Here is a 243426-nt window from a genome sequence, read left to right as displayed (position 1 = left end):
AGTCCTTTATTTGTCCTGCATGGAGAAATTGCAGGAAACAGCAGCAAAAAAAAAAAAAAAAGTAGAAATAAAAGTAAAAAAGTACAAAGTCCAACCATACATAGAAAAGTTAAATATAATTTGTATGTAAAATTAGGATAAGTATAGTCAAATAACAGACATAAACTGACCGACATAACAAAATATTAGATATGATTAAATATAATTTAAATACAAATTTAAGACAGGTATAATTAACAGATATAAACTAACAGATATAAATTAAACATCATTTACATATAGACAGATAAGACAGATATAATTAAATAAATAACAGATTAGCAGATACAAACGAGATATATACATTTAAGACAGACAGATATTTATACTATAGTAATAACAGATATAAGTTAAATAAAAACTTAAGACAGACACATATGTACAGTATAATAGATATAAGTTAGATATAGTGAGTGGGTGATGATTGCACATGGTAAAATTAAGGTGCAGATTATCCTGACATATGAGAGTGTGTGTGATGTGTGCAGGGTCAGGGTGGGGTTGAAATTCACCCCCGGACAAAGGACCTGCGGTAACGCTCCCTCTCTCGCTACCTCTCCAGGGCCCTCAGTGTGTCCTGCATGGGGTGGGAGACTCTGTCCAGTAAGGATTTCTCCCACAATCCCCATGGGTCCAGTGAACACCCCAGGACAGGGCTAGCCTTCTTGATCAGCCGATCAATCTTCCTCCTGTCAGCAGCTGAGATGCTGCTGGCCCAGCACCACTCCATAGAAAATGGCTGAGGCCACAGAGTCATAGACAGTCATCAGGAGTGGCCCCTGCACTCCAAAAGGCCTCAGTCTCCTGAGCAGATAGAGTCTGCTCTGGCCCTTCTTGTTGTTACGCCCCCCCTTTAAGATGGTACAAGTGGCTAAGCTAGGAGCGAGGGGGGCGGGGGGGAAGCAACACTTAAGCGCAGGCCTACTGGGCGGATGGAAACTAGAGTTCAGGTGGTGTGCGGCCGAAACAAGGTGCAGTACAAGCAAACTTGGGAATTCATATAACAAAGGATATAATTAAACAGAAGCAGTGTTACAAATGTAGAAGTTACAACAAAAATACCAGAAGTCTGCCAGCAGGCTTTAAACAAAAAGCTGGCAAAAAGCGAAAATGGGGAGAACTAATGGAGGGCAGGAGGACGTGGGAGAAGGGCCCTGTGGGTGGTGCCACTAACACAAAAGCCCTAAACTTCCCCTACGCCTCGACCCTGCGACCCTAACTACCTTAACCAGTGACTAGCCCTAACTAATACCCCTTTCCCACTGGCCCTAAAACCCGTTTAAACCCGCTAAGTCATGGCAGTGGGAAAAGGTTTGACCCAGGATTTCGACCCAGGTCGTTCACCCTGCAATCGACCCGGTAAATTCCCGGGTCAGCTTTCTACCGGCTTTTAGTGGGAGGGACACATCCGGGAACTTACATGATGATGTCGACTCAGTGCGGCTAAGTTAGCGCGCTAGTTGTTGTTTCTGGACACAGCGTGAGATTTCCTTCGTCAACATGACCCAGCATTGGCAAGATAGTGAGACCAGAGAGCTTCCCCTGATCCGTGGGGAAGAGGAGATTTGTCTACAGGTAACAGGGACCGTTTTCCGCTGCACTGTTTACTTTTGTTTTGCTCCGTCACGCTGATGATGTCATCAACGTGGGACACCATCAGTGCGGGAACGCAGCGATGCGGCTCGCCAGCAGGAGGTGAGACGTGGGTCTGCAGGCGGTGGGAAAGGCATCTAAAAAGGCAATAGTTAGCGGGTCGCAGACACGGGTCGACCCGCTAGTTGCAGTGGGAAAGGGGTATAACTAACTAAGCCTGAACCTTACCTGCCTGCTACAGAAGATCGTGGCAGCCGCCCACGCTTACCTAGTGTGTATAGACAGGATTTTTCCTACGTGCTGAAATGTAGACCCCGGGGTGTCTTACCTGGAGCCCTTCTCCAAGGAAGAAGACAATACAGAAAAATGGGGGAGTCTACAAAAACACACTAGGTGGGGACAGGTGGGTTTAACAAAAATAGTTCCTCAAACAGTAGTCTGGGCAGTGGAGGGCAAAAACAAGAAGTCACAAAACTTCAAAGTGTCAAAATGCTCTCCAAAAGGTCACGTGTTCTCTCCCTCTCACACAGACAGACAGACAAACACAGGAGCAAAGCAATATATTAGGGGCAGGACTGGAGGATGATTGGTTGATCGGCTGATGGGATGATTGGAGACAGGTGTCCAGGATGATTGCTGGCAGGACAGGTGAGGGTGAAGGGCTGGAGAAAGAAGGAAAAATGCCACGACTGGACACCTGAGGGAGACAAACACGAACAAACACTGACACATGAAGGCAGCAGCCGTAACATTGTAGACAGCCTTGCTGTGGTCTGACCAGTCCAGTTTATTGTTGAGGTGAACACCCAGCAATTTGTATGAGTCCACTCTCTCACTGTCCCTGCCCTGGTGTTGGGGGTTTGTAACAGCGCCTGCGGAAATCCACCACCAACTCTTTGGTCTTTCCAGAGTTGATTTGGAGGCAGTTCTGCTGACACCAGTCCACAAAGTTCTGAATCAGTCCTCTGTACTCTTGATCGTCATCATTTGAGATGAAACTAATGATCGCAAAGTCATCAGAGAACTTCTGCAGGTGACGGCTGGCCGAGTTGTACATGAAGTCTGCAGTGTACAGGGTGAACAGGAGAGGAGCCAAAACTGTTCCCTGAGGAGCTCCTGTGCTGCAGACAACCATTTCATACTCAGTCCTGTGCCCTCACAAACTGTGGTCTGTTTGTGAGGTAGTCCAGGATCCAGCCCGAGAGGTGGTGATCCACCCGTGTGACCTCCAGCTTGTCCCTCAGGAGAGCTTGCTGGATCATGTTGAAAGCGCTGGAGAAGTCAAAGAAGATGATCCTCACGGTGATTTCAGGCTGCTCCAGATGGGACAGAGCTCTGTCCGGGAGGAAGACAACAGCATCGTCCACCCCGATGCCAGGCTGGTAGGCGAACTGCAGTGGGTGCATTGATGAGCTCACTGGAGGCCGGAGATGAGCGAGGCCCAGCCTCTCCAGAGTCTTCATCAGATGGGACGGTAGTGCCACTGGGCTCTAGCTGTTGAAGTCCTTGGGGAGAGATTTCTTTGGTACAGGTACTACGCAGAATGTCTTCCACAGCCGTGGGACTCTTCCCAGCTTGAGGCTAATGTTGAAGATGAGCCTGATGATGCTCTATATTGTTTACGTCGCTGTGCTCCGTCACGCTGATGATGTCATCAATGTGGGACAACATCAGGGCGGGAAAACGCAGCCACGCAGCTCACCTGCAGGCGATTAGACCTGGGTCTGCAGGCAGTAACAAAGGAGTCAATTGACGATTGTTAGTGGATCGACCACTAGTTTCAGTGGGAAAGGGGTATATTAGAAGCATGCTACGTGAGAGTGAGTGTGCGTGCCTGCCCATGCATATAAGTGTAGGTGTGAATGTGTGTTTGGGCAGGGTGGCCTGATGAATGACTGACTTCTGGCCTGAAAAAGTCTCCCAGTCCGGCCCTGCCGACCACCAATCGGTAGTTTTAGCTGGTCGCTGTCAAAAAAAGCAAGTTTTCAGCAGCAAGCTAAAATCAAGAGGCAACACTCCGTGCTAGTAATACCTCACTAAAGTAGAAATACTTCACCAGAGCAGCAAGACTCATTCACGTTGGCTTCATCCAGCTAACACAAAGTTTGACTGGTGATAGTCTAATTGTACAACCAAGGCCAAAGGTGAAAAGAACAGAGTGTCTTGGTGTAACAAGCCTTTTCCTGTGCCAGGCAGCCCCATGTTTGACTGCGAGGGCATGGAGAGCTATGGTCTCCATAATAACGTCCCTCCGGTGGAGCCCGTGGTGGTTGCTCACCTTCACCTGAAAACATTACTGTCCTTGCAAGGGGATGCACACCGAAACAGAGTAGACTGCTTCCAGTCCAATCTGACAGAGAAGGCATGCAGTGTGGCGGCACTGACAGCTCCGGCTCTTGACACCACTTCCTTCCTGATGATGTACCAAGCCGAGTTGGGGGAGAAAATGGCCTTGTTCACCGTCCCGGCACTGTGGAAAGAGGTGTACATCCTCACTGATCAATGGGACTGATAGTTCAGCAGTAGAAGGCTCACTTTTTGAATCTCAACACACTAACAACCAGGGAGGAGGATGACCTCCTTGACAATCCTGTGACATTTTAGTGCTCCTTTTTTTATTTATCAGCATTGGATCTTCTCTATATAATCTTGCTGTGGCTTCTTTTACTCTTTCTGCTCACCTGCAACACCGGCATGGCAGCGTGTCAGGTGAGAACCGTGAGGACTCAATATACCAGGGACATGCTGCTGGAGCTAAATGTAGCCACGTTAGCCCAGCTGGCTGACCAAATGTTTAAGATACCAGAGTGTCTCCTCAGACATGTTAATGAAGGAAGTGGAACTAGAATACTCAAAAAGAGGAAGCAGGGTAAACGTGGAGTTCTGAGACAACGCCTGAGGAAACAGCGTCTCAGCCAGATTCCTCTGCCCTCTGTTATTACGGCGGAACATCCAGTCTCTGAGAGACAAAGTGGATGAACTCCAGGGAAATGTTCCTTTCCAGAAGGATTTTATGAACTGTTGCATCATGGCATTCACCGAGACCTGGCTGGCTGACAGAGACTTGGATGAGGACCTGGAGGTTGATGGTTTTGGTGCACCCATACAGCTGGACAGAGACGCCGCTGCAACAGGCAAGTCATCCGGTGGGGGCGTGTGTTTGTATATTAACCAGCGTTGGTGTAGATCTGTCACTGTCCGGGAGACACTCTGTACTGCTGACTTGGAACTGCTCTCTGTGTCATTACGCCCTCCATATCTGCCTCGGGAATTTATTCAGCAAGGGTGTCTTGATGCTACTGACTGGAATACATTCGAGTCTTCTGCCGACATAGATGAACTTACTGATGTCGTGAGCAGCTGGGCTACATACTGAGAAAATTGTGTTATTCCTGTTAAAACGGTAAAAATATATCCTAACAACAAGGTTTCCAAAACACTCAAAGATTTATTGCGCCGAAAGAAAACAGCCTTTATGGAAGGGAATAGATCATCTCTGTATAACTTGCAGAAAGAAATCAAATATGAAATCAGAGCCTGTAAAAAACGTTATAAGGAGAAAATCAAGAGTCAGTTTAAAAAAAAAAAAAAAAAATTGGGCTCTGTTTGGGACAATTTGAAAACGTTCACTGGAGTGAAAGAATGTAGCTGGAAAAACATTCAGCTCAACGGTTATAATTCAGACTTAGAACTGGCTCAGAGCCTTAATGATTTTTATGTAAGATTCGGCAATTCTGATTTCAGTAGAGAAATCAGCTCCAGGCCACTACAGCCACAGCAGCGAGAGGAGCCGGAAGCAGCTTAGCTCCAAGCCACTACCAGTGTTGCCAACTTAGCGACTTTGTCACTATATTTAGCGACTTTTCAGACCCCTCTCGCGACTTTCTTTTTAAAAAGCGACTAGCGACAAATTTAGCGACTTTATCTGGTGCTCTTGGAGACGTGACAGGACGTCTCGTTGCTGTCCTCAATGAGCAGCGGGTGCTGCGTGAGCCCCTCCCCCGTCCCAAAGCACTCACAAGCGGTCAGTCTCACGCGCTCCCTGCTGCAGTTGGAGCAGAGAGGAGACCCACACCACTCCGCCTCCCCACTTCAAATGAATTGAGCGTGCGCAAATCCGCACCGCTGCTCCCATCCTGGGTCACAGAGCAGGATGGACATGTAAATGTTTCTTCACTGTCACACTTTTATGAGTTAATTTGCAGTTCTAAACATATTTAGGCTGTTTTTAGCTCACTTTTTGCTTCTCCCACGACGTTATTCCTCTCTCCTACAGCGTCCATTACAATTACATGCAAATTGTCAAATTATGCAAATTAGGTGATGACGTCATATAGCGACTTCTAGCGACTTTTAGGCCAGCCAATAGCGAGTTTTCTCACTGGGGAGTTGGCAACACTGGCCACTAAAGTCACAGCAGCGAGAGGAGCCGGAAGCAGCTTAGCTCCAGGAGGAGCTGGAAGCAGCTTAGCTCAACCCTCCAGGCCGATGCAGCTCTTTACAACCAAGAGCAAAGTGATGCCACCAAAGAGGAGTGTTGCTTGGGAGGAAGTTGAGGATCTGAAAAAAATCCCTGGACTTTCTCTCTGCAGAAGTAACACTGGTAAGCAAACAACAGAAACAAATAATGGATCTGGTGGATGAGGTCAAAGCTCTGAGGTTGATAAGTGATGAGAAAGACAAAAAGATTGCTCAACTGGAAAACAGGGTAGCGGAGTTAGAACAATACGAGGGTGTACCCAAAAGAATCCGGAAATGGACTGTAACTTTTTGTTTCTGACATTTCTAAATAAAACATCACTGTCGCCTTCAAAATAATCTCCATCCGCATTAATGCAGCGCTCCAGCCGTGTCTCCTACTTCACGAATGCGTCGTCAGATGCGTGCGTAATTGTGCCATTTTTTGCCAGCTGCGATTTTTCTGTCACCTCCTCCACATCTGCAATCCGCTGTTCCTTCATCTCTTTCTTCAACCTGGGGAACAAGAAAAAGTCACTCGAGGCTTCATCTGGCGAATAAGGCAGATGGGAGAGGAGATTCATCTCATTCTTCGCCAGAAACTGCGTGACGCGCAGCGCCGTGTCCGCTGGCGCTCTGTGGTGGTGGATCAACCGGGCTCCACTCTGCCACTACGCGGGCCGCTGCCTCCTCACATCCTCACGGAGCCGTCTGAGGACTTCCATGTAGTAGTCCTGATTTACAGTCTGACCTGGAGGGACAAACTCGCTGTGGACGATACCCTGGACAGCGGAAAAGCAGCTCAGCATTGTTTTCACGGCTGAGCGGACCTGACACGCGGACATCTGGCCCTTTTTAAACCACCCGAACCACTCATGGACCTGATTCTTCCCCAGAGCATCATCCTTGTAGGCTTGCTGCAACAAGCTGAGTGTTTCTGCTGCTGTTTTTTCCCAGCAAAAAGGAGAATTTAATGTTTGCGCGCTGCTCTGGCTTCCCAGTCAATGTCGCCATTTTGGAAAAAATGGACCACCTCTGCACTCTGTTGCTATAAATAGCACCTGACAGGCGTCAGTGTAACTCTCGGAGCTCAGATTTCTCACAGATGTGCATGAGGCTTACCTGCAGCACATCTGACGGCCAGAAGTCGGAACTCATTATTATTATTGTTTTCTGACCAAATTCCGGTTTCTTTTGGGTACCCCCTCGTACACTCGTATGAATGACATAATTGTATCAGGACTGGAAACAAAGCCAAGGTCTTATGCCAGAGCAGTGTCAAGAATGGACGTTCCTGCACTAGATGAGAAAGATGAAGAGTCTGTGGAGGATCAGGTCACAACTTTCCTACATTCCAAGGGGCTGAGAGTGGATAAGGATAACATTGAGGCCTGTCATCCCCTCCCACGGAGAAGGAAAGAGGACAAACCAGCCATAATCATAAGATTTGTAAATAGAAAGCATAAGATGGAGTTGCTGAGACAGGGGAGGAAGCTGAAAGGAATGGATGTCTATTTAAACGAACATTTGACCAAGAAAAATGCAGACATCGCCAAAAAAGCCCGATTTTTGAGGAAGCAGAAGAAGCTCCAATCCACGTGGACATCGAATTGTAAGGTGTTCATAAAATGAAATGGTACACCCGAGGAAGCTAGAGTTCTGGTCATTAGAAGTATGGAGGAATTGGAGAAATATACACAGGACAACTATGCTAGGTAATGGCCAGACAACACAACCACTCAATGCCAATCTCAAAAGTGATTTACAACTTACTTTATGTCAGAATCAGAACAAGATATAGATCCTGATAGCAACTTTTTCAGTAGAATAAATAATAGCTGCAGTTATTACACAGTAGAACAATTTAATTCTAATTTTGATTCAAATCATTGTTTATCAATAATACATATAAACAGTAGGAGTTTGTATACTAATTTCCAGAATATTAAAGATTATCTCAGTGAATTCAATAAACCATTTAATGTGATTGCTATTTCTGATACTTGGCTTGATCCAGAGAAAGGGATGGATTTTGAGATGAACGGGTATGAAATGAACTATACTAACAGGAAAAATAAAAAAGGAGGGGGTGTTGCATTGTATATCGATAAGAACTTTAAATATAAAGTAGTTGAAAGTATGACAAAGACGGTCGATGATGTGATGGAATGCATAACATTAGAAATCTGTATGGGAAATAGAAAGAATATTCTGGTTAGTTGTGTATATAGAGCGCCAAGCTCAAGTGTTGATACTTTCAGAAGTGTCATGGAGGAAATGTTTGCAAAATCTCATCAGAAGGTTACCTTCCTCTGTGGCAACATCAATATTGACTTGTTTAACCCTAAAAAGCATGTGATGACAGATGAGTTTATTGCTTCCATGTTCAGTATGAGTCTGTACCCACTGATAACAAAGCCTAGTAGAATAACATCTCACAGTGAGGCATTAATAGATAATATATTTACTAAGAATGTGGAAGACAAATTAGTGAGTGGTTTACTTCTGAAGGACATCAGTGATCATTTACCAGTGTTCACAGTTTATGAACGTGACTGTAGACAGAAACGGGATGAAGAGGTTATAAGATTCAGGAGGGCGAGAAATGAAAAAACCTTAAATGCATTAGATGTGAAGTATTATCACAGAACTGGAAGGAAGTCTACAAATGTGAAAGTATTGATCAAGCTTATGAAAACTTCTTAAATGTATTTACAGCTCTTTATGATAAACACTGTCCTATGCAACAATACAAAACTAAATTAACCCATAAAGAGAGACCCTGGCTTACTAAGGGATTGCTAAATGCCTGCAGGAAGAAAAACAACCTATATAAGAATTTTATAAAATTGAGAACAGTTGATTCAGAAAATGCTTATAAAGCATACAAAAACAAGTTAACTAGTATCATGAGAGCATGTAAAAGAGACTATTATGACAAAATACTACAGAACAATAGAGGCAATATCAAGGAAACGTGGACAATATTAAACAGTATCACGAGAAATGGATCTGCTAACCACAGTTATCCTGACTTTTTCATTGATGAGGATAAGAAAATTGAGAATATGCAGAAGGTGGTGGATAAATTCAATGATTTTTTTTGTAAATATTGGACCAAAACTTGCAGGACAGATTGAGATACCACAGACAAGAGATGAAGGGGTGAGTCAAGTTCAGGAACACAAAACTGGGAGCTCAATGTTTTTAAGAGCTGTAGAAAGGGTAGAGATAATTGAAATCATTTCAAAATGCAAGAATAAAAATTCTAAACACTGGAATGGTATCGACATAACTCTTATGAAATATGTCATGGATGGCATCGTCGATCCCCTGACTTTTCTCTTTAATTTGTCTTTCACAACTGGCACATTTCCAAGTAACATGAAGGTTGCTAAAGTTATCCCCTTGTACAAGACAGGAGACAAGCATCAGTTTACCAATTACAGGCCAGTGTCTTTACTTTCCCAGTTTTCCAAAATTCTAGAAAAGCTTTTTGTTGCAAGGCTGGACAATTTCATTGAAAAAAATAAGTTGCTAATGGACAGTCAATATGGCTTTAGATCAAACAGATCAACAGCAATGGCATTAATGGATTTAACGGAGGAAATCGCAAGTGCAATTGACAGTAAGAAATATGCTATTGGGGTGTTCATAGACTTAAAAAAAGCATTCGACACAATAGATCAAGACATTTTGCTCAGAAAGATGGAACAATATGGTGTAAGAGGAGTTGTTTTAGACTGGTTAAGGAGTTATATCAAAAATAGACAGCAGTTTGTGCAGCTGAAAGACTTCAAATCACCTGAATTCAACATTACTTACGGAGTACCACAGGGGTCAGTATTAGGCCCAAAACTGTTCATTATGTACATAAATGACATTGGTAAAGTATCAGACATATTAAGACCTGTTGTCTTTGCAGATGACACAAATATTTTCTGTACTGGTGATGATTTGCAGCAAATGATGGATATAGTCGGTCAAGAACTCAATAAATTGAAATCATGGTTCAACAGAAACAAACTATCATTGAATTTGGAAAAAAAAAAATTATGCTATTTGGTAATCAGAAAAATAATATAAAAGTTAAAATGATGATTGATAATGTACTGGTTGAGAGGTTGTATGATAACAAATTCCTGGGTGTTATACTTGACCATAAACTTTGCTGGAAAAAAAATCACACCACATACATTAGTTCCAAACTGGCAAGAACTGTTGGAATAATGGGTCGGGTTAAGCACATGCTGAATGAGAGAGCATTACTGCTCCTGTACTGTTCACTGGTGCTACCGTACCTAATGTATTGTGTGGAGGTGTGGGGAAACACCTACAAAAGCACCCTACAGAAGATATGCACACTACAAAAAAAAGCTATAAGAATCGTGCATAAAGTGAGCTACAATGATTGATCACACCAATCAGCTTTTTTTAAAGTCAGATATGTTGAAATTTATGGATCTAGTCAAACTAAAAACCGTACAGATTGCTGATTGTTGTTGTATGTACCCTTAAATTGACTGTTTTCTTATTTTTATTTTTTAATTGTTTTCGTTGTCCAAATAAACTAAACTGAACTGAACTGAATGTAGCTGGAAAAACATTCAGCTCAACGGTTATAATTCAGACTTAGAACTGGCTCAGAGCCTTAATGATTTTTATGTAAGATTCGACGATTCTGATTTCCGTAGAGAACACACTGAGCTGAAAAACCGCCTCTCATCTGCTCCTCCTTTAAACTTCTTCTTTGATGGGGAACATGTAACTAAGTGTTTTAAAAAAACGTAATAATAAGCTAATAATCGTCACTGACAGCTCGTACTCTTGACACCACTTCCTGATGATGTACCAAGCCGAGTTGGAGGAGGAAATGACTCTTTCACCGTCCCGGCACTGTGGAAAGAGGTGTACGTCCTCACTGATGTCTGCCTCCATCTGAAGAAGGTCAGAGCAATGGGACTGATGGTTCAGCAGAAGAAGGCTCACTGGCTGAATCTCAACACCCCAACAACCAAGGAGCAGGATCACCTCCTTGACAATCCTGTGACGTTTTAGTGCATTCACAAGATTTTTAATTCTTGATTTTTCAGCCCCTACATGAGTCCATTCAGCACTTAGTTTGGTTCAGCCCCAGTGATGCTCGATTCCAGCCACTTGATCCATCATAACATCTGCCCAGCTATCCAGGAGTCAGGATTTCCTGATGCGAGTCACAAATCAGAGAGAATTTTAGGTTACTTGCATCACGCGGATCTCTGAGCAGCATGAATAAGTTTCTCACCAGACCAGAGGAGTTTTCTCTTTTCCAACGTTCAACTTACTGATGTGTACACTGAGGCTCATACTTTAAAGCAGGTTTCTCCAACTCAAATGATTGTGGTGCTATATTTTATTATTGGTGAAAATATTCAGTGTTTGAGCAGTACTAAAAAAAATACACAATTATTTATCAATTTTTTTTTTTTTTCAAATGCTGCATAAGAATACCAATCTGACAATGGTAGATGCAGAACTTGTTCTTCATTTTAAATGCCTCATTGAAACCATTCATTGAACTCAGACATGAGCAAAATCTCTTCTGGCCAGATAGTGCTTAAAAAGAAAACATATTAGCAGATTTGGCCAGCACAATATAAACACATGAAGCTATTTCACTTTATTCTGAAAAAAGTTACAATAGTATGAAAGGTATTCAAGCTGCTGGAATGTCTCCTTTCATAATTGTGAATTTGTGAAATATATTTTTATTTAAAATGTGGACTTGTTGGACAAGCGATGAAAACAGTGGTCAAGATGTTTTTTTTCCCCTCCAAACTGCCATGTTTTAGGAAGAGGTGTGGCTTGTTTGCTGAGGATCAAAGGGGTCATATGCAGACTGATCGAAGAGGTCAGAATGAACTATGTAGACAAAATAACAAAGCAGTGTGCGACTCTGTGACCTTTCAGCGCAAGAGGTCACTCACAAGACCTTCACTGTTTTCTGTAGAAGTGTGTTTTGTTTGTTGATACCATCTAAGTCCGTTTGTATTTCAGCAGCTGAATGGGGACAGTTTCAACTTTGTACATTGTAGGAGATGGACTCTTGAAGGAAAAACATCTACAGCAGATTGATGGTGACTGTAAACGACCCACTTCACACTGCTGACTGTTCAACAGTCAAGACAAAATATACAGACACACTCTCATGAACACGAGATCCTACAAAGACAGATGTTAGTTCGATGAGGACCTTGAACCATTTATTAAAGTGAATTGGGAGGAATCCTGATCAGTCAGTGATGACTTGCATCGACCAGTGAAGATGTACATTAAACATAATGATGACACATTCACTCTTAGACTGCTGTCACGTTGGAGCTACACAGACAGGAAAACATGACGGATGCAAGTATTGGATGAATTTCACTTATGGGGTAAAACAGCCAATCAGAATCCGTTCAAGAAAAGCTCAATTTTTTTTTCTGGTATTAGAAGGAAGGCACCAGCTATCTGAAAGACTTGCTCTTGTTTGATCAGCTGTCACATCCTGACTTTACAGGATATTCACTAAATATACTGTGCCTTTGTTCAATGTTACCCACACACACCTTGCCATTGTTTAATGTCACTCACACACACCTGTGAATGTTGCACAACCCACAGGTCAAATATTTGAGATGAGGAATAAGTTCATCCACTGAACCATCTTCCACATCAGCTTTACCCAATTCATGGTTGGATCTATTGAAAGGAATTTGTAGCTGTGTCTGTTACCTGGACTTTGTGCGATGTTGGCTGAGACAATCATGGCAGCTGCCTCAAAACGCGTCTGTCCACCACCGACAAGGACTTCGCAGTTCAGTGAATCGGCCATTCAAGGACAAGGTGAGATGGTTCACTTTAAGAAATGATCAATAGCCACCTTGTTAATGTTTAGACAAACTGTGGTTGACTCACTTTCCCTGTTGTTTTAAAGTATTTCCTATTTTCCTATATTATAAGAGTGAGAGGTTGGTGCCTTTCACACTCACTCTCCTCACTTCCTTGATTAAGCTGCAGACAGCCATACCCCAAACATTTCATGTCCATACTGCACAAATAATTTCCTTTATAACTAATTTTTTCCCATTTCACGCTGTTTAAATGTACACATTTTACATCACAACACTGTGTATTCTCTAGTTTTCTTTTTGAGTGACCCTGATGGGAGGTCTGACGGCCTGGCAATGGACCAGAGACTCTTTCATACCCAAGACCAGCAATCAGCTGTACCATCAGTTGCCCTGTCAGACGGGGGTTTGACTTCATTTAGTTTTCCAGTCATGTGCGAGGTTATTTGAGTTGTATTTCATGTATTTCATGAACACACAAGTGATAAAGGTGTTCTTTTGTGTGAAAACATTTTATTATATTTACAGTGTAACGCTCAGGTTATTTATTTAAGGTCAAATTAATGCAGTTCTCAAAATTTCAATGTAAAAAAAAATCATTTTGATAGATGTCTGACAGAGATCTGTGTTTAGAGTCTACTCATATATTGATAAAGTACAAAAAAACCCCTCACAAAACAAACAAGCAAAGGTAATGTTAATGTCGCTATTGTATTTAGATTAACTGCACAAGACTACATGGACTGCAACATTCTTTGAAGTGAAAGTGATGAACCATATTTCACGGAGAATGTTTGTGCAAAAGCTTGACCAAGAGTTACTTTGGCAGTTGACTGAAAAGCTGCAGACATGTTAATCTTTAATCTGTTTCTGTGCCTACAGAAAAACTTTAATCCCTGAAACCTCACTGTTTTTGCATGACTCATAATCCAAAGTGTGTGACATGCAGGTGGCGTTAAATGCTCGGCTCTCTTTGTTTTTGTTGTAGATCCCATGATAATCTGGCGCTCTAGTTGTGTGAACATGCGTGCATCATCTAACAGTTTGCATCAAATGGCTTCACATGCACACTTTGTGTAAAGTTTGATCTGGATGTGGTCAAGCCAAACGTTTTTTTCAACTATTTTCGATTTTGTCTTTTAACTTGTTACACTGTGCCATCTAGTGGGGAAAAAGAATTGGGGTGACTTTTTGCTGTATTTGGATGGGAATTATGATTATGGACATTTCTTTTTAGTTTCTGGACAAATTTAGAACCTAACATGACAGTCGTGGATGCAGAATGTTTGAACAAAAGCTCTTTCAAGGAAGGTTTCATTGTAAAGACAAACACAAAGGGTTTTTTTTTCCTTTTATAACAATGTATTATGTTTTATTCTAATTACAATAAACAGAATATATCAGTCCCTTATTTGTACAAAAATACCTGAAAAGGTTACAATTAAGATTTATAAGCCATTCAACTATTTACAGATTGAAGCAAAGCACATTATGAACACAGGAGCTCTCTCTTACAATAAGAGATAAGTTACTGTTTTCTTTTTTGCATTCCCTGAAATACACAATAGTTTATATTCTTATATATAGATAGACTTTTTTTTTCTTTACTCATTTGTACAGCCATGGTATCTTGCATTGTGACAATGTTATGGAAATGCACGAGGATCAGAGGAGAACAGATCATTTCATCTTTGCAGGATCAGGGCCGATTCACTTTGAGCTCAAGTCGTCTACTGAAACAAGACAAGCATTCATTCTCAACAGCTTTAGCCATACTCAAGGAGTGCATTTTCTCTCTCTCTCTCTCTCTCTCTCTCACAATATTGACTTAAATTCATCAAGTACTCAATAAATTGCAACAGCATAGCTTTGCCATTCGGTCCGTGTTGAGCCTGCTCTGTGCACAGGGAAAAGGGATCAACAGAGGCACCGTCTGTGGTTGCAAGTGACCTGGCTACAGAAACTGACTCTGCGCTCCACTGTCTGTCACTTTATTTACACATCTGAGAGTCTACCTGGGTTAATTAGAACACAAATAAATGAATTACAGCATATTACTGCTTGAGAAAGCATAAAGGTTGGAGCTTTGAATCAACTCAGGTAGCCAGGTGAACATTTTTTCATCATGTTTAAAAAAAACCAAAACAAATCTTAAAGAATTACATCAAAATCACTAATAAACTCGGTTTTTCTTTTAAATAGGACTTGATCAACTCAATTATTCTTTTCAAGTAATCACGACTAGCAAATGGGTGGTGCACATTTAATGGAGAAAAGTTTACAAGTCCCACCTGAATAAAACTAAAATAGTACCATCCTGTACATGGAGTCCATCATCATCATCATCATCATCGTCATCATCATCCTGTACTTGAAGTGTTTTGATGGACCAGTAGTTTTTCAATATGCTCCAAGTCCGCCCTGAGCAGCCCAGTTACATTCATGTCTATTAAGTGTAAAACATGTGGACACTTACTGAATCCTGCCTTTTGCATTTTAGAGAGTACAATTAAGCAAGTTCTTTATGCAAATACATACTTCACACTTTGCAAGGCAACCTGACTAATCCCTCACACGGAAGCGTTGGCTAACTTTTCACATGAGCCAGAGAACAGATAACGTGGGTGATGATGGCTTGTGGATGAGTGCACGGCAGACCGAATCTCAGGGGACTTTTCAAACATGTCACAGATGTTTTGCTAGCTTTATACATGATTTTCAGCATCTGTAACTTAATCTGAGTGTCAATGTTGGTGAAATAATCCTTGCGTGGTAAACTCTGCGTCCATGTTCGATTTTAAACTCATCGAGGGAGGTCATTTCTCTAACCAACCCAAAAACAACGCTCTGGTGTGGTTTGGACTAAATAAAAACGGAGATATTTGTTTCAGATTCAAGGATAAAAAATAATAATTAGGAGAATGCTTTACCAAAATTATTGTTATACATTTGAATAACTGACTAGTCTAAGCATGTAACATTTTTACTGATTAATCTCAAATGTAAGGTGCTAATCTAAATTTTTTACTATTCTTTTTCTTTTCAAGGCAAGGCAAATAAACAGTGAATCGTGGTCAAATTTCTGCTTTCTTGACAGTTTCCCAAAACACTGGCAACTTCAATAAAAGTTAACGTCTATAGTTTTGTATTTAAATTCATCAACAAATGGCAATAAAGATAATAAAGATCCAATTAGAAGCCATCTTTGAATGCAAGAGCGTCACACTGTCTTTACAGAGTTGATCAAAAAAGAAATAGGAGTTAATATTGGTTTGGGAAACTGGTATTTTCTGATTTCAATTTCACAACATTCCATTTGTCAACTACTGGAATGACAGAGTTCAAACTACCAGTGAGTTTTAAACATCACTTCATGATATATGTTGGATGATGACGAAATTATTTTGGAATAATCAAAACTATACCAAAAAGAAAAAAAAAATCAATAAAGGCTATGCCATTAGAATTATAATCATTATCACACTGGTCAATCATTTCATGGTCATGACAAAAGAAAAAAATAAACCAATACAGAACAGCGCAGGAAAAAAAGAAATCTAAAATTTTCAAGTAATCAGTCTCATCCAGATAAATAAATACATTTTGCTGCAACAATAAAAACAAACAAACAAAAAAAAAGAGTCATTGCATCTCAGATAAATAATGGTGACCACGCACAGAGTGTCAAAATAGTGCCGCTTATTCTGCATCTCGGATGTTTTGAGACAACCCCGCTGATGCACATATGCACACCAAACAAAGCTACTCCTAAGAGAAATTTCAGGTGTACATGTGGAAAAAGCACAAAAATTAAGTAAAAAAAAAAAAAATAATAAAAACAAATCTGCTGTTTGTGCTGAAGGAGGCGACCCTGAGCCTAATTCACTGTAGGTTTGTGTGAGGTGGCAAACAAGGAAAAGAAAAATCCAACCAAGCATCGACTAACATCCGTGAGTAAAACAGCGTCCCTTCTTATTCAAAGACAAATTCCAGTCCGTACAGAGATACTGCACTTAAAGCCTCCGCCTCCGTTTTCTACACGTGTGTAATAAAACTTTAGATTGATACTCAAACTGCATTGTCTAGGACAAAGGTCACATCTGTTAGCTTGCTGCCTGTTTTCATTGCTCTCACTCAAAACTGCAAATGAAGGAACAAAGGTGTGTTTGTGTTCTCAGCTGTTCCAGTTTTCTGGTGTCCCTGGTGGGTCTAAGAAGAAGGACATCAAGATTTTTCTCTGTACATGTTCTCGATACGGGAGTCGCTCACTCTTGTGTGTACGATTTCTCTTTACACACAGGTCAACTGCTACTACGGTGTTGATAAAATGTGTACAGAGAATCATCTTGACACCTTTCTTCCTTCTTAATCTCTCTTCAGGAAGGAAGGACATCAAGATTTGTCCCTGTGCAACATTTTTATCAACACTGTAGTGGCAGTTCGCTCTTGTCTCGACGCTTTCTCTTTACACACAGGTGACTGAGCTCAGTTCTTATGATTTTACTACTTCACACTTTTAACGTGAAAGGTGTATTAACGGTTTAAAAATTACAATAGCTTTTGTTTTTTATATTGTAGGTTCGAAAGCACTGGGTTGGCAATTAAAAATTTGTTTCGCGTGTGTTTCACATGTGTTGAAATAATCTGGTTTCTATTCCAGGCTCTGAATGTGAAACAGAAAATGAAAAGCAAAAAAAAAAAAGTGAGATATTTCTGGGAAGAATTAGAGAAAAATGTTTGTTCTGGAACTGATTGTTCTGGAAATATGAAACCAGCGTGACGACACTTCAGGAAAACATCGGGAAGAAACTTGCACACCTGATTAAACGGGGAGTGCATCTGAATTAGAGCTGTAACTCCTCACCTGTGCACAAAGGGAAGCTTCAGAAAACCGGTGGGGAACGCTGACGGACAGGACTGCCTTTGGAATGTAACGCACACAGTTTGCCGTTTCAGCCGGAGCACACCGGGTCATTCATCGTGTCACAAGTATATCAGACATCATATCAGCGATTTACAATAGTTCAAAGATAAGTCGAGGAACATCTGAGACAAGACCTTCGACTACTGTTTAATCTCAGGGCCACGGCGGTTTTGTACGACAGACACTAAACAGCATTGCTTCCTTTGACGACAGCTGTCCCGGCAGATAAACCTCCTGAAGGAAAAGCTAGTGGTTATCCTTCTGTGCCTCAACACGGTGACTCGGCCATGAAAACCAATATACTCAGTAGTCCCAGCCTGTATCAGCTATTCCTTTTGCTAATTTTCTACACTGGATCAACAATTTTGATCACCGAGCACATTTTACCCTGAATGGTGCACAAACTTTTGGATTCCATTCTTTCGGTTTGTTTGTTTTTGTGGCATTTGAATAAGGTTGACATTAAAAACTGCAGTGAGCGACAGAGTAACAAGTACAGAATGACCTTTTTTGTAGCTTATTTGAAGGATTAAAAATAGCAAATACTTAAAATGCACAATGTGGACAAAACAACAGAACTGCCAAACAATACATAACAGCACCCAAAGGTGCAACAAGAAAATAAATCCTGTGTGGTAGAAGATTAAAATACTCCCCAAAAAACTTAAAAAATAAAATAAATCCAGATTTGCCTTTTTGTTTTTGTCCCGAGACCTCAAAAGGATTAAAAATCCAACCTTTTCGGTGCATTTGAATCTCATCCGTGTTGTAGTCAGACATGTCCATGCACTCTTCTGACACTAGAGGGCAGTAGAGGTCTCTCACAGATACGTGGCGGAGAGGTCACTCATCAACAAAGGGCGCACCCACTCGCCTGAGCGCAACGTTTGTGAGACGAACCCCTCTCCGCCTCCGAGGATGTGTGACTGAAACATCTGACTGAGTTTGTTCACAGAAAGCAGAGCGGTCCACACACACACACACACACACACACACACACACACACACACGCTTGAATTGCACCACCGATTGTCCAGTTAAGCAGAGACCGTCTTCATTTGACCGTGTGACAGAATCCGGAGGGGCCATGCTTATCGATGACTATAGAGCGCGGGATTGTGAAAGAGTTTCCGACAGCGTTGACACAAATGGCAGTGTTCACTTCTTTTTTCTTCTCCCGGATGAGGAAACTTGTGAGCTGTTGTGCATCCGACTCCACGAACATCCATGCAAGTCCGAAGATACAAACAAGTCAGCGGTCTCCAGCAGACTCACAACAGTTAAAAAAAAAAAAAGAAAAAAAAAGTAAGAGAGAACAACAACAAAACATCAGTCAATTCACCAGCTTCTTAAAAAGACAAAAAACAAAAACAAAAAAACAACACAAAAAGAACCATCCAACGGAGAGAGATTCCTTTTGTTGGTTTTAGGCAGTCAGGTCAAGTGTTAGGGGGTCACAGGGTCACATGATCCGGAGGTGTCATAAGGCCACGACGGTGCACGGGTGTTTGAGTTTACAAGGCAGCACTCCTCGGTTTAGCTGGTAAAACTCCACCAGCTGAATCAGGTCAGTGAATTTGGTGGCGCCATCATCAAGGCTGAAGAAGATCTGTCCGTCCTCTTCACACTGCGGGCGCCGGGAGTGTCCGGGGGACAGTGGTCACACACACACACACGAGGCGAAAGAGAGAGAGAGGGGCAAAAAGGAAAAGGCAACAATAAACTTTCTCTTTCAGGACAAGAAATCTTGTTTTGCATGTCAGCAACAACACACAACATGCATGTTCCTCATTATGGGTAATCAATTTGGTGACTTACATAACATAAATGTATATAATCGTATTTAATATATATATATATATATATATATATATATATATATATATTCTTTTTTTTTCAATTACTCACCGGTAGTATCTGGAAATGTTTGATTTTCTGGTGATGGCACAACGTGAGCACAAATGCCTTGGGGTTACTCTGACTGACTCTCAGGAGGAACAAACTGGACAACATGAGAGGAGAGACGTCTGTGAGGAACTGTGGACTTTAATCCTTTAATACTTCACAGAAACAGGGAGCTGCTGTTCTGCACGTACCCATCTACTTGTCCCTGCTGCTGGATAATGCGATGGGACTCCTCTCTGGTTATCCTGCCATGGAACCACAGCTGAGTTATGTGGATGACTGAAAGAAAACAACAGCATACAATCATGAAAATACACTTCAACAATATGAGATAATCTAAACTTATCAACATCACAAACTCTCTTATTCACCTGAGTTTAGTGAGGAGTGGTGCAGCGGACTGTGGGAACCTAATATGGTCATTCGTTGACTCCTCTTCTGAGAGAGATGCCACAAAGAAACAACACAATGGGGATTAGTTCATGATTTAGTCACGTGACAGTTCAAAATTGACATTTCGAGCATCTTTATTTTTCCAGAGTGCTGAGGGTTTTATATTTTTTGACAGTGGGGAAACATTTCAAATTAAAAGAAATACTCATTTAGACCAGAGAAGTACAAAGGAAGTAGTGTGATCTGGCGGGACGCTGTGAATTGTGTTCTGAGCAGAGTTGTCGGTGACGTCGTCTCACCCGCCAGGCCAGGCCCTCCTCCATGGCAGCGCTCTGAGCTTCGACGGGGTTTTCAATCACCCTGCCTATTCTCCCTGAGAAATCCATTGCCACGAGGGAGTTCTCCGACACACTCCGCTAGGAGGAGGCGAGACACACGACAATCAAAATGCAGCCAAGAAAACACAAACTGTACAGATCACATCGATCTTCCTGCTCAATGAAGCTTTTCTTTTTTCCCCAAAAAGGTGATTCTAATTTTATTTGATACTTTAATTGCTCATGTTTTAAATGAAGAAGTGAACTCACCACAGGAGTTGAAAAGTGTGACAGTAAGGTTTTTCTTTGTTGAGGAATCTTATAATTCTGGTACAATACAATCCCATACTGTGAAGAGAAGTGGCATACAGGTCAGTCAGTGCTGTCAAACAGAGAGTGTGTGCTGGAAAAAAGGTTTCCTACGATATGCTGTGCCTCAAAACTTTTTCAGTCTTATGAGACATTTTGATCCTTTATAGTCTACATGTGGCTCTTCATACACAACATAATGTGATGCTGATCGATGCATTTATTTGCAGCTTTACCTTAAAGAGTCGGAAGGCGGTCATCCAGCAGGTCCTGCTTTGCTCGTCCTCGGCACACAGCATCCTCAACTCCTTCATCTCCCCCCGTCCTTTATTGGGCTGCCAAACGACGCACAAAGTGAATTATTAAACTGGTATTTCTTTTTCTCTGTTTCTTATTTGCATCTAATTTTGACCAAAGCTCCACTAAAACTTCAACTTTGGACTCATGCACGAGGGTCCTAAACACTCCTCTGCTGACATGGAAAACTGCACAGGATACGAATCATTACGCAGCCTATAGTACCATCATATAGTGTCATCTGAGGCTCACCTTGATACAGAATTCGTACTCGGTGGGTGCACCGTGCTGCTTTTTGCCTGTGATGACCATGAAGATGTTGCTGTCCTCGAGGTCTGCTAGTAGCTGTAGATGTCTGGGCTCCTGGAGACCCAAACAATGAACGTTTTAAATGCATCGCAGACCGAAATGGCCTGGAGGCCGACCGACACACACACAGACAAGCAGGCACATTCTTTGAAGATATCTACTTTTAAACTTCTGTATATATATATCGCCTGTAGAGCTGCGGATACCTTTGAGGTTCCTTTTGTAGAACAGTAGAGTCCCGAGCGCCGCAGGAACATGTAAACTTTTTTCCACGACTTCCTGCCCACGTCCTTCATGTACAGATGCCCCTGGATTTCCGGACAGCTGCTGGTGGCGAGGAAGTTCTGAAAGGAGATGTGGGACGTACAAACAACGCTGAATTCACTGGCGCTGTGATGTCTTCCCTCAAGGACGCTCCGTCTCAGAGGACGGCGTCGGGTGACATCTGTAGCCTGGAAGCTCTCCGTCGCCGACACAGCCAGACGCCGAGAGCTGCGACGCAGTCTGTAGAGGCCGTCGCCTTTTTGTTTTTTGTCACGGAATTGTGTCATGTGGGTATTTTGCCTCAGAGCAGGCGTGACAGGGCCAGACAGTCTACCTCTGTGTCAGAAAACATGTGAATCTGAAGACTTCATTCATGGTTCCAGCTCCGTCTGTAATTAGCTTTTATAACCATTTTTAGCAAGATCATAAAAACATCAGAACACAAAGTGTCATGTTATGTAATGTTCCTACTTCAATGAGCACACACTACATATAGAACGCATTCCGTTTCAGTTCTTTTAAAGTCTATGGCGTCGTATAGATATTTGGAATATTTATAGCTTGTGGTTTTCATGTTTTACTAAAATATCACACCGTGAAGTGGCAGGTTAAGTCATTGAAGCCTATTTGGGATCTGTGGCTTGTGGCTGAAAGAGGAACTGTTCCAGAGTACTCTGCAATATTCAAAGCACATGTTTCCCAGTGTTTTGGAAACATCTCACAATGGGCCTCATGCATGAACATTTTTCCAACATTTGCAGAGCGCGCATTCACACGCAAAGTTAATTCAAAAAGCTCTCCCTCTAAGGCGCTACACCTCGCTGCTTTGTGTTGACATACGCTTCTCGGATAATGCCTGAATATTGCTAACACCTGGATGAGCCGGCCGTGGAGAGTGCCCGGGTTTGGACAGCACTCTAATTGAGTGCAAAGAATTTGTGTTTAAAAGAAGTCAAACACTGGGAATTCCTGACACGACACCGAGCTCAGCCGATTCCCTTTCATTTATTGACTCCAGTGCGGAGCATAACTGAACATAACGTCTCCATAATCAGCAGGGGAGTTAAAAGCTTTTTGTGAGTGGAGAGGATGAGGGGATGGATTCCACTTGTGGTCCCGTCTCTGACAGCTCTATTGCAGAAGAGAACCAGACTGCATGTAAACCCTCCATCCATTAGGAACAAAAACCCTGTCAAATCCCAAGAATCTCTCTGAATGCCTCCTTCCACACTTTTTTTTCTCCCCTTTTTCCTTGTGTAGTCATCCTGAAGAAGAGCATGTGGCCCCTGGAGAAGCCTCTGAGAGACACGTGCACACATGTGACTCAACTGTGTCAATTTTTCCCGTGCAAGTTTTAAGTAAAAATGACGAACTCTATGTTCTGTTCCTGATTGCCTAATTCCAACCGTCACAAGAGCAGGGCGTGCGGCGCGGTGCGTGTGCCGAGACAGCTATGTGTCAACAGAGGATCAACAGTAGTCATTACTGCAGGCTCTGACGAGACACACTGTCTAAGGGTCAGAGGTGAGGTATGCCAGCCTGATTGTACAGTGTGCTGCAGGTGCTGACTCCAACATAAACTCAGCCGTGTGCGTGTCGAGAGCGGCGGCGGCGGCGAAAGACGGGGCGCGGCGAGCGGCGCGTGCGTGCGCCAGGCCATACCTGCAGGAGCTGAGACGGCGGGATGGTGTGATTGGCTTCCTGGCACCAAGCGACCATGTGCTCTGGGAAAAACGTCTGGCAGAGGAAGACAGAGAATGTCAGCAGCGATCACGATAATTACATGGTGGTGGTGGTGGTGGTGGTGGTGGTGGTGGTGGGGGGGGGGGGGGGGGGGGGGGGGGGGGGGGGGGGGCGGGGGGGGGGGCAGAAAGAGACGTCACGCAAATTTCATTAGCGCAGTCAGCTGTCAAAATATTTCACAAGAGTATACAATGTAAATAGACACCTTGTCAGGAGACGTGCTCGTCAAACGGCAGTCACACTATCTGGGGATTATACGGCCTCAAATACGACAAAACTTCAATTTATTCTAAAGAAACGTGATGCGACATAGCCGTCCTGTGAGCAGCAGCACAATGACAAATTACAGGAGAAAACTTGATGAAATATGTAAAAAGAAAACTCACATGCACTACTGCCCCCAGGTTTGTCTTGAACTGGCTATAATTTACTTTAAGAGGAGCGTGTCAAAAAGTCACACGGCAAGTTAAGAAATGTTGAAGAAAAACCAATTACCAGGGGGTTTCTGAAGAACTCATATTTGGCATAGTTCTTCCTGAAGAGGAATCTACTGTCGCTGTTCATGGAGGCTTGAACCTGAACCACCAGCTCGTGATCTTCTAGACAACGCTCTGAAAGGACACAGGGAAAGAGAGGGAGAGGTTTAGAAGGTGCATTCTGGATTATTTCACAACAACCAATCAAAAACATGAGTTGTATGTTGATTTTTAGAAGTAAATCTCAATAAAAAGGAACATATTTAGACAAAAAAAAGTGATATGGTGGAAGTGATGGAAGTAATTTGGAATTGAGGCACTTGTCTTTATCAATAGTATAGTTAAAAAAAAAAGAAACATTTCCATCTTACAGCTGTTGGGAGTCCAGACTTGGGGGCCATTCTCTGTAGAGTCCCCCCCTCCGCCCCCCCGCCCATGGTAATTCCGCATTTCGAACTGTGTGTATGTGTGAATGTGAGTGTGTGTCCTGGAATGGACCGGAGGTCTGTTCAGGGTGTACCCTGCTCTCGCTGATCCAGTGACCTGAACTTTGGAACACGATGAGACTCACACTCACACTTTGTCCTGGTACAGCACTTCTTCGGCCGCATAGTGCGAGCTCGACTTTCACTTTAAACATTTGTGCAACAGATTAAAAAAAAAAAAAAAAAAAAGAGAGAAGCGTAGACAAGGATCCTGGTTTACATGTGGCACAGTCCGACTGCTGGCACGACGACTACAGTTTCATCGGTCTGGCCTCAAAAAAACCAGCTGTGACTGATAATGAAACACAGACCCAGGTAAAAAAAACCAGTGCGGTCGGAGGTAGCTGTGATTTATACTTTACACTGTGAAAGTGAAACCGGACCTGAGTCAGAGCAACAGCCTAACAAGTCCTGTCACATATTTAATTAAAAGCATTCTTTATTTATTCCTTTTACTCTTTATTAAATTGTATTTTCCCCCTCTCAAAACTCACATCATTATCTCACGTCCTGTATCGACTCCTCCCTCAGTTCCCTCCATCGCCGTCTCTTCGCACTGTCACGACTCATCTTTCTCTCCCCGTTTCATCCTGTCGCCTTGCCTGATGAGTCACTCACGTCCGTGACCATGACTCACCCTGGCAGCACCACCTCACTGTCCCAGAGCTGTTAACAGTTTGGGGCTTACAAGTAGAGGTCAATGGTACTTATCTCAAAGGGCTATTTCATCCCATTCAGCGGAGCGCCGGGAGTGGGCAGGGCCCGTACAGGAATAGGCCTCTCTGTTCAAACACAGTATTGTTCTGGACTCTCTGAGACTTCTATTCTCGTCTTCCACTCAACCGCATGTGCACACGTGAAGGATTATGCGGCATGTATGTGCAGCGTCGGCATATGCACGCACGCCAGCAGTGTTAAACACGGTGTTATTAATAAATCTGACGCTCCTTTTCAAATATACATTTCAGCCACAAGTCTGGGTTTCTGTTTGATTAAACAAGGGCTATTAAAAATAAAGTCAAAAGTGGTTTAAAGACAATTGTTAGAACATTCTGTGATTGGATAGCAATTGAAATGGGAAAAAATGAAGCAATGCCAACGACAGCGCAGAAAAAGCTCAGTTAAATTACACAACTCAATGACTCCTAATCACTGTAATAAAAATATCAGATGATGTATACAGAGCATCGAGGGATAACACAATTAAATGTAAATTATTGTTTATTGCTGTGTGATTACGACCACAGTTGAGTTTTTCTACAGCAAAATGCAGCACGTGCACACATTATTACAGCACCGCTTGTGAGGCATAGTCATTAACATACTGCATTCCCTTATCTCAACCTAACCTTAAATATACAACTTAGCTGCAACCCTAAACCTGAAACCACATTTGAATATATGTAAAATGCTGTCATTTTAACTCCCAAAGTCTTAGTGTTCTCAGTTTCCAGGTTTTTAAGAAAAACAAAACAAAAAGTGTACACACTTTAACCTCAATTGGCAATTTTCTAACCATAACCCGGATTCAAGACTATGATCTTAAGATAATTTGACCAAATGAGAATTCAGAAACACGTGTACATCGTGGACTGGTCCACCATTACTGCACTTTCAAGCTCAACAGGACCCCTTGAGTGTCGTCAGCTACCAGGCTGCACCCCCACAAAGTCAGTATAAAAAGGCACACGTCCATACACACTTCACTGGAGGGTTACTTCCTGAACGCTGCTGCTTCAGGACATCTCATTTACTGAGCTCTCCAAAACATTAAATAAGTGAAAATAGCTATTCCAGACCTGAAAAGAGTCCAGTTGCTGGTCAGGTGCACCAAAATAGAAGATGGGCGATAATAGCCGTACAGCTATTCCAGGCCAAAAATGTCGTCATTCACAAAGAGAGAGAGCCTAACTGCATTTGGCAGCGTCACGCTGGCAGCAGTGAGGAGAAATGTAAGCAGATCAAGATGGATGGTGAAATATCAGATTACGGCCAGGGGACCTCTGCTTAGAATAATAAAGTATTCTCGAAAAGTTTCCTCACCTGACGACATAACAGCCGGCACAAAACAAAATTACACACACAAGTTGTCGCAGTTAAAGCAGCAGAAACTAAATGTTTTCATCTCAGCGCGCCTCTTTCGGCAGCTTGCTTCACCGCCACAGCTCTATATGGAATTACACCCACTTCTCTCCCACATCTGTTTAACTATACTGACATAAGGAGAGAGGAAAGACTCAAGTTGTCTTCCATAAGTGCTTTATAATCGCCTTTTCCTGAAGGGGAGGCTGCGTTTTTTCACCGCTCAGCTGGCCACAACTTTCCAAAGCTACCGTTACACTTCAAGTCTTAACACAAAATCACCTCAACAGAATACACTGCTCTGATGATTGAAAAAAAATCATCAGGAAAAGAACTCATTGGTTATCTTCTGGATTGCCTTTTCCAAACAGTATTTCTTTGAACCCTGACAAGACAAAAAAATGAAAAAAGTGAAAGGCAAAAGTATTACTTTACTTAAAAAAAGGTTCTGAGCAGAATTTATATTTGAAGCGAAATAGAGACGAATAAATCTTGTAAAAATAAGCTTGAGAACACAAAAGCTGCAGGCTATCATAAAGATGTGGCTGATATTCGAAATTTAAAGCCTCTTACTCTCACAAGTGTTGTGCTTCTGACTGCATGTAGATCAGATCTTTTCAGAATAATATAACTTGAAAAACATCAAGAATTCAAAATGTGGTTCTAGTTCTGAGAGGGCTCATACTCCTACACTATGCAATCCCTGAACTACTGTAGATACCAGTTTGCTCTTTTGAGTAAAGTAAATGACAGTTTCTTCTCTGTGTTAATGTTCTTCTTTGCAGGCAGTGTTTTTGATTTTGTTATAATCTCCTCTCTGCTACTGAAGCTTCTCGCAATCATCAGAATTCAATTTGAATATAAATACAAATGAAAATCTAAGTGACTTTTCCTTAAAACAGTGTCACTCTAAGTAAAATTCCAGAAACAGCAGTGGACCCTCTGGTGGCCTGGTTTTGGCTGGTGGGCCGTATGTTTCACATCCATGCTCCAATCGCCAATGATCAACCATTTGAAAGCCAACTTCATTTGAAACGATATAAAAACTGATGCTCGGCATTAAAAAGTAGCTCCACGTTTTTGTTTGCAGTCACAATTTTAACTATTTTACACAACGCTGGTTCTTGATTTTTGGTTCAGTGCGTGTTTCTATTTTCAGAGGGGCGGTGGTGCTGGTGCTGATATGGTCTCCATTACTGAACTACAGAACCTCTAACCCGAAAGAAACTCTTCATCAATCATCACAGCCTCCACTCTGACATGCCAGTCACAGCGCTGGATTCATTTGATGTTGCACCGGGCCTGATACGCTGAGACGAGAAAGTTGAAAAAAGGTTTCGTTTCTGAGTTCATAACTTACATCACTACATCTCCTAATCCATAACCGTCATTAATCACCCTCTCTTCGTTTAGCGTCTCATCCTCTCGGAGCCCCTCATGTAATTCCCTTTTCAGTAACGACTGAAGAAAATCTTCCTTAACAAGTAGCTCAGGGTATATTTTAATGAAGGGTAGAACTGTCCTGGATTCTTTGTCCATAACTATGATGAATTTTTTATTTGATTTGGAGTTATAAAACCGTCCAAAAGTAACCTTAAGTCAACCTCTCAGAGTTGAAGAACATCAAGATCCACATGTAAAAGTAAGTTAATTTTTTCAGAAATGCTTAGATGAACCCAGACACGGAGGCTTAAAATTGTAAAATACAGCAGTTTCAGTGTTCAATGTTTCATTTATAAACCAAGACAGAAGGGAGTTTCTGCACGTACGGGTCCGGGAATAGTCGAGGAGTAATGGACAGTAATAATTAGAAACCCTTAACAGCAAAAAATGAATTCAGATTTTTATCATTCCTTCATTACAGCCATGCACGAAAACTAAATCCGAACCTGCTCCACAGCAATCCAAACTAAACACGGTTAATGTTAGTAGATATTACTCCGCCTCTCCCGAGATGAAATCTTCTTTCAATTGTCTCTTCACTATTGAATCAGAAAATAATCGACCTGAAAATAACTCCGGCATCCGCTGCGGCAACCCCTCGCGCACAGCCACTGCATTGTGCTTGATTAGATCACTGGACATCATGGCTCTGTGCATGCATATGGTGTGTTGTATGGGCATGCTCTCATGCTTGAAAACACGGCTGCGTGAGAATATGTGCCTCGGATGTCTGCCCGAGTGTGTGGCCACGCATGCATGCACGCATACATGTGAATGCACCTGTGTTAAGTGAGTGAATGTGTTGCGCGTCTCAGCCCACCCAAAACGCCACTGAGAGATCCTGTGTGGGCAAAAACGAGAATATGCGCGCCTCGTGTGTGCTTGCACTGTTTCAGTGTGCAGTGTGTGTGTGTGTGTGTGTGTGTTTGTATGTGTGTGTATACTCCAGGCATGCAGAGCTTTGCCCCTTACCTAGTCCTAGCAGCGGGTGGTGTTCAACAAGTGCCCAACTGTTGTCATCCACACAATGGCTTTTATAAACCAGGAGCTGGCACAGGTCCCTGGCGGTCATGTCGGCCGGGATCTCCACAACTTTGCCCATGCCGTCTTCACTGAAAATCTTCACAATCTGTGAGAAGAAGAGACGATTCACATAAACAGAGAGCATCTCCAAATATCGACAAAAGAAGTCAGAAATAGACAAAAAAGGATGTTACTCTCGGCTTTCTCGGTGCTGAGAGGAAGACATTTGTAAAATTTTCACAGAAAATTACATGACAGATTAAAATGTGCATGCTGCTTGTGATCAAGTAATTTAACGCAAATCGTTTTACAAAACAGAGCTTAATAAGTGGGTGAAGCCAGCAATTTTCTTCAAACATTCACACGGTATTTATCATATGGCCGTCCACGCGCTGCAGCATACAGCGGCCTGTAATTATAGCACACACAATGGTAAAAGAAGAAGAGACATTCACGAGCATGTGGTAATTGTGGCGTTAAAAATCACAGACAAGCATTTCTTTAAGCAACTTGTTGGTGTGATATATAAGCAAATATTCAAGAGAGGATAACAAGACTCCACTCGTGTTTACACAAATGGGAATACAGGGTGCTATAAAGGGATGCAAGATTGGAGATTTCAACTATAAGCTTCTCAAGAAAATATCTGGAGATGTACCATAAACGCACTCTCTTTTAAAATGCCTTTGATCGGTTTGTAAATGTGCGATTTTCGAGAAGCCCAGTTTCACTTTGCTTCCACAGATAAGGCTGTCTGACAGTTACTTCATAGATAAATATGCCGTGTGGCAATAATACCCGATCAGGAACAGAACACTTTTTTCCTCTCGTCCAGGAAATGACACTGCCAGGCTGATTGTGCAAGACTGTTGTAAATTTCCTTCCACGAAATGCCCACAGGTTGATTTTGAGAAGATGTAATGCACGAGCAAAAAGCGAGGGATACATGGAAGAACACAGATAACTGGAGCAGCTTACTAAGCCTACACAAGAATCCAGCCGAGTAAGCCTTCACATGTAATGTATGCATGCTTCCCACATCATACATCACGACAAAGAAATTCTGTTCTGAAGCGAAGAAAAGACCCATCTCACAATATCACAGTCTGGACAAACCAGGCCCGAGGCTTGCCACAATTCAAAAACGTCCAAGACAAAAACGCAAGGAAACCTCAGTCATTCAAAGCTGCTGACGTATTTGACTCTTTTTTTTTTTCTTTTTTTTTTTCTCCCTCTTTGCTCTGCTGACATCTTGAAAAAGACAAATTGTCTTTGGCCTTCAAGGTATTTACACATTCCATTTCATGCCTCTGGTTAAATATGGCATAACTTCAAAGGGAAACAGTACTAAATTGTTAAAAAAAAAAAAAAAAGAGTGAAGGAGGCACAGTGAACCAGACACACACAAGGGGAGATAAGAGGCACAGAAAGAGAGCTGTCTTACCTCCACGGCCGGCAATAGGCAACAGTCCGGGGAACACGAAGGCATTTTTGGAGAGAGTCTGGTTCCCCCTAGCACTCACATATACACGCTCACTTGCACACAGTCCCCAAGACCGAAAACCTAGCTGCCCTGTCCCCCTCCAGGAAGAAAAGACACTAATTCGAATGCCAGCAGCTGACAGATGCAGTTGTTCTACCTGTCATAGACCTAATCCTTCAGTCTATCTGTAGGCCACCGGGTCTTTCCGAATAAAAAAAAAAAGGAAAGAAAACCAAAATCGAAAAAAAGGACCAGTCGAGAACTGTCTGTGTGACCTGAAGTCGATGTGTGTGGAGCACACAGGACAGAGACGGGCAGCGATCAGATGGCAGCAGGTACAGTACAGTGCTTCCAGTGCCGGCTGAGTCTGACAACTATCCTTCTCTCTCTCTCTCTCTTGCTCTCTCTCTCTCCCTCTCCCTCTCTATCTCTCTGTGTCTCTCCCTCTCTCGCTCTCTCTCTCTCTCTCTCACAAAGGGTTACAGCCTCAGCTACGGCTCCGAGGCACACTGAATCAAACCACACGCTCACCAACCAATCATAAAGCTGCAGTGGGCTGATGTAATCATTCCCACACAGACCTAAGCGCGCGCACACACACACACACAGACACACACACACTCACTGAGAGGCAAACGCACTCCAGTCGACACACAGACGCACAGTCATGCACAGACACAGCCAACTTTTTCAGACCTCTGAACGCTCTGTGCTTCAGTTTCCCTTCAGAGCTCGATGTGAGAAGCTTTAACAAGGGTGTGGGGCAAAGGGAAAGAGAGAGAGAGAGGGGGAATAAAGCAAGGAGGAAGAAAGTTTGTTCCTACTGCCTCCTAAAAGGTACGAGAGGTTCAGAAGGAAGGGTACATGGGCTGGTATGGGACTACCTCCCTCCCTCCCTGGCTCTTCCTCCCTCCATATTCCCTTCCTGTGGCTTAACTTTGAACTCCCAGTCAGATCTCTCAGCCGAATGCAGCAGGAACAAGACTCATTACAGAGCAAATGACATGAAACAAACCCGGAGCAGCTCCTGAACACTCAAACCTTCCGCCACTCTCCTGGCAGGGAGCTTTGTGCCAACATCCTTTCTCTCTCTGTCTCCAAGAAAAATTGAGATTGAGAAATTAAGAAAGAAACTGAGAGAAACATGGAGAATTTTGCCCCCCCACTCCTCCTTTTGACTGTGATATTTAATATAGCATGAGACGAACAAAAGCTTCGACACACCCTGTCTGGGAGAGACAAGAGGAGCTTTACATTGTCCTTGATGCAACGTCTTCCCTACTTTTGAGCTGACGTGTGTGTGTGTGTGTGTGTGTGTGTGTGTGTGTGTGTGTGTGTGTGTGTGTGTGTGTGTGTGTGGGTGAAGAGTAGCTCGGGAAAAGCACAGCTTCATGTAACACTGGAAGACAGCGTGGCAAAAGTGGTTACAGTAAATGAGATACAACTTAATTTACTACACCGGGAAACTTTTGAGCAAGGAGTGCGGAAGGGTGCTCAAAGCAAGTCGAGAGAGAGAGAGAGAGAGAGAGAGAGAGCGTGCGTGATTGCACATGCACTATATGTGGGTGTGTGTAGGTTTGGGAGAAACTGGAGACAGACGGATGTGAGAAACGAAGGAAAACGAGTGGGAAGCAGAAGGAAGTGAGAGAGCAAGAGCGAGAGACACTGTCTGGTGACACACTGCAGCAGAATGTGGAGTATGAATGCCTTCTACTGTTAACTACATATCTAGCCTGCACAGCTGTCTTTCCCACCCACCCGTTTGCACAGGGCAAGACACACTCCCATGTTTACGTCACGCCTTGTCAGCCAAAGGGGAAAGCCCCAAGAAGGCTTCACACATAAGTCATAGCGCAGTGGAGTTTTTTTTTTTTTTTTTTCACCATGCCAAAACTATACAACGTCACCTAGTTGGGGGGAAATAAAAGTCTAACGGCTCGGTCTCTGTCTTAGTCATTTCAGAACAATGAACCAGGAAAACATAATATACTGACCGGGTTTGGAAAGAAAAGTTCAACAGGTTTAACTTGAGTTCCTTCCAACGTTAAAACAACAAAACGATCCCAACACAGAGGTGGCATCAGGGCTTTGTTTTGCCAACACAACAACTGAAGTGTTATCCGTCAAAGACAAAAATGAAACATCATGTCTGCATTAAGGGCAACTGTATTACCAGAAACCAGTTATTTCTTACTCAAGCCAGCACAAAAATGGTGCAATAAATGCAACAGTGTTGATACAAGTACATTTTTTCAGCCAAGGCTGCACAGACTGAACAGGAGGATGGATGCGAGACTGACCGACAGTGTTTCTGTTTTAAATTAAAACTTCTTCTGTCAGATTAAATGACAACTAATGCTTCATTCACACAGTGCACAGATTCTAGAAGGGGTTTAAATGACTGTTTCTAATAGCCATTGCTCAAATACTCCCATGTCAGACGCTGACTTGCGTGTTCTTCCTCAGTGAATCATCATTTTCAGTCAATAGCTCCAGGAGGATGTGCAAGAGGTGACAAATACACAGCCCATTTAAACCCTTTCACAAGCAAGAAGGACTTAGTTCAGTTCAAAATCTAGTTCCACTGCTATGTGGGACAAATGCACCAACAACCAAAAAAAAAAAACAAAAAAAAACCAGACCCTGACAGGCAGGTTATCCAAACAAACAGTAAAAGTGATAATCAGGCTCTGTGTCAAAAACTTTTACTTTTGCTTTGCAGATTATCTGTTATCTGAACAGTCAAATGAAACCAGTCAGAGTAGAGAATGTGTGACTCCAGGCTGCATCGCCACTGAAGAAAATAATGCCACATCTTTCAGTAATTAAAAAAAAAAAAAAAAAAAAAATCAAAATGTAACAAGTAACAAGCTGTACTTCTGCTTGTTCATAAAAGGAGGACGAGATGTGTGAAGTAGGGATGGATAACGAAGCTGTGAAGCAAGAAATCACGCAAGAAGGGTAAAAGAAAGAAAAAAATAACTCTTTTTAATACTTTTACATAAGTGCTCATTTAGATGGAATCAGAGAGCAGGGCCTCCCAACCTCTGATGACTCAGCTCTGATAGCTGCCCTGTGATGTAATCCTTCAGAGAGAGACTGAAAGCTTCAGGCAACACACACACACACACACACACACACACACACACACACACACACACACACACACACACACACACACACACACACACACACACACACACACACACACACACACACACACACACACACACACACACACACACACAGATATGTGTGCCTATGTAAATGCACACATGCACACAAAGAGAAACTGAAGTGTGCACACAGACGAGTGTGTGCACGCCCAGCGGCTAATACACACATCAATCTGAGAATTGGCTCGCTGTGCTATAAATAGCTCCACTGGTATTACGTACACATTACAAGCCATTACATCAGATAGGAACTTCTAAAAGACTAATAGCTATTAGGCATATATAAGCCTGCACACACATGAGGGCAGATTACATACAGGTGGCGTTTGTGAAGCCCGTGAAGGAGGTGGGCAGCCTGCAGCACCGTGGGGCTGGGTTGGTAAAATAACAGATAGAAGTAACATGATAAAATGCAATAGAGGGTCACAAATACAGTGGCGAGGAAAAGTAAGCAAACCCCTTTGGAAATGGCTACTTTTCCACATTAATTGGCCATAAAATGTGATCTGATCCACCTCTAAGCCACAAATAGAAACACACTTGCATCATATAAGTGTGGACTGGGGAATATTTAAAATCTTTCATAGGGTGTTGTGACCACTACCAGGGTAAAGTTTCACTTTGTATTTTTCCATCAGCAGTGTGTGCGGACATGCCTCATGTATATGATGCAATATGACAGAATTATTTCTGTGTTATAAGGTGAATCACTTTGTGTGTGTGTGTGTGTGTGTGTTTGTGTGTGTATTTCAGACTCAGATGTCAATGCGATCCTATTCTGTTTCCAGTCCAACTAAAGAGATCCATGCTTTTTCTTGATACTTTCTGCTGTCATGTCACACGGCGAACCGCTAATTCAACCCAGTTGCCAATTCCCATGTCAGATCTACCCAGAGTACTGACATGAGAAGGAAAGTTAGACCATGCTCAGAAACTTTGTAACTTTAAAATAATTCTTCAGGCGAGGTACAATTACTGCTTCTCAAACTTTTCTTTTTTTTCTTTTTTTTTTTTTTTTTTTGCACAAGTGAAATCCACTGTCAGACTATCAGGGCTTTATCTGGAGTCTCTGTTTTATAAAAACCCTACAGGTCTCCAGAAAAGAACTGCAGCCATTGATAGACTGATTTGGCTCACACGACCCACCCATATTCCCACTAACAAGTGCCCTCTATAAAGGCCCTCTGACTGTAATGCGGTGCTGTGTGTGGTCCAGGCTGATTCGGGAAACTGACGTCCGTTGATGAGATGGAGACACAAAAACCTGAATGAGCCTCGGACAATTGGCTGTCCTCCGCTCAGCGCCTGTAGTCAGCAGGAGTGGGAGGCAGCAGCAGCCAAGAAAACTCTGCTGACTCATGAAGAAGGGACAGTGAACTGTCCCTTGTCATCTAATTACCGCATCAAATTAAGACCCAAGATCTGGGCTCAGCGAAGCAAAAGAAGGCAGAAAGGGATTTAGTGGGTAGGGAACTGAACGAGGGGGGGGTGGGGGGGCTGCCTGGAGGGGTGGGAAAGAGAGAAAGAGGGATGATGACATATAAAGAAAATATACGAAGAGAAATGCAGGAGGAAAAGACTCCCAGTGCACACTGACAATACAGAGTCATGTAAGGTGGCGGGCTGCCATCTCTGCCACTGTGCAGCCATGCATCTGACTCCACACTGGATGCTGGGTAGTTAGTTAGCCCACAGAGGCGGCTCTGTCTGCACATAATGAAGTCTTAACACCCACTCAGACCCACAAACTTGCAGCTGAGAGCAGGTTTTGGGAACTGCGCCCAGTCACATTTAAAAAGAAAAAAAAAAAAAAGGCGATACAGGTCACACTGCTCAAATTCAGGTCATGTTTACATTGGACAAGCCAGAGAAGCATATTATTCAGATGTATCAATCACAATGGGGAATATACTGGAAATCTCCTGGCTGATATTCCAACACTCACACTTACACAGTCAAGAACATAAAACAAAGACTTCTGGACTTCTGGGTGCTTAATTATCTGATCTCATGCATTTTGAGGAACACAGTTCTAGTTTCAGGACTAACATGTGGTTTATTAAAGCTCTGTGTTACAGCTTGGATACAAGACATTTCTTTCATCCAACAACAATGTCTCTGCATCTTTCCATCTCAGTTAGATAGGTTTTATAGTTTGGACTGTCTCAGGTCACATGGAGCATTTTCTAGTGAAGCTGCTTTAGGTTTAGACTTCTAGCAGACCATGAAAGCACTTGTGCCTTGTGATAGCTATATTGGTGCTACACAAATCTATATATCACCGTAAAATACTTTCACTCACTTATCCCGAGTGTTTAAAACTGCAGTGGGAGTTATTTAGCGTATTCGTGAATACATCTTTGTATTTTGTTGCATTTCATCTTGCGAAAGCAGTATGCGACTACCTGGTGAGAAGCGCCCCGCATGAAGCCAAATATTTTACCAACAGGAGCCACAGTGGGAGCGGATGCCTAATTGTGCACCGGGGCTGATTGCCAGTAAAACCCTGGGCAGCAAGTGTACTTTCAGACCACGGCTGATTTGGAGCCATTGTCCAATTACAGCAGGAGGGCAAAAGAGTGTGTGTGTGTGTGTGTGTGTGGGGGGGGGGGGGGGGTGACAGCAAAATTGTAATTTTGCAAACAAAGGCTGACATCACTAGCGTGATTTTAGCAGTAAAATAGAAACGGCCCATTTTTTTGTATAGTCAGTAAGCATGTTCACTGGAGGACAAGTGGAAATTTTTATCTGCCATCCAACACGACGGTATATTTTGTAATTCAAATTCATCACGTTTGACGACACAAATGGCATTTGTGGCAACTGCGCTCCTCAAAAGAAGCAGCGTGAGCGCATGAGAGGGGGATATCTGCCGGCTTCTATGTGGTGTGATTACAACAAAAGGACTAACAGCATCACAGGCGAGCACAAACAATCATTTCTCATTCAGACGAATCACAGCATGTGCTTCAGTCAGTTCTGTACAAACTGTCCTCAATAACGGGGAGTTTTCTCTGGAGACGTCAAGATCATAGTGTCTTCTGTGTGCCAGTCTCTCTTTCTCTCTCTAGCACCTCTTTCTCTTTCAATCTGCTGACACAAATCCCATTGCCAGCTCTTTTGAGTGGGGCACTTCTCTGTTTAATTCCTTTGATGGGGAATCTCTCAGAAATGAAACTCGGTCCACAAAACAAACAGTGAGATGTACGGGTCGCAGATTCTTCAACAGAAATACATTTGTTCTCCTCTCTTTCATTTTTTTTCTTTGAAAAAAGACAGAGCTTTTATATTATGACTATTCAATGAGATAAACTGGCGAGACACACAAATTACTGGCTTTCATTTCGACTCGTCTCATAGCTTTTTAGCCCAAGCTGTCTCCTTGATGTGACATCCAGTGATGTGACTATTTCTCCAGTAATCTCATTAATTTATTACAGCTTACAAAGATAATAAACGGTTTCCTGCCCTGTAAATAAATAACACTGTAACAAAATAATCTAATGAAATGCCACTGTGTGATGAACAGCTGCTTAAAAATACTTTAACAACAGCACTTAATTAAATCACCCCTGTTTTTAGCACCTTTTAATTTCGCCCCCTTCTGCTTATCCCCCATTTCTTCCCCTCCTTTTCACAGCAGCAGCTTCGGAAATCTGAGCTGTCCTACTTTCCCCAGACATAGAGAGAGAGAGAGAGAGAGAGAGAGAGAGAGAGAGAGAGAGAGAGAGAGAGAGAGAGAGAGAGGGAGGGAGGAAGGGAGGAAGGGAGGGAGGGAGGACACACGGAAGGCAAAGAGAGAGGGAAATGCAGTCTCCATGACCTACATGAGTCCAAGCAGCGCTGCTCAGGCTTCGGCCAGATGAAATGCCTGCAGGCAGCAACACATAGCTCTCTTTGTGCAACACATGGACACAAACAAACCCAGCCACATGCATACACACACCTGCATTCAAAAACTTCAGGAAAGAGGGTCCTCAGAAAGATCCCACGCTAAAAAAAAAAAAAAAAAAAAAAAAAAAAAAAGGCCGCTCGTCTTACGAAACTGCACAGAATAAGTGTCGTGAACTAAAGCTTACAAGTGTCTCATCACAGATTAATGAGTGGAGGAGGATTTGCACACACATCTGATACTGACGATGGAATACAGAGTCAGCAGCGGAGCAGAGAGCAAACACTTTCAGGGATTCCCATTAGTTGTGCAAGTAATGGGATCTTGCCCTTTTAGCTGGGAGAAATTTGTGGCTTCTAATCTTACACAGTCTGCCTTCTGGGACAAGGAGTGAAGGATGGACCATTAAAGGTGCATCATCCCCCTGCGCCTGGGTGGTCCCGTTACGCTCCCGTGGAAAGACGTTTTTTCTCTGAGCTCAATTAAATACAGTAAGAAGATATAAGATTAAAGACAGCTTTAAGTGTTCGCTATTCTTTAATCCTTAAGGCCTTTGCACCGTTCCATTAATCAACTACAAAAAATTCGGAATCTCCTCAGGAGTTCAGCGCTGCAACATAACTGTGCTAATATGGTTTAATTCTCTGATGAAAGGGATCTAAGTGAGTTTGCAGTCCGTGCATTGATTGCCTGCATGGCATTATTAGTTCTTGCTCGGGTCTCCGAGTTGCTCTTGCTTGTCTTTCTGGATTAGGTTAAAACTGCACACAGTGTGCACACAGGCAGGAGGTCAGAGCAGCTGTATTTGCTTTGTTTACAATGTTACACTGTTTTGTTGAGACGTCTACATTTGACCACTGATAAAATGGATATTTTGTCCAATCAGTGAACTGTAAGAACAATATCTACAAACTTTGTTGTTACCTATGACTGTGATCAGCAGCTAAAATCTAGTTTAGACTCTAATCAGCTACTTAGCGCATTAGCAGAGTCTATTTCAGGACTTACAGGCAGGTTTTTACTTCAATGGATGCAGCTGAACTTAAAAAAAAATCGCTTGCAAACCTCGAAACCCCACAAGCGCAGCCACCAACCACAACTGTCACAAATTTAAAGTGATGCTGCCACCATCCTTACACAATTAAAAGGAGATTACAACCCAAAGCTGAACCTATTTTGAGATAAGTGAGGAAGCTAAGGATTCCATTAAATAGTTTAATATCCACGGATGAAGCAGAGGTTGTGGAGACTATGTATTGAATGGGACACGCCCAAAGTGATAAACTACCATATGTATAGGAAACTTCTGCTTCTCTTCCCGTGTCTTCCAAATCAACGACTTCATCTTTATGAAAACCATCAATCACATGCTCAATCTCAGGCTAAACAGGATAGGTTCTTTGTTCAAATCAAATCTATGCAAACAATCCTATGCAGATGGAGGAGTTTTTAGGTAAAAGACTCTGAGCTTTGGTCAGTTTAAGGCTGTTTGGCAGAATTATTATCTATAAGTTGAATGTATGAAGGTTTATCTACACTGACTTTAAAGATTTGAAGTCTTGACACATCCTTGAATCACACCATGGGGATGACATCTACAGGGTTCATGCTGACAGTGGTGAATGCGCAGGTCAAACACTGTGTAGGATGAAGAGGCTCATCATCAAAAGCAGGATGAAGAAATAAATACAGAAACTAAACTATCGAAACATTTATTTTCACTTACTAGTATAGTTTAAGAGAGGGGTGGGCATCAGTGGCAGCTTTTACGTTCATCACTTTCAGGTGCCCCAAAACTTAACTCTCGGTACTCCAGGAGGGATTGTGATGATTGTGATGGGTTTCGCTCATGGCGTTACAGACACACATCATACATGCACCAGCTTTGAAATGTTATCACTCTGTTCTCACTTAGCTTTATCGAACACTGATTCCGTAGTCAGATTTATTCCAGCTGAACCATTACTCAGACTAATCGTCCCATTACCACAGGTCGTGAGTATCTGTGCGCCTGTTTGTGCTTGTGTGTCTCAGTGGCAGTGTGGCAGTAGCAGGACTAGCTAGCAGGTCGAGGCATGTTTCCATTTAGCAGCTTGGGATAAATATGGAGCTGACACATGAGATGTTCCAGAGTCAAACCACAACCTGCCTGGCTCTCCTCCAGGTTGCATTTGTTCAACAGCAGCCAAACAATTTGTATTTCACAGCACCAACTGCTTCAAATCCACTCAGTTACTCAATGCTTTGTGTATCCGTTGGTTCGAGTGTGTGTGTTTGTGAGTGTGTGAGAGTGTGTGTGTGTCTACTTGAGACTTGAGAGAGGGGGGGGAAGAGATTAGCGATATCTGTGCTGACAAAGGGTTACTGTACTGGCTGGATGCTCTCTTTACCTCCGCCATAAAGAGCATCAGTTCACAGACAACTGTGGTTGTGAGCAAGTGTGTGTGTGCACGTGTGTGTGTGTGCATGTACGACACGGACTCAGAGGCTTGATGTAATGTTAGGAATAATGAAGCCAACTAGAAGGCAAGCATTTATACACACATAATGCATGCATGCACAAACTTGATAAAACATCTAATTTGAATGTAAAAGATAATACAGAAGATATACAAATCACACATCAGAAATATATGATGGATTGTCCACATGTGCGTGTTCCTCGCTCCAATTTAAGATCCATTTGAAAAAAAAAAAAGAGAAAAAAAAGCAGGTCGGCTGCTGGTCGAGTGAGCCAGCAGATTTCTGGCGCTGTGTCACCTTTGATCTCTGCACAGCGCGGCTCGCAGGACACATCGGCACCAGCATGAGAAGCAGAGCAACACATGTCAAGCGTACCGCCAAACACTCCTGCAGATGCACACGTAACCTCACTCATAAAGGCAAACATACATACATCAGATGCATGCCCCACACACACAAAAAAAAAAACGGGCCCCCTCGCATGCACACACACACACACACACACACACACACACACACACACACACACACACGCTTGCTTTTAAACGCACAACAGTTCTGCACATGGCCACAGACATTCCCACATGTTGAGGCCAACAGTTTGGGCATCGGCAGCATTCCACTCCGCTTTTACAGTGGAAAAATCTGCCCTCTGACCCAGAGTATTTCCAACATTGAGGAAAGCGGCAGCCAGGGAATGCCATGTTTCACTGCTAAGAGAGTGAGACAAGAGATGGATCAATGCCCATTATTTATATATGTGGTGTTTCTAATTAAAGGCTGCTGCGCACGCTGGAGCAACCGTACAATGGATGCTGTAAGGATTCACTGTGTAAAAGCTGCTCTGCTTCATTGCCAATCCATTTGCACTTAGACAGACATTAATGGGCAATGGAGTCACTTTATAGTTTGAGAGATGTTCTGATCAATAGTTTGGATTTACTTTTATTTTATGACTGTGGAATTGTCAAAAATCTGCATGGAGTCAATACTGCTGCATATTTTTTTGAGATCTGGCAGTCCCCCACTGTGCATGTGTACAACTGTGTGACATGCTGGCAAACTTCACAAATTTTCTCTAGTGTATGCAACTTATCAAACGAGAGAGAGAGAAAGTGAAAGAAGAAAAGAAAAGATGCAAAAATAAAAAAAAAAAGTGAGAGAAAATTTAAGAAACACAAAGCAAAACAGAATGAGAAATAGAAAGAGAAAGAGCAAAGACAGAGGGGGTTGTGAAGAAGCGATCAGCGCCACGATCATTAGAGCAAATACTAATGATCCCTTCTGGTACAAAGCAACGCTGCAGCTACCAATTTGCATAAAATAAAGATGGGGAAGAAAACTGAGAAAACAGCACAACACAATTTTTAAACATACTGAATGACAAAAGCACTGAACGCAATAAATGCACCCACATAATGCAACGTTAAGTTTATAATAGTAAAGTTATCTCAGAATGACCTTGTTTAAACTAAAAAGCACGATCTGCATCCTCATTAAGCCCCTGGGCATGCTCTGTTTCAAACCATAATCCTACGAATGAGGTGGTCAAATATGATATTCGTGACACTCAAATCAAAAATACCTGAAGCCTGAACCAAAATGAATGGGTGTTCATATTGGTAATGTGTAAAAGCATTACTGAAAATGTTAAAAATATTAGAATAAACCAGCAGAATACTCAGAATGTAGTGAGATGTTTTTTCAGAAACTTGTTCAACATGACAATGATGCTGGCAAAGTGCACCAACAGCCCATTTGCTAACATTATTACTGCCAAGCCAGGCTTGTCTGGCACCATGATCTATTTTAGGTATCTTACTTCATCACATGGAAATAAGCATCCTTCTAGAAAATGAGATCGTTACAGGGACAGTACTCCTGCCCGGCTGAAAAATCAAAAGCACTGAGACCGTGGAGTAGAAGCCCGTAGCATGGAGCGATGACGGAGAAGCTGAGAAAGATAAACACTCAGCCTAAGACGCAGAGATAGTCCAGCCATTATGGAGATAATGAAACGCAGACAAGAGAGGCAGAGGCAGGGCATGTGGATTCTGCTATACCATAGCACAAAGCTGGCTACGGGACATCCAGTCCGAGTACACTAAATCCAACAAAATCTGGTAACCCAGTGATCAAATCAGAGTTCCCACAGTAGAAAGAGCGGGGCAGCTATGGGAACACAGTGTCCAAAAAGAGTAAATAATATCACTCTCTGTGGAACTGCTGAGGACAGCCTGTCGAGAATGGAGACTGTAATAAAAATGTACAGATATCGCAGATAAGTGTGTTGCACTTGAGGCTTCATATAAGCTTTTTCCATTACACAGTATAGAATAGATTATACAGGCCAAGCTCTTGGAAGGGGCAGCATGGTTGTAATACTTGCTTTATGACTGCTCGGTTGTATGTGGAAGGATGTATTGAGATCGGCATTTTATTATTAAGTGCAAATAAAAATGCACATGTTCTCACACGCATTTTCGAACTCAGTGCTTTTTGCTGCTATGGAAGTTATTGAAAAGTTACTTGTAAAATGATAAGACACTGCAGAGCGTTGTTTTCTTTCACATTTGACATAAATGTATGTATGAACAAATAATATAAAGAAGAACAATAAGAAATGCTAACATAAATCCAAGATTTCTGATACATCACAATTTCTGTGAGAGTCAAGATCCGGTTTACATAAGTTCTCGTCGTCCAGTAAACAGGAGTTTGATGGAATAGTAACAGAGCTGCATGTCATGACAGAGAAGCTCTGCTTTATGTTCAACAAAAGAATTCGTGTAACTTTTTTCATCCTACTTACGAGTGACCACTACAGTACTGTCAAAAGCAATGAACTGTTATCCACTGAACGTAAAAATTCATGAAATATTCTCAAACTATTTTGATTGCAACCCTGCAGCAAACCCTCAAAACAAGCTATTGTGTTTTTCTTTTTTAAATGTTTTGTCCATCAATTACTCAAATTACTACCGACTGGAACAATGGCTGATGAGACATATGTTAGCTAAACTAAGCTAGCTTACGTGTGCAACACTGATTGCCACTAAACACATGTTTCGCAGCATTACGGTCTGTAATAAAGAAAGAGTCCAGCCCCCACGCAATCAGACCGGGGCCTCCAGCGGCCCCAGACCGGGGGGGGACGACTGCTCCCCCCAAAGCTCTGCCCCGGCTCAAATTAACCAACTTCTTAGAGAACAAAGTCAAACCTTAAACCTTAATATCAGTACGCGAAGTTGCTGGAAACGCTCCCAGAAGTAGAGTACATCACAAATGACCTTACATGTCCAGTCATTTAAAATCACTCATGAAAGTTAGTCCATGGCTGAAAAGGCCAGCAGAAATTGGACAAATGGGGGAGAATGGCAGGGGGGGAGAGTGGAATAAAGTGAGGTAACAGGGAATCGTGTAGCCATGTCAAACAGTCTGGCCGGTGGTTCCTGACAGCTCTGCACTGCGTCCGCATGCCTCCTGCAAAGAGGCCAGGGAGTGAGGTAAAGGAGGCTGGGAGAAAAAGAAGCATGAGAGTCTGCTAGAAAGCGCCTGGAGGATGGAAAATTCAGTAAACAAAACAGAGAAACTTCTCCGCAGCAGGCTGGCTGCCTGTACGGGGTACTTGGTGGGTAGCGAGACGTTGAGATAGAGACAACACTGAAGTAGAGAACAAGTCAGTGGGAGGGGAAAAAAAAAAAAATGGCACGAAACTGAGCACATATGGTTCAAATGATTGAGGTCAGAGGTCACGGAGAGTGGGTGCAATAATTTACCTGCCTTGCATCCCACTTGTCAAACCAAGAACAAATCACCTACTCCTTTATTGATCTGAACCACTCAACCACACAATGCATGTTTGCAGGAAAAGCCGCGTTACTGTTGTTCCTTATGCCTCCGGAGCTGGACCCCAGAGGCTCATGCGAGCGATGCGATGGCTCCATGGGAGAGTTTTTCGGAGGAAATGTGCTGAATAGAATTTCCACTGAGGAGCGAGTACAATGAGACATACTTTCCACTGCCATCAACAATGCACACACACACACACACACACACACACACACACACACACACACACACACACACTGCCAATGAGGTAAATAGTTTACAGAACTCGCAAGGACAAACATGCAGACACGTGCACAAACATACGTGAATGTGAGAGAGAGAAAGACTCGTATGCACGGATGGATTCACAGCACACACACGATTACACGATACACACACACACGCACGCACGCACGCAGCAATTTCCTGTGGATTTTTCAGCATTGTGCTTCACCGAAGTTTGTTGATCTATGCATAAAAAACTTATTTCTTGGAACAATTTGTCTCGATAGGCATGTTTGAGACTATGTAGATTTTCTAATAACGCACATTTTTAAGTGTTCATGTTTTAATCAAAATCATTTGAAACTCCATTTGGAAATAATAAATATTTCCAAATGGAAAAAAAAACAAAACAAAACAAAAAAAAACCCTAAGTGCTTAAAGAAACCCTGATTTTAAGTTTATTCTGAAAACATCTCTGTGAACAATTAAATTAAATTTTCATGTCAAGCTGCAGACACTTTTTGGTGTTGCATCAAAAATTTAGTCCTAATCCCTCTCCTCGAAAGCTCTTGTCACCACTAAAAAAAATCTGAAACAAGCTTTTTGTGCTATGATGTGATGGTGGTGCCAGATCCAGGGGAGTGGCCCCAAACAGCAGTGCTGGTCAGACCTGAGTCAGTGTGCATGAATCACCACATCTCACTTTCATTTCGTTTTTACAGTAACATGAATTTTTTTTGTGGGGGAGGGCTCACAAAGACCATTTCCTGGTCTTCGGCGCAGCCTCTATAGCCCGTGTGGGAATTCTCAAAGCAGCAGCATTCCCATCCCATTCTAATGAACAGATTTCAGAAAATTCACCCGTGAATGTCTGTTTTAATTGAACAGAACTAAAAAATAGTGAACTAATGCTATATTCTTAAACTTCGACCTTTTTACCAAATGATTTACCATGAAGTCTGACTCCATGGCAGACGGGAGTAACTCAAGCCTGCATCAATTCCCACAGAGAAAGAAACACGTCTCCTTCTTGAGCTGAGTGGGAAGAAATTCAAGCTTTTAAGGCTTATCAAAACATTAACCATTTAAAGCTCTCTGTCCCAGACGGCAATCCAAAGCCAAAACTTCCAAACTTTTTCAGCATTTACTGGTTTATCGATTCATTAAGTGACTCATGAGACTTTCTGGAAGGAAAGCAGGTCACTTTAAAGTCGAACCCGTGTGTTTTGGTTAGAAACGATCTTGCACCATAGGAGCCACGACCCCAACAGACCAGGATGGTAGCCAGGGAGAGTATTTATGAGAAACAGTCCGCCCTCGCATTACTGTAAACTGGTATGTTACTGTAACCAGTATTGGCTGGTTCCACATGAAGACCATTAACAGTGATGATGGAAGGACTCTGACTTCCAGGAATCGACAGACCAGTCCCTGAATCTTTGTCAGCAAACAAATACAAAACGGGCACACAGAAAACACGGCCACGTATTCAGGTACACAAACACACACACACACACACACACGCACGCACAGCTTATCCGCTCTTCACTTTGTTTGTTTTTTTTTCCAACTCTAACAAAAAAAAAGAAAAAGAAGGCTGGAAACTCTCACACGGGCGCTGTGCAATACGCTGCTATCATATGTAAGCAATCAGCATGCCTCAGATGAGAGGAACACGGGGCAGATTTAAGGCAGGAACAAATTCCCACATGTCCAACTTGCAGCTGACTGCTAAATTCAGCTGATTTACAATACTCAACCCCTGCCTCCTTCAAAAGAAGCACCGTGAGTCACACTTCCTCCAACATGTGAAGAAATTTGAATTAGCCCGTGCTAAAGGAATCAGCGTCTGACATAATGAAGCTCAATCAACTAGTCACAGTGTGTGGGGTTATAACTCACATATTTGCCTGAAGAGGACTCTTCAGGAGGTAGAGAACCAGGACTGAGGACAGGTGAGCTGGCTGGACTGCAGAGCTCGGGAAAGGGATTGGGGATGGCCGGGAGAGACGATGTCCTCAGCTGCTGCTCCTCCTCCTGCAGCCTCCTGAACACATGGACAATAGAGAAGAAGTCACACTGGTGCTTTGAACTTACAGCTCCAACTGCAAATAACTCACTTTTAGGTTTTATTTACGTATTGTTCTTGCGAAGCTAAATCAAACACTGTGACCTGGGGAAGCCTCTTAGAAAGTGAAACGAGAGAACTTTAAATAGGAAGCTGCTGACATATGTGAAATGTGTGCAGGGGGAAGGAGATTAATAAAGCTCGGGCTCATGACTGTTTCTGTCTGATCTGCCCATAATGAAACGTCTCCGAGCAAGTGGAAATCACAGAACCCACAGCATACTGGCTAATTTTTCTGCAATATTTATCAAGCATCAATATTAAATCAAGACATTCCTTTAAAGCAATTTCTGAATGAGCCGCATGCAGCAGAAGCCTCAAATCTCGATTTGACAGCAGATCATAAACTTTTCAGGATTTTTATCATGAGAAAAAAAAAAATACGGGGGTCAGTTTGTGAAATTCTAGCTCGACGGCATCAATGTTGGAAGGTTCTTTCTCTTAGTCTCTTTTTCTCTGTCAAACTCAGCCTCTCTGTAGAACCCAGCGAGTTCAAAAGGGAGCGGGCCTTTTGAAGTCATCCCATCTGAGCTGGAGAACAGGGTTATCCAGAGGTCAGTCCTGAATAATAAGAACTTCAGGGCCCGCGTCTGTGTGAGTGTGTGTTTGAGAGGGCTCATAAGACAGAATACTCCATTACCTGCTCATCCAGCTTCTGTTTCTGTCATGCGGTGCAAAGGCAAATAATGGGAGCTGACACCAGCTCCGCTTTGAACGTGCACGCACTGCATGTGTGCAGCTCCACTGTTGCCTGAGTGTGTATTTGGGAGCAAGCACGCCCTTTTTTTTTTTTTTTTTCCCCCCAATGCAGCCCTAAGAGGATATGGTTTAGCATGCTTTAAATTGGGAGAGACGTATGCAGCAGAAAAATGAGAATTTTTTACTTTTTCCCCCTGCTGGTGCAGTCTGAAGCAAAGGAGGAGTGACAAGGAGGTGCGGGTCATTGAAGGGCTACGGGCTGGGAACAGCGAGAAAACGTTATGCCCAATTATCGAGAGGGTGTGGAGGGATGATGTGTGCAGTAAAAGGTTCCTTTTCAAATGTTCAGGGGGGAAAAAAAAAGAAACAGAGGATTGAGCTCCACACAGGGGCATGGCTATGGATGTGTGAATTCACAGAATTTTAATGAAAGAAGTGTTCAAGGTGTGGTGCCAAGCTTTTGTCACCACTGTGTGACTGCACAGGTGCAACTGGAGTACAAATCTGGCTTTTTGTACTACGTTTGTTGCTTTTTCTGTTTTATTTTTTTAACAATTCTTCATCATCAGTTTTTCCTCTGCTTTCCTTCTTAAGAATAAATTCAATTTACCTTTAAATAACTGAATTTAAATACGGACTCCTTGTATGACACTTCTTTCCATTCATGTCTTGGGTTTAATGTTTCTCTGTCCTTACTTGACTCGTCTTATCACTGTCATTTGTTGGTGGAACACTTTGAATTGAACACCTTGTCCAAAGGTGCTATATTGAATGAAGGTTGGTTTATTGGCCAGTGGATAGTGGCATTTTATTAGATAAGATTTCTAAAAGCACACATATATTTACTTTTATGAGGGTTAATCAAACAGTTGCTATCAGTACTGGTTATCTACCAAGCTACAGTTTATTGTATTGTTTGACGAAGGTGTGGGGGTAAAAAATAAAAATAAAAAAAATAAAAAAAAGCACAAGATTGCAACTTCATTATACTTTTGAACTGCAGAACAATGGAAAATCCTACCGGACAGCGAGGATGTGCATGGGCTGAGACCGCCTGAGGCTGGTTTGCGGCGAATCCGCAGACAAGGCGGAGGAGGGAGGCTCTGGAGAGACGTGGCTTAACGCGTGTGCGTGGAGACCCTGCCGTGGCTGGCTGTGCTGCGTGTGGTTGTGGTGTTGGTGGTGATGATGGAGGAGGTGGTGGTGGTGGTGGTGTGACGATGAGGTCTGTCCGTTGTGGAGGAGCGGGGTGGACTCATTCTGCTGACCGCTGCAGGACGAGTACAGGCTCTCCAGCGAGGAGTTCATGTCATTCACCAGGGCCTCTAAGTCCACGTCATCCTCTGAAACAGAGGAAGAACAAATTAAGAGAGAAACACGGTGCAAACACTTTCCTTTCAGGGATGAAACAGCAAGTTTTGAGACGCATCAAGAGAATCCCAACTGCAAAAAAAAAAAAGAAAAGAAAAAAAGAAAAACATATAGAAGAATAAAGCCATGCAAGTTATCTGATCTGGTTGGAAAAAGTTGATCCACACAAATAAAGAGGTAAAACCCCTGGTTATTCAGGGACTTTCCTGTTCTGTTTCAGTTTCTCTGTTATTTCATCCTGGCCAGGGTTTGAACTCTTTGCTGTAGTTCATGGAGAAATGCAGAAAAAAAAAAAAAAAATCAGTGACTGCACAACAGACAACGAACGCACGTATGGATTAATAACCAGTTTTACCAGAATGCTCAATCAGCATGACTATCTTGGCTACATAAGCTGAGCAACCAAGTGAGCCAAATCTTCAGGGATATCAGGTACAAGCATGAACCTGCCCGGAACACTCTTCAGCTCCCGGCTGCCTCTCTGTAAGCAGCATCTGCACCACATCCACTGCATGCTTTTTAACTTTCAGCTTTTAAATGTCTTAAAAAAAAAGCACCCATGCCTCACAGCCTTTGTGAAAACTTCTGAGCGCGTTTAAATTCATGAAGTGAGTTTTATCGACTGAGTCCAGGAGCATGTTGTATCAAAGTCTGAACTGAGCTCAACTGAGGAGAAACTCTGGTCTAATTGCTTCATGCTGTGAAAGTTTTATCATGTGGGTGGACCAGATGCCTCGCTTGGCCTTTTTAAATTATGATCTGCTGCGGAGACTCAGCTTATAGTTAATAATTCTTCCATATGAAAGAGAAATTCATTTCATGAATTCAACATCAGACTTCTGGGTTCTGAGTTCACGGCTACATTGTTGTGTGCGAGTGAGCCACCAGGGGGAGACAATCCCTAATTCTCTGAAGTTTGAAGTGCTGAAACCTCAGGCAGATCTTAAAACATCACATTACTGCTGCTGAGAAACTCAGAGGAACTTATTTATATAGTTTTATGAATAAGTGCAACTTTGAATCCCTCCCAGTTAAACAGAAGCATCTGTGGTAGAAATGTGAGAGGAATGTTGATAAGTTTATTGTAAACTGTGGTTATGATATCAGGTAGTTCATGATCAGCAGAATGGCCTTAATGATTAAATTGGGTAAAATATTCAACCTCGAGAGCTTTTTTTCATGCATATATGTGCTTTGAACAGAAATATCTGATGGAGACAAACTGTAGCAAATGCCTTTTAATGAAGTTACTTGACTATTTCTTTAAACAGACACTTCTTTAAATTATAATTGAGTAAAGTAAATTCACAGGAGTGACACAAGGACAACAGTTTTGTGCACCATTTTCACTTTTGGATATTCCTTAGATATAGATATTGAACAATGATTAACTTCATTAATTGATGATATTATAGTTTTAATACGGATTTGCTTATTTTCCCTCTTTCCTCCAATAATATGTATTTCTCCAACAGAGATCAATCTATTTCAACTAAAAAAACATCCAGAATATGATGTACATTACAGTCTCATTTATGTCATTGTTTGTATCCTATGTGATATTATTTTCAGAACTACTGAGTAGCATCACTTTCACTCAGTAATGGAATAAATACACAAAAGTTTCAATGATTTGTTTTATAAATTTTGATCATCATTGTAATAACTAAGTGTGATACGACTCTAACAGATAAACAATCACAGTCAGACATTACTTTATCGTAAAATAACTGATTCAGTCATTTATAAAGTTAAGGAGTCATATTTAATGACTGTAATATTGGCACATGTACATGCACATACAGTGCTTTGTTTTTTGAATGTTGTGCAGTTGACTGATCAATAAGGAACTGGTACGCTTTTATGTAGGCGTGCTATCAGATCTCTGTGCCACATATGCCTCCTGCAGCGTCTCCCGGAGCTCAGGCTGCAGGACAGCTGACAGCTGGATCATGTGAGGTGATGCGAGTGTCTAAAGCGGCTAAAAGTCCTGCGGCTCAGCAGAAAGCTGGCATCGGAAAACAGCGAGCTGATTGATGGGAACTTTTAAAAGAGCCGGCTTCAAAAGAGAGCCCCTCGGCTTGGAAAAGAATCGGCTTCCTGTAGAAGTTTTATGTTTCCAAGACAAAAAAAAAAAGAAAAAAGAAAAAAATGGATCTAGATTCTCGATTGAACAATGGCATTAGTCACAGCCACCACAGGTCAGCAGATTGCCACCTTTGAGAAGTGTTTCCTGAAAACGTGTCAGGTACCTGTATCACAGGTGCCTGTGAATCGTAGGTGGTTAATCTGTAGGTATTAATAGTGAGAGGTAAGCTGGAGCAGCTACTTATAGATAGCCCAGAGAGCTAAAGAGCTATATACCACAGGACACAGGGTGAAGTCCAAACACACTCTACGACAGAGGAAAACAACTGTAATGACACACACACAAAAAAAAAAAACACACCTAACCAGCAAGCAGCTACTCTGATTTAAAAAAAAGAAAGAAGATGGATAAAAGGATTCCTTTCAAAAGTGAGCAAACTTAAATATTATGTTTACCTCCAATCATCCATCATTCTCACCAGGTGAGACATGCAGCCTCGAGCTACTGAGAGAAAATAAGTTCCCGCGGAAAAGTGACCTGGTTTGGCCTGCAGACGGGGCTCGGCAGGGCCGTTAGAAACACAAAGAAACACAACAACACAAACTCACGCATACACTCGGGATTTGTGCGTCATTATCAGTCACACGGTCGCTATCGCCAATGCATGTCGCAATCGGGCAAATATAGGTTTGCGTCACGTGCCCCGGTGAAGAAAGACGGGATGATGACACAGGCGGCATGCAGGCAGGCACGCACACACAGGATTTAAAGCCACCGAGACTTGGAGCGGGGAGGAGAAGCCTGCTGCTCTTCTCTGTTTGACAGAAACAGACACCGTGCCAAGCAGTCAGGACGGGCAGACACGAGAGACGGCGTGAAGAGAAGCGTGTTTTTCCCTCTTTTTTCCAAATCTCCAAAGGAAGGGTGGCCAACTGGTGCCAGCATTCAATGGTTGATCTAAATACAGTAATCATTACAAACAAGATTCGAATCAATGAGTGTTATTGACTTCCTGCAAAACTGTATCAAGGTAATAAATTATACAAAAGGTGTAACAGGTGTAAGTTTTGAACAAAGTCTTCACTTTTATTCAAATACATCATAATATTCTTACATGTTAAGATATGTATTTCTTAACATGATCACTGCTAATAATAGCACCAGGTTCTTCACATATTCAATCATTTGTGGTCTTTAATGATCATTCATAAAGTAGGGAGTGGTCCTTTTTATTTTTTGTTACCTTTTAAGTAGTTCAGTTTCAATTTTATTTACTCTTTCAGTCCATGTTACTTTAATTCCTTTCATTCTTTGTATTACTATGATTCACGTCTAATTGCGTTTTGATTATTGTTGCTGTTGATTATTAAGCTTCAACATACGAAAATCAAAAACCAGTCAAACCCTTTAATACTCTATTCAGACTTGGTAGAAAAAGCAATCCCATTCTTCAGTTAAGCAAAAGGAAAGAAAATACTGATTCATCTTCTTTACAAAAGCAAAAGTTTAGAAAAAAGTATAGTAATATGCTGAAGGACAAAAGTATAAATGTGTTTTGAATTGATGTAAAGCACTTTTAAAGAGGTTTTTGGCGGCTGTGGTGTGAAGCCTTGCTCATCGGTGTGGATACACCAGCTCAATCATTACCAAGGCCAGACTTTAGAGTCAGAAGCTACATCACTTACTTTTTTTTCCCCATCAGAAAGAAAAAGAAGTTAAAACTAAAAATGAGTCCGTTTTAAGAATAACATCAGGATCAAGCACAGATATTTGTGATCAAGTGTAGGGAGTGAAAGTAAACAGCTGTTGGAAAAATAAATACTCCAGTCAAGGACAAATGCCTGCAAAACTGACCTGGTAAAAATAGACACTTTTAAAGAAGGAAGTCTTCATTCTGTTCATTAAAGGTCAATTACAACCAAACTGAAGAAGTCAGTCCCAGTTTTAAAACCCTGATGGGTCATTATACGGCTTTGTTCTCATTTCCTCCTTGTTTAATGCCTCCCATGAAGCATCATTCATTTGCTGCTCTTCTCCTGTGACATGTTCACCCCTTCCCTCCTCTTCCAAAAACATACAACTGGTCGATTTCGGGGTGAAAATAGAGCAAGCTGTCTTTATTGTCTGAGCCACGCTGGATACAAGTGAAGTCTGGTAAGAATCTGCATAAAAGCTGTTCTGGCTATATCTGGTCATTAGTGAGCGAGACAGGGCAAAAACAATGCTATTGTGCTTATGACAAATCCATATGGCTCCTCTTAACCCAGGAATGCAGTCTATGCATCTTTATTCATTTCTGCTAGAAAAAAACACATGGGAGGGGCTACCCTCCTATAAGGGGCACACATATACAGTACACGGACCGAACACACAAAATACACACGCAAAAGACACACAAGGGGGATAAAGTGCCTCTGAATACAGGCCCAGCAGCAGAGGGGTTTCCATTCAAAGGGATCAGGGTGAGTGTAGACAGAGCAAGTCTAAACAGTAAAGCGTGGCCCTGCACTGGGGAGTACAATACCTCTGGTGACAGCGCACACACCCACCGAGGGCCCAGCCTCCTGACGGGGAGGGACAGGGAGGGGGAGGGGGGGGGGGGGGGGGGGGGGTCAGGGGGAAATGGGAGGCGATTGGGCGGGAGACACGTAGGGAGGAAAGGAGAGAGCGAGGGAAGGGTGAATGGAAGGGAAAAGTGGGTTTAAAGGACTTAAAACGAATATTTTTCTCGTGCAGAACTTGGTCTGATGTATGACTGATGCACTGCTTCATGTCTAAATGGGACGTCTGTATTCCAGGGTAAACACGGAGAGGCAGACCATCACATTCACACCTGGGAGCCATTCAGAGTCACCAATCAGCCTCAGATGCAGGCTTCGCCTATGGAAAGAAACCTGGCTATCTAACACGGCTAAAACATGCAAAATCCCCACAGAAAGGCCTCCTGACTCCACACAGATTCTAACCAGGAACCTCACTATGAGGCCAGAATGCATTTAAACCTTCTCTCACACATCCCTCTCCACGGATTCAGTCCTAGAGGTGTTGTGCTCACTTTTTTACTACCCTCTATTTACTGTTCCCCTGAACACTGCCGTTACTGCAGCTGACGGCATTTCAGCCTTTAACCACCAATATTCAGTTCCATCAGCTTACTCGTCTCTGTGGGGCAATTTGACAGCAGCATTAAAAAAAAAAAAAAAAAAAAAAAAAAAACACCTGTTGTTGCTAAGTTGAACACCCACTGTCCTCATCCGAGCTTGAGACTCACCAGATCTGTCTCACACACACATATATATATATGCACACTAATGTAACTGACCAGTGTTGCCATTTAATATTTATGTGTGCACCTGAGCATGTGGGCCCTTGTGTTCGCCACACTCCCTGTCCAAAGGCATCACATCCAGGTTTGAGGTCAAGACTGGAAAACCCCTCCAGACTCACGCCATCAGACCACCTCACTGCATTGGTACCATTAATGAGATTTGTTGCCTAGCAGCTGCATGTTCACAACACTGCTTGTTGGAGACTGACCGTTTTTGAAGGAAGCTGGTGATTTTGCCACACTGTTTATTGACCTATAAAGCACAAACGCAGTCTGAATCTACGCTCTGTGATATCATTATTGGGTCAGGCTGTGACTTCTGATAAAGCACATGGTTGAATCCCACAATCTCAATCATGTAGTTTTATCTCACGGTCTCCAGTGGTTTGATACGCCAATGAAGTCACCACTGACATTGTACGGTGATCGAATCTCAGAGACGCCATAACTGCAAGTCCAGCGAGCCAATCAGGTGGGAGTCTTTAGCAAAGACAGAGCCAGGATATCTTATCACTGTGAAGTATGAAACTGAAGATTTCAACCAACTTCAATGACATTTGTTGTCCTTATGTCTTCTCAAAACGTGCCAGAATAAAAACAAAAGTTTATTCCCTAAGGGGGGGGGGGGGGGGGGGGAGGAACTGCCCTGGCTATGAAATAGATGTCCTGAAAATGCAGTCTGAATACTTCAGCTTTTAATATATGATGTTTGTGGACAATGTAAGTTTTATAACTCAACAGGAAATAGCTCGGATTTCAACAGAATTTACTCTTATGCATGCACATGGATGGAAGGCATATCTCATACGGACTGTGAGACTCTCTGAACTGGCCGAAGAACCGAAAGCAACATGCTGGCTGCGAAATGTCAAAAATTGTTTAACAGATTATTTAATAGCTGGAGTAAGATCAAAGTGGAGGGATTCTGGTGTGATGAAGCCAGTGATCATAACACAGTCACACAACGTGCGTCTAAAAAAAAAAAAAAAAAAAAAAAAAAAAAGATCTGTGTATCCATTTAAAATGCCATTATTCAGACAGTGTTGCTTGGTCAAAGTCATCTTAATTCATGTGGCTCTGTACTCCTCCTGATTCCCCTCCATCCCGACTGATCCTGAAAAATGACAATGTAATTTCTGCTCCATTTATTTCACATGCCAGGGCCGAGCATTTTATTCACTGGTTGAGCCCTGGCGAACTCCCCACCCTCACCTCCCATGCTGAGCCAATATTGTGCTTAAATCTCATGCTCCGATTGTCATGGATGAACCCTGTATGGCACAATTAGATAGACGGCGTGATTATAATGGCACCCTGTGTCCATGCAGATCACCCTTTGAACAGCTGAAGTGTTTACAGCGGAAGAGACCCAAATATATATCATACCCTGTAACCCACCCCTTGCTCAGTGGAGGAGAATGGAAAGCAAGCTGCCCTTTACGCTGCCTGTGAAACCAGATGCACATGCACAAATCTCCTGTGACTACATCAGATTGCATTACTTACTGTAATTAATACTGTTAATTATTTGCTTACAAATAAATGTGAAAATAAAGAAAATGCATAAAATATGTAACAGTCGCCACAACAAAAGGAAAGACATACATAATTTAGAGGTTGAACACACACACAGGCACACACACACACACACACACACAAGCACACTACATTAAGTATGTGAAGGCTGACCTTGATGGTTAGGAGAGCTCTGATTGGCTGATTGCTGGAAACTTGGCCCAATGAGGTCGGCCTGTCTGTGACTGGAGGACCGGTCTATATTGTCTTGCTGAAGAGGAGAGAAGCAAAAAGAAGGAAACCCCCCCCCGAAAAATAATCATTAGTTACACAAGACTATCAAAAACATTTTTTACTCAAGACATAAATCACAGGTTTTCACCATTTGACGAGTGAACATTACAATCAAGGTGATCATTTGAATTAAAGTCACACACAAATAATGCACAATGTATGAAACGAACCGCTAAGTTTGCTGTTTCTACAGTGCTCATATAAAAAAAGCAATGGCGCATCCCGTGAGCGGCGTGTGAACACGATCAGGTGTGTTTGAGGGGAGAGGATGAGAAGCAGCAGCAGCAGCAAGGACGGCGTTGTCCTCATTTGACCTGTCCTATGCAGTGCAGCCTCAGCACATTCCAGTCCAGGCAAAACTGCTCCAGAAGAGAGAAATCACTGCAAACAACTAAGTGTGTTTATATATGTACGAATGTATTTGACTTCAATTAGCTTTTGGCATTTCCAACTGCTTATCGTGTGTGTGTCTGTGCGTGTGTGCATGTGCGTGTGTGTGTGTGTGTGTGTGTGTGTGTGTGTGTGTGTGTGACTGGCATCCCGCGCGGGACAGCCAGAGTGGGAACAGGACGTACTCTGGCGGACCACTGTGTTCAGAACAACATCGCCACTGACTCCGTCCTTGTGTCTCACGCTGCAGACGTCCTCTGATGCTGCAATAAAAGCCGTTACTTGTTCTGCCTCGTTTAGAGCAGCGACACAAAACACTGGAAGAACTGGATTTTTTTTTTTTTCCTTTTTCTTTTTTTTTTTTTCCCCTCCTATTCAGAAGCCCTTGTGACGGCTACAACCAAATCTTTCTAATTTTCCCCTTGCGAGTTAACAAAGTATTCTGGAACAGTTTGCAATGATAGAAGCTTCAGACTTAACCCTGTAAGTAGAGAGGTTTGCTGTTTTTAATCATATTAGGTAAGAATGATAAATAGCACTGAGCGGGGAAACTCATATTGTTCTGTTCTAGAAATGCACTTTGTATTTGTACATTTGCAAAAATTGCCCAATCATTAATTTCATCACCGTTTACACAACTACAAAAAAAAATCTTCCATAAAGAGAAGAGTTTTTGCTCAAATCAGAAATATTTTTAGCTTTTTCCCAATTTTGCATTTCCTTTCCACACACTGCTAAACCATCGTCCGGAATGAGTCGCTTTCAGCACAAATCTTCAAACCTGAACCCCAAGGAGCATTTGAGACACTTTGACTCCCGAAACAATTTTTAATGAGCATTTAAACGAAAGGCGACTCACTGTGAGAATAAAGCTCGAAGTACAGTTCCACCCTGACGTCTCCATCCGATCAAATCAAGTCAACACAAAAGGTGTGGTTTCGGATCCTAAGCGGAAAAGAAGTGAAAAAGAAGTGCGTGCTCCTCACTGGTGTGCCGATAGCTATGGTCCCACTAAACTGAGTATGACTGGATGCAGTATATCGCTCCGTCCGCCGCCGCCGCCACCCTCTCACCCCTCTTCTATACCAACTAACCCAACCGCAACCAATCATTATGTTGCATTGTTCCGTCTTTGTATTGTCTTGAATTCCAGCTGTCTCTGTGAACCAATAAGGAGATTTTGTCTCTTAATGGGACTAACCTGCTCGCGAATTTAAAAAAAGAAAGAAAGAAAAAAAAAAGAAAGAAAGGAAGAAAGAAGTTAAAATGACCATCACTCCGTCTGCTCCTGTGACACAGCAAACCTTGTCATCAAACCACACCGTCTGGGGGTCCAGCTACCAGACTGTGACTGATCCCTACCCAGTCACCCAAACAGCACCGGGACACTGTTTGGTTAGTGGGATGGTACAGCAGAAACTTGGTGTGTGTGTGTGTGTGTGTGTGTGTGTGTGTGTGTGTGTGTGTGTGTGTGTGTGTGTGTGTGTGTGTGTGTGTCAGGATGGTCATGGTTGCGCTCCACTGAGCACAACCGTAAGGATTCTTTTGCACCATAGACTGGTCTTTAATGCTGCTTTGCACCACACACGCACGCACACACACACACACACACACACACACACACACACACACACACACACACACACACACGCGCCAAAGGGACACTAAAGCACACCTTGATCTCTTCCGTGGTTCTCACCAACAAAAACTCAACACCCAGACAGCCTTTGATTTCTCTGCAGGCAATTGACAGGATGTTAATTTGGGAATTTAATCCTATAGGTGTGGATCATTTAGCATAATTATCAGTCGAACCCAGCACCAGCGTCCCACTCTGCTTTTTGGTTTACCTTTATTGTCGTCTATAAGTCGAGACTGAAAAAGTACAAACGGAACGAAAGAAAAAAAAACATTCAGTTCTTTCCCCTCGCATGTTCTCGTCCCGCTCGTCGTCACGTCTCCTTTCACACTCAAGCACAAAAGCACTGCTGCCGACACACATACACACACACGTACACACACACACGTATTGCTTAGGTCCTTAAAGAGGGGTCAAAATGGGACTTCGGGCAGGCCAAGTTTTGACAAGGAGCGTATAAGAGCCTTTTCATTATGATGAAGTCTGAAGGAAGACCAAATAGGGAGTTACAGGGTTCAGGGTTCAGCCTTTTAAAAGGGGTCGGTAGAAGGCCAGACACAAGGTTAAGGCACTGAAAGCAGGACAGACACAAAGGTCTGGAGGTCGGAGCTGAAACAATAGAGGGGAAAAAAAAGCTGAGCGCTCCACCGTGAGAGGAGGTCAAGAGAAGGTCAAACGTTCTGTCCAGATATTGGATATGGATCAAAATTAGACTTGCTAAGAGGCTAAGGAACAGGTGAAATGGAAGTAGAATAATACTTAAAGCAGAGTAGAGAATCCAATGTTAGCAAACTGGTATTTCCCAGTGGTATACCGCTTCCCACCCCTCGAGAGGCTCATGCAGCGCTTCCTGACTTGTGATGCAATTCCCTGGGAGGTTGCATTAAAACTGCTGCTCACTGTAGAAACTGATTTTCATGTATTATCATGCATGTGTGCTCCTCACGCAACAACAGTACCTCAAACACTCAACTGAAACTAGGTGTGCCAGCTGGCAATTCCACTGAAAACTTTAATCTCTCTTATTGGGGTCTTATATTTATAAACCTGACTTTGGAGAAGCTGTGCATCATGTGAAGAAATTCGGCACACCTCACTGCCTTTAATAGAAATCAATCGACCTTTAAAGTGGACAAAACGTAAAATCACAGCAGCCAGTTTATAAACTGCTTTTAAACTCCAGATCAACACGTCAGTCGACTACTGTGTTTTGTAATCTGACAGAAATTACCGTTTTCAGGAAAAATACAATTAAAAGTGCCACAGGTGTACCAGGCGTACCAAAATAACGGAGTGAGGAAAGCACTCTGGCACACTGCAGGACTCACGCCAAACTTTCACTTCCTGTTACACTTTTAGCTGCGACTCAAAATTCTCAGAAAGTTTAGGGATGGAAACATCGATGGTCCAAGAATTCAGGTGTGATCATTTCTCCTGACGGCAAGAGCAGGAACTGAAATAGTCCTGTTACAACATACATGAGCGCTCAGTAGCAAGTGGAAATCCCTTCTTACATAATTAGCCAGAATGAGATCAGGAGGTCACACAATGTCTGCTCCAGTGCTTTGTTTAACTACTTGTTTATACTGGGGAAACTCTGCTGTGGTCAAAGCCAGAAAAGCCCCTGACAAGCTTAGTTCTGACATACTTGTGTCACATGAACACTCTAAACATTTTATATCTTATTGTTGTGAGCTTTTCTTGGAAATGCCTTAATGTATCCACTATCGGATAAATTTGTGATCAGACCTGATCCCTGGTTATTTATTCCTTCAGAATAACGACAAGCACATGCAACACAGAGTCGGCAGAGCGCCAATACAAAACATTCACCCATCCACCTTCAACACCGCTTAATCCCGCGCAGGGTCGCGAGGTGCCGGAGCCAATCCCGGCTTACTATGGGTGAGGGCAGGATACGCCCGGGACAGGTCGTCAGTACGCAGAGCAAACACAGAGCCACAGACGACCACACGCACTCCCACCTAACGGCAGGTTAGGGCCAACAATTAACCTCACACGCATGTTTTTCGACTGTTGGAGGAAGCTGGAGTATGCTGAGAATAACTGGGAGAGCATGCAAACTCACACCGAAAGGCCCGGCTGGTATTGGAACCCATGTATTTCCGCTATGAGGCGAGAGTGCTAACCACTACTCCACAACACAAAATATTTGCACATGAAAACTAAACGCACCCTGTAAATGCACTCAAAGTGTTAAATGGCAAATGTGAACAAAGAATTACTGCTGTCCAGCCATTCTGCTTCTACATCACTTTATCGAGCATCAGGTTCACCTCAAAGACATTATTTTGGGCTTTGATAAGTACCAGAAGAAAAACGTTCTGGGACCAGAAGAACATGCAAACTCCACATAGGAAGCCTCCACTGTGCCACCTATTTATTTATGTGTTCATCAAACAATTAGAGTTGAGAATCTTTTTTTTTCATGCGTGGAGTACAGAGCGTGCATGAGTGTATTTTGATAACAGAGAGCTTTGGTGAGGACAACGAATTTTTATACAAATCTCCAAATGCATTTGTTAATCTTTGTGTGTGCGTTTACTTCTGCATAGAGGAACATTAAATACAAATGACAGAATGTCCTGTTTTATAAGAAGTCAAAGCTCTCACAGGCTCTGTATTAACAATGTTAACTCAATAAGAATCCCAGTATCACACACACACACACACACACACACACACCACTTTGATCTCTTTTGTGGTTCTCGCCAACAAAAACACACCAGCAGTGAGAGCAACATCTCCCTCACACAAATTCTACAAACTATACATGATTGGCAAAAAAAAAAAAAAAAAAAAAAAAAAAAACACAAGTAAACTGTGATATCATTAACAACTGCCAGGTTGTGGGAAACATCTCTCTTAAATTTGTCGTCCTGCAGGAAACAACCCAGCAGCCGCTGACTCTCAGGTTTGCTTGTTGATGGACGATCCAGCGTGGATCTGCAGGAGCTGAACCGACTGGCAGAATTCTGCCAACAGAGCATTTCACTCCTTCATCTCGTGTAGTTTTGCTTGATTAGATTAACACCCAGGTTATACCGGTCACGAGAGCGTCTTGACAAAACTCGTCATGGATGCTGTAGTTTCTGGATTAATCATCCTGCCGATGGCGATTCTCTTTCTCCTTATCAGCTTTGCCTCCCAGTGTACACGCACGTCATTTATCTACCAGCCATGATTATATAGCTGAAACGAGATTAAAGCGGCGATGTAATCCCTCAAGTTTAGGATGAATGTTATCTTCAGTTGAATCTGTTTTGAATCGCAGCTCCAGCTTTATCAGGGAAAATCTTCCAGAACCCTGGAATTTCACAGTGAATGGGTTTTCTCATTCAGCAAGTCAAGGAACATCTGTTATAGTTGAATGGTTCGCAAACAGCCGGGTGAGAGTTTCTGTACATGTGTACCTTTATCTGTGTGTGTGTGTGTGTGTGTGTGTGTGTGTGTGTGTGTGCACTGACGTCTCTTTCAGTGTAAGATTTTACAGTCTCCACTGATACAGTTTGTCACATAACGAAACATGTTTTTCTTTTTTTTATTTTCACCAATCTGTTGTACACTTGCAAAAAAATAGGTTGGAATTATTATTAATTAATTAATTATTATCATTTATTTATTAATTGTAAATATATCGCTCCAAAGGACGGTTACTAATGGGCCAAGTTAAAAATGAGTGTAGGACTGAGCAGCAACTTTAACGTCATCGGTATGAACCGTGTTTTTTGGGGCCACTTGCATGTGCAGATTTTACTACGACCTCAAAATGAATTAGCGTTGGAAGTCCAGAGACCACACAGGAGGAATTTGCAGCAAAACTGTCTCCGCCCTCAAAGCCACCTGAAGCTTTGCCGGGTCAGGAGTGCTCTCCGGAGCACCGGGTTTGGAGGATTGTGACGAGTGAATTCACCCCGAAGCATCAAACTGTCAACACCAGGTTGTCCGAGGCATCTGAGGAAGATCACTCAGTGCGCAAACCTGAGCTCCGGCAAGATTACGACTGAGTGCTACTCAGAATGCTCATGTTTTTTGGTCTACTCATGATCGTGGACCCCCACAGCACTCGCTTTCTCGATTAAGTGTTGCGTTTTTGACTTTGCATGCACTGCAGATGGTGACTTCCAGGAGTATTGGGAACCAAAAAAGTTTGCACAAGTAACGATAAAATTTAAATCAGTCTTGTTATTTTATTTCTTTTTTTTCTGGGCTCAGTTCCTTAACTTTATGGTCACACTTTGTAAATTCAGCACAAAAGACTCGAGTCCACATTTTCTTAAACTCTAAGCAACCAGCACTTTGGTGTGTTTCAGCCAAATTCGGACACATTTGTTCCTATATTGGCACAACTGTGCATCCCTGTGCAGCTCTTTGTCAACTCAACCATTCACAGGCAACATTCAACAGCCAGGAGAAAGAGAGCAGAGTGTTTCTATACGCGTATCGGTCACTGCGCATTAGATCCCTTAAAAACTGATTAAACAAATGCCTGGTGGAGAGGTTGAAGAGAGTCCATGTGGACGAAGTCATATCAACGTATTCCCTAACTTCCAAGTATTTCTTGTATGACTGACCATTAGTGCCTTATTTACAGCAGTTTTTGACGGACGGTAATTAATTTACAGGAGAACACAGTTAAAATGTTGTGTCTCCAGTGTGACACAGGTTGACTAAAACCTATGAAACTCACTTCATGGCTTCACTAGGGCATAGCTGAGATAAGGAATAGCTAGTTGAGAAACAAGTATAAGTTACTTTATGTTTGAAATCTGAAATGTATATCCCGAATGTCTGACTCTTTGGTTTTGTCTTTTTTTTTTGTCAAAAATGCATTTGTTCATGTTTTTTTTTTTTAAAGCACGACAAACCCTCCACATGCTGGTAAAACTGTTACTGAAGTGCAGAAGAAAGGTTCTGAATATAAAACATAAGAAACTCTCATTTACCTGATAATTTGGATGATGCAGGAAATAATCCGGACACCCGGCCACAGCCATGGCTCGTGTTTCTCAGCTTGCTTGCAGCTCTGCTTTCAGTATGAGTCGAGGGGCTCGACCTGTCAATGAGGATCAGGAAAGAGAAAAAAGATTGGAGGTTAATAAAAAAATAAATAAATAAAAAGAAGAAGGAAATGGTGAGAAAGTTCCAGAAGGGAGGCTGGAGGAAAGGGAAGAGGATGACTGGAGTAAGATGAGAAGACAGATATACAGAGTACGTTTTAATCCACATAGATCCTCAGTAAACAACATCGCAAACTACATGGAACAAGGAACCATCGGGGTTGGTTTAAAAATCAAGAGTAAAAGTAAAACTGCATCAAACTCTACTGCAGTGCTCTGGTAGCTGCCATGGTCCCTCAGTTAGGAAGATGTCTCCTTTAGCAGGCCTTGTCATCCTGACTTTATTTTAAATGTCTTCCAGCTGCGGGTTCAAGCGCCAGCTAACGAGCTCGCCACGCTTCACACGGAGGAGTGACTGAACAATGCGGTGAGGCCGAGCGGCAATGGATGTTCTGTTTCGGCAAGCGTCCCTCACGGCCGTCCGTGGTCCAAATGACCATAACTCCAACAACGTGGACTTCAGTCTGTTTGAACTTCTTAAAGTGGGTATCCTACTAACCTCTTGGCACCGCCGCTGCTGAACAAACACCTGTAAACATCGACCCCAAAAATACCCCGCAGGCACAAATCCAGGTCCAAAGATAGCCTGCGTGGTGTATTTGGAGTCAGGCAGCTCAGGCTCACTTCTATGATGGTCTTTAATGCAGCAGTTCATGACCCCCTGGGTGTGCTTTAAAAATATGCCTTGCCATTTCATGGACGGCTAATATTATCTCATGTTTGCATTGGTGGCTGACAGACAGCTGCCCTTGTGGCCGCTCAGTGTTTACATGTGTGAGTTTCTGCTTGTACATGTGCTTTCGCTTGCATGTGTGTGCTGCATGCGGCTGTGCGTGGATGTTTACATACAGTATGCAGCACTTGTGGTTATGCGTAGGTGTGGGTTAACTGTTTTTTGTTTTTTTTAAAGAGGTTTTCAGGGTGATTTGAGAAGCTGTAGTTGTGTATTTTGCTGTCTTTAAACTATTACTACACACACGTGAGAACTCTGGGTGATAACTGACTCCACCAAAGACAAACTGTTGGCGCGAAGGGGTGCAGATGTGAGATGAATTAACTTTTCTCAGCTAACGTAATGCCGTGGACTGCCTGAGCTACGCCCAAAAATGTCAGATTCTTAGGAGATCAGGAGGTAAAAGTGTTTATAGCTGTTCCAGGATACTACACGTGTGTTCACAGCAAAAAGCCATGTGTCATAGCAAATAAAACGAGATCAAATTAAGCTTTCGGACAGTCTTTGCACTCTAGTATAGTAAAGCAGGTTGTCCTCCGGGACCTTATGTGGCTCCATGGATGTGTTAAAGGGTGTGTGGATGGGAGACTGATGCTGTAAAGCATCTTGACAACATTGAAAACATACGATATATGTAATGTTCATTCAGTTTAAGGCCGCTCTTGACTCCAGTAAGTTGGGACCCAGAGCATCAGTTGTTTTGTATTCAGCCTCTAGAAGATGCCATATTCAAATACACTGTTTCATTGATAATAGTACAAAAAAAATGGATTTTGGGAAACAGGTCTATCAGACTCACAAAACCAATATTATTTTGACATTCTCCTTCTTCACAGTGTTTTATTTTGAAGCCGTATCAGCTGAGGAGACCTAAAGCTGTCGCTCAGAGCGTCTGCCTTTCCACAACTAAAAATGAAAGGGGTTTTTCTGTCCCAACAAAATTGGGCTTGCAAATAATGACTGCACTATGAATGCACTCTAAACAAAGAGCTTGGCACCGCCATCACTCGGACCGCTGAGAGGGCTTCCTTGTAATGAGTGTGTGTGTGTGTGTGTGTGTGTGTGTGTGTGTGTGTGTGTGTGTGTGTGTGTGTGTATGTGCATGCGTTTTGTGCGTGCGTGCGTCACAGTCCTATGTGTGTGGCCCGGCCAGCTGGCATGCAAGAACAACTCGTCATTTACACATTATTTACAGATACACAGTTTACAACAAAAACAAAACAAATTAACATTGGTCTAAACCCTCCGGGCCGCTCCTCATTAAGCACCACAAACCTTCTGACTTTCTGTGGCCAAACTGTGTGATTAATATATTTCTCCGCGGGAACAGAGGTAGTGTGAGTTTCAGCTTACCTGCCTTCAACTCTAAACAAAGTGGATGTGCCCCATGGACGTTTAAACCCCAATCAAAACAAGCACTTTGATTTGGTAAGGCTTAAATATTAAACATTTAATCCTTTTTCATGAAAGCCGCACTGTGCCAAACAAAGTTGCAGGTATAACCTGTGACTTCTGTTTCAGCTGTGCGTGATAAAACACGGGAAAAAGCTCAGGCGTTCCATGTAGCATTAAAATACCTCACAACCCCGGTATCAAAGTGCTCATACGTGCCACGTCGACTCTCTGTGACTGATATATTGACCAAACATACATGCACCTAGGCTTAATTGCCCCTTGACATAATCAAAGCCATTCCAGTGCAGGGATTAGACCCTCTCAGAGCCCTTTGATTCGATTCCTTCCACTTGAACAGTGAACTAAAACCTAACCGTCCACGACCCTGATCTACGATTACCACTGCATTGGAGCGGGGGACACCGGGTGCCGTGGCCGTACCCAGCGGTGAGCTCACCACATCTGCATTCATTAGAGAGATTTTTGCTCCAACTTGAGGGAGAGTGTCAGCTGGTGGACTTTAAACGAAAGGATCGCATAATACCTATCGTGAAGCATAATCTGTCCATGGAAAGACCTGTCAGCAAAAACAACAGTGTGTGTTGCGTGTGGGTGATGTGCTGCGGTCTCTGGGAATTCTTCACTGTTACTGTGCCTTTCTAACTGTACTCAGAAGCTAGTTTTACCCATATTGTCTGTGACTGTGATTGAATAGTCAGACCATGAAAGTCCAAGGGGGATACCATGTCAATGACTGGTATATAAGGTTTTTCTGGTTTACAGTAGTTTAGACTGCAACGTTAAACATTAAGGGAACTCGATGTTGACCAAAAAAGAAAATCAAAGGCCCATGTTTCAGAATGAGAGGCCGAATAAAAAGCTTTCATTTGCATATCTGAAGGCCCCACTTACACCACAGTGAATAATTGAAAACTAAATTGGTTTTATCCTTTTATTTCAGAGAAGTTTTGTGTGTGCGTGTGTTCAGACAGCAACTTTTTTAAATGATCACTGCAAAAACGAAAGAACGACTGTAGTTTGCATGTTATACCATGAGTGGGTGCTGTGTTCCTGTAATACAACCATCCTCTTGCATGCATGCAGAGAACAGCACAAAGTAAATATTCAAGCTCTTTCAAACTGTCAGAAATGTGCCTGCACACATGAGAGTGTGGTAAATATAAAGGTTGTTGAAGAAGCGTCATTAAAAAGCACAGGGATTCATTCACTGTTGTGGTCTAGCTACTTGTGCATGTGCACAATAAATTACTATGACCGGCATGTGCATGTGTAAAAGTGTACTTTTCCATGTTTAGATTAAGAAGAACAAGCAACTAAACCGCAACAAAAAGTGTGCCATTTAAAATTGGAAACATCGTCACGTAAATGGTGGCTCGGCCTACTGTGAAGCGTTAAAAAAAATACTGCAACATCTTAGTGTATGTTTCAGATAAACAGCAGCATGTGTGTGATTTGCTCTGAATGAGGATGAACGCTTGATGTGTTCAGTGCATTCCTTCAACCCAAAAGTTGGTTTCATTTACGTGGAAAAGTGAGATGATGATTATGTTATATGAAACACCATCGTGGAAGAACATCACTAACCGGGATAAAAGTATACCGCTGTTCAATGAAAGAGTCAAAACTATCAAACGTGCCTTAAGACAGTTTGTTTTTTTTTTTTCTTTACAAACCTGCCTTCCTGCCAGTTGGTCTGGTTTGTCTGTTCTAACTGTCAAACTGTCTGTTCAGGCTGCGTTTCTGCTTTGCTGTTCTTCCTGCTTGGCTCTTTGTCAGCATCTCTGCCTACTTGCTCCATCTCCCTCGCTTGTCTGGCCAAAGCCTTCCTGCCGCCTCCTGAGCACCAGGAGCTCACTGCTGTCCTCAGAGGTGGTTCTGTTCAAGAACAGCGAGTCAGGAAACATTCGCATCAGTCTGGCAAAGCTACCGATAAAAAACTCCAATAAAGTCCTTAAATTAACTGTGAGAATGATAAGTTCAATGTTTAAGTTTTAGCTTATTTTCACTTTTGTGTTGTTTTTTTTTTATTCTAGTAACAATGCTTTTATGTATGCATAAGTATATAATAGATAGTTAGCTTGAAAGACATGAAGAAATGAGGAAGTTACCAATATGTCCACTGCATGAAATGGATCCATGGCCTGAACTCATGGACGTGTCTCTGCCGACTGTCCTGACTGAACGCCAGCGTGGGGCGGGCACAGCGAACCGTTCAGCCAATCGTGTTTACCGCTCTGAGACAAAACCTCACCGTACCTCACACTCAACAAAGCATGATGGGCTGGAAAGATGTCACATGGGAACACATGCCTTCACAGTTCACAAGAAAATGTGTAGCAGACTGTGGCAGGCTGGTAACTACACAACAATGGACAGACAAATGGACATACATTCCTGTTTGGGATTATGAATCGTTATTTGTCCAGAGGACCAAATTTTTATGATTTTTAGGACTGTTTCAGTTTCTGACAGGTTTTCCGTCAGCGTTAAATCCATTGCTGCTTTACAGTTACAGAAAGGTTCATGATTCCAACACATTTCCAGAGAAATAAAATCCTATTGTGACCAGTTTAATGTGGTTTTTACTGTACATTTTACATTCTCCCCCTTTTAAATGACTCATAAATATGACTCTGCTCCAGTGCTGCCTGTGTGTGTGAAGTTACATTTTTCTGAAATGCAAAATAATACTCTTATACTCAAGAAGAGCTTGCAGAAAAACAACTTGACTGGACGCGTCCCACCTTAACCTGGATGCTACAAGCAAGCTTCTTCAAGGAAGTGGTATACTTCTGAGTTATAAAATCTCAATATTGGAGGCAAATGAAAAGCTTTCCGGGTTTAACATTTTTAATAATTACACCTCTCCCACAAATGAACCTTGTTGAAGAGAAATATTAGCGAAAGCGTTGTTCAGTTTGAGGGTCTCTACGTTCAGCTGTGTCAACGACTCTCCCCGTGCATATAATTGCAAAATGTGTTCACCTCAGTCAGCTTGCTTTCAGCTGATTAGACTGGACACAGCTTAACAGGAGGCTGTTTAGCTGCACTCAGTCATCTTTGGAACGCAGAGAGCACATTCTTTCCATATAGACCAGTGAGTGAAAAAACACATGCAATACAGTGAACTCCGACCCCATGAAACAGCACACACTGATTTGTGGGCCAGCTAGGGATACAGCGAACGGCTACGAAAAATGTGAAGAATGAGAGAATACATACATGCAGCGCGCGCACACACACACACACACACACACACACACACACACACACACACACACACACACACACACACACACACACACACACACACACACACACACACACACACACACACACACACACACACACACACACACACACACACACACACACACACACACACACACACACACACAGTCTTGTATTTCTATCCTTGTGGGGACCTTCCATTGACTCCCATTCATGTCTAGCCCCTAACCCTGACCCTTACCCTAACCCTAACCCACACCACAACAAAGCCTAACCCTAAAGAAATGTTTTTGCACTTTTACTTTTTTCAGTAACAACAACATGGTCAAGAAAACACTGTTTCTCCTACTTAGGACCGGAAAAAGGTCCCCACAAGGCACGTCGTTCCACGTTTTGCTATCCTTGTGGGGACATTTGGCCCCAACAAGGATAGAAATACGAGAACACACACACACACACACACACACACACACACACACACACACACACACACTGTAAGCTTCCTTCTTAGGTATCATAAGGTCAAAAGGGGAGTTTTTATGCTTTCAGAGGTCGCACAGTGTCAAGAAACAAAGAGCTTTATTTTCAACACCCTGGTGCAGAGGTCTGCACAGGACTGCTTTGTCCGGCAGACGCCCAACTGTTTCTGCAGGCTTTCCAGCCATCATCTCTCTCTCTCTCGCCGTTACACCAGCTGCTGTAAAGAATCCGGTCAGTCATCAACTTGATCACCCTGCATGGCTGAAATATTATTTTGCACGGTAGGTTTGTGTTGCCCATAAGGGTAGTTGCTACTGCGGCGTGGAAAGTATGGAATGGCCCCTTAAAGGATCATAAGCTGGACGAAGTGTGCATAAAAGATGGATAAATGCATGAATTCACAGGCTGATTTTAGTGTCCTGCATATAGTTTGAATTATCATGCAGGATGAAACCGCTGTTTAAAAAAAAAACTGCTTCTCGTATTTCAGCATATGATGTGTAATCTTGTGACGATGAAGCTACACGGGAATATTCGCTGTAATGACTCACAGGCTCGGCTCTTATGCGGCGTCCCTCGTGATGTGGGGAGTCCTGCAGCAGCCCTGGGGTATCACCAGCACAGACAGCGTGGCTGGTATAAAGCCTGACATGACTTAAATCTAAATCAGCGTTAGAAGCCTGAACAGATGCGGCTTACTGCGCCCAGCACACACAGAGAAGTAGCTGGTTAAAGAACGCCTGTGGCATTAAAAAAAAAAAAAAAGAGCTCAAGAGAAATAACAAGAAGCAGCAGCTTCAAGAGACTCTAATGATGGAGTTCAACTGCAAAACTTTGCAAAAAAGAGAAGGTTGTTTTGATTTACAGGGGCCGAGGTAAATGTATCTCAATTAGGCAGATGGCTATTTGGCTGGCAGCTGGTGCTTAAGGTGCACAGCAGCTCTAACTGCAAATTAGATTATTTTTTTTAGATACATGCACGCGCGCGCACACGCGCGCGCACACACACACACACACTCTCTGTCCTTAAGGCTCAACAGACCAGTCGGGGGACAAACGAGATATAAAGTATGATTCAGGACTGTCTTGTGACAGAGCAGAGCCGTGCTTCTCAATTTACAACCCTTGTCTTGTTTCTAGTAACACAGTTGCTCTAAACCTCAGCATCGTGTCGGTCTTCGGTTGTACTGAAATTTCTGACTCCAGGGACAAGAACTACACATTATGATGCATGAAATCCAACCGATTCACATCTGCTGTTTTAATGTGGCCGCCTGATTTACACAACGAAGCTTTACTCACCTTTGACGTGTTGTAACATTTGGAGCTTTGTAAATGTGAATCAGCATTACACAGCAAAGAAACAAAAGAAAGCAACACTACATTGTAACAATCTGCTTTTGAATAAGAAATATTCTAAAAAAATTAACCCTTCGAGCAATCCGTTTTCATCCGGCTTCCTCAGCAAAAATAAATTGTCCTCGATTGATCTGAACAATCATCTAAGTACGCAGTGATTTAATAGGATCATGCAATGAAGCAACTTACTATACATCATGTTCAGCAGCTTTAGATAATTTCCCAAACATCTATTTTATAGCACACGGCTTCAGTTTTTCACTGACAACGTCACCTCTCCAGGTTTTTTTTTCCAACCACAAGTCATTGTGCAGGACACTGAATGCTTTATGTTAAACTCAGATTTCTACATGAACACTGGAGGGCAAAGAAATGTGGAAGGTCCCTGACATTCAGAAAAGAAACTGAGAAATCCTTGTCCCACCCTTTTTCACAAGTGCCACACCCACCAAACCCAGCCAAGCCTACCATTCACCTCATCCCCCTCTATCAGCCAATGCTGCGCCGTGATGCACCGGCTGCCTCCCCCTTCCTCCAAACTCCCCTCCAGCCCTCTGCCCAAATCACCCCCCCCCCCAAACCCCTCCCCTCAACCTGCTGTGCTCCAGTCCAGAACATAAACAGCGTCTTAATTCAAGAAATGGCACGGCTCCAACTCGGTGTCTGGGGACTTGTGGAGGACCCATTATGGTGAATGTACTGACCGTAACCCAACCCCTAGAGAGAGGAGGTCAATTATTCTACTGTATATGTTTAAACTAGCTAGACACCTGAAGTGCTAATATTTAGCCTGACGCTGAGAGTTATCAAAACTTCCTACAATGGAGCAACTCATAAAAATGTGCCGGGTGTCAAACAGAGAGTGATACAGGAAGGGAGCCTAGTGGTCTCTGTAATGTACTACTGCTGCAAACCAGAGAATCCTCCTCTGGATTTCACCACTCAATAACTGGTTGCTTCTCTCAAAAATCAATGGTTTAATAATAATAATAATAACAATAATAATAATAATAAAATAAATAAAAATTAAAGAGTTTGAAATTAGTTAAGAAATTAAAATCTACTGCAGGGATTAACGATCTCACATTAACAAAAGTTTTGCTTTAAATGGGGGAATTCAAATTTCAGTGATCTACTTTTAAAACCCCTCCAGTCAGGTCATCAGCACTTGGTCGTTTCTGCAGTGATCCAACTCTGAAAGATGGGAAGCTGGAGTCGAACAGAGCATCTCTGTCTTCTGTTTTAATCAGTAGATTAGATGGTAGTCACTCACTGGATGTGCTTGTTGCACATGTTGATTAGTCATTAATTGGCAGCTTTCATTATTTGTGAGCAGCAGCGTAAAGTGGGGCTATAAGAGAGGGCCTGATGTCATGCCGGGGGAGGCTGAATAGCACCAGTCCATGAGAGAAAGGCCTTTTGGAAATGTGGACAGTGCCTAATTGGATGAGGATTTCATTTGGCTGCTTGGGAGAACTGGTCTTATGCAATGGCTCAGATGAATGGTCGAGGCTTGGGAGCAGTGATGCTTGAGCACCAGTTGGCTGGTGGTCCCGCGGAGGGACGTTAGATGAGTCGGTGTCTCATGAAAGTGTTGTCTGGGAGCACATAACATCTTCTCGTGACTAATGGTGGAAAATACTCAGTAGGGCCACGTCAAAAAAACAAAACTTAAATGCTGATTGAACCATTTATCAAACCTGCGCAAATGGAAACCCAAAATAAAACTGACCTTTTAACCAAAACAAGTCAATCCCGTCAGAGTGACGCTTCAGTTCTGTCATGAACCGAGGGCGAACTACTACTACTACTTTCGCTTAGGAATGCTAACAAACATCATATTAACAGGGACTTTTTATAAATAAATACGTACACTGACATTAATCCCAAATCACTAAATGTGAGAATAATTTCAGATGACCAGAAGCAGAAAATGCTCAACAGTCATAAGCATGTGAGAGAACGACCTGATGGTCCATGAACAAAGAAAATACCTGCGCTGTTCAGACATTACATACTGGTTAAAAAAAAAAAAAAAAAATTCTATGGTACATCTAGCAAAGTCGACAAACCATGGCCTGTTTTGATTTTCACGCTGCAGATTTGATCTGGGACAGCGAGACACACCTCAGTGGAGAGAGACACTGATATAGATGGTAAAACCAGAAGACAGACGCTGTCTGTTCATCTGTCTCCCCCCCCCCCATGTCTCTTTCGTCAAAGGAACACTGCGAAACAAAGAAGGAGGGGGGGGGAAACAGAGTGTACTCCTGCGTCCGTGAGATCATTTTATCATCGCTGTGCATCCACACCTCAGTACCGATACCCACCCAATCCAACGCTCCCTCAGGTGTTCAGTTACCTTCAGAATAAAGGCGACGTCCTTGCCTCTCACGTAGACTCTCAACAACATTTGGACCAACACCAACAGCGAGAAATTCAAGCCACAAGTTTGCACAAGTCTATATTTTCAATATGGAGAAGGAGGAAGGGGGAAGATAATACCACAACTGTTTTTTTTTTTCTTTTGGCAAGAGTCTGGATTCTTAGAAAGGACTTCTCATGAAGCTCATCATGATTACTCAGCAGCTTCAACCGCGATGTAAAACACACTTCAATTGAGTTGTAATGTCAGCTGATGAGCTGCTAACCTGATAGCACAGGTTCTAGGAATTAGAATGTATTTTTTTAAAGCTCAGGTAAATGGAAACTATGCCGATTTTAACCTGAGAAAATTTCTGTCACATTTTAGTATCAAAGATTGATTGCCCTGCAGCATTTAACTACAGGGAGGTGAATTTCTTCTGCATTTAGAAGCAGGCAGAGTCGGTGGAATGACATGAACTGTGCTGTGGTCCCCCAGCAGGCATGGGTTAATGGTGTCATGACATCAGGGAGAGGGTATTAACAGTGTATAAGCCTAGACTAACCAGTGCTGAATGACTGCTGGCTGACGCAACACCCGATGGAATGCTGCCTCGAGCACGACCACAAGCTCTTATACCACCAATACCAGCTAATAGGATATCTCTACCACTTTTCCCCATGGATAGCAGCTGAAACTATACACAGACAAACAGGACAAGTGGACATACCCATATAAATATAGATAACAGCTAATACTATTGAAAGCAAGGTGCAGGTTTTGCCTGTCAAGTCAATTTTCAGAGATAAATGGTAAGCATACAATATTTGAGGGGGAAAAATGCAGCAGAGGGTGCATATTTCACATTCCCAAGTAGCACATCTGAGTCGCAGTGAGTACAGTTTATTGTCTAATTGTCAGCAATATGTGCAATCAGCACCCCTTTAGCAACCTGTAGTCTTGCCGAGCTCATGCCCCATCATGCCTGTGCTTACTTAGCACGGACTTGAAATAGCAGGACTGGAGGGGTGGGGTGGGGTGGGGGTGAAAGAAACTGCAGCTTGAGCGGTTGCCATGTGCACAGTGATGTGACCACAACATAATTAAATGAAAGAAATCGGCAGGGGCAGGGAGAGGAGAAGTCCTCTCTGGCGAGGAATGGGAGAGTCTTGACAAAAAATCATGTTGCTCAGAAAGAAACAAATACAGCCTGCTGGCGATCGTAGGTAGCTGCAGCCACGAGATCGAACTGCTTCATATTCTAGCAGACAGAGACGGCCGTGCAGATGTGCAAAGTGCTCAAAAGAAAGCTGAGCACCGGTTAGCGAGGTTGCATGAATCATGAGCTGCTGACTCTGTTTTGCTTGCCTGTATTTAAAAGCTGAAGTCACACTTAGGGCAGCCCAATAAATGTACTGATGAAATGCCTGACATAACAGAAGCGCCTGATGAGCCCGATGCAGTTAGACACAATAACTCATGCTGAGTGCAGAACAATATAATGGATCTAAGTTTTTTTTTTCTTTTTAATTGCTCACTAAAAAAAAGTTGCATTATCTGTGAAAAATCTTAATATGCACATCAATCCCTGAGGACCCCTTTTAATCTTGCCCCACATACCCAGTCAACACTGTTCTGCATTCAAAACACACAGACCGGCATCAGTAGTTTCCAGAATCATAAATTTGGGTGGTTATGCAACATTCTGCAGACTCCACATGCAGCCAATAAAGAAATTGATCTGGAAACGTGCCTAAATCACAGGGCAGATCAGACGCCCTATGAAGACTTGCTTTGTCAAGATGTTTGCACATAAATCTAGATTAGTTCATGGCCAAGCTCCTAGCTTTACTGTGAGTAAGCACATTCACAAATGACTGCACAATAAACTATTGACTTGGTGATACATGTGCTGCAATTGGCTTATAAACACCAAACTCATTAATTACTGTGAAGAAAGCATTCAGGATCATTACTTATTTTGAAGGACTCTCACATCGTGGACACATTTAAGCACACACCGCCCCCCCATGAGAAGACTGCCACAAACTGTTTCCGATCTTCCACTGATTCTGCAGAACAGTGATGAGACCCATCCTACTTTGCGATTAAAAAGCCTTCTCTCTCTTGACTGTGGAGGCTCCAAAGCTAATTCAATTCAACAGCGTACCTCGGTTTATCTGGGGCCGCCTGGAACCAATCCAACGGCCTGCTGTGGGTCCGCGGGGCCCGCTTTGGGAACCAGCTGCAGTAGAGGCTACCGGAGAATATCCCTGGGAAAAACGCTTCCCTCTCCCCTTCCCCACCCCCAAAGCAAATGCTGCCAAAAGGATAAGGCGATAAGGCGAGACTGGCGAAACTCTCCCAGAATCGAGGTGCGGGGGGGAGGAGGGGGGGTCGGGGGGAAACACGAAGAAAGTCGGTTCCGGGCCACCGTGGACTGCTGTGAAACAACTGTAAACAAAGCGGGGGATTGGGATTAAAATAGTCCCGAGAGAGGCTTGAGCCAGACTGTATGCTGAGCAGGGTGCAGAGCAGCGCACACGGGACGGAGGCAGCTTATCGGCGAGCCTCCAGACCCCGGAACGGACGGAGGGTGTCTCCGGCGGAAGCTCTCCGCCAGGAGCACCACGGTAACGCTGGCGTGCAACAAGCCCACTGCGGCGAATAAACTTATTCCCAAAGTTCAAATGACTGGACGCCGGACACTGTCAGGAATAGAGGCAGGTCCCGCTGAACAGTGCGCGCGCGCACACACACACACAGCATGTGCCATCACAGCAGCGCATTAAACTTGTACTGCCGCGCGCACTGACTTCTTTCCCCCTGAGTATCTGCTGCCCTCTCCACCTCCGCACACTTTCCCCGGGAGCACATGAGAGCGCACGCTTCATCCGGGAACACGCACTCACCTTTCAGCCACAGCAGTTCAGGCAGACCCTCTGAGAGAGGAAAAAAAAAAAAAAAAGAAGGAGAAGAAAAAGAAGAAGAAGAGCCGGAGCGTGGCAGGCTGGAGACGGAGCGGCGCTCTGCAGCGTGTGGATCAGGACGCGCTGGTCAACATTCCCGGACTGGACAGAAGCAAGATAGCGGAGGAGAAGGAGGAGGAGAGGGTGGTGGTGGTGGAGGAGGAGGAGGAGGAGGAGGAGGAGGCGAAAACAGTGGCTGCAAAGACTGCAGGCAGCTCATCTCATGCGGCTGTGGACACACGCACACATACACACACTCACACACGCGGAAGCAACTCCTCCCCTTTTAACGAGGCCACGCCCACACGAGGGCCCCGATTAATGCGCCCTTCAGGTCTTATGGGGAAAGGGCGTGTTCAGGGGATTCTGGTGTTTTCCTTTCTTTCTCCTTTATTTTTCCCCCTCTAAAGAATTTAAGTAATCTCTTTATGGGATACTCATTTAAAGACCTGTGGATGAGTGATTTTGTTTGGATCAGTTTCTATCTAAAAAATCTGAATCATCCTAGATCTCTGAATTATTCCAGAATTATAACACATCGTGGATTTTCTGAAATTCCTTAACTCTCATGTATTCTACATTTCTGACTAACTCTAAAACTCTGACACATTCTAGGACTGTCTCGCTTTCTTCAAACAGATCCTGGAATTCTCCCACATCCTTCAACTCTGATATGTTCTAGAATTCTAACACATTCTGCCGCTGTAATTTACAGCAAAACTCTCTCATTCTACAACAGTGACACATCCCACAACTCTGACACAATGCACAACATCTTGTAGAAGTCTGACACAATTACAATTCTAGAACATTCTGGATTCCTCACATTATACAAGTCTAAAGAACTCACACAAATTATTTGGCCATGTTTTCTGTGATGGTGTCTAAAGTGGTGCAAGTTTGAAAAGAAAAAGTCCAACTAAAAAAACAACAAGGAGAAATATGGGAGTTACCTAATGTCGTCACCTGCCAAGTTTCGGATTGCTGTTGCAACATTCAAGATTATCCAAAGTCAATACAGTTGGTCTTTTGTGTTGCATAATTATTCACGATTAACCACAAGTGGAAGTTGTTTGTTTTGGGAAAAAAAACTCAAAATGTTTTCAATATAGAAAGAGATAGATGCACAGAAGCAAAAGGATTTCTCTTGAAATTGTTTCATCACATCATCATAATGGTTTCCAAAGTAGTCCGACGTTCGGTCACAGCAGATGGAAATCTATGGTTTCAGGAAAAGCTTTTTCCAACGTTTATTTATAAATGTAATTTTTGATAAGGAATCATGATTAAAAAGAGTGGAAAAAAATGGAGGATAAACCCAATTTTGCAAATGTTTGAAAACCCCTGATTCTGGTCTATCCAGCCTATTGACTTTATGCTTATTTTATCTTTATTTATCAGAATCAGAAAAAAAAACTTTATTTATCCCCAGGGGACGATTGGGCAGGCAAAGGGTGCCACATTATAAAAGCTCAAGAGAAATAATTTATTTATAGCTTATTAACAACAATGTGCATGTTGACCCTTAAAATCCAACTTAAACAGGCAGACCATCTAAAGTGAGAAAATAAATTGTTTCTTCAGCTCAAAAAGGATCCTGAAGAGATGTTGCGATGCTTGAGTTCAACATTAAGCAACGTAAATCTATAAATGTACTTGAGCATGGCCTATTTCAAAAACTTTATTTGTTGTTGTTCATGTATTAAAGGTCTGTGGACATTCCTCTTATGAATTATTTCATTCCACAGTGACTATATGTCAACAAATGGAAAATACAGGTGTCATTTTAACTTTCTGAATATTCATTCTGTGCCTTGAATACGAATGTGAAGCTGTTAAAAGCAATGTGTGTCATGTTACCATAATCCACTGTTGCCTTTTCATTTAATCATTCTTTACGGACAGTTAAAAGATCAAAACAATATATATATTTTTCAGGACTTATATTCCCGGAACCTCAAGCAAAAGGACAACACCACCACCTGAATGAAAAACCCTGCTCCGACAAGCACAGTCTGAAATGAAAACACCGGGAGCTGGGAGGTATGTAAATTGCACAACTGGGGGTCAAATCTCATTGCACCAGAGTTACCTCTCCACACTGCTGTTTTTATCCCTCTGAGCCCTACTGTATTGCATAAGATCATCGGATGTTTATATGGTTGAGAGCAACGTCAGAGGTGTACATTCGCCCAGTGTGTTTGTGTAATTTAGGCCATTAGCTACTTTAAAACATATACAGGTTGATTTGGAAAGGGTGTCATGCGCCGACGGAGGCGACCTTAAGTGAACTGTGCGGTACCGTCGGATACAGAGAGACACCAGGGATAACACAGCATTCATTATATTTCTCCATCACTTTATATTTCTTTATTCCTGCCTGCAATTTTTCAGACTGAGATAAAGTGAAGTGATGGGGAAACACAACAGGAGTCTAAAGTGCAAAAGGTCGTCGGCCCTGAGTTGTGTTTATGTGCGTCTGGATCGGGACGACAGGGAGGTCGCGCTGCATAATGCTCAGACTGAAAGAGCAGACACCGTGCAGCCACCAAGACACACACACACACACACTCGCACGCACACAAACACACATCACCTCACTGTGGCTCAGGGCGCGTGCATTGTTTTCCATGACATAAACACTCTTTGTGTTGATTTCATCTCATCAGACATGCAGCATCACACAGGCGCTTTTGTTCGGATTGATTGATCAGGTACACAGCAGACCGGTCAAGATCAGAAAACAAAGTCGGCGCAGCCCCTGCTGTTTGTCGTCACTGTGTCCATCACTCATAAGTCGGTCGGTCAAGACTAACAAAGCTGAGTAATACAAGCCCGGGCGCTTGGTGAATGGCTTCCATTAAAATGTCTCACAGGACTGTTGATGAATATGCTTTTAGTAAAAGCTACCGCGGAGGGGACTCAAGCTCTTTTTTTAGCCATTCTCCATTTATTGATGTGTAAAAAGAAAAAAAAAAAAAAAAGGTTGCAAAACATAAACTTTGACATTTTTTCTCCCCACATCCACATCTAAACATCCTGCACAAAGCAGTTGATGTGATTTTAATTTTTATTAGGCACCATGGTGGCCGGTGTGGCGACTTGCTTAACAGGCTTTCCCCAACATGTGAAAAAAAAAACTGTTATGGCATCAAACACAAACCGAGCAGTGAGGTCAGCGCGAGGCGTGACCGACGCCAAACCTGAATCGGTAACCGTCTCTTATATTATGTGGTGTGACCCTTCTGGTAATTCTCAATTGGGAGGCTGTTTACGTTGGCACGGCGGTTAAAATGGTTTGGAACCGTAATGGTGCAACAAAAATATCCCGGGCTAAGTCGCTCACACCCACCCACCCATACACACACACACACACACACACACACACACACACACACACACACACACACATACATACACACACACACACACACACACACACACACACACACACACACACACACACACACACACACACACACACACACACACACACACCCTGCACATATTTGCGAGGCAGATTAAAATGACCGTAGAGTGAGCATGAATTTGAACCCACAAAAAGAGCCTGTGGTCCCTTCAGGAATTTACAGCCCTCTCCGGTCAGCGGAGCCAGATTGTTGCCGTACACTCGCTGACGTTACCCAACAATCAAATCCAAGAAGAAGAAAAAAAACAAAACAAGAACGACCCTGGAACATCTTCTCATCAATGGCGCGCTGTTTGTTGTCATTTCCTGCACTCCATTGAGCTCCTAACGTCCTGTACTGTGGATTTTGTTTTTGCAAGAGTCGTGGACGTCACGGCGTGATGTGCACAGTGGAGGAACGCGGAGTTTCACACTGATCAGTGTTTCAGGAATCGGGAACGCAGGCTCACTTCGGACTCAGTGCGAGTAACTCTGTGTGACCACATAGTGATGAGTCAAGGCCGCGAGCAGCTGCCCGGAATAGCGGCTCATCGGCGGTGTGGCAGAGGCTCCAATATATTTTATAAGGACAGCAGGATGACCGCAGCTCGGAGAGCGGCAACACGATCCAGGGCAAGGTTCACACCACCCGGCACTCTGAATCTCAACCTGAAGTGGAAAACAACTGCTTTAGTTTGTTACATCTACAGCTTCAGAGAGAGGTAGAAATGAGTTAGACTGTAGTCCAGTTTTTGCATGATTACAAAATTATTTTATTGGATCAAAAATTAGGTAAACAAAAATATTACCTTCCAATGAACAGAAAAAAAAAATTGCACTTAAAACTTAAAAAGCAGTAGCTTATAAAATGTTCACGCTACTCGATTAAATCAAATCTGTCTCGATTCCCTCAGTTTACAAAATATACAGTGCTACACTGCGCTGCAGGCTTTTGTGAGTCGATGGTCACAGAGAAGAAATCATTCCAGTTATCGCGTTGAAGAAAGAAAAGAAAAAACAGAAATGCTCTTGAAGATGTCAAATTCAAGGTAAAATACAGAACAGTAAAAATATTGTTTTAGTTGTTCAAATAAATCTCTATAAAACTTTTTCTTCTCTATTACTCAAATGTATATCACAATATACAGCAGCAAACATTTGTACCTGAATTTAAATGCTTGAAGTTTCTTGTTCCTTCCTCATTCATTTCTGTCTTACTGTTTAATGACAGCATTCCCTTTTTCCTCATTGCTACTTCAAACTATTTAAGCAATGAAGAAGCAGAACGAAAAGCTATTTTTGCTTAAATTAAGGCCATACATGCGTCTACATGACTGCTGCAAGTGCTCATAATAAAATGGAACCATTACAGTCTAGTAACGGCTTACTGATCAATAAACTAATCTCTAATGCTCTTGGTGAAATTCACCACTTGGATTTCCATAACAGTGCTTCAAAAATATTGAAATGTCAAGAAAATGAACATTTTATCTTCGTTTCTTACTATATATGCTCTCTCTCTCTCTCTCTCTCTCTCTCTCTCTTCTCTATGTACATATATATATATATATATATATATATATATATATATATATATACATATACATATATATGTATATGTTAAGGTCAACCTTTTAGCCTCTGTATGGCGAATGGAAGTTAATAACCGACACGCAGCGTGTTTCTGCAGGGCACCGACCATACATGAGTGTGTTTTGACAGCAGCACAGATAAAGGTTAGAGGGTAAAACGACAACATAACGAGCAAACATGACGACAGGCAGGAGCCGGTCATCACCATCTCAGTCCTGCTCGGAGCCAAGAACAGCATGAAGTTGGCATTATGGAGCAGATCTGGATGAAATAGCACACTGAAAGCACGGTCAAAGGATTTACCCACTGTTTACTAAAGTGAACGCGTGTTTTTAAATAGTCATATTCAGTTAAAACAAAATATTAACTTGCCCAAATCTGCAAATATAATCAAGTGGACCTTATTGCACCCCCAGTGTGGAAATTTTGTAGCAAACGTCATATACATAACACTGACTGAGCAACAGTTTAAGGCCGTCACAGCGCAATGTGGTTAAGGTAAATAAAAATGATCAAAAAAACAAAAAAAACAAAGAATGCAACTGAAATTTGCTTTCATTGGCACAATATGGGTAGAACTACTGAGTTCAAGTGCAGATGGCAACATACACGAGGGAACAACAATATCTTAAAAGCATGAACGCAAAAAGAAGCCGAAGTATCTGATTTTCTAAGTGGCATTGACTGCAAACCCTTCACTTAGGAACCCTGTATTTGACAAAAGTTCCAGGTGTTTGGCTTTTAACAGAAAAAGAAAACTTTCAAACCATTGCCATTTTCTTTTCAGCAGTAGAAACAAAAAAAAAAAAAAAAGAAGATAGTCATGGCATCCATTTGACTGCTGGCCTGTCACTAATTGCATTGAAATTAAGCTTAAGGCCTCAAATCTGTGGTGAGAAACCCCCTTTGAAGGCAGCGCAAAACCTCAGAAACAGCCAATGTGACTCCGTGCATGATCACAAACGCTCGCTGCAAAGATTCAAAACAAACTGTGCTGAATTATTCCTTTGTGCAGGGATGTGGGATTCCCCGCTTATGACTTTGGGATGGTTGAAGACGATGCCTGGATCGTTCCCAGTCTGCCGTTCACTTTGACCGTCTTCTTGGGTGCAGCCACCTTGTCAGAGAAAATAAAGCAACATCAGATCAAGACTTCTCTCCACTGGCGATGATAGCAACCGAAAATATTTTGGTCTGTGGTTATGTGAAGTCCAGCTGTAACAAAAATAGCAATGATAATAAAGATCTAATCAGTAATCTACTTTTAGATTAAATCTTGTGTGTTCTTTTTGATTTTCTCCATTTGACAAGTAAACCGGTTTACATGGTACGAATACAACCCTTCACATTGTGCGAAACTTTATTTTAAACAGCTGCTGACCTAAAACTGAACTTTATCCTGTAGAAAATATTAATGCGGTACTGCTATACGACTGCACCACATGTAAAGAATAATCTGTCAATTTCCAGTTTCCTGACTTGCTCAACCACAGGGGATCTTCGTTCAACCAACGTCTTCCAGCAAAGCAAGATGTATGAGAGTAGACCAAAGACGCAAGAAAAAAAAAGATACCGATTCTACTTTTTATGCCTTTTAGTGTTTTGCCCTAAAGTCTGATTCTTTTTATATTTGTCTTTAAAAAAATATCACACACTTTCTGTTCTTTGACAAAAGCCTTTCTGGGTAAATCATTAAAAAAAAAATAATAGGAAAAGGGAAAAAATTCAAATTTTTTCAACTTCTGCATCTGTCCAGTTTGTTTATGTTTTGCCCCTCTGATCATACGTAAAGTGATTATGTGGAAGATAGTCATGTGTCAACTGTGATTTCAAAAAGAAAGTAAGACAAAAAAAATCCAACAGTTGCATCAATGTAAAATCGGGTCCGAAAAAAGAAACAACACTGACAGTTGGAATTACAAATCCTAAAACACACATTTAACAAAACCATCAAGTCCTCATTTATAATAAATAAAAATACTACAAATATACTCAATAACATGATCATAAATGACATTAAACCAGTATCACAGAGACCTGAACAAAAGCTGCACTTTTCTGTACTGATACCTTTTTGAGCCTGTCGGCGGCCGATCCGGACCGGATGGCCTCCAGCATGGCCTCTCTGGCCAGGGCAGCGTTCATGGAGGCGTTAGTGTTTGGATTCGCTGCGGAGCTCGGCTTGGCCTGGGGCAAGCCCAGGGGAGGAGGTGGAGGTGGAGGTGAGGCCATGGGTGCTTGAGGAGGTGATGAGTTAAAGACATGAGAAGTGTAGGTCAAAACAGTCGAGGAGGAGGAGGAGGAGGAGGAGGAGGAGGAGGAAGGGCCCAGATGCCTCTCCTCTTCGGAGGCAACCTTCCTGAACTTCTCGAGCTCATAGGCGGCCACAGATTTAGTCTGCGGGACACAAAAGAGTGAGACAATGGTAACTCTAGACACAAGATCACATGTGGAGGGCCCAGCTGCTCCCACATATGTGCCCTCGCGCCTCTCTCTCTCTCTCTCACACACACACACACATACACACACGAACACACACACACATGAACAGTATTGGATGAGCAAAGAAAAGCTCTAGTCTGTGTAATACACAATCACACTGAAATAACTTCTTCATTTTTAATTTTTTTCGTACGCCTCTGGATCTATTTTAAAACTCTTTTTTTTTTTTTTTTAAAAAAAAAAAGGTTTGCACCAAAGCTCTTCATTTTAAGTCCGATTTAGTCATGCAGCATTCCTGACATTCCGGTTCCAGTGAGGAACTTCCAGAATAGAACCGCAGATGTTTCAGTTACAGCAGCACATTTTCTGCCTCTTTCATTCCACATGGCTCCTTACATGACAGCTAACCACAACTCACAGTCCACACAGAAGGATGGAAATAGACTCCCCTGCTTGCATAACTTGGTTCCTGCATTGCTGCTAATGAGCTAACGGTAGCCTCGCTTATCTATAAAACATATGCACTTCCTAAATAAAACTGCATTGAGCGTGGGGGTTTGTACAGTTTCAGCTTTGCTGAAAATGACTGTTTTACCTTCTTCAACCTGCCGGTGCTGTTCTGCGCTCTAATGGCTGCCAGAAGAGCAGATCTTTCATTCTCCTCCTCCATGTAGGGCCCTTTCTTCACGCTGCTGGAGCCAGAGGCAGATACCTAGGAGAATAGGAGGAATATCAGCACAACTTTAAAATTTAATTTAATTACATGTATGGAGGCAAACGTTGCTGCTACAATAAACATCATGACGACGTTCTTTATTTCTCTCGTCCAGCTCACCTTCTTCAGCCGGTCCCTGCCTTCACCTGTCTGGATGGCCTCCATCAGGCTGCTGTGCAAAGACGTCTCCTTCTCAACCGCTTTATGGATCACTGGCCTGAACTTCGTAATTGGCCCAAACAGTGTCACAGCTGGAGGCCCGGAGGTCGCACCGCTGTCTGACACCGTGACTGAAGCCTGCGGTTTCACATTAGCGCTCGGATGAGGTGCAGTCTTGGCTGTGCTATTCAAGCTCTATAAAAATACAGTTAAAGTTTGAATGTATATAATTGTTAGAGGACACCCTCATAAACAGATCAATACGATGCAATATTTATGATCTTGAGTGTACTTACATTTGTCGTGCCGTGGAATATGACCTTCGGGGCAACGGGTGTTTTGGTGGCTGAATGAAGAAACTGTTTTCCTGCTGGACTCGGGCTTCGAGGATGAGTGTGTTTGACATTAACTCCATTATGGTGAGTTGCTTTCATTTGGGTGGTTCCATTCAACTGAATGTGAACGTTTCTGGCTCCATCGGTCTCCATCGTTTGAGGACTTTCTTTGGTGGACTTGAGTCGACTTTTCATCTCGGCCGTGTCCCGCCTCGCTTCTCCAAAATCTCTCTGACTTTCTGACATGAACTGTGGAGAGCTCGTAGATCTCTTCGAAGCAGGAGATTGTGACTTAACAACAGAGACGTTCTCCTTTTTGTCTGAAAAAGACGACTGGGAAGACTGTTGTGGTTTGACTTGAACAGACTGGCGTGGTTTCTGGAGGCCAGACGAGTAGTCGGGGGACTTCGGGAGGCTGCTGGGCTTCCCTGAGCTTGTTGGGGCGTATTTACTAATGGCTGATGCCACGTAATGGCTTGAGGTCCGTCTGGATGGTTTGAGGAAGGACAGGTCCCTCGACGGGTCTGGAAGTAGAGGAGGAGGAACGGCAGGCCTAGTACTTGGTGGCTGGAAGCTGTTGGACATTGAAGTCTTGCTGTCCACCTCAAACTGCTCCTTCTTCGTGACTCTGACGTCTTCCACTGGCACTTGGGCGACTTCTTCTACGACCTTCTCAGACTGGACTCTCGCTGTAATTTTAGGAAGAGCACTTTGTCTTGTTTTAAGCTGCTCCGAGCCAAACGTCTTCGGACTGGTTTCCATAACTGCAGCAGGAGAAGCCTTCCTGCTGTTTGTGCTCTCCTTGGGCTTTTCGAACACATCTTTGCCGTGGACACTTTCTTGTCTTTCGCTTGAGCTCCAAAACGTTTTGGCCTGTCCAAGAAGAGCGGAATCCTTGCTCGACGTGTTCTCGGACTCTGACGAGCCGCGGCCCTTGCTCCAGGAGACCCCGGCCGTCACCATGTTTCCCTGATCGTCAATCTTAATGGCACCGGGGGTTAATCTGGCCGCTGGCTGCTCGGTGTCGGTGTGTATGACGGAGGGTTTGGGAGGAACCACGGTGAACGTCTTCATACCGAATCTCGATGTGACGTTTCGAGTGATTTTACTCTGTGCAGTGTTGGAACTGGAGGTATTTTGATACGGATGCGCGTTTTCTTCTTTCTTTGCGGTCACTGATCTCTGGATCTGCGGAGGGAGATCAGTTTTTTTCTGAGCACTGCTCTCCACGGGGTCAGGGCAGTACTTGGTGCTCTTGCTCTTTTTCGGCACGTCGACAGTAGACTTCGCTGCCGATGTTTGTTTATCTTCTTTCACTGTCTTGGCGTGAACAGCAGTGCTTTTATTAATTTTTGTCTTAATCACCTTTTCTTGTTTTTCAGCACTAACAGACTTGTTCTGCTGCTGTTTACCATACTGCTCTGACTGGGACAGCAGTTTCGTATTTACAGCGCTTTTCTTATCGCTGACTGCGGCTGTATAAGCATTGTTGTTTTTGTTCTGTGGCTCCATGTTTGATGATTGATCAGAGTCTGAACCTGTGATAAAACAGAGTTAAAGAAAGGTCAATTTCACAAAAAAATTAAAAAAAAAAACATGTTTTTTAAAATCATCATGGTAAAAATGCTGTTCTTCCTACCTTTGCTGCTCACTGACTCTGTCCGAGTGAGTGACTTCCCTTTGCGTTCAACAGAATGATACTCGTAGTCCTCAAGGACTTCATCTATGACTGTGACTGGCACTTCCATGTCTATGACAGACACTGGCACTTTATCGCTGTCCATGAAAATGGTGTGAGTCGTCTTTTTTGGTGAGACAACATCTAAATGGCCTGGAAAACAAAATAAACAAGTGGTTTAATTAATACATGTGGAATAAGTTTTAAGACTTTTTACTTTTTGTATGAGATGGACCCAAGTGTGGAGTTTCTAACGTTGCTTTAAATTAAAGGCTGGATTTACTCCACCCGCTCCAGCAGTGTTACCATATTAAATCGTATTTATGAACTATGCTAGAGTACTCCATACACAGGATGTGATTTGTGATAAAAGCAGAGGGGGGTGTTCTCGGTGGCAATGGAGATGGGACAAAAAAAAACAAAAAACAAACGCATGTTAAGTAAATGAGCAATAAATAGTGTAAAATTAATATCATCTGCAGCAGCTCACCGGCAAGGTCTGCGTCAAAATCTGCCAAAGTCTGATGGAGCTGAGTAGTGAGCTCGCGGTCGTTGTAGTTGTTCTTTAATCCAGGTGACTCCGCCTTTAGGCTGACGTTATTATGCCTGGGAACAATACATAGAAATACAGTAAAGCACAAGTCTTTGCCCAAAATGAAAAGCATGTCCATGCCCATAAGAACTGTGCAGAAAAAAAGTGTGTGCACATGCATATTTAAACATGGTTTGAACTTTTTCTGATGCTGCTGTAACACTTGAGATACTTTCCCGTTAGTAACATGCCCCGCAACTGTGGTAAATACAGATCTGAAGTACAAGAAAGAGGGGGGAAAAAAATCAGCCAGTCAAATATTTAGGGCTGTTCAAAGTTGAGTATTATTTTTATTGGAGGCTGCTGGCTTTGAAACACGCAGCTGTAAAGATATTATTACCGCAGTTCAAACTTCCTTCACACTCCTCAAGGGTTTACCGGACTATTCTCATGAGTAAGTGGCAAATTAGCCATAACAAATTGCATCAAGAGGGCCAAACTAAATAGAATTTTACTTTTAAGAGACTTGGACTGGTCCTCTCTTCCTCAGCTCTTCTGAGAAAATGGGGTTATAGTGCTTTCCTGGAATACTGAGAAGCCTGCAACACCAGGCCAGACGCCTGACTTCTGAGGACTGTTTGAAGACGTTAATCCAACATCCACAGTCGGGGCAGGTTTAACACATTTTACTGCAACATGATGTGGAGCAGAGTTTATTTTAAAATAAGGCCTGAAAAGTAGTGTACCAAGGAAAGTCCAACACAAAATACTGAAGGCAGAAAATCTGGACAAAGAAAAGTTATCTGAACTATTTCTTTTTCATGTTTTTCTTCACTGTTCCTCAAGTCACTTCCTGTTTACCTGTGTATTGATCCCCAGGTGGCGCAGCCCTCGTCGCTGTCGCTGAAGCTGTCCTGAGGAGGGCCCGGCAGTTTCCCTCCTCTGCTCGCACCTCTTCCGTCCAGAGAATAGCTGCTGTCCGGGGAGGTGGGCAGGTTGTCGGACATAGAGCTGACAACGCCCGAGTCCTCCGCCGTGCCTTCAGAAGCAGCGTAGCCGTGGTCGTGCAGACTGCTGCTGCCGGTGCTGCTGCTCAGGGAGAGAGTCTCGTCCTCGGCTGCCGGTTTCTGACCTTTGGACGCAGAGCGGTGTGCCGAGTGGAGCCAAGCTGGGGAAGGTGAGAAGGAAAATGCTGAATCAGCGCTGGGTGCAGTTACTAACGTTATAAAGTGTTAGCAACTGTTAGAGAGAAAACAAGCCCACATGCAACTCAAAGGGCTTCCAGGGATCAAAGCTGCAGTAAGCAAGCAGCTCAAGAAAAGTGACTTGTACCAGTGTGGGAATGACTACTGCGAACATTAGGCACAACAGAAACCAACAGAACTTATGCATCAATGAAGGGGAAAAAAAAACACCTTTGAGGACTCTGAGTCTTCCTGAATCTTATCAGACTGAGAAGAACAAAACAAACGTTCTGAGTGTGGGGGGATTTACGGCTCATGGCCCTCCACAGTTTAAAGTTGGTAGCGCCAACTGTAACGATTAGCTGAATGATGGTTTTCTTTATATATTTTCATGAATAACAAGTTAAATGTTACTCACTCAAGGAAAATATAAATATTTGCTGACGTGGAGTCATTAGAGGCTTCCATTTTAAAGGAGCACAGCGCAGTTTGCTCGTTTTATGCGAAACACCGACCCCTGCAGGCCTTAGGCGTAACTGTAGCTGAGTGAAAAGCTCGTGTCTGTGGCTTGTGCCCATGTACAGTACGTGCACAGAAGAGGGGAACTCCTTCCTCGCTCTTTTAGCAGCACTCGAGTAAAATGTAAGTTTCTTTTGCCTGGTGGGGTCTGTGCTGGAGTCGTGGCAGTGCTAGAAGCCGGTCTTTTCTTACTTTCTGGAAGCTCCATCCTCAGTACTGCTCAGTTGTTGCTGCTAAGCGTCTGGCGGAGTAATGGCGGACAAATCGAAACTTAAGGATTACCAGGCCAGCGGGAGCGCGCATTACGTCAGGCTCAGAGCAATTCGTACCCGAATCACTCATATTGCTGTGCCTTCAGTGCCCTGCACAGGAAAATAGGAGCGACTGCGATCTTGCAAAAATAGCTCTTGCTGCCCATCAGGCAAAGGTGAAAACGTGTGTGGGTGTGAATAATTGAAAATTTAATATTTAAAACTGCGCTGTACCCCTTTAAAATCAACTGTTTCTGCAGTATCATACACGTCTCTAATCATACAACAACACTACAGCTGTGAAGTGGGAGGAGGGTTTGGGTGAGAATGTAACTATGGAATAGTCCAAATATTAGACAGCGGACCACATACGGACTTGTAGAATAAATTACAAAGTATTTAATAATGAAGTTTGCATGAAGTAATGTGACCTAACACATAAAATCATATGATTAATTATGATTAAGTTTTAGTCATTGCCCTGCATAACAGTTTATTTCATCATTTCAATTTATCCATTAAAATGCTTTTTCTTATTAGTCCGCTCATTTATTTTTGTGATTTCTTCTGGGAAAAAATAAAAAAGCTAAGTTATGATGTTAGTGAAGGCATGCTGGGGAAAGAACTGAGCCGGAAGATACAGAAAAACTAAAAGATTTGAAAAGACTCACATCATGTAAAGTGAGCAAAAAGGATCAAGAAATGCTGGACGATGGGTAAAAGTGCAACAAGTGTTTATGTTATTTTCAACATCTGACACCAAACATGCACAGACAAACCAGCAAACACAAACCAAATATACCAAAGTCAAGCCTGGCGCACGTCCACTTGTGTGTGACATGTGGGTGGACTTACTGTAAACAAACCCTTTTAATTAGGCTTTCATAGAGCCGTTTTCGGTTCTGAGGAAAGATACTAGTGCTTCATACCCTCTCATCTTTTCAGTACACTCATGCCCTGGTCAGTCTGTGGGTTTCAGAGAACTTATTTAGTTTGTCACTGATCTCTCGAACTTCAGGCCAAGGGAATAAAAATCAACGTAGCATTTGTTAAGTTTCGAGCGGCCGAGCCAACAGCGTTGGGAATTCAACAGTAGATTCTTTAAAATGAGCTTAACAGTGAGTGACCTTGTTTGTAATACCAGGTGTTGGTGAGAGTGTGCATGCACTCAGGCATGCACTGGGCACCAATAAGTCCTCCTACGTGTGCACCATGTCAGTATGAGCACAGTGCACGCACGTGCAAGTGTGTACGTGTGTGTGAGAGTGTGTGTGTTTGAGCCCCGTCAGTTTTGGACCTGGTCCTAATAGTGTGGAGAGAACAGTCAGTTCCAGGAGCTGTGGTGATGACTCACAGGGCTGTCCTCCCAACTGCTTCCCAGCAACAGCTTAGTCATGCCAGCTACAGCCACAATCAGCACACACTCACACACACACACACACACACACACACACACACACACACACATGCAAAGTCAATTACACACCAACACAAAGTGTATCATGCTCTTATGCAGTCTATGCTTGTACAAAAGTAAACACCTACACACGGTAATGTAGTATAACATTGTTCTCTCTTCTGTTAAAGCCAGACAAACTGTGTCCATTCCAGTGTTTCTAATACTTGTTAGAATCCAATCACAACGATCCACATGCACGGCCAAATCAGACTCAAAAGGCCATTGAAAAAAACCTTAATCCTTTAACTGAATTTTCTGGATCACAAAAGAACATCTGTTATTGCACTTCCACAGGCTCAGTGACGACACATCCTCTTAGGAAAGTAAACATTAGCATCATAACTCAGTGGCTAAAGAGTTGCGCATTCTAAATAATTGCGTTCAAAATAAATGGATTCCTTGTAAAGTGAAATTTAATGAAATGTTCCTTGTACGTTGTAATCAGAGTCTAAAATTAACTGTTCTCTTTTCAGAAATGTGAAATTGTGCCTCTTTTCATTGCAATCTGGGATACAAGAGTTGCATTCATGCACAGCAGAAGCAGTCATATGATAACAACAAGGTCCTAACAGCTTAATGCAGTTATTGCACTCAAAAGATGCTTTGTATTTTCCGTTGTAAAGTATATGATGCTAAAAACTCTTAAAAAGTTGCTTTCATGTCTTCGGCAAAGCCTTGGATATTTACTTTTAAAAAAATTATCAGTTTCCACTACAATTGCTCTCGAGCCAATTTTATACTCGAACCAATCCAATGAGGCCCTGATTTATTTATAAGGCTTCAAAATAAAAACATCAGTTCAACAACAAGTCAGTTTGCAATGCCAACCTCTACTTTTTAGGGCAGAAGCTTCAAGCTTTCCTTGATAACAGATCTTGGATTACACACAGCTGTCGTTATGAAACAGACGAGCCATCACCACTTAAAGGTAACATGTCATTGATAGATCACACTTTCCACACTACTGCCTAAGTCAGCATGCACTCCGGTTTTAGGTTTCTAAAACCAAGCCACAATACCAGTCGGTCGGAGAAACATACGCTGTCCAGCGATCGATCGGCAGCTATCGCATCACCAAAATATTGGCTGATAGATATCACATGGCCTTGCCTCATAGTCTTCTGACCACTTTCTGTGTCCACTTTTAACTCAGCTCTGATCTCATGCATAATCAATGACAGCTAGTGTATTGAACTGAAATACAAAACCATGCACGGTATGTACATATAGTTATTTGTTAAAAAAAAAAAAAAAAAGGAAGACGAAACAGTATTGAGTACTACTACTTTGAGAATAAAAACTAATAGAATACATGTGAGGCTAGCTTCTTTTATGACAACTGCAAGCAACAAAAGGGTTTGAACGTGAATTAAACTGTAACAGCAAATAAAAGAGTGGAGAGGAAACAAACAAAATAGTTCGAAAAGGAATGAGAGGAGGATGTGATTATGAATAGAAAGTCCTGCAGGGGAAAAAAAAGGGACGGCAAAAAGGCAAGAGGAGCGGACGACAAAAGGACTGTCGAAGGAAGGATCAAGCCAGGGGGAGCAGCTTCAGGAGTGTTTGGCACGCAGACGCACAGGCCCACAGCAGTACACTGAGAGAGGGGGGAGGAGGTGGGAGGGGGAGCAAAGAAAAGAACACATAAGATATGAGAGGGACAGATCATGAACACGAATAAAAGTTATAGCCCTCTTTGCATTGTTCACGGAGGACAAATAAAGAAACACAGGGAGATTTATGTAGAAAACAACATCACTCCTCCAATATACTCCCATGTTCGGATACAGTGAAACATAAAAGGCACTCTGGTTGATTGGTGCTGCTCCCGGCCATGACCTTTCAGACCCAGAAGAAATAACAAGGTTTAGGGATTGACATTTATAGATATGAAACACCTTGACCCCAACGTGGACGCCGAAGAGCTCAGCTGTCCCACGTCACTGATGGAGAGATGGAAAGCATGTTCAGTCCAGCATTCACACAGACTCACATGCACGCATGTTTGGAAGCAGGGTTAGATACGAACTCTGATGAAGCAAAAGTTGGAAAACCATGTGAGGAGCTTCTAGAAGGGGAGAGAAAGACAGGAATGGAGGCTTTCCACGTGGACCTACACTGAGGAGCTGCTTCCTCCGCCTCCAGCAACTCCTGCGGGGTTTCTGTGGACTCAATAGGGGGAAAGGATGGGAGAATAGTGGACGTGGTGGGGGGTGTAACATGCCGCGGTGACTCCCGGGCTGGGAAGCGGCGAGGTTTGGGTGGCACCGGTCGATCGGTGTTTCCTGAAGGGAGAACAGCATGCAGGCAGGGCAGGCCATGTGGTTACACTCATAAAATGAGGCACGTGACACATCTTATACACTTACTTCTTGTTAAACCACAAATAGTAAAAAAAGAAAGAAAAAAAAACATTCTTTTACTTGTTGCGGTAATATACTAGCTTCTGTGTTATGTACAGAAACGTATCCTTATGACCTGAATATCTCAAACGCCCAGTGCCTTTCAGCTAGCTGTCACATTGAATCGACTTGTTTTGGCAAAACAACTCATGCACTGGATAATTTGACATGGGGAGACCCCTAAAACCTGAGCAGCCTCACAGGAGCACAGCCTCAAGCCTGTGACTTTAGTGAGGTTAGTGTGCAGATGTAGAACTGACCATAAATGCCACCATAGGGGCAGTTATGCTGATGGCGGCCTGGAGGTTAGAGAAATGGACTTGGGATCAGAAGTTCACATGTTTGAATCCCACTGTGGGTCTTCGAGCGTGACCTTTGACCCCACTGCTTCAAGTATGTTGGCGCTAACTATGAATAGTAAATGCAGACGAGAAATTCCCCCCAAGGGGATCAATAAAGTATGCTTGCTTTCTTTCTTATGGCGTGTCATAACTGTGTGGGTCTTTCAGTGGCCTTCTTCCACATATGAGGGACTACAAGACTACTTCATGGAACCAAGAGAACATTCAAGCAATTCAACACATGAAATGAAAGCAGTAATATTGCGATCAGCTCTTTTCTACAACCTCAAAATACAAAAGAAGCATTTAGTTCCAAATGCATTTAAATATCGGTTTACGGGTTTTTTATATTGGAAAGAAAGCAATGACAGACAGGTTCTTGAAGTAAGAGCACTTGCAGTCGTGTTTGATATAAGTCAGAGCAGTCTGGTTTACTTTGAGGGTAAAAGGTGTGTATGGACTCTGCACCAGCATGGTTTAAAAAAGTGTTTGCTAGTCTCACTACAAACCGAGGCTGTAACATCAGCACATGAAGCTGCTACTCTGTACACAAAAAAAAAGAAAAGAAAAGAAAGAAAAAAGGCTTTGTTGGCTTCTGGGCTACAGAATTTTTATTAACTGGAGGAGGAAATCTCTCTTCCTGTGAGTTACAATGATGCACTTTTTTTAATAGTAGAGGAATGAAGAGAATTTTCTTTAAAACAAAGGACACTCCTCGGTGTACTGGCTCAAGGGCATGAAAATATCAATCAGCTTTCAGAATGTACTGGAAGGACAAACATAAACATTATGCTTTAATAGTCTCAGTTCAAGTTTTAAGGAAAGTGAATGCAACATATCAGTAAAAAAAAAAGGTAAGTGAAAGTGAAATTAAAGAACAGTCTATTACAAATTTGTAATACAGACAGCCATAGACGCTGGGCAGGGATTTCACACAACAATGGCAGAGTGGACAGCCTGCTTTCACAACTGCTGGGGAAAAAAACATCAGCGTTTGAATTCATCTATCTAAATTTCCCTTCAAAGGCCTGGGAATCGGCAGTGTGTGTTGTCTTAGTCAGCAGGTGCTGTCAATGTGTTCCTCTGTTTCTGTTTACTCCGTAGTCGACGACTGGAATGAACTGAACCAGCACGCATGGCTGAGATGATAAACTACACCAACACAGCCTTGACGGCCACCAGCATGCACACACAAATATCCAAAAATGCAACCTAGTTCTAAACTTCACAGGATGTTCTCTTGTAATCTACAGTTGTATCTCATGAAAAAGGACATACAAACTGTGCTGTGCCGACTCATCACTGAAGGTGTAACACTCAGAAACAGTGGCATTAGATTCCTGTGTGAACACCCCACAGTGGAGCTTGTGCTAATTAAATTCAAATAAATACTGACTAACTCTGACGTACACATTATATTTGTTTGCATTTCAAGTTTTTTTTTCTTTTCTTTTTTACAAATCCGGAGCATTTCTTTTTATCCTGTTTACAGGCAGGCAGTGGCAAACATTCCACATACATTAAATAACACACTGATAATAACGTGTAGTTACATAATGAGCTTCCAGCTCTGTTGATTTAACATTATATATCTATATAGCTGCCTAATTCTAACTCATACACTCCTGGTCAAAAGCTTTACAACACCCTTGGGACGACCAGTTGAACAGGACTGTACTGCACAAAATAGTAAAAAAAAAAAAAAAAAAAAAAAGAAATTGGCAATAAAGAAAAAACCTGGAAAAACTGTGACGCTATAAAACTTTTGACCAATAGTGTATAAACTGCATCTACTTCTCACCGGCCTGTTTGTGACTAAAGCTCTCAAGATGGGCAAAATAATTCACTTTTGCTACAAGGGAAACTTTAAAATCATATAAAACAAGCAAAGATGAGTTGTTAGGAGTTTGGCTTTTGAAATACAACTACTTCAAGACATGTAACATGCACCTGAGTGATTTAAGAGCAACATGTTGTTTGAACAGGAGGAAAAAAGATTGAAAATAGGGAGTCAAAGCAGAAGAGAATCCAGATGGCGGTGCCCTGTCAGCAGAGTGTCAGCACGGAGAAGAAGAGAAGAAGCTGCGTCTATAAATGTATTAATGAACTCCATGCTGTCTGTTCTGCCCTGTCTGTTACACTAACCTCCTCATACTTCATCCTTGCTGTTGCTTTCATCTGCCTGTCCATCAGCCCTCTCTCCTTAAAGCCCTCCAGTCCCCGTGTTTCTACCTCGCTCCCCTGTCATCCCCCTGTCAAAACCTTCCCATGCTCTATTCTCTCAACTTCACTCTGGCACTCTCACCTTTCTCATCCCTTTTGAGGTCTGCTGCTCTCTCATCTGTGGCCCTGTCAGACACGACAACCCTCTGCTGCATTCGCACCGTGCTACAGAGAAAGATCTGGGCTGCACCGAGATCAATATGAGGCCATCCCAAGTTCATGTAGATCCTGTTTAAATCTGTGACGGATCTGTTCTGCCTTTGTAAGTGCCAGCTTTGAAGGTTTCTGTGTCTACATGCCCATTACAGAGAGGAAGGAGGGAATAAAGAGAGTAATAGAGAAGGAGAAGAGGAGGGAAGCTAAAAAAGGAAAAAAAAAAAGAAGTTAGACAGAAGACGTGTGAGGGATTGACAATGAGGGAGAGACAAGGACTGTATTGTCTCATGAGCTACGATGAAAACCAGCTCCACTCGTTCCTGTCATTCAACCGTAGCATATGCACGCACTCAGACGCAATCACACACCAACGAATGTTCTCTTTCAACAGGTTATGTGCATCACTACTGAAAGTACAAGTGTCAGATGTTACTGTGGCTCAGCTTTCCACGTGGAGGAAAAACTGATCTGGATCATACAGATAACGGAGGTATCATAACTGGAAAGAGTTCACAGCTGGAAAGCAAAGTTGATCCTTGTCCCTGGTGGTTCCACTGTGAAGTCCCCATATGGCCATTGGTCAAATCAAACGTCAATCTGCAGAGTAACTTGTGAAAGATGTTCAGATAAACCATCAATACATGCATAATGATGCCTGAATGTAAGAAACAGACATCAAAGCTTCACTCATGTGTTGTAGAGTCCAAACCTGCAGGATTTCAAACCTTTAGTTGTCATTTTCTGAGACGTGTTGCTTTTCTGCCGTTCAAAATTTAAAAAAAAAGTTAAAGTACTCTGACTTTGCATACTTTGCTAACTTTGCAGTTATGCCACATTTTCTTAAATCATGTGAGGGATTAAAAAAAGAAGAGGAGAAGAAAAAGAAGCTGTATCTGCTTTTTTTGCCGACAGTGTGGAGTGTTGGATGCAGGAGATATTTACCGATCGCGCTGTGTCTGCTGTTCTCCATCTCCTCCAGTTTGAGGTTGAGGGCTGACTCAGTCTCCGACTTGGAGCTGCTGTCAGACTCCTCTTCTTCGTTTGACCGAGCCGTCACACCGCTGACGGACGTCTCCGCGGCGGCGAGGACTCGCACGGACCCGCTGGCCGAGCTGCTGGTGAGGGTGCTGCAGCGGGAGCCGGTCTGGTCCAGGTCAGCGTCTGAGTCCTCCAGGCTGTGGCTGAGCTCAGAGCTTGAATCCTGCGCGGTCAGGCTGTCGGCGGTGCTGCTGCTCGGGGTCGGGGAGCTGCGGGCCGGGGCGTCGTCGTACACGTGCAGAGGTTTGACCGCTACCTTAATGGGGGCTGGTTTTGACGTTTGCGTTACCACGGTGGGAGCAGAGACGCCGGATGACTGCGCCACCCTGATGAAGAGGGCCGGGACAGGCGCCTCTGTCTCGTAGCTGTCAGGAGTGGCAGCGGTGGATGCTGAAGCATCATCGGAGCCTTGGGAGACGGAAGTCGGTGTGGGAGGAGGAGCTGGAGCCTTTCTTTTCCTCTGCTGGCTTTCTGAACCAAGGTTCATCTGAGAAGAAAAGGTGAAAAGACAGAAGGTTGATTTCCATTGGCACTTTTTGCGGATGCACACACTTATTTTATTCTTTTTAAATGATCTGAAACATGACATATCACGACACTTTGTGTGGTCTAACTTAACCTATGAGAACTGAAAAGTTTGAGCCTGAATTCTTTATATAGTCCCATGGGCTGAAAATTAGTTTATGGCTAATGTTACAAATTTAGGTAAGATTAGGGGTTTCAGAAAAGAATTATATGAGCGTGTGTGTGTGTGTGTGTGTGTGTGTGTGTGTGTGTGTGTGTGTGTGTGTGTGTGTGTGTGTGTGTGTGTGTGGTTTAACTATAAATTAGCCTGTAAATTCAGTTTGCCAAGACTGAAGTACAGTTTACTACGGAGTAATTAAATCAAGTGGAGCCCTGGCAGCCATCACAGTCTTTAAAAGCAGAAGAGTGCCAACATTCCTTTTAAATTCAAAACGGCAAGACATATAAGGTTTGGCAGCAACAGTTTCAATACGCTGTGCTACAGCACTGTGCTATGATAGTACACGAGTTCCTATATTTCACTGTGGCATTTCTCGTGCTTCTTCAGTAAGAATGTCAGCCATCATCCTAATGAAACACTGTTGCATTTACAAGTCTGTCCTGAAGTCTGAGATATCAAAGCCCACTGACAGCTTAGGTATCTGCCAAATGATGTAATTATGTTCACTGTGAGTGCAATGGACAGGGCACGTTCAGAAACTGTGTCTAAGAATGTTTGTCTCATTTCAGCTTAGTTTGTAAACAAAAATGTCCAAGAAATTGAAGAAGATTCAAAACATTCAGCTTTCATTTCATGTTTCTCCATTAACATTAACATTTAGGAGAATAATGCCATTTCATAGTTTGCATAATTACAATGATGGCAAAACAAATAAAAATAAACAATTAAGGCAATGAAAAAAAAAACTACTTAAAAAGATGTTTTTTCATTAAACAGGAACAAATAAGGAGAAAAGCCATAATCATGAATATCTCATGAACTAGATGGGAGGGAAATCTGTGGTGTTAGATGTGAGGAGCAGAGCATCCACACACTCATTTACACTTTAATCTCAATCTCTAAGAAGCTTCATTTTAAAGAATCCATTTTCACGTGCTTGCTCTAGTGGTAAAGATATCCTGATTATCAAGAAATGCCCCTTTTAATGCTTATGCTCCCAACTTTCCTTCGCTCAACAGAGAACATTTTCAGAACTGCAGGCAGTGTTGCATCATGCAAAGGGACGAGAAAAGAGAACAGGCCACCTTGCTTTTCTGCGGGGAGACTGGGTTCACACACATGAACTCAGTGAACCCGCTGCATGGCAGGCTATGGAAATCCAAATGGCCCCCCAACTGGTTGTCTTTCTCCTCCTTGGTCTCCAGCTTCTCACTCCTTGGCATTCATACATACGTACATGAATACAGACATAGCAGTGGAAGTGGGCCAAAGTTGAAGCTGCAATGGATGACTGACTTGCCTATGAAGGTGTGTGTGTGTGTGTGTGTGTGTGTGTGTGTGTGTGTGTGTGTGTGTGTGTGTGTGTGTGTGTCTTCCCTACAGAGTGAAACATAAGACCCCAACCAGTCCCTACTATGAAAAGAGCACTGGCCCCAACATACAAGCAAACGCACACACAATTTTCTGTTCAGATGTACGGGCTTGCAGACACACACAACACACGTATATGCACATCAGAGGGAACAGTATATCTCATACCCCAGGCTGAGCTGGGGTGTATAGATTAGGGTGTATTGAGGGTTGCTCTCATGAGCTTATTGGCGCCATGACGGGGGAACACAGCATGTGCTTGAGAGTCTGAAGACTCAAGAATCTACATTGCACCACATTCAAGGTCAGACTGTACATTAAGTTAAGCCAGCTATGTAATATGATTATGTTCAAACGAGGTTTATGTCTGTTGTTTACAGTTTTTCCTAGTACTAGTAGATGGAGAATTTTCGCTATTTTTAAAAGTATGTTAAACTGAAAAGATTGAGTTTCTGACTGCTATCTGAAAAAGAAAAAATCCAAAACTACTACTTCTCCAAGACTTTAGACACATGGACAAAAGTTACAAACACATAAAGTCTCATTATAATAAACTAAATCAAGTAACCCAATGGATTCTAAATCCAGTGTAGCAGCTCCATGCTGCATCAAGTCCCAAGTTTAAACAATGTGAAATGAAATCAATGCAGAACTGTTGCTGTAAGTAATAAGCATCCTATCAAAAAAACTTCTTTTACACAACTTTTTCAAATCAATGCATGAGAGGGATGGATGCTCAAGGATATTTGATTTGATTGGCGTGTGTGTTTTTTTTAACAACATCACCAATGAGGAATAAATAGCATGACTGAGCAACGAACTGGTGCATATATTAAACATATATAATCTTACAATCCTCAACTCCTTATTTACTTTAGCGTTTGATTCTCTCATGGAATACTTTTTTAAGGAACAACATGACATATGTGGACATGGGCGTATTGTACGGGGACGGTGCCTTTACACAATAGCACACAGAAGGCCATACCAGGACAGTCTGGTGTGTCCATTAAATTTTCCACTCTATGGTTTGAGAGGCAAAGGGCCCCATGTTGGAGCATGTTGATCAGATAGGGCCACCCATGGAGCCTTCAACCTGGTGGCGTGACCATTCATCAGTTGTTTTGAAGGACTCTTGATGGGTGAGGGGCTTTGTAACAGGGCAACATTACAGTGCTAATGTGGAATGTGAAATGGATTATGTGCATGTATAGGAGGGGGATAACACTGTATATGTGTGTGCATGTGCATGTCACCATGCATGAGTCCATTCACAGACGCATGTGTGTGTGTGTGTGTGTGTGTGTGTGTGTGTGTGCACAAACCTATGTGTATGCATGTGCATGTCGGGGGGGGATAATAATAGCAGCTGAACTGCCTCAACCGCGAGGGCAAAGAGGTCAAAAACATCCTAACAGTAGACTGGGAGACAGTTAGCGTGTGTTCGGGGCATTGTGCGTGCGTTTTAATGAACGTGTGTGGATGTGCACACATGAAGAAAAGAGTTTTATGTTAAAAGTCTGAACAATGTGTGTGTATGTGTGTGTGAAGGAGGGTGTGGTGGGGGGTGGGACAGGATGAGGAGACACATGGCTGACCCAATTCCATTGTCGTCCTCAATGTCCCACTAACCCACTGAAATTAAATGTTTTCTTCAGCCAGTCTCTGCTAAGTTCTTATGCACAGCTTGTTGTCGGGAACACGAATTGGGTGGAAGTCTACGCTGTCTTATCTAAAATACTACTTTTATTGTCGTTTTCTTCCTCGTTTTGAGTCTACTTTATATTTCGTTGTAAGATACTTTGCAGCTCATTTTAAATGTACAGCATAAATAATTGTGCTACTGAGTTTTTTTGTTTTTTTTACATTTACCTGGATTCAGTCTGCTTCTGATCCTGCTTTGTCTGTCAAAATGGGGTTATCACCATTTAAAATGACTATATTAATAAACTGTAATCAGCACATATTTTCGATTGATTAAAAGTGATATATTTGGACATAGTGTCAGAGTGTTTCAGTTGCGTCCTTCTGGGGTCATAACAGCGGATCATGTTTGATTAGGCACATTTTACATCAGAAACCCTTCTTCAGGCAACTTGAACTGGGGTCGCTGCCCTGGATGAGTCAAAGCAAACGCCACAGCAGTGACTCAAGCGTCTGAAGCAGTGGACGTCCTGTTAGAGGGCTTCAACCCACGTCACCGGTATTACAACAGTAAACAGCAGTGACTGGAATGGTTAGTCTACCACTTTCATGTCACAGCTTCAGTTCACTTGACACCACTTCACCCTGTTACAAAAACAGAAAAAGGTGTCAGATTTGAAGCAGGGCGTCATTTTTGGGAGTGCAAAACAGGTCACGACGTCCCTCCTCTAAGCTCCTGGTATGTTTGCAGGCTTTATCCTCACCCTGCCAGTTGACTTGACGTGTGCAGGAGGTGAGGGTGGTATAGTGTGTGGTGATGTAAAATCAGCAGTTAATCTGTTGAATAATGCCTTAGTGGTCTAAATGGTGGGATTTTTTTTTCCAGAGTTCTGAATTAATCTAGAAGTTAAATACTCAAATTTTGCCTATTGTGTCACTTTTATATCTGTGGAATCGATCGCCCGTGTGCTGAGAGCTTAGCTCATGGCTGTGCAACAACCTGGTGTTTGTTGGATAAAATGTTATCGGTTGCTCTGTTGAGCTTGATACCTCTACGGACATCTCACATACAGATACTTTGTCTCATAGAGGAGTATCAGTCTGGGGTTAACAAGTGTGCTAAAACCCAAACGCCAGGTCCATATGCCTGGAATGAATATAACTATAATCTAAATTAAATGCCCCATCTGATCAGCAGCTGTCTTTTCAAGGCACCACTCCAGCAAGTGGTTGGATGTTGCATTGTAAACTTGGGGAGTTTTTACACAGGATGTTCTCTCTGAGAAAAACCAGGATCCATGTACCAACTTTCTGATTACAATCCTAAAAAGATCAAAAAACACCTTTTTCTTTCAAAAACAGAATTATTATACTAAATTGGTCTCAGGGGAAAGTGATTTACAATCTTGAATACATGTTGGCCAGAAGTCTCCACATGTTTCAAAGAAACACACACAAAGACACGCGTGGTCTCAGACTGACATAAACATTTGTTTGTCCCATTGTGCCGCCTGGTTTCATGTCTAAGATGTTTTGACAGTCTCAAGTGTAAACGGATCCTGCCCTACATAGGCAGCATGGCAGGGAGACACATTCCCCTCACGATGGCCCCTAACTCACACTTTCACAATCTTCAAGGTCAGTGCGTAAGAACAGACACTGTACAGTGCCTTCCTGCAGTACACGGCCACGTCCACAATACCAAGTTGACATATAATAAGCAAGACATCTACAACAAAGCAGGCTTGTATGACAAAAGCCTAAAAGTAAATGAGGTGGAAAAAAATATATGTACTGCCCTGTCACCAACTGTGCATCGACGTTGCTTTCCGCTTTACGAGATTCAAGTTTACGCTCGTCCTTCATCAGAAGATTTAGTTTTAAAGGATGCGACAAATTTTTGATTGCGTGACTAATGTATCATTTGTTCTAATTACTAGTTCAGTTTTATCTCTATAGGACTGATTGCAATGTAGCCAAACAGTGGTGCTCATAGGTAATAAATGGATATTTGTAATATCGATGCTTTTGTCAGATTCACTTCAATGACAACTGAGTCTGACTTGGGGAAAAAAACAGTTGCAACACAAGAAAGTATACTTTACTTACAAAGAGATACCTCTCTGCATCTAATCCATCCTATTCATAGTTAATGTTAGGTACATATATTAGAAGCAGAGGGCTGCTCGGGGAGCGAGTGGGGGTCAGGTTTCTTGTTCAAAGACTCACACTGGTAACCGGTTAGCAAACTCCCAATCCCAAATCTGCTTCTCTTCTCTCTTGGCCACCACCAATAGCACCTGCTTTTTCCAAATAAACAAAAACAAAGACTCCAAAGAGAGAATAACCATGAGAGGCGAGAGAGTGATATTTTCCTTGAGTAAGTCTAGTCTTTTTTTTTTTTAAGTTTACTTGTCCTTTAGCTTTCTCGTTCGCTAAGCCTTACAGAGTGAGAGAACAATAGAGAGACAGAGAACTGTGAAAAACTCTATAGTACTAATACACACAAATAGAGTGACAACCTGTTTACTGTCTGATTTTTTAAACTGTAGCAGTGCATCAGAGCAACACATTTAGTCACCACTGTTGATAATTATGGGTTGATGGATGCTGTAAGCAAAACAAAAAGAATAAAAAAAAAAACCCTCTTCCTCTACTGATCATTACGGGGGATTCTTGAGGAGCTAAGTCAATCCTGAAACTGGTTGAAATGTAGCTTATTTAAAAAAAAATTCCACACATAAATAACAGTAACATATTGCAACACATCACATTACTTCACTAATGTTTATACTCCAGATTGCCACTGTGCCAGTGACACAAAACATGAAAACACGCAGCCTACTGAGGACAGTGCCCACTCTATTTTGGTCCCTCGCAGTGCTGAACAGCACAAGGGCAAAGATTCAGTCAGCAATTTTGCCCCCTGAAATTTAATCAGAATTTTTTGGTACGCCTCCAGCTCAGAGCCAGTCTGCAGATTTTAAGTTCCGCACTGGAGTTTTCTGAGCACTGAGTTTCCAGGCTTGGTTTTCACATGATCTGATAAATGCACACTATGCTGATCAGTCCAGGGCAGCCGTCCGAAGGCAGCGAGTCAGACAAGAGTGCAGAATAGACTAGATTTGTGACAGGAGTCTAAAATATTATCTAAAATTAAACACAGTAACAAAAGAGCAGTGAAATCTGTTGAGTCTATAATTAGCTATGGATAAAGTTTTTTTAAAAGCTTTTGTTCATTTTCTTTTCTGCCGACTTACGACAGCCTGCTTACTGCTGCTGATCCTATTACTCCTTCACCCTTGCTCTTTAATACTGCAAGTCCTCCGTTGAACTCTTACCCCGATGTGTCCGCCTCCTGCAAGGTGAGCGTGGCTCTAAAGGCATGCCAACATTTTTCATGCTGTATTGCACTTTTAGAAACATGACCCCAAAGCTTATACATTGTTAATGTTGCATAACCAAAATACATCCAAACTGCTTGGAAGAACTGCGATACCTCATGTTGACCTTTAAGCTCTGTGAAACTGTCACTCAGCTTTCCTCCTCTGCTCTTTATCCTCTCTGTCATCCTCCGCTTCAGACGCTTTGTCTTCATCTCTAAACTCTTTGTGCTTACACACAACAACAGACAAACTCTCGCTAAAGAAGCACCTTCTCTTACTCTGCAGTGAAGTGAACTTTACACAGGAACCACAGGGACAGATTGCCCATCGCTGATCACAGACGCGAGCCTGCGTTTCTCTGAAGTCAGTCTTCCAAAAACAAACTTTAATTAAGAGCTGCTTCAGAAAAACAAACACCCACAAATTATTGATTGTTGTGCTGAAGAAGCAACTATAAACTTCTCTAGGTCCCCGTGCTGGAGACTCTGCAGAGCGTCTGACCCTCCTGTAGCCGACGATGACTTTGCGCTCTTCCAGGAATATTATGTCATCTGTTTTTAATGAGAGCTCTTCCCACTCTTGCTGCTTTAAATAGGAGACTGTCTCCCAGACATCACAAAGGTCAGTGGTTTGATTTAATCACATTATTAAAGAAAAAAAAAGGCTCCTTAACGATACAAGAGTTTTCACTGCAAAAAAGGTGAGAGATTTCTTTTTTTCAAATTCATTAAACATTTTTTTCAAATCTTGAACCCGAACTTGTATCCATCCAATTCTTCTATCTCCAGCTACCAATAACTCACATGTCCTCAAGTAACATTTGTGATAAAGACAGAAGGTAAAACTATTTACAAACAGGCCAAAACATCGCTACTTTTTCCAGGGTCAATAAAAAGAAATGACCTCCATCATCTTGTCATTGACGTTAATCCAATTGTGTCCCAACAATGATTTAAATGTCCTCAGCGATCTCCGCCTCTCGAATGGCTATTTAAAGACACGTGGCTTCGTTATAACAATCTTATCATTCTTATAGCTTATATTGCGACGTCTGTGCCCATTACTGTGTCTTGTAAGTCATAATTAGTTGGCCATCTAAGCTTATTTGGCACAGAAGGAGGTCTATAATGAGGGCCGTCATCAAAGAGAGCTGTCCTCAGGTGACCTGCTAGCATGCACATAATCCTCCTCTCGCCTCACCTATGTAAATATTCTTATTCTGTGAATGCAAACACGGGGCTGAACTAATTCCAAAGCAAATAAACTTTGTGTTTTCCAACGGATTTGTTGAAGTGTCTGCATTTGTTTTACGTTCTGCCAAGCAAAATGGGTCACTTTCTCCACAAACGCCAGCGATGGCGTGACATTCGCTTCCATCGAAACCTGGACTCTTGAAAGACGGTGTGCCTCTTTACTGACAGTTTTGTTTTTGTTGTTTCTGTGTGTGTGTGAGAGTGTGTGTGCGTATATAGCTTATTACCGCCTCCAGCAACCGCTACGCCAAATTTCACGTTTCAAGTGCAACTCCCTCATTGTGATGTGATGTGATTTGACACTGCACAATTGTTCTACAAATTTAAGTCATGCAGGACTCTTTAATGCTCCGGGCATTCAAACACTGTCCTGATAAGACCTAGCTGCTGCTGCGGCACTCCTCGCTGTCATGTAACTAAATCCATTTTAATCACACTCACAAGCATGCTGCTAATCTTTCAACACCTTACACTTCTGTTGTGTCCTCGGGTGATGTGAGCTAATCATATATGCATTTCCTACATCAGTCAATAATTAAACCTGTCCGCACCTTTTTTCACCGGAGAGCAGCTGCATACTGACGGAACCGACATACATTCACTAATATATACATTCCACTTCATCACTGGTAAAGGAGATGTATATTTGGAAAGTCCTGCTGCTTGCTGACCTCCCGCTGAACTGTCGATAAGACAGCTGAACGCCTTCTTGATTTTGTCCTCTCAACGCGCCTGCTCCGCACTTTGACCTTGCGATGTTTGGACATGCATAAATATACATGAGGTATTGTGTTCAGAAAGGGCAACAGTGCAGAGTACGCATGAGAGTGAAGTGAAGAAATCTATTATTAGAGCGGCCATCGAGTCCTCAGATAACCTTCCCGACTCATAATCTAGCCAGGTGCCCTTGCGAGTCCCAGTGGTGCCTCGGTACTTCAGCTCTGGTGTCCGTCATGACTCCTGATCTGACAGGTAGGCAGACAAACTACCGTTTCTGTCTGCACAAATACAATTTGGAGCACTAAAAATAATCAAAGCCGCGACAAGAAGTTTCTTGTTGGAGTCGCACTGCAATCCAATAACGAAAGGACATATTAATCATTTATACTGTGTTTTGAATAGATGGAGGACGTTCGCAGTCATAGCGAGCAAAGTCCTCCAAGTACATCAGTCATCCCAAGTTGAAATCACCAGACTGAAAAAAGCAGTTCTGCAGCCTCCTCAGTATTACACACAGACAATTAATAAAGATTTACTATCATACAAACACGTGAGGAACAACTGAATCTGACCATTGATTTTTTTTTTATGTTCAACCGTCTCAGAATTCGTATTCGTACTATTTGTAGAACACAACATTTCTATGAACAGTAATGTGTTCCTTTTTTGTTTTGCTTTGTTCATCAAACTTAGGAAAGTCGCAGCCTTTTGCACCTCGTGATAAGAAAAACATTTGTGCTGAAAAACAGGCTGCTCAAAATAAACCAAACCTATGAGCAGAGGGAAGGAAAGGAGGATGCTGGTTGCTAAACAACGCTGCCCAGCATGCCGTCACAACTCTATAACGAGACTGCAGGGAGCTGTTGCTCTAATGTAGCCTAAACAGGCCACTTAGACCTTCGGGTGGAAACACCCAAACGGCAACTGTAAGGCTCAAACACCCTGGAGGAGCAGGCCCTTTTTCAAACGCATGTTGAAATCAGCAGCACGGTCTTGTAATACCCATGTGGGTAGAAATGATTTTCATTTGCGCAAACTCATTATACAGCCTTCCTACCTGAAAGCTCTCGTAGCTGGTGTCTCCCACGCCGGGCTTCAGGGCTCCCGGTGGTACAGGGGCCCTCCTCTTCTTAGCATCGCTCTTGGGAGACATCCTGGGGATGTTCATGTCTGACTGTGACTGGCTCAAGGTGCCAGTCCGGTCCTCCAGGCAGGGAATCCCAGATATTGTGGACAGAGTCTGTGGATAAAAACAGCAATAGGGCAGTGAAGTCAGACTGATAAATGTGTATGTAAATGAGAAATTTGCAGATCAGACATAGGATCGCAAATTTATAATTTAGTGGGAAAGAGGAAACGCTTGAAGGGAAGTAACTGAGAAAAAATTGGGGGAAAAAAAAATATGGGGAAGGGTTTAGAAAATGTGCAAAACGCTCCTAAACCTCATTCAACTATAGGAAGAAATCACAAAAAATCATTTGTGTCTTGATTTTTTTTTTTAAACTTCAAATACACAACAGAACATCTGTCTAAATGAAACGAAACCTCTGAGAGAACTAATCCCCCTCAGCATGGACACTGACAACCATATAGAATCTCGAACGGTGTAAACATCATGCATGCGATTGCGCCCACATTTCCGAGATTTCAGTCCATTCTTCAGTCATAACAATTATTACAACATTTATTTGATCAAGCCAAAAGTGCGGCCGCATTTTTAAAGGGTGGCTGCTCCTGACTAAAGCACTGAAACAGCAAATGGTTTTCAATATCTGATCAAAGAAAGCTTAAAGTGCTCCTGAAAATTTGAACCTTCCTGTAGCTCAGCTTGGTACAGAACCTCGGTACAACGGGGGCACCGAACCACAGCTAACACCCCCGTGATCGAAGAAAGGAAACATTTTTTTAAGAGGAGATTAATTGATGAGTTCAGACAATGCCTGGAAACAACATAAAAGCTGAACAAAAAGGAACATTTAGTTCAGGTCATTAGAATTAATTGGGCCCAAGGTTAGAACATCTCACAGTGGGGAGGGATGGGAAAATGCCTTGAAGAGAGACGCCGAGCGCAACACTTGCTATTTTCTTTTTCCACATTCTTCAATAACTTTGAACTGTTGACGTTTTGATTTTCACAGCATGCAGAGCAATGTGTTTTTTTTTTCTCTTTTTTTGGGGGGGACCTGTTACACTCCATTAATATTACAAAAAAAGGAGGTAATAAGACAGCAAGAGAGAGACATCCCAGTAAATCCTCACACCCTCAGGTGTCGAGGCTATTATATCGATTACCTCAGTGCTGTGTCATATCATGAAACAGTATATGGTCACTTTAAAAGTGTGAAGATTAGCTTTACGCAAAAACTACCGATTGTATATTATATAAAGATACAGTCTAACAGGCAACAACATGAATGTCTTGGGTTTGATACATAAAAAACAGAACGAGCACATTCAAGGAGAAGAGGTCTAAACTATATACGAGCAAATCAACAATATGAAATATTCAGCAGACTTCTTTTTATCTACATTTCTTCACTGTGCTGTGTGACAGACACATCCCTGGGTTGACAGGAGTAAGTGCGGGGCAAGATGAAGGCAGGGCAGATTGGGGCGGGCGAGACGCAAAGAACCGAAAAAAAAAATAAAAATTCTTAAAGTTTGAAAGAGATGACTGATGTGATTTCCATTTGGAGTACTCAAAAAATGGTTTTCTTCACCTCGCCGAAAACACGACGTTCAAAGCAAAAAAATTCACATGAACTCTGCCTGACTCCTGCACCTACTCACTTCTCACTTTTTCACCCCAGTAAACAATTTGAAATCTGTCATACCGGCGAAGGAGAAAAAAAAGAGCAAACTGTGCTCCAGCATTTGAAGGGGAACCCAAACTCGCAGTGCATTCATATTAACAAGCTGACGAGCAGACAGGAAGCCTATTGAACCTGGGAATGCCTCCAACCATGCTTTACACACCGTCTCTCCTGGGAATGCCTTTGAGGACTGAGGGAGTTATCCTGCTGCGGAGCAAATATGTAAATATGAAGAACAAATCAGACATTGCTGAGAATAGTTGATTGTTTATAGTCAGAGAAACATGTCTCAGTGATTTCAAGTTGACTTCAATGTGGTTTGGAAAGAGATAATTTTACTTTCGACGAAAATACACTAAATCAGAATTATTGTAATATTTTTCCATCTATTAAATGTATATAGAAGAAAAATACAGATCATTGACAAAAAGACAAGATTTATATAAGACAATAATGCCTTGGATCACTGGCAGGAGAGTGTAACACTTTTTTTAACTGTAACTAACTTATGTGATAATCCACCAATCTACTAATAATTCTTTGTAAAAGTCTCTAAGGCAGTTTTAGTCATAATATATAATGGGTTATTCATGCAGCTGGGAATCCACAGTTATCAGTCCCACATTGCAGCAGTGTCATTTTGCCTCCAGAGAAAATATAAGTTTTCAGAAGACGTTCAGGGAATTTCAGTGTTTCGGTGTAGTTAAAGAGGACGAAAACAAAACTCAAAGACACTGCCTTAAAAAATAAAAGATTTTACATCTGAATAAAATTAAAGAGACCATCATATCCTGGAGGAGATGACAGAATCTGGTTCAGTAAAAAGTACACTGGGATTAGGGTATTTTCTGGTGATATGTCAGCTGGTTTAGGCCGTGGTGACTTCTCAAGAGCTTAAATGGGATTTTTACTTTATCCCTCTTTTAGTTTGAACTTTATGGAAGTTCACTGTAGGTTTTTATACATGATCTTATTATGTCATGTTCAGTGTAACAGATGAGATCCCACATCTGAATGAATAAAAACGGACTTAGCACTTCGTCTTTATGGACTTGTGTATAACTTAAAATCAGTGTAAGACTTCGACAAAGTAAGTACCGCATTTACCCATTTTTCAGCTCAGAATAAGGGACAGTGCTCTCTGAATATATGTGTGATTTAAGACCACACACACTTACACACACACACTGTAGTTCAGCTCCTAATGAACAATTAGAGATAAGAAGCTGGGCTTTTAGTGCTAATACAGCCAAGGTAGGGTAATCTGATGCCTTCGGGTTGATAACACTGTGCATGTATGCATTAGTGTGTGTATGGCTGTGTGTTTTTCTTGTGTGCGCAAGTGCATGTGTGTGGTCTGATAACGGTTCCTGGCTGAGAGACAATCATATCAGAGGGAAAAAGCCCGGCTGCATTAACGCACAGTGGGAAGGGCGATACAACTGAGAAACAAGGATATGAGCTGTGCTCCTTCGATGCATTTCTTAGAAACATTTCAATGTTTTAATATTCTGAAAGTTCACCTTCGACAAAATGCCTTCTGCTGTGACTAGAATCACTTTAATGTTTAATTCATGCTCATCTGCCACGATATTCATCCATCCCTACTTCCTTTCAAAGTGGTAAGAAATAGCTGAATAAAAATTCTAGCTTTGATCAGATAAACACAATAAAGGACGAGGGGGGAAAAAACACAATGACAGCTTAGACCTGGCAGATAATTCTCCATAAAACACAGCGAACGATGAACAATAAAAGTAAAAGGGTGGAGTGAAATGAGAGACTGAGCTCAGAGTAACAGTGAAGCAAAGAAGGAGACAGCCAGTGTTTTTCAGGCTAATCCAATCAAAGGCCATATTGATTGAGTTATGGCCATAACAGGTAGAGCAGTGGATAATGCAGAAACCTAATGTGGGTCTGGTCCACACTGAGACTGTAGTAAGAGAGAGGGTGGTGGGCGTGATGATGGAGAAAAAAAAAACATCTGCATGACGATGTCAGACTTTGCTTCAGTAATAATAAAACACTTTGAAGTTTTAACTTTCCAATACTTTCTTCAGATTCACTTAGCCGTGGGTTCAATATCAATATTAAATCTCCGCAGATGTCATCATCCTGGGTAAAGATATCCTGTTGGATTTATATGAGGGTCATATTTACATAAGAGCAAAGTTAGTACTTGTGTGTACCGTGAGTGTGATGGCGACAACTAGAACACTAGCAATTATTATTTTGTCCCTAAGATGAGGAGGTTCATGGGGGTTAAAAAAAAAAAAACAACTAAAAAACTCTGGATCTGTAACGGCTTACTGGCTAACCTTGAGGAGATAAATACTGCCCCCTGCAGGACAACAGTACAGAAAACCCTCATTTTACATTTCTACCTGAATTAGCACGCTCCAATCAAAAACAGCATGCCCCCATTCCCCATTCCCCCCCAGCTCCCAATGACCCATGACCTTAAGTTGGATTGAACTGTAGAGAGCAGTGTTTTCCACCTGGTCTGAATTCAGAACCCTCCATCATCCCTGAATGATGAGTGCAGCTTGAACATCAGATATTAATGAAAGAATCTCACTTCAAGCCAACACACAAGAAAAAAACACCAAGGTTCATGATAAACAACAAAATAACCAGCAAACGGTGTGGAGAGTAGGGGAAGAAATAAAACCTTTATGTTCAACTTCTGTTTGTTTGTTTGATAAAATGAAAACTATATCTTATGTTCTCCATCAAGTGCAAACAGAACTGAGCTGGTCTTCTTCTACAGCATGAAATCGTGGCTGTAAACTGACCTTACAAGAACAACAAGGAATAGACAACAATACTTGGATTTTCATCCAAAGGTTTGAAATAACTGGGTACAAACCAGCAACACACTTTATACTTGTAAAAATCACTAGTGTGGTGCTGCAGAGAGAACACAGAGCAGCTGCATGTCTGTCTGGTCAGGAGGCTGCAGCACCTCTGACTGGAAGTACCACTCTTTTATTTATCTTTTCATACAGAAGTTTTTCTATGTGTATTTCTCTATTTTTGCAGATACTGTTTCTGTCAGTACTACTAAGCCAATGCGCCAAAATTTCATTTTCAAGCACATTAAAGTGTTAGTGCCACTGATGTTACTGGTTTGCAGCCGAGTATGATCGACACAGCGGAGGGAAGCTGAAATCACAAGAAACTTCCTCAGATATTTTCATCAGCGGACATTGTGAGACGTGTTAGTAATACTTACATCATGGTGCATGTCTGTATTTTGGATTATTTTACCATCATAGTCATCCATGTCCTTAGAAGTTGGATCTGTCTGCAAACGTAAGACACAGCTGACATGCAACACTCAAACATTTCAGCCATGCATTGACCTCACTTCACCTATCAGTTTAAATATAGATGCACAGGATGTGGCGCTGACGGGGAGTTTGTTAGTTATTCCACTGTCTCGGGTTTTTCATGCCATTCGACCGACTGAGTCACAGCGAAACATGTCAAATTGAGTTAAAGTTGCTTCTGGCCCAGTTATTACACTGAAATATTTGTATATTGCTCACATAAATACTAGACAGAAAACATAATGATATTCGTTAGAATGAAGGTTTAAATTGACTGTATAATAATAAACCTTTGAGCAGTCATGAGAAATCTTACCTTTGATTTCCGCCTGCTGAACTGGAAGACACCCAGCAAGCCTTTTTTCTCTGCTCTTCCCAAACTGGTTGTACTGGAGCGAGTGGATTCTTCAAAGTGATAAAGAAAGGTGGAAAAAGAAGAAATAAAGTGAGACAGGAGAACGTCGGTCCCTCAAACTACAAGTGAGGGAGTCAAGATCATCATGGGGAACTGCAGATGAATGAAATCAATTCCTTCATGCAGAGAATTACATTCACAGTCCTGTATTTATTGAGACAGTTTGCAGAGAACTGATATATTAAAAGTTATATTTATCTTTAATGGCTCTTTTAGAAAGCTCAGAATAGATCCAAATTCACTTCAACCACATTTTATTTCAAAATTTTATGAATTAAGGGTAGTGACATGAAAAAAGATTTTAGCCAGCAGAGGGCGCTGCCGCTTCATTTTTCTCAAGTACTGCCAACAGCAAATCCTGAAGCATCAAGCAGACATGACTACTGTTAGTATATATTACACAGACAAGGAAGGAAAGTTAAAAAAATTCTACAAAAAAAAAGTACTATTATTCTACTTATCCTAAGGAAATGATGATGATGGAATCTCATCAAACTGGCAAATTATTTCCCTGACAGGCAGGCAGTCTGGACGAAGAGGGGTTAGTCAGCAAGCAGCAGTGCTTTTTGTTAGACAGCTACACACATTTGACTGAATAAGCAACACTCGGACAGACAAATCTCACGACTAATACCTGAGTAGTTAAGAGCAGGGACCGAAGCCATTTTAGGCTGGAAAACTGGAAAACATGACAAAAGTTTCAAAGTGTGCAAGATCAATAATGGGTGAAGGGATACCATCTGAAAGAACTGACGATTCTTGAGTGAACTACTGAGCATTTTTAACTTTGACTGACAATAACAGTTATCAAGGTTAAATAATCTTTGCGTAACCTTGATGAACCATAAAAACATTACAATTATGCAACAGCATTTTTCCATTAAAAAAAAAATTATATAATTTTCAACATGCTGTTATTCCTGACTATAAACCACAATCTTCTGCCCTTGATAACAACACTTGCAAAACAGAAATCTAGATTTGAGTATCAGTGGGTGTGGAGTGTCAACATAGAGATGAACCACGACTTATAATAATCCAGGGTCACTGATGAGATAATCATTTATATTTAACAAATATTGTGGCCATATGAACACTTAGACTTAGAACCCAAAGGTGTTCAAAATTAAGATGGAGCAAAGACAAACTTAGGTTGAAGTTTCTCTTTCGTCAATACTGTTTTCTTTTAAACCAACACTGATCTACTTAAAACATAATGCAAACATTTATTTCTGTGTGAGTCACAGCAATACTGAACAGTCTCATGTTAGCTTTGTGGGAGGATTTTCAGGAACTCCAAGCTTTTCTTGGGCCAAGTTTCCACATAGTCTGGTTGTTACAAAAAAAACCCTGATATTTCAATCTCTAATTTTTTTTCTTCTAGTTTTTTTTTTTTTTTTTTTTAGTTTACATAAACCTGCATTGAAAACCTTGTTAAGAGCTGCTATGAGCATGCCGAGCCTGTTGGCGGCAGTGTAATGAGGCATATGAATCCATGATAGCCAATCCAGGAAACACAGTTCGATGAAGCTTCTGTCACATATTGTGAATTCAATACACTTTGACTAGACTTCTCAGAGATAATTGGTTTTGGGTGACTTGTATCTTTGATTACATGTAAACAAAAAGACTCTGTGTCTATGTGTCGATTTTTGAGCCTCCATTTTTATACTTCAAAAACTTTTAATTGCAGTTTAAACTGATAGAAGATATTTTTTTTAAATAAAACACCAAAAATAAATGAACAGCAGGTTGTGTTGGGCGGGGTTTACCTAGACTCTGATCATGTACGTAGAGCTCCTTGATCCCCAGGTCCGTCAGAGACTTGTCCAGCGGCAGCTCGTGGCGGCTGACGCCGTCCTTCATGAGCAGCACATGTGACGGCTCAAACTCGCACTTGTCACAGATGACTGGTATCAAAGCTTTGAGTGGCGCCAGCGGGTTGACCCGGACCACGGCCTTCTGGCTGCCGTGGAAGTTCACCATCAAACGCACGGTTTTCTGGGAGGTGAGAGGGCAGCGAGTGAGTTCAGGTAAAACAATGAGATCCAGGATGGAGAAGGTCACATCAGATAGAAAGAAGTTAATCAAAATACTGGTGAGAGAAATAACACTGTTGAGCTGACTTGATCAAGAACAAACATCATGACATGAGCTGAACAACTGTCTGTCACCATATTTAGTCTAAGATTCATATTCTGTATAGGTAAGCACTGTAGTTGCTCATAATAAACGCCTAACAAGTCCAATGTGCATGAGAAAACAGAACAAAACAAGAACATAGGACACAAGGCATTTCTAGAATGAGTAACTTGAGGTTAGACTTTGGTTGCTGACTCAAAAACGCGACTTTTATAGGCTCAAAATGAGGACTTGTGTCTCCCTATCTGCGGCTGAGCACGTGCGCTGGAACAGTTAAATTTCGGGTTAAATTTTAAAAAGATTTAAAACTCAACACTGACAAAATCAAAAGTCTTCCAGCTACTACAATTGGAAGGCTTTGAAATCATTGTCTTTGACATCCTTAAATGGGTAAAACAGCACTAAACCATATAACCTTTAAGAACATCAGATCGGTGATAAGAGGGACACACGAGGGAAGAAGGAGCAGAGCAGAGACTGACAGTGGTGTCTGAAACAGTGTCAGCCTCTGGCCTGAGGCCAGGTGGGGTCAAAGGCAGAGAGAGCAGCCAGTGAGCCCTGAGAAGAGCAGAGAAATAATGCATGGTAACTAAAGGTAAGGCACTCATCAAATATTCAAACTGTAGGAGGAGAGTGAAGGAGAAGCAGGGGTAAAGAATAGAGAAAGATACAGATATCATGAAGGGACAAAAGGTTTGAATAAACCCAAAGATAAGGCCGAGGCCGACCGGAGGGGATGCATCATAGAAAAGACACTCCAAACCGAAAATTAGGTTTAAGAAGCTAAAACTGGTCAGGTTATTACCAATCAACTTCCTACCTTAGCATGGGCCCTTACAGGCTTCACTGGCCTTGCTTTCTGCCAATGGCCAAGGGTAAAACGGTAGAGAGGGGAGGGACAGGCATTACATAAGACTACAGACATCTGCCCTTTGTAAAACTCAATTCTAGTAGAGAAACACTCTTCCTCTGGCATGTTGAACTGCACTAACGTACTCTGTTTCATGTGAAAAAAAAATCTTTAATTGCTTTAAAATATGAGGTGAAAACTTGTCAGAATAAAGCAGAGGAGGACGCAGCTCGTGGCCTGTAAACCAAATTTCTGTTTCAAATTCACACACAGCTCACACACCATCCAGTCCCCAATGTCAACTCACCTCGGGAACTTTGGGTGCTGGTCTGCGCGGCACTTTCTCCTCCCAGACTTTCTGCTTGATGACGATGGCGGCCACGTTGAGCGAACCGAGCAGGGCGTTGGGTTTGAACCCCAGAGAGTGGCCCTCGGGCGACAGCGGCTCCAGGGTGTGCAGCGCCGGGTTGAGGTGGTAGCGACTGCACAGCTCGACCAGCAGGTCCATCAGCGCTTTACTGGGGGGGGCGAGGGGTGAGAGGGGAAAGTGAGTGTGTGGGGGGGGGGGGGCGGCGGAGGAGGGGGGTTGTTGGAAGAAAGCACCGGCGGAGGAGGAGATGGGGAGAGAAAGAGAGGGAGGAAGGAAGGACAGAGGATAGGGTTACACAGCCTCCCAACCTTTAGTGCCAATAAAAAGAAAACGAGGCACACTCTCACCTGATCCACTATAACCCGATCGACACAGGAGATACAGATATAGAGATAGATATACAGCTAAAAGTTAAATTCGTTTATTATATATCTGGTGGCAATTGTTGAAACAAACTTTAAATTTCAAAAACAAAGACTAAAACTGATATCGGCCTTCATGAATGGTGACTGTATCATGAATTGGATGTTTCATAATGTCCCAAACAAGCGTGGAAACCCATAAAAGCTGAATGTTAAAGTTCACTGTGAATGGCATCACGGCGCCACTGCGTACTCAATTATCTCATTAAAACAATCAGAATGTTATGAAGAACATCGCGATAAACATTATTATCATCGGATTTTATTATGATTGTTCCCACGAAAGCCTCACATGGCAGCATATAAACACAGAAGCGTCTGGTCTAATCCTGTAGATTTAATCTGGGAGGTGCAGCAACACAAAATCTCTAAATTGGCAGCAACAAAAACCAGTGGATAAGAGGAATAATGCCTTTGCTATCTACTTATGTCCACTGCTTTGTGCGTCTGTTTTGGGGAGGGGGGGGGGCCGATGACGAGGTCTATAGTACTACCTGTCAATCCTCAGATAAAGAGACCAAGAGACACTCTCCAATGTTTTCTGGGAACGGCCAGATCCAATGACAGCACTGAGAGCGATACCACCACAAAGAGCACCATTGACCATCACTAACACATGAACACAGGCTGCAGCTGAAATCTGCAGGTCCTGGGCGCGTTTATTCTAAGTTCTGTGATGCGGGGGTTTTAAGATGAGCACTAAAGCATATTTCAGAATCATAATCTGTTTTCATTTTAATTAAAATAAAAAAATTGAAACAATTGTGCATTTTAATAAAGGAATGATGAGATTAAGACCATGATGATTTATTTTCCCAAGAAGGAAAAAGGAAAAAGCATCTCTCTGACTGCTTTAGGGTATTTTTTGCTGCTGCAATGCACGCAGAGCTTTTTACAATTACATAAAATGAACACATTGAAAAATATTGCAGTGTGTTGGTCAGAGGATTCTTTACACAGAGAAAGATCGCCCAGCCATGCTTTTAGCAGTTTGACCTCAGAGCAGGGATCTTAGCTACGCTCACTTTCACTGGTGGTGGCATTAGAAAGTGCCAGAGGCTGGGAGAGCAGGAAGCACAGAGGTATAAAGAACTGGAAAACCACAGACAAGTGGATCAGAGAATTCCAACACATTTATTTCACAAGTTCACAAACAAATGAATCATTTAGGACTATTAAGTACTTTTCAATAAGTCATGTGGAGCTGGTGTGTGTTTGTGGTCTGCTGATGGACTGTGCGACAGGTTTGTCAAACAAACCTTTGTAGCTGTGGCGCTTGATTAAGATTCTGACTCAACACCTCAGAGTAAAGCAAACCAACCCAATATGCCTGAATACACTGTTCTCCTGAGGTGTGTTTATATGTTCAGGGTGTTTGACGCAGGAAACCTGCATAGCTTGCTTTCATGACATTTGCTGTTTCGGTAGTTTTGGTTTGATTAATTCGGGATTTTCTGTGCTATAAAAGTTATGTTTTACAGGAATATTGATCACCCTGGGAGGATAAGTTCATGTTAACAGGTGATACAATTCAAAAGGTACAAAAACCCTGGCTAGTCTCCTGCAAGTTTCTTTTCAGAATAATGTGTGGTTTAATAAAATGAGTTTTATGCGCTACATTTTCCTTTTCAAAACAATGTCTTCCCAGATGCTAGGAGGAGAGATCACGCCGACAAAGGGTTTCCCCCTGGCTAATGGTTTCCTCTTGCTTTTAAAGAATCCTGCTCTTCAAACATTAATATTTAAGAATGTGCAGGGCAGGCACACATTTCTTTAGAAGTTTCATCAAAACATTTATGAATCAGCAGCATAAAGGGAGAGCACAGGTGAGTGAAAACATTATCCAGTTTAAGAAATGCAGGTTGTGTTGAGGTGCAGGTTAAGAGGTTAAAGGTGTCAACTGGTTTCATAATATTGAAAGATGATGTGTTACACCTTCATGCTTGCTGGAACTGCAACTCATTATAAAGTTCTGCCTGTGTAATTCACATCAGAGACTCATTAGCAGATAGTGAACATTTAGTATCAGCAGTTCATGATGCTGTGGTGCATTTATGACACTGCAGTCTGATGTGGTCAACTGGCACACATATAACCACCAGATCAATGTCTGGTGATCTTCCAAAGCAGCGACAAGATAAGTGAGTAAAAAATACTGTCACCTCAAAGAATTAGGTAAAGGTAAATTCTACCTTCTAGATTTTAAAATGTATTCTTCAGAAAACTTGAGAGAAGCATGACCGAGGCAGTGGTTCACATGAAATGTGTTCACGGTCATCTAAAGAGCGTCTTGTGTTCTGTCACTGAGCCATCCCAAGTTTTCCGAGTCAAAGGAGAGACCCTCATTAGAGACACACTGTGTGACAAAAGCTTGTGCTGAAAGTGGGACTGAGACCAAATCCACGAGGCCCCACTGGCGCAGCAACCAAAACAGAGCCAGGAGCAACAAACAGGTCTCCAAGAAAGATGCTGCTCTGCCAAGCACACACACAGCTGTATGGACGTTGCATGGCTTCATAAGCTGTAGACACACCACCGTGTTTATAAGTACATAAACAATACATGAAATACCTTACCTTCCATCCTCAATCACAGACGTCTGGTGTCCCTGTGGCAGCGTGAGCTTGAACTCCACGGTGGGCTTCAGGATGTTCTCCTTAGCGTCCATGCCCGACGTCCCTCCACTGTCGGGTGCAGGGTTTCTGAAGATCTGGCGAGGAGCGGGTTGAGGAATCCGCGGGGGAGGAGGGGCGTGCGCCTTCATTCTCCTCCTGGAAAAGAGAAACGCACACGAAAAGGATCAATATAAGAATTTTATCTGCCGCCTGTTTCCTTGATCGTACACATTCTCAGACTTGGTTTTCTATAAGAAGCGATCATGGATCGATGGCGTCTCACTGGAGTGTTGCAATAAAAATATTTTTCATCTGATGAAAGTTCTCAACTTCTTGCAAGCAAATTAAATTAGATAATTTCATTATTTAATCTGAATAATTTCTGTTTTTATTTCAAGAGTTCGGTTACACAACAGAATAATGACTTCGACCTGAGGAGCAGCCTGAACGCCAACAGCTTCTGTCTGCCTGTTTCTGCCAGTGACACATCTTGTCTCTTCATTTAGGTGACATAACATCCTAAAGATATGCTGAGATGATGAAACCCTTTATCAGATGTTTATCTGGTCTGTTGCTGAGATTCCTCTGTACCATAATTAAGTGTGTCCCAACAACGCCCTCTGAAACCACGCCTAAGCACTTCAATTCATCCCTCTATAAAAATCCAATGTCTCAACACCCATCAATGCCCACTAAAAATAAATAAATAAATAAATAAATAAATAACAGTCCAGCTTGAAGAGCAAATTCACATAAAAACATGAAAAAGTAGAGAAGTTTATTAAAGAGTGTGCTGATGCAGTAATGTTTAACATTCACAGTAACTAAATACAAATATCTTTCACAATTTTAGGAATTTTTAAGTAATTTTAAGGCACAGAGACCATTATTGTCAACAATAATTCAGTTAAATGATATTAATGTAATAATGCGAACGCACGCTTCTCCTCATGTGACTGTTGACAAGATGCCACAATGTATACGTTTGACCTCGCCTGCGCAGGAAGTGTACTCAGCCTGACAAAGCCCGCCGATTAACCAAATATCAGAAGTTTTCTTCTTCTCAACACTGATGAATATCCACTCTGTTTGACAGCACACATTTCAGCACACGCTCCCTCGGGCAAACATCAGCCTTAAGCCAACGAGAGAAAAGCATCACACTCACGTCAAAAGCAACTCCTTCCAAAAGTATTATCTGTCAGATGGTGTTTAAATCCTGTTCCAAGGATTTGCCACACTCTGAGAAAGCCTGCGCGTATAGAATAGTGCGATCCAGCAATGTGTAATCCAGTATTTCTCCAGGTGCTCCTGCTCACTGGAGAGGCAAGAAGAGCACTGTGATGACAGAAAGCGTACGAACACGGCACGGCCGGCGGACTCTAACCTGGCCGAAGTTAACCATTAACAGCTAAGCTGGATATCAGCTAACTCTCAGTCAAGGAGTCATTGACTTGTCATTGCATAACTCTCAGGGCGGCTTTCTATGGAGGCATCCTGAGAATGACAAACTTTAATCAGTGCTGATTCAGGGTCAGATCACATCATCGGCTAAAATGCATCCGTTATTCAGCTGAAAGACGTCTTGACTTTCTGTGGTAGGTCGGAGTGGTTGAAGGTTAACAGAACGGGGCTCTGTGGAGCTGTGGGAACGGGCGCCGGCCAGGATCCACACAGTCAGCCAGTATCCTCGTTTTCTCTCTCGCTCGGCGTTCGTCTCACCGTTAACATTTCACTCTCGCTCTCTTTTCTCTCTCCCTCTGACGGGCACAAAGACTCCTTTAGGACAAGCCTTGTCTCCCACAGAGTTAGAAAGAGTGTAAACAGAGAGAGAGGGAGAGAGAGTGAAGGAGAAGCAGGGAAGGAAAAGCAGGAAACCCTGCTCCGGCACAGGGGGGCGGTAAGTGCTGAGCTGTTACAGGGACTGAGTTACAAATGGGCTCTCTCTCTCCCTGACACACACACACATACACACACACACACCTTTCAGAACCACTCAGATGCTTTCACTTGACTAAATGGCATGAAGTCTTTTTTTTTTTTTAACTCTTTCTCAAATGCATTTTTATTTCAACACTTGCTATGGTGAATAAAATTCTCTTGACTATCTCAATAACTTTCCCAGATGAGCTGAGATTTCAGTTTTACTCAAAAAAAAAAAAAACGTAATCTAAAGGGATTGATCTTGTTCTGAAATCATCATCCACAAGAATACCTGAGCACAAATAAGCTACAAAACAATTAACAGGAAACTCACAGTGTATAATGAATGTAATTTGAAATCTTTACCCGAACTCCCCACGAGGAGCTCGGACAGTTTGTGTTGATCATGTCTCACGTGAAACACGAGACAAGTATCCATACGTCTGTCAACGTGTTCATAAATTCATCACACATGACTGAAATTACAGTCAATAAATCTAAAACAGGAAACAAATCAAACTTTATTTACCCACAATAACAAATGCACTGAGCGGCATAAAATAATCAACCATCTGCTTTGACTGTATAAACACACCGATATGACTGTATTTAATTTAACATTTAGAGTGGACACATTTAGATTCAGACTGAATGTTAGGGCTGCATGATATCAGGTAAACATGTGATACGTGGTGATGCTGTCAAGCAAAGATGAGATCTGAGATCAATACAAACACTTACATCAATAATGGTAATGTAGTTGTGTCTTGAGGGTTTTCTTCCTTGTGACCAGTAGGAAGTTAAATGTACAAATCTAGTGAATTCATCACAATTATTTGGAATATGCTTTCATATTTAAAACTCTGCCATTTTCAATGTGCATAGCACAGCAAAATGTATCACACCTGAGTAATTTTCGGGCGATACACATATTGTGCACGCTGTGTGCATTTTGCCATAAAGAAACTTGTGAGATATCGTGCAGACCTAATTAATATTAAACACAAGATGAAGGTCAGCCAAATGTACCATGTTATTAAATGTGTGTAATTGCTAATATTCATGTTGTTGTATAGTAACGTTTAGTGAAACTTTTTGATATTATCCAACTAATTTCTGAAGGCTTATGCCCTTTGTGCTGGGATTATTTTCCCTGGAGGGAAACTCTAGAGGTCAGATTTATGCGTCCGTACAGCATAATTTTTTTTTCCTTCTAATTTTTGAACAATCGTGATGAAAAGAAAAAAGTAGATCGGAAAACTATAAATAATTTCATTCAGCCACACGGTATTAGAACGAAATTACTGTACATGTAAAGCAACAACATCAATATTATTAAAATGATAAAATCAAGTTGAAATATTCTAGGATTATGGTTTTTCAACTAATGAACCCTCACCTACAGCATTGTATCGGAGCAGCAGCAGCACCTGCTGAGGCCAACACACAGCTCACCCCTCATTACAGTTTGCTGTCTGCGCGCTGGCCTCTTAAACAGATTAGTCTTGAGTCCCATCGTGGGACAGGCAGCCTCCTGCATGACCTAAATACAACCGAGCTCACTGCTCATCAGGAACTGCACGCTTCATTCTCCTTCATTCTCCCTCTGTACACTTGCAAAACAAATCCAAACTAAGTGGAAGACAAAATCTATTCTGCAAATTGAAAGCTGTCTCACAGAGAGGCAGCACATGCGAGGTAGTTTCAGGATGTCAGCAAAAAGCCCTTCAAATTACAGTTTGCACGCTGGTGAAGAATGTAGCTCCGTGCACGTCAGTCAGATTACCGCTGTTTGTTCAAAAGTGAGACTGTTTAATGCTGCTCAGACATACTGGAGACTACCTTCTTTCTTTTTTTTTTTTTCCTGCTCATGGAAGGAAGTAACTGTCTTAGACTGTATTTATCCCAGCCATGGAAACACAGCATAAATTGTTCCTGCTCTCTGAGGTCTTATAATAATAATGGAATATACTGGTTTATGCTTTTAATTGTGCTCTGTCAGCACCACCTCCACCAAAAAAAAAAATTTAATTCCATTCACAAACAGAAGTGCGGTCTTGTCAGCAATGTCTATTCAAGGTTCTATATCATTATACTTCAAAATTCTACATGGTTTGGTTTTTTTTCCTTCTTTGTGTGCTAGTTGAAAAAAAATAGTTAAAATACAAAGGTAGAGAAAACTGTAAAAACTTGCTAAATAACTAAAGATGCCAAAGTTAGAAATGTGCCAGCAGGACCGGTGTAAAATGAGTTGATTTGACTACTCCAAACATCAAAGTGCTGTTTAAGGGAGTTAACGCAGCTTATCAAGTCTGTAACACTCAGGGTCTGAGTAAGTCTGTTAGAAATAGTCTCAAGCGTAGACAGCCTGACAGCAGCTCTGTGGTGTACAATCGGATCACTGAAACAATGGCATGAAGACCACCAACCGGGAACGGAGCCGATTAACAGACTAAAAACACCGTCTGACCTACAGTCATTATCACACCCACTGGGTTTTCTGGGAATATAAACATCAAATAAAATGAAGTATTTACAGAACATAACCCCTCGTGACCTACTTCTCCACTCAAAGTGCACCGTGACCATTTAAAAGATTTACCATGAAATACACAAGTGAAACAACAAAGACTTCAAACAGCCATAAACACAATACAGTCGGTTTATTCCTCTCAATGGTTTCAAGGACACTTTGATCAGCAATAAAGTTCAAATATGAACAAGGTCAAAGTGTGATTTCATCCACGTTCACAGCACAACACACACTGACATGCAAGTATGAAGCCACACCTGTCAGAGCCACGCTTGAGTTTTCGCCTCCTATTGTGCGCTGGACACTGTGAATGACACCATCCCGGATGCTCACACCCCCCGTTTCACACGTTCACCATCTCACTACCTCGCCAGCATGCCCTCTGGGTGTCATGGCGTCCCCATGGCAACATAAATTTACTCCACTTGACTGCGGAAGAGAGCAGAGTCGCGGTTTAGAGGCAGCTGTGGATTTTGGAAGCGTTCGCTCAAAGGAGTGGCCCAGTGAAACGGAGATGAACGGGGACAGAAGGCAAATGAAAGAGGAAGGAGAGGCCGGACGGTTTTCTGATTTAGAAGCGTGCATTTGGAGACACATGACTCCAAGGAAAGCATTTGTTTGCTGTTGCCAGGCGCACAACCTCCTAATTCAGCATCTGCCTTGATGCTCAGATTACTAGCCATGTGCTTGAAGAGCCCCACCTCACTGTAACGCCAAGTTAACCGACCGATATCCACAGCCTGACCGCTGCCTCTGCTACCGTCCCAACGGCACAACGCGACAGAAAAACCTGTGACTTGACCACATAAAAGGAAAAATGAGACAGTAACTTATGAAAATCATGTCCTCTTCTTTCTTTTTAAACTGTTCCTTATAGGGAAATACAGGAATTTCACACCACTCACATAAAACTCACATAAAAACTGTATTTAATGTGAGCAATAATGTGTCCTAGCACAGCGAAACTCATTCAATGACTTGTCAACTTTTTTTTTTTTTTTTAAACTGCTCTCTTAAAAAAATTCATGTAGAGTTGTACGTTGTCTCAAGATGAGCCATAATAACAGAATGACCCGGGGGAGATAGATGAAAAAAAAAGGCACAAAACAAGTGCTAATTGAATTGTTACTCGTGGGGAGTAATTATGTTGCTGCACATCTTAACAGTTACTTGGAAGCTTCCCACCCAGTATGAACTGTAGTGACTTCAAGTCGGTCACTGTGTGACCAATTAAACTGACAGGACATTTCACACCTTCAGGGAGTGAAGTGTTCCGACAATAAACATCGGTCCACTCTTATCTTATCCTTCTCTTTGTTATCATGCCCTATTGAGACACATGTAATCATCTTGTGCTCTTGTGACCAGTGACACACAAAAGGTCTGCTGTAACGCTCAAAACATGCTCCAGGACAACAATAATTCTCCAAAAATAGGAGCAGGAAACAGACTGACCCCACTGTCTGCACAGATGGAAAAAACATCTCTGTCCTCCAACCAGAGACCTCATTCAGACAAATAAGAGACAAAAGTGTTTCTGTTGTTCTGGAAATACTGGAAATCAAGCAACGTTTTCATTGCTGCATTTTATTTTTTCCTCAGTGAATTTGTTTATGGCAGAAATAAGTGATGGCGTCAATCTGTTACCCATGCAATTAAAAGTTACAAAACCACTGATATCAGAGACTGAATCTAAATACTTAAAGTTGTGTACATAAATGTAATAAAATGCAGAAAGACAAGGTGGCATGCTAATGGTCTGTCAAGTCTCAGGTGGCACAAATAAATGGAGAACACGAAGAGTTGGAATAGGAAAGGGTAGATGGGTGGAGCACAACAGAGGAGAAGAAAGGAAAGAGAGATGGAATGTAGGAGCAGAACAGCAGGAAATAATAATTAGTCTGTTTTCCAGTCCCAAAGCAGCTTGTTCATTTAGATAGAGCTCCTGCCCGGGAGACTAGAAGAAAAACACCAGTATGTTTGAGATACCGGAGTAAGAATAATGTACAGCAGTCTCCAAAGGAAAACAGGATTTCTAATAACATATACTCCATTCAAATTACTCCTCTTCAAGGAACTAAAAAGGTTCCAGATTGTTGCCTGCATGTCTACCGCAGTTTAAAGTCCAAAGAGTATTACACCAATCAGAGTACAGGAGAAAAGCAATTAATATATATGCACAACACCTCAAATCCAGTCGGGGTGAAAAACATGCAGACCAAAGTCCAGCAACAGTAACACCGTATCAGCGCAGGAAAAGAAGCATCTTTGTTTCAATGGTTGTAAAAATAGAGGATTTTTAACTTGGCTGGTTTTTGATGATGCTTTATTGCTCTGTAAACTGGTTTATTGAGACTGGGGGATGAGCTTCAGTATGAGGGTGGATTTGAAATGCCGGAAATGCTTGGAAGACAAACAACTGGCACACAACTACAACTTTTTTTTCCCTTCAAAATCCCAATGGCAGGCACTCGTCCATTCATGAATGTTTTGCAGATCCAACCCCGAAGGTTTGCAAACCTTTACAAAACCACTACCGTTTAACCACGAATAAGTTTGTAGATTAACAAAAATAATATAAATTCAAAGGTAAATTCAGACCCAGTATCCATTGATGGAAATGCACAAAGTCCCTCATACTTAAATGCCCAAATTTGAACATGCAGCTATTTATTGATAGTCTTTATGTAAGGAAACATTTTTTAGAGAGGTACGATATAAAATAAGTCATGTCTCTGTTGTACACTAGGTGGCAGTGTTGAGTGACTTTAGCACCAGAATGTGCTCCGCCCAGTTCTGCTTCACTGACTTTTCCTCATGGCTGCTCATTGCAGTGGTCCAGTGGGTTCAGTGGGTAAAATTGACTACACCTGCTTTTCTCACAGCTCACATTGTGCAGTAAACAGGAGCTTAAACTGCTGTTCTGTTATTGTTTTCTCCTGCAGCTTCTTTGACAGACCTGCTGTGCAAAGTTGTATTGTCATGAGTGGCAATTTGGACAATTTGTTGACTTGGGCAGGTATGCCAGAAGTATATCACAAATGTGTCCTCACAGCTATTAATATATCTTCTTTGGATTATAACCCTAACCCTAATTTCATTCAATTAAAAATACTGTATTTTAAGTCTTTTGTTCAACCAAATGTTTCAAACTAGAGAATTTCTGCATTTGTGGACGCTCTCCATGCTCGTGGCCACAGCACCAACTTTTTAAACTCTGAATCACGAGTGTAACTCCTTGAGTACTCAAAAAGCCTTGAGTAATCATTGCAGCTCTTTAACACACAGCAGTGTTAACATGAATAGTGTGCTCCCTGCTGACACACACACACACACACACACACACACACACACACACACACACACACACACACACACACACACACACACACACACACACACACACACACACACACACACACACACACACACACCTAAGGGCAAGTTTACCCACCAATTAACCTCATAAGCTGTGTTTCTGGACTGTGGGAGAAAACTGCAGAACACGGAGAAAAGTCAAGCACACAATGGAAGCGCAGGCAAACTTCTGACAGACAGGCCTTGCTAGCTCGGACTCGTACCAGGGATTTTTTTCACTGTGACGGAAAAGAGCAAACCATCATATCATTGTACGACCCATTTCTAAGTCACAGTCCTGGTGTTAAGAAGTGGTAACTGTGTTTTTCTATCTGGATTAAAGCCAGGAACAGCAGTGAAGGGTTTGAAGTGCCGAGGGCCATCAAAAACATTTGCACTCTGGCAGCTCTGCTCTACCCAGACAATCCCACTGAAGCACTTCAGTCGAGTTGAGGAGGTAAAAAAAAAAAAAAAAAAAAAAATCCCATCTGAACTCACACACACATGCAGACCGTCTGTCTTTCTCTCTGACAAACACACATACCACAGTGACTAACATATGACAGCAGGCTTCCAGAAATAAATCGGCGCTGCTCCTGGCAGCTGCAAAACAAACAGATACGGTGTACTGTACGTCCACGACGTCGTCGAATACACCCGACTTTGTTCAAAGAGGTAAATGTGTTCAGCGGGGCAAATGGCAGACTGGATAATGCAGTGGCAACTGAAGACCACAACAGTCTATAAATAAAGCCAGACTAGATATCGTACATGTTTCTGATATTCTGTAGCATAGCTATGGAGTCAATATAATCATAACTCCCAGTTGAAATATCAACCACAGCCAACTTCACTGCAACTGTAACAATATGCGAGCTTTTATTTATGATGTTGACTACTGAACAAGAATTGCTAACATCTATGTGAGTTTGTGTTGTGTGACGACGTTGCCATAAAAAAGGTTACTGTGTGCTTTGCTGACACTGTTATAGTTACAGAACAAGCGTATTGAACCACCGCATCCACACCCTCTCTATTTAAAATAGGACAGCCTGTGAAATGAAGGGAGATATTACCAGATGCCGAACTGGACCGCGGCCAACAGCGCATAGCTTCAAACACAATCTCTCATGCCGAGCTCAGCTTTCAGAAGAGTCAAGTTTAACCTGACATAAAAATAACTTTAAATATATCTCCGAGACCAGAGCATAAACGATCCGCTTTGCCAAAACTACACAAAGTCAAGCACTGCTGTGAGGGAGGAAAAAAAAAAAAAAAAAAAAAAAGAAGAGGGAACTCCCTTAGTCAGCAGTGCTGATCTCGTGGCGGACCACATGAACCTTAAGCTTCTAAATGGAGAAGGTTTTGGAAAGGGTGTGTGGGCTGGAAAGGTCCAGTCTGCCTCCGGCACCCACCTGGGAAAACAGGCAGCAGCACGGGGTAATATTATCTCAGAGTACTTTCAAGTACTTCAATAAACTGTTCAGATGAAGAGACAATCATGGCATTTAAACACTAAATTTCAAGTCCAGTATTCACAAATTTGAATTAAAGATCACTTACACCAGAGCGAATAACAAGTTGTAATCTGTCTGTGCACACAGTGCTCATGAGCATACACACACACACACAGACACACAGAGGCAGGATGGTTTGGCAGCTTGTAATTATCTCTGGGTGTGTGTGCTGAAGTAACATGGACACAGTTTTGCGATTCCTCGCTGCAGTTATCTGCAAAGTCTTGTTTTCAAATTGAAGAGGCCACGCATGATCAGCAGGGTCAGAGAGATGGAGCATATCTCCACTGACACAATGGAAAAGTCAGAGAGCACGGACTGTGAAAGAAGTCTGGAGAAAACCCATGCTGATACAGACAAAACACGCAAACTTAAAAAAAAAAAATTAAAGGCTTTTTTTGTTTTGAGGTGACCGGACTAACCACTGCACCACCGCAAAATGTTAAACCCACCAGCAGCGACACAGACAGCGGGGCAGATCAGTGTGTTACAGGTGGTTACCCTCTGCCGTTTCTCTGTTCTTTGTACTTTATTAGACACTTTGAACCAAGCTCTGGAGATAGGAAATGCTCTGAGGAGATCTGATGATGAGTGGGAACAAATCTGAGGGTGTGGGTGGATGAACATGACTGGGGACTAAAACCATGTGGAGAAAGCAAACTCACAAGGCTCTGATGTTGTCGATTGCATCTGGATATGACAAACAGAAAAAACAGAGAAGTGTTGTGAAACCAATAACAGCACAATAAAACACTGAAGATCAGAAGAAAAAAACTCATTTAAAATATATAGTGAATTTAGGGAATTCAATTAAGTGGCTCTGCTTTAAATTCCAGGCAGTTCATTTAAATGAGTCTACAGCTTCCTTATTGCTTCTGTGGGGAGAGGATACTCAAACTGCAAAAAGCCACATTAATCACAAACCTCTAACCGCACTCACACACACACGTGTGTTGCAGGGAAAGAACTAGAACTACACTTGGCATTCTGCAAACTGAATCAGAAGTCAGGCTGCATTCTTTAAATAAAGAATAAATATTTACTTCAAAGCAGTTATCAGGTTTTAGCGTGGACTTTGGTTATGTTGTCCTTAGTGTATTGTAGCAAATTATTTGCTCTCCAGGTGGAATTGATCAGCCGGATCAAGCACTTGATGTCAACTTTAAAAAGATTTATTGAGGATACTTTATTCACCTCTCCTGGAGGACATACTCCAGCTTAGTGAGCACACACATGAACCCACTGCTCAAGTTTCAACATCCATGCAGGTAAATAAGTGCGCCACATCTCTCAAAAGGATCCTGCTGTTTTCAAGTGAGTTAATGTGGTTTTATGAGTCTGGATTCATTTAGACGCTGCTATGCAGTAAAGGAGCGGCTCCCTGTGTGATGGCAAGGGAGAGCAACCGCCACACAAAAGGAGTTGTCATGGTAATTTACATGGAGAGAAATGTCACACAGTGACCGGATAAAAAGGTGTTTTGGTTCCTGCTGCCAGCCGACTCAGTGGCCAGTCTGCTTTGTAATTTGGCCAAAGAGCCCTTGAGAGCCTGAATCACTGTAATTAAAGATATCTGGTTAAAGGGACCTTTACTTTAAAGATCAGAGGAGAAAAACATGCAACCTTTATTTGTATCAGCAGTGTTTCTAACAGCCCCTAAAGAACATTAAGGTTGAAGTGTGTATCTGCTGGTGGGTGATTACAGCACGCCCACAGCAACATTCATTCAGAAACACCTGAATGGTTTATGCATGTTACTCCAAATCTTTTTTATTGTGGACTTGAAAATATTGTGATCAACAAGTACAGGTTCTCTAGGAATCGGGTCACAATAAGCACCTTCAAAGGCAAACATGTTAATCATGAAGATATCATATACCATACTGAAGTGGAGAATATGAGCGTACTGTGCTTTTTGAAGGTTTGTTTGGCCTCTAAACGAAAAGGTTTTTGTTTTGTTTCTTATTGCTGCGTTACTGGGATTTGTTGCCCGATCTTGTCGGGCTTGTTTTTTTCCCTCCTGAAGAAAACCTGACCAGTGGAGGGTGATTGCTAACAAGTAACAAGTCCAGATGCTTCCACATGACTGTGGATTGCCATGACGAATTTAAACTTTACACCTTTCTTGTCTATTCACAAGGAATACTTTTAAAACACACGCCAACAAGTCTTAAATGTACATTTGCTGCACTTTGCATCCTTGACTTTAGGTCTTTGTATGAGAAGTCATGCAAGGCCATTTACCCGAAACAAAACCTGCACCCACATTGTTTGCACACTGCTTTTAACACCGTCATATGACGGCCTTTTGAATTTCATCCACCGATGACAGTTTGTCATTTGTTGAGGCGACCAGGTGATCGTTGCACACACGAGCCTTCTTACCATGTAATAAAGAAGTGAGATTGATGGGGCAAAGTCAAGGCTATTGCTTTGTTATGCTGTCATTTTTACAGCAGACAATAGCAGGAGGTTTATGGAATTATTAATAATCAGTTGACGGTAAATTATGCCCTGAAGCAGCATGCAACATTCATTAGGTGGATGAAACTTCAAAGATCCATCTACAGCAGTGCCACCCAATCAACAAGCTTCAGAGGACACCGTGGAAAGCAGTTCTCTTTGTTGTTTTTTCCCATCTAACAACCTGCTGCAGAACTGTTTGACTCCCTAAACCTCTAATGTTTTCCTGTGTGTGTGGTAAATGCACCACGCTGCTGGAATACTCTCTCTGTTGTCAGGATTCTCTATAGGCTGCCCATGCTTTTTTTTTTTTTTAAACTGATGCTTCACTGTTCTGAATGAGCAGGGAAAGGGCTGCAGGAGAGTAACCCAAATACAACACAAAATCATTTTCCTATTGACAATTTAAAAGAGTATTGTTACCCTATTTTGAAACATTATCATTTGGAGCCTTTTCAAAAATAAATGATCATGAAGTCTCTTTTAGTACTGCTCCTCCTTCCTGTCCATTTCGATGGCTAATGAGGGATGTTTTCTCTTATAATTCAGGAATTTTCTTGTTGATCAGTATAATTACTGCTGTGAAGAAAACGTCTAATAGCAGAGCTTCACGCCACATTTAAAAATAACATCACGTCTTTGAGAAATGCACAGAAGCAAATACAAAGTAGTGCTTTTCGGCAGTTCATGTGGGGTGATTGTCGCTATATTTTCTGAGACTCACCCTGAAGGCGGTTTTGAGGACTCGGTCATTGCAGTGATTAATATCCCAGCAGGTCAGATTAGTTGCTTTCGGTGGGGCTCCCCAAATCCGCGGCCGCTCGCTCCTAAACTCGGTGGATATCCATTATCCTGCCACCTGCGAGGGAGCACTCATAAGTCAAACTCATTCACCACAGGAGCAGTTCCTAAAATAAATAAATAAATAAATAAATAAATAAAAACGCTAATAGTTTTTTTTCCCCCTCTCTCGTTTTAATCGTTTGACTCAACAAGTGACAGTGCGCAAAGATGACCACAGTGACCCGAAACGCGACCAAGCGCAACGCGAAGCGGAATACAACTTTAAAGTAAAACTCACTTCGGCGGGAGCAGATTTAAAATGTCATTTCCAACAACTGCATTGGGCGACTTGTCAAATCCACTTGATATAATCTTCGTATATCCAGGTTGACTCTCCCTTCAACGACCGTGTAGTTCACGTTTATTATAATACAACTTCCGGGAAGCTGTTTCAAAATAAAATTTTGGTAGCGCTGCATCAAAATCAGTTCTGCTTGTTTACCATTTCATAGACGATGTTTTGGGTAGAATTGTATTTATTAACTATGTAAGAGAGTTTTATCTCATATTGCACTGTATGTTTAAGTCTTCTTTATGTAATTTCTTTAATCGCTTTTTTTCAGATTTCATTCTTGGCATTTTCCTTCATTTTATTCACCGTTAATTTGTCTGTTATCTTCCTTATAAACAAATAAACAAATAAAGCTAAATTGTCTGGCTTCAAATTACTATATAGCACTGTTTAAGGTGTTTCTTTTTTTATTCTTTTTTATTCTGTTGGTTTGTATTCTTTAAATGGAGTTTGTTTATCTCTATACACACACACACACACACACACACACACACACACACACACACACACACACACACATATATATATATATATATATATATATATATATATATATATATATATATATATTTATTATTTATTTATTTTTGCTTATTCACTTATCTATCAAATATATCCATATCCATAACCAAGTACCACAACTGAATTTTATGTTGCTTTTGTTTTTGTTTCGTGTGTGTGGATGATCGCTGTATTTCACAACTGTATTTTCTTATCACTCATACCAAACAAGAAGCCCAAAAGACTTCCTTTGACACTTTCTTTTGTTGGACCTGCAAGCATCAGTCAGATTTCTGGAACCTTGTGGACAAATCATTTAAACTGCTTTCTTCATCGTCCCTTGCCCCTTCCACAGTCAGGTTTTATCTCTTGCATCTCTGCATTATACTATATCTGCTGACGTTATGGGAGCACACAATAGACCTGAAACGCTTTTATTTTGAAGTAGATGCAGATCGTTTTGTACGTGCGCGTGTTGCACTTGACGCAGCAGCAGCCGCGCGCGGCGCGTCTTCGTCAGCAGATCTCCAGTCAATCATCCTCACCAGCTGGAGAGCGCCGGCACAACAAGTGGCCTCATAACAGACACACTCATCCACAGATGACTGCTATATTCCAGTTAAAGCAGCACGAGAAGAGGTTTTCTGAAAAATGAAATGCATATAAAATAAAGGTTTAAAATAAATGAAATTTTCCTGGTTCTTTGACAATTAACGTCTTTTCACCCCTTTTTAAATGGTTTTCATGCGTCTGTTTTACATTAATTATCCGTAAATGACGCACTTGATGACACCTGTGACTAATACTGTAAAAACGTGTTGTTCCAAATTTGTATGCTCATATTTACTCTCAGAGTAGCAATGAAAAAGACTGGATCGTGATTTGTTCAGGCTGCTTCTAATAATGCCTAATTAAAATTCTATTGTGAGAATTCAAAAGTTTACTCCCGGCATGCTTTGTGCCAAATGCACGCGCCACTTGTGGCTTTCTACCACAAGAGGGCAGTAAAAGACCACATTACTTTACAGCAGAGTTACAGTCAGGGCAGTGTTATTTATTTGAAAAAGGGCCTTTATCAAACTGAACAAATTTTTTTTTTAAAGAAAACATATTTATGATCATAATAATATTTAACATTAATAGTGTAGCTTTTTTTTTCCATTTTTACATTTGAGTGGCTAGATGGATCCTGATCCACGTGCGCGCGCGCGCACACACACACACACACACACACACACACACACACACACACACACACACACACACACACACACACACACACACAACTAGAATCTCTTTTTTTGTAAAGTAGAAGCTACAATTTTAGGTTGTCTCTGCACATGTGCTGCAAATGGTACATTTGTAAACTTTACCTGTTACATCAATATTCAACAAAAGGTGGAACCCTTATGCCCATATTCTTATTCGAATTTAAACTCCTTCAGCATAGAAAAAAAAGGAAGATGAAAATGAAGGTCATATATCATAAATAAAATAAAACAGTTAATGAACACAGTGCTGTAAAACCTAAAGAATAGTCAGTATAACAATGATAGAATGCAACATTTGTCGGCTTTAAAATGTTTATTTATATAGCACTATTCATACACAAGGAAATTCAAAGTGCTTCACGTCATAGAAATAAAGCAAAATATTAAGAAAAGTAAATGAACAATTGATAGACAAAAGGCAATTAAAAAGTGTCTCGAACATATGTTGTAATTGACACTTTATAAATAAAGTGAATTAAGTAAACAAAGTAAACCAACTGAATTGAACTGAATTGAATTGAATTAAAACAGGAGAATAAATAGAAAGGACATTTTGAATGAAGCTGATAAACATGCGTTGAGAAAAGTGTGCTTTGTACTTTTTTCCATTTTGGCATTTGGCATCCCAAATCAGTCACAAATACGACCTCCTCTTATCAGAGAACCCCACTCGCTCCATATTTCCAACATGGAAGTAATACATTTCTCCATGAGGGGACAGTTCTACAGCAGGCTAAAGTGAACTTTATCCCATTGGAGAAGAATGTTGAAGTCTGACACACAGGGCTAAAAGGTGAGAGAGTGGATTACCAGGGTTGGAATAGGGCCTGAAATTAAAACATTTTGAGACTTGCGGTTCATTGCCACTCCATCGCTTTTTCACGACCTCAGAACCAGTCTTGATGTGCAGTTTTTTTGAAGGAACCTGCATAAATGACAATGTTGTAGTGCCTGGGCTGTGCAGACAACAGGGAGTAACATCAGTGTCAGCTCCTGCAGTGCTGTGTCAGTCAATTAAGTTTTCAGTCCCATTCTGACTTGCCTGGTGATGGAGTCCCCAATCAAGAGTGTCCAGCAGTTCTTCACTTGAACTGGAACTTTTTAATTTTGGTTTGTTTGGTTTAGTTGTGATTTTGGAGGCTGTTTGAGTGAAGTTGTTCGTCTTTGTATCATGGATCTGTTGTGCAGTGAGCTCTGAGTTCTGTCCGGTCTGTGTGATCACACATTTCATTCAGAGCCAGGGGATCATATCTGTTTTGCAGAGGAATTACAGGAGTGAATGTGGGAGGCCTCTTGGTTGCTTTCTTACTGGATTTGCTCGTGTAAACACAACATCAGACCAGATCCGGCTGGAGTCGGTGCCTTAGGTCATCCTCTGATGCTGTTCCAGTAAGAAACATTGTTGACACGTCCACGGAGGGTTGTTCAGCATCAGATGTATTCCCAATGCAATACAACCTATATCTGCTCATTCACATTCGCTCCATGCACAGCAGCTAAAGAGTCGATAAAGTCCTCACATTTCACACAGCGATTCAATCTTATGTTCCTCAATCTTCACACACTCTTTGCTGCCGGATGACATTCTTTCGCCAGTCTGTTTATTGAAATCCTGAGGAGAAATAGCACATCTTGAAGTCAAGTTTTGTTCCTTTTATCAGTTTCATGAGGGATGTTTCTGTCAGCAAAAATTGAAAAAAAAAAAAAAAACTCTCTTGTAGACAGAAAGAAAGGAAAACAAAACAAAACAAAAAGTCTGAAAAGAAGAGCAAAAGCAAAGTGCAAAGAGAGCAAAGAAGACACATCTGCACAGTTTCTAAGCCAGAAGAGCATGCTAGCTGTAAGTTGGCACTTTTTGCTGTAAAACCTGTAATTTACACTAACTAAACAACAAACTTTGAACCAATTTTAAAGAAGCAAGAGCGTACCACACCTTTTGATTACACAACTGAATAATTTCTCAGTTCAGTAATGGCTGGTTATAAAAGGAAGCCAGTGTTTTTAGAAAGTTAAAATGATTCTGCACAAAATTTTATGACTGAAGTCCTTCACTTGAAATGATTCAGGTTAAAATATGTAAGTGAAGCTAAAGAATCAACTTTGAACATCTAACATGGCTTTGTTTGTCTAGAAGTCAGTTTCAAGTGTGAACTGATAAAGATCTTTACCAGGAAATGAGCACTTCTGGTTTTTTTTTTTTCTGTCCTTTATTATTAGGGGGCTGCAGACTTTAGTCATTCATTTCATCTCGTACCTTTGTGGATTTAATCATTTGTGAACATTTGAAAACCAAGCTTCACAAGCAATATTGCTTTTATGTGAGTGGAGAAAAATCATCTCTGAGAATCATGACAGGTGTGTATATTTCAGCTATAACTTACATTCCGGAATATTTGTTGGATCATTTTTGGACTTAGATTTGTGTCATGTAGAATTATGTTTCAAGCTTACCACACAGTTGTTAGGATTAAAATACAAAATAATGCAAATGAACTGTAATTTCGAATTTCACTTTGGATTTATAATGTTTCCAAATATGAAAACATTTGGTGAATGGTATTCAAACATGGTCTTTCAGAGAGAGAGAGAAACAAATGTAAAATCACAATGTTTTTAAAACTGTGATGACTTCACATTACAGTTTAAGTGTGTATGACTTCAACAGTGAAAATTTGATAAGACATCTGGTTGTTTTGACAAGAGAAAATATTGTAACTTAAGCCAATACTGAACAAGTTGTTTACAGCTTGTAAAGTGAAGTAGAAGTAGAACTTGAACAAGTAACGTGACACGGAGTGTAATGGCAGTGTAAGTTAGAATTTATTTTCTCAAAGAAGTTTGATGTGAAGGACTGGTTTCCAAGCAGAGAATCAAATTGCCAGTGACAAGCAGAAGGAGGCGCAATTATCTAAATTTTAATTCTGAGAGTCTTGAATCAAATCATACACTGACACGGGAGAGCTGCACCCTTAAAAAGGAAAATATATTGCAGTGTGTTGCAAAATACAGTTAAATATATTGTGAAATTTATGCAATATATTGCAAAATATATAAATAATTGTCACTTTCGATATACAGCAATACATTGGAAAATATAACTATTAAATCTCACATATGGGAATACATTTCCTAGTATATTGCATTATATTTTCCAATATATTTAGGGGTAAGACACCTTCAATGTGTTGGTCAGAGTGCAGAAAACACAACGAAGCTTTGTTTTAACAATGTTACAAAGTGTTTAACATATTTTTTTGTTTTGCACTTTTTTAAATGATGCATTGGATAATAGGTAGCATGAAATAACAGAATAAAAATGTTTAGAATTTAGGGTTGCTCACATGTGGACAGCATAAGTGATGGTAACTTGGGGCTGCACACTGGTGTAGTAGTTTACACTCCTGGGTTTGATTCTGGGCTCAAGCACCCCTAAAGAGGTTATCATCTTCGAGGAAACCAATAGCTCATTTTTTATCTTGATTTTGTTTTATATTGGAGCAAATTATAAAACCAACATTTAACATCTTCGACACAGCCTTAAACCACATCCGCCCTTTTCAGGTCAGTAACACTTATGAATGAATGAAAAGTAACGCCCTGACAGAGTCCAGTGTGATGCTCTGAAGATGTACAATCACATTTCATTCACAGGTTAATGCGACTTTTCATACAATGAGGCAGTGCTTTGGGAATATGGGGATTGTCCTTCGTTTCATGTGCTCTGTTGTAAAATTAAATTAAATTTCACTGTCTACAGATGAGGTTAGCACCACCAACACCACCATGTATGACTACTCAGCCTACTTCGACGGGGTTGATTTCTTCTCCCCATGCAGCAACACCACTATGAAGGAATTCAGCAAGGTGTTCCTGGCCACACTCTACAGTGTGGTTTTCATCCTGGGTTTCATTGGTAGGTGTGTGTTTACTGTATATAAGAAAGTAATTCAGATGCACCTCAGGCGCCTGCATCCATCCATCCATCCAACTGTCCCTAATTTGGCCATGATAGGATGTGAAAAAATAGAAGTTTGTGGAGATCGGGGTTGAACAAAGTAGAGATACTTGGGCCAACAGCTCCAGAAAGCCCTAAGTATTGCAAAATAAGTTGGTTGTCAGAACCTAAACTAATTTGTTTGAGGACCTTTTTGACGTGACATTTCAAGCAACACTGGTAAAGTTTCAAAGTCACGGAACTGACACTCACACTTGTGGGATGTGCATCATTCAATGCATTGACTATCAAAATGACTGAATTTACGCAGATGTACAGGAAATGAGCGGTGCAGTAACCACAAAACATGTTTTACAACATCCTATTCAAGGAAATATCGGTTGAAGATAGGTTGATACAGTCTGAAAAAAGAGTGGGATTAAAAGAAACAGTATTAAAAGTATTTAGTCTTAAAAAAGTATTTAGTATTCAGTATTAAAGTATTTGACTTCTGATTTTTCTCTTTTTTTATCAAGGTAACGGGCTTGTGGTATGTGTCTCAGTGAAGTACCGCAAACAGACAAGCCTGACGGACATCTGCCTCTGCAATCTGGCCCTGTCTGACCTTGTCTTCGTGCTCACTCTGCCTTTCTACGCTCGTTTCGTTGTGAAGCAGCAGTGGACCTTTGGGAACTTCATGTGCCACTTCATCTCTGGCTTCTACCAAGTCGGCTTCTTCAGCAGCATCTTCTTCATGGTCGTTATGACTCTGGACCGCTACATGCTCATCGTGCATGCTCACAGAGCGGCGCGCCACCACACAGTGAAGGCCGGCATCATGGTGGTGGCGTTGGTTTGGGTGCTGAGCCTGTGCATCTCTCTGCCATCCTGGATCTTCACAAAAGTGTCGACAAACAAGTCAGGCGACGCCTGGTGCGGCGACACAATTGACGACAAGGTCTGGAAACACTTTAACCTGGTGACAACAAACGTGTTAGGCCTCATCCTTCCCCTGTTGGTGATGATTGTCTGCTACTCGAGGATCATCCTCAGACTGATGAGCCTGAGGAACTTAAAGAGGCACCGCACTGTGAAGCTGATCATCTTCATCATGGTCATCTTCGTCGTGTTCTGGGCTCCATATAACATTTCGCGTTTCTTGAAGTTCCTGGACCTGTCAGACGACTGCACCTGGAGAGAGAACGTACAGCTGTCGATAACAATAACCGAAGCCATCGCTTTTACCCACTGCTGCCTGAACCCCATCATCTATGCCTTCGTGGGACAGAAGTTCATGAGTCGAGCCCTGAAGATGTTGATGAGCTGGATCCCGTTCTCCAGCAGGACATCGCTGGACAGCTCGTCCAGGAAAAGCTCTGTTTCCAGATCTTCTGACGTCACCTCCACTTTCGTCATGTAGACTGTAGGCGAGATGCGTTTTATGAACATCACTGGAAAAGTCTCTTTCCATCTGCTGAGATATCAAAGCAGTTCCTACCTTGACGATGTTCATATTTCCATTTTGAGGGGTCCAGATCGGACTGTGTCAGTTGTGACTGTATAATCTTGAAAAAGTTAGAGTTTTTTTTTTTTTTTCAAGAGTTAAACTACATGCACACATGCCAATTTGATCTCAAGGAAGTGGATCAATAAAAGTTTTCCTCTTTGGACTGAAGCCTGTCTCTTCTCAAAATGCATGATTTCTGCAGCCTTCTGCAGCCTTCACAATGCATGATCTCACCAATGCATGCTCGCAGTACATGGCTTTCATGGCATTGCTTTTTGCTAGTCAGAATGAAACTTGCATTTAGTGGTGAATCATACGGCGACTTGTTGATCATTCAGGACAAGGAATGAATGTTCAAATAGCCGCTGTTCAGTTCTGTGTCTCAGTGTTGTTTTTTTCTATACATAATAAAACTGGATGAAAAAAAAACGGCAGCTACTGCTGCTGTAATCTTCCTTGTTATTTTTTTTCTTTACAGAATCTGTTTGTTGCTGCTACAAACCACAAACTTTCACCAGCTTTGAAACTTCCTGACGCGTCCTTGATGAGCCTGCTAGCTGTAACAAATGCAAAGAATTTGTGAAAGCTAAAAAAACAAACAAAAATCCTAGCATGTAAACATGTCACCATTGTATATCCATCACATTTAAACAAATGTACTGTACTACTGCTTGCGTGTTTTTATTCTGTATTCTTCAATAAATATGAACGAGATTTGAAATCCTTTGATGTGCACATCGCTTTACATTTATGTGTATTTCCTTCCACCCAATGCTTGAGGATTATTATTGTTGTAGTTGATGACATTTGATGACGTTGAGCCGTATTTAACAGATTTTTCCAAGTTCACAAAAGATGGTGTGAAGATGAGATCAAAGAAGAGCAAAAGTCCTCATTTGAATGTCTTTTCTCCTATAGCCTTTTCTTGCCTTACGTCAGTGCATTCAGGGACATTTCTGAGAAAACCACATTGACACCTCTGTGCAGGTTTTAACCGAAGACAGAGGAAACAACCCAACACGGAGTTCACCCTTACCAGAAATGTGCTCTGCTGCACGATTTGACACAATTAGTGAGCAATGTAAGCTGACAGGATGAGACCGACGCCTGAGTTGAACACAAGAGCACACCAAGTTCAGGAGAGCAAGGGATCTGGTAAGCATGGCCACATTTTTGGCTTTTTAAACATTTAACTGCCATTTCCTAGACGTCTTTTACCTCCCACACCAGTGGAGTCTTGATGGTTGCGATAGCAGATGCATAAACGATGTCAGCCACAGGAAGCGAGGGTCGGCATGGGTGTCAAAGCAGGTGGTTCTGGGTGTTTTGGTGGTGGTGGGGTGAGAGTGGGGGGAGGGTAAATGAGCTAGATGTGGTTTTAAGACAACATAAATTGGTCCTGCTTAGAAAATGATCACAAGTTTGATATGAATGAGAAGCAACACTGAGATGTTACATCGGAGTAAAGACAGTCATGAAATGTTGTTTCACGTGTTGGTGTTTCCTTCACAGCAGCAACAATTACTGAATTTTCTTCCTGTTTTAGAAAAAGTATTTAGGTTTAAAAAAAAAAAAAAAAAAAAAAAAATATATATATATATATATATATATATATATATATATATATATATATACATATATATATATATATATATACATATATATATACATATATATATAATTTTTTTCAATCATTCAATACTGTTGTGTATGATATCTTTTTTTCTTTCTCACACAGCAAGATGAACGCATCAGAAAATGTATCCATGTATGCAGATGATTATGATTTCTGCAATTTGGATCCAGAGTTCCCTGATGGATCGGTTATCCTGGTTCTTCACTACGTGCTGTTTTGTTTCGGTCTATTGGGTAAGTGAAAAAAAAAAAGCGCCCACATTTCTAGTAATGCACCAATTCAAAAATGAAATCTTAATGGTACCTTAAGTTTAAAACATACTGTATTTATTGAGTGGGTCTTGGAATTTTACTGTATTTGGCTCTAATCTGTTTTTTCCTCCAGGCAACAGCATGGTTTTATGGGTTCTGCTGCAGCACATCAAGGTGAAAAGCATGACCGATGTGTGTCTTCTCAACCTGGCACTGTCTGATCTCTTACTGGCTGTTTCCCTGCCCTTCTGGGCCTACGGCTCCAAGAACCTTCCATCATGCAAACTGATAACAGGAATCTATCAGGTGAGACTTTTTATAGAACTAGTTTGTCTCGTCTTGTTGTTGGAGAGATGAATTAAAGCACATCTGCATCTGGTATCAGCTGTGCTGAATTTAATGTTACAACACAACCTGAGCTATGATCTTGTTTTTTGCAGAAATACCAGATTTTGGTTGGAATTACTTAATATTGACATGATGATTCATACTTTTGGTCAATTGTTTTGTCTCCACAACCACAGATAGAGCCGCCTGTAAACCACAGTGTGATTGTCGCTAAGCAAAACAATAAGCCATTGCATCATGGACATGTTTTAGTACTTTTTTATGCTGTTAGGCAAGGATGAAGAATTATCGGTGTCACTGACAGCATTCAAAACAGCTGCGAAGCGTCCTAGTGCAAAGAGTGTCCTGTCCAGTCAGTTTGCTCTGTCGGAACTAACAAAGACAAACAAAGGCGATGAAGAGTTTAGGTTTGAGCAATTCAAGCAATTCAACTCAGGAAGTAGATATACCACAAGGCCAGGTGTGTTTTCTGTGGTAACAGCTGCTTCGTAGCTAATATCAGCTGAGTTGAAATAAATAAATAAATAAAATAAACCAACGAGTTCAGCTTGTTTCATCTCACGCTGCTGCTCCCTCTGCTCCTCTGAACAGTTGGGTTTCTACAGTGGGACGCTGTTCGTGACCCTGATGAGTCTGGACCGCTACCTGGCCATCGTCCACGCCGTGACGGCCATGCGAACCCGGACACTTCGCTATGGAATCACGGCGAGCGTCATTATCTGGGGTGTTTCTGTCGTCATGGCGACTCCTCCTGTGATATTTGCCTCCCTGGAGGGAGATGAGGAGGACAGCGGGCTTCAGTGCCAGCCCAAGTACCCACCAGGGAGCGAGGAGGTTTGGAAGATGCAGAAAAACTTCAGTGAGAACACAACTGGACTTTTTCTGTGCCTCCCAGTCATGATATTCTGCTATATGAAGATCCTCGTGGTGCTGTCCAGGGCCAGGAACTCGAAAAAGAACAAAGCCATGAAACTGATATTCGCCATTGTGTGTGTATTCGTGGTGTGCTGGGTCCCCTACAACGTCCTTGTGCTCATCCAAACTTTGCAGCTGTTTGATATCATGAACACTTGTACGGCTTCAGCACCCATCAACACTGCCATGAGCTTCGCTGAAATCATTGCATTGTCTCACTGCTGCATTAATCCAGTGATCTACGCATTTGTGGGGGAGAAGTTCAGGAAGTCGTTGAGTGGTGTGATGGGGAGATACTTGTGCTTCAGATATCAAAGCACCAGCACTGTGAGAGAAACCACAGAGGGAGAGACCTCCAACACACCAGTGCGATCAGACTATTAAAAACATGTCACTATGTACTCCCGTTTGCAAAGATGTGTATGTATTATTAATGTACAGACTATAAGGATGAAGGACTTTGTGTGTGTGTGTGTGTGTGTGTGTGTGTGTGCGTGTGTGTGGTTCATACTTCCGCAAGCAAAAAAAAAAAAAAAGGTACTGACACAATTTGCAGAAATGAGAGAAAGTGGTTATGGCAAATTCTGAAAGTACATAAAGAAAAAAGCTTTTTGGAGTAATGTAAATACTGCTGTATTGATGATATGTGCATCTATAGTTTAAGGTTTTTGAATACAATTCAATAACTTGCTTCTTTTTAATCTGAATGACAAGAAAAGCTTTCGGTGTTTTGAAATTCCAGTTCCGATTACTGTGATGACATCAAAATAAATGTAACTTTATGTGAATATAATTTTTTATTATGTAATATAGCATTTTTGTCATTTTAGATCCTTCAACATGAAGCGTTACATCTGAAGGTGCAGCACGGAGGAGGAAGACACAAATAAAGATATTCATAAAATTAATAAATGGTGTGAAAAAATGAAGACTTGCAATCACAAGCAATAAATTACTGGATGTGATATTTTCCATTTGAAGGCTAATTGGACTTATTGTAGTTATGCTCTGTGATCCCTGGTTCATTCGGAGTCCTTACAGGCCACAGAAAGGCCTCTTGTGAGAGTCAGCAAAATGTTACAAATTGATGAATGTTCAAATAAAAGTCAGTTGGCCAGGTAATACTTATGGTTGAAATTAATGTGAATGTGTGTTATGAGGCAGCCGAGGCTCAGCTGACTGAATGAGACTTTTGGTATCATTCCTTCATGCAGCCACGCAGCGATTCGAAGACATTTCATGTGCAGAACTCTGCAAGCTTCCAGCTGTGTCTGCAGCTCGGTTCCATGTCGCTGTATGTGGCTCTGTCTTCGGAAGTGTGCTCTTCCACTTGAAATTCAGAAAGCACTGACAACAATTTTATAAACCACATGTGTCTTTTGACACAGACCACAAGCCCACCCTACACATGGGTTTGAGGTTGGGGTGCATTTCTGTGCAGCAGAACTTCTCGGTCCTGCAGTGCAAACCATTTCTCAGTTCTCGATTATTGCGTGTTGTCTCGCCTTCATGTGAATTTCGCTTTTGTCTTCACTGTGCGGCAATGAATGACTTTACTGGCAGCGCGGACAGGTAAAAGTTTATTTTTAAATTTTTCAATCAAATAGCATGTGAAGTTTTGCAAGCTTGATGAAGATCTTGAAAGGTTTGTCATTAATTTTGCTGCAGTGAAAAAGGTCAGAATCAAAATGTCAAGTAGGTCAGAGGACAATCAGTGGATCAGGATTGAGACAACCTTGAACTTATGGCAAATTATTTTATATTATTGCAATTTCAGATATGCTCCCCACAGTGGCTCCCACCTGGAACACTGACTGGAAATGTACTGTGGTATCCAGTTTCTTTAACTCTCAGAGTCATTCGCCAACATTATCCATGTCTTTCCATGGTTTTACACAAAGTTTCTGTAGATTCTTCTTAAAATTGAATCATTCTAAAACTATATCCAGGTACATTTTTCTCAGTTATGCAGTTAATTTTTGCATAATTCACAGTGGAACAGCATTTCTGCAAATGTCAAAACCATACAAGTTGACTTCAGTATTGCCAGTTCATATTGATGATTCCCTTCAGCAGCAGATGTTGTTTTTGGAAAAGAGATTGCTGGGGTTGGGTGTAATGTGACCGGTCTGCAGGGTTTACATAAAATAAATGTCAAATGAAGTGGATGAGGAGTGTGTTCAAGAATGTACTGGGTTTAGTGAAGAATTCTTTTCCTTCTCCTCCTCCCCTCAGTGTAGTTTTGTCCTGTTGTATTTGACCATGACAACACTCACTCCAACTGCCTCTACTTTTGGAGTAGGAGACGCTCAGAGGTAAGACTGCATGCGCAGCTCGCAAAATTTAGCTTCATTGGGACAGTTTCCTACATTTAAGTTCAGGGAATTGTTTAATTTGAGAGTTTTTTGGCCAAACCTTGTGTCGTGTCTTCACTCTCAGATAAGAATAAGCAGCTGGATGAATGTTTAAAGTGGGGATTCCAGTGTATTTTTCCCAGAAGGTTGAGTTATTTGTGATCTGGAAGCTTTGTTTCTAGTCGCAAAGAAACAAAAGGTCATTTGTTTGAGGATTTGTGTTGTATGGACTGGATGTGAAATATAAAGTATGCTCTGGGGAACAAATCTGACTAAAAATGATCCCATTTTGTCCCAAAAAAAACTCTCACTGGAATTTTTCCTACTGTTTTTGACTTTTCAACATGATATATAACGATAAGCAACTGTATGGGATAATGAAAAACCTACAAATAATGCAACTAATATGTGAGTTTTCCTTAAATGTGTTTGTAATATTTATTATGCTACATATTTAACAGAGATCAAAACTGAAATGAGTTTCATGCACAAAGAGGGGAAATAAGACAGAATAAGGCAGGATTTGCATTCCTGTTGCAAGTGTTGCCGTCATATTTTTGAATTGAATTGAACTGAACTGAATTGAATTGAATGTTTGGTAACACTTTACGTACATTCATAAAGCATTATAATGCCATTATAACATGTGTAGCTATAGTTATAAACATTCATAGATGATCACAATGCCAGGACCAAACCCTAACCCTAACCCTAACCCTAACCCTAACCTTAATCCTATGCTGTATACTGCTGTATAGTGAGTTATAAAGCATTGTGATCATGTATTAGTGTTTATAACTACTTATAATGTGTTATAAAGAGGGGCTTCAAGTAAAGTGTTACCGAATGTTTTATTGTCATCATACTGAGAATGACGAAATTAAGAGCAACTACCATGTCAATGTGCGTACAAGGCATTGATAAATAGTGAGTGCGATTTAAAAATAAACAGTAACACAATAACACAACACACAGTGAATAAAAACAATATTTCAGTTTAATAAAGGTAATACAACACTGTTTTTTAGCCTGTTCGTCCTGCTCATATGGGACCTGAATCTCTTCCCTGATGGTAGCAGGTTGAAGAGGTGCTGAGCAGGGTGGGATCTGTCAGCTCTCACTTTTTTACTTTTTTGCTCTGCTGAGGCAGCGTGAGCTGGCAACGTTTTCAACAGGGGGCAGAGGGCTTCCTATGATTTATATATCCATCCATCCATTTTCTACCGCTTATCAAGGACCGGGTCGCAGGGGTAGCAGTCTCAGCAGGGATGCCCAGACTTCCCTGTCCCCAGACACTTCCTCTAGCTCTTCTGGGAGGATCCCAAGGCGTTCCCGGGCCAGCTGCGAGACATAGTCTTTCCAGCGTGTCCTGGATCTTCCCTGGGGTCTCCTCCTGGTGGGACATGCCCGTAACACCTCCCCAGGGAGGCGTCGAGGAGGCATCCTAAAGAGGTGCCCGAGCCACCTCAGCTGGCTCCTCTCGATGTGGAGGAGTAGCGGCTCTACTCCGAGCTCCTCCCTGGTGACTGAGCTCCTCACCCTATCTCTAAGGGAGCGCCCAGCCACCCTACGGAGGAAGCTCATTTCAGCCGCTTGTATCCGGGATCTTGTCCTTTCGGTCATGACCCAAAGTTCATGACCATAGGTGAGGGTGGGAACGTAGATTGACCGGTGAATCGAGAGCTTTGCCTTTTGCCTCAGCTCCTTCTTCACCACAACGGACCGATACAACGACCGCATCACTGCAGTCGCTGCACCGATCCGCCTGTCAATCTCACGCTCCATCCGTCCCCCACTCGTGAACAAGACCCCAAGATACTTTAACTCCTCCGCTTGGGCCAGCGGAGAGGGCAAGCCACCTTGTTCCGGTTGAGGACCATGGCCTTGGATTTGGAGGTGCTGATCCTCATCCCTGACGCTTCACAGTCGGCTGCGAACCGCCCCAGTACATGCTGTAGGTCCGGGTTCGACGGAGCCAACAGGACAACATCATCTGCAAAAAGCAGAGATGAAATCCTGTGGTCCCCGAACCAGACCCCTCCGGCCCCTGGCTGCACCTAGAAATTCTGTCCATAAAGTTTATGAACAGAATCGGTGAAAGAGGGCAGCCCTGACGGAGTCCAACATGCACCGGGAACAGGTCCGACTTACTGCCGGCAATGCAGACCAGAGTCCTACTCCAGTCATACAAAGACCGGACGGCCCTTAACAAGGGGCCCCGGACGCCGTATTCCCGGAGCACCCCCCACAAGACACCATGAGGGACGCGGTCGAACGCCTTCTCCAAATCCACAAAGCACATGTGGACTGATTGGGCAAACTCCCACGAACCCTCGAGCACCCTATGGAGGGTATAGAGCTGGTCCACTGTTCCACGACCGGGACGAAAACCGCATTGTTCCCCCTGAATCTGAGGTTCGCCGGTCGGATCCTCCTTTCCAGTACCCTGGCATAGACTTTCCTGGGGAGGCTCAGGAGTGTGATCCTCCTATAGTTGGAGCACACCCTCCGGTTTAAAAACCACCGGTTTAAAAACCACCACCCCGGTCTGCTAATTCAGAGGCACTGTCCCCGACCGCCACGAGGTGTTGCAGAGACGTGTCAACCAAGACAGTCCCTGCACATCCAGAGACTTAACTCTGATTTATATATATTGTGATCTATATGTATTATAATATATATATCCTTATCATTATAATAATAATAATTAGTGTGTTCTCTATGGATTTTTCACCATTTTTTTGGTATTTTAATTGAGCTATTGTTTTTCCCTTGCCCTTAATGTAATTCATGTCTTGTTTTTAATCGCTTACTGTCTACTGATGACTTGCCCGTGTTTCTTCCTAGCTTTGTGCCGCTGCTCTCCTTCAGCACCACTCCTGATTACGGCTACGACGATGATGAACTTGATGCCTATGGGAGTTGTCAATATGAGCGACACGGGGCTACTTTTCTTCCCGTCCTCTATGCCATTTTCTTCGTCTTTGGACTCGTGGGTAACTCAGTGGCCATCTGGATCTTAACGTGCGGGGTACGACTCCGCAGCATGACTGACGTGTGCCTCCTGAACTTGGCCCTCGCCGACCTGCTGCTGGTCTGCACCTTTCCCTTCCTCGCTCACCAAGCCCGGGACCAGTGGGTCTTTGGGGACGGGATGTGTAAGGTGGTCCTGGGGGTTTATTACATTGTCTTTTACTGTGGAATCTTCTTCATTTGCCTCATGAGTCTTGACCGTTATTTGGCCATCGTGCATGCTGTCTATGCGATGAGAGCACGGACGCGAATCTTTGGACTGATTGCAGCTGTGGTCATATGGGTGGCTGGTTTTATCGTCTCAGTCTCTGAATTGATCTTTCTCAAACAGCAGTCTGTTACGAATTCAGATGGTAATTTGTCTACGTTCTGCTTCCCTGATTATCCCAAACCCACATATGATTCTTCCAACACCCATTTCTGGAAAATCTTCAACCTTTTAAAAATGAATGTTTTGGGTCTGTTAATTCCAATTTTCATTCTGTGTTTCTGCTATTCCCAGATTATCTTTAAACTTCTGTCCATTAGATCCACCAAAAAACAGGCCATCCGCCTCATTCTGTTCGTGGTAGCCGCTTTCTTTTACTGCTGGGTCCCCTACAACATCGCTTCCTTCGTCAAAGCGATGGAGCTCCTGTACAACAACACAAACTGCGAGAGCAGCAAGAGACTCACGCTGGCCCTGCAAGTCACCGAGGCCAATTCCTACTTCCACAGCTGCCTGAACCCTTTCCTGTACGTGTTTGTCGGGGAGAAATTCAGAATGCACCTTCTGAGACTGATCAACAGGGCTCCGTGCAGACTGTGCCAGGTGATCAAGGTCTTCCTACCGCAGGACAGAGTCTCTGGATCGGTCTACTCCCAAACCACCAGCCTGGACGAGAGGAGGACAGCTGTGTAGACCGGGGTCATGGATATGGTTCTGCTTATGTGTTCTTCCCTCGTATCTCTGCCGTCAACTCCAAAATGAGCACCTGAAAATGGACGGATTATCACTTTTTATTAAAATGTGAACTGTTTAAGACATTGGAATTTAAATAGATAAGCGAAAGTAGTTTAATAGCCACATTTGCTTTGCTAGGTAAAATTTACCCTTTTGGCTTGGTTCTATTGACTACATAAGAAAGTATAACAGGGAAGGAAAACAGATGGTTGTTGTAGCTGTGGTGATGAGGCAGAAATTATTTTAATCTAAAAGTGAACCATGAACATCTGACCAAAGGTTAGTGTGCATCTTCTGTGTCAACCGCAGCAGCTGTCAGCAGCCTTATTGGACCATCAGCTGTAGTAAAGAGCAGCACCAGCGTGAAGGAGTGAATCAAACATCCATGTTTTAAAGTTCAAGTGAAAGAGTCTTTATGGTGCACTGATCCAAATCCGAACTGTGGCTCACCTTTTGTGTCTCTTTTCGGCACAGGCCTTCTACCTGCTCGCTCTGTGTGACTTGACTTGGCTTGAGAGACTAAAGGTAGATTCGTTTTTTGTTAAAGTGAAAAGTTGAGTTGAGTTTTTTCTGTTTTGTTTTTCTGCAGGATGTCTTGTTGCAATGAGAGAAAAAAAAAATCTATTTGTACTTGAAAAGGCAGCAGTGTCCCTTTTTCCACTCGTGTGTTTATATGTTACAGAGCAATAGCGCCTTATGTTTGTAACACCATCCTGCGTTAGTTTTGTGGGTTTCAGTGCACGTTATGCTGAAGAGTTTCACGCGAGCTCAACAAAGAGACGTAAACCACATTCTCTAAGAGGAAGTCTGTAAACCAAGCTGCCGTGTTCTTGACAGCGTCTGTGCACATAAGAGCATGTAAAGTCACCCGCTTCAGTTCTTACTCTGTACAGAGGCAACAGTATGTAGAAAAAAAAAACAAGGTGCAAGTTTGATCAATGGTTATGGTTTATATAAGAAATGCTTGCATACAGTATATTTACAATCTGATGGCATTTTTTTTATTATCTATACATTTATGAACCTTAAGAGACATTTACTCGTCCACCCAACCACTGAACTCAGTTCCTCTGTTGTTGTGAAGAGTTATCCTCATGGTTTCTTCATTAACTGCACAAAGTTTGTTTTTCTTATAATGAAAATATTTCCCCTGACTTCAGCTATTTTATTTTTGGTGTCCAGGGAGTTTTGTCCCTTTATAAAGACTCTCAGTGAAATTTTAACTTTGCAGAAGTGACATAAAACTGAGCAAAATTGCACACATTTTAAAATTTATGGCAATAGCATTATCCAAAAGGACTCAGTTCCCTTTTACAGATTGCCTATGGACTATTGAGTACCACTGTCCTACAATACAATAATAAAGCTCAGCATTAGACATGTGCACTAATTGGGAATAAAAGATACTTCTTCACTTTGTTTATTCTATTGCAACATGTACTTGGAAATAACTTGATAAATAACTGTCTTAGAAATTAGTGCAACTGCCATTTTTCTCTATTTGAAAATATCCAGCAGTGTATCATGGATAGTTTTCTGTTGTTGTTCTGAAGATGACTCATGCTGCAGTAATTTTCCGGGCCAGAGAGTAGTTCCTTCTCTTTCCGTGCTGTGCTTACGGTGCAACACTTCAGATCAACGTCTTACCCTTCTTTTCCTGTTTGTCACACCCAGCTGAAGGCACAGAGTTGTCAAGATATTGACGTATGGCATCACTTGAAAAAGTTTTAGCTGTGCAAGCAATTTTTGAACCACTTAGCTTTCCAACAATATGGAGAATTATTACCAAGAAGTGGTTGTTCTGTAATGATTTTATGACTGTACATAGTTCCAAGACATAACTTTTCAATAAGGGCTGCACTTTCTGATGAAAACAATGCTATTCATATGTTTTATCACCTTTCTTAATAAAATGATTTAATAAATATCTTGTATTTTCCTCACCAGTACTTTTGTATTATTCACCTTTCCCTTGGAGCCTCATTTTGCCTCTAAAAAAATAAATAAATAAGAGACGGATCCCCCTCTGAAGGGGAATTATGATAACATTTCAGTGACTCCAAGCTTGTAACCACTCCCACCTGTGAAACTGCCACCAGAGAGTTCAGACTGCAGTAAACACAACTAAAGCCCTCAACTGGCAGGATGCCTGTTATTGCCTAATGGATGCATTAACATCAATATCATCTTATCAGAAAATCTATATGAGGTCATTCAACCAAAAATTGGTAACTAGTTATTGGTAAACAGGAAATTCATTTAAAACTGTTAACTTAGATCCCTTTTTTCAGCTTGTGCCAGATTTTGTACAACAATCATTTAAATAACTATCAGGATTCAATATACTGGAGAGAGCAGCTGTTGAGATGATCACTCTTCTTATTAATCAAAAGGTAAATGAAATTGAAATTCACTTATGTGGTGCTTTTCAATCACTTCAGCAGTTCCCAAAATATTTACAGTATTGATCATATTCACACATCAGTGGAGGCGGCTGCCATGCTAGTCACTCTATCCATCCACTGGGAGCAGATCAGGGTTCAGTGTCTTGCTCAAGGACACTTTGGTTTGTTGACAGGGGAGATGGGACATTAAACCTGCAACATTCAACCAGTGTACCAACCAAACAACCTCAGGGAAACACAGAGAAGCAACTGAATCCCGGAGAAAGCACAGAATTACCAAGAACAAGGATGAAACATCCCAGACGGCCAGGCAACAAGACACACAACTAAATCCCAACCGGTGCAGCCACCAGGTGCAGATGATCACACACTTGCACACACACAGGTGAAAAACATTAGGTAAGGGCAGCAATCAGACACCAGACGAAGTGAAGGAGCCTGAAACAAGACTTCAAACTAAAACAGGAAACAGACATGAGACAAAATGTGCACTGTGACAATGATAAACAGCTGGCTGTTGTGTTTTTACATGAGGAAGCATAACAGTCAAAAATAAAAATACAACTCTTCAGTGTCATCTAGTGGTGTAGTACAGTCCGCTTTGTTTCTTTCACCAACTCTGATGGGTAATGCATGGTAATGTTGGTGTATGGCAGACAGCTGTTTTCTCAAAGCATTAGGGTTCTCATGTTTTTTTTCTTTTAATACCACTAAAATACCACTATATGGCTGTTGAGATCCACAGGCAATCAAAGGCTTCTGGTACTTGGCTTTTGTTTAAAATCTGGAAAGTAACTTAACGAAATAGAAACATATGATCCATATAAGATGGCATTGTTTCATCCTCCACCGATTTCTTTTCATTTCTTAAGAATTAAAAGGGAATATTACACTTAACAATATTACATGACTCCTAGATTATTCCTCCCCTGAAGCTCTCTAGTACCACGATATGAGAAACAGGTGTTAGAAACCACTCATCTCTGTGAACTTCAGATCCTCGTCATTTTCTCTGCAGTAAGGGTGACCTTCTAGGTATCCTTCAAGGAAAATCCCTTTCTGTTAGACCTTTAAATCATTTATACTGCACACTCAGACAGAAATCTCTTATGACTGAAGATGTGGGTGGAAGATGCCCAGAAGCTACAGTCAGCAACATGATACAGAAAAAACAACGAAACAGAGTTGGGAAACTACCAAATTAAATCTGGAGGCAGGTATCAGGTTCATCAAGTGACAGCTTCATTATTTAATCCATTTCTTGGTTATATACTGCGCATAAAGATGAAGGAAGTAAACTCAAGGTTGCCACACAGACAGCTCTCAGTGTTTGTGGTTCAGCTCAATGTCTTTTGTAAACATCCAAAAAAAGACAAACTCTAACTCCGCTGGGCAACACCTTCACACTTCACTGCTCTTGCATGAGATTCTGGTCCTGCGAAGATTTGCAAACACAGTAGAGATTTGTCTGCAACAGCTCTATGTTAAATCTCCCCACAACTGCCTATACATGGAAAAACGTGAGGGATTTCACACCTGGTGAGAAGACTGTGAAGATACTGAGCTGTTTCACACAGGAAGGGCTCGTGCACACATAAAGTGTTTTACACATACTGTGTCTGTTTAGATGAAGATGAAAACTGTTAATTTGTTTAATTACTAAACCATTAGGTGGCTGTTGCAAAACAACACAAAATTCTGATTCTCCAGCGGAAGGAAAACGTACAGTAATCATGGAAGCCCCTCTGTTGCTTAAAACGTGTGACTATTATTGAAAAAGTCTTCAGTGGGTGGGGGACGTCACATGCAGCATCTGCAGGAGACGCTGATAAGATCAGTAACACCTTCTCTGCTGCTTAGATATTTATCACATGCCGATGTTATTCACATCAAGTCAGTGTCTACACGTGTTTTTCTTTTTTTTACTCATTTGGTCTGTATTGTTAAATAGGATTTTTTGTACTTCATTTCAGTTTTCAGAATTATTTTATTCACCTTCATGTTCAGATTTAAATCGCTCGCGTGAAGCTCTTCTGACTCTTGATGAGTTTCAGTTTGAATTAGTAAAGTTACCTTCTGTAAAAATTTTATGTGATTTAATCTTTTTCATTTTGATCGAGGGTTTTTCCCTCATGTCTTGCACCTTCTTGCCTTTTTCGTATCTTTTATGGGAAATAATCAGAATTTCAAGACAATCTGCGCTGACATATGTGGGTGTGTGTGGCGCTACTGAATTTACACACAAAGCTTCAACAACCCCGGCTGTTCCTTGTACGTTTAATGGCAAAATAACAGAGGACAAAATTAATTATTTACAACACATAGTTAACATGTAAACACAATCTTCTGTACAAAGAAATATACATGCAAAAATAAAAATAAGTCATAATAAGACATTCAAGATGACATTGCTGCAGTCTCATCCTGGGTGTATTTAAAATATGCGAGCGATGAGGTTTACATCCCGGGTGTGGGCGCAGCGCCCCACCCTCTCTGTACATCTTTACATCAGGAGAAAGCTGGATTTCCCAAAAGGCATTTCTTCACTTCCATCATGTGAGCGGGCTGTAAGGGAATCTGATGAGGAGATTGAACAGCACGGTTTTTTGGGAAACCCACATCAACACTAATAAATAAAATGTGACACGAAATGAGACGTACACACACGCACGCAAACGCACACACACACACACACCCACACACACACACACACATACAGTACAGACAAGTCATCGACAGCTTCTTTGACAGTAAATCAGATCATCTGACGGAAACAAGAACATCCTTCGAATGAAATTGGAAACAATGCACGGCTTTAGCTTCACCCACCCGGCGAGGTCGACTCCCTTAACTGGCACTTTAAAGAAAAGCTTTCAACAAACGTCTTCACCTAAAAGACTCACGGAAACGAAAACAGGCAGGGAGCTCTTCCACAGCTCTTAATGCTGATGTGTGTGTGTGTTCATCGAGGAGATGTGTCTGAAAACCTCTCCGGAAAGGTGCAACGCGTTCTCAAAGAGCAGTTTCTTCCAGAGCTATTGCTTGTTGAAGATGCCAACCAATTCTGTGTTTACCATGTCAAAACTAAAAAAGTAATAAAAATCAAGCGACGTACGTCAGTATCTACCTACAAAAAGCCAAACAAACACACAGCAAAAACCACTTTGTGCACAGCTTGACAAAAAACAACAAGAAAAAAAAAAGACAAGTGAAATATCTTTTTTTTTTTGAGCAATAAATCACCAAACAGTTTTTCATTACAAGAATAAATAAAGCCACACTGGATCTTTGTAAACACTTCCTATGTCTGGGATCAGTGTAGCGTGTTATAACTTAACATGACAAATCATTTTAAAAAAAAATAAAAAAAAATACACACATAGCAGGAAAAGAAAGCAGAGCCAACTTTGGTATTGTTACAAGAAAAAAAAAAATATGACAAGGACAAAATGAAAACATAAGTGCCTATACTTTATAGATACACACTTTTATACATTATTTCGGAAAAACCCTCGTCTGTCTCGGGGTTTTAACGCGGATATTAATACTGAACTTAATACATAAGATTTAACACAATACGGACATCTATTGCAGTACCAGGTACGTACATGCCTTTTTAAGAATACGGCTACAACACAAGTTCATAAATAGTTGCATAAATGTTAAAGCTGCAACATTGCACATGAGAACTGATGCAAATTACAAGTGCATTTCTAGTAGCGGTTTGTTCATAGTGAAGCCCCTCGGGGCCTGCAGGGGTGGAAGTGGGGCGGGGGGCGGGGGGCGTTAGGGTTGGCTCACTTTGACCGCGTGGACTCACTAATATTCAGCAAAAATGAAACAGCTTTAGTTCGTTTGAGATAAAGTCTTTAAAAAGGAGAATGAAAAGCAGGAGAAAAAAAAAAATATTTACAAATAAGGCGGATGCAGGTAGAGATCTGAGAAGTTCTGCCGAATATGCTTTCTGCCCGAAGGCTTGTTCAAGTTTGTTTGGACTCAAACTGAAACGATGTGACCTTTCCAAAAATGAAGTGGGTGAATAAAAATACACAAACTATTGCACTGAGTGTCGCTTTGATGTACTGTATGTGCAGAAAACATGGTTTTGGAGGTTTTCGTCCCACAGAAAGAGCACCCTGCTGATGGGCGCCGCTTTCCCCGACACATCTCGTCTCTCTGTGAAGCCGTTCTACTTCTACTAGCTACCCTTTGTTCCCCAAAAGGTTTGAATAAAGACAATTCTCTGTTTCCTCACTGTACATGGTTTCATTTACAAAAAGTAATCTCTTGTTACAAAAAAAAAAGACAAAAATCATTTTCTTGTGTTCAACCGAAAGCAGCCCGAAATATTCCTATTTTACAGTTTTTTTTTTTCTTCTTTTTCTAATTTCTTTGTTTAACACTGTCCGAAACGCAAGACTTGCTCACGCTGGCTCGTTGAGAAAGCTTGGTTTTCTCCCTGCTGAGTCAAGGTTTGGAATCTGAAACAGATTCCTGCTGTTCATTTGTTGTGCAGGCATAATGGTAATATGCCGGGGTTGGGGGGGGGTAGGGGGGGGTGGGGTGGGGGGGTGTCTCAAAAGGTCTGTCAGCAGCAGCAGCAGGACTTCTGTGGCTTTAGTGAAGGAGGAGGGGATCATAGCGGGCACGAGGCTGGTGACGGAGGACCTCAGATGTGGTTGTAGAGGCGGCTGTGGAGGAAGGCCTTCACGGTGCCCACCGGCCGGACGTCGTTCTGGTGCTTGCGTCTCTCTATGAAGGAGATGAGCCTGGACGTGTCCAGGTGAGTGCTGCAGGGACTCTGCGGCTGCGCGCGATTCACGGCGCCGTGCTGCTCCTCGAAAGCCCTCCTGGGCTGGAGCCAGGCCTCCTGCAGGCAGGACTCCGCGGGGGGGCGCTGCTCCGGATCGCCCTGCAGCAGCAGGCGGACGAAGTCCCTGGCGGCCGAGCTCACGCCCTGGAAGTAGTCGTCCGGGAAGCTGAAGTCCAGGCGGCAAATGTTCAGACACGTCTCCTCCAGACTCTCGTCCAGGAAGGGAGAGGCTCCACTCAGGACGACGTAGGTCACCACTCCTGTCAATCATCAGGAGCAGGAACAGGACAGTCAGTCGGTTAGGTTTTGGCGATAGATGGGGCACAGATGGTCGTTTTATGATCTATACTCAGCCTCTCAGTGAAGACAAATGTCAAACACTGCAGCTTTAATGTTCTGTAAAGTATGAATACCAAATACACATAAGGGATGTACAACAATAAACACTTCTCTCACACACCTAGGCTCCAGAGGTCAGACATGACTGAAGCAGGATGACCCAGAACGAGCTCAGGAGCGGAGAACTCTGGACTCCCCACGAGAGGATGGACGTACGAGGAGGGAGGATTCAGCTGGACAGCGTCGCCAAAATCCGTCAGCTTGATTACCGGCTGTGAAGATGCATGTTCCACCACGATGTTCTCAGGCTGGAAAAGACAAGGACAATGCAAAACTGACGACTAATTCAAATATCAAGACTGTAGGGTGAAAGAACATGAGGGATGCCCGCTTACTTTGATATCCAGGTGTGCTATCCTCCAGCTGTGCAGGTAATGGAGAGCTTCAAGGATATCTCTGAGGTATAAAGCCACCTTCTCCTCCGTTAGGTTGCCCCAGCTCACTATATAATCCAGGAAGCGTCCCTGGTCGGCCCTGATAACACAAACACCAAGGATCAGCAGGACGTAGGCGACTTGAAAACTGAGGAACTCCATGACAGCCAGTGTCTACGTACATCTCCAGGACGAGGACGTAGCTGTTGGCCGTCTCATACGTGTCCAGCAGCTTGACCAGGTTGTAGTGCTCCACTATCTGGAGGATTCTGATCTCCTGAAGCACCTGTTCCCGACGCAGCAGCTTCTTGTTGACGTGTTTTGCGGCGACCGTGCGTTTACTTCCTCTCTGGTCACAGCGCTTCGTCACTGAGAACCGGCCTCTGGGGAGCAGAAACAAGGCAAAACACAGCACCTTCAGGGTCTGGCCATTATGTAGATTCTTAGTTCAGATTCACCTGACAAAATTACCAACTGCATTTTTAAACCAACTTTATCTCTTTTCACTTCACTGGAAAATATTTACCTTCCTAGTTCAGTGATCTCTGTGTAGTGGGACTCAAAGTTGTGTTTCCAGAGGAACTCACTGCCATCATCAGGGGGTCCTGAGAATACACAAGGTTTCACCTTCTGTCAAAGACTCTAACCATAATATCATACACAAAGAAATGACAGAAACGGGTTAAAAGTTATTGAGTGAAATGAATGTGTTAGACCGCTGCAGTAAGGGATGGAGGTGTGTAGATTCATATTCACTCTCTGTGGAATAACTTTGGAGTAAATGTGGATATTTGTCAGTGAATCAGAGTTATTTTGTCATGGAATTGTCGCAGCAACTACAGCTGTATTTTTGCACCACATGGGTGTCATAAGATCACGAAGTCACATGCTAAGATGCAAATTTGCTAGTGTTTTTTTTTTTGAAGTTCTAAAAACAGAAACCATGTGTGACATTTAGCACTTCGAGTTGTTATGGAACGTAAAACAGAAACATCGCGTGATGTGACTACTTACCAAACACCTGCCATCTAATATGACAACAGTCTTGTCATGTGCAGAACCTCGTATCTTTAATGTGATGCACTAAAGTTTAAGCTTAGATCATTCAAAGTTTTTAGTATCTTTTACTTCTCTAGTGCTTTATGATTTTATAAATACTAGTGCTATTACCATCATACTCTCACCTGACACTCTGAGGCTCGCAGAGGAAGTGACTGTGCCCGCTATATTTGTGGCAACGCAGGTGTACAGGCCGCCGTCGTCTACAGACACTCCAGAGATACGCAGAGAAGCTTCCCCGGTCTCACTGAAGAAACAGCAAACACAGACAACTGAATCTTAAAATTTCAGCTCCTGGCACAAAATTCTCGATGAACAAACAGGCCTTATGGATTTGTACCTGTAAGTCATGCTGTAACAGCCGCTGTTGCTCAGAGTGATGTTGTCCGGTCCTCGCCAAGTGACGGTGGCCCGAGGTCGGCCACACACTTTACACCTCAGGCTGACGCTGTCGCCGCTCTCACACGATGCATCGCCGAGAGGAACCAGAAACTCCGGAGGAGCTGGAGGAGAAGAGCAGAGAAAGACAACTCCTTCACTGAAATCTCAAATTATTATATTCACACACTTGATCCCGTCTTGATTGAAAGCATAAACACTTACCATCGTAGATGAAGTTGGGATTCAGAAGCTGAAAAAAAAGGAGGGGCATAGTATCAGCATAAAACTGTCGTTAGGTATATAAAAACAGGAAATTATTGCTGAGTGACATTTCATTCTATCAACCATTTCATAACCTGCCTACTCAAGGATGTCATTTACATTTGTAGAGCACATATTTAATCTATGTTAAGCATAATCTTTATTCTCTCTACCTTGACTGAGACTTTGTTGGCCAGGCTGTCCTGAGATTTGCGGTAGCCGTTCTCTAATTTCCTGCCCTCTTTGTCTCTTTTCTCAGACTTTCGTCGGATTCGAAGCGCCGTGTGCCATGATAATGATTTTCTAGGGAAAAAAAAAAGCAAAGTTAAATTTGAGTTTTGTATAAATATAACAACATGCCATGTACTGGTGACAAATTCAGCTATTTGCAAGTGATTATGTGATTCGTACTTGATGGTGCCTTCGGGGAGCTCTGGTGTGACGGAGGATGAGGTGTGTCCCAATACGTAGCCGGGGATCCAGCCTTCGGCGGCGGGGGAATGCTCGTTGGCTGCTCGGTACACCAGGAACATGTTCTGCTGGTTGCTGGCTAGCATCTGGACCACCTCACCCTGCGCCACACTGATCTCATCCTCCTTCACTGCCACATAGTCCTGGGTCACCAGCATGGTGGACACGCTGCTGCTGCTACTGCTTTCACTCTGCCGGAGGGGAAAAAAGATGGAGGAACTCTTTATTTAAAAAGCACTGCAACATGTGCAAGGCGGCACAAACAAACACAGCAGCTGCAAGTAAACAACATGAGTGTGTGTTTCTGGAGGTACAGAAGTGTCACTTCACACCAATCAAACATGAGATCTGATTGTCAGGAACACACACAGATGAAATTTTGATTATTCATCATGCATGTGGTATTTGACACATTGGTGAGAGTGTTTTTTTTTTTTTTGTTTGTCTTGCAGAAATGAAAAGAGGATGTGTCAATAGTGTGATAAGTCCAGAGAAGTTATACAGCTACAAAACGTGATGCGTCCACAGAATGAAGCTGAATACGAAGAAACTTTCATGAACGGAAAGTAACATTAAACAACTCCAAACTTTAGACAAAGCAATCTACAAGGAAAATGTGAAAAGTTGAATAGAAGTTAGAGTCACAGTAAGTTCTGAACATGGATCAGAGATCATTACCAAGAAAAATGTCCTGAAGAAGAAAATGTATTTTTAAAAAAAAAAAAAAACACCATCTGTTAGAGTTTAAGAGCTACAGTTGAAAAGCAAACACAGTGAAGTTCAGAGACACAGAGAAAGAGCCTTTGAAGAAGCAGGAACAATGGCTGCTCTATCAGTCAAAGCCGCGGTGTTAGTACACTCTGGGAGTGCCAGGAAGGTCTCCCTCTCACACACACTTTGGGTGAAGTTAGTGCACTCAGATGGCCGTTAATCTCCGGTCAGTTTCAGCAGTGGTAGTAGTCGTTGCATGTTCAAGCCATTCTTTCAGCCAGCGGCAGGGTGACTGACGGACAGCCGGTCAGGGAGGGCGGGGTTAGTGACTAGCGAGAAGATCCTCACTGAAGCCCGAGGCCCCGACTTGACATCTTACCCCGTTGCTCTGGGTGGAGTGTATGGACTGCTCGCTGGCGGAGGAGCAGGTGCTCATGCGGTCAATGTCCTTACTGTGGCTGGAGTGGCGATGGTGCGAGGACGCTCCGTGGCCCCCTCTGCCCAGGGAGTCGCCCCCGCCGCCATTGTCGCTGGGGTAGGAGAAAGAGCCAGGCCTGCTGGCGGGAGAGGGGGGCAGAGGGGGGACCACGGCCCAGAAGGGGTTGCCTTTGGGGGCCGGGCTGGGGGGAGCGAACACTTCCTTTCCTCCGGGGGACTGAGGCGAAATCAGGGGAGCGACCGTCCCAACTCGAGAGCTCTTGAAGGAAAAATTCAGAGGAGCCACGGGCATCTGGGGTATCTGAGGCTTGGCCGTCTCTTCGGTCGCCTGCCTGCTGCCGTCCACACAGCCGGAGGGCCGGTTACTGTTATTACTGTTACTCCCGTGAGGACTGTCCAGCATCCTCATCTTCGGGATCTCCGAGGCCGACAGGTCTCCGTTGGCTGTGCTGCAAGGGAAGGGCTGGGGGGGCTGGGGGTGGCAGGGCGACCACATACCTGCGGATCTGTCGGGCCCCTCGGGGCCCGGGGGGTGGTGGTGGTGGACAGGCTGGGGGAGGCGCGAGGATGGCTGAGGGATTCGGGAAGGCCGGGAGCGAGGGCCGCACAGGGAGGAGGAGCTTCCCCCCGATCCTCCGGAGCCGCCGCCGCCGCCGCCGCCTCCTCCCATGTTGGAGGTACTGTTGGAGCTGCTGCCTCCCGGGAGGCCCGCAGTACTACCACTGCTACTGTTGGGTGGGCCGCTCGGTCCGCCGCCGCCCACGTGGTTCCTCTGGTACTCGATGGGCGAGGTCAAAGCTGTGAGAGAAGACATTTAAAAAAAAAAAAAAAAAAAAAAGAAAGAAAAAAAAAGGTCTCATGTCAAAAAAACAAATGCAGCTGCGCTCCGTCTCGACTGCACCAATCACCAGCCGGCGCCGGTCGACAGCTTGAACTTGAAATACGTCCGCAGTGATGGACTTCAAAATACTGTCAATCAAATCTCCAGCAGATCTCCTCTACTTTGAAATGTTTCTGTCTGAAATATGTAAATGAATGTAAATCAAACAGCTCTCTGACTATTTTCACAGATTCTCTAAGAAAAATAAAGGTTACAGGTGCATCTCTAAATGTTAGAATACAGTAGCGACTTTATCAACTCAAAGAGCAAAAACTGCATATATTTGACACTTCTTACACATAAACCTATTGATTCACGCATTAGTGGCAGTATAGCATCTTCTATGAAAAATGCATGAACAGATCACAAAACATACAAATCCTTCTGAGAGTGTATTAGTGATGTGTGCAGCACGGTCGCTCTTGTTTCTCACCATTGAGGAAATTGCGCTGGTTCTCCAGGATCTGGCTGACCTGGTGGACCCACACCTGGCTGACTCCGGGGCTGGTGGAGTGGAGTGTGTATCGCTCCAGGTTTCCACTGGAGGATCTGGAGGTCAGTGTGAACTTGCAGGGATCGTCTGCATTTTCTTCGAGACCCAACCAGCTCACCTGGAGTGAAATTGAAAGAAATCAAAATAATATGAAAAATTTAAGGACTGCATTGTGAAGTAACTAAATATGAATTCTCTCTCTTAGGCGTGTTTGTATTTTATCTCATCAGAAGTAGTTTTAACTGAATTTCCCTCACTTTGATGCTGTTTTTAAAGAGGTAGCCAGGAGTAGAGAAGCCCTTCTTCTTGTCCAGGGGCTCACTGAAGATCACGATCTGCTCGAACAGAAAGACTCTCCTCTCTTTCATCCTGGACAGGAGTCCTCCATCCTGGTCCGAAACCATGAAGGTGTCTTGGAGGAGTAATCTGCCCTGAGCCACAATTTTACCCTGCAGCAGCGAAGGAGGATGAATACAGAGGAGTTAAGTTTTGAGAAACTATCTTCATGATAAAGCAACAGAGCAGACAAGATGAAGGCAGAATACTAACTCCCGGCTCAACTGAAAGAAAAATAAAACCTAAGTGGATACTGACACCTACTGGCAGAAACTAGAAATTGCTTAGACGAATATAAAAGAACGCCGAGTCATTCAGAATATGTGAAGAGCTCACTTACTTCGAAGCCTTGAAGGCGACCAACATTCATCATGTCGTTGCAGCGCTTGGGGACCACACACATCACTTCTACAGCTTTCTACAGAAAAACATGAGAATACAACACTGCTGTCAGGAGCGGCAAGAAAACAAAACACGCCCAAGAATTTCAAATGAACTCTTTTCATTTTGTGTTCCTCTACCTCAAGCTCCGTCGTGTCGACTCCAGCCTTCTTAGAAACCTTGAGAAGATCCTGTGAAGCAGTTTAAAATATGCAGATTGCTTCAAACTTTGTCAACACTGAATATTCAATACGAAGAGCACTTTTAGGTTTTCCTAAATGGAGTCCAGTATTAAAGCAATGAAGGATGGATTTGTACCTTCAGTAGTAGCTGGTACTTCATTATGCGCTGGACAGGTTTGATCAGCAGGTCGGTGATTTGCAGTCTGTGTCCCAATCGCTGCTTAAGGTCCTGATGGGAGATAAAGCCGATGTTTTCGATCGGGAAAATCAACAACATGAAGTATAAAGAGAAAGCTTTGGGTGGAAAGAGTGGAATGATTCCAGATCTTACTTCAAAGTAAGTGTCGATATACTCTGACACAATGTGCTCAGATTTAGGCTTATTCTGGCAATACACAATATACATGTGCAGCCGCCGCTCCTAGAATTAGAAAAAAAAAACAAAAAACAAAAATAGCTGATCAGTTAGAACACAGTTCTTAAAAAAAAAAAAAGATTTCAAAAATGTAATGGGAACACTCTGAAAAACATTAAGTACATTTCACAACAAACATTTCCATCAATAATCCAGACAGCTAAGTGTGTGTTTATACTTCTGGATGTCCTGATTATAATGCAGGACATGAAGTGTCCTCTATTCTGTATAAATAAGTTAGTTTGATATAAACAGTTTGGATCAGTAAAATGAAAGTAAAAAGCATCTCCAAATCCCTAACCACAATTTCAGTGCAAAGCAAGACTAAATTCCGGAAACATTCTTATAAATCAAACTTTTTTGGGGAATTAAAACCACTTATAAGAAAAAAAAAAAATCTGTTTTTTTTTTTCTCCAAAAATGCCATCTGAAATCTGTTCTCCCAGTGTTTCTCTCCAGACTGTAATGTTGGCAAAAGCCTTTCACTAATTTGGCCGCCTGATTCCTGCAGCTTTTTGCTTGTTTAGCTCATTCTGCAGCCTGTTTTCACAAACTCTCTCTCAGGATGATTTTCATGTTAATGTTATTTTTTTAATTTTTTTTTTTTTATGGAGTATTATTTCACCAGCAATAAGACAGTTTTCCAGTTGCATTAATACCATTTACCTTTCAGTTCTGGGCCTCTAACAGCTACCTTCTGACTGTCTGAAGCAAGAAATGGCAGCCATATGTTATAACTGAATTTTACACAAGGCTACTCAATGGTAACTCAATGAAAACTGAATGACAGGCCAGTTTTGGTCTTAATCATCTACCTATTGGTTATAATATATGCTTTTCTTATCTTTTGTGAAATTAAACATGTAGTTGACAGTCTCCACCACAATGCCACAGAAATGTTCACCTGTTTGACAAATAAAGGAGCCAGTCTGTCAGGATCCTCCAAACACCGTTCAAGTTCTCCCAGGAAGAAACTGTGGACAAATAAAGGCAGAAAAAAAATATGATTTATGCAGCATATCGGGGCTGTTTTTGTTGCTGTGTAGGTTTGACACATCATTAACTATTAGCTGCTGGATTAATTTGGTATTTTTTACTGAAGTTGAACATTGGCTTACTCTTTGTGCCAGTCGTAGATCTGATGGATGTTTCCAAAGACAATCTTGTCTTTTCCCCTCATGTCATCTGGAACTCCTTCCTCTTTCATTCTGCTCATGTAGCCCTAAGAGATCGAAGATAAAAAAATTAAAAACAAAGTTCGGACTGTTGGAATAAAACATATCTGGAAAAAGTGGTTTGATATCTTTAATTTGTTTTTACCTCAACCACTGATCCCAAGTCTCTGACGTAGTCTCTCTCCGTCTCCACCAGCTCCAGAAGCACATAGCTGACAGACAGAAAACAGAAACTGTCACTGTCTGATGCTGTGGGACATGAAGCGTTCCTTATATACACAAATGAACACGATGGAGGTCAAGCAGTATTTCTTTGTCAAAGCATTTAACAAGCAAGAGACTTATAACTCACTGCCTCCTCTTGAGGAAGCCAGATTTGCGTTCATCCACCTCGTCGATGGGTGAGGAGGAGGAAAGGAGCGAGTTATCGGAGGGGTTGAAGGAGGGAGAGCTGCTGTCGCCTTGCTCCACCGACAGAGAGCTTGGACGGTCCTCCAGTGACTAAACAGAAAAAAGGAGGAGTGAAGGAGGAGGCGAGGAGGCGAGGATCAAGAGTGAAGCAGGAAAGGTGAGGAGAGGAAAATGAGGTGGGAGGAAGAAGCAGCTGCCATATGTTTCATTTGTTCATTGAAATAATGTGAGCGGGTCGCTGAGGCTCAACACGCTGCAGGTTTTTGTGACGCCCATTTGTTGGAACAGAGGACAGCTGGCATCGTCAGTCACGGCGCTGACAGATGACTAGTAGGCCATGATGCCTTTCTCTGTCACCAACGCTGGAGCAAAAATGTGTGTGTGTACATCTATCGAGTGTGTGTACAAGAGTGCCGCGTCACATTCGCAAGTACTTGTCGGGGTTGTGTTGTTGATGCTTTCCCAGCTCACCATCTTGCTCTTCACCAGCTCTTCAATGGCGCTGACCAGTTCGGCAGCGCTGGGCGTCTCCGAGCTACTGGGACGGGCGGACAGGCGAGACGCAGACTGGAAAAGACACAGGACACGCAAGAGACGGACGATAAGAATGGTCGACGTAGAAAACGCGACGGATGTCAAACTTGGCGTGCTGCATGCAATTGAGGAGTCACACATTCTCAGTGATCGCTGCTGTAAATGCAATCGGGCTCACCATTGCAGTGTTTGGACCTCGATATTCCACATGTCTCAAAAAGGACTTGGTGGTCTCCCTGATAAAGGGGTTAATTGGGGGTCAAGTTTGGAGCCAATCACGGGCTGGTGTCGGGGAGACGGGGGTGGGTTATGAGGTAGGTTCAGATCAGGAAAAAAATATTCCTTTGGATTGCAGTGCTCCTCAGGCACGTGCATCCCGATTGGTCAAACCACTTACATGTAGCACACAGTGTTGCTTTAGACTCCACAGGACAGAAATTTGGTTTCTGCAACACGGCCGAGTCAAAGGGAAGAGGGTAAAGATTCAAAAGGATCGTCTGTAACAAACCACGCAGACCTCGGAGCTGCAGACACGTGAATGGAGTATTCACTTTGAGCAAAGGTAAAATAATACCATTCCAAAGGAATGACGATGTTTGGTTAGTGAAGACAACATAAAAAAGTCCAAAAAAAAAAAGAGGGATCCAGATGTGAGATGAAGTGGTTTTACATGGAAAGATAGGGAAACTGGGAAAAAAGAGATGCAGAACAGAAATCAACGTAATGCTGAAGGAAAGAACATGCAACCATTTAGTATTACGAGAATAAAGAGAAAAAAAAAAGAAAAAAAATGTTAGTACAAAATAGATTTTCTCAATTTCTTGTAAGCTTTGAGTGGATGAAAATAATCATACAAATCTCCATGGAAAAAAAATAGTGTTGCTTAAACTATTGATATGAAAAATGCTGAAGTATATTGTCATTATTTTGAGATATACTGATTTAATAGTAGTATATATCCATCCATCTGCAATGCCCACTTTATCTTGATATGGTCAAGTGATATTCCAGCCAACTCTAAGCTGAAAGGCAGCTTGGGAAAGTTTCCAATCCAGTGCAGAGTAACTGTGTCTCAAATAACACACATAATGTCTGTCCTTGTGCAGCAATCTTTGGCCAATCAAGCAAAACAATGTGTATCTTTTTTAAACTAAGGTACAAAAACAGAATAAATCTATTCCTGTTATTGTCTTAAGGCTTAAAATTCACAAAGCTTTTTTTATCTGTGGTCTTGCATTGTGCATATTTGCACATTTTTGCACATTGTCGTCTTTGACCGTGTGTAATTACGCGCTATATTTGTCTGCATATCTGCGGATCGCCATGTAACCCACCTTGTCGTCTTGCGAGTCGGGCTGCAGCAGGCTGTGCTGCTGGATGGCCATAGGGGGAGGCAGAGGGACGGCGTCCGCCCCTTCCTCGCCTTCCTCTTCGCCGCAGCTCTGCATGCCTGAGGAGGACGACTTGGACAGGGTGCCGCTGCTCAGTCCCTCGTTACGCATGCGCTGGAGAGAAAGACGAAACAGGGCCTTAAAAACGACAACAAAATACAATTTCACAGGGTCAAGGTGAGCCACAGAGACTCGTACCTCCTCCAGCGTCTCATCCTGCGGCGTGGCGGCGCTGTCGTCAGAGTCCTTCTGCGAGCCAGGGATGGAGTCCATGTTCTTCCTCGTGCCGTCGCGGTTCTTCTTGTGCTTGTTGGCGAGCTTCTTGACGTGGCCGTCGGCCTTGCCGGAGCTGAGTCGCCGCACGGGGCTCGTCAGCCACTTCCTCAGAGTGTTCCCGGGACGTTTGGGACCCGGTGAGCTGTGAGGGCCCAGCGTCTGACTGGAGCCCGGCTGCAGGGCGTCATTACTGGACACGGACAACGTATCTGAATGTCGGGACAAGAGGAAAGAGGAACAAGACGTCAATTTAAAAAATCCCAAAATAGATGTTTCTGTTGTCTTTGCAAAAAACCAAAACAATGTTTGAACTCTTCAAATACCGAAAGGTCATTAATGCTCCAAAATATAAGGAATAAAGTGTTGGGAGTCATTTGTCATTTAAGTCAAAAAGTCGTTAAAAAATATCACAGATTCATCATAAATGAAAAAAATATGCCTTCCTGCATTAAATGACATCGGCAACTGTCAAATATAACATATTCAGTGTCTTTGCAGAAGCAACAACACAAACATGCAGAGGAAAATGAAAAAGGAGTCATTATAAGATGAGGATTAGTGTTTGTTTGTGTGTTTGTTCAGGCTCTCTGTGTGTTGTATGCAGTAGGCAGGCCGGCCTCCTCCTCACAGTGATGAAGGCTCCTCGGGGACTCTGTAGGTGGAAAGCTTTTTCTTCGATCAGAAATAAAGTGGCAGGAAAATAAAGAAGGATGCTCGAGGCGCCGTGCGAATACTTCAACCAGGCATTCACCCGTCTGTCTCACCTGTCTGCTCAGTCACTCCTTCACTTCCATTTTTTATCAACACCTCTTCATTCATACCGTCAGTGTTCACAGAAGATGCTGCTGCAGAGGAAACAAAGCCCGTGTGGCTCAGCAAGCTATCTGGCTGGGTGGTCTCTGCGAGGAGGCTGGAGTCTGTGCTGAGCTTTCACACTCGTACAAAACATGTCGTCTCTTGGGCAAAACCTTTCACCTCTGACAAAGGGTTCCTACAGATGGGTTTAGAATTCTCATAAGTTTATAACCTTTTCGGCCAGGATAAAAGATAACGGTCACAGGCCGACATCTTTCAAAATCCACAAAATCGCACATCGTGGAGTCACATCAGGAGCGCATAGTTTAACAAACTGCAGCAACCTCATTCTAAAGAATCATTCATCCTTGTGACAATGTGAGAGCAAGTAAACCACGACTGAAAGATACGACAGAGCTTCGCACACAATAGAGGAGAATATTGCTTACCTTCAAATAATGCAAACACAAAATACACTTTCAGCTGAGAGAGTTATCACTGAGGACAAGCAACTCACATAATGGAAATGCATCTTTTCAGTAATCTCTTCCATCACCACTCTGCTTTGAGCTATTTCCACAAAGGCGTGTTTAAATTGGCAGCAAAATGTACAAGAAATCAATAAGAATTCTTTGATTTACATTAGTTACTGTGGTTAGACGCTGCTGCTCATGATTAAATCGCATAACTTCAATGAATGGTTCTTATGGATTGCGGGTTTGAGATATCTATAAGGGATAAAAACAACATAAGCTGCTCTAATATTAAGGATCTCTCACATCTAGAACTACAATGACAGTAAAAGCTGCATTGCCTCAGACTCCCAAAAAAACTCAAACTGAGTAAAGCTTCAGAGGGGAAAGTCCAAACATTTTCTGTGATCCTGTAACAATAACACGAACATGTGCTTTACTTACACTTTTCTTTTAAAATTATTATTTAGATGGGAAAAGTTTCTTCTTCTGCACAATAAAAGCTCTGTCTGCACCCAAAGAACACATTTAATAACGGCAGTTGCAAAAGGTTTGCTGGGGGGCAACTTAATGGGGGGAAAATCCGATTTGTTGGTCCAGATGTTACATTTAACTGCACTCCGAGAACGGATAGCATGTAAGCTGTGTGCTATCCCCACTCCCAACATCTCCCCTGCAGAACTAAATGAAAACCAGAGTCACAACTGTTGGTTACGCTTCTGCTCAGGAATGTTTCAGTCTTACTGCATTCAGGGATCCTATTTGAGGCCCTAATTCTAATGACTGAGAGAACTTTACATTTGTTGGTCTCTGAAGACCAACAAATCTCTTGTTTGTGTGTTTTATGAGTTCTACATGTTTCCGTGAACATTTACATTTTATCCATAATGCTTAACGAAGGCCAAGGATTTAGATAAATGCTGACCTGTAATGTAATCCTTTGTGTGTGTGTCTGTGTGTTGAAAATAGGAAAAAATAAAAATCAGGATATGTGTACCACATGTCTACTTCATCCATCCATCCATCCATCCATGAGACAAAGTCATGCTACACCCTGAACAGGTCTCCGGTACGTCACAGGGCATACATCAACCCCATTAGTAAATTAATCTGGAGAGCATTGACCTCTGCTTGTGGTTTACCGTTATCAACCCATTTAAACAAGCAGCAGCAAACATGTCTGTCCGGAGCTGCTAATTTGTGAGAAAAGATGAAATCATGTAGAGCATCATGTTATCTCAGGTCTCAAATGGTTGGATAAATAAATAAATAACTCATCAGCAAACATGTAAAAGAGTTTTTTCTCTCTCTCTCTTATATTTTGATTTTGAGTGTTCGCACTTCGGTGTCAAGCCCCTTCAGAGGCATCTACATGTCCTGATTAGATTGAGGGGGTCGTGTTAACAAGGGCGTGAATGGATGAAACATGGGGTCAGCAGCCTTGACACATTCCTCTTCAGAGGAAAATAACTTTAGAGACACACACACACACAGGAGGTCACGATCTTTGTCCTTTCTGCCTACAGGGAGCCTCTCATTGTGGAAACACCTCGACAGCAGCTGGTCAGGGCTTGTTACTCATGGGAATCACATGAAGGACACCAAAAAGTCACGCAAGGGAAGAATCTTTATTGTCAGAAGTTTTTTCTATGTTGCTAGTCTGACATTTGCATTGGTTCTCCATTCAAAACGATGTGTGTGTGTGTGTGTGCTGTTGAATGTGGCTGGCCGTGGCCTGCCATGGAACTGGAGACTGAGCTTTGGCTCGAATGTCACATGATCATGATTTCAGTCATCTGCACTGTTTTTTGATAAATAAATATTGTCTCAAGGTCCTACGTTGACTAATAATGCCACTATTCTCTGACATGCGTCACACTTTCCTGCTGTCCCCCTTCATCCATCCATCCATCTCTGTCCTCCAATCAACCAATAGGCAGATCAGAGAATGCTCTGATCTGCTTTTCAAAGAATTATTGCCCTAATTCGATTAGCAATGTGACATCTCGAGAAGGGATTATGCAACAAAAGTGTGATTTTGGTTTAATCATCAGCGGGATGATTAAAACATAATTCTGTTGATGATCATGAGTTCAATTTCTTGCAGTGTTGCTGTTGTGTAGCTTCTCTCTTGCACACAAGAAGGTGCAGACATTTAAAAGCCTCTCCTCAAACATACACAAACAGTCGGAATAATATGCACACCAAACATTTATGAGACCACCAAATAAAACCCTGGTATCAGTTTGACTGTATGGGCTCAGACCCTGTGAAGACAAAACAACCCAAAACCCGACAGATGTTCTCTTCAGACGTCTGTTGATTCATCTCCAAGCTTCCGACGCCGCGTCATAATTCAGTCGCTGCCTGTTCGCTCCGCCGTGAACAACACTGCTAGATTTACAACTTAGTGAGTCTCGGAATAGGAGGCAGCGGCGGCTGTGTTCTGGGGAGGGGCTTCCTTCGTACGACTGCAGTGGTCCTGGAAGTCTGTGCAGCTCCACCGGAGCATGCCTGGGATTCCAGAGGTGTCACCAGGGGAGAATCTCTCATGTGGTCTAATCTGAGCTCACGAGCACACAGACAAACCCGCAAGTCTGACTTTAGAGGTGCAAACGCAACAAGTGGGAAAAGCTGAGGGTGGTTTTTTGGGCCAAGGGGCTTGTCACCAGTGACCACTGATAGGTGGGGCGTGGACATGTGATAGGAGTTAGACAATTTAAAGATTTAGACTCAGTACGTCTAACTCTTTGATTATTCTCGAGGTTTAATCATACTTCAAAGAGAAAAGAAGAGTCAAACACAAAACTGAAAAGAATTTACAACCTTAACCCTAAAGCACAGCCCTATTCAGACCCCTATTCTACTCAATCTGACCTTAATAATCTCTTCTCACCCCGGGGTCTACAATAACCCCCCCCCCCACCGGCACATCTGCGTACCTCCCGCCTGACCCGGCACAGGGATAAGCACAAAGACATAATCTTGTCAATGTGATTTCAGTAGATTTAATATCTCATCACATAACGGTGCAATCACTAAATGACTTTCGATGTCGTGATGCTCCCACATAAACTGCAGTTAACAAATTAAACCAGTGCATAAAACAATTACAGATGGAAGAGACGCAGACTGTAATTGCAAAAACGAAGCGTAGTTCAACAAAAACCTGTGTCACGAATTATTTACATCTTGAACGGGATCATTACACTGCGATTTCAACAAGGCCTACGTACAGTGTCGCTGCTCAGGTGAGCACCTACCCAGATCCAGCAGCCAGAACTTGCAGTTGTCAGAGTGTTCCCCCTGAGCCGAGTCCATGGAGCAAAAAGGGTTTAAAGACACTAAGGATTCAATTCCACGAGCCATGCTGGTAAAAAAAACAAACACCCAAACAATCTTCTGATTCCTGGAACTTAAAATAAACCCTCAGAGCATCTTCGCAGAAATGACATCAGTCCTTCAGATCGTCAGTAGAACGTCGGATTGCTTGCAAAACGACTTGTAGTATAAAAAGAGGAACAAACAGAAACAGCACTGCAGTCACTGCGTCGCTGAAATTCCATGGAGGGCATGTGTGAGAAGCAGAAAGAAAAACTCAAATGCAGCATTAGAGAGTAGGATGTTTTCTCTCTCTTTCCTTTGTATCTCCTCTCCTCCCTCCCTCCCTCCCTCCCTCCCTCGTGAGTGGGCTGCTGTGAGGATATTGGGCAAACCTCCACAGTGCTTCTCCTCTTCCAAGGGGACGTCTAGAAACATGCAGCACATCTACCGTATTGCTCTTTGTAGAGGCGCCCGCTCGGCTCACGTAGGCGGGCGGAGGGCGCATATCTTACAGGCATTCGGCTGCGTGCACGCCGCGCGGTGTGCTTACAAATATAGACGTGGTTATGAAATTCAACAGGAGTGAAGAGCAAAACGCTAAGTGGGAAGAAATCTGTTTCATATTAGGTTTTTGGCCGTGGATGTAATCACACACACACACACATACACACACGCATTTCACATGCCTCGTCGAACCCCCTCGATGGAGATGTTTTGTGAATGCTGCACCTAGCTCATCTTCATTAGACAATGTCCTTATGTGCACTGAGCAGCCAAAAGCAACTTTGCCGGCTGAGTGCACAAAGCTTTCTCTGTATGAGCGGCAGTGTGTGTTTGGCTTGTGCGTGTGCGTGTGTGTGTGTCTTCCTGAGCTCTAAACACTCTTCTTCCTGTCAGGGAAGGCTCACAGATGCACATAAATTGGCCCTCACTTACTCTCTGCTCCTCACAGAGTCCTTTTTATCAATTACACTGTCATTAAGGCAGCGCTTTTGTATTTTGTATAATTCCGAGAGCCACTGAGAGCCGAGCTGCATGTTTAGTAAACAGCTAAATTCCAGTAATTCAGCCGAAAGTGCGATTAGTATGAAGATCAAGGCGCTCTCCGCCTGATTTAACAGGAATGTGTAGGTTTGTCCAGCAGTAGGACTGGAATCAGAAAACACATACCGTCGATAAAAATGGCTGTTATTTCACACCAATACATCCTATAATCAGAGCAGGAAACAGCTGCCAAGCACAGGGACTCTAGGAGGGTTATCCTTCAGTATGCGAACATTTCCACTCGATTCCAGACACAGACGTTAACCCTTAGCAGTCAATTATTTCTGGCAGTCTAACACAGTTGGGGGGGGGGATAAATGGAGATTTTCTGGACAAGGCCTTAATCCCCTCCACTGTCACCCTTCTACAAATTCAGACAAAGTAGCCTCCACGGTCGGTCAAAATAGAAAAGACATTGTTGGCCATCCTTGTCCTCCACCTCCTCAGCATCACCCTTTTTTTTTTCTTCCCCTCTGACTAGAGCAACCCCTGCAGTGAAAGGCTTCTTTTCATCACTCTGGCCACACAAACCCACAGACACAGGCTGGCTAGTCAGGTGCAGCAATGAAGAAAAAAAAAAAAAACATGCACACACAGGAACAGAAGCATTTGTGAGGAACAGAGAGACGAGAAATGTCAAAAAAGTGGAGACAAACGTGTAAAACAGCACAGCCGGGGGAAAGCGCACTGTTTGTGCTTCCCTAGTAAATCATTCAGTTACTGTCGGAAAGGGTAGTTCTTGTGTGGCACTCGGCGCATCCTGTAATTTTAAACACAAACGCAGACCTTTCTCAAACTGAGCACAAAGAGGCTGCCAAGCAAAAAATATTTGTATGCTATATCACCATAGAAACAGGCAGGAGAACTCTCACCCACTCTTCCAGATTTAAAAGAGGAAAGCAAAAAAAAAAACTTCTGTCAAGGCATGACAGCGGCTCACAACTCGAACCAACTACATGTCACAGAAAGTCTTCTCCTTTAATGCAAATCTCTTAGTGGTTTTCACTCTTTGCTTACGGCTGAATTCTCAAACCCTGATTCCATATCATTCTCAAGGAAAACAGTCACAATATCCATCTAGGATTAAGGAAGAAACCTGAAACAACACGGTGTGTGGGATCACCGTGAAAACAACATTATCCCAGGCTTTCTTTGTTGTGTATCAAGCCACACAGAGAGATAGCAGATATAAATAAATGATATCATCAAGTGATCCATCAAATTTCTGAAAAAGAATAGTCCAGAAAGAGTTTATTAAACTTTCTACTTATTGTCAGTGATGGTCTGAGCAACAAACTAACAGTTCAACCAAAGAGGGAGGTTCATTTCAAAAAGAATCACACAGCGTCACTACATACCTCGAAAACACTGAGCCATGTTTTGTGTGATATCTGGTGCTGAATACAGCCTCATGGGCTTTAATATGTGGGACAGTCACACACTCAGTGCTGTCTTGTGAGGTTAACAGTCTCTCCGAGGCGACAAAAATCTTCAGGCTTAATTAAATCTAAACTGTGACTCTGGACGGTGGAGAATAAAAAAGCAACTAAGGAGAGTACATGAAAACATCATAAAGCAAGTTAACAGCGCCAGAGGAAAACCAAATCTTATTGTTGTGAGTCTAACCGCCGTGCTGCCCCCAACATTTTCGGGTCTTTTTATTTCACTTGGGGGAATTCCACTGTAATTGGTCGACTCTGCGGCAGGACATGATTCAGCAATATTTCACTGTCTGCAGCCGGAGCTGGCGCGGCGTTAAAAAGCACACAAACCTCGGGAGCCGTACTGTTTACTCCACATAATAAGATCCTTTGGGTGTAGCAACAGAAGCACATTCTGATACCATATCCTCCAGCGGCACACCTTTACAAAACCCCCGTAACAGTCCATGAGGGTTACAGTGGAAGCGCTCGCCGTTGAGGGTTCGCAAGGAAATCGCGGCTTCAACTGTGAGCAAGTCGTCTGTTCTTACCTTTGTGATTGAAGAGTCCCTCCATCTCCATGGAGGACCTGGAATGGGCGATGCAGAGCATGGAGCAGGGCACGATGCCCTCCTGGGCCGGCGAGCGGTCCGTCGTGCGGACCAGGCACCAGTCCGGCTTGTCGTGGAGTCGCTCCAGGACCTCCACGGTCTGGCCCCGGCGGACCGTCAGCTCGCCGTTACTGCCGCCGTTGCTGGCCACGAAGTCGTGGATCACCACCGTCAGTTCACAGCCGCCGGAGAGCTGGAACACAAACATGACAGGTGTTACAGGAAGGTTCTCTTTTTCCCAGCGGGCTGAGCTCCAGTCATTAGTAGGTGTTGAGCGGCAGTCAGCAGTGACAGCCAGGCACAGATCACACTGTAGATACTGTTACTGGAAATTGATAGTTAGACCTCTTTTTTATTTATTATTATTCTAGGAAACCGTTTGTTTGCCCATCTCTTGTTAACTGTCAGTGTGTGCCGTCGTTTCTTAAACCGTATTCACCCAGCAACGGTTCGAACTTCAGGAGCATGAAGTTAAATTCCTGAGGTGGACTGAGAAACGGCGGTGGTGGTTAGTACTTTCGCTTTACAGTAAAAAAAAATGAATTCCTGACTTTTTCCTCGTGTCACCCTCTACCCAAACCAGGGTTTATGTCATTCCCCACAATCCACTTCCCCTGGCGGCACAACCCACTTTGTTATGACGATCTGTCATGTTTTGTTGTCTCTCTGTTCTATTGTTTTCTCTCTTTCTCCATCCCAACCGGAGCAGCAGAAAGCCACCACCTCTGAGCCTGCTTCTGAAAAAGTTTCTTATTGTTAAAAGGGAGTTTTTATTTTCCACCATGGAAAAATGCTCACTCATATGGAATTCTTCTTCTTTTTTTTCCCTCTGTAAAATGCCTTGAGATGACTGTGCTGTATTTGGCACTATATAAAGAAAATTGAATTGAATTGAAGTGTGAGCTTGGGGCCTTTATGCACATGTGTGAATTTTTGCTGGGTCTTCTGGTTTCTTGCCACAGTCTAAAAACATCTGTTTGGAGTTTCCTGGTGGCTCTGCCTGTAGATGTGGGTGTGATGGTGGATGACTGTCCGTCTGTGTGTTTGCCCTATCCAGGATGTACCCTGTGCCTTTACCCATAATAACCTGGGTGCAGCTCTGGCTCCCTGCATGCAGAGGTTGAATAAAGCAGTATATAAGACAGATGGATGGAATATTTCATTATTTTCTAACTATTTTTGAATAATATTCCTTGTGATGATGTAATTGATTTCAAACAATTGGGATATTTATTTCTCTCAATGTCTGGTCAGGATGGAAGATAAACTTTAAAGGCACTTAAGATAAAAAAGAAAAATACTGGGGAAGACATACTGCTAAAAGGTTATTTTCATTCAACTTGGATCACATAGTCTTGATCTGATGAACCTGGCACTAACACACTGCTAACATCAAGCATGATGCGGCTGTCAGCATTTTCTTTAGCATGACTAACTGACTGTAACAAAGAACAAACGGCAGATATTCCCACACAGCCTCCTCTGACGACACTATGGGCACTATAAAGCAGACGTGTACATTCACCGGTGACTGGTGACTCATTCCAGCACATCTGAATAGAACGCCATTCTCACAACGCCGCTCTGATCCAACGTTTGTGTTTTTGAAAAGAAATGCAATACTGACCAGAGATGAAACGACATGGAATTACTCTTTTTTGTTATGTTTTGCACAGCCTTTTCCAAAAGGTTGATTTTCAATCTAACATGGGACTAAAGGTGTCACTGTGCACTCATTCCTGTTCTGCTACAAACACAGGAGCCTGCACAGCATTAGTTTTACCTGATTTGCTTCAAGTTAATAGACATTATTGATCATATTAAAAGCAACTTAATGCTGCAATTGTCCACTCATATGCAGCTTCTTTTCTCTCTGCACAAATTTAGACATCATTCTTGCATTCAAAGTCATTAGGAGCTACAAACTTGCCAGGCTGTGTTAATAAGTATTAATTTACTGAAATAATGTGGTGATTATTTATCATAAATATATTAATTTACCAGCAATCCAAGGTGTAAAAACCATGAAAACATTAGTCATACAATTAAAAACAGTGACATATTTTGAAGCAATAAAACATTCACACATTCCTTGCTTTCCAATGTTTGCAGCTGCTGTGATGGCTCATCCGCTCCCTGGTTATACAACACAGGAAAGCGTCTCAAATTGCGTGTTCTTTTCTCCATGTCAGACAATACAATTCATTAATCATCGAGGCAAGGCGAAGCCTGTTCTCTGCAAACATACCCTTTGATAGTGAGGCAAAGCCAAAGAGCTGAGAAGCTGAGAGACGGGACGGGAGCTCCTCTCCTCCAGCCTCTCCATCGCCTTCCACTCCCTCATTGCGACAAAGTTCAAACAGCGAGAAAACTACAAAGATCTGTCTAATTTCTTCTGTAGTGGCCTTAAATCACAACTGCAGATGCTCAATATGCAAGCGTAACTTGTTGAAAAAAGAGCAAAAATTGTTCATATCTTTAAATGGTGTTTGTTTTGGAAAAGTGATTAAAAGCCTCCATCCATAAAAGTCCTTCAGAGCCCGGAGAAAAGCAGCTGCTTGTCCACCGTTTCAGCCAACAGCCCTCATCTGCAGGTCCTCACAATCAGACTACCGAAGCTGAAATGATTCCCTCTTTCACGTCTCTTCCCTGGAGCGGAGTAAATTAATCCATCTCTCCTCTTTATGTCCCACAAAATGTTTCCACTGTTTGTCAGTGACTTTCACGTGATCGTGCAGGTAACACAACAAGAGCGGGAAAAAACAAACAAACAAACAAAAAAAAAAAAACGAATAGAGTTGCTTGAATTTTGAGGCAAAGTGTAAGATCGATTGCCGTGAGGACCTAAAACTGTGCGCTCCTGTCTGGCATACAGACGAGCATCCTCTGTGAGGAGAGCGTGGGAGGCTGAAGCCGCTGACACACAAGTCAGTCACTAAAGCAGGGACGCACGCAGGACCCCGAACACACGTACACACGCGCAGCGACACAAACACGCCACTGTCACTGCCCCTTGAATGAAATGTCTCATAGAGTCCTCCCAAAGAGAGCGGGACAGAGGGACGCTTTCAAAAAAGTGAGAATGAGATGCTAATTTGTATTTGATGTGTTGCAGTGTGTTTAGAATGTTTATGCGTGTGGGTCGATCCCCAAACTGAATTAACAATGTCTTAATTAATGCTCTAATGAATTCATTCACTTCTGAATGCGATGGCTTTCAGAGCACAGATGCTCTCAATCTCCTCGCCGTTAAAAGTAAAATTCTGCTTCGCCTAAAATAAATAGCAACAGTCAGCATGCAAGTTCTTAATTTTCTGTTAATAGCACACGAGGCTGAGCTGGGTAAAGTCCAATCCAAGTGTGAAAGTAATGACCTCATGTAAGAGTCTCCTGCTCCAGTTTATTATTAGTGTGACATAAAAGCTCCAAAGGATTTTTTTTTTTTTTTTTTTAAATCCGCATGTGTGTGCGTTAGCTATGAGGCTGATCATACTGAGCGTAGGAGGACTAGCCTTCTGTGGTGCTATAACCAGATATAACCATAACTGATTGCCCATCCCTCACTCGTGAGCCGAGATTCTCTCTGCTATCACACTCATACACACATACACACACTCCTACAGCACTACTTGTAGGATCAAATGCATTTCTAACCCTATATATGACCCATCTCCACACCTTATCTTATCTTGAATCACATCTTAACTTTGGAATACATGTCAAATAGGGCAGGCTCGGATTCAGTGTAGTGTTAGTTTTTGGGATACACACAGTGTTGAATCCAGGATCGCACATGAAGCATGCACATTAACACTGTCCGACGGCCTGCTTCCAAACAGCTGCAGGTGATCATGTGACTGTGTGATAGGATCATGGCACTGCTTAATAAGCGGAAGTTTGAAATCAAATAAAAGTGAAAGAGAATAGAGAATTCCTGGACACTATGTGCCTACCTTATCACTGTCCAGTGTGTTCTGGGATGTGCGAGAGGCGATGGAGATGGTATCCGGCTGGCTGCTGGCGTCTCCCTGGCTGTCCAGCTCCTCTCCATCCCTACAGCCAGAAACAAATAATCACAGCTATTCCATTAATACCAAACAAACAAACATTGCATTGCCTCTCCAAATTCACCTTTGTTTTTTGTTTTTTTTTTCCCTTTTCGCTTTAATGCCAAAGTGTTGCGCTGTATTTACAACAATGTTAAATTTCCAGTTAAAAGCCTCTTTTAGTTACCGTCTGCCTTTGTGTTTGGTGGTGGTTGCTTTCGGGATGTGGATGGGCTCCTTCAGAGCTCCTCGCAGGTGGACCGTTCGCTCCTGGATCACCTCCCGAATGTGTTTGATCCAGTCCTGCTTGTTCTCAAGGCTTGACGCCTGAAACAAAGCAGATCGCAATGTTTAGGTAAATGAGTATCGACCGGCTTTAATTAGCAAACTGTGCATTTAGGTAATTACAGAAGGATCAACGGGATCAGTAACTTGATCCATCTGATCCCTGCAGGACTGCTTTCCACCCACACGCCTGAAAATCCATTAAACATTAAATGATGACAGTGTTGTGTCCTAAACTTCACTCTGCGCCGGATATTTACTGTGCTTTCTTATTTTTGCGTCACCGAGCAAATGTGTGGACAATCTGTTCAGCTCATAACTATCCCTCCCTGAGACTTGGTTTCCTCTTTCACTTAGCAACCAGCTCTGAGGCTGCAGAGGAGCGGCGTTATATAAGAAACTGTTTATTATAATCACAAGAAATTATGTAATAAGACCGATAGCTGTAAAGCACACATGCCCATATCGTAACACATGGACTCTTCCTCTCCGTCAGCCTCAAAAACAAACACACACTCAAACTCACACTCGGACTCACACCGGCAGGCATGCGCGCGCGCACACACACACACAATGCATAAGACATTGCTTCTGACTCACTGTGTGAGAACTACCAAGTTGCCTGTGAGTTTGGATTATGACCCATCAACTGCTGTGCTAATGTTTCTGTGTGATGCATGAATAAGTAGCAGAAATCAACACTCCGCTCCCCTACAGGGACTGAACTTTTCTTGGCTGAACAAAGGGAACTGTGTAGGATTTGGTGGGGGCGGACACATGGAGTGACTCTTCTCGACGTGCGAACACCTTGACCTCTGCTGCAAGAGAGGAATCATATGGGATCTGTTTGACGCGGCGCCAGAAGGACAGCGAAAGCTTCTCATGAAGCACGTAAATGCTCCACGTGATAGAAATGATTGAATCGAGCTATATACGCACTGAATATAGGTTTCGAATGAACCGTTAAGACCTACGTACCTTCAGGACAATCTTGTTGTCTGAGGTTGGGGTCCTGCCAACCCAGAGGGCAAACTTACAAGGATCTCCCTCCACGTGCTCGGTCACGCCAAGCTCGGATGTCTAATGGCAAAAACAACAGCATTTCAGCAAATGTTAACGATACACACGAGATGTCAAGAAATATAGCAGATTCCTTACAAACAGCTTGCTCTTGTAGAGGTATTTGCTCCGTCCGTTGGAGTCTTTCACTTCTTTGCTGAAGACGAGGGACATCTCGAAGAGGAAGAGGTGTCGGTCGCGGCCTTTTCGAATCAGAGTCTTTGGATCCCACACCTGGAAGGAATCCTGAAGGATCAACTCTCCCTGGGAGTCGATGTTCCCATCAAACCCTGAGGGGGGTGACGGGGGGGGGGAGAAGAGGATTGTTTGCACATTAGTACGGAGTATACACATATGTTGGTGGGAGGCAAGTTGATTCAAGTCCTCTGTGACTCACGGCTGAGTAATTTGTGCTGCGAGGCTTTTAAAAAGTGAGCGACATAAATTCATTCAAAAACAGCTAAGTGGAATTTTAACACTGGCGACCTCAGACAAAGAGCATGTGCGGTGTGTGTGTGTGTGTGTGTGTATGCATGTGTGTTTACACCCACCTTCCAGCATAGAGAGATGCATGGCATCGTTGGCCTTCTTGGGGACGCTGAGCATCACTTCAAGACCATCCTTGATCTCTCCTTTGCCCTCCTCGCAACATGTCAACAACTCCTGCAATGGAAACACACACAAAAACACAAACACTGTAACACTTCAGCACATGTGATCGGAACATTATATGAGCAACTAACCACAAAGTCTGTGCTCATAGCTGTTCTTGTTGCACCACATATTTATAGCTCAGTAGGTGAAATGCATGCTGGACCTTGAGAAGCAGCTGGTATTTTGTGATTCTCTGAACTGGTTTGATCAGGTAAGAGGAGATGGAGTTGGCAAGACGATGCCTTTGCTGGATTTCCTGTACATCAAAACAAAGAGAAGACACAGATTTTGAAATATGGATTCACACTGGGGGGATGTAAAAAAAAACAAAAAAAAAAAACAACAAAAAACTCCTACATAACGCACGACTTACATCAAAGTAGGGGCCCGCATGTTCCAGGATGAGCTGGGTTGAGTCAGGCTTGTTCTTACAGTAGTTCACATACATCTGGAACTTGTCAGCCTTGGAGGGTTAAATAATAACAGTATATCATAACAAGACATGAAGAGGCTTTGATGCTCCAAGATAACGTTACAAAAAATGCGTAACATCACACAGGCCGCTCACACTGTGGAATACAATCTAGATCACATCTTACAAGCGAAATATTGAAGACAACAAAACAACTGGGAATCATACGTAAACAATGTGAAATATGAAGTGAAATGTCCTACCCAGGTTACAAAACAATGGCCAACATCCTCTGGAAGCTGCTCATATTTCTCCAACTCCTTCAGGAAGATACTGCGCAGAGATAGAAAGATCGACAGGGCGACAGTTAAGGAAGCCTCTTCACTCCTTAATTTGACACTGAAATCTTCTAAGCTGATGGTTCTGGGTGCAGAACATCACTCGTCTCTGCAGCACTGACTTGTGGTGGAACTCGTAGAGGTCCTGCATGTTCCCAAAGATGATGTGCTCTTTGTTGACGATGCCAGGAGGAATCTCCTCCACGCCGCTGGTCATTTCCCACAGGTAGGTCTGCACAAACGCCAGAGGACGACGGATTCAAACTCTCCAAGCATCCAAACATATCAACAGCCACGTAGTTTGGATTTAGATGGAGACATTTTTAAGGTTTATGAATTACTGTACGTGAGTGTTCTACAATACTTACATCCATACACTCCCGCAGGTCTCTGACGTAGGCTTTTTCTGTTTGGATCAGCTCAGCCATAATAAACCTGAAGTGACGGATACATAGAGGTGTGAGAGAAAGATTAACCGAGGCCTAACTGGGCATTACTGCTGGAAAAATTCAACAAAAAAGCATGAGAAAAGAAGACTTTTAGAAATCAAATGTTTTTTTTTTGTGTGTCTAATTTAATGTAGACTACAATCTACAAATAATTGACATATTTTGACAATTGATATAAACTGTACGTATAACAAACCAGTTATTTTGATGAAATACCATCATATTAGTTCATGACAGAAAAAGGGTCTTCATTTCTATTAAAAACACAATTTTAATAAGACATCTAAACAAAATATGTGTAAATCATAATTTAACATAAAATCACATTCTGCAGCAACTCGATTATAATTAACAAACACAGCTGCCTTCGTGTGGGTGGATTCACTGATGAGTTTTGAACATATGTGCTGTGAACCAAGTTCTTACTGCAGATATTCTACACAGTGTCAGGATTCGTCCAAACTTTGTGTTAAGTGCTCAGAAGACGAACCGATCCTCTGTGTCGTCACGCCACATGAGCCTCATCACCATTTATTTACACACCTCATTGGATTTGAAGATTATGTTGCTCAATTTGATGCCCTCATGTTTTCTGGGTAATTGAAGTCGACGTCAACGCTAACCCCAGTAATGGTTAGCGTTAACAGTATGAAGCTGGCTGCAGCCATATACATACATTTTAAATGGATTGAAAAGTAGTTTTTTGAAAAGTAGTATTTTGTTAAAATACACTAAAAGTCAAAGTAATGAGGAGATCGGGCATCGGGTGCTTGCTCTTCTTACTCTTTCCGTCGTGCCGATTTCCTTTTCTCCTCATTGAGTTCGTGTGCGGCATCCCTTAGCTTGACCTCTGACCCTGGAGCACTGGCTGGGATGATATCCAGTTGTAGCTCTTTACTCTGAAAAAAAAACAGGAGACGGAGGCTGTTATGCAGCATGAAACGGGCACAGTGGCCATTCAGCAGTCAACGCAGTGTTCTGTGACGCATTTGTTTGCGCGCAGCGGCAGGAGACACGCAGTTTAAACAGAACAAAAGGTGAGATTTGACTCCTGCATCTATTCAGCCACCTGGTACAAACAACTGAAACCATCCAGGGGAAGCCTGCGTCTGACTACAGAATAAATAAAGCCTTTGCTGAGTTTCGAAAAGCTGGAAATCATAGTATGTATTTATATAATAGACAACAATATACCTCTTTTTCTAACCTTAATGGAATGTGTGTATATTTGCATATTGTTTTGATAGCCTAATAACAAAGCATTAACTTCAGAGATTTACATATAAATACAGCTTGACAGGTAAAGTCTGTGTGTAAAAAAACATCATCAGCGATCACTCACAGCCTTGTTCGAGTCAGAAGAAATGCCGAGCGCTGTTTCCAGGCAGGTTCGGTATTTGTCCATGCGGAGAGAGAAGTCCCTGTAGCGCTTGTCCACCGAGGACACCCATTTCTTTATCTCCAGGGCATGGGCGTGGCCCTTGTCACAAAACCCATCCGCCAGCTGGATCAACAGCTTTACCCGCTCTTTGGTTTGCTGTGAATAGAGACATTTAGAGAGGAGGGCAGAGAGAGGACAGAGGTGGCCGCGGGGAGGCAGCGCCGGCGGAGGTGAGGCAGGTGAGAGAGAACGAGAGCGTCAGGAATCAGTGCTGCTCCGCCGACACAATGGCTCGTTCTCTAACACAATAACAGTGACACAGCAAAGAGGAGCCGGGACAATACGCCGCCCTGAGAACGGGCCTCACGGCGCAGGACAGAACAAACATAACCTCCACACATCAAGCACGGCACGCATGAACACACGCACACACAAACACACTCTTTTCCCCGTAACCTTATACTCTCACTTTACACACACAAAAAAAAAACACACATAAACACCTTTGCTGTGATCTGAAAGTCTTCGTGCTCTTTCAGTAGCTCCTGCGTGTGGTGAATGCTGGATCCAGTGGACGTGTGCGTGGATAGGTAAAACTCCCCAGTGTCGTGGATCCACTCCAGGGCCTGGAGAAGCACAGAAACAACCAATCAGAAATGACTAAACACACACTGCAGGGAGTTTAGACATAATACTGGACACAGCCTCTATTAACTAACCAAACATCGAGAGATACAATTAAACAAAAGTTAAATGGTTCCCAATACTCATACTGAGAAACTTTAAGAAATTTAGGTTGAGGAAAATTAAATCAACTTAACTGATGAGAAAATACTACTACATCTCATTACGTTGATCTTCTGTTTGCCATGCAGAAATGATGGATTAACACTTTACTTTTTTTAAATCTTTCTTGGTTTGTGTTGTTTTTCCTGTCTGTTTACTTCATATGTGGACCTGCAGGTGAGACCAGGCAGGCCGACAGTGGCAGAACCAGCACAGCCAAACTCTGAGGCCAAAAAGCATTTTACTGTGGAAATATAATCTGAATTTCCCTGAAATGTCCTATAAACATGCATGACATCACCGGATTTTACTGGCTCAGTGATGACCCTGAGTGGACTCAAGGCGCACCACAAGATGGAGCCAAACACCCATTTTCAAACTGATTAAAGCACCGAAGATGCAAATTGACTGCCACAGATTCTAGATCAGTTTAGGCTTTTTTGGTAAGAAAAAAAAGGAGGTGTTTGGTGGGGGGGGGGTTGCAAGCCAGATTTTAATAAAACATTCCAGATGTTAGCTCAGTGTGTGGAGCTTTAGGAGTTCTGGGCAAACTAACCAAACTCTTCCCAAAAGATTCCCGGATCTCGACATAAAAATGTGTCTGACGAATGTCTGTCAGAAAACTGTTCAGTTCCTCATGACTTGACCGATAGTCTGAGCTCAGGGCTCTTGTTCTTTGAAAAACACAGAAGAGCTTTCCAAACAAAACCCCAGAGGCTGACATGTTCTGTGCTGCCTGCAGGAATAAAATGAGTGGTTGAAGACATATTTTTGGAAATGCTTTGTAGTAAATGCAGTCTTTAAATTTACTAGGCCACATAATGATAGCCATCCTGAAGACTGTTTTTTTTTTCTCTCTTTTTGTTGCAAATGCCATTTGGCTGTAACACTTCCAGTATATTTGAAATCTATCATTATGGACAGACTCTGTCTGTGTTTTATTCAGACTTAAGGTGGAAGCTACAGCTGTGTGCAAAGGAGGAAAAATCCACATGCAAGAGCACTTCCACAGCAAATGAAAGATCCTCTATCACTGATCACAATAAGACAGACAGACACACATACACACACACACACACACACACACACACACACACACACACACACACACACACACACACACACACACACACACACACACACACACCTGTTTGGCACTGCGTTCAAACACTACATATTGCTGGCACTGGTCCAGCCTTCGTTTCCTCATAGTCCAGAAGTGGAGAACTCTGTTCTCTCTCTGCAGCAGCTCATTCAAAATATCTAGTAAGAAAAAAAAAAAGAAAAGAAGAAGAAGAAATTCAATTGCAGTACATTGGCCTTTTATTAATATTTAGCTGACAACCAAATATTTAAGATAATTTTGGATTAAACATGTAATTTTACATCTACAGTAAGAAACTGAGTATAATCCAAGCAGTAGTGCATTATTGAGTTGTTTACTTACTTTTAACCTGAGTCTCAGGAGCCTTGATGTGGGACAGCATGCCCGGCATGTTGACACTGTTTCTGTGCAGGTACTTGAGGAAAACATCAGCATTACGCCTGGCTAGTGTACAGGCCTGTAAGTGTGCAGAGAAAAGACCAACATTACAAAAAGAGCCAACAGGGATCCAAATAAGGATTACAAGTTTGAGCAGAACCTCCTGAATATTTGTTTTTCTAATAGGAAACAAATGTGTTTTTCTTACTTTAAGGAAAGCTTCTTTCTGCTCCAGATGTTTGCTGATCATCGGGGTCACGTGGTCGGACTCGCTGTTGGGGCCCAGTTTGTCAGCACCGCCACACCAGTCTTCTTCTCTTTTATACTCCTGCTCCAGACTTTCCAGCACGCTGCACACCTGAGACACAGATCGCACCGAGCAATCTATCAAACGTCTGTCATGAAAAGACAGTGACGATCCACATGCATGCACGGACGTACCTGCTCTGAGGTTTTGTAAAAGGCCACAGAAGCATTAACCAGCTTCAGTCTGTCTTCCATCTTCAGCATCAGCTGCTGCCAGTGATCTGCCACCTTCAAGTCGCACAAAACAAACCAGTTTAGATGGAAAAACTAGTTCAAAACTAACTTTAACACTCGATTTGTATGTTTCATTTTAAAGGTTGAAAGTCAGAAATACCTTTTCTGCACAATCTCTGATCATATCCATGTCGTAGTGGTTAGCCTGGAGGAGGGCCTCTGCTTTCTGCTGAACCTGCAGTGCACTCTGATGGGTTTTCTACAGCGGAGATTAGTCCAAGACAAAAACAAACAAACAAAACAAAGACATTTTATGAATTTCTATATCGCAAGGGTTACTTTAAAATCCAACATCTGTTCATTGTTGATCCCTCGGGGCAATTGAGTAAGGATTGAAGGACATAGGACCGGCACAGTAAAGGCTAAACAAATAAAAGCAGAAGGTCATTAAAGTTGTATCATGAAGGATGTCTGCGAGTGAGTGTTCTGAACAGGAAATGAGATAAGGCTAAGACAAAAATGGATGGTGGTTTTTGTGGTCCTTGTATTGGATTTCAGTATGGGACAGAAGAAGGAAAATAAAGGATTTCCTTTCATTTTTTGGATAATGTTAGTGGGTAAAATGTTTTACGTCTGCGGCACCTGTTCTGAACATGTCAGGGTTCACGTTCTGTCTCTCGTTTCACTCTCCTTGGCTTGTGTTTGATTGTTGCTCCCCACCCTGATGCCTTTCACCTCAGTGAAGTCAGTGCTTCTGTTTGGATAATGCTCAGTTACTCCCTTGAACTTCAGTATTTTTTTCCACTTTGTTGGGCAATAAAATCAGTTTCTTCATCTGTGTGGCATTCTGAGTCCACTTCGAACCCTGATTTAACAGAACAGTCCAATCTCCTTTCCTGTCCTGACCTCTGACGCCCCCGCTGTGAGGAGGAAGGCAAGCCGTTTGGCACGTGCATTTTACATTCCAGTCTCACGTCAGCAGGGATCATAAACACAGCCTTCCACTAACTGTGAATTTCTATGTGAACGTGCCGCTTTGCAGAAATAGGTCAGGTGTCGGCCTGCATTAAAATGAGTCAGTCTCGACTGAGTTCAAAGAAGCGCACCCCGCATAATCAGTGGTAAAGACGGGACGGAAATAAAAGAAGAAAGGTAAGCAGAGGAGAGAGAGAGAGAGAGACGGAGAAATATCAGTTATTCATGATTCCATTTCATGTGCGACTCGTGATGCGAACGAAAGGAGGCGCAGACAGACGTTAACCAAAAAACCAGTTCCAGAAAGGCTCAGGGTTTGAGGGATGAAGGTGACAAAGTAGTGGAAGCAGAAGTAAGGAAAAATGGGAAATGAAACATTGATAGTCGAATCAATGTAAACTGGATGAAAGAAGAAAAGGAAAAAAAAGGGATTAAGTTATGTATGAAGAACAGGAAAGCAATATCCATCTTAAAGCCCCAAGCCTGATAAAAAAAAAAAGTTTGTGGAGGAAAAACAGATCAGCTTGTATTTTCCTTTACCTCTATTGCATGCTGGAACTGTTCGTGCTCCTTTTGCAGCTGCTCGGCCTCTTGTAACGAACTGGCGGTGATGAGACCTGCATTCAGCATGGACTCGCCGTTTCGAATCCAACCCAGGACCTACAGCACACACACACATACACACACACACATTTAATAATCATTACTAAAGCAGCTCTTTAAAGACATGAAATGAAAAACACACTGGTAATTTGTGTAAGCTCTTCTTTTGAAATACTAATCTGTACTGTTATATTTTATGTTCTATTAATAATTTATCCATCATGTTTCATCCAAATTGTTCAAAGAAAACATTCTCAGTCTCTCAATGGTATTAAAATCTTTTTCATTCCCCAACCTCTACATTTAACTTTCCTTTTGCTCCTCGGTTACTAATTTTCTCATCTTTTGTAGCGCTTCCCTGCTTTCACCCCAGCCTCACACACACACACAGAAGTCCCATTTCCTCATGGCTTTGTTGCCCTACATCTATCCAGAGGGCAGTGTTTCCAGCAAGCCTCCCTCTCTCTGACTCAGCGAGCACATCTGCTGTGTGGGTGACGAGCGGCAGCGCCACTGGAGCGAGGCTATAAAAGTGATGACGCCACACGCCGCACTCCTGCCTCCGGCGCCCCGAGGCGGGACAGGTACGCAAGTTAGCTATTCAGTTTTAGAGGATCTACAGGTACGTGTGGCGAGACTGACACGCCCCCCAAATTTAACCCTGCACCAGCAGCAACAGCAGTAATATGTAGAATTGAATGTTATTTAAATAGATCAGATAGATTATGCTATTATAACATTTCTTCACACTATAGCTGACACTTTTGTTCACTATTTCGTTTCAGTTCATTCAAAACTTTCTCACGGTCTTAAAATCCTAATCTTAAACTTACTGTGGGTTTGGATAAATGAAGGAAATATGGACTAACTGCAGCAAAGTTGGAGCTGCCACACTGCATCATATGCAGTATATATGCACACTGTGCAATTACCAGATTGTGGTTGTGTCTGACAGGGTGCAGACCCTATTGCAGGATCCTGAGCTCAGATTATATGAGCTAAACTCTCCCATGGAAAGCAGTGGGTGACAAAAGCAAGATCAGCAAAGTGCTTGAAAAAAAAAAAAAAAAAGAACATAATTAATCTCAGAAAATCGGTTGAGCATGTATTTAATTTGAAATGAGGTGGGTTCAGTGGGGCGTGGGGTCATTTCTGTGTGGAGTTTGCATGTGCACATTTTCTCCAGGCACCACTGTTCATCAAAGCATTTGATGTTGACTTCACTCTGAGTGTTGATTCAATTCCTGCATATGCAGCAATGCCTTTCTATGAACGACACCTCCAAGTCTAGCCAAGTAAATAAACGTCATGCTTATACAGCACCAGAAAACCTGTTCAATCATCACGATGCCACAGTACATCTGAAATGTTTAAACACAGTAACCTTTGAGTCGCAACACTTTGGTTCAATTTCCTCTCTGCTGCTGCTTCTGTTCACTTTTTCATTATTCTAACGGGAGCAGGAGCTTCCAGCCCGCTGCTATTCGGCCGCAGCACTATAAGAGCCCTTGATGTGAAAATTGCCCGTACGTTTGTTTTTGTTTTGCTCTGAAAGATCAGCAGGCAGCACAGCTCCAGATGATTGTCTCACTGATATTGTATTCTGATGCTGACGGCACACTGGCTGACCGGTAGTATTAAAGTCATACGTCCATACTTCTTTCTATTTTCGTGTAAAGTCAGAGCTGTTTTTCTTTTTCACCCACTCCAGACTGAATGAATTTAAACATCCAACTCCTTCATCATTTGTCAAGTTGATGACTTGACATCAACTTGATGTGCTTCCACCAGTTCAGTATGTGGTGAAATAATTAGTTCAGCAGTAAATCTGCATGCCTCAACTTTGATTATATTTTAGAATCAAAGAACATTGTGAGAGAGACACACATGTTGAAAAAAACATGATAGCTAAAGTTTTGGGAAGGACCCTCTGCAGCCATTTACAGCCTGAAATGTTGTCAAAGGCTTTTCCTGCAGCCAAATTCAGCTTTAGCCTTGCTCATTGTGACGTTTCTCGACCTCAGTCTGCTTCCAATGATTGGGTCAGTGCAGCATATTTCACTTCCTCACCCTGAAAATCTCTACGGGTGCTTTTGATCCCTCACTGAAATTTTGTGAATACAGACACCAGTCAACCTTGAGAACTCCTGACTCAATATGGAGATAATTCAAAAAATTAACAAGCTGCAACTAGAATTACCCAAAACTACAAATGGAAAAACTACAATTGGTTCAAAATTCTGCAGCTTGAGTACTCACTGATTAAAAAAAGAGAACATATATTATCGGTTTTAGCATCACTACACTGGCTATGTGTCTGTCTGAAAATGAGGTTTCATTAAATGAAATGCCACGCAACACAGAGACTGTAAAAATATGATAGTATAAAGTGGAACGTCACATTTTGAGTGCATGAAACCAGAAAGCAGTTTCAGCAAACAGCACAAAATCTTTTTTTATTATATTTTGTTATCATGCAAGAGAGCTAACCACTACTACCCAAATGATTCCTTCTTCAAAACATCTCTACAGTTTCAGCTAAAAACTTGACAGTCCGTTCATGATCTGTCTCTACATTTTGTTTGAGCATCCAGTGTTTGAAAGAAAGACTTTGAGAAGCAGACCGAGCGAGGAGAGTGAGACGAGTGGAGGGACAGGGAGCGAGAGAGAAGAAGAAGAGGCTGTTGACACTGGATGAGTCACCGACCCATGGTCATGTACAGACAGAACCAACCGGAGCCTTTTAGACACACTCTGCTGCTACAGCAAGACAGCTTGGAGCGATAAATCGGTAGAATGACTTTCCACTTATCAGTCCGACCATAATCCTAATCAAACAAGTCCATGAAAACAGACAACTGTGAATGTTGCTGTATCCAAAACAAGACACCCAAACACTCATGTGTCAGCACACATATAGAGGTTTTTTTCTCCATCTGATTGTATAATACAGCGTGGGCACCACTCCTTCATCGGCAAATACATTTGCATTTCAGACCCACTCTTTTAGGTTTGCAACAAAGTCCCGCCCACACTCTCCTAGATGCTCGTGCGCCGATCTTCTTCTTCAGTGCACGTACCTGCTTGACTTCAGCCTGCAGATGTCTCAACTGGACACACTGTTCCAGGTGTCTCCTGTGCTGCTCCGCCGCCAGGTCCAGCTCCTGCTGCTTCTCATGGAGAAACTCCAGCAGGTCCTGAACTCGGGTGGCCATGTCCACGTCTCTGTCACACAGCAGCTCCACGCCTGGAGGAGTGACAGGCAAGCGTCTGCTCATTAGTGTGTTTTAAGGCCACTCTTTTCGGTCAAACATAGTGTAATAAATGGAGATGAACGTTTGCAGCTATCTTGCACTAAAGTTCATGTGATGATACTGCTGAGGGAATACAGTGAATAAACAACCTACAGAAGTCAAAGAGGGCATGCAGTTGCCATAAGAAGTAAGCATTTTTTAAGCTATAAGTGACCTCAGCACTTGGCCTTAGAATAAATAAAGTGGGTTTAAATGGATTTCCCTGCCCTCACTCACCCGATGCCTGGACCTCTGTGACATACTGCAGCAGCTCCTGTCCCTGGTGGATGACGTCGAAGGTGAGGTTGTTCATCGTAAGCGCTTTGTCGGCGTGATGCTGCAGCCTCTGCTCGGCCAGCGTCAGGTCCTCGGTGTCAAAGTCATTCATCTGCTGGGACAGCTCCTCATTCCACGACTCCAGGTCAGAAATGATCTGAATTAAAAAGACAAAAAAAGACACCAGTTTACATGATGAGTCTGACTCGATTAGCTTTTGATGACGGGGATTTGAACCCCGCCAAGGTCAGGGTCGAGGTCGATGCACAACAAAAAGCGATTTCCCCCCAAGAAACATTCGAGTTCACATAAATATCCGAGGCGCTTCGTGATGCTGTTGTGATTGAGGGATTTTCTGAATGCCAGCCCAGACACTTTAACTGCTGTAACTCAACACCTCAGCTGACTTCCATAATAGCAGAATAACATATTATGTTCTGGAGATGCACGGCTGGCAGAGCAGATGTACGGAGATGTCAGAGCTTGTCGCTGACAGCCCACACGCTGAATCACGGTGCCAGGAGCACCTTCGTCCTGGCACCGGCCAGCTTCGTCTGGGAGCCTCTTATTTTCTTCACCTCTAACTCACAGGTGTGTGGATATCACATAAACTGTCAAAAGATTATCTTCCTATTGCTCAGTATAATGGTGAAATGTGAATAGATGTTTTTTTTTTCGTTTGTTTTTTTAAATTACGTTTGCCTTCTGTGGGAGCTAGTTTTATTATAATGATTCAAAATTTATTATCTTGGTCTTGGCATGGTGTGAAATTACATATTTTCTGGGCTTTTCTGAGTTATATTTACACTAAACATGATTTATGAAGGCAGAATCCATCAAATGATCTTATTTCAACAGTCGTGCGCAGTTTTACACTGGTGCGGGTCCCGATCGCACAGATGTCCTGTAACCTTACGAATGCATGCCAAAAATGTGCCAATATGAAGTTTCCGTAACTTGAGTTATTACGCAGCGGTTACTAACAGTAGTAAAATTCAATCTGCGTGCTTGAATGAAAAGGAAACGGAGAAGCTCTGGCAGCTGCCATTTTCACTTTATAAAATACAAATATGTCTCTCAGAAGACAAAACAAAGTGGAATGACAGGGAGCATGAGAGCCGGAGGAGAAGATACCAGAATTAATGTGGTTTCAGGAAAACAGAAACGCTGAAATGCTGAATGTCACAACCAATATAAGCTGTTTAGTTTTCCAAATTCCTACAACATGTAAATAAAAACACAAACGTACACACAGGTAGTGTGAGCAGGCTGAGTGGCACAAACTTTTTTCTATCTATAAATCAGGAGTCAATCTAAAGGTCATACTGCACTTTGACTTTGACCTTAGCACTGATGGCACAAATACACTGAGAAAGCAACTTTGAAATTACTGAACATGGCTTATGTAAAAGCTGCTTTCAAAACAAAGACAAGATATGAGTGAAAACTTCTTAGTTCACATCCGCTTTGAATATTTTAATACAAAAAGCAAGATAAACTGCAACAAAGCACATGATTCTCTCTCTACATTGAAAACTGTGCAGGAATGTGGATTTACAGAAAGTCCCCTTCTATAAAATCTGACAGACTGACTACGGTAATCTTATTAAGCCTCTTTGTTAAACTGTAATACATAATATCCACTTCAACCAACATGACGATTTTCCAAAACTGGCAACAAGGTGTGACAGAACTTACCGAGCACTTATTTTCACCATGCCCCCCTCTCCTTTTGCAGTTGAGTAAAATGCCCTCTGTGTACAGGAAGACCATTTCCGTCATTGACCAGGTCTGACGGAGGAAACAAGCCTCCCCGACCGGATTTTTCTCGGTGGCGTATAAAGATTCAGAGCTTATTGTGAGAGAAGGAGCACTGAAGGATGAGTGCATATCTCACCTTAACCAATGTGCTCACCTCACACACACACACACATAAACTCCATGAGGCATGAGGGAGTGTCAGACTGAGAGTGCATGTGCATGGGGGCAGGGAGTGGAGGGAAACAAAACGCCTCCTCCACCCATCTTCATGCTCCTGCTCTGTGTCATTTTAATCCAGCGTCTCCATGTGGGAACGCGTCAGTGCTCAGCGGGCGGATTCAGCACCGTTCGCTCTGATCGGAGACGTTTTTAAACTGCACACCAAACAGCCTCATAAGCAATAATACAGGCTTTTGTTAACACAGAGAAGATGAGTCAAACCAACCACTTTTCTCATTTTTCTCAAAAAAAAAAACAAAAACAAAACACGAATGTCATTGCGAAATAAGAATCATGTGTTTATAACTTTGTCAGATGTTTTTGTGGTTACGGTTGATACTTAAGGAGAATAAAGATAACTTTAGTAACTAGAAGAGGCTCATGTCGCTCCAAAAGCCATCAGAAGTACTGGGATTTGTCATGTGTCTTTCCACAGCGATCCATCTTTTGACGATCGTGAATGAACTTCATTTATTATTACATTAAAAGTGGCGGCGATACTGGAAAAGTCAGGAGGATTCGCCCTCGAGATAATGATGAATGTCACATGAACTTCATCGAGCTGTTGAGGAAACAAAGTAGCGAGCCAGCTGAGTGGCGACCAGCACAACGGCGCCTTTCACAGCAGCTTACAGAGTGTCGAACTCATAACAGCATCCTGCTACGTCTGTGTGTTCAGCACACGAAGCCCATGATCTATTAGTGTTTATTAATGAAACCATTTTGGGTCGAACTCTTTCCCGCTTGTCTTCTCTTTTGAAGGAGGACAACATAAAAGCGTGATCTGACTTCCAGGAAACACATAATCTTGTCTTATTTGTCTGTATTCGAGTGTTTCACAACCTCTGTTCTTTACTTTTCTAATGGTTGAGCTGTGCTGCTGCTGCTGCTGCCACAACCAAGCCCATTGTCTAAAAGACATGTTCCATCTTAACGGAGCTTGCCTGGTTTAAAGAAGGCTCAGACTGAAATAAAAAGGATTAGAAGTTTTTTCCACAAAACCATTTTCATTAATCACACCAGTTTCTTCTGTTGTGCTTAACTCATGGACACACGATCAGCCTGCGTCTCTCGCCGTCTGTCAACAAGTCTGATTTGACGGTGAAAGATTATGAGGAACATTAAAAAGTGTTTAAGACAAAAGGAGTCATCGCATCTGATCCCCAGCTGAGTAAAGTGCTCACTGCCACAGTGGGATGGGAGCGAATTAGCAGATTCAGTGGCGCAAATTGCCAGTTAGGAGGAAAAGGGGGACGAAAGAGGAGCGAGTCGGTGGATGAGAGGCATCAAGTTGAACTAAATACTTTGTTAATATACGTGTGAGCGTCACTGTGGATTCAAACAGCTGCCAGGGCCACAGTTCTTCTGGTTTACCTGTATACGCCCATCTTTTAGCACTGGAATCATTCATTTTATTTTACCACACAATATGAGAAACAAAACAAAAAACTTCTTTTTAAATCCAACTTTCCTCATAGTTTCATATCACCTTTTTTTTTTTGTCTCAATTCCACCTTTCCGCCTACCCGAATGGGTAAAAACTTTGCTCCAGATGTATTATTTAGAGCTCATTAGTCAAACTCAGATCTGTCACATGCAAGCCCTCATCTCTTTTTCTATGCCTTTCAATCTCCTGCTGACTTTCTCCCAAGACCTTGGCGCGATAAAGCAGCAAAATACATATTCATCACGCACCAAGCATCCTCGTCTCGCCTACTCACATCAATTGCGTCCCTCTCGAAGATGCGGAGCTGGAGGAAGAGCTCCAGTTTGATCTTCCTCTCCTGGAACAGCTCCTCCATCTGGCCCTGGGCCTCGTCCAGCTGCTGCAGCACGCTCTCGATGTGGGCCATGGAGCTGTTGTGGGGAGTCTTGTTGCTCGAGATGGCCGAGTCTCTGCGAGCAGAGGTCAAACCAGATGACTTTGAGCTTTGATTTATTAACATCTCATCGCTTGTCGGGGAAAATCCCATCAGTTGATTTCATTTTGCTGTTTTTCTACCATCTTCCTTTCATTCAGATGATAATGTTTTCGAGCACTTCTGAAAAACTTAAAACAGACTCCAACAAGATAATATACTGTGCAAAATTCTGAATCTCTCTAGTAACTGCAGAACAGGAGTCACCTGAGCTGCTGGATGAGATCCTCGCCCTCCTTGATGACGTTGACCGTTGCCTGCAGGGTGGTCTGCTGCTGCTGGCCGAATCTCTTGATCAGGTCCTGCACTGCCTCCACCGACTCTGCATACACGTCATCCAGCAGCTCCTTCTGCAGCTCTTCCAGCCACGTCCACAGCTAGCAGCGCCGGAGACAGAAAAGAAAACACGGGTTAAAAGTCTAGTGACCAACTCCAACAGATCAGACAGAAAGGGCGTCGAGTTTGCGATCAGCAGACACATGTTGGACAGCAGTGGGGTAGACACACAGAGCAGCGCCAATCAGCCGCCAAATGGACGGTCAAAACACAAGACAGGAATCAAATCCAAGCAGCTCTGCTCAAAGCTGGTGTTTTGTGAATGGTCATCTTTGTAACAGATTAGCCATCTGGGTGAGTTGGCTCAGTGTACAGAAGCCCTGGCACACGGTCCACACTGCAGGAGAGAGACCTTGGCGTTCAGTTTTGGTCTAACACCTTCACTGCCGACACCAAAGTGTCTTCCTTTTGGTGTTGCTCTCGTCAGTCACTTTGTTTTACCTTGCTATGCATCTACGTAAAAACCGGGGCCAACTATGAGTACACAAGCAGAATCCATTCATTCTGAACAAAAAGTGCTTTAAAAAAATAAAAAAGATCAGTTGCTGGGAATATCAAATCTGCTGAAATACATCAGAAGGCAGAGCTTTTAATGGCCTGCCACATGGCAATCAGCACAGATGAATCCCCCCGTCCCATAATGCAGTTCATGCTTTGTCTCCACTGTAAATGGCTGCTTTGGAAAACGCTGGAATGAATCCAACGACTTCAACAGAACGAGAAGACATGACGGGCAGGAGGAGAGCTGGAAGCGTTTCCTGGTACAAACATACGCACGGAGACGAAAACATGCATAGTGACACACACACACACACACACACACACACACACACACACACACACACACACACACACACACACACACACACACACACACACGCACGCACACACACACACACACACACACACACACACACACACACACACGTGAGCCTCTGTGAGCTGACAGATGGGATGAAGGAGATTAGTCCATATGGACATTAAAGACTAGCTTCATTAATAACTCTGACTGTCTCTAGGAGTCTCTGTAAACAGGATGTAGTGTTAACACATGCAGAGCACGCTGCTTTGTCACTCTTTAGAGGTTAATTTTGACAGTCAAAGATTTGCAATACATGACATTCATGTTAACACAACACTCTGGCTGATGGCAGGAGTCAAACGGTGATTAGCATCATACTGAACACACGCAGGTCGGTTTTGCTGCTGCAGGATTTTCAGTAAATATGAACTACTAACAGTTTCAAAGTCATGACTACAGAAGATAAAGTTACATTGGTTAGTAATGTGTTTTAATATGCACATAGCATAGGCAAAGGACTTATTGACATATTCAGTATTTTGGAGAAACAGGCACCATCACACATGCATATGTAAAAAACAGGTTTAGCTATAATGTGAAAACTGTAATGGCAGAGATATGCTTATAATTATATAGCATTTAAACTGCTTTCCTGGTGCGCTAAACTAACCTCAAATTGTACGTCTGACGGACCTTGATGAAGTATATTAAGCATTTCTAGATATCTTTCCTTTTTAAATGATAGCTGATGGATCCTGTTTGTAAGCTACTTGTGCAAATGAAAAAAATAACCATCACTGTTGCTGCATCTTGGCAAATACTTGATAATTTGTTGCATTACATTCATCATGATGTGAGAAACATGAGCCCAGAAACGACAGCTGAGTCAGTTGTTGATGAAGGTGAAAGTTTCCACTCATTATATTTACATTCCAGCACTATGAAATATAAAATCCAAACCTTCAACACTTAATTAATAAAACTGCCGTAATACTGCAGGGGCAGAGGACAGAAGACTACACACCTCTTTAACATGTGTGTGGAAGGCAACAGACATGTCCAGCAGGACTTTCCGCTGCTCAACTCGACGCACGAAGTCCTGGATGCGATCTTCTAGCTGGTGAGCCGCCTGGTATATTTCCTCAGGGTCACATTCTCCGGTCTGAGCCAGCTGCTCTGCTGCCTCCAGCAACTTGTCAGCATTGGTGTAGGTGTTCTGTAATGGCAAAATAATGTATTTAATCTTTCAAATTAAAGCAGAAACTGGAAAAAGGTTACAGTCGAGCTTAAGTTTAAGTCGAGTGCTGAGGAAAACTGGTACTCTTTTCAATTAATGTCTTAACTCGACATATGCAATGCTCACTTTTCACTGAATATGGGATTTGAGTGCGATATAAAACAAAAAACCAAAAAAAAACCTCACCTGTGCAACCTCCTCAAAGTCTTCATGTCTCTTCTGTAGAGCTCTGGCTCTGTGCAACGACTTCCCAACACCAGTGTGCTTACTGAGAAAGGCTTCTCCATGATTTTCTATCCAGTCCAACACCTTAAAGGAAACATGAGCACACACACACACACACACACACACACACACACACACACACACACACACACACACACACACACACAAACAAACCATGGGTTAATATATTCACAATTACACTGTGCAACAATAAAGTTAAAGTGCAGTCCATATTTTCAGGCAGTAGGGGGCGCAATTGACCAGAAAGGCTTTAATCAGCAGTCTTCATTTGCAGGAGTCCATACAGTAGATGTCATCTCTCCATCCTACTGGCTAAATCTGCCCCTCATGTCCCCCTTTATTCTCCCTCTCCTGCTGCATTCTGTCATGTGTAAAATACAAAAGCATGAACGCTCGTGTTGTACTTAGCAGGAGATCTAAAGCAGTGAAGTGGATCAATATTTCCTTTTCGACTGTGATTAGCCATGAATCTCCGGACGTCATAGTATTATTTTCTATTATACTACATCCACTTCTATGTGGGGTAATGAAAGAGATTTTTCAAGGTCTCTGAGAGAATATTTTGATGGGCCAACACACATGAACACATGCACAATGCCCTCGACACTTTATGTGACAGTAAATTGCATCACCATGGAAACCACTACCAAGAGAAAAGGGTGATGAAAGAGCGGATAGAAGAGGAGGAAAGACAGAGGCACAGACATTCAGCAAGACAGATTTAGAGAAAGGGAGAGGGCAGGGAATGGTTCATGTCCTCGGGGTAAAAAAATGCAAAGACAACTCCACGCGCCAACTCAATGATTTTGAACTGAACGCGCCGCCATCCAGAGAGTCACACAGAGAGGAATACAGTCAAAAAAAACCCAGGAGGAATATCAAAAAGCTTTGAAAAAGCTGGGGATGATCCTTCGTATAACACCCTCTGTTTTCAAAGGGTTCTTATAGAATATACCCTTAAAACTATGACAAACTTCAAGAAAAAAATCAATGCTGACAATGAATACAAATGTGCTGTAATCATACATTCACTTTAATTTAATCTGTAATACTGGAAATTAAAATTTGATTCATCTTGCTAAAATATTTAAAAGAACCGAGCAGTATGTTATATAGTAAAACTAACACTGCAGTTTCAATCTGCACTGGAGCCAAATGAGACCTCAGGCCAAGATTGGTAAGCTGTTTCCGCACAAAACCACCTGTTTGAGGCGCAGGTCTCTTCAGAGTGAGGTTCTGCAGACGCGTCGTACCTGCTGTACGTCCTGCTGGAAGACACACAGCTGCAGGCGCTGGTGAAGCCGCACTTTGCGATGCTGCCAGATGTTCTCCAGTTGTCTCTGGTGGTGCAGAACCTCGTGGATGATGTCGAGGACGTGGTGCACGGCCTTGGAGTAGTTCGCCGACGACATCAACGAGTCAGCGCTGCCGGGGGTCAAAGGGCGCTGCAACTTGTCCAACAGAGACTTCCCGTCCTGGCTTACCTGTTGGGTACATGTGTGGATGCAGAAAAAGGACAGAGTACAGTCAGACATATTTGCCAGTAGCATGAATGCGGCCTGTTGGAGTTCGTGCGCTGACCTCTGAGTAAGCAGTGGTGATGTGCTCATATAATCCCTGGTGATGGTGAATCGTGTCTTCCAGATCCTGAAGTTCAGAGGGCAGCTCTCCTTCACCGCATGCCTTACACCACGGCTCCACTTTGCTCATGTACTGGGGATCAAACACAGGATATTGATTCAAAAACTCACATAAATATCATGATGTCGGAGTGTATCGGAGCTGGGCTTCCAACTCTGAATACAAACGATACAAACGATGCAAACAATAATTGACAAGAATTGACTCAAGCATTGAAAACATCAGCAAAAACAAAAGAAATCATTGCTGATCATTCAAATGATATATGCGGTCTAATAAAGTATGTATCTATGCATCTTGTATCTATCCATATGATGCACAGCTGTAAGAAGAAGATGCAATAATACACGTCTTGTCTTCATCACATGTGGGCCGAGCATCTGTACCTGATCTGCTTTCTGGTGGAAGCTGGCAGACATCTCTAACAGGGTGCTGCGCTCGTCCAGCGCTGCGGCAAAGGCCTTCCACTCCTGCTCCAGCTGGCCTGAGATCTGCTGGATCTGCTGGGAGGCGTAGTGGCCCGACTCCAGCAGCCGATTTCCCACCGACATGATTCGATTGATGTTCACATACACGTTCTGCGTTGTAGGGAGATAAAGACAGCAAAGGATTAAAAAGAACGGCCAATAATGACGTCTCATTCTGTGGGGGAGAAAAAAAGGGAAGTTGTAGAATAATGACTGCAAAGGTAAATTATCAGGCTGCCAGACACAGTATTATTGCATTATATGCACTATGGTGCATGAAACTGAAACTGTGGCGTGTCTTCCATTGATCAAGACTGGTTGTGCTTCTGAAAAGCAATTAAAGAGTGTTTGTGAAATATTGTGTCCAGAACTGAATCCACTTCGGTAGTAAATAATAGAAAATACGTGTCAATACACCCTTGTCTTGAGTTATGTCTCTCTTCCCCCACAAACACAAGCATTTGGGCATTAAAAAGTCATTCTGCTTGGAAGCATGCCCCCATGAGAATAATAAAAAAAGCCTATTTACCTCTTAATCTTTCAGTCTTTTTTAATATATGGGCTCCAAGCTGTTTTGTGTTGATAGGCATGGATCAGCAAACGCTAATTAACAACTGTGCTAACAGCCTGTTATTATTCTATTCAATTACTGCTCCTGCTGCCGGTTACTGGGCTTACGCTGCTTGTTTCAAACAAAACAGGAAAGGAAGACGAACCAAAAACCAGCTACAGCCCTAAAACAAAGGCAGGTACTGGGAAAACAGGCTCTAAAATCATAAATGATTTGTTTTCTTTATGTCTGTCGACGCTGGATTAGTGATGCACCTTGTTCTTTTTCCTACAAAAGAGTTGAGATACATCTTTGAGTTTTTTTTTTGCTGGATTCAGGATGGATGTGACCGTCCAAAATAAATCATCAAAAGCACCAGATTAAGTGTGATGCCGGCTCCAAAAGAAAGGAGGCTGTGAAGTGCTCAAAAGTAGAGTTCAAACGTGAAATCAGGGGAGTTCGACAGCTCTTGAGAACACAACAGTGGGTAGGCTGGAATTCACAAAAGAACAGCAGTGCACAGGGAAACTACTTTAATCCCATTAAGAAGGACACGCGTTAAACACTGCAACGGCTTCTGAGGTTCTTGTTACAGATTTTATGTGGCAGAGCACCACAGGAAACTATCACGAGTTTGGAAGAAAAAAAAAAAAAAAAAAACTAAAAGGCTTCCAAGAATAATTTCATCCTAAAATATACAAGTGCCTACATGGATGCATAGAGAGGAGGGGGGGTGACACACACACTACTCTACCACACTGGGAGGTGAAGACTTAATCCAAAACTGATGGTTTTGAGGAGGAGGAGGAGGAGGAGGAGAGGAGGGCGTGGGATGCGGTATTTCTAATTTAAACTTGAGCAAGAGGCAAGAGAGTGAATGAGAAAGAAGAGGCAGGAATGAAGAAAGTGGGAAAAGAAGGACGATGCTATTGAGCATAAATCAAGAAATCTAAAGAAAGGGAAACAAATGAGACTGTTGGAGCCTTGAATGCCGAGTGTAGCACTTTGTGAATAAAGAACAGAATAAAAAAAATAAAAATTGGGTGTCAACCTCAGAGAGTCCAGCTTTGCAAAATAGCAAGAATGATCAATGCAGAAAACCCGTCACTTGGTAACAGCTCCCTATTGCACCCTAACCACATAATGATTATCATAAAATGTATGAAGCATAGGATCCTTCAATTCTCTGCAATGAAATGAAAATGTCCGTAGCGTGCTCAGTTTTCAGCTGTAGAAATTCCGCCTTCAACTGTGCATTTTCAGGTCGGTGACTGCATTACAGAAAAACCTGCTAGAGAGTTACAAATCTGAAATATACAACTCATTACAACAAGAGGGTTAAAATAACAATGATTGAGATAAAATATAAGATAAACTGAGGCGTGAAAAGAAAAAGAAAACGAAGAACATGCAAGTATCACATGGAAAAACCACAAGCTCAGAATCAAACAGGGACATTTGCATTGTGAGGTGTGTTAACCACTACTCCACCGTGCATTAGGGACAGATACAGGTAAGTTAAGATGAGAAGGTGAGATCAGAAATTCCAGGACTAAGAAAACATGATCCTGGTAAACAGGTTGGATTTGCTTTGTTTAAAAAAATACTGAACTATTAAGCATGTTAAGGTTTCGATCTAAAATTATTATATTCACTCTGATACTAGTAGAGGGAGGTTCTAATGTCTATTCAGATGTCGTAAAGTAATTTGCATTAACTACCAGTTGCCTATAATTATGACACACAGAGCACATGGCCACTTAAACCCAGAGATACGGTACCATCAGTAACAGCATGATAATAGATGCTTTCCTGAGTTTGGGATATAACAACATGCAGATGAACAAATGCTTGAATTAAGAGAAACGATTTCAGAGGACAAGCATCAGGCCCTGAATCTCAAAAATGTAATAAAAAACCTTCTCCACTGGATAAGCTACATACTGAAATCCAACAAATAAAACACTGACCTATTTCATCAGAAACTTAAAGCAAGTCTTTTATGGCCCAAACCTTCACTTGTGTATCTGTGCCTTCAAATCCTGCAAGCTCAATGTCAATGCTTAGTCAATCCGAACCATTCAAACCGCATTACATTTACTTTTGAAAAATATTCCCAAATGTAGAAAACACAGAACTGAGAGGACTCAGTCAGCGCCACGAAACCTCGCTCACTGACAAAGTGAATGTCCATTGTGCCATGCAGGCAACAGGAAGGGGAAACGCAGTTTCCTGTGGAAGAATGGGTGGAGGGGGTGGTGGTCACATTTAATTTGGGTTATGGTTCCATCTGTCTTTCCTCCTGTTGTTGACAAAAAGTTTATAGCTCCTTCTCAACCTGTACTGCTGTGGCTGCTCCTTATCTCCCATGATGACATGAGAATAGTCCAGAACAGCCAAAACACTCAGGATTTAGGCCACAGGTGCTGCTCTCCCCGTGCTGACATATGCAGCACAATGAGAGCAGCGAATGTTACAGAGAGACAATGACAAATCAACATTTCACACCTTTTCCTGTTATTTTTGGACTCATTTTGTACAAAACGGAGAGACAGAAGATGCTTATTTAACACAGAGACAATTAAACCAAACTGCTGACACAAGTCTGTTGTCTCCACCCCAGTTTTTGGGTTATTTGTTCAGTTATATGTTCCAGATGGGGAAAACAAATTTGGGGGGGGGAATCCAGTGGATTACTGCATTTGTGGTGAAAATAATCACAATATCTTCAGCTACACTTATCAGTAAATTCTGCAGATATGAGCAGGCAAGAAGCAGTGTGGGGTGGAGGGCGGCACACAGGAAGTGCGTCGTGGCAGTACAGGTCAATAATGGGCAGAGCACCTTGATAAAAGACATGACGAGGCAGGACAGCGCTGAGAACGACAGGAAAAGGACTGAAGAATGTGAAAAGGTGGAGGAAGAGTGAGCCAAAGCTACACAGAAAGAAAGGGATGCTCTGAGACACAGGTTGTAAAAATTAGGAGGTCCCAGCTTGTGTGTGTGTCTGTGTGTGTGTGTGTTCTGCTGTGAATGACAGTAATGATGATGGTTTGTGACTGCAGCGCCTAAGTGTGACAGTGTTTTCCTGCATGTGAGCCCACACAACCGAGACGGAGACGACGGCCTACCATGCAGTTCATCGCAAAGTGGTTGTGCTGCGTCTGCAGCTCGACGGCGTGCTGGTGGTTTCCTCCGATCTCCGTGTAACTGGTCAGGAAAAGCCCTTTGTTGTGCATGATCCAATCGAACATCTGGAGAAAAGGGGGTTCAACAGAAAGCATTTAAAATAAAGAATAATCTTATATCATATTTGGTTGTAATAAAGTATTCGTGTCTGTTGCGGACACTGTTACACTTCCTGTAGGTGTAAATGTGTGTTGCATGTTTAGTGAATGCTAACAGTGTGTTACATTACAGCCCTGACACTGAGCAGGCTTCTGTATTCGCCACTATGTCCAGACATGTTATACAGTTACATTTCTACATACACGCACGTTCACATTCAGCACACGGTTCAAGAAACATTTGATATTTGATAAGAATTTTGGTTCAAGTGCTCGCACAAAACATTCATCCTTCAATTTCAGATTAAATCAATTAGAATTTTGTGCATAATTTCATGTCTACACGGGCTTAGAGTGCAGCTCAGCTGTAAAGCTTGAGACGACATGCAGATGAAAACCGATCAGAGAGCTTAAAAATGTCTGGATTAATGTCATGTTTTCATAAACCTGCCTAAAACTTGTACTCATGCACAAGGAAGTGAACTGGAGCAGTGGAACATGAAACATAAATTCAACAATTAATCACATGGAAAAGCACCAACTGAATTTCATCTTCTTCTTTTTTTTAATTTTCTATATCAAACAACTTGAAGAGGAAACAGATGTGAATCGTTTTGAAACAGAAAAGAGCAAAGCGGCACGCTGACCTTCTCGGCATCCTGCTCAAACAGCCGCAGCTGGAAGCACTGGTCCAGCTTCAGCTTCCTCATGTGCCACAGCTGCTGCAGGTTCTGCCGCGTCCCGTGCAGTTTATCCAGCAAGCCCGTCACCTTCGCCACCAGATTGTGCGCGTCCGCGTGCGCGTGGAAGCCGAGATGATGGTCGTTGGAGTCTCCGCTGGCTCCTCCGACGCGGTTGCCGTACCCGCCCTCGCCGCCGCCCCCGCCCCCCGCGGTCTGCGACTGTAGCCTCTGGAGGAGCCGGCGTCCCTGCGTGTCCAGCTCCTCCACCGACGCCTTGGTGGCCTTTTTCTTCAGCGCGGCGTGCTCCTCCATCAGGCGCCGGGCCCCCTCCAGGTCCCGCGGGAGGTCGCGCTGGGACAGGGTCTCCTGCAGCTCCTCCAGACGCGCCAGCGCCCGCGCCGCATCGCTGGCGAAGGTCTCAAAGGAGAGCCGCACCTGAAATCAGAGTTACAGGTGACCTCCGAGTTCCGACAAGAAAAAAAAAAAGTACTGAAAACAGAACTTGCTGATTAAAGTCTCAGGAGACTTTCTATGCAATGTTCCAGTGCAGAATTATAAATAAGGTACATATGAAGGTAAGGCAACTTTCATAAACAACAACTTTTGCAAAAATGAGTGCAAACCTCAATCCAGTCATCATGGTTGTACTCTAGACTTCCCTCGAAGTCAGCTGTCAGCTGAGATGGATCCACGATCTTTGTTAAGCCCTCTAAGGAGACCATCACCGTCTGGTGCAAGTAGGTGGGTTGGAAGAAAAAAAAAAAAGAGAGAAAAGACAGAGGGAGGTCATGATAGAGACTGAGCCAGAAAAGAACCCACCACGATTCACACAGTCAGCAGCGTCATATTCCAGCCCAATTAAATGTTAATTCCTCCAAATATTTTCCTTCATTAGGCTGAGATTATGAGAAGAATGTGTGGCGTTAGCAGCTCTGCTTGTTTCTTGTTTGGATAGGTGTGGTGGCAAAAAAACCCATCAACATTCGTGTTATCATTAATAAGATGGAAATACAGGAATGTAAACTCATTCGAAGCAAAAACAGAAGGAAGCGAAGGAATAAGGAGTAAGTCAAAGTCTCTTGCAAAATGACTTGAAAGCATTCTAACTCAGTAATCAATACATCCCTTTTGTTGCATATTATTTCCGTGAATTTACCATATTAGTTTAAATGAAACGCAAAATAAAACATTCTATTCAATAATGGAAATGTAAAACTCACCAAGTATAAAGGCTGAGTCAATACTAGACTCAAATAAATTATGAAAGAAACCACCAGGATGAGGCAGGAAAGAGTTTTCTCAGTAACTCCAGGTTGTTGAAGCAAACTGCTGCATTCGCAAACACATTAGCAGCTGGAAGCTGTGCAGCGTCTATATCATTCAGCTCGGATGTAAAAACTTAACAAGACTCGGTGAAGAAGAGACGGGAGAGAGTTTGAAGATCAGCTGAACGTGAGCAGCCGGTTACAGGGAGAGAAGACAGAGATAACTTGGCCATCAATGCCTACAAGCAGCTCATGTTTAATGCAACAAAATCAACACAGAAGTTTCTTATCTAAGCCTATAACTCACCACAGTGTAGATGGAGTTAGGCCCTGTCCTATATATATGGTTTCCATAGTAACTAGGTCAGAACTAAATATACCAGCTCCGCATGCCCGCATGGGACAGAATAGTGCCACTGTCACCGAGCAGCAGTCCAATTAGAGCTCATGAAGGATCCTGACGGCCACGCTAATAGAACAACTGCCTGCAACAATGCGTTGATTTAAAAAACAAATTGCTATGATGCATTGAGCACTGACACTGTTCCCATTAGATGCCGAATTAGACAAGGTCGGTCATCAAGCACCTTTGAAAATGCAAACAGACCTGAATGACGATAACAGCAGTAATTGCAGGTGAAAAAAGGTTAAAATTAAAACATTTTTTTGTTAAATAAATAGCTAAAGCAGTCAGACCATCACGCACCTCGAATTCGAACTTGGAGCTGCCAAAGTTGGTCCTCTGCTTCTGCCAAAAGTTGTCCGGCTTGATGATGAGCGCAACGTGGATACAAGACGGAAAAGACTCCTGCAGGATCTTCAGCAGAGGTTTGATACTGTCCCACTTAGATCCACGCATGTCCACGATGACCGTGAAGCCATGTCTGGCCACCTCCTCGCTGCAGAAAGCACAGAAACAGAGGTCAGAGCAGTGAGGTCAGAGGAAATGAAGAGAACTAAAAGGCATTTTACTGATTAAGAGAAAGTAGTGACGAGGCAAGACCAAAAGTGTTCAGAGAGAAACTGTTGAAAAAGCCAGTAAAAGAAAGGTCTGCGAAGAAGCCAAAAGTGAAAAAATAAGAACAATTTAAGTCGAAAGATCCTTTCCTCCCCAGCATGTGGAGAAACAGAGAGAAAAGAAGCATTAAAACATTCAAGCGTTGAAATTTCCTCTGCTACTTACCAGGAGTCCCGCTGCTGTACAAGTCCATAAAAGGTTTGTTTCTCACTATTAAGAGGTTTAATCTGAACGAGTCTAGCCGGGACACAGAAACACACTCAGGCCTCCTGCTCTATCTCACCCTGACCTCACTCTCCTGAAAACACATCGCTGACTGAACGAGCAGAGAACAGCAGAGAGAGAGAGAGAGAGAGACTGGGAGGGAGGGAGAGAGAGGGGAGAGAGAGAGGGGGTAGAGAGAGAGAGAGAGGAGAGAGAGGTAAAGGAAATATTTAGACGGAAACCAGACAAATCAAGGTTAGAAGAAGAAGTGGAGGTCCTACTGCACAAACTGGGCTGATTTCATTTGATTCATACTCAAAATTCTGCCCTCTTCCAGGGGTGTTGGACACACTCAGCTCCATCAACCACCGTGTATGAATTAGTTGAAAGCATTTGTCTTTTAATGTTGCCGGCGAAAATCAAACCTCAGAAAGAGAAGAAAGAAGAAAATCCAATCTCAAACTGAACCTCAGTTAACAACCTCCTAATCAGTGGAAAAGTCAATCACTTTCTTCAAAATTGCCAGTATTTTTTATTAAAAACTTTTCAAACATATTAAAAAATTTACAGTATTATACTACACTATGAAAAACTCATTTGGATAAAGGGAAAAACTTCTTCCAGAATATATGACCAAATCCAAATCTGGCCTGATTCAACTGAGACATCTCCGACCTGGAACCAATGGGATTATGTCGAGTCAAACATTTCCCAAAGTGCATAAAGTCAATAAAGTTGTGAGGTCCACAGTGGAGAGCTGCACACCTGCAGATGTTTAACGTGACTGATTTTCCCTCTGAAATCTAAGAACCGCCTGACAGAAATAAACCCGGACCCTTTCGTTTTTCTTTTTTAATTTGACAGGAACCAATGAGGACCACCTCCCGCCTCAAGACAAATCTCCCAACTCCACTGTGAAAAATGCTTTAAAGCACCGTACCTGCAAGTGCAGCACAGAGGGGAGATCAGAAGTAGCAGAACAGAGAGCGAGCTTTGCTCCGAGCTAATCCCAACCGACTCCAAACAGAACAGCCCGAAGCTCCGTATTAAATGTGACGGAAAGGTTCTTTTAGATTATAAGATGAGGCTGCACAGAAATACGGGGTGCGCAACTCTGCAGGTACTTCCTGTGGCTACATGTTCTGACTTTTTTAAAACAAGCTGGTATGACGGCAAAGAAAAGCCAGCAGATTTTAAAAAAAATACTGGAAAAGAATAAAGAAAGGACAATATACAGTGAAACCACTTAAAAATATTTTTTGCAGTAACAGAGTGAAAAAAAGAGAGAATCTAACAGGGAGAGTAGCATCCAACAGAAAGGAATGCTTTTCCCAAAGAGGAAACAAGCAACTAGCACAGGAGTTTGCAACAAAAAAATCCAAACTAAAACATTTCCATCTCTCTGTGGCCTCGGGGTTTGCTTCAGTTTTACAAATCCAAACAAGGTGGGAAAGTCTGAAAGCCATGAGCTGTGTGTAGTGAGGGAGCTGAGGAGTCTGTTTCAGATTAAGCCAGGATCTCAAACAGCAGCTGCTCATTAAAGCTGCAGAGACAGATTCCCAACTCGGAGGTAGACTCCTGGGTACAATACCTACTTGGGAATAGTAGCCAGGTAAGCGATGAGTCTGCGCAGGTCTTCAGGTCGTATTCTGTCGTGGTTGCTCCTTGCTGGAAATGTGAGGATGGGACCTCCGCGTCTGTCTCTGCCACCTTTTGACCAAGAAAAAAAGAGTCATTGAACTGGTTGACTGAGATCATCAACACTTCAAAACTTTTTAAAATGCATCTATTTTCATTTTGCAGCATCGTTGTGATATACATGTATTAAACTGAACCTACAACGAATGTATAAATCTTGGCTGAATCAAAGTGAATCTGCAGCTGCTAAACAATCACAAGAGAAGAAATCGCAGGACAAATCACCGACAAAGCCACGAGGAACAGTCTGTTGTTCAACAGAGCTCAAGGTAAAAGATCTGACAGGACTGCTGTGAGATGAAGGCGGCTCATTTGTACGGGCGCCATCTGTGAATATGTGCAGTTAGTCATGACAGTACTGAGTCAAAGTGAGGAGTCGGGGGTCAGATTCACACAGATGACAAGGCTGATGATGACCTTTCAGTCACACGGCTGTAAAAAACAACACTGACTTCCACCGAAGAGATAATCCGTCTGCAGTTAGTTTAAATTAACGGTGTAAAGGTCGAGAAAGAAACGGCTCAGACAAGCGTGTGAACAATGACACACAAATAAATATTAATATTTAACACTATACTCATGTATGTTGTGACATTTTGACACAAAGTTGTTTTTTTTTTTTTCTTGTAGCTTGGTGGTGCTTTTACTGACCTCTCAACATCACAAATTCCCTGCAATTTAAGATGTCAAATAATCTCATGTGGCATTCAATGATGCAATAAAATAAACAATGCTAATGTTGCAAATGAATAACTAAATTTTAAAACGAACTTTTGGCAAGCCTTCAAACAAACTAACTAAATTAACTCTGAATAATAATAGTATGAAATCTAGACCATGAACATGAGCCTGTGAAAACATATATATAAAATGCATGTAAACAAAAATCTCACAGTTTAATAAACCAGCATTAGTCTGCAGAGAAACACTGAAGCAAAGACGATTTCAGATAGGTTTCTAGAGAGATAGTGCATTTTTTACAAAAAGTACATTCAATTTGACCATCTTATATAACAACCAAAGAGTTGTGATCTGTAATTTTTAATAAGTGATGCTGTTCTTTCTTAACTTATACGTTAAAATTACTTCACTGAATAAGAGTTTATTCATGTTTCTTTTCCATCTTTTATAAAGCACCACTGCACATAAGTCTCATAACTCTTTAAGGACTATAATAACATCTGAAAGCAAAAGAACTTTTGAACCGCTAACCCCAACCTGAAATCAAGCTGAAATCCCAGTATCAGCATCATTTCAGCAGTAAATGTGGTAAGTGAGCATATCCGACCTGAGAGGAAGGCGACCTTCTCTTTGAGGATGGGAAGCACGTCAATGGCTTTCATATCCTCATTGCGATGAAACCCTGCAAAGAAACAAACAGAAACGTAAGCCAAAACAGGACGAACAATGAGCGTTTTTAAACAGAAGAGAGCAGCAATTCAAACAGATTTTATTGCTACCAGAAACTGACATCAATATGTTTTGACTAGAAACTGATTCAGACAAACTCAGAAACATCACTGTCAAAACTCTGCACCAGATAAAAGCTTCAAAACAGAACAGTCAACATTATTATTGGGAGAAAAGCAACACAGATGGGCAAAACTGGGAATGTCTTACATCAAAAACATTGCAATTCATACAGTAATTACTCACAGGCAATCACACTGTTGCTCGGTACATAAAATTAATTGCTAACATTGTTTCTTTTTGTGATTTTTTTTTTTTTAAGGCATCCAAAAATCTGGAAGATTTCAAGAAGCCTTTCATTTCATTTCATATATTTAGCACAGCCTTGTATGACACACTTGACTAGTCGATGACGGGATGCTCTTCAAATGTCTTCCCCTTTGCCTCGCCTCCTCAACAGATGGCACACTGACTGATACCGACAAGAAAATATCATTTTACACACACACACACACACACACACACACACACACACACACACACACACACACACACACCATCTAATGTACATGTTAAAAGAATGTTGCATGAAAACTGAAAATGATTTGTCATACCATGAATGGTACTTTATATTTTAATCATAACAGTTTCAATCCTCTTTAACTGTTATTTTACAAGGAATTCTCAAATTTTACATTCAGGAGGATGCCTTTTCTCTGCACATCTGCTATTTACAGTTTGAAAAGAATTCCCAACAAAAAAATACATTGTGGTAGTGGTGGATAGATGGCAATGAATGCCGCTTCCACAGAATGAGATCCGTCTCTACATTATAATACTAAGTGGAGGTAAATGAACAACCATGCATGATTGAAATCACGGCTGCCGTCGAGGAACGAAACGAAAAGCAAAACAATTGTTCTGATATTGATAGCTTTTGTAACTCTGGCCGTGAGAGCATGCAGATGAGGAGGCTGTGGCGGTGTATGGATGTGTGTGGGGTCGGTGGGTGGGTGGGTGGGAAGGTGGGCGGGGGACTCTGCAGATGTTGTTCGTCATCACACAGCTATTTCTCATCGAGCAGTGAGTCATCTCCCTCACATTTACAATACGCGCACACACATATAACCCTTCACAATATGAAGGATTTGCTTCATTGTTTTCAATCCTATAATGACATAAATCAAGAATATCATTCGATCCAGAACACAATTAGCTCCTGATACTATTACTACTACTACTATCACTACTGCTCCTGCTGCTCCCTCTTTCCTGGCAAACTGAAGAAGACACAATAACAGAGTGACTCAATCTCACGTGACAGGCCAGCAGAAGCTGCTGTTGTTCTCTGTTTTAAATCATACAGCTCTGGGGTCAAGAGGAAAACAAATACTTTCAAGCACTATAAACATTTTATTCATACGGACTGAAAGCTGAGGTGAGCTTATTAGATTGTGTCCGGACTGCTGAATCACGGCCGAACACGTACACCAACTGAAACGCCCTTCTGGAAAAGCCATCCATGGTTCTAATTTCAGTTTACGATTCAGGAGAAGTTGTTAACCTCAGTGAGAAAAGTGCTGAAGAGAAAGCATCTTTCAACATTTCAGCAAACAAAACATTTATTTCACCTTTCAATTAAGTTATAACCAGAAGAGATGTAAGGAAATATGTGAAACAGGTCAAAATAAAGAGAGAAATAGTAAAAGAAAGGCATGAGTTGATAGAATAAAGTGTGTATTCAGAAGTGGTGGGAACAGAGAAGCACAGAAAATATCGAGAAAAATACAAGGTACTGAATTCACTCCTCAATTTTAAAAAAGGTTGTGATGATGTATTTGGATCCTGTCTGTACTTACAATTTCAACATTGTACCAATATTCTCAGAGTTGTGGTCACAATAACACAGAAGAGGAGTGAAGAAGGACAGAGGTAGCCAGATAGCTCCCCCAGGTTTGAATGGCTCCTGCGATATTGATTTCAGCCGCGCTCTGAGGCAGTTAGAAGCAGCAGTCTGGCCGCGGTGACAGTCCATCAGCTCACTGCGGGAAACGCTGGATGGACATAACCTGACTCACAGATAATGTCACAGCCGGCCGAGACGAGATGGGACTGACGTGGCAATAATGGCTTCATTCTCTGGTGAGAGGCGAGAAAGAGCCAATAACTGAGCACCCCTGTCAGAAATCGCACTCGTGGGTTTTATGATCTTCCTCTCTCCCCAACCAGCTGCACGCGTCTCTCATTCCTTTTCCCAACGTACTCAGAACGACTGTAACAAAAACACCATGCATCACAACAGTTGGATAAATGCTGAAAACACTGTTTTAGACTTGATTGTGTGCCTTGTAAAAAGGTGGGACGCCCACACATTAATAGTCCTTTTGACGTGCGTAAGCAGATACGTACATGCTTCCTGTTAAGTGTGACTGGACATATTCCTCACAGAGGTGGTTTATATAAGATATCAGCACACCGTGAGCTTTAACTTTTGTCATACACCTGAACTCCGCACCTAAAAAAGTACCAAATCCAGCTAAATCTGGCCGAGTGGTGGATATATACGCACTCATCTGCTCATAAAAAGGTCAGAATCAATTTATATAAGACGCTCCCACAGCATGACGGTCCATTAATAGTAGAAAAAGACTCAAGACTGCAGTGCAAGTGCACGTTTATATGCAGCAGAAATTCAGTATTACATGACACACATCGATCAATGCAGTCCTATCACTGCCTTTTGTTTCACACACTGACACATAAAGAGACACACACAATGGAAAACACACTCGCACGGCACTCTCCTCCCCTCACTACCCACAGCCGTTCATTTCCAAGGCTGCTGAGCATGAAATAAAGCTTCTCAATCACAGACTGCTTGTTCATAACAAACTCATAATGAGAGCAATCCATTCTACTGACAGCCGGCACTCTGTGCCCCGGAGGATTAGTGGAAACGCAAAGCGTTAGTTTTTGCTAACAGTCTAGTTACTGTATTTATTAAATATTTAGAATTTTATGGAAGGATATGAAGAGAAAAAAGCTATCACCTCAAGTGACATTTGTGTTGTTATATCTTATGGGGACACGTTTGAGAGTATTACAAGCTGATGACACTGAGATGAGAGGATCAAATTCACAAGATTATTTTGGTGTGAGCTGTGTATCACGACGCACGGGCATGCAAACAGAAGGAACATGCAAACATGGGAAATCGCATGCTGACATTCTCTCTCTCTCTTAATGGAGATCTCAGATGCAAACATCAATCAAAGTGACAAAATAGAACATAATCATTTTTATGGTGGTGGGGCAGCGATCTTAAGATGTAGGCAAAGCACATCCTATTTTTTTGTGGCACCACAACATGTTTAGGGAAACGATGACGTGATTTTCTTTGATTTCATGAAAATGAGATCACATTAAAATAAAATTGGTGGAAAAGGAAGTAAAAGGTAAAAAAAAAAAAGCATACAAGCATGCACTATTTCTGCCACATCTCTGCAAACTGCAGACAATTGGCATTACATGCACAGTGAAGTCCAATCATAGGTTACATTTTGGTAGTAATTCAAGCTCTTTTTGGCTTATTGGTGTCCCAGCATGGCTCCAAAGGTCAGCAGACCCATCTGGGTTTTACAGCGATATTCCAGTAATACAGAGAACCGCAGAACACAGAGGTGAAGATGGTAAATTGCAGCTTACATTGGACTTGAAGACAAACTGGCTGAGTTCACATGTGGGAGGAAACAGTTTCATGCTTGGTTTTAAAACAATTTCTCAGTCTGTGATTTTGCAAAGCTTGATTCCAAAGTCACTGTGAAAATATTTCCCATGCAGCGAGTATGCTGCGCTTTCACTCTTTTTACTCTGCATGAATTTTGAGAGCAAACGGAGAAAGGTAGAGACAGATTCAGTCTTGTGAAGCCCTACGTGTGAAGCCCTTGTATTTGCACTGCAGTTGCTCCTTAAATCTGTACATTCCCAAAGCTGTGCAGAAGAGGTGGGCTAACAGGATGTTACACAAAGGTTGAGCTAATCCGTTTCCTCATGCTGCCCTGCCTCTCAGCTGGAAACACACTGCTACTGACCAGATTGTCTTTGTTGTTCCCAGCTCTTCATACCACACACTGACAACATCCTTCTGTCAGAACATCGCTGTAGATTCGTTTCTACATTGCATCATTGACATGTACTGAGGAAAGAATGCATCAACAATGTGTAACACACAAGAATAAAAGCTTCCCCCAACTCAATAACCTAAAATTAGCTGCAGCTGCATATTTCTGTGTCTTCTTTCCCCAAAGTGGACGGGCTCATTCCTTTTGATTCCAGTCATTTCGACCACAGGCTAGACTTTGCATGGCACATCTGCACAGCTTGGCGTGCCACACGATGCCAATCCTCCGGCACCTCGTAACCCCAGAGCCAAAGCAATTACAAGCTGGGCTGTATTTGTAGTACAGCTGAACAGACCGGACCTTCCACGTAATGCTGCAGCAGCTTTATAACACAATTCCCCAAGCCGCTGTCCTGAAGCACACTCCGTTACATGCATTCCAACAAGCAGAGATAAAGTCACACACACACATAAAAAACAGAAACTGCTCGTATTTGGCAGTTCAGCAATAAATCTTCAAACCAGAACAGAACAGTGTTTCTCATTCATACTGTATAATCACAGTTATATATGTGTGAGACTTTCTGAGTTTAGTTCCCTACTGTACACAAAGATTTACATCGCTTTAGACTGTGATGGATTTCAGATGGCGCTTTCATACTCCAGCACTGGGCCAGAGCCCGGTATGTGAACTCTACTATGAGTCGGTGTAAAATGAGAACCGGGAGACATTTGTAGCACAGCTCGACCCGGCTTGGCTCGGTCTGTGCTGACGGAGGTGGGCTCAGAGTGGGGATAACGCAGCTTTTGGGGATCAATGCAAGAAAGCATGAAAATGGGAGCAGATTGATTTATTTGGTCAATATAGAACTATGAGCCATAACATTATGACTATCCCAGAGCTGTCAACACCAGAACTGTGGAGCTGAATCAACCTACATGGGTGACTATTTGCTCCCCACACTCACTCAGATTCTTATATTTTTTTTCTACTCTACAACTCTGATAGTCCGGTATGTTTAGAAACCCTCTCTAAAGTAGAATCTTAGACTAGTTGGGCTAAAAATTAGCCTGTCCATCATTTCTACCCACTTTGTTTGGAGACTGACCTGGAATGTTTAACTTTCTGTTTGTGTACTCAAACTTGTGCGTCTGAAGTGTGCTTCAGTGAGAAACTGTGACTGACTTCCTCCTAGAATAGCTCTTCCTTGGAGAGAGGGATGTGCCACTTTACAATTATTTTGGGTAAAAGTTAAGATGTCCCAGGCAAAAAAACAGGGCACAGGCCAAAGCAGATCCTTGAGGGAATTTACTCTGACACAAGACAAAATCAACATTTCATTCCGAGAAGAGAAGCAGCAGTGTCCTCCAGGAAGAGGCTACACACACTTTTTCTGGGCAGCGCTGTCGTTGGGATCTCCAAAGCTGGCATTCCGAGTGTGTTACCAACCTGTATCCTGTTTGCAGGGTTTTGGTAAAGTTTGTGTTTGGGCCATCAATGCCATAGAGCCAACGCTGTTTGACAAGTGTGGTTAGAAACACAGGAAGTTCTTTTTCTAGAGTTTTTGTTTAAAGCCAGTTCTTCCACAAACATCCATGCCATCTGTGAGATTGACATCAACTGAGCAAACGGAACCTAAAAAACAAGATCCAACTTTGATTCAAAAGAACTTTTTTTTCCCACAGTTTTACACAACAACCTTAAAAAAAAGTGTTACAGCATCCACTCACACACAGGCTATATTTATCACGCCTTATGAAGATGCCATGTTGTGAACTATTTCTGCGCTGCTCCCTGGCGTGGCAGGATATCGAGCTGCCGTTCCCCTCCGTGCTGCTGGGGCGCAGTGAATGTAGGCCCAGGCCTCCAGGACGGGCTGCTGCGAGCAGGGCAGCCATCTCTCCCCACGAGTGACAACCTCAACTAGAGCGACTGCAAGTGTGTGCAGTCCCAGCGCAACAGGCCGACGATCCAAACAACTGGGGGCTCCGACCGCCTCTTCCTCCGCCGCTCTGCGCTTCAGTCTCTGAACATCTTTATATCCTTTCCCCCTGCACTTTATTCACACATGCATTGACATGGAACAGCTTCTCTCTTCCCCTCTCTCTCTCTCTCACACACACACACACACACACAGAGCCACTTCTTCCTTCACTCTGCGCTGCTCTACTCCAGTTCTGTGACCTTCATCCAAAGCTGGCAGGGGGCCTGGGGACTGTGGCGAGCTCAACTTTCATCAGGTTTCTCATATTGTTGTTACAGTGTGGCTTACAGCAAAAATAACACTTTGCTCCTACCGCAACCCCTCGACCTGGATATAACCCCAAAGCGCAGCAGAAAACCCATGAATAAGTCATAACAAATGGAAATAGTAGGGGGATAACTAATGTGCAGTTCTCACAACGAGCCTAAATGTTCAGTGTTCAGAATAAAGTTAATATTATTTATCAATCATGTCTCATAAATCCACATATACTGTGCCATACTTTTCTTTTTTTTTTTTTTTTTACAAAAGATGAAAGGTTAAATCAAACCAGTGACCACCATTTGACAGCTATAAATAATAAACAAAGCTCTATGGGAAGCTTGCAAAACAACAGTTCACCATCCAGTGTAAAGCAGAGACCTCGCTCTGTGAACCGGAGTCAAAGCCCCCAAAGCTCTCTGCAAGACGTCGTGTCTCACAACAAGTAGGAACCACTGTTTACCGTTGTTAACCATAGGTAGTAACTATGCGTCTCCTTTCGACATCTGGTAAGTATTCATGGACTGTCGACAAGCACTACAACTGCTACGCTTATCACTTATTTAGTGAACATTTCTTATAAAAAAATAAAATTGAGAAAATGTGTAGTCAAATTAAAAACATTTTCAACAATTACTTCCTTCTATTTAATCATAAACCAGTCTCGTAAATTAAAAGGGAAAAAAAATGTACTAGGAAAAGGTATTTTCCTGTCTCCAAATATGTTCCCCTGGCTGCTCGGCCCCTGAAGTTATCTGATGCATCCCCAGAGCGGCCCGCCTCAGATTTAGCAGTGTGTGATCAGTTAAGGCGGAATGCAAAGAAAAACAATGGTCAGCAGTCTTTCATGTGAAAGCTGCTTCGCTGTGATGTCTGTGAAATCAAAGTTTCTCCGCTGCATAATAAACTACTGCGGTCACATCTGTGATCTCACAATGAGGCAGTCCCACGCAAGAAACACATACACACACACACTCACACACACCGCCAAGGAGTTACAATAATACAAAGATGAGAGACACACATACAAACATGCACGTTTGAAGCTGGGGTTTGAATGAACGATGGGCGAATGAGTAAAATCTGTGTGTGTGTGTGTGTGTGTGTGTGTGTGTGTGTGTGTGTGTGTGTGTGTGTGTGTGTGTGTGTGTGTGTGTGTGTTCTCTTTGACTGTAATCTGTTAAGAGTGCAACACAACTTGAGGGATGTATTCTATTCTTATTATGATGCTGCAGCTGTTTCTTCATTTCTTTCACACCTCACTGACTCTGAACAACAACCTCACCTCTGTGTATAATTTATAAATAACCCCCCCCCCCCCCCCCCCCCCCTGTCTCTCATCTCTCGTGTGACGTCTTACGTCTTTATTCCTCCATCCAGTCTGCCCTTTCTGAGCTGAGACGATTGGCTGACATGACATGCTTCGTGTTCCCCAAGGCCTCACTACTGGCAACCCACTGTATCATTTGCCAGTGCTTAATGCTCGCTGTTTTTACGGGGGGTTGTTTGTGCGCACACTAAAACATTTGTTCTCAAACTTCTGCAGCCGTCGCCTCCTTTAAAAAGGCACCAAACATTTTTAGGAGTGTTGGGGGAGGCGGGTGTTAATCATGAAGTTTTAGTGATATTGTTTCGGGTCAATGTGATGTTATAAGAGGTGCACGCTGGAATAAGGCAATATAAAGTCAGAGCGATCCTTCGAGTGCGATTGCCAGTGTGAGAAATACCACAGAAGGGGCGATCCTCTGACTGGAAGCGCTTTCTGTGTCATTATTACCCAGCATCCCACACAACAGGAGAGTCACAGCAGTTTCTCCTGTAAGACATCGAGAATGATAGAACTTCAAGAGTGTGTTCAGCTCAAGTCTTAAAGTTCGATTAGTCACCACAGCGTCTTCGTTTCTCTGAACGGCATCTACCAGCAGGGTAGATGACAGCCTGATGCTTCCAAAATTTTCTATTGATCTTTCAATGAAGGAGAAAATGTCATTTTAATGGACTTTAATGGATGAAGCCAAAAGCTTAAATTGACAAATCAGGCTAATGTATTGTCATCGGCACCTGAACCTGTGACGCTGGGCTTTGTCGCAGTTCAGCCGGAGGCTTTATAAATCCTCCCTCCGTCGGCCTTGTTGTGATCTCATTCTGCAGCACTCTCCGGGTGACAAATAGCACTATTCCTCCTAATCGCCGACAAGTAGTCATCTCCTCCGACACCTGCATTCATTACCCCCGCGGTCCTGTGTGAACTCCTCTGATTGAGCAGGACAGCATGAAAATAAAGACTTCCACTCTCAGTAAATGTGAGGCCTGCTGAACCTTCAGGCCAACTAATCAGGAATGTTTTGACAGATAAGTCCAGTTTATTGTTGGGGACAATACTTGGCTCATAGCTTATCTTCATTATGGGCACTTCTAGATCCCACCTGTGATTAAGACTGGAGTCAGCTGTCTCGGTCGCTCTGTCTCAGCATCTGGCAACAGGTACCCTCATGTTCAGTCTGTCGTGCAGACTTGCAAACTGTTCAGACATGGTATATTTAATAAATCGAGCTTTTACGGTATCATTCAGAACACACGTATATGTTACTGTAACTGGAAGAGATTTGTGTCTATGGGCACAACACAAACTCAGCAGAATGACCCATTTTCTAAACTGAAAAGAGGGCAGCCTCAGCATGAAGCGACAGTCCCGTATATATTGAGTTGCAGAATAATGGTTCTTCACAGTTGCCCACAGACGACTGAAATCTGAGCTGTTGTCAGTGTTGTCAGTCAGCCTCCATTCATACGGTAACCACAGGACAACCTCAGAGCATTTTCAAGGACCCGAAGTTTCACTTTCAAGATGACTGCATGGACGGTCATATTTATCTTTATACTAGAAAATATGTGTAGCATGACAACTGCATCAGATACAAAATTAGATAATCAATCCGATCAGATCAGATAAAAAAAAAATACAAGATACAAAGGTAGATCCCAAAGCTTCACATCCACTGAGTTCTAAATGTCTAAAATCTGTTTAAATCACTTGCATTCACAGAACAGATACACGTAGTGATTGTCTCAGTCCAATCTAATGCCAGCACTAGAAAGAAGAAAACTGTGTCAGATATATCGTACGTAGGAAACAAAGGTTTGAGAAACCAGAGCATCACTGACTGAAAGACTTTTCAAACAATGCCACAAGTATTCCCACAAAGCTGAATCTCCTCACTGTCTGCTGGTTTCCATGCTGTGTCATTAAATGGTAGAACATACCGGTATTAGATTTATTTGAGTCACTATAACAGCTTGAAGATGACAGTTTGTCTGGACGATGTCTGACTTTTTCAACCCAAACCGAGGAATTTCGGTTCCCCTTTTTGCCATCAGCTCTTCTTGGGGTTGTTTCCATGTCTGAATATTATGTAACTTTACTAGAAATGTTATTTTTCCCTTTCCATTGCACTCTCTTCCGCCTCTGCCATGCTGCTTGCCTCAGTTTACTCCGTGCCATAAACAAGTGCTTGCGGGTGACTTAAAAATGCAGCCACAAAGCAGCGGCGCTGCTGCAGTTACATTTGCTTTAATACGACAAGCATGCTTTGAACTTGCATGATACATTTGGACTATGGTCAGTCTGACAATGATTTGCATTTTACATGACCTAAACCAAGTAACCAACAACGTCTTCATCAAATGATCCGAATTAATCCAGAAATTCAGTTTTGATCTGTAGATCAGTGATTCACTCAATATCTCAACTCAGCCAGCAGCCATCGGTGTTGTTTGCTGAAGTGAAACTAAAAACGTGTGCCAAGAATATTCACAGAGAAAAATCCATCATTATGAACACAGAAACTGTGTTTTCAAGAAATGCAAGCAGTGGTCACAAAGTACTATCATGCAAAACTGAGGAAACCATTTTTAAGGCAAAAAAAAAAAAAAAAGAAATTATTAATTTTGGAATATTCTATACAGGCAAATGTTACATAATGTCTGCTAGAATTTACAGCTGAATATGAAAAAACAGACGATAAAACCATCAAAAAGCTATGAATAGATTTATGATGCCAAATTTTTAAATCTGATCCTGATTCTTCTCATTTCTGCAGTCAGAATGAAAACCAAAATGCTGTCAAACACAACAAAATGCACAAAGAGTACGGTACCTGACAGCCTGATCAGGGTTTTTCCAGCCTGGGCGTACTGCCAGCTGTGGTTATCCAGCACGGCCATTGTCAACAAAACCAACGGTAAACCGCTTCCACCGGTCCAGGCCTAACCTGCGCCCTCTGCACGTTCCCCACTGGTAATCGCCCTGCTAGTTGTCGCTTTCTGACAGCACCATTGTCGTATGGCGGAGCCACAACCGAACGAGAGCTACGCCATGTATTGGTCAACGCCCCACCACCCACTGAGCGGCAGAAAGCCAGAGGCTCTGCCAGCTCCTTTCTGCCTTCACCAACTGGCTATTCTGCTGTGTGCGTCCCCCCCCAAATGTTACTGACCCCTCCCGACACAAGATTTAGTAACAAGTGCTGCTTTGCATTAAAAAGTCCTCCCCTGCCTGCGGGCCCAAGTCGCTACACACAGGGGGAAAAAGTTAAGTCAGCCAAACAGTTGTCATTGGTGGATTTGTGGGTGAAATAGGCTTTAATAATGATTGGAAGTAATCTTCTCTCTAATTCTCAAGACTCTGTGTCACTGTGAGGCCTCCCCTGGACCACCTACAGACCCCGATTTAAATCTGATCATACATGTTTTTGGTCAACACTCTACTTGGCACTGGATGTCTTCAACTCTCATCAACTGAATCAATATTTTCACTTCTTTAATGACTGGTGCACTGTCCTGAGTGTGTCCCGCCTTTAGCCCAGTGTTGATAAAATCGACATACGAAATAGATGGGTAGGATAGAAAAAAAAGAAGCAGCTCATTTATTCAGACAAGACGACTCTGATGACTTGTTAATTCAAAAATCAAATGTGAAAAGTGCATCAGCTAGAAATCAATAAAACTGGAAAACATTGAAACAGCAAAATCTGTTCATAAATTCACAAAAACAAGGATACTTAAGAATCCCCCACATTATGAGAAGACGCTGAATTGAAACACTCATGAATATCCATCCAAAGAGTTGTCTGCTTTTCTAGCCAACATGTTTTCTGTTGAGAAAGAAATTAAAGAGCTCTCTCAATGTTTGGACTGAAAGAGAACTTAAGCTTCTTTGCTGTTTCTGGGTGGAAAAAAAGTCAATGGGATTTCCATTATTTTTCATCAATAAAAAAGAAAGCTAAGATACGCTTGAAAATCTGGTTGGCATGACACACAGCCAAGTGATCCAGCAGTAAAACATTGATTACCATGCATAAGCATTCAAACTACAGCAAGAAGCAATTCATCTGGGGAAAATAATCACCACGCCGCACTGATTCCAACATGGCGTTTTTTAACAACAGTGTGATTAAAGTCAAGATAAGACATTCATCCAGATTACAATCACATCTACAATATTCAATGCACAGCACTAGGTTTGATCACCTACCAGCTTTGTTAGCCCCCTGGCATGTTTGTGCAGTCAGCCGACCTCTTCTGTCCCTGAGAAAGCCGAGGTAACGAAACAGCACGGACAGACCGGCCATGTTTGCCGTCACAGATCACGACTCGAAGACACATAGGAGCTTCCAAAAGCAGCGATCCCGTTCGCTTTAAACACCGCCGGATTTTCAAATATCTCGCACAATAGCCCTTATACTGTCTCCATGTGTGAAAGAAGACAGCCTCTGCTCTGTCTGCTCTGCAGGGAAAGTGAAGTCTGTCCTGCAGGACGCGTGCATGCGAGCGGGCCAGGTCACATATCTGACTGATCATGTTGGAATAAATAACTGCGAGGGATTGTCACCTCTCCGAAAGAGAGACGGAGGCCGGCGAGGGAGCCAGCTGTAACAAGATATATTTACAGATGAGTGAGTGGGCGATAGGTCAGGTCTTTGGAGTTGCAAATGCAGATGTACGACAACACAGCTGGTGAGCTTCCCTATGACTCTTATTGTGGAAATATGATGGTCAGGATGGTTCACCGACAAGTGAAGGAAATAGCACAGTTTGTTTGGATCCTGGAAGTTGTGAGAGGTTGGGATACACCAGACAACAAGTACAGATTTTGTCCCAAAAACTGATGTTAGAGTCAGAAAGAAAAGGAAAATGTAAGGATATGAGTAAGTTTGATAAAAGGCCAAGTGACGGCTGGATGACTGGTTCAGAGTGTCTCTAAAACCGCAGCTATGTATAGTGGGAAATTACTGGTCTGCAGTGGTCATGATCTGACAAATGTGGTCCAAAGAAGGAAAAACGGTGAGCGGGCGACAGAATCGAAAGTAATCGAGGTTCATTGAGGCTCATTGTCACACTGAGGTCCCACCTTACAACTCAGCGACCATTAAACACAGTTCATGTCACGTGTCTGCTACTGTAGAGGACAGAGAGAGGCGCAAAAAGAGCTGAACCACCACAAGAGAAGCAGTCACTGAGAGAGGCATGGCAGCTATAAAGAACAAGAAAAACGAAGAAGAAGAGTCCTATTCAGGGCGCCCATGTGCATCTGTCTGTTTGCGAGCCCACAACGGTATACAGTACAAACTGACTGGGCGGCCAGCTGAGCAGCATCAACACATCAATGAAGTAGAGAGGAGGGCTCTTTGTACGGCTCAGGGAAGAGGCCATTCATCAGCTTCCTCTAACCAAAGCGTCCGATTGTCCTGCTGCACAACAAAACCCGGCCAATAAACCACAGTGAGACTAAATAACATTTGACAAGCAGGACACAGGGGAGAGAGGAGGAAAGAGGAGGAGCAGGAGGAAAAGTCACAGAAAGAGGAGAGGGAGTGGAAAGTGTTTCTTAGTGGTCCGCTGCAGTTTTACTAACTGAAAAAAAGAAACAGGCAGAAAAGAAGAAAATGTGCTCAAGACAATAGTGTATTCCCTCCTTCATTCATCACAAACAGCTCTAAATTCCAGCTGATGACATTAAAACGGCGGCGGAGATGGACGGATGGGAAATGCAAGTTTCCACCCACTTATTCACACCACAGCGCTTCAGATTTTGTCTGCGGTCAAAAGCGGTTGAAGGAAAAAGAAGATCCCGAAGAAAAACAAAGAAACGGAATGTGACACGGAAAACCCAAATTGGTGGTGTTCACACTTGTGGCGGAGTGTGCTGAGCTAAATGCAACACAATGCACGGTGGATTACTGTGGCGAGACTTTAACCAGCGAAGAACTCCGCAACAGCCAATGAAACCTAGAAATGATTCGAAAAAGCACCAGGAATTTTATCCACATGGATTAAAAACAAACTGAGAGGACACAGCACTTTTAAAATCCATTCCGATCTATGTTTGGTTTTGTTTAATCAGACTGGTGGGTTAGATTTAACCAAACCAGAAGTGACAAGTGTGAACACACCCTGGCATATTGTTCAAATCTGTTGTGCGGTTCAGTGGTCCAAACAGAAGGTGGAAAGTCCACGCCCTGGTCTGCTTGGCCTTGTGCTTACCGTCATTCTGAACAATGGACTGAAATATGGAAATAAGATTAATGCCCAACAGCTGCTATGAGTCAAGTGAGGGTGTGAACCCTGCATCAAAAAAGTCACCTTTTTTTTTAAACAACACTGCATTTGCGTTAATCCCATTGCTTATAATATTATATAATAATAAAGTTAGTAGACAGACAAGTGCAGTGACTAAAATGGCAGCAAAAAAAAGCGGAGCAAGTGATTATTGTGTGCATTTTACAGATATTTTATATATTATGAGATAGATATTGAAATTAAAAATTGGAAAATAGAATAAAGATTGCCCACATCAAGTACATAACGGTATCCTGACGAAAAAAAACTACAGAAAAGGAGCTATCAGGTCAGCCAAAGCCTGACCCCAGCTGACAGCAGCACCAACAGAGCGACAGCTGAGCGCCGCTAATAGGATTAATTACTTCTACAAACCAAAGGGAACAAAATTAACAATCAACACGTGATTACCTGAAGACGCCACGGCGGCAAACGTGATCAAGCACGACGCCGTTTGAAAAAAGTGTGCCAGCAGTGAGAAAGGCTGTAAACTCACACAGTGGCCACATAAACTACACAGCTGGCAGCTTCTTTTTTATTTTTTTTTTCATGAAGAGCAACTACAATGAATGACTCTAATGAAGTGTTGAATGATACAGAGAGTTTAATTAATCAAACAAACCGCAGACATCCTCATATCCTAACAACATTCAGGTGTGTGTGTGTGTGTGCGCGTGTGTGTGTGTGTGTGTGTGTGTGTGTGTGTGTGTGTGTGTGTGTGTGTGTGTGTGTGTGTGTGTGTACCAGCACAGCTGCCAGCTCGCTACAGGCAGAATAGTTCCTGTTTACAAGCTCAGTAGTCGGAGCTTGATCCCAGAGGAAGACACTCGGGCGGAGAACTCTGCTTGTTCTTCACGCGGCGGTTTTGTAACGTACCGCTACGTCCATGTAGAGGAGGTCTGGCTGACTGACGTGAAACTGGTTTGTACTCGCTCCACTTATTTCTCACCTGGAATTATTTGTCGGAATCAATTCCCTCCTCATTCCATCTCTCTTCATTGTTCATGTTTTCCAATCATCTTGTGAATTTCTCATCCCTCCATGTTTTTCTCCCCTTTCCAACCGCTCCTGTCCACTTCCAGTCTTGCCCTTCTTCTCATCTCTCCACCCTGCTTGCCTCCCTGTCTCTCCATCTCTGCGTGAATAGATTTTCACTAGACTTGTCTTCAACAAAGAACAATGTCCCGTTGAGTAGACACTCTGCAGACAGAAAACTACAGGCCGTGGCTCCACGGCCTCTCTTTATGCGAGGAGGCAGCTCCCATGGCTATCCATTGTTATTACAGGCCCCAAAACAACTGGCTTAGAAAAACAGAAAGCCATCGGACTATCTGATGGAACATTTGACTTATAACCACATGCTTGTGTCTACAAACCACTGCAGTGGCCAATGAACAGTGAGAGGAGCAGAAAGGTTGCATGTAGGTTAAGCTTCACAGAAATTCCACAAATTAATTATTTACAAAGCATTTTATTTTTGCAGGAGGGGGAAAAACAACAACAACAACACAAAGAATCTCTGGTGGGAGTATCTTTGCAGCCTGCCAATTCATTTACAATAGTGTTTCTGCAGAGGGAAATATTTCACACCAATTGAGACAGTTCAGCCGTTCCAAATCTAATATCATACTTGTTTTCATATTTTGTTCAGGCTCACAAGTATCTTAGTTTTGAAATGGAAGAAAATAGAGAGAAAAAGGGAAACAGACAGAGGTGAGAAAAACAGGGACGTCCACTGTGGAAATGTGAGAAGCAAACATTGTTTGAGGGCGGTGTGCGTCTGCTCCCGGTCTGCTCTCCTCTGGACATTTATTTGTGGATCTTTTATGAATCCATGCAAACAAGACAGAACCACATCTGGGTCTGGACTCCACCCTGACTACATCTGGAGAGGAGACCATGTATGGTCATGCGTGACACGATTCCCTTTTAAGAAATGCAAATAACACCACCTCTATGTATCGTAAATACAAATTACAGGAGTATTATTCAGCAAGTGAAACAAGACAGAGACAGAGAGATGAAGAAAAGACAAACACAACTATCTGCAATGTTCATTTCATGCAGTAGGGGTCACTAAATGCACTCATCAGTTGATAAAACCAGATCAAAAATCCAGATCACAGTTCATCCATTCATTCATTTAAATGTCTATCTGAGCATCATTTTATCCTCAGTCCATCATCCATGCACAACACAGGACAACACAGGTCTCACTCACACACTCACACACACACCTCCACTACAGTCACTTAAGAGGTTGACACTTCCTCCATTGTGTCCAGCCAAACACTGAGCTGTGGGAAAAACAAAACACAAGAGAAACACATCTCAGGCTCAGCGGGAACAACCAGACAGCACACAGAAAGTCACCGTCCACCAGGTTTTAACCGGGAGTCCCTTCTGTCCTGAGACAACGAAGCCAATCGCTGCAGCAGGCAGACGTTGAAATAAAAATGTCGACGAGTGCGTTTTCCATTGAGCTGACATTTCCACCTTCGTATAGCGCTTACTTTCTGGACGATAGTCAAGAAATACATTGGCTATTTTCTTTTAAAATGAAACTATTTTTTTTCTAAATGAAATAGCAGCTTTCCCCCAGCAAATCAAAGCCGAGAGCAGTGCTGACTTATTAATTTGTCACATCTCACTCAGTTCAGCAGCCAAGTCAAGCACTTGAGAGGGGGAAATATAAATGGTAAGGAAATCTGGAGATGGCATAGTGGTTTTCTGCTGTGAGAATCAGGCATCTTAACGTAAATTCACCACAATATGGTGTTTATACAAAACATTTTCATCATTTCGGGCCTCATATTCCCGTCATCCAGCTGTAGATAAATCCATATGGACAAGCTGCCTAAATTATAAATGCTTACAGGCCACTAAACCTCTTCACTGTCGAGTGGATCACACAGTCACAAAGATACAAAAAAAAAAGCCTTTAGGTTTCAATCTAAGCACACATTTATGTATAAATCACATTACTAAGTAATTTCACTGATCTGGGCACTATTCTAAACTGTAATTAAACTGCAAACACCCTAATCCTGTAAGTGTCTGTTCTCGCGACTACCTTTGCTGATATGTTACCAGTTTTACAGAGTTATTTTCAATAAATGCTCGACAGCACGACTCCAGACTCCAGCTGGATCATCAAAGGTTTACGTCCTCACTTTCTGATCTGTCGGGAGGGGTCTCACTTAAAGAGCAAAGCAGCATATGTCGTTTGTCTTTTATGTTGAGAACTGCCGGTAAACTGGCACTACCCGACCCCGTAACAGATCCGCCGCATCGTTCCTCTGGCGGTTACACCTCCTTCCATGTAAACACAAACCTTTGCAAGAGCAGAAGTGAGACCACATGACTCACATGCATTCATTAGTTAGCTGGCAGGACAAAAATAGGCCACCGAGATGCTGTCGAGAGCTCGCTCTAAGTATAGAGCAGAGTTTGTACCAAGTCAAACACTGCTGTGCAGATCGTGTCCATTTGAAAACACGCCCAGGTATGCAATTCAAACCGATTTCTTCTGAATGAAAACTACAAAATGATTCAGCCGAGCCTTGTAAAATCACATCATACTCACAAGGTCCTGCAGACAGAATGTGGATGGACATGAGTGGAGATCGCCTCGCTCCCGCTGTGCTCAGAGCTGTGAAGTGATCAATAAAGGAAGCAGCGGGGCTTCCACAGGTGGAGCGGTGTCACTGCTTCCTCCTCTCACAGAGATGTGTACCAGACTGGAGAAACACAGCTTTCCTGCCCATTCTTTTCTTCTTTCTCCATTACAAACACTGCTTCAGAAAAGCATCAGTCATTTCCTTACATCTTCACAGGAACAGAAATCCATGGAGCGTCAATCAGTTCCAACTCTTAAGAAAGTCACAGTCCATTGAAAAAAAAATCTCAGAACTGAGATGGTGCAGCACTGCTTGCATGATTCAGACCTTCATCTACAGTATTCTAGCGTGAAAATCATGTAAATCACCACTGCGTGCACGCAGATTCCTTTATCCGATCAAACAATGCTGCTCAGTTCTGAGATCAAATGAATGAATGAAAAGCATCCTGATCTTCTTGCTGCATCACAATCATCAAAATGTGCGAATGCATCGGCGGAACAGATATAGTCCCCTGTCCCTCGAGCAGCCAAGCATCCTTTATATCCCCTGAGTCAAGGAACGACCAGCCAGCACACGTACACACGCCACATCCCCCCACCCCACCCTTCACGTTTGGCCCCTCCTTTATTGGCCACCTCCAGCGGGCGATTGGCTGACGTATGGGGGAGAGGTTGACGGCGATTGGACGGGTGACAGAGCGGAACCTTGCTTTCCTATGCATCAGTGCTCTCCAGGAAAAGACCAGGGTCTGAGAGACAGAGGACAAAGATGATGATGTGGGAAATGGGGATGATGTGAGGGAGGAAGCGGGGGGGGGGGGTTCAGGCTGCATCTTTCAAAATGAGCAACGCTGCGGCCCAATATTTTATCATAATGGGTTCATATATATTACTATTTTTATTATTATTGTTATCAACATAAAGTCTGGCATTGTGATGGAGAGTGTGACTGTGATGCTGAGAGTGCAGAGGATCCCACTGTCTTGACCTTAGGGAAAACGCAGTTTACGACAGATGGAGCCTATTAGCAGACAGCATGGTGGTGTATTTATGTGTTTAATGTGTGTTTGTGTGAGGGTGGCGCAGGGATCAGCTGTTGTAATACAGAAAAGCATTGCGATTGAACTTCATCAGTAATTTAACAGCATCTATAAAGTATATGAGAACACAATATTACAAGCACAGATCATAGAGGAACAGTGTCATCAGCAAAGACTAGAATCTATATAGAATCTATATCTCTATTCAGACTTTATCTGTTTAAAGCTGTATAAACTGCCTGAGTGAAGGAATTATAAAGAAAAAAAGACACAACATTGCAATTGCAGTATCTTATTGTACTTACAGGATTTCTCTGCAATAATGTGCATTGACTTTCACTTTTGAATGATTTATATGAGTGGTTTTCAGTGTGGGTCTCCCCTGAGGGGCACATGAAAGCTTGAAAGGGGGCCACAGCAGCAGGATAAAGTCTGTGAATGCTTTTGTCCAGCATGATTTAGATTTCTTTTTTTCAAATACAGAATCAAGATTTTTTTTTATAAAAAAAGAAGAAAAACACAAGGTGGAACTAAAAAGTATTTATGAAAGCATTTTCTTCCACTGAAATTATTTGAAATGTCATGCAGATGAAATAAAAGTGTGAGAAAAACGACATGAGTGGTGCAAGCTGTTGAGGAGAACATTGTGGTGCAAAATTTATGAAAGGGGGGCATCAAAACACCTGATGTAGATGGTAGATTGATAAAATATATAAACTGTTTGTACATTATTTTATCATTTTTGTCAAAATGGAAAGGTAACCCATTTGAATAAGTTGATTTCAATACAGAAATTGAGATTAATTGGCAGTTTCAGGTGCAATATCTTTAATAAGACTTTTGCATGACAAATAATACAATTGCATTATATGAAAAAATATCAACATTTTTTTTTATATGCATTTCAAGGTAAATAAACTTTTGCTATAATGGGAAGAAAAAAACTTCTTCAACCAAGCATTTGCGTAGTTGTCTTGATAGCGGCAGCCAAATGAAAATATTCCGAGTCCAAACGGATATCATTAGTCTGATGTGTTGTGACAGAAGGATGTAAAAGCTGTGCCCTTTCTTTTTTTTTTTCCAACCAGCAGAGCCAGTGTTCTAAGGCATGATCCAATTAAGGTCGTCTGCCCTCACACACAAGCACATGTGGTCAGGCAAACATGGAAATAAAATCACACACATACACACACACGCAGTTCAGGTTGCACACGTTCACATGCACATCGGAACGCACTGCACACACAGGCACGGCAACAACACACTCGACACTGAGTCCAGCTGTCTCTGTGTTAGAAACCACAGGGAGTCTAACCTGCTTTCCTGTCTTGAGTTGGAACAGAGAACGTGCCGGGGAGCTTTCTAACAGCTTCATATGGCTACTAATGGCTTTAAAACTAATACGCTGAAATCTGCCTTTTCTATAGTAGCTCCTAATTTAACTGTAGCTTAACTTGCAATGTTATGACATTTGATTTAAAGTACAGTGGAAGTTCCTTTTCCCCTCACAGCGCTGCAGTACACACTTAACCCGTGATTACACTCTCTTTGGCAGACAATAGACGGATGTTAGTCTAATGCATGCCCCACTGGAAATTAGGCGACGACAACTCGTCTAATTGTGGGCGTTTATACAAAAGCAGATGAACTTTAGCCAAAGAACTGTCAAACACACATTGCACACCGATCCGTCATTCCATCGAGGAAACTCCACACACAGCTGTATTTTATAATCAAGCGATATGTAAAGACACAAAAGAGACAGAAAGGGATGAGTAAATAAAATTCACTTGAACACACCAACATCCACTAATACACATCCTATGGAGAGTAGACTTCCCCATCCTGGCCTCTGCAGGGGAGGATTATAAGGGGGGAGAAAAAAAAGAAAAAGAAAAATCCAATGAACTCCAGAGAAAACCACTTCCTCCTCTGCTTAGAAGTTTGTGCGCATATGACCGAGTGAGCACGCCTGCCTGTTTGTCTACCCGCAGTGCACATGGTTAGCATTCAAAGCCCGGTTCAATAGGAGCCACACAGCGAGCTCAGTATGAGCAAGTATGAGAGGTCGAGCGCCCAGCTGAATTAACCTGAACAGAAACATATGGAGAAATGGCGGAGGAGAGGAAAGAGAAAGAGGCTCCAGTATATGTCTGCTCTTTCAGCCAGGAAGGCTGCAGATCATTCTCCAATAACCCACCATACTGTGCGTGCTACACGTTATTAGTCCTGCAAGAGATCAGAATCATCCTGACTGAAACAGGCGTTTGGCTGCTGATGCAGATTATCGCTGACTGAGAGGCACATCACATCTCTCCTTTTAAGCTTGCTTATCCTGTAAATCCATATGGAGGCCAACTATGTTTTTGGGACACTTGCGTTGTCAGGCTTCAGATTAGACTTTTTTTTCTTCTTTTTTTCTAAATCAAATGTATGCCATGTCAAATGCATTAAAGCCAGTCTAGAGTCAGGTAAATACATGCAAACTGAAAATGAAATGAACAGAAATGCTGCGGTCAAGAAAAGAGAAGGTGAGAAAGCAGGTGAACTTTCAGAGAGCACATGAAATGACTGCACTAGAATTTGGATGGCGGATGTGTTTGAGGGCTGTGCGTCACGAAGGGATCTGGGCACAGCAGATAAAAGATGAGACGCAGGTTGAAGTCATTAGGAAGGTTGAATTTGGCATGCCTGTGGGGATGCAGTCATCACTTAGCACTGCAATAAGGCCATCTGATTAGTGTCATCAATTGCAATATACAATATTTCTTCGATCATAATGACTTTTTCTATTTCACTTCTTAAGCTATTTCTCCCAATGGATAAAAATGTTGCTGCTGTATCAGATATTGCTTGAAACAGTCCTGCATGTTTTCCAATACCGAACACTTTGCTCTAATTGGTTTGATTTAAAATGTGCAATCATGAGCTTATCGTAAGCACAAAAACAAAACAAACAAAAAAAAAAAATACAAAAAATATATAATCTTGGTTGCCAGTACACTGATGACTGAACAAAGTCGCTCTTTGGTTTACTTTATACTGGAGCGTTTTAAGATCACAAATCCAAGGAAGTCACATTTTTGGTTCAGGTGGGGAGCAACGAGTGTTTGGTCAGTGTTTGTTTTGCTCACTTCTCTTATTTATAACATACAGTTAAAAGACCGTTTAAGAGAAATGCAGGAGCGTGCCTTACATTTCTCTGTAGTGAGATAATTCAGAGTTTTCATCAACAAATGGGGTTCTGAGCAAAACAATTTTGCAAAAAGACCAATGTTTCTGAAAGCTTGTTGGCCAAACAACCCCGGTTTAGCTTAAACAACAGGAAACACACAGATGAGTTTATGGCAAACCCTTAAAAACAACAACTACGCACATGCACGCACACATACTCTACACGTTTCCATGCCATATGGAGTCATGCTCATTCTCGACAGATTTAGTCTAAACTAATAATAACAAAGGTTTAATGACCTGTATCAATTCTTGTTCAAAGCATTTCTTCACTTTGTGCAGACACACACACTCTTGCATGCACAAACCCGCTCCGTACGCCTTGTGGGGACAATTCATTGACTTTCTCTCATTCCCTGCAAATCTATTCTGAACTCAGCTGTGACCACAACTTACCTAAAGGGAAACTTTACCTTACTAACCCAAAAAAACACCACAGCAAAATGAAATTGTTTTCCTCATGTGGACCTCCATTTTTGTCTTTGTGTTGATGTGGTTCCCTGTGCGTTATTCTATAATCAGGCTTTATTTCCTCACTATTATATAAAAACATGACCATATGGTTCTATATGTATATGTATATGTATATGTACATATATATTAAATATGTCAGATCAAAACTAACTAGACATTATCAAGAACACCTAGATGTTCATTGTGCAGTGCTTGGGCACTTTGTTAAATTGACACTTAATACAACATCAAGTTTATGTTGTTCAGAGTAATTGGAAATGAACAATTAAAAATCAGCCACGAATCGCTGATACACACTAATTACCTATTATCCTCTGTGAGGAGCTTATGAATTTTCACCGGATTTTAATAAAAACACACAAAGACACTCATGCAGCTCTAATTTTGGCGAGTAAGCCTCAGAAATGAAGTTCAAGGATTTCTGAGCAAAAAGCCTGCGAACGGGATTTGGCTGGCATGTCTCAGTCATTTCACATTAACGCTCGTCGAAATTCTGGCAACGGGCAATAATAAGCCAAGCTGTCGGTTCAAAACTGTCTTGTTTTTATCCCCGGATGACCCATTTGGAAAACCACTGGTCAGAACTGTGCCGAACACATGGGACTCCGACACTTTCCCCTGGCTGCAGTCTATTGCTGCACACGGCCCACATGACATCCCTGAAGACTACAACAATCAAATAATATTCTAACATCTGCTATTGGAATAAAAAAAAACAACAAAAAAACTCAACTTTGTGCCAGTGTATGTCAGATGTCTGAGCACGGATTATACCAATCAGACTTTTTGTGGAAAAGCTCCAAACACTTTCAATGCCTTTTAGTCTGAAAAAGATTAAACTGAACCAACTCTTGCCAGGGAATTGGGCCTCCATATATTTGGGATAATCTAAGTGCGCGCCCAGCTATGAGCCACTTAAATGTCCTGTTTATACCCTAAAGCATGTGATCTGGTGTATCTTTAGTGTATACGTTCTGGGGGTATTGGTGCTGAACACCCACAAGGTCAGGGTTTCTAGCTTATGCCACAGAGGGACTGTGAATCTAATGAGGCTTGACAGAGTAGAGCTTTGATGGAACAATATTTTACTTAAAGTGAGGGTAATATATTATGTTTGCGATGTTGTTACACATACAGGCTGGAGACGTTCTCCAAGACGCAAGTACGAATATGCAGCTGACAGACCATGAACGTAAAAATCTATGCTTCCCACATACAACAGGGACTTGGTTTGATGGAGACAAATAGGATTAAAAGTAACTCCTCTGCTGACAAAACTGGCAAGTCTGCAGAGAAATCCAGCGGAAACAAGCAGATCATATGCATGCATCCTGCTCGGTTCCAAACACTCAGACCTACCTGAGGTTTGACCAGGGCCATCCAGTTTGGAATCACATTTTGGAACAGAGCAATCTAAAAAGAGACAGAGAGATTTGAAAAGGAATGAGCAAAAGAAACCTCAATGAAAGAAATAAAAGTTTGAAAAGTTTTCTTGCAATGACCCAGCAGCAGTATAACCTCCAGAAATAATACAACGGGAAGACAGAATAGAACAGAATAGAATAGAATAGAATAGAATGAGAGAGCAACTGTGGAGCAATGCTGGGATCTTGACAGTCCTCCTTTGGCATGAAACACCATTAAGCATGTTGCACACAGATGCAGACGCACATACTGAACATGTGCACTCTCGTGCAGGTATAAGTGCACTCAACTCAAGTTGCTGAACGAGTCCAAAAATCTATATGTCTCGAGACCATAGGTCTGACTGTGCACTTTATCTCTCTTCTTTACCGTATGCTCTTACACCCAGACGCTTGCATGCAGGCACACACACGTGACTCTGAGCACAGCGCCGATAAGCGAATGAATCATTTAGAGATAGCAAGTGCGGCTGATATCAGCGTCGCTGGTGGACGCAGGCTCATCTAAAGGGAGAGAATACATCCGGATTTATAATAAAGCAGACCACTGTGACTGGTAATGCGACTGCTCTTTATTTAAATGCAAAGGAAATGTCCTCCAAACAAGGATTTCATCAAATATTCTTATTTAGGCTGACATGCACCTTCTATCTCCCACCTACCGGTCAGCCACCAGTAGGAAGCTGAAGTGGCACGAGATAACAGAGAGCAGAGGAGAGGAGGGGGATGAGGGACAGGGCCAGCTCAGTTCTTCACTCCGACTTCTCCTGGCTGCATTTCTGAAAAGAACAGCCTGGCATATGCTGTTGCCCGTTTGAGGATTACACTAAGCACCTGTTCACACACCGGCCGTGCTTTTCAGTCGATTCAGGGCTCGGTTCCGTTGAAAAGGGTTCATCTCTACACACAATTTTAAAGGCTGTATACACAGACACGGTGCTTAAAAGTCCACTTAGTTATTAATCAAAACAGATGCCAAAAGTAAGTCTTAATCAAATTGAAAGAAAGAAACCAATTGATTGAGGAGAATGCGAGAAACTATTTTAAAGAAAAGGTTAACCGTTAAAATTTTCTTGGAACTGCTGATCCAACACCTTCATGCTGGAAGTGAGAAAACTGTGAACAGTATGAGTATGTCACAAAGGTAGTAGTTCTTCATTGAGGAAGTAGAAAAAAGAAAAGGGCCAATTTTTAGTGAAATAGTGAAATTGTGTAAACACTCAGGTATTTATTTATTGGCTGCAAATTCTAGCCTGGAATCTAAAGTGTGAATTCTGTGACAAAATAAGCAACACGGAGCTGCAGCAACAAAGCTGTCAGTAGTTCCTCTAAATCACCACCGAGTCAACGCCGAGCGCGCATGCAATCCTATACAGCAGGACAGGACCGCCAGGTTTGATCCTCAACCTATTTTATCCAAAGCCAGAGAGGCCAGGCGACAGTTTAGCCTCCCTAAGTCGGAGGAGCGCTGGCTTGGCACTGTTCACGCGACACAGATCACAGCCTGCTGTTGTCTTCAAAGAGAGAAGGAGTGAGCGATGCAGTGGGAGTCTGTTTGTGAGAGAAAGAGAGGCTGCACAGTTCCTGTTGGACAGACTGAGCACAGCTGTTGACAGGAGACAAGTGATCCTGGCCAACGCACAGCCTCACACATGTATGTAAACACACGCTGTGAGCTGGGCTTTTGATTTTTACCAATTTGGGTCTTCGCGTCCCGCTTTATTCACCTTTTCTTTTTTGTTTTCACACCAGGGTGAATTAAATCACTGTCTCATTGCTAAAAATGTAAACATGCTGCTGCTGCGAGAGGGAAACAGTCGAGTGCATGGATCTTTGATCTTAAGCTGGAGAAAATGGAGCTGGATGTGTATGCTACTGCGGGTGATAAAATATTAATTACTCAAACTTACTGGAGCACTACTAACTCAAAGGTGCACAGACTACAATTGGGAGTGTCGCTGTTTCTTTGTCTACACATTGAAATGAACTGTCACTCACTCAGCAGATTTCGTTAATGAAAAGAACGCCACCAGGCACTTGACTTGGCGACATGGCCCATTACTCCACGGAAAAGTTCTTTTAAAACTGTGTCAATGGGGGCACGGTCCCACGAGCCCTCTGTGTTTAATTTAAAGTGCTATTCTTTAAAAAGAAAAAAGAAAAAAAAAAAGGAAAAAAAGTGAGAGCAAAGCATTGTGGGAGACTGTTTACTTCAGATCCCACATGCAGGTGTTTCCTCTTTTCAGAGAGTAAGAAGTTATAGATGAGGTTGGGGAGATCCTGTCGCTCCCCAGACTGTCATAATACCTGACATATTTAAAAGCTTTGCTTATCTGGGTGAACGACAAAACCTCTTTCGAGAATCGATGCCAAACCGATGAGACGGGCAAACATTTAAGTTGACCAGTCAGATTTGTTAACTGTTAAAATGGATGCATAAAATAAAATGGTTATTGGGATACATGACAACGCAGAGCAGAGGATTAGGCATGAGGTAATGATGGAGAGCTGTGTGGGAGAGGAGTGGAGGAGGCAATGAAAGGAATGAAAAAGGAATCAAATGAGTGGGAGTCTGCCGGTGACTGATAGACATTTCTCTCTTATCAGATGTGGGATTTGCAAGAGACGCACAAACCGGCACACACTGCCTTTTTTTTATGACCTGCAATCCTCCAATGCCCCATCCCCTCTTCATCACTCCATCCCCCATCTTCCTTGCTTCCAGGGCCCCGGGCGACGTGGGTGGGAACTAGTGATTTATACCTCCGCGCATGTGTGCATGTCGCGTGTGTGTCTGTGTGTGTGTGTGTGTGTGTGTGTGTGTGTGTGTGTGTGTGAGGTAATGACGCTGTCCCATGAGCCACACTTAGCATCCAAGGAAACACATTACCAACTTACTGGATTTCCAAACATCAATACCAGACTAACCACCAATATTGGTCATGTGTATGGAGGATTATCTGTCTGATTCATTATGCATGGTGTGTTTATTACGTAACACTGAGGGAAAGGGCTGTAGGAAAAATGCAAAAATGCACACAAACTGTTTTTTATTTTAGAATTTCACTTACTCTTCTAAAATTTTACCAATACAAAAAGTGATCATCATTTTATAGTGAGCCAAAGTCCTCATCTTCATTTCTGCGTCTTCAGAGCGACCTCACATATCGCACTGTATGCACGTCGCATTTTACCAGAATCAATAACCTGGCAAGCTTGAGGGGGTGGTTACATGTCCATAAAGTGTATTACGACTTCAAAAAAGGTCAAAAGTCTTTGATGAGATCGATCAGCGCGGTCTGCCTGTAGAACAGGTAATTGCCTGGCGATGACGCTCCCTCCTTGGTCGTCTTTGCCATAAAACTCTCCAGTGAGCGCCATGAGGCGAGTCCCCTGCTGCGGGGAACAAACTGCAGGGTTTTTACATGCGTTCGTACACGGAGGAGTAAACTGACTCTGATTGCTCACATACAGTAAACCCTAACCCCGACAGCTTATTAGCCATGTAGCCGATTGCTTTTTACGATTGACATTAGTTGCTTTTGTGGGGGAAGTTGGGGAACAGCGAGGCACCAGCAGTCAATATGTTTATTGGCAAAGTTAATTGGCTTCCATACGTATAGAAGATGGTATTGACTACATTTGGAGAGAAATGTAATTAAAACTGTAATTATAGTTAATGTGATTTTTAACTATCACCATTTCAGGTTTGACTGAATTCGGTCACCACGTAGCAATTACATATCTGAGCTGTTAATTAAAAAGCAAAAATTAGTCTGAACATAACTGAGGCTGAGCATTGTGCTATAAGTCATATAATTCACCCTAAAATGCACTTTCTACAGGAAGTGAATATTCAACCTTCTCTCAAATCGAATTTCTCCGTTTCTAACGGGAAATTTGATTTGACCCACACAGGCTGCAGGGGGGAAATGTGAACGCTCCCATGTTCACAGCAAAATCTGATTTAATCGGTAAGAAGACCAATCAGATATATAACATCATAGATTTAGGCTCTGTTTACACAACATTGTCAAGTGAAGATGTCTAACTTTTCATGCATTTTGACTGTTTGTTTACGCAAGTCTCTAAAAAAGGCACTTCATGAAAACAACTTCCAGAGTGTTTCTTAAAACGTCTCCGTCTCGGTCTCCACAGAGAAAACAAAAACATTCTCAAACTCAGACTTCTGGCACATGTGCATTACAGTTGCAGTCAATAGTTTTTCTGATATACGCACCAGTATATCAATTTCAGTGCTCATGTGTGGCGCATCCTTTTTAATTTAACAGCACTTGTCCAGCAAAGCTTCCATTTATTACAATTCACCACACCATCATGTGGATAAGTGGAGACACCTCACAATTGGTTTAAATCTGATAAATGTATTTGACTGATTTCAGTTTTTACAGTGTCTCAAATTCAATAGCATTTCGATACTTTAGAGCCACCAGCTACGGTTTTCATGTGGAGGAAGTTTCTGCTTATTTTGATCCCTGTACTTTGCAGCAAGCGCCCTAAAACCACTTCCTGGCTCTACATTCTGGCCACTGAGAATATGATGACGTCTGTGTACTTTTGTTTGATTCGCAGGGCTTTTGATCCGTTTGCTCAAGAAGACATTTTCACACACGCAGAAATTAATAAGGATTAATGCGTGCAATCCACAGAACGCTCTGAAATCTCAAATGAGCGATATAATGCAAATGAAAACATGTTCAGTGGTCGCAAAAAAACTTGGCACTGACCAAGAGAATATAAGGGATTTAATTGGAAACTGAAAGGTTTATTAACATGTTTGATGTCTGTGCATGTAGAGGCAACTGGGCACCAGCTCATTATTTTGTACTGTTTGTAAAACTAATAACTGAATTTACGAAAATTAAAGAGATATTGGCTCATGGCAGTGCAGTGGAGGGTTTTTTTGTTGTTGTTTTTTAACCGAAAGCTGCATAAATGAGACAGTTGACTTTCCATGCAGGCCTGAGTATTTGGCTGCACGGGCAATGCCCATCTAAGCTTATAGTCTTTAACTCTGACCAACTGCCAATTAGGCTGCCCCGAGATGCAACCGTGAGGTTTCAGCCCCATGAAGAGCGGAGTAGCCTACATTTTGCAGGATGTACTCCACCCAAGCCTCACATCTATAATTTGATGAGTGAAGGCTTGTTTGTCCCTCTAAGTATGTCATGTTGTCTCTTTCTGGATCTCACTGGCATTTTGCTGCAGTCGATATTTCTACTTTATCTCTACTTTGACAGGATTTTTCAGGGGGGTGTTTTTACTCTGCACTTCCTCTGGTTTCAGTACACATTTTGCCTTTGCATTATCTTCACCTGCTCTTTTTAGCCAAAACATCATGTGATATGCATACTACACAACTTGCTGAAGACCTCTTCCTCATGCACGATTTACGGCAGATTTATGCTTGAATATGCAAGATAACTTTACGCTTCCAGTGATTACACCTGTGCAAGAAGAAAATGAAGAATCACTGTTCAGTGATTTGGCTCTCATTACAGCCTGCACTCACACAGGTCATTGGCTTCACTTCGGGTACTCGGAGAAATGGCTCATGGTGCTGTCAATGCAGGCATTACTACTAATAACACTGATATCTTGATTCTGCCATCAATGCAATCTATGCCATCTCTGCATAAGATAAAGAGGGTACGAATAAAGATACGCACCAAACTAGGACATTTTTTGGGAGAGGTGCTGCCCAACTGTGCCTGCATAGAAGAATATACGCATAGCATCCTAATGCATTCTCAGTGAGACAATACAGCGGGTATGACGTATGCTTCTGAAAATGAAATATTCTTTTTATTTAAAAGAAAATGTTTTATCAACAAGGCAAGACGCCGAGATACCTTCACTTGCGTAGATAAAGCTGTTTGCATGAGTAATGAAAAAAAAGGAAGATTCAGACAGCAAACGCTACATCTTTGCAGTGCACCTGAGCATACACGCTGCATCACCGCTGTGGGCAGTGACCAGCCTCTTATGACCAGTTCAGTTATGGGGGGAATGTGGCTCTTAATGCAAGTTGATTTGACAGTTATTTAATCTCATTCCAACATACATCTGGCTGCTTTTAAGCCAATTGAGTTTCTCGGAGCTGTTCTGCAAAGTAATGTTATTGCACAGGGTCAGTAACCTGATTAAAAGGCTCTCAAGGGACTCCATATTTATATATAGATATAAAGGTATAGATACAGACATATATAAATTAGTACCCTTTAAAATATCTGAGCTATTTTTAAATTTGCCAGTAAAGTTTTCTCTGTAGCCCCACCAATATATATGACAGTAGTTAATCAAATATGATCCGTCAGATCATAATAGATATGGATGATATTTAATGTAAGAATGTATTAATCTGAATCAAAGTGACATCAATCGCTCTCTTGCATGTGTACACACACACACACACACACACACACACATTCAGAAAGCACCATCTTCAGTCATGTATATTAACCAACAAAGCCCCGAACATCACATTAACACAATTACATAAACTGTAAACAGGCCGGAGGGTTACAAATTTGCTGTCATCTATGTAAATGTTGAGAAATACACTTCAAATTTCAAGCTGTTATTATGAGGAAATATAAATGACACACAATTGAAAGTCTCCTAGTTGGTCATTTCTTGGAATTTGCCATAGAGAAATGATACCTTATCGACTAATCCAAATTTCAAAGAGAAAACAGGATTTCTGTCCTCAGCTTCAAACAGTTGATATCGTAATCTTGGTCTTGCACTCAGCTGATTACACTATTCATAAACTGGTAGTGAACATCTAAATATAGTAAAGAAGAGTGTTATTGTATTCCCATGCTGTAAGTGTTTTTCTCTACAAATAATTGGAGTGATGCCTGGGGAGCCAAGCAGCTGATTGGAATCAGCTGAATATCGTCTTTGACCAACTGTAAGAATGTCTGCATTGGACTTTAAGTCATGGCGTGAACAACCTGGGAGAGTGACTCAGCTCCTGAGCTGTGATCCACAGCAACAGTGTAGGATTCAGAGACGGGGCTCCATCTGCTCGCCGAAAATAATCAAGAAGTGAGGAACATCAAGTATTTCCAACGCAGACCATAATATTATCCATTCAAGAAAAAGCAAATTGAACACGAGGGCAGGATCAAAAACTAGGACTTTGGGACACTTTGTTTTGATGGGATTTCCAGTTTAATCATCCAAACTGCTTTGTGGCTCAAGCCTACATTTGGATTTCCAGCAAGAGAATAAGAGAGAGAATAAGTTACTCTCTCACTAAGGGAGCCTCTTAACCAGCGATCAGGATTTTACAAAACGAGTCAATCACTCATGCTCATGTTTGGAAGGGAAAAAAAATACTAGACTTTAGCCTCTACTGACTAAGAAAAAAAGAGTTTGGGATCAACTAGAATGAGCAGCTGTGCACCAGGATTTCAACACACAACAAGCTGCTCGCTATGATGGACAGAGTGCTGAGATGCTGGAGGGTTTGAGATACAAAGCAATTAACATACAATGTAAGAAGCAATTACAAACTTGTGTCTGCAAATATTAATCCAAAATAAAATGACACAAAATAAAGCATCTAAAGGCCAGCTGAATGAGGAAGGCTTTAAGTGTCTCTGAACAGTCAATGAATTTACTTTAGACATAAATAAATGTAATGTCATGATCACAAATCAGAAACTCCAGCTCCTGTTTTCTATGTTGGCTGTCTGAATGAATATCCCGAAGTGACAGTACAATAAGTGCAACAAACCAAACAATTCAGAAATGACAGGCAAGCTTTTTCTACAACTACCTGCTGTTATTCCCCTCAATGTCGTAAAGCTGTTCAACATTATTCATGAAGCATTTTGCACAATTCTTTTAGAAACTTCTTTTTCCATAGTCTCCATAATAGTCTTCTAAAAGTTTCCTGAGGGCATAACCTATTTCTGTCTCCATCATGAATACTGTATGAACTGCATTTGCTGCTATATAAACATCCAAGCAGTCCAACTTCACTGCGAGCAGCCAACTTTCCAGCCTGATACAACACAGCTATAGGAAAATGCATTGGCAAGCATCCAACCAACCGTAAGAAAGCATTTGAATACAATCCCTTTTGACAACATTCCTAACCGTCTGACTGGCAGAGGCAATTTCTCAGTGAAAGTAGGTGGTTTATAGACTGTTTAAAAAATATGAGGCGTGAGTGTGAACGCATAAAGAGTGGATTCGAGCTAAAATCATCAGCGTTTAAAGATTCATTTTCACTAAAGAGAGAGAGATGTGTAAATGTGGTGTGTGTTCCTGGGTGTGTGCAGGAGACCCCCAAGGAGCCAGGTGTCCCAGAGAGAAACAGCTGAGAAAAGGGACAGCTGTTTCTCAGGGTATGGATCAAGGGTGGTCCTGACTTTGGAGTTTTGCAACTCACTAACTCTATTAACAATCAGAATAGTTAAGAGGGATATTTTGTGAAGCCTGAACAAGTGTAGGATTTATGAGAGATTTATTATCTTTGAAAGTTTCTGCTGTTAGCTGCTCCAATCTTTACACATGAACTCCAGGCTCCAAAATGAACCATATGCACTTCTGAAAATGCCAACCTGACTAGGTTAAAGGATGAATTAAAATGTGAGCTCATGGAAAACATGATACTCTATGCATAATTTACTTATGTCACAGTCAAACATGGCTTCTTATAGGACTGGGCGATGCATCATAATACGGGAAAGTGAAACGCTGAACGCCTGTCAAATTATCATGACAATGAAAGCATTAACACCCTCATTGATAACTATGAATTGAGCTTTAAAGCTACAAATCGTCTATGAAGTAACATTTGCCACAAGCACCACGCCACATCCCCCTGGAGCAATAAAGCATGCCTGATATCAGAGATAAGAAACCCCTGTATCAGCTTTGGGCTTGCTGATAAAGTGGGCAGGCCCATGTTTAGTATTTGTTATGATGATACCGTCCTATTAAAAAAGGCCCAACGCGTAGAGGATAACCTATTGCCCATACGTGCGTCCACGGCCTATCTGTGCGTCAGATCGAAAAAGACCGAGGCTGGAAGAATCACGCACGATCCGATCGACATTCATTTAAAAGCCCTCATCTGCACGTTCACGGAGGTCAGATCTATGGAGGGGTGTTCGAGCCTCATCCGAAGGCTTGGTGGTGGCGGATAACGTCAAAACACTCCTCCAGCCCGGAGGACAGGCTGTGGAGGAGCCGTAACCATCCACACCTTGGTCCAGCCCTGAATAGGGTCAATGCCGAATAATCAGAGCACGCATTTCCAGAGGGGGGTGTTGTCATCAAAAGGCTGCAGCGTGACAAGTAACGGGAGGACTAAACGCTGTTAAATAACTACAAACTGTGATCATCTCTCTGGCGCGTCCAACGCACAGTGGCGTGTGCGCATCTCGCCCATGAAAGCCTCCAGTGATTTATGTGATTTTTTTTATGAGAAAATTAATGTGGCAAAAAACAAAAAACAAAAAAAACCACCTTCAGTGATCACACCGCCCGCTCCACCGTGGCTCTCCCACAAGGCAGACTCGCCCCTTCTCGACTTACCGGATTTGAAAAACGCCGCTATGTCTGCCGCGTCCTTCGCAGCCTCATCCAGTCCCTCTCCTGCGCTCATGGCTGCGGTCGCTCGTGCGGGGATCGCCGTAGATATCCTCACAGGGGTTCTGTCTTGCAGTCACTGCCTAACAACAAAAGCGGGTCCTGCTGCTGCTGCTCATTGAAGCCGATCCGGTCATATAATCTGCGCTCCCTTCATTAAGCGAGAGACCTTCTCCTCCATTTTGGCCGAGGAAGGGAAAATCCTGACGACCGATCGGCGGCGCTCCCGAGTTGAGACGTGAGGCAGAAGAGGAGGAGGAGGAGGAGGAGAAGGAGGAGGTGGATGAGAGGGAGGGAGGAAGGGGGTGATAATGAGAGAAGGCGGAGGTAAAAGAGGAGGGGAGTGAGAGGACTGAGGGAGGAGGGCTATTCCGATTCGAGGGGTGGGTGGGGGGTGGGATATCCTGGGATTCCGTTTCGGGGGGTTTTGGTGCATTGTGCGCCACCCAAATTTAATGTGCGCCACAGCACATCAGTCGCCCCCCAGCAGCGTCACTCACTGCGGTGCTGATGCGGGGCTGCGTGCGTGGGTGTCGCTCTCCAAGACTTCGAGCCTTTAATCGCTCTAATCTGGCTTCGGATGGCGCATCGTGGACATCCCAGCGTCGTTTCTTTCATAGAAATTACTACTAGTACTCGCTTTCACGTTTCGCCTCACTGCAAGTGCGATTCCTGCAAAAACGTGGCTTTTTTTGCCACGAGCGAGGTCACCAAGTTGATGCGTTGCGCTGTTTCGGTTTTCCATCAGCGCCAGCTGTCCGTGTTAGTATGATCCGCCTGTAATGCCTAATCATGTTTTAGCGGCGGAAAATGACGACGAAAGAGGGATGATTTCATCCTCTCTTCCTCTCCGAGTGATGAAGATGATGCTACAGTATGAGGTCATTTGCCCCACAAATCTAACCCAGTTCTCACTAACAGCTGCAGCCCAGTTTCAGCCAGCGGCGGCCCGCTGCTGCCACCTAGCGGCTGTTTTCAGAAACTGCAATAACGGAGGGCCACTAAAGTCCAGTCCTCAGCTTCTACCACGCTGCAATTATGTCTACTGAAGGTAATGAAAACGAATAAAACTGCAGAATTCAGCTGGTTTTTTTTATTTTATCAAGAGCTTAAACAGAGCTTTTTTTTGTTCCCCATTTATTTTGATACACTCTTTTATGGTCTGGATCCTGATGCCTGGGTCTGAATCAAACCTGCGCAACAAAAGGACAGCTTTACATTTCCATGTATAGGTAGCCTATAGCTAAAAGTTCAATGAAAATTGAATTCAATGAAAATTGTAAATAATAAGGACATCCTTATCTGATTTGGTTTCGTAAAGTGAAACCTTTTGATGTAGTAACTGTAGAGGGAATTGTACAGCACTGAAATGATTCTCCAAAGCCAAACTTACTGTGTGTAGGATGGTAAAAAGGAAAAGTCCAATTAACATTTCCAAATACCTTTTTCTGCATCACGAGATGTAACAATTGTTCAGCAGCGCTGTGACATACTCATCAGATTAAGAAGCCGTTGAACACTGTTGGCTGAATGTCAGACTGATAAATCCTGTCCGGCCATCATGAAATAAAGATGCGTTTACTGTCTCCAGTCTGGATGTGAGCACCATCGGGATGATTTTGATGTTAATGTTTATTAGAGACAGTGTGATGAAGCTGGAAGGAAGTGATAAATCTTTGTTTTATTCCACTGCAGCTGTATCCATGTGGGGTCTTCTACGTCCATTGGTTTTGACCTCTGTCACCATTTGTCAATGCTGCATTCAATTTGATTTGCTGGAAATGTACCCAGTTTGTCATCAGTTTCAAAGTTATTGCATCTTGGCTGTTCAAAACTGAACTCTTTTTTATAAAAGTTGGATTTAATATTTTCTTATCATTTTGTCACACTTTGGATCATTAAGTCAAAATATATTAAAACACCCAAGTTGCATTCCAGCTGTAATTAGATCAAATATAAGGGACATTGCTGCATGGACATAAAGACAAGGACAAGATAAGGACAAAATAATTGTACAAGTAAAGGAAATCATTTGTATTTTGTTTTTGTTGGGTTTCAGGTCTCCTGTCATCTCA

The 243426-nt window shown here is 42.5% G+C and overlaps 6 protein-coding genes across 22 annotated transcripts; 3 read left to right on the top strand and 3 right to left on the bottom strand.

The window, feature by feature from the left end:
• Nucleotides 1-12698: 12698 nt before the first annotated feature.
• Nucleotides 12699-75137, bottom strand: grb10b (growth factor receptor-bound protein 10b). Of its 4 annotated transcripts, XR_003932375.1 has the most exons (18): nucleotides 75093-75137; nucleotides 62423-62532; nucleotides 55307-55403; nucleotides 47851-48172; nucleotides 45905-46049; nucleotides 28882-29038; nucleotides 23919-24034; nucleotides 23343-23417; nucleotides 21623-21760; nucleotides 21360-21470; nucleotides 21047-21145; nucleotides 20772-20849; nucleotides 20484-20600; nucleotides 20163-20229; nucleotides 19983-20070; nucleotides 19795-19888; nucleotides 18859-19513; nucleotides 12699-12711 (listed from the first exon to the last, which is right to left on the bottom strand). XR_003932375.1 is itself a non-coding variant. In XM_030102185.1 (17 exons), the coding sequence occupies exons 2-17, from the start codon at nucleotides 62471-62473 to the stop codon at nucleotides 19367-19369; spliced, it is 1902 nt and encodes a 633-aa protein (XP_029958045.1). In that variant the 5' UTR covers nucleotides 62474-62532; nucleotides 75093-75137; the 3' UTR covers nucleotides 14497-19366. The 4 variants fall into 4 exon arrangements, 3 of the variants coding, with proteins under 3 accessions (XP_029958045.1, XP_029958046.1, XP_029958047.1); XM_030102185.1 differs by lacking the exon at nucleotides 12699-12711 and having other exon boundaries at nucleotides 14497-19513; XM_030102186.1 differs by lacking the exon at nucleotides 12699-12711 and having other exon boundaries at nucleotides 14497-19513; nucleotides 20163-20226.
• A 4177-nt stretch (nucleotides 75138-79314) lies between these two features.
• Nucleotides 79315-130590, bottom strand: cobl (cordon-bleu WH2 repeat protein). Of its 6 annotated transcripts, none has more exons than XM_030102841.1 (19): nucleotides 130478-130590; nucleotides 130121-130255; nucleotides 117565-117759; nucleotides 114504-114714; nucleotides 112977-113205; nucleotides 111839-111883; nucleotides 111106-111194; nucleotides 110693-110764; nucleotides 105702-105884; nucleotides 95490-96072; nucleotides 91543-91710; nucleotides 86874-87180; nucleotides 85971-86086; nucleotides 85442-85633; nucleotides 83764-85340; nucleotides 83429-83662; nucleotides 83189-83305; nucleotides 82222-82548; nucleotides 79315-81268 (listed from the first exon to the last, which is right to left on the bottom strand). In XM_030102841.1, exons 2-19 carry the CDS (start codon nucleotides 130147-130149, stop codon nucleotides 81185-81187), a joined length of 4758 nt encoding a protein of 1585 aa, XP_029958701.1. In that variant the 5' UTR covers nucleotides 130150-130255; nucleotides 130478-130590; the 3' UTR covers nucleotides 79315-81184. The 6 variants fall into 6 exon arrangements, with proteins under 6 accessions (XP_029958701.1, XP_029958702.1, XP_029958705.1 ...); XM_030102842.1 differs by lacking the exon at nucleotides 130478-130590 and adding an exon at nucleotides 127599-127623 and having other exon boundaries at nucleotides 130121-130180; XM_030102845.1 differs by lacking the exon at nucleotides 91543-91710.
• A 3338-nt stretch (nucleotides 130591-133928) lies between these two features.
• Nucleotides 133929-138483, top strand: LOC115396768 (C-C chemokine receptor type 3-like). Of its 2 annotated transcripts, XM_030102784.1 has the most exons (4): nucleotides 133929-134143; nucleotides 134521-134658; nucleotides 136061-136216; nucleotides 136774-138483. In XM_030102784.1, the coding sequence occupies exons 2-4, from the start codon at nucleotides 134652-134654 to the stop codon at nucleotides 137655-137657; spliced, it is 1047 nt and encodes a 348-aa protein (XP_029958644.1). In that variant the 5' UTR covers nucleotides 133929-134143; nucleotides 134521-134651; the 3' UTR covers nucleotides 137658-138483. The 2 variants fall into 2 exon arrangements, with proteins under 2 accessions (XP_029958644.1, XP_029958645.1); XM_030102785.1 differs by lacking the exon at nucleotides 134521-134658.
• A 246-nt stretch (nucleotides 138484-138729) lies between these two features.
• LOC115396715 (C-C chemokine receptor type 2) lies at nucleotides 138730-141469 on the top strand. The gene is made up of 4 exons (XM_030102707.1): nucleotides 138730-138899; nucleotides 139483-139613; nucleotides 139765-139937; nucleotides 140571-141469. The coding sequence occupies exons 2-4, from the start codon at nucleotides 139487-139489 to the stop codon at nucleotides 141276-141278; spliced, it is 1008 nt and encodes a 335-aa protein (XP_029958567.1). The 5' UTR covers nucleotides 138730-138899; nucleotides 139483-139486; the 3' UTR covers nucleotides 141279-141469.
• Nucleotides 141470-142219: 750 nt separating this feature from the next.
• Nucleotides 142220-148216, top strand: LOC115397376 (C-C chemokine receptor type 5-like). 3 transcript variants are annotated; one of them, XM_030103643.1, is made up of 3 exons: nucleotides 142220-142466; nucleotides 143135-143209; nucleotides 146096-148216. In XM_030103643.1, the coding sequence occupies exons 1-3, from the start codon at nucleotides 142303-142305 to the stop codon at nucleotides 147180-147182; spliced, it is 1326 nt and encodes a 441-aa protein (XP_029959503.1). In that variant the 5' UTR covers nucleotides 142220-142302; the 3' UTR covers nucleotides 147183-148216. The 3 variants fall into 3 exon arrangements, with proteins under 3 accessions (XP_029959503.1, XP_029959504.1, XP_029959505.1); XM_030103645.1 differs by having other exon boundaries at nucleotides 142223-142466; nucleotides 143130-143209; XM_030103644.1 differs by lacking the exon at nucleotides 143135-143209 and having other exon boundaries at nucleotides 142222-142466.
• A 3678-nt stretch (nucleotides 148217-151894) lies between these two features.
• triob (trio Rho guanine nucleotide exchange factor b) lies at nucleotides 151895-241613 on the bottom strand. 6 transcript variants are annotated; one of them, XM_030103243.1, is made up of 61 exons: nucleotides 241298-241610; nucleotides 231654-231707; nucleotides 207820-207894; nucleotides 206429-206543; nucleotides 204318-204510; nucleotides 202970-203074; nucleotides 202311-202781; nucleotides 201508-201630; nucleotides 197746-197937; nucleotides 197300-197431; nucleotides 196972-197202; nucleotides 195659-195781; nucleotides 195260-195451; nucleotides 193305-193474; nucleotides 192900-193074; nucleotides 189160-189355; nucleotides 188710-188876; nucleotides 185567-185686; nucleotides 184212-184310; nucleotides 184013-184105; nucleotides 183780-183929; nucleotides 183536-183650; nucleotides 183236-183351; nucleotides 181806-181928; nucleotides 181264-181458; nucleotides 180705-180820; nucleotides 179841-179907; nucleotides 179595-179704; nucleotides 179398-179467; nucleotides 179096-179185; nucleotides 178886-178978; nucleotides 178620-178731; nucleotides 178168-178358; nucleotides 177988-178089; nucleotides 176912-177051; nucleotides 176632-176731; nucleotides 172619-172871; nucleotides 164933-165219; nucleotides 164678-164848; nucleotides 163281-163376; nucleotides 162751-162899; nucleotides 162544-162610; nucleotides 162342-162445; nucleotides 162128-162197; nucleotides 161140-161229; nucleotides 160945-161037; nucleotides 160767-160817; nucleotides 160586-160663; nucleotides 160167-160358; nucleotides 159850-160027; nucleotides 158478-159334; nucleotides 157328-157578; nucleotides 157090-157219; nucleotides 156878-156905; nucleotides 156615-156777; nucleotides 156400-156521; nucleotides 155742-155820; nucleotides 155398-155598; nucleotides 155177-155315; nucleotides 154903-155089; nucleotides 151895-154702 (listed from the first exon to the last, which is right to left on the bottom strand). In XM_030103243.1, exons 1-61 carry the CDS (start codon nucleotides 241365-241367, stop codon nucleotides 154299-154301), a joined length of 9426 nt encoding a protein of 3141 aa, XP_029959103.1. In that variant the 5' UTR covers nucleotides 241368-241610; the 3' UTR covers nucleotides 151895-154298. The 6 variants fall into 6 exon arrangements, with proteins under 6 accessions (XP_029959103.1, XP_029959104.1, XP_029959105.1 ...); XM_030103244.1 differs by having other exon boundaries at nucleotides 207820-207899; nucleotides 231659-231707; XM_030103245.1 differs by lacking the exon at nucleotides 231654-231707.
• Between the last annotated feature and the right edge of the window lie 1813 nt (nucleotides 241614-243426).

This window comes from Salarias fasciatus, chromosome 11 (genome assembly GCF_902148845.1).
Source record: "Salarias fasciatus chromosome 11, fSalaFa1.1, whole genome shotgun sequence".
Classification (NCBI taxonomy): domain Eukaryota; kingdom Metazoa; phylum Chordata; class Actinopteri; order Blenniiformes; family Blenniidae; genus Salarias; species Salarias fasciatus.
Note: the sequence above shows the minus strand (reverse complement) of the source record. Positions and strands in the feature narration are given on the sequence as shown.

Excerpts from the sequence above, each read along its gene's own strand:
- LOC115397376 (XM_030103643.1), top strand. The coding sequence starts at position 142,303 with ATGGGTTTGAGGTTGGGGTGCATTTCTGTGCAGCAGAACTTCTCGGTC. Across the intron at positions 142,467-143,134 it reads TTTACTGGCAGCGCGGACAG|TTTTGTCCTGTTGTATTTGA; the intron begins GTAAAAGTTTAT and ends CCCTCAGTGTAG. Across the intron at positions 143,210-146,095 it reads GGAGTAGGAGACGCTCAGAG|CTTTGTGCCGCTGCTCTCCT; the intron begins GTAAGACTGCAT and ends GTTTCTTCCTAG.
- cobl (XM_030102841.1), bottom strand. The coding sequence starts at position 130,149 with ATGACCGAGTCCTCAAAACCGCCTTCAGG. Across the intron at positions 111,884-112,976 it reads CGTACATGATCAGAGTCTAG|TTTTCCAGCCTAAAATGGCT; the intron begins GTAAACCCCGCC and ends CATGTTTTCCAG. Across the intron at positions 82,549-83,188 it reads GCACCGGCAGGTTGAAGAAG|ACTAAATCTGTGGCCGCCTA; the intron begins GTAAAACAGTCA and ends TGTGTCCCGCAG.
- grb10b (XM_030102185.1), bottom strand. The coding sequence starts at position 62,473 with ATGGCTGTGGCCGGGTGTCCGGATTATTTCCTGCATCATCCAAATTAT. Across the intron at positions 46,050-47,850 it reads ATGCACATCCTCGCTGTCCG|GAGGCTGCAGGAGGAGGAGC; the intron begins GTAGGATTTTCC and ends CCATGTGTTCAG. Across the intron at positions 21,761-23,342 it reads CGCCGTCTCAGCTCCTGCAG|AACTTCCTCGCCACCAGCAG; the intron begins GTATGGCCTGGC and ends ATCTCCTTTCAG.
- triob (XM_030103243.1), bottom strand. The coding sequence starts at position 241,367 with ATGAGCGCAGGAGAGGGACTGGATGAGGCTGCGAAGGACGCGGCAGAC. Across the intron at positions 156,906-157,089 it reads CCAACAAAGTCTCAGTCAAG|CTTCTGAATCCCAACTTCAT; the intron begins GTAGAGAGAATA and ends CTTTTTTTTCAG. Across the intron at positions 155,599-155,741 it reads GAGATCACTGAACTAGGAAG|AGGCCGGTTCTCAGTGACGA; the intron begins GTAAATATTTTC and ends TCTGCTCCCCAG.
- LOC115396768 (XM_030102784.1), top strand. Across the intron at positions 136,217-136,773 it reads TTTCATCCTGGGTTTCATTG|GTAACGGGCTTGTGGTATGT; the intron begins GTAGGTGTGTGT and ends TTTTTTATCAAG.
- LOC115396715 (XM_030102707.1), top strand. The coding sequence starts at position 139,487 with ATGAACGCATCAGAAAATGTATCCATGTATGCAGATGATTATGATTTC. Across the intron at positions 139,614-139,764 it reads GTTTTGTTTCGGTCTATTGG|GCAACAGCATGGTTTTATGG; the intron begins GTAAGTGAAAAA and ends TTTTTCCTCCAG. Across the intron at positions 139,938-140,570 it reads TGATAACAGGAATCTATCAG|TTGGGTTTCTACAGTGGGAC; the intron begins GTGAGACTTTTT and ends TCCTCTGAACAG.